This window comes from Aspergillus luchuensis, chromosome 5 (assembly GCF_016861625.1).
Source record: "Aspergillus luchuensis IFO 4308 DNA, chromosome 5, nearly complete sequence".
Classification (NCBI taxonomy): Eukaryota; Fungi; Ascomycota; class Eurotiomycetes; order Eurotiales; family Aspergillaceae; genus Aspergillus; species Aspergillus luchuensis.
Window position 1 is genome coordinate 1,564,177 of NC_054853.1, and position 269,356 is coordinate 1,833,532.

Below are 269,356 nucleotides of genomic sequence, written 5' to 3' on the forward strand. Positions count from 1 at the left end.
AGGAATTCACCTGCAAGGAGTTTATGTTAGCATTCCCTCTGTTTCAGACTAAAAGATTGAGATATATAAGTATGTCCGCCAGCTCAGCAAGTTTCCGGTGAAGCTTTTTGATCACTGAATAGAGATTGCTCTTTCATACACCACTTGAATAGTTCTTACAATACACATCCTTCTGCCTTCTTTTGCTTGAACTCATTATACCAGAAATGTAATCACATACATTCTCTTTCGAGCCAGACCTCTCCTGCGAGGAACGCTAGGACATAAGCAAGGCCGGCATGCAAGGGGTGCTTATTGTTCGGATGGCATGTCTACATCAAGGCAGCCTATTACAAGACACCCCATCGCATTCCTTGCCCCGTGTCATCGCAATTCCACTGTAATGTTCGGAATGAGGTCTAAGCACTGGATTGAATAAATCAGACCTTCAGAACCATCATCCTCCTAGAGCTCTGAGATTACAAAAACTTGGCTTCTTCGTGTGTTTGGTTGGTCTCCAATTCTTTACCCTCAAGCTTTTCTCAAACTGTATCTTCTGTCCATTTCATAACCAATCCTCCAACAAACCACCAAAAAGGCTCAAGATTTGAAAAGCACTTATGGCTTTCATGAAGTCCTTAGCAATCGATTACAACCAGCCGCAAATATCGTAAGACAACTATGCCCTGCCTCTGTTGATGCGTGCTAATCCCCTTGCCTCGATCGTAGTCCCTACGAACAATCAAGAATCGTCGTCATTACCGTCGGAAAAAGGAATTACTCCATTCCAAAAAATTATCTCTCAGGGCACCTGCTGGTCCAAGCAAGACAGTCTCAGAATCCCCGTATTCTACTCAGAGATGTCGACGCAGATGTTGGCCACACCATCTTACATTTCCTATACAAAGGGGAATATGAAACGATCTTTTACGAGGAAAATCAAAGAGAGAAACACCAAATTGAACTTGAATATGAGAGAAGCGTCCAGGTTTACTATGCCGCCAGGAAGTATAAGATAGACGGCCTCGATGCGCTTGCCCAAAACTACATCATTACTCTCAGTGAAACCCTGTCAATTTTCCAGATCCTACGAAGAGCCAGATCAATATTCTCAAAATTGCCTGAGAATGAAGAATGGTTTCATTACTATTTAGACACCAAAATTTCTAGCAGCTTCGCGGAGGGTGAAACAACATTCCAACTGGACGAGTTCTACGCGGAAATTGTGGATGATCCAGCATTCAGCAAAGCTGTAATGAAGATTATAGTCAAAGCCTTTACCACCGAGACCTCACGCTTGCGAAACATTCTTAGAGTTACCGGCGGCAGTGAGACAAAGAATGATGGCGAGCCTTCGTGTGAACAATCGTTTGCCGTACCCCAATCTGAGCCTACCGAAGGACACGACAGAGAACAATATCTTGAAGTACGGCCCAAAGCACATAAAACTGCAAATAACTCATCTTCATCCACTTCTGATCGGAACCGTCCGTGCGGTGAGCCTGCGGTCGAGCTCCTTCCAGTTGACTGCGAAGAGGCCAACCCAGAAGTTCCCTACAGTCACGAAGATAGTGATAATTGGGGTTGGGGATTTCGGGGATTAGACAAGAAGAAGTAGAACAAGAAGAGGCCATCTAAGCAGCAAGCTGAGTGGACTGAAGAGTGATTAGACCCTTGCTTGCGACAACGAACTTTTGGGCGTAACCAATGCCTGAGCAAGACTGATATGACAGTTCTACTCCGTCTCAGATGCAATACAGGTCTTGAATATGCTTTATAAGTAGACATCTGATGTGTCGTTTTGTTGTTTAGCTTTGTTTGTATTGCCTCGCACAATACTGGGTTTAATCATGCTTTCAGTGGAGTAATCATACAGGCACAGACCTGACACCTTTCGAAAGCAAGTCATGTAAGCTATGGCTTCCGTCCTATAACCCTCAGTTTGTTATGGGTCATATATCTAGTACCGAATGAAATTGAAACACCAAGAATTAATCCACGGCGTGAGTAGATATCTCCACACCGTGCTGGGGGTCAGTATATTTGCAACTTTATTCTGCATAAGAAGTTCAACCTCAGAAAAGTGGATAAAAGGTGCTCGTGTTGTGAGTTGCCCAGCTGCCGCAACGCTATAGAATCATACTCCCATGTAAGTCTCCCCTTACAGTATCTTGCCGAAATTAATTAGGAAGACGTTTGAATGGAGGGTCTTTCAAGCTAGTTGGTCTCCTCGAAGAGTATCCCTTTCACCTACACAGCTCTATCCAAAGGACCTGTAGGACTTGGCTGTGTGGAAACTCAGTATCAGTGTGTTACCGCGAAGATTATGGACATTTCCTTAATGCGGTGTCACCCTTCCATGTGACATCAGACACAGGGATAGCTAGGCGATTGTTTTGTGTTTCCATAGCTATTAAATATAACTTCATACACCAAGATCTACCACCAGTTTCCCAATGACAATTACCAGTGCCCCATGGCCTGAGCCCAGAACCCAATCATATCCGATACCATTACCGCGAACTTTCTCCCTAATGAGGATCTGACTCTTGCAAATGAAGGCTACATCGTAGAATAAGGTGGCCTCTTCAGTATCAGGGCGTATTCTTTTGCTTCTATCAAGATAAATAATTTATCTACTAATTCTAAGCTGGTGCTGGATACTGGACCGCTGGTACACAGGTTTAGCAGAAATATCACGGACCCCACTTACACTTGGAGGCCTTATTCTCCATTTCGTCTTCATAGACGTGTATGTGGACTTAATATCCGTCGTATGTTACGGCTGATGGGGGACGATGTATGATGTAAGCAATGTCAGTCAACCAATGAGGCTGTTGATATTTAAAGAACAACGTCGTACTGAGCGCAGCCTAACGCTGAATAGCTTATCTCCCCTCGTTATAGTTGAGCCATGAGGAAGTCAGCAGACTAGGCCCCAAACACAAATCCACGGACCGCACATTGTTGTTGCGGGTGAGACATGGTGACCTTCGGGGAAAGAGCCCAGGTAATGTCAGAATGAATAGTTAAATCGTATAGACTTGATGTGATGGTCAATTACGTTCTTCCCAATCGTTCTGCATAAATACATCCGTGGTGAGGTCTTGTGAAAGAAGTTGAGGGATGGTGGCGGGTAGAGAACGGTGCGGGCAAAATGGGCAGGGACGGGGGAGAGAATGCGTCTACCGCCATGGGTCGATTAACGCATATCGTTGACCGGGCCCTCGGCATACGATTCTAACGCGCAATCAGGTCTTATCTAGCGGGCTGCAAACTCTATAATGCTAGTGATCCAGAAGGCCCTAATCGGCGCTGTTTTAGGGGACGAGTGCTTTAAAACTGGCACGGTATCGACAGATATCTAGAACCCTCCCATTGTTCCCCAGATACTGTAACTAGTAACAGATTGGAAACTCATTCCATTGCAGGTGATTACTGTATCATCCTGAATCCAGTACATTCCTCTGGAGGCCGGCGTGCTATTGGAGAAGATGACTTCTGCCCTATGCAGCGGATCGGAACACGAAGATTCCTGGTCGACCGACAGTCCTCTTCTTTCTGAAAACACTGAAGACCGTGAATTTATCATATCCGACTCCGAGACACTGTCAGACCATAGCGATGAACTTGAGGAAGAGAGCGAGGATTGTATTCCCGTAAGTGATAAAGTGGCACAAGCGCCTGAGACGCTCCCTATCCATTCGCTGGTGATCGACGAGTTTCTGAGACTGGATTAGAACACACCGAAAGGCCGGATAAACCCGATTCGAGTGATTGCCAAGCGGAAGGTGGTCTCTGATGGTAGTTCCTCCAATGAGTACCTAGTGCTGTGGTACTCCTGGGAGGCTGGAGAGGCAGCGTTGGAGTTAGTTGGAGGGCTGAGCTAGTCGGCTATATCATTCGCCAATGATCCCCCTATCTGTGATGGTCCACTTGGAGGTGTAAAGTTGGTTGACCGCTACTGGGCCAGCTCGTGCTGGACGGGCTCAGCGATGCGCTCCATGCCGGCAAGAGCACTGTCGCCTCAATATGATTTCATTTTTGTCTTTCGGAATTTATTTCAGTGACATTCTAGACTTCAGCGGAAACACGCCTAGATCAACAACATTCCTTAATTACCAAGTAGACACAACGGGTAGGATATAGTTGTAGGTAATCTGCATATCGCTATGGAGGGGGTCTACATAAATATAATCATCCTCCTTCCATCTGATTGTACAATAGTATAACGCTGTTCCTTTCAGTCATGAGAAGTGCATTCTTTTAGATACGGCATGTTAAGTAGTAATAATTGTAAATAAATAGATTTTGGAAGGAGAAAAAAAAAAAAAAAAAAAAAAAAAAAAAAAAAAACAAAGAAGTAAGATTGTAATCACTTCGAGTTGTCGCTGCTTTACACCCTCCGTTTCTTCCGGGACGGGGCTGGCTCGGCGAAACGAACCCGTTTAACACCTCGCGGACAGTAACACATCCTCTGCGGCGGCCACTGGTCAATTTGGTGATCGGATCGCCCAAATACAGCATCCGATTGCTGGAGGTGGAGAACCTGCCGTACAGTGGCTGGAAACCCGCCGATTGGCTGCTGACCTGATGAACCCTTGAACATAATCGATATTTCTTCATCTAGACTGGCCACGTGAAACCGAACTTGTTCGCGGTAGTATCCACAGACCATACATCCATCATCGTCGTCCAACCGACCCAAGTGCTCCCCGCGGCCCGTCTGCAGCTCTGCGACCGAAAATTCCACCAACACGCGCTCGAGAATCCGCCGTGGCTCGCGGCGCGCACATAGGACCGATCCCCGGCAAAGATATTGGCCTTGTGTCCTCATCGAACCTTCGTCTAATTCAAAGAAGAAGCATGTGGTGAGAACTGCTCGTACTAGTTCGTCTGGGACCGTGTACGGCTCCTTGGCGAGGTCTGCAACCCTCATCACATCATTCAGTCGTGGTAGATCCGCCAGAGCGTGGTCCAGCCGGAAGATATGGGCTCGGAGGGGATGGACAACATGATTTAATCCCTCCTTGAAAGCTTCTACACCGTCCATACAGGGAGAGGAGTTGTACGCGCGCCACAACCGGAAGGGCGCCTTGTCTTGTAGGGAGCTGCAACCATGCTGGGCCGAATCGGTCCCCTCCTCGGCCGGTGGGACGTATCCCGTGCCCACGGATATCAGTAGGTCGTGCGTCTGCGCGGATGGCCAGATAATTCGACATTCCTCCTGAGCAATCCCGTGCGGGTTGTTGGCACGGACGCCTCCATCCTGCAGAACGCCAATTTCGAACAAGTACTGGAATGGGAAAATCCTATGTCGGGTCAGCAAGAGACAAACTGCTGCGAAATTGAGGAATTGAGAAGGTCTCCTACCCGGGAGCTGCAGTACTGCATTTGAGGCTACTTTTGTCAGTTTCGTGAACAATAACTCTGTACACAAGCTCGAGGAAAACTCACGCTTTCCGTAACAACGGATTCTGGCTCTCGCCGTGCGGGACGATCCTTTGGTACGCTAAGTCAACAGATCCGTGCCTCACTCCACGGTAATTGGGGAAGACAACCGGCCTTCCGTCAGAGATACGGCTTGCAACGATGGCGAGACGACGTCCTGCCGCCAATGGCGGCATCACATCAAACACCCGACGCCCCTGCTGACAGACCTGTTGGAGCGTTCGCTCTAACGCACCGGAGTCGTAGGCACCATCTCGCACGAGATTCAGGACGCAGCCCAACCAAGGCCATATTCGGGAAAGGGAGTAGGCAGGCTGGAATATGCATTGCGCCAAGTCGGGAAATCTTCGACATGCTTCTGCGGCCGAGGTGTTGTTGTAGACCTGATCGGTCCCGATAACGGAACCTGCTCTCGGCGAGTTAGTCACCATGCTGGAGATTTTTGCATTCGAATCAGAGAGACCGCCCATGACGGCAAAAGAGGGTGCGACTTACCAACACTGGTGCCCGCGGTTAGATCTGGGATCTCCGGCAGCGTGATGGCGCCGGCAAGCCGTTGCTCCAGCGCTCGCAACAGGCCTAAGGTGACCATTCCCCGAATCCCGCCGCCATCGAGAGCCAGCACGACTGGGCGCTTGGTCGGAGGTAGTTGACGGACCGTCAACTGAAGAGCGCCCTGACACAGGGGACACTGGGCAAGGTCTCGGTGGTATTCCACGCCGCGGGTCCGCTGGCCCAACATCGTCACGCAGGTATCACATATGCCATGTCGACAAGGGGTCTGATGCTCGGCCCATCGACCAAGACAGAAGACGCACGCCATGGGTAAGGTTAGAACAGACCACTGCCGACCGAAGCGAATCATTTCGTCCTGGCGGATGCGTGAGGTGTGCACCGGGCTGAGACGGCGGAACTGTTCAGCGAAATAACTACGGATGGCGTCACTGTGTCCGCTGCCATCGGGATCTCCAACGGCTCTCCAAGCTCTAGCGCAGAGATCTCGGTACAATGTATCAAAGACATGGTCCGGTCGGAACTCTGTTTCTGTCAGTGCGGGGCCCATGGTGGTGAGGCAGTCCTGGACTAGCCCTACTTACGGTGCATTCCAGGAGGATAGGCGTCCATCAACAGAGCGGACGCCATAAATGAATAGATTTCTTGAATCGGACACTTTAGCGTGCGTGACTGCACCAGAAGTTCCGTCAAACCTTCGCTGAATGCTCCACTGACAGGCAGCCTCTCTCTCGAGAGAAGGAGACAATCCACCCGGTGAGCAGCGGAGTGGAGTAACCCTGGAAGTGAACGGTGCCAAAGGAAGGCCTGGTGGGCTGCCGAGAAGAGCAGCCCCTGCTGAAGTCGCTTAGTCCGGCTGAGCTGGAGCTCATCAAGAACCTGACGTTGTAGCGGAGCGAACAATGCCGGGCCTGAAAGCTGATGGCGGCCTCGAAGGTCGATCACCGACAATGCTTCCTGATCCGGGCTCGTGACGCCTCGAACGGTCCGCAGCACCTCCACCGGGTCTGTTTCATAGACCGCGGTTGGTCTGGTGAGAACCAAAATCACCCGCATACGAACTGGGGCGGAAGAGGCTCTGGCCTGTATATGACTTTGTGACGCTTCCAGCAGGCTCTTAGTTCTCTCCAATTCCGCCAGTCCGTCCACGAAGAAACAGACGACATGCATCCACGGGCGTTGTCTCCCTTCTACAAAGCCCCATTTGCTGTATAGCTCACGCCCGATTTCCGTAGCATCCATGTAAGACTCCAGGTTCTTCTCTTCGGCCTTCTGAACACCCCACTCCATCAACATGTTGCCCACACCACGCCGTCGGTAGGTAGGATGCGTGAAGCAGATATCCAGGACTGAACACGTAATTGGATTATTAGTTATCTTGTCGGTAGAAGAAGCTACAAGAGGAGCAGGGAAACGAACAGACATGCGGTTTGTTCATGTATGTCATTCGCGGAACGAGGAACTGCCCCATAAGTGCATTGGCAATATTACGGGCCTCGCCTGTAGGCCACCAATTGCACTCCTCGTCGGAAGTGACGCTATAAGGGTTGGTCTCGTAAATGTGCCAGCAGGCAGCGCCAACGATTTTGCCAGACTCCACATCGATCACCTTAATCCATTGGCTGGAGGGGTCGGAGCGGTGCCAGTGTATTTGCGCTTGACGGCATCCTGAATGGCTGCGTCGCGGGCAGTAGGTGAAGAGCCCTGGATGGGAAAGAAGAGATTTTTGAGGTTGCATTGCGGATTCTCATAGGCATCAAATTCACATCGGACGAGTTCGTCGAATTCGGAGTCCGAAGCCACTACGGTCAGCTTGAAGGGCATTTTGTAAGACCGAAGTTGTTAAAAAATCCAGAGGATTTCTCTTTTCCTCGATGCTGTATGTCAGTGTTAGCCCTAAGGAGCAAAATATGGGGGATACGTCGTACGAAGTCGTTTTAGGGAGAGGGGGAGGGCGAGGCGCGGGGTAAATCAGTCTTTCTGGGTAACACTAGACGTTGCCAAGTGCGGTGTTGGATTGGGTTTTCTGTTGACCCGATTGCTGACCCTCTATCCGTGAACCTCGAATTCACTCTCTGGTAACTGATGGTCACCTCGACCTACAAATCGTCAGTATCGCTGAGACCTCCCCACTAACCCTCAGCGAACTATTTCCCTATCCGTTGATTTCAATCTGGATGAGTACGCCGATTTGTTCTTTCCGAGACATGTGACTTCTTTGCCAAGAATTTAAGCTATCGTTGCACGTCAGCCCAATGGAGAAATTCCATAGATTTGTAGGAATTCAAGTCCTTGCAACCTTCCAGGTTAAGCGGTAGAATACGCAGTATTACAGACACGCGCACTTTGACAGATACTCCCTTGACGTAGGGAAGATGCGGATACTCCGTGCGCCGTCGCAGTTCTAGTTAAGCTGCTCGACGGAATATTTTTGGGAAGACGAGTTAACTATCAATGGTACGACCTTGCTGGACGAGTACACATCGAAACAAGGGCTATGGACAAATAATGAGTTCGAAAGAAACCTTCGGATATCAAAGTCCATTGTATAGAAACCTTCGACTCACTCTATGCATACTATGAAGAAACAGAACTCCTACTCAGTAGGGGCCAGGTTACAGGCCCCATGATTAGGATCTACTTCCAGGGCTCGCAAACCTAAACAGATGGAGAAATACTCTCGATGGTAGGATCAACAGCACGATGTGTGTCTTGCATGGTAAATGGGCGGCTACGTTTATCACGGTAATATTTGCAGAGATGAAGACTTTCGGATTGAGCTGACGTTTCACACAGATAGAAATGCGACGAAGAAGCAGCTTGTATATCGTAATGGAACGTCAAATTAGCCTTGCATCCTAGTAAGCCTCTGGATGATTCTGACAGTACGGTATACGCAAAGTAGTACGCCTTCATCAGACGATGTTGTTGACTCATGTAATACTATTACAAGGGTGGCCCCTGGGCTGTTTCAATACGCTGCGCCACAGGCACTAGACACTTTCCGTCTTGTAAGAAACATCTACACCTTGTATGAACCCGTATGTTACAGATTAACAAGACAGGCGCACTCTTGTCGATTGACCGGGCTAGGTGTTGCAAGATAATAAGATGTGCCACTCTCAAGCGAATTCCGAGCGTCTGGCAATGTGGCCGCCCCTCTACATTTTGCTCTATTTCAACCTGGATAACCTTGCGCGAAACTGCTGTCAAGACATCGCCTGGGCCAAACGTTCTATAATAAGAGATGCTAAAATAGCGAAATTCCGCGCGGTCGCCACATGCATCAAATACCCGATGACAAAGCAAGGTCACCAGCAACCAGTGACCGTTGGCCTGTGCATCTTGAGATACCATGGCGGCGGCTTGGGCGCTGGATTCAGCTGCCGGCAAGAGGCTTACTGAGTCCAAGAACTGGCCTTCCAGTGTTGACGGCAGGCCTGGGGAATCAAGCCTGCGGTCTAGAATAGCTTCGGAGAGGGGCTCTAGGTCCGGCAATGGGGGTGATGCGCAGCATGGACACTCTGGTGTCGAGGCTGAGGAGTCGGACGGTGGATCCGCATATTCGGATAAGACGCTGGGGTGAAGTTCCGGGAGAACAGTCGGCTGGAAGATCGGTGTCTCGGGGCGGTCGACAAAAGGCCTAGACATCTTGCTATCAAGGTATGCAACTCGGGCAATTGCGCAACGGGTGGCAAATATTCATGCAAATTTATCTGGTTTGAAGGAAAACGGAGTGGACCGCTTGGACGAGGAACAGAAGCCAGGTATGTACGACATGGTCCGCGTTGGGCTATAAATACCGAAGGATCCTGACATGCAGTGCTAGGGGGCACATACTATGTAGACCTCCAGGTCATAGCGATCCTGCGGTGTGTCCAGCTACTCCCAGCTGCGCTAGCGTCTACCTTGACCTACTGCAGTGGTTCACCGGGGCAGGGCACGTATTCGGGAATCTCGCCTCACTCACTTCTCAAGTCTTTCCCTGGATGAATCTGAAAGGTTCTCAGAGAGAGGAGGGGCCCTTTTCAAAAGCAAGTTGACTGCTACGGTGAAATTCTTCTACGATTGATGCCCGGGCATGCTGTGGGCATTCATATTATACCATGGCGCAAGATCGGGTGACCGGCCAACCCGAGATAGTCCTGCAAAAATATCAATGAGAAAACCAGGAAAGGAGCAGTGCTGGTTATATCCCAGGTGGCTGACCCGAGAGGCCACAACAATGACTATGCAAAATCTCCATTGTGACGGGGGTAGAGATTCTTCAAACGAAAGTGAACGCAGCGTTCCGTGGTCATACGCAAATCTTGCATTCAGGCAGTCGTAAAGCACGGGCCGGGCAGCACCTATGCCGGTGTTTATCTAACAAAGGGTCTAGCAAGGACCTGATACTGCGGCTAAGCATTGGTGTCGGACATTCGCCGCCACATGCTGCAGCTCTGGTTTATTCTTGGTCTGTACTGTATATTGTTGAATTTGATCTTTATAACCCTGTGTAACCCGGATCTAGAGTACTGAGGTAATTATTGATGCGAAACGGTTATTCCTCGAGAATTTACCGGGTCTGCAGCTATACCGCCTTACACATGCCAGTTGGTAGTAGATAAAACTGTTGACGAAGGAGTATCTTAGAGAAGTATAAAAGTGCAGGAAGAAAGAAATCCATGTTGCGGCACAATATACAGAATTAGCCCGACTATTGATCTTTACGCTATGGTTAGGGGCCAAATGCCCTGGGATTTAATGGAGAATATAACCATGGTTATGGGTGTTTTATCCTCATTTCATCCCGTTTCTCAAGTTTTCATGCTGGGAAACCGGGTAGTCTAAGACATTCGCGCTTTGCTCCAGACACCCTGCATGTCTGAGAGCATTGGCTGCCTAGGGTATCATCAAAACACTGGCTCGTCTGGGAATAGGGTGAACCGTACCGTAGCCATGAGGCTGCTGTTGCCGGATTTGTCGCCGCTACTCTCCCACCACATCACCCCGCCCAAGCCCCTTGAAGTGATATAGTGAACCTTTTGCTCGATGGTCCGCGGAGTGTCGTAGCTGATCAACGTCCTGGCAGTCGGATCATAGCTATAGCTTTGCAACTGCACGGTCGAGCACATATTCTTTGACACCCGGGTGCGGCAGAGCCTTGTAGTCCCAGACCCCTGCTTCCCAGGATCCGTTCTCGACACCGGTGAACGGCGTTCCCAATCCATTGGTACCGACGAAAGATCGCCCGTACAAGGGCATGCCGAGGACAAGCTTATTCGCGATCACTCTAGCATCGATATATTGTTGGATAGCCTGATCGGTATCAAAAGGGGTGCTGTTTGGAATGGACGGGTCGTCGAAAACGTTAGCTTGGTGGGAAGAATAGGCACTAAACTGGCCAGTGTAGTCGTAGGCCATCACGTTTCAGAAGTCCAACAAGTCGTCCATATCCTTAAGATGGAGGATGTCTAGCTTTCCCGAGCCTGTCAGGACAGTCAGCAAATGGCCCACGCAAATAAAACAATTCTTAGATGCTTGAGCATACTAGCAGGGGATGCAGCAGTGAGCAGAAATTTCTTCCCTCTCGCGTGGCCATTGCTATATTCCCCTAGAGCCTGCCCAAGATTAATGACTCATGCGGTAATTGTTCCGAGGTCCAGACCAACCTGTCTCAGTTCCCTCAGTAGAAGGACATAGTCGCTGGCCTCTTGGTCATTCTCGGGATACTAGACGCAGTGCTTATCATGAGCAGAGCATCCAACGAGAAGAGAGCCGCATCTTACCTCCCAGTCGATGTCTAAGCCGTCGAGGCCTAGGTCTTGGAGCAGCTTGACAGCCGTCTGTGCAAATTTCTTCCGTCCCCCATCCTTGCTCGCTGGCTGTGCAAAGTTTGTGGAGTACGTCCAGCCTCCGATAGACAGCAGAACCTTCAGGCTTCGATTCCGTTGCTTCAGCATGTACAGTGGGTTCGTACGGCATATGGTTGAAGGGGTCGTTGCGAGAGGCTGCTCGCTGGGAAACCACCCCCAACTGACTGGCAGGGGGATTTCTTTAGAAGCAGGGTCTCAAAAAGCCCCTGATAGGATAGCAAACTCCCCCAGGTTGAGACTGACTTTTCAGTCTTCTTCAACTTTCCCGGTCGACGTGACAACCGCGCTCGTCTAATGCCAACCGTCGGATTGAGCGATCAGGCAATCGATGGACTACCGTCTATCGCTGCGACGTCTTGAACCGGATTGGTACATATGCTGCAACGTCTCGCAAATAGAAGAGGGTCACGTGTTCGTCGTTTACATTGGGGCTGAATGAAAGACCGCGACCTGCAGCACGGCAGTCATAGACGCAATTTGCCCGAGTACAGTCGATGGATGGATGGATGGTTTCATTTACCCTGACCCCTCGCTAAGGCGATATGCAGGCTACTACCACTATATGTATCTCCTTAATAAACATTGGTCCTGTACCACTTCTTAAACGAACTTAGAGCCTCGTCGGGGCCTATTGTGGCCTTTGCGCCGTTGATGTTAGTTAGCTGCCCTTATGGCACGCGGCTTCGAAATCGCTGGGATGCTTCCGCAAAATCCAAGACGGCCTCGACTGTCTTAGTGCGTGAAGCGTTGCTGACTCTACTTCCACCCTCCTGACAAGATCCGCCCAGCAGGACTGACATGCTATTGAGCGCATCACCGACCTTTGCCCGGAGCTCTCGACGTAAGTCTCTGAGCAGCGGGCAATCTAGAAGGACGTGTAGTATACTTTCCCGTTCACCGCAGAGGCACCTGTCATCATCGTGGAAGCCGAACAACTTTCCGTACGTGGACAGCCAGCAATGTCCCGACCGTATCTGGGTCAGAAGGTATGCTCGATTTCTTGGCAGAGATCCGTAGAGTCGTCTGGTGTATTTTGCTGGCAGTGTGTTGTCGATTTTCCGGAGATGGCCGCCGTCCCTGGACTCTTTCCATTCTTTCTCCCATTGAGTAAGGATTCCTTGCCTGATGTATGCTCTTTCACGCGAGAGCAGGGGAGAAAACGGGTGTGTCTTGCCAGGTATGGCTGCTTCTTTGGCCAGCCGATCGGCTGTGTCGTTACCGAGGATCTCGCTGTGTCCGGGAACCCACTGCAATCGAATTGTAACCCCGTGTGTTCTCGTATTCTTGGCTGCTTGAAGGATCGCATAGATAATTTGTTGGCCTGATTTATTGCCGGGTTTCTGAATAGCCAGCAGTGCTGACATGCTGTCGCTGAGAATAGTAACTGTTCTCGCTCGTTTCTGGCCGGCTCTCCGCTGTTGCAGCACGATTCTATTGATAAGATTGATCGCATAAAGGATACCGATTAGTTCGGCGGCATGCACCGACCATTGGCCCATGGGTCCGACCTGTATCTGTAGGCTCCCAGTCGTTATCGATGCGTCATCGAGGACTGCGGCTGCGGCACCCAGGTGGCCTTGGCGCCCCGAGGCGTCGGAGTACACCACAAGGTCCGACTCAGACCGTGCTGCCTCCGCCTGCTCCATCGCTATTTCTCTACTGGTCGCAATGTCCCTTTTAGAAAAGGCTTCAGTCCGCCACGGTGGTTGTGGGGCTGGATCAATCATTTCCAGGTCGTCGAGCCTTTCTAGGTTCATGGTTTTCAGAGTCTCCGCGAGCGGGAACCGGGCGTGTGATCCGACATTACCTCGTCGTCTCCGGGCCCGAAGCAGGACTTCCCGGATTGGATGCTTCCGTGGCAATGTGTGGAGTTGAGTGATGGTGGTTTGAGCACGCTGGCGTAGGCGAAGATGGATAGGTAGTATATAAGCTTCGACATCAAGAGTGGATGTGGCTACCGTTCGGAAGGCGGAGAGAATACGAATAAGTGCCGTACGCTGCACGGTGCGTAACTGTCTCAGGTGTGTTTTGTCTCGCAGTGGGTCGTGCCACACAGTTGATGCATATTGAACAACTGGTGTGACACACGCTTCGTATAGCTGTCGCATCTGTTCAGGCCGAAGCTGCCGCAGCCCCCCAATCGCCACGTTGACCTTGGTAGCTCGCTTGACAGCTTGTTGCACATGTTCCTTCCACCGTAGTTCATGGTCAAAAATGACGCCGAGGAGCTTTGCAGTTGTTGATGGAGTGATGACGCTGCTGTTTATGGTGATTTGACCTCGACATTGTTCCCTTCTCTTCCTGGTGATATGGATGAGTTCAGTCTTTTCGGCAGCAAAGTTCGATCCTGTTTTCCGAGCCCAGGCTTCAATCCGGGGTATATCCTCGGATTGGAGTTTCGCCAAGTTCTCTTCAGCAGATCGTCCAACCGCCAACGGAAGTAATCGTCGATGAAGGCTGATGCACCGCCGTGAAAGTTGACTGGTTGGTCCACCAGATCACTGTTGAAAAACGCAAAGAGGATAGGGGATAAGGGGGAACCTTACGCCAGCCCGGCATTTCCCAGCGGTATCACCTCGGAGCAGTAGTCATCGAACCCAATCCTGGCTTGTCGACCGCTCATGAAGCTTGCAATCCACCATCGAGCGACCTTAGGAATGCCTTTAGCTTGGAGACGAATATCGAGACTGGTCTTGTTCACGCCATTGAAAGCACCCTTCAGATCAAAGGCTACCAAGGTAACTACTCTCTGTCCATACCACGCCCGGTCGATTGCGTTAGTCAACACCAGCAGGGCCTGCTCGGTTGTTCGCCCCGGACGTTCCCCGAACTGGGTGTCCGGGAGAAGTCCGTAGTGCTCTGCGAGGTAGGACAGCCGCCGGGCCATTACCGCCTCAAGTAATTTGCCGAGTGTGTTCAGCAGTGAGATCGGCCGGTACGCTCCCGGGATCGAGTAATCCGACTTCCCGGGTTTATGTGAAACCACAATCCGGGCGCTTCTCCACTTTCGGGGGTGGTACCCTAAGTCAATCGATGCTGCGAAAATTCGCGTGATGAGGTTTCCAAGGTGTCTCCACAGCCGTTTCCAGATCAGCATCGGGAGCCCGTCATCTCCGGGCGCCGTTGAGCTCTTCGCTGCCTGTAAGGATCTATAGACTTCGAGATCTGTGATTGGTTGCCATGGAAGTTCCGCTGGGATTTGTGTGGGTGTCTCTTCCTGGGCCGGCGTCATCGTCGGGAAGAATGTATTCATGAATGCTTCGGCCTTCTCTTGGTTTCCAGTCACGCTGCGGTTATCGACTTTGAGAGCCGGAACGCTGCTCCAGGATTCGCGTGGCCGCATGTATGTCGCCGCTTTCCAAAGCCTCCCTTCCCCTGCTCTGTCCAGAAACTGTTTCCAATGTGCGGTTTTGGCTTTCTCAATTGCCCGTGTCCATGTCCGGCGCTTTTGGCGCATCTCCTCAGAGAGTAGCTTAGTGTAGGGGTCGTCCCGTCCTGCCCTTGCGCAGCTCTCTTGCCATTTACGCCGTGTTTGGTTTACTGCTTTTTGTTGGGTTTTGAGGTCTGGTGTAAACCAACGCTTAGCATATGGTGACGGTTGTAGGTTCGGGATGTCCTTGTCAATGGCCGTCGCGGTCGCTTGAACAAGTTTCTCCACCGTGGCATCGAGTGTTTCAATTGTGTCTGGCGTCTCCCAGGGCCTCATGCTTCCCCATATATCCCATCCAATCTTTTCCCAGCCGGCTCGTTCGTACGCCTTCCTTGGTTTGGTGTCGGGGTTGCGCGGCATTCGGAGGCTCCATTCCGAGTAGGTTGCTCGGTGGTCGGAGCCGTAATTATCATGGTAAAGATGGCATTTGAGAAGCATCCCCGGACGGTCCGTCAATGTCTGATCGATAGTAGAGTTTCTACCGGGGTGGCTTAGTGACCAGAAAGTTGCCGTGCCGCGTGGGAGGCAGCTCCGAAGGCTGTAGGTGTTGAAGAAATTGATCAATTCGCTCGCATCTTCGATGAAACGGGATTGGACATGGTTACCACCCCAAGCCGGGTGGTGACGATTGAAGTCTCCTGACAGTATGAGACTAGTGGTCTTGTTTGTGTTCTGTAGAGTACTCAACATGTTCAACCATGGCACCAAATACAAAATTATTCTGTCGCGAGAGCATTGCTTGTGTTGAACATGGCTGTTGTGCCACAGATGTCGAACCCGAATGGATTACTGTAAAACCATCAATAAAGAGTTGAGCAATTGACTTCTGGAGGACTAATTTTCAACTGGCCTTGGCTCCCCTTAAGCCCAGCATGGGCGTTCGGGTCGACTTACCTGCTCGAAACTTTGTTCGTATTACTGTACATACTATATGCATACTTCTTATTACTGTTTTAACAATATCGATCAGTTGAAAAGTATATCGATTACACCATCGCTGCGCTGGTCTTGTCCCATGGATGAAAAGCAGGTGCCGAACTGGACACAACCCACAACAAGTTGTTGGGTGGTGGCTTATTCTGGTACACACCACGCAGTAGTCTACGTGGCCTTTCCCTCAAAGCCGGCTACACAGACACTAGCCTTATCCGAATACTGTTCCGGGTTGCCGCGGTCTCCTTGGTTCACGCTGTTCCCTGAGATTGCTGCTCGCCTAAAGTGACCCTCTCATATTAGATCAGAATAAATGCCAGGTCAACATGTTCATTCATCACTATGTATGAACTTCTTTGCGAACTTCTGCCTATTCATGTCTGTGATAGTTATGGGGTCATCAATATAGGTTCAAACAGGTGCCAGAGTCGATTCTAGCCAAACTAATATTTGCAAATAACCCTACTGGGCTTTGATGTGTATCTAGATTGCCTGCCTGCCATCCTGTTTCTCCTTTCGCATATTGTTTGGAATGCTGTCACCCAACGTCGTTACCCCAGCTCACGCTTCGTCACCCAACCGGTCGGCTATAATAGAGATGGAAGACTCACACATATGTCTCGCGTCTTTACAGGCTTGGCCCCCTCACTATAATTGTTGTCTTTCCTATAATTTCCTACTTTGCTGACTACCTTAATCGAGCGCTGCTGAACTATCTGAACCTGACACGCAAGAGCTGCGGATTGAAGAACAGTCTACAAAATTTTAGTCAATCAAGCCTACGTGATACCGGTAGTAGACTATGCATCTACCGTGTGGCACAACCGCCTCAAGGATAAGACCCACCTGCGGCAGCTGGCAGCCATCCAGCGTGCTGCTCTGATACGGATTTTTTCCGCCTTTGGAACAGTATTAACATCAGGCACTCAAAGTGGATTCCTACACACTACCAACTCGTTTACGGCTGAAGCAGCGCGCTCAAATCGTCGCGATCAGCCTCAGCACAGTGTCGTAACACCACCCAATCCCATGTTATAATGACTCGAGCAAGAGTAAGTTGACCTTCCCGTACGTCACGATCGACCCTTACTGGGTAGAAAAATTGTTGTTCCGTAGATTCAGCAAAAGCAGGGAAACTACATCCAGCTTAGGGCTGGGCCTCAGGAGTCTGTCAAGAAAGTAAAGTGGGTTCTAGACTTCTGCATGCTCAGTGAATGGCTAGCAATACTTCCCAGGCACCTCTGAATTTATTTCGGCCTCCAGCATGCTTTTTTCCAAATCGAATAAAATTTTGTAGACTGTTCCTTAAATCGCAGCTTTTGCGTGTCAGCCTCAGTTCGTCCAGCAGCTCAAGATTTAGATAGCATGCAAAGTGGGAGATTATAGGACAGACAACAATTATATATGTATAAGGTCCCTCTTCTTACAAGGATTCCGACCTGCTCTAAGATCTCGTTATACCTCGTCCCTCTACTCTACCAACAATGCAAACCGATAGGAAGATGAGATGAACTCATATCGACTTACTATCAACCCAACTATCAGCAATGATTAAGCAAATCGAGAAGTCCTTGACGATATTGAAGATTAATGAATATAAAGACAGAGAGCACATACTCTAACTCAAGAAAATTCGAGATCAATACTGGGACGAGTCAGGTGGCTTTATCGTCTCGTAGCCCGTAAGGTATGTTTATAGTAATGGTTCGATGGTCTACGGACAGTGATGGATTTCATAAAGCTCAGCCTCTTCCGGAAAGTAAGGATGATTATAGTTGTAGCTGTATTGGGATAATGTATTGTCATCACGCGAATACTGGCATTGCTGTACCTCCTCTTCAAATCGGACACGGAACTTTCTTCGCTTGTTCCAGTCTTGGCTCGAGCTGAGGATTATCTGTGCGAAAGGAATCAGAATCGATGAAGAACGTACCAGGTGTGCATTTAACTTACACTAGGAACTGAATGGATGGTTATGTTCCAGATTCGGCCAAGCAGAGACCTCCCATTTGTGGAGTCGTTAGATGCTGAAGGATACTCTGGGACTTCCCATATGCTCGGTTTTCGCTTCAGGGAAGGTTTTCTGGGGGCTTGTGTCGAGCGTGCTTCGTTCGGTGTTGGACTGGAGCTTCTACTAGACTTCAGTGGGCCGTAGAGCCAGGTAATGTCGTTATCTTTGTCTCTGCCATAGGTCAGAATCTCACGGTCGGGTAATATCATGATGCGATGACATTTACCAAGAGATAAACGCCGCTGGCATGCGGATGGCCTGCCGAGTCGATGCTAACCATGCTCTCCAAAGAGCATTCTCGAACCGACATCTGACAAGACTGTCTTGGTTTATTTGGCGGACATGTTTTCTAGTAGCCCACATCTCCTCGTATGTCCAGGAATGTGCGAGATAGTCAACATTGACTGTGGCGTCCTCTTCGATCATGAGATCATCGCGGACAAACCTTGTTCGGGACATGTAGCCCTGGGGTGGGGGCTGCTTAGAAGCAATGCAGGGAAGGGAGAGGACAGGAGGTCACTGGCGGTGATACTCACTGGCAGTCAAGGGTCGTTTCATTTGAAATTGTTCCTGAATACCAAAGGACCAGTATGAAGGGGATTGGACGCTAGATATATAGGGTAAACGAATGCAAGCATTCACAATCTACGTAGTAGGCAAATGTCAGGTTCACTCTGTCGATATTTAACCAGCATAGTATCAGTCCCACAGCTGATAAGGAGCTCTACATGTCATACTTGCAGTGTCCCCACTCAGAACACAGGCTAAACTAGACTCGCGTGAAGGTGATATTCACCCTTATTGGTGAACCAGCGTCTACATATGGTCTATTTGTGGAAGTTCCCTGTTGCGGAAAGCTCGAAACATGGTGCACAGAGAGGAGTTGTAGTGGCCCAGCGGCCGGGGACAGCCTAGTTACCGAGATAGGGAATGGTGGACACGACAGCCGGACGCCACCAGAATGAGCACGGAATGAGGAGATGTAATCATGGGTGACATTTGTCGTTCAAAGGACGCGTTCGGGACTGCCTAAGTTTCCCAGCCAATAGCACTCTTTAGTTGATCGGAAGAATTAGCCACCCAATCAGCACTTCGTATTTCACATGCCACTGGCTCCTGGGGCCACAACTTGGAGTATACTCTCAACTGCAGTAACCCAGCTGGTAGCTCCCTTTGGGTGGGGAGCCTAGACCTGCCGATAAGCGATATGAGATTCCCGAACTCCTTAACGAGCCCAGCCTGTCTGCTCAGCCCCATACCACCGTATAGACTCGTCGCTACCATCAACCAGCCTACATAACATACCCTATCTTATATTGAACCCATGATGTCTGCGAAGAATAATCGGCATTCTTCGCCTGTGGTAGTCGGGCCCGCCCTATGTCGTAGAGGACCCACCTCGGAATCTTGTTTCGTTGATTTTGCCGCAAGCAAGGTATCGGGCACACATTTCCAAATGAATCCGTGCATCTTCTCATCAATTGAATGATTATGTCTTGGCCTCTTAAGAAGCCAGTGGGCTACTTTGCCGCCGGCATGAGCCCCTTTGCTTTTCTTACCGCATGCTCTACTATTCGCAAGAACGCTCCTTACATCTCGCATTCCAAAGCCTCCAAGCTTCTCTCTCTACCGAATCGTGCTGAAGCAGACGCCCGCTGGACTTACCACACGGAACGAGACTATGACTTTGAAGACAGCCTGAATGAGCAGACAGTGCTGTGTCTTCCATATTACCATCATACCTAAGACAAGCAACCGGGTATGGATGTTACTCCTTTGGGTCGTAAAGCTTGTCATACTCTTGGAGAGAATTCCCATTTATTCGATGAATACCGTCTGCCAAGACGGAGGTTATCAGCGTTGACGCATTCTCCTCCAAGTGAGAAAGCTGCATAACCCGTTACAATGTAATGCAACGCACTACAGATTCATAATGTCGCGAAGATCCTCCACCGCATGGTAGGCAGTCCCCACCGTTCGTCCTCGGCGTTGCACAAAGGCATTCCGTGGATGTGCCACCACCGAGTATCGGTCGCGTAGCAGCTTCGGCACACTGATCAGTTCCATCCCGACCTGTGGCGCGAAATACACGTTCTTCAACACCAAGGGACGGTTGAACTTCTCCCGGAGCGTGAGCTTCACCGTGGCAATCCCTTCGACTGCCATTGGATTGCCCGCCGTGTCCAGCGTCTCACGGTGGGCCCGCAAGCTAACAAAGCAGCTCCGGTCCCAACATACGTGGCTAGTGGCGGCTGTTGTTCACGCTGTTTCTTCCAGCACTCCGGTCACACGGCTGCGCTTCTCACAGTAGGCGCATTTCCTTGCGGTCTTCTGCACACTATTGATGGAGGTGTTGCTTGAGGAACCTGGCGCTCTGTGCGGGAACGTAGCAGCTTCCTTTCGCTGCACCGTCTGCTCGGCATAAGCGAGACGGTTTCCAATCGTCGACGGATTGACTGGGTCCTTGTCATTCTGGATCGCATCCACGACGAGGACGTATTCCGGTCCGATCTGTGTCAATAAGATTGCGATGTGTGCTCGGTCAATGATGGATCCCGGAGCAATGGCATTCAGCCGGTGGACGAGCAAACCGCACGCGATCGACGAACTCTCGTGTGTTGGCGCAGCGATCGGTCGTGGTCTCGCGAACCTGGGCAAATAACTCGCAAAAAGTATTCAGCTCCAAGCGCCGGTATTTTTCCTCTAATTCATTCCGGAGCTCGCGAGAGGTCTCTAGTCCCGCGACGTGTACAGATACATAGCTGGGTATGCGTACATAAATACCCGACCGACGAGCCAAATGTAATTGCTGCGCCATTTCCAGCAAAGCCATATCAGAAGCATAGTCCCTATCGCGAAGTACACACAGGCAATCGCGAGGAGGGGCGGGTTCTGAATCTTATTCAACACGGCCTTGTTAGCACCGCTGCTAATTAGAGCCTCCTCGAGTTTTTCCGACTTCTACAAGGAAGTGAATGTACCAGGAATCACTAGATATCCCGCAAGGAGCACCCAGTGTGCGACGCTGGCAATGATGTTGTAGACCCACGGCATATGGTCGACTTCCAACAGCATCTCTATATAGCGAGTGTGCCCGGCAATGGACGCCGGACTCGAGGCGGACACTGTGACTGAGTTTGCCCGAGACGGTGTGCGGGAATTCATGGCCGCGAGAATCGTTAGCCGCTCCGAGACGTCGCACCCGGCATCACCGTATTTTGAATACCTTTGGAGGATACCTTCCCATATTACAGTTGAAGGCAGCATATGGTATAAGTGGACAAGACACGAAAGCGGCGGCATGGAGATATTGCTGCCGCGAGGGCTGACCGGCAGTGGCGTTGGAAATTAGCCAGACCGCCACATTCTTGCCTTGGGTCCCAAAATCTACGATGATACAGTAGTCTTACTGTGGTGTGGGTGAATCCCTCATTTTCATGACTGCTTGCTTCAACACCCTGTATTCTACAATGAGAGGATAATTCGTATCCTCGAGTTTTAAAGTAAGAGTAGCCCAAGGGGTTGCGGACCGATGACCATGGCAGCCAGCTAAAAAGAACACGGGGACATGGCTAATATTGACAGATAGCGATAGTACGGTAGTCGTCTGCATAGCACCGCTAGGGATGAGGATTTAGTGGACTATTACTTAACGAACTTACTGATCCACAACATCATATTCTACTAGGTCTGTCAAGTTCGTACAGTACCAGTTCGATGGATGGCTCATGCGCGTGCAGGTTCGCAGTGAAGGCCGTACTCCTGTCGAAGTTAGACGATTCCGGGTTACCAGAATTGGTGGTAAATCTGTACCATAACTTGCAATATCCGTTATGACTCTGGTTCGAGTAGTCAACCCCATGTATAATAACTGCGACTCTGTGTTATGTACCAGGGTTGGGCAAGGACGGTGAAGCCAGTCAGGTTGAGCAACTGCCGCGTTCTCTGGTGACAAGGCACTTGCCTTCGCTAGAGCATCATGGTCCGGGGCGGCTACAATTTCGGATAGAATCAACAGCTCCACTTTTGAATTTGTCGAATCGTTTACTATGACGTATCTAAATTTGTATAGAGCTCTCGACGAACGAACGACAAGAACACGGAGCACGTCGTGCTCTCATCGCACTTCGTCTCTTATCATGGCCGCATCCACTTGCCATAAAGCACCATCTGACAAATGATGGCGCATTAAATGTGATAAATGACCTTGTCTGAACGGTTGACGGTCCCGTCTAAACGGGCCCTTGTTGCTCTTTGCAGCTTCACCACCTCCGACCCCACTCTGCCACCCTCCAATTTCCTGCCGAAGGTTGATAAGTGAAGGATTCGCTTAACCCACGTGCTGAGATTACAAAAACTGTAACTTACCTCACGCTGCGGAGCTATCATCAGCCAGATACTATAAATAGAATTAATATCCATAAATAACATATCTGGAAGATATGGAAAACCAGGGACGTATATGCTCTCCAGCCAGCGACGGTACACGGGTAAAGGTGGTAGACATTCATGAGGATATTGGGCATTACAAAAGAGCTCCCTTTGATGACATTGGATTACAAGTTCAGGTGCAGCTCTGCAGGTCAACTACACTGGGAAAAGCGGTTTTTCTGTTGATAGATGTTGCTGACCACCGAGCGCAGCTAATCCTGAGAATGCAGCGTTGCCGAATCTATCTGTTTCATCGTCGAAAACTGTCCGTGTTTACATTTAATCCTGCCTCACTAACTACGGCTGAAGGTGCCAAAAATAATGACCGTGCCATTCGGAAATTGATGATGCTAATCAAAGGCGAGATTAAGAAATGATGGTCCTCCGATTGAATAATTCCGAATATGTGGCGTACATCTCTCGGGATTTTGAGTAATTGCCGGAAAACTTATAAAGAGCGCATTTTCGAAGGGAAGCTCTTTTCCCCTTCTATCATTAAAATCATCATCATCATCATGAAGCAGCAAACCCGCTCAGCGGATATCGCTGTCGAATTTGACCGGCTAAGGAATGATTACATCCTAGAGGCGGACAAGAATGCTTCGAAGTTCCTCGAAGAGGCACGTACATCGCTTGAATCGCCGCAAAGGCTGAAAAGACGAGACACTTTCAAAAGATCCCTTCTTCATTATGCTGCCATGGGTAATTGTACCCACCTACTTCTTTACCTCCTACAACATAAGCTAAATATTGATTCGCGAGACATGCACGGCCGGACACCTCTTTCCTGGGCTGCTGAGCACGGTTCACTGGCTGCTGCAGAAATATTGTTGGACCACGGAGCGGACATCAATGCTATGGACTATGAGAATGGCACTCCACTGTCTTATCTTGTTTACGCAGGTAATCCCGAAAAGGGCAACCTGAAAGCAACAGAAGCTTTTCTTAGGGAGAGAGGGGCGAAATTGAATGGGAGTAGAAATGCTTTCAAAAGGGCTTGGGTTTGGATCCTGACATATTCTCGACTGCTATCCTGTGTCCGCCCGAATGTCTGAGCCTATTATAGGATGAGAAATGACCAGGCCACAAAGTGATTCAACTCTCGTCACATATAGCACATGAAACGGGATTACCGAACACATATGCGCATAACTTATTAACGTTCGGCAGCTAAGCCGAAAGGGCAACTACCACTAACGATACTATACATTTCTTTACATGTGCCTTTCTTCCTTAAATCTCACACCAATCGACGTTTAGCATACGTCGTCTCATCTGTCAATATCGTAGTGAGTTCTCGTGGGTTAGTAACTTCGTTAGTAGGCTGGCTTGGAGGCGCTTTTTCAAGGGATCATGATCATAACTTCAGTAGCTGAAGCGCGTCTACCGCATCTGCCATGAGGTGGTTGGTGTGAGTTAGGTCGGGAAGACTGGGTGGTTTGTATTTGTCTGCATGGTCAAACGGCGTCGAGTCGGCCTGTGGCGATGGCAAACTGTATGGAGGCCCGTACCGCTTCTAAGTTGGGAGTCCAGTGATGATGAACTGAAGGCAATTCTCCTCCGATGAAGAAGAATATACTGCCTCGGTGGGTGTTGGTACATTTGCAGCGTTTCCATCCGGTGCGCCGCCCACTTCCGACATCGAAAGGGGAAGTGCTCTACAGCCCCTCTTGCTTGACTGCTTGCACATTGATCCATCTGACCAAATCGGGACAAGCATGAGGACGGGTACATGTACTTGGGTCACCTTCTTTTTTGTGGCATATTGTTAAGCAATATTATCAGCGCTTACTGCAGCTGCTGGAGAGTTAACCATAATATTCTTCAGCCATCTGTTCTGAGGACAGTATTGTAGTGGACCTCTAGCACACTGACTAATGCCTTCTTTCGAGGAGCGCTCTGTTATGACATCAGCCGTCGTGAGAAGCGATAGCCAGAGAAGATATCACAGTACTTTTCGTCATTTTAAATCTTTGGAAGACGTCTATATTATCCACCCCTGGTAATCTGCGAGAGGCGATGAAGTAGACAGGTCATGTACCAGACATGGGATAAGAACGGACATGACAGCCAACCTGCTTCACCTCAAATAACAATTGTCGTATCAGCGGTTACCTTTCCTCCCCAGCTTTCAAAAATGAATTCATTTGCCGTTATGGTCAAGCCATACCACAGATGCTCTAGCTCTACGGCTACACATAGCACAGTTTCTGTTGCGTCAGAGAAGCTTTTCTTGATTTCGCGCTTATTGGACAATCTAGGTGGTAAGTGCCTCTCATGACATCGCACGCACGGCGAAGCTCACAACCTCACTTTTATCAAAATCATATTCAACCAAAGCGCATTCCATTAGACACTGACAGATACTATCCGCCATCAATCTCCTGCAAGGGATTTCCTTTTCTTCGATGGCGATCTGAGCCGGCCTCTGACCCAGCCAGATAGCTGACAAATGAATCATTTCTGTTCTGAACTTGCCCCCTTGGGTGTAGGAAACCCTCCTGCCACGAGTAACTGGTCCGTGGATCGATCCCAGATCCAAGGCCTTCTAGAGATCATCAGTCAACTTTCTGACCCTATCTTTCCACGTTGTCTGCAGTCGTACTATGACGTGAACCAGCTGTATCTCGTAAGGGAGCCGATAGAAAACACGGTGGACAATATTCTACCGCTCCGTGGCCGGTCAACGAGACCGAACTGGCGTGCATTCTCCGTTCGGTGAGTGTCACTGGCGGCCATCGTACGATCTCGAGTATGTGCATACTAAGGAAAACAGACCCCGGATGGAATACAATTCCTGCGCGATCAGGTAAGAGCCTTAGTCACATTGGGGCCGGAAATGATCTGGCTGAACAAAAGGGGGCAGATCCGCCTTGATAAGTCGGACCCTTCCATTATCATCATCGAGAACATGGTCCACTTACCTTGCATACGAGCCGGCGTGGAACAGAGCTACCAGATCAAAACGTCTGACATGAATGCTGACACACTGAAATTAACTGCCCTGGCAACGGTCATGAGGAGCATGATGACTACAGATGCAGGGCACGGAAGATGGAGCTCCGAGGCCCAAACTCTCCGGTGAAATCTGCCCGTCATGTCACTGGATGTGCTATGAAGGCAAGTTTGTAGTGAGTCAACAGAGCGGCTGGTTTTAACCAACTTTAGGATTGGTCCCTCGAAAAGGCGTCCGACGAGAGCAACCTGAAGCTATGCGCGCACGTCGCAAACAAGAAGGTCAAATACGATCTTGTAGTTCTGTAATGCGGATGGCATGCAACATATTACAGGGCATATCGTTGAGTGAAACTTTCGCGGCCAAAAGTTGTAGGGGCTGCAGGCTGGAAGATGGCATTATTAACGCCCTTCGCGTGGTTCGGCACCTACCATTCCGAACAGTCGGATCATGTTTCGATTCTTCACAGTGACGATGGCGCCCTCTTCTTTTCATACCTTCTGTTTCGGGGATACAGTACACTACGAAGCATTTGGTTGAAACAAATGCCAAAGTTCGACTTGTCAGATGTATTGTACCTAGGCTGGTGGTGCGGAGATAGGTATGGTAGGCTAGATATTAGGGAGGCACGCGCTTTGAGAATCTTTACACGAGCTACCTGCAACCCTGGTCCAAAAGCCTCCATAATACAACTGCATATTTTATGCTACTGCATTGACATCCACCTATGTTGTAAACGGCGTCGCAAGCTTCGCTAGTGGCCTTGCCCTGGCAAGAGTGCCCTCGCGCCGAACTTGGACTTCGTGGAAAATGGTTTCGTTCACCAACTCTATCAGTAACTTCAGGCTTCTCTCCTCGGTCACTTGTCCAAATAAGGCGTGCTTTCTTGTCAGCAGCAACATCGTACGACGAAGCTGGATTATGAACCAACTTACCGACAATAGATTATCCAGGCACCGCGCAGAGTTGCTCTTGGCCAGCGCTGATTTAAAGCGTTGCATCTCCTGGCTCCAGGTGAATTTGGAGCCTTTCTTTTTTTGCATGATTTTATCGATAATTGACCGGAGAGCATTGAAAGTAGAAGCCATTGCGTCGATACGGAAAGGGTCGACTTGGTCGATTTGGCGACTGTTCTCAATACCCGCTATACCTCACTTGATGTCAGTGTTGTGCAGTCTGCAGTTGGGACAAACGTACCGATCTTTATTTCACCCTCTTCGGTGAACAAGATATCTCGAACAGTGAGGCTGGCTAGCTCCCTCGACTGGCCGCGTAAGAACTGAAGGCACTTTAAAACCTGTGAACTGGGTATGAACATCGTGCATCTAGTAGAAAGGGAACGGCACCCACGGGCCACAAGATCTGGGCCACTTCACTTTCGGCGATGTGGCAACTCAACGCTAAAGCCTCGTGGAGAGTGCACTCAAATGGCTCCCACACAAGAAGATATCGTTCTGCATACTGGAACACATCTAGAAGGCGTGGGATGCTGCGATGAGCGAGCCGATCGATCATCTGGACACACATCTCTATCGCCGATCGCTCCACAGCCTGCATTTGGATGTGGACTAAGTTTGCCTTATTCTTTCGATGCCTGGCCAGCACCATGATTCGCCCATAGTCGATGCCTGCACAAGGTTCGTACATTTCCCACGAGTTTCGTGCTAGGATTTCACGGGGAGCCGGACTGGGAGTCAACTACTGTGGCGGGGGATAGTTCAGCCGTGCCAGGAACGTCTCTATTTGCGGCTGGCATGGCTGGCCCAAGTGGAAGTCAGTGATACAAGCGCCTGTTCTTGTGTCCAGATACTTTCTGAGATGACCTCCCACGTCGCTGAGGAGTATGCTCACTGAATTCTGTATGGCAGACGATGTAAGGTAAATCGTGCAATTATCTGGTCTACCTACAGCCGCCACAGGCATTCCTTTGGTTAAAATGACCGCAAAGGCTAATACAACAAGGCCACGTGAAGGAAGAACTTTCTGACAGTCGTTTGGGAGGGGAATCGTAAAGGATGGCCGGAAGCTGATCGCTACGTCAGGGAAAGTGTACCGCATTTCTAAGAATGGACATGCCAGTCCTCAAGAAGCCCGGCCTTGATCTGTTCGGCCCGGTCTTGATATGTTCGACGTCAAAGGCTTGCTAATTCACCGGTTTGATCAACAGCTTGTAGAGTATAACCGGGGACTTGCATTGGATTTGGGGGCTTCTAGGTCGGCTATCTTGGCCGATGAGGATGGTGCGCATGGTGTGGTTTGTGAGGTCCTCGACCCCGTCTTTTATTCGATTCATCTAAATGATCCCCTAGTGAACGTTGCGTCAAGAGAATCCCAACTCACGCCTCATAGCAAGCTTGGTAGCTTCGCAACACGGATGGTTCGATGTGCTAGAACGGACTTCCTGGAATTGGTCAGCCCCCTCTATCTAGAAGTTGTCGTTGCATTGCCATACCAGCTGACCGTTCCACGACTCCGAATTCCTCCGAATTCCTTTGGTGGATTACAAGCTCCCATATCTACATATGGTCTGTCAATCCCAACCACCCGGTCTGTTCTCAAGGGTTGGGCCATGCGTGTGCTCACCATGGCGGTGGATAATTCCCATATAGTCATAACTATGGGAAGAAGCATGACTGAATCTGAGAGTAGAATTCTGTATACTTTCACCAGCTGCTGTCCTCGGTGGAATGGAGCAAGGAACAATCAAGGAAGAATTTCATGCTCTCCATATATGATGCCCAATTCGTTCTTTGGCAAATGCGCAACCTACACCGTCTATAATTCTGAAAGGAGATCAGGTTCTGTTGCGTGAGAAGTGATCAGTATGTCCACACTCGTTGCACTCTGGTCAATTTGGTCGACATCCCGACAACCCCACTTTTGGTAGGGTTGGATTGGAAATAGGTTTTTGTTGTTGGGGTGGAATGCTGCTGGCGCGACGAATTCTCATGGGTCATAGCCGCCCGGAAAAATGGATGCCCGGCACGGCCATGCTCGACATTGAATCAAGCATCGGAGCAAAATTATCAACCTGCTGACCTGGTTTTGATAAGCGATCCCTTAGAGTGGGCAATATATTCAATTTTGGCGTGCCTGTCGATTCTCTAAGTGTCTCGCGGAGTTATCAGAAGCCGGTTGTGCCGGACACGCTGGAGTAACTAGTATTGGTCATGTTACATATATATAATTATAAACAACTGACCATTCAAGTACGAAATGTATAGACCGTTGATGCGCATGATTACAATCGCGAGCGACGAGGCTCACACTTGTAGTAGACTACGTTAATACTATATATAAATCTCAGTATACCAATGTGTTGGCTTCTTTTACGCCATAAGCCCAGTGGTCGAAACCCGAGAACATAATATTTCTTCGGTGCGCATTCGGACTCCCCAGGCGGGCTTCAAATTGAACCCCTGGACAGCTTCCTCAATACGGACTAGTCCCGGGCCTACCCGAGCACCCGAAAATGTTGATGGCCCGGGGCAACAACAATCGCAGTTGACGATTCTCTACTTTGAAAGGGCCATCATGTTAGCCTGGATACTCGAACTCTAAAGTCGCGCCAAAGATGACCGGTCTTGACTAGTGCTTACTCGACCTAAGCGTGGATTCTGAGCCGGTGCTTGTATTAGCCCCTTTGCAATAGCGGTATGAATTGCTTTCAACACACGTCCAACTGCACGCGCTCAACCCGTGCAACATGTTCAACGGTAACCGCAATTGAACCCATAGCACGGGATGCGCTAAAAGCACCGGTCTCAGTTAGTGCAATCTTAGCTCTTACATAGCTTCTTCCAGTAGCGAACTATCTAGCTTACTAACTAATCACTAAGAAAGGTCGACCACTGGGAGCAGGGCGGTACCGGAGGGCAATATGTTCCGACAGCCATTCCAGAGTTGTTAGTCTCTGCGTCGTTGTTATCGGCGCATTCTGCCTGGCGTGTCCGCTTCACCCTAGCAGGTTAATTAGCAGGGGTCAGTAACAAGCATCATCCGGATGGCACTACAGCATGGGGCCGAGCGACCATGGGTCATGTTATCTGCACCGCGATGTAGTCAGCTAAAGGGCTGGAGCGGCCATTTTCAGCGTTATTTGTGGCCGAAAATGGCAGCTCCAGCCCAGCCGAGATTCTTAATAATGCAGGTAAATATCCAACCCGCTGTATGAGCAGATGTGTTGAACAGATGTGTTGAACAGTCTTTCAATGCCATCCGGGTGGGCCAGCTCCAGTCAGCGATTCGGAACATCATCGTATCATCCGGTCTTTGCACCGTCAATCTAACCTCTCTATTGACCCCACTAAGTAGTTCATCATAGGTTGATCGAACCTTCCGCTCAGCAAATCCAATATTGAAGGAAGCATATATTCACCATGCAATTGCATGCCAGTATAATCGACGATCACGACCATTCATAGATAAAAGCCGTTTTCCCAACCATCCTTATCACTTCATCATCATTCCAGATCGGCTCTCAAGCAATCGTTCTTCGTTCAACTTGAAATTTAACTTCTCGCGAAAATGTATGCCAATCTCCAAGTGCCTACCACTCGGGCATACATCTGTCCCGCTTGTCAGCAATCTCCTCTTTTACCTCGAGGCCCTGGAGACCAGCTGGCTGTTTGCCCCAGTTGTCAAAGAATATTCAATCTCGCGCATCCAGCGCAGTTTTTACCCGTGCAGTTCCGGCCGCATGGGGGCTACCCTTTCCCGCTCCAACAACAACAAGCTTTAGGGCCACAGCGGCCTTGGACATCACAACAAGCCTTGGCACTATAGCAAGCTATAGCTGTTCGAAATGCAATCGCTCAACAGCAGCTTTCCCCGGCGACTATAAGACAGCAGGAAGCATTATACCAACCGGAAATGCGACAAATGATTGGTCTTATGTGCCAGCAGCAACAAGTTTTACTGCAACGCGTAAATAGTCTGGAGCAATGGCAATCCCAGGTTGTGGCCCAGATGTCGTCGGGTGGAACGCCGGGCACCAACTCCAACCACTCTGGACAAAGCCAAACGAAATGTCAACAGCATATTCCAGCTATTCAGTCGGCGCAGCATGATACGGTGTCAGACGTGGCGCAAACAGACCATGTGGTGCACGTGCCGCGGGCGAGTCAGGCTCAACATCAAGGGGAACATAATCAATTCAGTCAGCGAGTGTCGCACCGTAGGGTGTCGAATTCGTCACAATCCAACCACGTTCCAGCGTCCTGCCAAGGTCATAAGCAGGAGAGCCAGAATTGCGTTTCGGAACAGATTCACCACCAGGAAGGGCAGCAACTATTTTTAAAATGATTCAGTGTCGAGCATTGTCATGTTGGGCACGTGTGCCGCCAGCAGTATTTCATCCGGAACAACAAACGTATCTCGTTTCAGCCTCACCAAATATAAGTGAAATCAGTGATGTCAAGCACACTACCTGAGATACAAGAGGTATGAACATCATTATCATATCTAGCACAACAGGTTGTAATATCTTTTCAAAACCATAGGCGTGGACGTTGTGCATCTGCCAAATGGGCAACAAATTACGCGAACATATATGTAGAGCGGGAGCTTTCTTCCTCGATTGTCCTTTGCGACATTCAATCAAGCACATAGCCACAATAGTGATGGAATACAGGATCGTCATTGTTCTTGCCATTGTCTCGACTGTACATACAGTACGGACATCATCTACCGCCGTGGTGCGCATACGAATGATCCCCCCTCTGAAAACCTACAGTATCTGGTGATTGAACTGGCAGACCTTATAAAGGTTTGTCCCGTAGTATAGATCAAGGTGGCAAACAACCATCTCCTGATGCATTGGATCTACTTGGTCCGTTGACTGTACTTGTACACTGCCATCGTCTTTCCAGAAATAAAAAATGCTATTTCATTGCCATCAATGAATTTACTCAGAAAGGCACTAATAACCATGTTAGTTATTATTTTGTCTTATTACGGTGCTTGCATACATCAGAAGATATTGTATTTGGCAGTGCTTTTAGCACTAGATACCTCCACCATTTCCGTTCCTGCATTCTTTTAAAGATAAATCGATTTCGAAAGGATCTGCGAGATTCTGAAAGACAGCGCACTGTGGTTATGCACCCTATCGTGTGGCCTTCTTAAATTGAATGGAAACAGCCGATGTTGGTCCCTGGAGTCTTACCTAAAATAGAAGGGTCATACCCATTAGGATTCCATAAGTATATGGACCATTCGGTTTTGGTGTAGAGGATAAGGAGTACCAGCGATGCAGACATGCGAATATCTTTAGATATAATTGAATTAATCTTAGAATCCAAATTCAGGCGCGACCTCAAGTAGTTAATGCTCCAAGATGTCCTCTCTATTCTGCCAAGCGCTGGAAATAATTCATCCCTCACAGCTATAAATCTTCAAGGACCACAATTGCACTTTGACCCACTTCATATTATTTGAATTGAGCTCCAGGAGAGGTTCGTGTGAACAAGGTACTTCTAACTTGATCAATGTTCTCTATAACCTTAGCACCTGATTCGACAAGTGTTCTTGTGTTCTTTCGGTGGGTACAATCGGTATGGGATCCAGGCTCCCAGTTGCCTCTCATGCACGCAGCCAGATTGCCTCTCGGAGACTGAGTGCGTCACTTCCATCCGCTGAAAATAAGTCGATCTGCCTTTGGCATTCTGGTGGTGGAAGTGCCAATGGGTCCTCTAGTTGCACACTAACTTGTAGCTCATGTATTCAGTATCGCCACTGAGGCATTGTGCCACCGTCACGTTGTGCTGACCGGAGAAACAGTTGCCGTCGCTGAAGATTTGCACTACGAAGGTAGTCAGCAAAGCACACGGAAACCCTGCCAATTATGGCTTACCACTACAGCCCGCAAAACTGCATTCAAAGCTGACAGACTCAATGGTGTCGTTTCTGGGGAAGGCTTTGCATTGATTGAAGGTCGAGCCGTAGATACCCAGCTCGCCCAGGTTCTCCTCCAAGCAGCTGGGTGCGCCATACAATCGCAGTTGGGCTAGGCGAGTGTCACCAGCAGGAAGGCCCAAAGTCGAGATAGCCATTGCAATGTAGGTAGAAAGAAGTAAAGAGACTCGCATGATGGCAGTTGAGGTAGGATTGGAGATGACGTTTACTGGGTGCGGTAGGGTTACAGAGTCGGACAGATTCTAGAAGTATATGAACGGCTTTGTTAAGTCGATGGGAATGTTGGTTGGCGAAGAGGGAAGTAGAGGGAGGATGTTTCCTTTTATAGACCGTCGGCCAGCGTGATGGCGCAGTCGTCGGTCTCCCCGCACAACCGGCTTGTCTGACCTGTTCTTCGCCCATGGGAATTTCGCGCATTCGGGAGGAGGGGTGGGGGGAGGATGGGCGCCTTGCTCTTTACGGTATCTGCTGTGAATAATGGAAAGTGATGGCGTCCATCAGCCGATATGCCCGCCGTAGCGGATCTTACAATGGGCTATCTGCATTCATATAATCGACATTGATAGGATTTATTTGAATAATCACCAGGCTCACATCGAGCCTTCTGAGATCTGGTAAAGCTTTTTTTGAAAGAAGCCTTAAGCTATCGGAGCATCGAGTTTTGAGACGAGGCCAGAAACTGAAAGACTTCTTGTTATGTGATGACAAAGTTCGCGGGTACAGTATACGTTGGCGAAGTGTTGTTGATCTGGAACAAGTCGAGCCCCCCATTGAGTCGCGTCCTTGGCAACTTCCGTCAACTAGAAGGGAGCAAGTTCTTTGACAGCACATTTAATTACTGGCAAAACCTCGGGCACAGATCATCACCCCTTCATTAATGTATGTCTGGATGCGATGAGAAGGTTCATTTGGAGAGCTACAGTAGTAGTTGTTGTTGTTGATTCATACGCTGACCCCTCGCCTGAGCGACATGCAGGGTACTACTATCTCCACGCTCTATGTACATCCATTCATCGTAGACTATTACTTTCCTGACGAACTTGGAGCCTCGTCAAGGCCTGTGGTGGCCAGTGCCTGGGGTTGTGTTTTGCCGCCCTCGTGGCGCGCGATTTCGGAATCTCTGCGATGCCTCCGCAAAGTCCAGGACCGCCCCGAGGATGCTACTGTCTTGCGGACCATCTTGGAACCTACCCTCCCTACCTTGCCCTGCTCCTCCCAGCATATCTGAAATATTGTTGAATGCCCCTCCAATCTTCCGTCGGAGGGCTTGGCGGAGTCCACTGAGCTGTGGGCAATCAATTAGCATGTGGACCACGGTTTCCGTTGCCCCACATTCACATTTCTCATCGTCTCGGAGCCTGCGCTGTTTTCCGTGTGTCGCTAGCCATGAGTGGCCGGTCCGGAGTTGGGTGAGTAAGTAGGCTTGATTTCGGGGGAGCGAGCCGTAGAGCCGGCGGGTCCGGTTGGCCGGCAGGGCCCGATCAATGCAGCGGAGATGTCCTCCATTTCGAGAGGCCCTCCATTCTTGGTGCCATTCATCGCTAATATTCTTGCGGATGTATCTTTTCTCTCGTGACAGAAGATGTCTAAAGGGGTGTCTCTTTTTAACTCCTACCGTGGCTTTGGCTAGGCGGTCTGCTGCTTCGTTTCCAGGGTTGCCGCAGTGACCCGGAACCCATTGTAGTTGCAGTGGGATCCCTCGCGCCCTGAGCTCCCCGGCCGACTGGTGAATCGCCTGAATGATACGCTGGCCTGATTTGTTCCAGGAGTTTTTGATAACCTGCAGGGCCGACATGCTGTCACTAAGGATTGTTGCTGGTTCTGCATCTGTTGCTCTGGATCTCTGGTTCTTCTGCGCGAGCTGAAAACCCAGCCTGATCGCGTAGTAGATTGCCATTAGCTCAGCTGTGTAGACGGACCAGAACTCCATCGAACCAATGCTGACTTGTTGAGACCCTACGATCTGCTGGTTGTGGTCGAGAGCCACCGCCGCGGCTCCTAGCTGATTCTCTTTGCCCGAGGTGTCTGAAAAGACTGTAATGTTGGGTGTGGCCGCTCTTACTAGAGCATTGGTCTGTGCTTTCTCCCGATCCAGCTCAATTTCAATATCGGTGAATGATTGGGCTCGCCAAGGTGCTTGTGGTTTGGGGTCAATTCTTTCCAGGGCTTGCAGCCGCGTGAGGTTCATTGTTCGTAGGGTTTCTGCCAGGGGAAAGTGCGCCCTATTGCTGACCTGGGTGCTGCGTACTCTTGCCCGGCTGATAACGTCATGGACTGGGTGGTCTTCCACAGATGGCCTTCGCCGGCTTTGTCAAGAAATTCCTTCCAGTGCCTATCTTTTGCTTTCTCAATTGCTCTGGTCCACTCTCGTCTTTTCTGCCACATTTCTTCGAAAAGTATCTTCGTCATTGGGTGGTTAGGCCCTAGCAGGGCACATCTGTTTTGCCACCGTCGCCGGGTCTGGTTAACCTCAATCTGCTGGGCCTTGAGATCTGTAGTAAACCAGCACTTCGAGTATGGGCACGGGGCCTGTACCGGCACATGCCGGTCTAGGGCAGCTACTGTAGTCCGGATTAAGTTATTGACCGCGTAGTCTAGATCCTGGGCCGACTGGATATTCACAGGTGGGTCAATCTGTCTTAGTATATCTTGACCTACTCAGGCCCAGTCAGCTCGGTCATATGCCCTTTTCAGTTTAGACTTTCTAGTTTGCTCTGCCTGGAGATTCCATTCCGAATATGTTCCTCAGTAGTCTGACCCATAGTAGTCATAATAGAGTTGGCATCGGATCAAGCGTGTTACATCATTGGTAAGCATAAGGTCAAGAACTGATGTTTTTCCAGATTAATTAAGGGACCAGTATGTTGTCTCGCCTTTGGCCAGGCACCACTGTAGCTCGTGGGCTTGAAAAAAGTTGATCAGTTCCTCCGCATATTGTGCGAAGCTGTGGTGGACCGCGCGATGACTCTATGCTGGGTGGTGGCAGTTAAAATCCCCAGCGAGAATTAATTTAGTCGTCCGGTTATATGGTTCTGTTTGTTCTTGAATAATCTGTTCGATTTCTGCCAGGGTTTCATGGGCGCTGTTGGCTTCAAACGCCTTGTACATCTCGATTGGTGGGATGTATATTAAGAACACCAGGTATTGAAGTTCTGGTATCCAGATTTTAATGGCCACTACATCTCAGTGGTTGCAGTGGATTTGGCGGTGCAATGCAGTTGAGATCCTCCGGTTTATATAGAGGAGGCTGCGAACTCGGCCTGGTTCTTCAGCGTGTGTTGGCCGATAGAGTCGCCATACACTATGGTTGACATGGGTGTGGTAGGCGGTTGTGGGTGGTTCTTGGATTAAAAGGAGATCAAGGTTTTGGCTATAGTGATCATTAATAAGGACTTCCATTCCGGCCCGGGATCTCATCATATTCAACTGTAAAATTCAGAGATTTGCTGTCATTAGGAGAAAGACGGAGGATTCAGCGGTGCCTGGCATGTTCAGTCACCTGTCAGATATTCTCCATTGCAGTCTGAGCACCGGGGCCTGATCCCAGGGAAGCAATGGCATTGGTCATGCGGGCCCGTGCAGTACCCGCATTTCACTCGCTCCTTGCATGACCAGGCCAGATGGCCGAGTCCCTGGCAGCGCCGGCATCGTTTCTTTTCTACCCGATAGGGTTCCACACTTCCAATATACCTCTGTCCAACAAGTAATCCATTGGTGATGATCCATTCTGCTGCCTCCGGTAAGTCCAGCCAGATCCCCATTATGGCTGATTTGCCCATGGGCGTGTCTCTCTTCTTCAACCATGCAATATCTTCGACCTGAAATCCCTTCTCGCAGAGGTCATTTTCCATCATGATTTGCTTGATTCCCCATTTTTTGTTTGTGTCCAACTCGAAATCCTCCGTCGGAACTCGATGAACCACGATCCCAAACCTGGGTTTCACTACTTTGGTCTCATTTCCCAGTTCATCAAGCCACTCGGTGTTATTTCAGGCGGTTTCGGCAGATTGAGCATCCTGGAACCGAATGACATAGCCTGTTTTAGTTGTACCAACTCCCGCTACTTGCACTTCTTTGGTAATTTCTGCGTTCAGCAGGGCTGTTCTGATATGCGTGTTCGCTGCTTCAGTAGGTAGAAATCTTGTGAACCGTTCATTATCAATGTCTTCGTCTAACGTGGCCGCAGTGCTAATGCGGACGCAGTTTGGCTCTTTCCATGGTCGCGGAATTATCACATTCGAGGATTGTTCGGGCCTGTTCCCTGCCGCTGCTGCTGCGACTGCGGCCCATGATTTAGGGGAGGGGAGGGTCTGTGTTTCGATCTGGGATCGGAGGGACTGTATCTCCTCCTGTAGTTTGGTGTTTTCTTTCCGTAGGTCTTCCTGTCCGGCTTTGATCTCTTGGATTTCCGCTCTGGCTGACTCGATTGCAATGTTTTGGTGTGTGATGGTTTTCTTCAAGCTGAGAATCAGCGCCCAGACCATCTGGTTAGTGATGCGGTTACTGGTATCATCTGGCGCATTGAAGTCCAGAGGTGGGATTGTAATGTTTTGTGTTCTCCTTGTCCTGCCCCTATGGGCTGGTGCCAGCGTCTGCTCGCCATTGTTTCTTGCAGAGTTTTCAGGTGTCCTTGGGGTGATTTCGGGATCATCCGCTGGCGGGATCGCCATCGGGCCGAATTTAGTTTCCGCTCGGCACACTACCACGGTCTCAATTCAGAAAGGAGTCGTATATTCTTCACTCCTCTTGGTCGAGAACCTCCCTGCCTAGTTCCTCTCTGCAATACAGTACTTTCTCCTCGTTGTCTATGGTGAATTACAGTACTTTGCACAACTGAGTATCTTGCACAATTACCATGCCTACCCCAAAGTCTCCAGATGCTTTCCCGATCCCTAGCCTTAATACACTAGCCTGTATATGGTTAGGCGGCCAGATTAGTGCTCTTGGCATAATTGGACATGTTTTGTAATTTGTGATGATTTTATTTCTTAATCTTACAGTATTACACGTAAGAGGAATACTGCAGTCTAGAAGCTTCCGTGTCCGGAGAACGCTCCAACAGGGGCGCCTCAAGGTCGCTTTTCAACTGTCTCTTGAAGCAGACTTTCTGTATGCAAGCTAACCAGATACAGAATAGTACAGAAATGTTCGGTTTTGAGAAAACAAGCAGGAAAAGTAAGCGGTAGGCATGGATTTTCCAAGTCCTTTCACCACGGTCTCACGTGAGCGGGGTAATGACTACCCGTAAAATGCCAAGGCACTCGAAGAGAGAACGGTATGCGAATTAAGGGGTCAACTTGTGATGGAATGATAACCTCCTTCTTTCATCAAACAACTCGAAACTGATGCTCAATACTGCACGTATCACCTTGCCAGACAAGATACAATGGCCTGCGTGCTAGATTCAGGGATGGATCAACCAACATTCGATCTGATTGTCCAGCTACAGCTCCAAGAGACGGACCTTTATTTCGAGTCTTCCAAAGGGAAAGCACGCGACCCTACAGATGAGGAGTTGGCCTTCCACTTGCAAAACGAGGAATGGGGAAATATCTCACAGTATCTGCAGGATAGGCGAATGGCCATGAGTTTCGCGACTGCTGTGCAAGCTGACGGACATGTTCTGGCCGAGACCCAAGTCGAAGAAGAGATTGCCTCAAAAGACCGGATTCTTGCTCGCCAATTGACGGAAGATGGAAGCAATGTGCTTCCAAGTGAGCTTATGTCGGAGTCAGCGGTCCTGGATGAGGAGACCTTAGCTAAACTTCAAATCTTATATGTCAATAATATGGAAGACTACAACTTAACAGGAGACTTGGACACAGGAAAGAGTGAAGAAAATGATTGTGCTGAATCGTCTGCCCAGGCAATCCGACGAGCTGGTCACTCTTTACCACGAGCCCGACGATGTGTGGCTTGCAGGGAACTAACCGATTTCGTGAACGTGATTCGCGCTCCCTGTCGGCACGAGTATTGTCGATCCTGTTTGGCAGATCTCTTCAAGTCTTCAATGACAGACGAGTCTCTCTTCCCTCCGCGATGTTGTCGACAACCCATAAGTTTGACCACTGCTCGCATATTCTTGGAGTTTGATTTAGTGGAGCAGTATCAGAGAAAGAAGGTTGAATACGAAACCCCGAACAGAACGTACTGCTACTCTCCCGAGTGTGGTTCATTCATTGATATGTATCATATCAGTGGAGAAGTAGCTACATGCCCTGACTGCGGGCACACGACTTGTACAAATTGCAAAGGACGAGCACACACTGGTGACTGTCCCGATGACACCTCCCTGCAACAGCTACTAGCAACCGCACAGGAAAATGGGTGGCAACGTTGCTTTTCATGCTGGCGAGTGGTGGAATTAAATTATGGTTGCAACCATATGATGTATGTGGCCTTGTTCCCTTGTCTCCGAACGCTTTCATCAGTTCATTTCATTCTATTCTGTTCTTTCTATTCTTCGTGTTTTTTTCTTCATTTTCCAATTTTCTTTTCTCTTTTTCTTTTTTGGGTTTTTCCACAACTCCAAATCTGACAAATATCGACAATAGCTGTCGCTGCGGTGCCGAATTCTGTTACAATTGCGGTCTACAGTGGAAGAATTGCCAGTGTGAACAATGGAATGAGCATCGTCTCCTTGCCCGTGCATATCAAATAATCGATCGAGAAGCGGATCAGCCGGCAGCTGCGGCCCTCCCACAAGATGCCGACGAAGCCCTTGTGGAGGGTCAGCTCGTACCGGAGGCTCATGAGCCTCAATTTCAAACTCAGCAGGTGCACTCTGAGGATACAATTGTGGCAGGTGAGGAGCCAATTGCAGCTCTTCCTTCTCCTACTACTCGCACAGCACGAGATGTTTTGGTTGCAAGAACTATGCAAGAGCTCAGAGACAATCATGAGTGTGGGCACAGCAAATGGAAATACTTACGTGGGCCGCATCGATGTGAAGAGTGCTTTCATCATTTACGCGAATATATATTCGAGTGTCGTCAATGCCGGATTCAAGCATGCAATCGATGCAGAAGGAACAGACTGTAACTCAAGTGAAGGTATTTAACTCACATGATATGTTAATTAATGCCAAGTACACATAAAGTCTAACTGTATACAGACTAGTTTCGAGAAGGCTAGGCTCTACGTTTAGGAGAGTCTGAGGTGCGCATGGTGGTTGTGCGAATGACTACATTGATTCTTAAGTATGTGCAAAGTAATTTTGACAAGTTTTCTCCATCCGTAGTTCATCTGGCAGGGGCGTAAAAAATCTGTCAATTTTTTTGATCTATAAAAATTCCTGGGGTTTAACTTGGCAAGTTGTTATATATTCCCTGTATGACAGGTACCAACCGGCTGTTTCCCAGTCAATGATGCCTACAATATCATCCCCACAGACAAGGACATTCAAGCTGCTGAGATCGCCAAGAGTATATACGATGGGCCAACCACGATTGTATTGTCTGATCAGTTTCTGAGTTTCAGTCAAGTACCGGGTCAAAATCCATGCCAACTGGTAAAATGTTGATGGAGGCTTAGGATACTGAAAAAAAGCCCTAAATATAAGAAAGCGCCCGAAAAAAAGCAATCGAACACAGGTCTTCTACTAACATAGGAGACCTCTATACCTTCTGGAAGCCGAAGTTCCTGCATCTCCTGGACTATTATCATCAATTGTGTAGGAAGTTTCATCTTTAATTCTTTGCTTCGGTCAATCCAGCCAATGCCAATTATATTTTCATTGATCCTTTCCATCACGACGTAAGAGCAACCTTCATGTGTGAAGGCGCAAAAGATCTTGGGGACTTGGATGGACGTATACTGTGAGATGAAACGCATGATCGCTGTTTTTAAGAAGTCTAAATGTTGCCCGCACTTGACACAATGCCGATCTGTCAATATAAGAACAATTCCTTCGAGAGGTCGGATCCTTCTAAAACCGCAATCACCAATAGTGTTAAATGTCGGCTGAAAGTACTGTCATTGATCAGACTCGAGACCTGGGCATCGCAGTTCTGCGCGCGAGAAATCAATAGATTGCATTTTCAAACAGTCTATAACACTGAGCAAGGGGCTGTATACGGACGGCATCGACTATGGCTGTCAATAACGTTGTCTCACTAGAGAATATCAAAGCACTTGGGAGTAGACCTCGCCAAAACCCGCCCAAGAACCAACCCGCCCGCCAGATACCCGACCCACGGGTTGGGTCGGGTCTTAGTCAGCAAACCCGCGGGCGGGTTTCGAGTTAGTCAACCCGGCCCAAAACCCAACACGGGTACCCGTGTAACCCGCAAAAGCAAAAAAAGGTGATAGATCACATTGCATAAACTTGTGCCGTAATATTCCTCAACCACCGTGTAATCACTGGGTCTAGTGCAAGAAGTCAATTGATTCTGTCTACTATTCGATCTGCGAAGAAATTCATGAAGTGATTGTGATATTAATACTCTATACATTCGTGACCCGCCCTAATACAATTCGTAACCTTGTAGTCTACTAGATGGCACTGTGACCCTCCCTGAGGACCTTTTTTGAGATCTGTCGCGGAGCTGCTGAATTGGGGGTGGAAGCAATTCATCGTCAGTAGCCTCCTCCTCGTTCTGCTCCTTCTCCCCGTCATCTTCCTCGTTCTGCTCCTTCTCCCCGTCATCTTCCTCGTCATCTTGTTCGTGGATGTCATGCGTGGGAGAAACATCTGACATCATACATTCTCGGCTTGTTACATCTCCAGCGGAAAGTACGCGGCCGTCGTCTTCAATTGCTCCCTCTTCGTCATCACTGATTGGATCAAATTCTTCTTCACTTGTTTTGATGGCTTCCTCCTCCTCGAGCCTCTCTTGATCGACGTCCTCAATCGATGATTTTTCAAGGCAGCTCAACGTCTCAATGTCCAGGTTAAATATCTCTGAGCACTTGTACATCATTAGGTCTTGAATGGTCGATTCATTGAGCGACCCACGACGATAGTGGCAGATATCTCGCGCAGTGTTGAATAGACGCTCGACACCAGCGCCAGTGGCCGGAACGGAAAGCAAGTCGCGAGCAAGTCGCGACAGAACGGGGTATTCATGTTCGTGCTCTTTCCAATAGGCTCGCGGCGGCAGCTGGACGGTTCCTGCGGAAGTCAGCTTGCCATGAGGCAACAATTATCTCAGGGTCTTCGCTCACCCTCTCTCAAATATCGGTCTACTTCGTCGTATTCGCTTCTTGCACTCAGCTGGGAAGTACTCAGTGGGGTGAGGAGCCGGTCCAACTCTGACGCCTGCTGTGGACAAGAGGAATGCATCGGCCGAAACGACATCTCGGGCGTCTCGCGTTTGTACTGTGCAAAGCAATTCCTCAAGTAATCACAGTAGCGTTTGGATGTTTCGCTCTGGCATTTAGAATATTCCGTGTCATCAAAGGCGCAGAGTTTGTACTGCGGTGCGAGCAAGGTTCCTGTACCATAAAGAAACCCATGATCGCGATAGGTCTTTTCATAATATTCTTTTAACTTTTGCTTCGCAGCAAGCAATGCATCATACATGGCCCGCTTCCATGGCGTTGTCTTGTTGCTTAAGCGTTGATTTGACCGTTCGATGTGTTCCAGCAGCTTTCTGTAGACGAGAAACACACTGTGGATCGTGACATCTTTTGTCTTCATGAGGGCCATGGTGAACTGAAAGAATGGCTTGGTCAATTGCAGGAGGTAATCAATCTGTCGCCATCCATCATCAGTGATGCTGAATTGCGAGTAGTCATGGTCATTGCAGTATTTATCAATACAGTTTCGCAACTTGCGCGCCCGCCGGAGCATCAAGAACGTCGAGTTCCAGCGTGTTTGCACATCGTGGATTGGAAATAGTCGAGTCCGACCTGACTGAAGACACAGGAACGCATCCCGCCGTTGGGGACTTGCATTAACAAAGGTAGCAAACGACCTGATCTATTGGAAGACCCCATTAGCTCCGTCCTTTCTATCAACCAGATAACAGAAAACAGACCTTTCCGAGTGTGCTAGCCACGCCCTCATGATCAGCCGAACTTCTGAGATAACTCATCTGTGAGTCTGACCATACATTTGCCACTTCTTTATTCTGAGGCGCTGCTTTGATATGCCCCAGAAGCCGCTTTAGACAAAGCTGGATGACATGCGCCATGCATGGAACCCGGATAATAGAGTCCCGAGAACGGATCGCGCCAGTGGAAAGAAGCGTCTCTTGCAGCGCTCGGACCAAAGTCTCGTTGTTTGTCGCATTGTCAGTGGTTACGCTGAAGATTCGACTCAAAAGATGCCGTTCCCGCAGTAACTGAAGCAGGACGTCGCTCAGATTAACCCCTGAATGAGGACCGTGCAGAGGCTCGAAACCAAGGAGCAACTCTCTATAATTCCACTCTTTATCAATGAAATAGACTGTGATAGCCATGAATGCTTGCTGGAATGGGCTGGTCCAACAGTCCAAGGCGAGAGAAACTTTCGCATCTTCAGGAAGATCTCTCAGTTGCATTTCTTGTTGGGTAACAACAGCTTCACGCAGTCTCCGACGGAGTGTCTTTGCAGAGGGAAGTTCCACTCCTTGGGGCCCAGAGCGGACCAAGTTGAGCAGTCTCTGGAATTCATTATCTTCCACAATTTGGAAGGGAAGCCGCAAGCACGTTATAGTTTTCAGGAGCTGTTCCTCGAGTTGCGCTTTCGTGAACTTGTTTGGGCTAGAACTAGAAACTGGGGTCCTCTGGATGGAATCCGAGATAAGAGATTGCTGTGAGACCTTTTTCTTTCCCTTGCGGCAGGAGCTAGATCTCTGATGTTTGCCCATTGCGCTTGTCCCGTGTGATTTGTGTTGCGGGTGATCTAGCAACGTCATGCAGTTACGGCAGATAACTTTTGGTCGTCCTGAATGTATCTCCGCCACTTGGTCGAACTGCTTCCAGACTTCAGCGGAATGGGACTCAACCGACCATCTGATCCGGGCACGTCCGTGTCTGTTCATTTGTCGACCATATTCAGTGTCGAGCCACCAACTTAGGAAGTCATCCTCTTGGGCTGGCTCGAAAAGAAGCCAATTTTTTCTGCGGTCAGATCCGACGCGTCTCAGGGTTGGTGGAGGCTTGTCGGCAAGGACATCCAGACTCTCGCTGGAATGTGGAAAAGGCTACTACGTTTTCAGCAGAAGACCAAGAGCGTTGGCTGAAGAAGCTTTACCGATATTTGGAAGTCTGAGTCTGGGAATGAATCGGATGATGGCTCAATCGAAAGCGCTGGGCTGAATGTATGAGACATCGATCTCGATGAGCACGAAGTGGTAGAGGCCATGGCCATGCCTCCTTATCGTGCTTTGAATGAGGATTCATGATAAATAGCGAAGATGTCTCTTCTTTTTACTTTTTTTGGTCGCGTTGTTGTTTTGTGACCTATCAATTTATTGCGCGTCAGTCAACCCGCGGGTACCCCCAAACCCGACCCAACCCGGAAAACCCGTACGCATCCCGCTACAGGACAGTAAGAAAACGCCAATTCATGCTTCCAGTTCATGGTTAGTTAGGGGTGAGAGATTATTGGAGATCTAACGAGCATTTCTGGGCGACAAATGGCTAGAGGGGTTGGCAGAACCAACGTCTGAGGCAAACTAAGTAACGTCAATGTGAACGCAGGAGTGAGTGTGAATATATATCATATCATGATGAAGGTGTCAGACCTAATGTATTGCCGTTAGAATAGTGTGATAAGTATCAAATACCAAAATTACCGCTAGTGACTAATCAGATTTATACTAGAAATTATACTGACGTTGGGTCAAATGGGTTAACCCATGGGTACCCGCCAAGAACCCACGGGCGGGTTTTAGAATCGAAAACCCGCGGCGGGTAACCCATGGGCGGTTCCTCCATTCAGAAACCCGCCCCAAACCCGCGTTTGGCGAGGTCTAGACCCAACATGGAAGTCATGTGATCCTTTGTCCGCGGGGACTTGCTTCGTCCTCCGTGTTGTGTGCACAGATCACTGCAAGTATGATGTCTGCAAAGCTACCTCTTATCAACCTATCCGAACCTATCTCAAATGAAGTAGCCTGTGAGATAAGGGCAGCCTTTATCATTCTGGAGCTTTCCGCTTAGCAACACCCAAGACGACACAACACCATTACAACGCTGTCATCGAAAATGCAGGCTAAGCTCCCTTTCCTTTAATTCATTTCTAACATCACCCTGTAGTCACAGCAATTCTTTAGAATGCCCACAGCGGCTAAAAGAGAGACAGCGGGATACTCTCCCTTTGCATCGGAGCGTGTTCGTGGCCGGACCGAGATCCCCAAGGAAAGCATCTACTTTTTCCGAACCGGGGCCGAGTTGAACAATCCCCAGGGGCCATGACCATATGGTTGGCTTCTGTTTCCTTGGACAACATTTGGTTGAGGTTCTGGGGCATTGCTGATATTTCCATACCAAGTCTGGGGCGGTGTTAATTGACCCGTTGTTACGAGACTTTTTAATTTTGAATCTGAGTCTTATATTAGGCCCTGGAGATTTTTGTTTGGCGCAATGTATCAGACCTGCCCAGACCTAGGCTAGCTAGCCGCACGTTTCAGCGCCAGCAATCTAAGTATTGTCACCCTTGGGAGGTACTTCGTAGTAAACTGGAGGTATAGTTAACACCGGGATCTGCTCTTCTTCCTGACGAAGGAATCAGTTCCTCTTCTCAATACGCTGCTAGGATCTATACCACCATGCCCATGTCCTGCCTCACAGTAAAGAAGCAAGAAGGCCTTGAACACCGACCTCAGGGTCAAATTCTTGATTGAGTCGCACCGACCGTTTGGAGATATGCGTTCCGGCGACCGAAAATGCTGTCCCTCGTACGAGTGCAAAGAAAGGAAACAGGATCTGGGTGTCTCTTGAGGGTGAAAAGCCGGAGCGCGCAGACAAAGAAAAGCTGGATCCAATATTACGATCAACTATCTCGCAGGAGATTCGTGATCATCTTCCGATTGGTCGTATCTGGAGTATTCGGTAAATATGCATATGAACTAGAGACCATGGATCTCTAATAATGTGACATATAAAGGAGCACCATAATATCGGCCAGTACGTCCTCGTCCATAAGACAAAAACTAATTGTCTGGAAAGGATCACTCTGCTTGCCGCTCTCGACGCAGACTCAGGAATATAGAGGCCCATCTTGGTAGTAGGAAGTTGGGGCTCAGAAGCTCCATGCCGTACCTTGCCGTTGCGTTTAAATTTTAATCATCGCCCAACAGCAACTGGGAGCCGTCAAAGAGGGCACGGAACGTCTCAGAAGATGAGGATTACCAGATCCTTGCCGATTACCGTGTGCTTGCCGAATACCATTACAATCTAAGGGAGTTCGAGAGAACCGAGTTGAGAAAATTGGAAATAGTTATATATGAAGATGCGGCAGAGCTGCTGCTGTTTGCACGGGGAAGCATGGTTGCTTTTATAGTGAAATGGATCTTCTTCAGCCAAATATATTCGACATGGAAAACAAGTCAAACCTACGATCTCCGAAATTAGGAGAGTGGAGCAGCTGGAGTAGGAGGCACAACAGAAGAAGCACAAAACATGGCAATACTCAGGCGTTATACTCCGAAGCTTTTACGGCCTTCCAGACCTGGACGGTGTACGCAAGCCCGAACCCGTTCACGCCCAAGTAAACGCTGGAGTTTAGTGCCTGCAAAAGCAACCATCTCAGACATTCTGTCGCCTAAAGTAGGAACTGATGCAAATGATGCTTCCAACCCAACCCCCTCACTGTCTTGTTCCGTGTAGTTTCGATATCAGCTATTTCTAGTCCGTCGTTCTCATCATGAGACCGAAATAGAATTGTCAATGTTCCACTATCCATATGAGGGGAATCGAAGTGAACCTTGTCGTAGGAAAGGTTTCTGCGAATCATAATAGTGTAGTCGAACAGTAGCTGAATGGACGAGCGTAGTTCCCGTTAGAGGGATGTGCGCATCCAGTAATTGGGACATAGCCTTCAGCAAATGTAGCCTTATAGGTACCCACTCCTTGAAAAGAAGCTCAATCAGTACAAGAAACTGCTGGCCAGGGAAAATAGTACTACCTTATATAGAGATTGACTGAACTATGGAGGTCGTAAGTAGTGACCTATTGGTATTCTGCCGGCAAAGCCGCTCGGGGAAGGCTTTCCGTGGCCTTCGTTAAATCTGTGCGAGGCAAGTGCCGAAAGGTAAATCAAGGTTGTTGTGCAAATGATTGCTGGCTCTGGTATGAGAACGGCTAGCCATTACTAGCAGTCATCAATGCTACAGTGATAAAGCTTGAAAACGCTATATTGACCTTGAAATTAAATTTGGCCTTGAATTGATTTCTGAGCTCAGTCTGTGACGCGACTGGGATTTCACGACTGTAATATAGTGCTCGCAACGCCACAGCATTCTTCGTTGTTGTCATGGGGAATACACGAAAGGGGCGCTGTGAATTGTCTGCATGCCCTATTCTTTGGATGGTCTACATCTTCAAGCTTTATTACAACACCAATGCAACTTGGCGCACATTTGGCGGCTCCGTGTCGTCAGCATTTGAACTGGCTGTGACTACCAACCAAGTACTAAGCCGACCATATACCTGCCCCCTTTTAAGGTTGTCTTGTACCACAGCCAAGATGTTCAGTCTCCTTTTTCTTTATTTGGACGTGATCGAGCGCGCTACGTAAGAAAAATACCGCCAGACCGATCGTCTGCTGAGTCAGCTATCCCCAGGGGGAGTCCACATCGTTAACCACTGCGACAGTGGTATTGGGGAAGACAAAGAAAACAGTCGCAATGGACTCTTTGGCGCAAAGTCAAAAAATACATTTGGCAATATAAATGCCTACAACGTCGGTGACTGAAGGTGGTCAACTTTCCTCGGTTCCTGCCGGGTCTTGGCGATGCCATACATCACCGAGCCACGCTCCACGGTCTGATTTTCCAAGCCCGCTCGGAGACGGTCGGAAGCCCAAGATTTCCTCCTGCTTTCTCAGTGGGCTTTTGGACCTACGGGTCTTCCTGCCTAATATGTTACTTCGACATTCAAGGAATCAACATTGCGGTCTCCCATCATAGCCTGTCGGATGGTGATCCAAGAATGGTGGATGGCGTCAATCAAGATACCGCGGGAACGGCAACTGTACAACTTAACCCTCTCGGATGGGATAGCCCTGCCCAGTCTACCAGCACATGGTTTACGCATGAACCATTATACAACATCAGACACATTCACATGCAACGGTGTCTGAGACTTTGAAAGCAACACCAATCAGTTACCCACAACCTCTCCTCATTTGGCCGCTTAACACGAAGCCGTTGGATATCTCCTTATCATCGACCAGGGTGCTGCTATATCACAGCGGCGAACAAGCGGTGGGAACGAACGAGGAGAAAGACAATCACATTGACCTTGCCGATTCTGACCATTTGGACGGTCTATCTGACAGTTCCTCATTATATGATTAGTACTCCATCTCCCGGTAGAGGTGATTACAGACTCACGGGCTCTGATAATGCGCAGCCCAGTACGACGTTCAATTTCAGTCCAATGACGTCGGTAACCAGGTGGAGTGAAGCAGGGTTCATGGACCATCTGACAGCATCGATGACCCTGGATGTTTCGAACGAAGCAAGTAGGACGCCAACATCTACGAATACGGCAACAACAACATCCCTTTACAGCGGCTCGGCGATTGATGGTCTTCGCCGCGCACGGACTATACCGCGCCGAAGCTTGGGCATGTCGGTCAGCGCGGCAGTTGGAGGCACTACGATATTCCTGTTGATCTTTGTCCTGCACCGGCCTATTTACCTATGGATTCGCAGACGACGTACGGGCGTGATTTGGGTTGGCCACGCATCGGCCGCAAGCAGAAGCCATTATACACAGCTACCTTCACCTCACATGCAATATCCGGAATTGTCCCAGTTTTCTGATGATTCAGAAGCAGGCTCTACGGAAGCGCATATGGCATAAAGCAAATCTTGCAATACGTCCACTTGTGTTGGGCATATTTCCACGTGAATGAGGTCTGTATTGCCGTAAGAACAGTTCCAAGAGTACTGTAATAATCTCTTGAAGCACCTATAATATGGATGGTTTGATTGGCCCAGAGACAAATGTACTCCCTAGCTGATTGATTGAGAGATATAATTCTGTTTAACCTGCCAAAGTCTGCTGCTTATCATTGAATTATGACACTGTCTTGCTGATCTGCGTGAATTGTGGAATGTAAGTCCTAATAGCCCATCGAGGAACATGCTGCGGTGGGCCCCATATCTCAACAGGTAGCTTGATGTGCCTGGTCAGAATAGCAAGATAGATTGCAGGCCTGGGGCAACGGCTGAGGATACAGACAAATGGCACCGCGATGGAACCATTACCACTGCAGCAGGCGGATGGGAGCGCACTGGAGCCGGTATGATTATCAAGCCAATGGCTATGATGATATTTCCCGCCATAGTCTTCCGTCCCCTTCCTGTACGTTGCATGTCACCGGGTGGTCCGGTTCCGACACGCCCTTCAAGCTCGTACTCCAAATCCATCTTCTATGGTAGAACATTTTTTCATCATCTTCAAAGCTCCGTGCTTTTTCTTGGCAGCATATAATGGCGTCGCGAGGTAACCCTGGCTAGAATATCAGGTCTAAGAAACATATCGGGCAGTTACAGTTGTGAGAAAAAACAGTGCCAAGGGTTGCTTTGTCTATGATGACGACCTAGCTGGAGCCTGATTCATCCATCACCAAAGGTATTTTATAGAGTTTAGAGCAATCAATACTAAACACTCAGGAGGAAAGCCGCTGCAGACTCCTCTAATCCTCTATGATCCCGTGGGCACCATTATGCTGGAATGATTATGTTGGAATAATCAGGCATGCATGTGCCGCTCACTATAATAGCCCCCGCCTCGTCGCCATTCGCATTTGCTATATTTACGAAGCCTCCACACGCCCGGTCACCTTTCAATGCTATTTGGCTGTCAACATAGCTTGCTGCACGTCTGAGCCCTTCCTGGCAGCCCTCGACTGTCAAAGGTGCTGAATCCATACAGGAGGCTAATTTGTTATTGGCAGTGAATTCCACTCCGCCAAGAAAGTCGCTCCCAACATATGGGTTGGCGCACCTTGAATTAAGCTTAGCCAGAGTCACCATGCTAGAGGAAACGACCCCACATACCCATCTTTAACAAGAGCCTCGCAGGCCGATTGGAGAGAGGGCGAGGAAATATCTGGATGACCACACCGCTCGGTGAAAGAACAATAGATCGTAGTCTTGAAGCTAGACTCAATCATGCTGCCCCAACCGACGTTCTCTGTAGTAGCTGTCTGGGTTGGAGAAGAGGTTGTCTTCGGTGTGGCACCGATGTCGTTGGTAGTGGTGGATGATGTAATATGGAATGTTGTGGATGGGGTAGCAGCTTTCCCTGCCTCCTTATCAGGGGTTTCTGTTGAGTGAGCATTTGCCTCTGCTACAGTAGCCAGCATGTCCAAAGCAGTTGAAGCCTTAGGATCCCGGGCCGTTTGAGAAGACGCGGATGTAGCATGCCCACTGAGTGATGAAATAGAGACAACCGAGTTCAGTAGCTTTGTAGTTGATGCTAACCTTCCGAGTGCGCTGGACACTGTAGATATAGCCGCTGGTTTGATTGGCTGAGAATCTGTCCCTTCCATGGTGGCTCTCAGCAGAGTCTTACTAGCCAGTGAATAGAGCGACCCCTATGCAAGTGTTAGCACATGAGTCCACTATATATCCGTTACATCTGCCTACCAGGCCCACGCAGCAACTTGCTGAAATGACATTGTTGGCCAGGTCAGCAGCTGGTGGGGATGAAACGATCTCATGCTCCTGATATACATAGCCAATTAGCTCTCGACTGATATGGGACAATGACTGGGTTTGCCAACAGTTGCTACCGCGGGTGGCCGCTCCCGGGAATGTGATGAACGATAGGCGCTCGCGTTCGATACTTCTGGAGTTGGTATTCCTATACCTGGACACACGATGTCCGTGAAAGTGAGAGTGGTAGTAGTATTAGTAGCCGCTGACAACGCTCGTTCCGTTGCAGTTCCTACGCGGCAGATCAGCTGGCAGTGACCAATGATGCCTCTTGCACAACATACTTGGGTCTTGGAGATATCCGTCCTTCACAAGTCTTTTGGCATCACGACTCTGATATTATTGGTCAGTGCCAACAGTAAAGTTCCCGCTAGTAGGGAAAGGGGCATCGTCACTGTACCGAGACATTAGGATGTAAAGGCTGGAAGGCAATAGCGAGGCAAACACAAGAGAGAAACAGAATCATTGTGACAGGAGAATATCGGTGATGGCATATACGAGAGTACCGCATAGAGTATCTGGGGCACCGCATTTGTACGTCGGGGTTGAGGCGATTCTGTTGTAATGCGAATAGGAAGCTTGATTCTTCTTATTTCAAAGGGATGCAAAGAAGATATATATACAGCATGAAGTCCAAATTGATTGGAAGTCAACTCGCATAGATGAGAATTATTTCCGCTTTGCGGTATCGTTCCTCCGCGGCAACAGCTTTATATCACAACAGTTTCTAATAAAACCGGAATGGCTTTGAACAGATACTTTCCCTATTTATGGTATCGTATGGAGCAAGACATTGAACAACATCACGTACATATGCACAGAGTAAGCGGGCCTTTCAGTTCGGTATGGAATGCAAGCCGTTAATTTTCCCGACACAAGTTGTGGGCAGAATACAGGTCAATCATAGACAAATGTTCAATTAACAAAGAGAGTGCCCTCCGCAACAAGCGGCCCATGTATATTGGCACACCTCAAAACTGTTGCGGGGCAAAATCGATGTACTCTAGGCGGTTTACTTGGGCAAAATCCCCACCTGAGGTTCAACAACCGGTCGAGACGGTTAGTAACCGGTCGATATAGTCTATGGCGTATAAGGGCAGTTCACCAGGTCAAACTCCTGATCCCTGCCCCTAGAATTCCATTAGGTACGATCTGGTGAGATTAACTCTCTCTTGTATGTTTAACCCGCGTCCTCCGCGAATTTGTAGCATTTACCTGCATGAACTGACCTCGCTGGTGACCACTTGGACTCGGTTGTAATGGACCATCCCAATTGCGCAGCAAACAATCTTGTCGGTGTCAACACCATGGAATCTGTCCTAACCAATCGGGTGGGTCTGGGTATCGCCCGACCGGGCGTTTTGTACCTGCGGGGTTGGGGTCCGTTGTGAGTTGGCCAGTGTACTGGCTGGCCAAACCGCCATCAGAATTGACCGGTGCATCATGTAGGGACTATCTCCTAGAAACATCAGATATTATGGTTGAGAATACCCTGTCGGGGCAAGGGATTTGTGATATGGGATTTAGGGGTTAGGACGAAGCACGCAACGACAACAGGTTTGTGTGGTCAATCAATATTGCCCAGCTTGAGCAAGGCCTCTAGTACTATGTGCAAGACAGAGAATGCTCCGAACGGTATTTGCAGCATGGGAATTTGGTGTCTCGTTGAAGGCAGTAGAAGAAAAGGGTGAGAATAGTGTCCAGCATCTGATAGGAAAGGTTCCCACAGTATGACCAGTGCTTGCTTCAATGGGCTGGAGATCCCATGTGTGGTTCTGAGGGATATGGTAGTCCACCATCAACAACTGGGTCATGTATTAACCACCAGTGTTGTATCTCTGCCCCCATGCTAGTTGTAGCATATGAATGAGCGATACTCGCTCTTGTAGGCTGACGACGGGATTCCATTTTTATCCACTTTGAGCTGGTCCAGGCTGACCGCATTTGCCCGGGTGGTGAGGATGAGGGTCAATTAATATTGAGGGTACCATGTATCAGAGCCCTAACATAACATTTCACTGTGCCTCTCAGACTACTCACCCTTGACTCAGTCCTACCCAGTGATCAAATCAGATTAGTCACTGAGCGCTCAGTCTGTGCAGCAGAGCACAGTCATGTGCCATGATCTTCCGTGACGCAGGGCAGGGCTTCGTCCCGTAAATTCCCGGAGGAGTGCGTGCCCTTATCCTTCAATCTGTGATATTGCTACGCGGATGGCACTTTATACCGCGATTCATGCATGTCCCTGGTTCCCCAGAAGAAGCAGATACTTTTAGTCGCTGCACGAGCATTCCCAGCGAACATACTCCACCGAGCAGGAACTGAAACACCTATCAACACCCAACCCCCAGTAACAAAACAATGAGCCTGGAATTCAGGTGTGAATGGGTCGTGCATAGCAGGCATGGTTCACTATACCAGAAGTAGTATTTACATCTCTTACAGACAACAGGCATTGGATGAGTACCTAGATAGCTGATGAGGGCCGAGGAAGAACAGGAGCAACTGGATAAAGGAATAGAACGCAAACCCGCCGCGTCTCATGGAGACATGCCTCTAATTCGCATTGGCAGCCATCCAGGACAACTCCAGTCGCCCCCGTATTCATAATCTTTTCCAAAATCTGATAGCCGGGCCAGTAGGCACCAGTATCACCAGGTTACATCGAGATGATTTTTTTTTAGCTTTTGAGCGAGAGGGGAAACAATCAGTCCATTTTTAATTGAATCCTGCCGATTCTTCACCAGTAGAAAGAGTCGCACGGAAGGTTTCATGAAAGAAATACTCGCCCTTTGAATAAAACCTATTCAAAAAAAAAAAAAAAAAAAAAGAAAGAAAGAAAAGGAAAGAAAAAGGCCTTGAAAGCATCAGCCGCGCACAGTGTTATTGCGCAGTCACTGTTGACAGCAGCAATGCCATAACCTTGATCTCTGAGCATGAGGAGCAGAGGCTTGTATCTAAAGGCCGACTCAACAAGAACAGGCGGCTTTTATTCTTGGTCTCTAGAGCCACGGGTCGAGCAGAAGCCGAGAATATGTCTCCCAAGAAGCGTCATCTTTCTATGTTGCTGGGGAGAATTGGGAGCGTAATAAATATTCGTTTAGGCACATGTGACTACCTATGACGGTTGAATCTCTATGGACTGCATTGCTTCCAGAAAGCGTCTCCAAGCAGCTGGCACTAGAAGCAGGCAACGGTACTGCCCGACCTGATTGGCCATTCTAGGCCCAAGGTAATCGTCGTATGAGTGTTCTGTAGTAGAACATGATTGCTAAGGGCACTAGCAAGGAGCCCTTCAATCTGGACTCCAAGATCGCTGAGCCGCGGGCCGCAAGGCCGCGGAACGGAACATCAGACATGTACCACCAAAGGCCTCGATGAGGCTCCAAATCTGCCGAAAATCAATGGTGTACCGTAAGACGTATATAAGAATTGGGTAGCGGTCTCGCCAAGGCGAGGGGCCAGTATGAATTCACCACCAACACCGCTGTATATTAGGAATGTCTCTTCTGGAGCTCAATACAGCATATGTAGTAAGAGATAGACTATAACTCAGAATTAAGGGGAAACAAACATCCAAAAAATGCAGACGAGAATCCCAATATATAATACAGTGAGCAGGACGGCCGCTGTTTTGGGAAGCCTCTGCATATCATGATCTACTTCTCTTAGCCCGACGCAGCGGAGGACTCGCGACGTGGCGGTGGCAGTAGCATTGCAAATTTTCAGCTGGCGTGAGTCGATGAACCGACAGAGTAGGCGGGAATCTCGCTGCTGTTCTGGCTTCTTGGTCTCAGTTTATTCTCCAGGCTCTCACGGAATAGACTATCGTAGGAAGCCAGCCAGCACCTTTCGAGAAGATGATGGAGTTCTATATTGACATCGTATAAATGCAACTTCACTGCATGGGCGAGGAACGCAGTCATTTCAGCAAACCTGGGAGCATCACGGCAAGCTACTCAATTGCAGCTGATGCCCTCGTGCACAAGGGCGAGATGAGAATCAATTAAATAGCAGTCAAGGGAGTCCATTCTCTGTGGCGGAAAATGATGTGTTGCCCGTTGAGGGAAAATCGGAAAGGTCACGATGATGTGACTTCAAACACTGTTCTCTAAATGTGTCAACAAGATATCGTGTCACAAAAAAGTTTATCTTGCGTGCGCAAGAAGGTTCGGATTAGGGGAAGTTGTAGCTCATCTCCGGCAAAAGGAAGACCTCTGAATTGACTCCACCGCGGTTCATAAGGAGTTCGAACATAGAATAAATTCCCTAATTCAATCTCCAGTGGGGTAGGATAGACGAACTATACTTCTTTCTCTGTGCCTTTTCGGTAGATTGATCCCACTTATAGAGGGTGTTGCGGCTCTCTGGTTCTGGTTCTAATGCTTCCAGGTCCGGCTCCGGTTCCGGCTCTGATCCAGGCCCCTAGTCTTGTGTTGCGGATATCTCTCAATTAGTCACGCTCCATTTAAGTTGAAGCTTACCTAATTTTCTTGTGGCACGTTCCGGTCTACTCACCATGTATACCAGAGTGATTGTTAATTCCGTTACCTTTCTGGTAGGGCGTAGTATAACTTCCCTTGTAACCAAACTCACAAGAAGCGATGAAAGTCTCCTTCTCAACGTCATCTATCGCATCAACAGTATACTGCCATGTTGTGGTCAAGAGCTTTATTCTTAAATTGCTAAAGTCTGTGCAAGTTTCACGAAGTCAAATTCATCTATTTGAGCGAATCAAACTAGGGTCTAAGTCTGATTCCATGGACGGTGTGGGTGTGGTTCTTGAAATTGGACACGCTAGATGGCACAAAGTCAATATTCTTCAGCCTACATAGTCCGCATTTGCGAAATCCCGAGTCAAATGCTGCAAGCTCTTGCTCATGAATCCTTTCCACGTGGTCCCAGAGCTTGTTTGTTTTGCTCTTTCGCTTCGTGCGGTCAGCAGGTGAGAGGCGCGTGTCCGAAAGGCAGAATGGACATTGCAGTGGGTCGAAATTTTCGACGACACAGGCAGATGAAGGATTCGCTGCCTGGGGCTTTGGTATGGTCACTGACTGCTTACCCCGCCGAGGGCTCTCCTTCCGGTCTTGCCATCGGACCATAAGGCGGATGTACCTTAACCGTCGAAGATGAGCTTCTTCGTCTGTTTTGGTAGGAGTTGAATAGCAGAGCAGATCAACGAGCTCCTTGCGCTCGAGGATTTGGTAGGTCCGGGCCACATGAGGCTGTAGTTTAGCCTCAGGAGAGGTCCGATCGAGCTCGTACTGTTGGTTGAAAATAGCCGTGTCTGTCTTCCTAAAGTGCCTTCGGCGATTCCTCTCCTTCTCCTCCTCTCGGAGCCTCGTAAGTGTACTGTTGAGCTCGGCATCTGCACGTTTCTTCCGCTCACCAATCTCGGTGCCTGCGGCATCCTTCACACGTTTATAGCCCTGGCTGCGAATTTCCGCAGTCAATGCGCGACAGACTCTTCGAAGACGACGGACCTCTGGGTCTGTAGTGATTTTTTTAGCCTGGGTAGCCGTCAATCCAATAGGTGCGGTTTTATCTGCCAGCAAGGTCGCTGATCTCAGCTCACGTTGAACGACCTCGTTCGATGGGCGTTTGTGAAACGCTGCCGCTGTATCAAAATCGACTATCTCATTGAGGTAGTATTTCACGGCATTAGATTCGTGATCCGCGACTTGATCACGGATCGAGGATGGAGCGCTGTCTAAGTCGATGTTCATGTAAGCCATAAAGAATGAGCAGTACCAAAAGTGGTCTTACTATTAATGGCATTAATTGCACCGCGCCGGAACACCTTCTGTGTAAGGTTACGTTCCTGGCCACTTCGCACTCCAATCCGTTTGACATATCGGCTCCAGGTCTTGGACTTCAGAGGGCACGAATCAGATGTCCTGTAGCCCTGGGGAGTACGTTCAGGCTCACGGAAGACCGATACATCCAGCTTTTCTCTCTTTATCTTCAGTTGGATGCCCTTTCGATGATCAGGAATTGGTACTGTGTATATATGGGACACATCTTGAATAGTAGCCTCGAAGATATCATCATGTATTGCCAGCGCCAGAAGCTGTGATAGCACATCGAATATCAAATTATCCTCGTGCTCGATAACGTATCTCTTCCTAGTGATTAAGTAAGTACGTGGCACCACCTCATTATCACGTGGTTCGATGACTTACAGCCGAAACTTCCTTCCTTCCCCTTTAGTATGCAGGATGGACACAATGGCGGCTAAGATATGGCGACGTCCAGGCACTGGGTTACGAACAATGTAGAACTCCACGTGCCGCCAAAGAATGGTGCCCGTCTCCTCGTTCCCGTTAAGGTACCCGTCATCTGTGACACTGGAACAGTCCGACTGGTGATCGCTGTCGCTCGCCGTATCCACTTCCGAGTCAGAATACGAGCTCGTCTCGGATGTCGAGCCTCCTTCCCCATGATCGTCGTTTTGCAAGTTGATTTTGGTGCCTGGATCACACAGGGGCTCCTCGATGGAAGACAAAGGCGTTCTAACCTTAGCTGACGTGTCTACAGGTGGTACCAAAGTGCCGTCCGCCTGAAATTGAAGGCGGTGTCTCGTGTCAAAAAAAGATACGGCTCGACTGGCAGAGATACAGGACAGATTGAGCCCCGAGAGGGCGTAGAGACGCTGCTTTTCGTCCGCGAACACCGAATCACAATCCACAAGATGGGACACAAGATACTGCAAAAGATCCTCCGACTGGCCCGTCGGCTTTGGCAGTGGGTGCTTACGCAAAGCCATTCTCGAACTGACAACATTCATATACTAGGGCTTGCCATTAGATAGATCTCATGAATAGGTACTTGGAGACCATCACCTACGTTGAGGCAATCTCTCCTCATATCTGCATCCATCTCCCGGCGGTTTTTCAAAGAGTATAGCCTCTTCAAAGTTCTCCAGTAGTTGGCAAGCGCGCTGTGGGCTTTGATAGACCCTTTGAAGTTCTTTTCGATCCAGTCGAACCAGGATTTGACGTCTGCTGAAGTCATGTTTTTTAGGAGATCGTCCGGGTCCAGGCATGCCTCGGTGCAAAATCTATCGACAACAAGAGTAAGTAATACCGTGATAAAATCAGAGATTCAGCTAACCGAACGATACCTCACCCATTTCCCTCTCACTGATGCCGCAGAAACATTGGTATTTGGCGAGTATTTCGGTAGCGTTGGCCCGCTTTCCAGGTGCAGCTTTCGCCGCTGCGCATAGTACAGGTAGGACTTGCGGCCAGAGTTGTCATCTCCTGGAGCATGTTTCCTCCGAGGGAGGCCCGAATATGTCATTGCGCATGAGAACCGCCTGATGGCAACAGGAAAAGGTAAAGAGGAGAATGGATGATGTCGCTGGAAGAAGGGAGACGGCTATGGCTATTTATGCGCGTTTGGGGCGGTTACTCCTTGCCAAAGGAGACCTGCTCGCCACCCTCGGTCCCGCGAACATCCCCGAGCGACGGAGTCTCAGCGAACCTTCGCTGAGCTATCTCAGCAGTACAGCCGCTGAGGGCTGCTGAGGGCTGCTGAGACCCGTAGTGGATCCCGGCTTGGCCGTATCGCCGTTACGTCGCTGCCCGTGTAAGTTTGGCCCTTTAAAACAGCGCCCATTGGTTTCCATTTCAGGTTTAGCTTCCGGGGCCAGGGTGTCCGAAAATGGCGACCAGGATGGCCGTATTTGGCGACCCCGGCACCTAAAGGTACATTCTTCTAGTAAATTCTTATTATTTTTACTCAGATAATAATCTTAATTTATTTAATTACTTTATATTTTATAAAGAATTAGAACTTCAAGCTATCCAGAGTCCTGAGAATTAATATAAATAAAATATATTTACAGAAAGAGCAGGAGTCCTAATTATATATAAAACATATATTTTAATAATTAATTCAGGATTATTCTATTTTTTATAGCCTGAAGCAGCTGAAGCAGTAATATATATATTAAATAAAATATTAAATAAAATAAATAATTAGAAAACCTTATATAATAAACTATATAAATATCTTAAAAACCTACTTATCTTTTTATATAAAAAGCCTGATTTAGCTAACCTAAAATAGTATAATATAAAAATTTATATAAAAATTATTAAACTGTTTTATTTTAATAAGTTAAATCTAAAAGTCCTGATTAGTTATCTTATTAGCTATACTATCTCTAATATATAAAGAATATAGATTTTTATTAAATAAAAAGTAATTCAAGCAAGAGATTATATTTTTAATAAAAATTTATTATATGATTATTTACCTGTAAAAATTAGTAAACTTTATAAAAAAAATTTAGGGCTAAACCCTCCTGAAGCTCTAAATTAAGAAAAATTAAATAAAATTATTAAATTTATTAATAAAAATTTAAAGATTCCTGAAACCAACCAATTTTCTATGGAAGAAAATAATTCAAGAATTTTTAATAATAAAAATAATGAAAATAATAGAAGTAATAAAAATAATGAAAATAATCAAACTGATTAAATTAATTAAATTAATTAAATTCTAGATAATTAATTATTAACTCTACTATCAACTCCATTTATTATTTTTATTAATAATATAGATTTTTTATTAAAATTTCATGAATCACATGGCTAAATTATTAGAAAGTAAAATTACTCAGAATTATCTGATCCTGGATTATTAAAATAAGCCTGTAACTTTTTAATATAAATAAATTAAATAAAATAAATTAAATAAATTTTACTATTCTTACAAGTATTTTTAACTAAAATTATATATAAAATATTAAAATTATAAAAATATAATCTTCCACTTTCTCCAGCTAATTAAAAAGAATTATAAAAATATTTATTTTAATATTAATTCACTGAAGCTGTAAAAATTAAATATTAATAATTATAAATAATATAAATATAAATCCTTATTCCAGTAGAAAAAGTTAAAAATTAATAAATTCTTTTATTAAAATGGGTCTTTATATACAAATTTAATAAAAATATAAATTTATTAAAGTTTAAAGCCTGTATTTATATACAGGAAAATCTTTAATTAATATTTTTTTAAAAAGAAACTAGGACTCTAACCCTAGGATCTAGAATTTTAAGAATAATATTTATATAATTACAGTATTTAATCTTGAAATATATTAATTAAATACAGTGAACACCTTCCTGAACAGTTAATTATATAAAGAAATTTATATATTATTCTCTCCTAATTTTACTGCTAAAAAAAAAATATTTAAATTATTTAAGATTTTATATAGATTACAGAAGTCATCTTTACTCTGGCAGTAAATAATAAAAAAAATCTTAATTAAGCTAGAATTATAATTAGTAAATAAAGATTCCTGTATTTTTATAAATAATTATCTAATATTAATTATTTTTGTTAATAATATAATCATTATTTTTTATTAAAAAAATTAAAAAATATTTAAGAATTTCAAAAATGAACTAATTTATATATATAATATAAAGGAAATAAGTGACACAATAAAATTTTTAAATATTAATATTTTTTAGGACTATAAATATTAAAAATTATAGGTATTTTAAACAGCTTATATTAAAAAGATTAGTTAATATGATTAAGTAAAAACCACTAAAAATACTATATATTATAAATATTTAATAATAAATAACTAAAGTAAATATTTATATAAATCTTTATTAAATTAAATTATATCAGCAAAAAATCAGTTCTTTATTATATATAGCTATAATATTAAGACCAGATATTATAAAAATAGTATAAATACTGAGTAAATATTTATTAAATCTATTTCTAAAACATCAAAATACTGTAAATCATATGATTTCTTATTTTTATAGATTAAGATATTTTTATATTAAATATTCAAATAATTAAATATTATAAAATAAGTAAATAAATCTAATTTTTTAAATGGCTAGTAATACAGTATTTATAAATAATATAAATAAAACAAGCTCAGAAGCTTATATAAGTAAACTTTTTAATAAATTAATTAATTAGATATTTTAAAAGTAGAAAACAGTAATATTATTTATTATAAAAATTAAATTTCTATTTTTTATTCAAACTAGTAAGCAATTCCTCTAGTAGATATGAATTTTTAAAATTATTGAATTTAACTCTAAATAACCAGTTTGCATTATTTATAATAATATATAAATAATATAAATTCTAATGAATAGTAATTTATTTTATTATTCAAAACTTAAATATATTGATATCCATAAAAATTAATTAAAATAATAAATTAATATAAATAAAATTAAAATAAAGTAGGTTCTGACCAATCAGATATTAACTGATAGATTTACTAAGTAATTTATTAATTAAAAATTCCAAAAATTTATTTAATATCTAAATATGAAAAATATTAAATATTTAATTCAAATAAAATTAAATAATATAAATTAGCTAAATTAATAGTTTTACATAAATATAAACCTGGAAGAATATATCAGCTAATAAATCTATCTTATTACTAATTTAATTCTTATTAAATTATTAAATATTAATAAATTTAGAAAAATCCAGATCAGCTGCATTTCCTATATAAATTATATAGAATTTCCAGTCTAGAAGGAAAAGTATAGACTAGATTTTTTTATATATGAATTCTTATGTTTCTTGATATCATGATTATTATTCTAATTATTTACTATTATATATCCCGCTTTTGATTCTACTTTCTTTATTTAATAATTAAATATTAATAATTCACTCATGATCTAGATTATCAGTAAATTAAATATAAATAGAGTCTTCTTATTTCTAGCTAATTCTTTCTAAGCAAGTCAAGCTATTTTCTATTTATTTCCTATCTTGGGATCCACTTATTTCCTATTTAGGAAGATGGTTTGCTTCCCTTTGACTAGTTTATCAATTATATTTATCTTTACTATTCTGATATCTAGTTTCCTATTTAGGAAGGTGGTTTGCTTCCCTTTGACTAGTTTGTCAATTGTATTTATCTTTACTATTCTGATATCTAGTTTCCTATTTGGGACTAGTATCACCTGACTTGATTATATAAGGATTATATAATCATATTTTATATTACCAGACCCACTTCTTTTGCTTTGGGAGAGTCAATACCTCTTTTAGGCCTAGTGGTACTAGACCGCCTTCCCCTTTAGGCTTAGTGCCACCCTGGCCTTCCAACATTATTTATACTAGATAGTCAGTCAAGTGGCTCAGTACTTTAAATATTATATAATATAAAATATTTTTTAAAGTATCAGAATACAGTGGAACAGTTATTTTAAAAATAATAAATAAGTCTAACTTTACTTACGCACTCTATACTATGTTAACTTCTTAAAGAATATAAATTAATAATAATAAATTTAATTATACTGACTAAGGAGAATAAGAAACTATATACTAATTATATAAAATAATTATAAAAGAGAAAGTATTCAAGGAGGTAAGTAATTTATATAAAAGATATTATTATTATAAAGGCTCAGGATGCAATCCAGTAAGAATACAAAATATAAAATAATAAGAAAATTAAGATTAAATCTTAATTTTTATTTATAAAGATCTCCTTACACGTGCCTCCACGCTGTACTAATTGCTTTGTTGTTAGTTATTAATATATATAGTATTTAAAACTATCTAGTTTTTAATTATATAGTATTTTTTATAAGTATTTATATTGAATTAAAGGCTTTATTTTGAAGATATTAAGTGATTCGGGCAGGGGGGTGGGCTGCCCAACTGTGTGGGCCGCCCAACTGTTGATTATGTTAGTCTATTACTGGATTACATAAACCATAGATAGTCTTAGATTGCAGCTATTATCCTAATAGTGTTATGTGATAAGCCAGGCTAGATAACATATGCTCTGGTTGCATCACCAGCATGCGTACCAAGCTATATGGCTCTGGCTTTCTCAGTCATATCCACTGGACAGGCAGTCTAGTTTCTTTAACCAGAAACAAATTTGGAATCCGAATCATCGCAGCTAAATCGCTGGTTAGAATGGCTATTATCATCCGAGGGTATGTACTTCTTTGGGTTAAATATATTATAACTATCTCTTCCTGTCTGATTAGCTTTTATTTCTAGTACTAGGACTATAGAAGTATTATCTATTATTTATTATATTTTAATTGGCCTTGTACCAGATCGACAGACTTCTCAGTCTTGCTTTCAAGTTTTTTATATATTATACTAGATTATGGAGTAACTATGTTACTTATCTCAGTATCTTTTTATTATCTTACTTTTATCAGATAATTTTATCTTACATATTATATATATGCCCAGATATCGTTGAAAAGGCCGCGGCTGTGATATTTCATGATAAAAATCAGAATCTGGACTATCCAGAGACAAGAAATTAGGTCTGTTAATAATTTCTTTCTTAATAGCCCCTGTTCTGAAGTCGATCATTAAATAAGTTTTAATATCGATGATATCACTTTAGCTAATACGTCACCCACTTTCTCAAATCTTAAGCCTTCTGGGATAATCAGTAAGATTGGTACTATAGTCTTTTTAAATCCTCACTATCAAGCTATTAATATCAGTGTCTATAACTGCAGGGGAAGGGTGACTACTTTGATATATAACCATCCAATTCAAAGTAAAGAAAAAAGCTGTAAGCCTACAAAGTTATATTATATTATCTACTAATATAATCATACACACAAGAGAAACTGAATGCCTCTCGGTTTTCCGGGGCAATCGGATTAGTTCAAGTCGGGTTGTGGAGAGCAAAAGCACGAGGAAGTGCGGGCGGCGGGAGACACTCGGATAGCGGGGGAGTGATTGATCTCCAAGCGCCGGGACGTTGAACCGAACCGATCATATATGGCACTCGGGAGGAACACAACTGCACGAGATAATATCCCACTCACCATGTCTCCTATTCATCGACTGGATCAAATCAGCAATCACGTCTCGCCCAAAATGGTTGAACAAACTCTCCTCCACAAGGTCGCTATCGTCAGCGGCTCGTCCTCAGGGATTGGCGCCGCCATTGTGCGGGAACTCTCTGCCCGCGGAGCGAGCACAGTTGTCAATTATCCTTTCCCGGGTCTCAAAGCTGAAGCAGACGCCCTGGTGGCGTCTTTGCCTTCTCCGTCGGTCGCTGTTGAAGCGGATATGGGCTCGGTGTCTGCTCCACGGGCGCTGGCCGATGCTGCGGTATCGAATTGGGGTCGGGTCGATATCGTGGTCAACTGTGTTGCACTAGCGGTGAACAAGCCGTTTGAAGAGCAGACCATCGATGACTGGGACAGACTGGTCAATATAAATGGACGGGGGACGTTCTTGTTGACTCAAGCCAGCTTGAAGCACCTCACCAAGAATTCTGGGAGAATTGTCAATATCGTGAGTATTTCGGCACGAGGACCTCCACCAAATCAGACCATCTATGCCGGTACCAAGGGAATGGTCGATTCTTTCACAAAGTGCTGGTATGTCTCAGTCTCTCTGAATGCAGTAGACGTCGTTGCTGACTCAGATAGGGCCAAGGAGCTTCCGCCGAAGTATGGCTGCACCGTCAACGCAGTCAGTCCGGGCCCGACCAAGACGGAAGGCTTTGCAGCAGCAGGTGAAGAACAGATGAAGATCCTCCAGCCCATTATTGATCAGACCCCAGTTGCGCCACGGATGGCTGAGCCGGATGAGATTGCGTATGCCGTGGGATTTCTGTGCGAGGAAAGGTCAAGGTGGATAAATGGAGCACATATTATTGCATCTGGTGGACTGTTTATCGATTAGCTTATTCTATAAGAAGTAAACATATTCAAACTGTTAGTCAGTCTGATGCTACTGTCATGGAAGAACAGACGGATTCCTTAGCATTGTGTCTAGCACTGTCAATAACAGCTATTGCGTAGGCCGACCCCTGGTTAAGCATGCCTGTGATGCCGTATATCAGATATTTGAGAGTTATCAGGGACCAAGGCCAGTATGTATTATCGTTGGCACACCGGCGCTCTTAAATTGAGTCACGACTGATCACACATCCGCGGTGCGAATAACCCAGATGCTTCAGACCAGCCAATGATAGAGCACAACCGTCTGCCACAACAGCATGCACCAAACACACAGGATAAGCTACCTACAAACTTACAATTCCATGAATCTCCAAATCATTGTGCGTTGTGCAAACCAGGGCAATGAAGCACGTGAGGCGAGCACCGAAGCGGAAGTTCACATTCACGCGCCCTCGCTTAACCCTGAGTGTTGACCTTAGCGCGTCTAGTATATTCTCATGCCTCTGTTGACGCGCCTCTGTCATAGATCGCTTCTTCACATCTATTCTCTTCACCACTCCCCCTCTCTTCACTCTGTGATCCTTCAAGACTCAGCGTTCAAGCGTCAAGTTACATCAGTCGTCGTTAAGCGAGATGCCTACCAACTTCAACGTTGATAGAGCGATGGCGGTGATTCGCAACGAGCATAGAAAGCTCCTGACCCTCACCTTCAGCAGCCATTTCATCTACCCGGGTCAGTTCGTCTCCAAGCGTGGTAAGTCTTCATTCCCGTATATAGATCCAGATTCGACCCAAACTGACCGAACAGATGCTGCTCATCCACCACGTATGTCGTTCCCTCGCCTCAAGGGCAACGGAACCTATATGATAGTTTGCCTCGACCTTGATGCCCCCTTTCCTTCGTGCCGCGTGCTCGGCCCCAAGTGCCACTGGATCCAGTCTGGTCTGGAGCCAATTATGAGCGAAAATGGTCACTTCTTCCTCAGAGTGGCTGCACCTTTCATCGCCAACTACGTTGGACCTAATCCTCTTCCTGGAAGTTCTCCGCACCGCTACCTGTTCATTCTCTACGAACAGCCTGCTGGATTCGAGATCACTCGATCCTCTCCCACCGGCGGCAAGAAGATGGGAGCCTGGTCGCGCCTCCGTTTTGATCTCGATGGCTGGGCGAGAGAGATTGGCCTCGGCCCTGTTGTCGGAGCCAACTATTTCGTCAGCAAGTAGCTGTTGATTACTCTGTGACTGCGTCGCTCGTTTCTGAACTGGTTTATTCGCAACACAAGACACGGATTTGGTAATGCCGTTATGGTAATGAGGTGAAATTAAGCGGTCCGCATGTATATTTTAGCATATGGTTGGGGCGTTGTGGCGTTGCGTCGTTCACTTTGTTTGAACTTGCTTCATTCGCACACAAGATGGGAGTTTCATTCTGGTGAAGCGGTGGATTCGGACCTGTACTTATGTATATCTTATGATGTGACATGATGTTGACCATGAGTCAAACAGACTTCCAAATAACAGCAAATGAAGTAATGTCTAATTGACAAGTCTCTAATCACTCGTAGCTCGGTTCCAAATGAACATGTAGGTAGACCCTCACTCTCAAGTCACTTATGCAGTAGCGCAGACAACCACACTCAGTACAACTAACAGCAAATCACCTCGCAATCTCATCCACCCATTCCTTCGAACCCACAACGCGTCCCTGGCGCGTAAATACCTTCTCCATCAAAACCCGATGCACCTCCGGATCACGATCCATACATCCATCCTCCAAGACAGTCACACTGTAATCGAGATCCGCAGCCGCACGAACGGTCGACAGCACAGCTCCACTGGTAATGAGCCCTGCCATTACCACCTCTGTAATACCCATCGACCGGAGAATAAGGTCCAACTCGGTGGAAGTAAAAGCCGAGACACGATACTTGGTCACGATATGCTCTTCGTCGCGGGGTGCCACGGCAGGGTGAACCTGGGTAGACTCATCGTTGTTACGGAAAGCTCCCATTTCCTTGGCTCTGGCCATGCTGGGGTTTCGAGGGTTACATTCTGGATGACCAGCACGGAAGGCTGTCACCACATGAATGATGTCGAGTTGGGCGTTGCGGGCCGCCTGTGTCACTGTTGACAGAGTTTGGAGGTATTGGGAGGTGTTTTCGAGACGGTTGACGATGCCGTTTTGTACGTCGAGGAGAAGGAGAGCGGCTTTCTCGGTTGCCATGGTTGTTGACTTGCTTAATATATTTGCAGTAGAATAGTGACTTAATGATTGTTCGACTTTGATTATTACCAATTGCTGGGTATACTGGGTCATTTTATGCTTGCTGCTGGAAACCCGGTAACGGGATGGATAGCCAAAGATCCGTCCTGTGATTGGTGGAGAAGCCCGGTTCCGGGACAGAAAGCCGGTACCGGGATGGCCTCGAGCTGTCACAATAATGGACTGTGGGCATCATCTCTTTTTACTCCTTCAACCCTGCTTTTTCTTGTATAACGAGTGGTCTTCTCGTCTGTTCATATCCGAAAAGAGCTTCCGCAAAGAAATCAAGTGTCCAATATGAACGACAACCCATCCTCTTCATCGGCTGCAGAGGCCAACGCCCCCGATATAGAAAAAGAGCCGGACCAGAATGCACCACCAAGGCTGGATGTATTTTCAGTCTTCACAGTGAACCAAAAGCGAGCTATGGTGGCGACTGGCTCTATGGCAAGCTTCTTCTCACCACTCTCCTCAAGCATCTACTTCCCTGCCATGGACACGATAGCAGCAGCGCTGAACGTCTCCACATCCAAGATTGACTTGACTGTCACGACCTACCTGGTGAGTCTGAAATCTCCTTAAAAGCATTATAATTACTAACAGTAGATATTATACTGCAGATAATGCAAGGCGTTGCCCCCATGTTAATCGCCGGATTCTCAGACACAGCCGGCAGACGTCCCGCCTACATAATCTGCTTCACCGTCTACATCGCCGCCAACCTCGGCCTCGGCCTCCAGAATGACTACAGCTCACTACTAGGTCTACGATGCCTTCAAAGCGCAGGAAGCAGTGGCGCCGTGGCGCTCGCCAATGGCCTGGTCGGAGACCTGGTCACATCTGCAGAACGAGGAACATACATCGCATTTGCTTCGTTAGGGAGCATGCTCGGGCCTTCTCTATCTCCGATTATTGGTGGACTCCTCAGCCAATACCTCGACTGGCACTGGATATTCTGGTTCCTTCTCATCTACTCAGCCGCCTTCTTCCTTCCTCTCTTACTCTTCCTCCCCGAGACCTGCCGCAAAGTGGTCGCCGACGGCTCCGTTCCACCCCCAACCCTAAACAAAAACCTAAGCGACACAATCCGGCACCGCAACCGAAAGGCCAAAGGTCTCGTCGTAGAGACAAGCAAGCTCGCCGAAGTACGCAAGAACTACTCCTTCCGGTGCCCATCACCCATGTCCACACTAAAGGTCACCACCGACCTCGAAACGGGCGTTATCCTCCTCGCCACGGGGCTAACCTTCGCATGTTTCTACGCTGTAATGACTGGAGCTACGACCTCATTCCACGATACCTACCATCTCAATGACATCGAAACAGGACTGATGTACCTCCCTATCGGGGCCGGCGGCATCGTATCAGCATTTACCACGGGCCGTCTAATGGACTGGAATTATCGTCGACATGCCGCCAAGGCGGGACTCCCCGTCATCAGGAACGTGCGACAAGATCTCACGAACTTTAATATTGAAAAGGCAAGGCTGGAAGTCGGGCTGCCGATGTATTACACGTGCATCGTGTCCATGATCGCCTACGGCTGGGTCCTCGGCCATAAAGTGAATTTGGCTGCGCCGATCATCCTGCTCTTCATCTCGGGGTGGAGTCTGAATGGCACATCGCAGGTCTTGAATGCCATTCTTGTTGATCTGTGGCCGAGTCGATCTGCAGCTGCAACGGCAGCGTGTAATTTATTTCGCTGTGAGTTGGGAGCTGCAGCTTCAGCGGCGATTACGCCAATGAGTGAGGCGATGGGACAGGGGTGGGCGTATACAACGCTGGGGTTAATTTCTGTAATTGTGTCGCCGAGTTTGTGGGTGGTCATGCAGAAGGGCATTAAATGGAGGCAGAGAAGATTAAGGAAGGACCGGGAACGGGCAGCTACAAGTCAGTAGGGGGGGAGGGGTTGATGTGAAATGGATGAAGATGAGATATGTCTGACTGGGGTATAGATTGCTTAAAATCTGTTAGATGGTGGATAAAAGTATATGTTTATCGTTTGACTATGGGGACCTTATCTGGGATATGCTCTTTTGTGTGTGTTCATTTACATTAGACTACGTATGCATCTGACTACTTAGAACTACTTCAGAAAGGTTAATAGTCTTGATGGACCTGCTACGACTACACGGTATGTTATATAGTTGAAGAATCAGCTTGATTGCGGGAAGAAAGCTCCACTCAAAAGTGTGTATGATTCATAAAAAAAAAAAAAAAAGAAAGAAAAAAAGAAAAAACCACCCAAAGGGGAAGCGAAGGAAACCGTAGTGCAGGCAAAGTAGAATTACAGGGAACAAAAGACAAGACACTTCTAAAGCCAAGACAATGAAAGACTAAGCCAACAGAGAATATGATGCAGGAGGGATTTATACATGAGGCCCTTTGGGTGGTACAGGAAAGGTAATGAAAGACAGCAGACAGAAAAAGGGCATGATAGTAAGACAGGGCGAAGAGATATCGGGAATGGGAGCGGGGGCATAAGTATATAACAGACAAAAGGGAGGTGGAAAATCAATGGTATGTGAAGATGGGTAGTACAGAGTGCAAGGGGAGAACTCAAACAACGGGGAAAGAAAAGTTGATTCGGTCGGCAAGAAAATATTGACGCAAAGGGGGGGACTGGCGACGGGGATATAGAAAGTAAGGAATTCCGGGGAAATCTGCCTCCAGCAGCTGGTAAAATCGCAAACAAACCATAAATCGGCCCCATTGATATTTCTATTTGGCAAGTCCCGATTTCCCTCGCCACAAGCTTCCTCTGACGCCAGATATATGAGTTTAGTGGTCAGACTTGAAGTAGACAAATGTAGCGAGAGAGAGATTAAGATTGTCAAAAAGAGTTATCAGTGGAAATCAGTGGAATGGCATGCTAGGCATGGCGTTAGACTACATCTGACCGGCCGACAAACCCACAGAAACACTCAGAAAGTCACCTCCTCAATGATCCCATCCCGCATTTCCCACAACTCTCAGTCACAAGCTTCCTCTGACACAAGTTATATCAATTTAGTAGTCAGAATTGGAGTAGACAAATGTGGCTACGGAGGAGAATGAAATGTCAAGACGGAGTCATTATTAAGATGACATGCGACGGTCAGTTTATGACCGTCTCTCAGGGCTCGTGTGGTGTAAGGTATGGCGTTTGACTTCACCCTCGAAGTCTAGGCTAGACTAAGATGTTCCACTAGAGTCCAGGTTAGATGTAGACAGTGAGCCTCGGTCGATTCAAACGGGTGATTCTATTTAGGTCTTATGTAGACAAAGCCTATAGACACGACAACAGAAAACCCCATTGGACAGAGGCACCCATCGTCTAGTCACAACAGCAATAGGAGACAATATATTTCACACGACCGGCAGTAAAGAAACACGGATATAGATAATGTTGGCAAAGAAGAACGGGACGATACCGCCACACAGCCAGGCGTTCGTTCACATTCTTCACTAATGTCACGCCCACTGTCTACCCTGGAAGGTAGGACATGTTACCCTGTAAGGTAAAGGCTTGCATTTTCACTGCCGATAGAAATCCCCACCGCCTCCCATCTTTATCAGTCATCCCCTGAGCTATAAAAGTTATAACTCCATCAAGAATGACCCCAAAGATGACGGCGGCAGACTCTCCGTCCGCTTGAAAACCTAGCCTTACCCTTAAGGGCTTAGTCAACCTTCTAGGGTAGGCAGATGGTAGGGAGAGCATGGGCGAAGGTCGATGTGGAGGGAGCCTGGCTGGTGTAGCCGTAGCGCCTCCTTAAAACAGAAACAAGGTAAGAGAAATTTAGCAGTGCATACTGCTAAGAGCTGCAAAACAGTGCCTGAGCGTATTCCATGCTGCTCACTACACCATTCAGATGCACCATTAGAAACCTCCATCGTCAGAGTCATACCACTCAAAATCATGGATTTATTGACTAGCTGTTGAGGGGTTAGAAGTGCACAACTTTCTGTGTAGTGGCATCAGGGTCAGCCAGGCACCGTTGAGCAGTGTGACGAAAGATTGTGGACGAGGAGAGGACATCAGGTCCTATTTATGCTTGGAACGGGTGGCAAATCAATGAATGGCAGGTGCCTTCAGCAATGGTGTTAACGGGGAGTTCCTGAAGTTTTGATGAAATAACCCTCAAATTATAGGCAGACTCCATGCACCACAACTTCACCATTGTCGGTAACTCCCATATGGTAGGCATAAATATGATCTCCATGAAACAGGGGAGTTTCTACTCTATCATCTGGGACTTGGAATATTGGTATTGCACTAAATAGAGTCATCCTGTCTGATATACTCAACATTAGTGGAACCATAAGACAAAATAGGGACTTCCCACTTAAGACGTCACATAGACTGTGGCTAGCCAGACTGGCTTGATAGAAATTGGAAGACAGCTAAGATAGACCATCTTGAATGGAATTCATATCATCTCGAACCATTCCACTTCTGAAGGCACACAAAACCCTGATGTTTCGGTTTTGATAAATGTGAGCAACACCCGGACTTTCGGGGCCTTAAGTGAAATTTACTTTTGAATACCTTCCAGTACAATTCTTACTACGGGTCATAATATATTCAGTCGGCATGTTCCGTCAGACTCGCATATTATCATTACGGGAAATTCCACTGTCAAGACAACTAACAGGCAGTCAACATGATGGTCCCTAACGCGGTATATTCCTGGGCCACAGGATCTTTAACCATCCAACGAAGGCCACCATGTATGCATGGTCATGTCCTTCTAAAGTCAGTCTATAAGTCTGCCCTTGATGAAGGAGGAACTTGGACGGGTTGAATGTGGAAAGTCTATAGTTACTTGACAGGAAAATAGAGGATGAGAGGACGGATCTGTCCTATACGAATAATGCTATATTTATACTCCGTCCTGTATGTTCTATCCTATGCGTGTGAATTTTGTATCTGATATTTACTGTCTTGACTTTATCTGACAGCAAAAACTCATACATTAAGATATTGGTGACCAGGCTACTGCAAAGCTATTTCCAGTAGAGATTGACGTCTTGTAATGTGTGTTTAAATGTCCGATATACTGTAATTTCGTTATGACGGTTTCAGTTCAATGCTACTGCCCCAAACCGAGTCAATCCCCGGACCTCGGACACTTCCGATGCATCAGTTTCATTTTCCTGGTCGAGGGAGTTCGGAGGAAAGATGTCCCCATATTCTCCAGGAGTCTGTCTGGCCCAACGCCCGAAATCTTTACTCACATCATCCACTCGCTTTTTGATATCCTCAATCACCACCCTGCACAGATGCCAGCGCCACATGACATAGCTGTTTATAATCATCTGCTCAGCATGTTCGGGACTAAACTCAAATGCACTCTCAACTATCACGTAGTTAAATAACACGAAAAAGAATCTCATCGCCAGATGAGGGGTATGAGGACTCAACTCACCAATGTACACCAACTCTTCAAGTTGTCCGCACAGGTCAACCAACAGTTGATAAATCGTAGTTTGGTGGCGCCAGACTCTCGGCTCAGCCATGACTTGGTAGAAATTGATCTGTTTGAGAAAGTGCATGGATTCATCATAATCAGTAAGTCCGCTTCGGATGTCGTATACCCTATCCAGTGAGTCGATATTGACGAGCTTTCCAATGCATTGTGAGGCGAAGATATCGTTTTGTTCAATTTGATTGAACATGTGGTTCTGCTCTTCTTGGGCCTTCTGGTGGAAAATTGCAAGTTCAGGCTCCCATTTGTAATAGGTATCCCAGTCTTCGTGGTTGTAGCCGTTGGTAGCTTCCATGATGACTTTCGCAGGATGTTAGATGTGCTTGGTCCCGTACGGTCTAGTCAGGATGAAGGTAGTGTCAAGGATAAGATCGATTAGTTGGCGATGTGATGTAAGATATATGAGATAGTATTTATACCTCGTGTGGGAGATGCGCGGAAAGACGGATTGAGTCTTCGTTTGAAGTGGAGTATCGGAAGATGTCGATTCATTCTTAGTAACTTATATGGTTTGTCTTGGGTGATAATTCCCTCTACAGCCTTTGAACAGAAAAAGATAATTGCAAACAGAGCAATATTAGAAAAGTGCTGTCAGAGGACTCCCACTTTTCTTTCTGTGTCCCGCATTTTTCCAGTACTCTCCTGTCCTCTGCTCTACTTTGATCCAATATCTTTTTTCACCAGTTTCATCTACTTTTAACCTTCCGTTCATTGTCCATTTTCTTCCAATTATAATTCCTCTTGATTCATCCAAGCTGTACTGAGAAGAGTAAGACATAAGCGGGATTTACAATAGCCGTTCTTCTGGGTCGATCAGAACCAAGGGCAAATCCACATTCGTCGAGGGTATCTGCCGCGCATCTGCAGTCCAGTTTAGTTTGATTAATCTTGCATCATAGTCAACGCGAAAACTGCCAGCTAATGAACCATTATGCAGAAATGGCATAACTCTATTGTCCAAACGCGACCAATGGCAGTCCACAGGTCAGGAGAACATGAACCGGGAAATAATTTACGGCTTCTTGCACAGGCCATGCAGGAGGCAAGAAAAAGCAATTCTCTCCAATTTGAATAAACAGCGGGGTGATTATTTCAGTAGAGCCGAGTTAACCCGAGCAAGCCAATTAAAGTCTGCGAATTGTGTAGATCAAGGTCTTTGAAAAGAAATTATACCGCTCAATTCGCCCGTGCAGAAACCAGCGTAGCTGAGCTGATAGTCAAGATACCAGTTACTCCGATGGCGGGCGAGGTGGTCTCTTCCCTTACGGGTCTGATGACCCGGAGAATGATTTGTCACTAGTGAGCAGCGATAGGCGGAAGGTCACACTTCAAGACATGGTTTCTGCAGACATGCATGCAGAACGACGGACGAGGGGGTGTAGCGACCCATAGACACTATAAATTCTGCTGGGGGAATAAGTCCACTCTTCTTGCTCTTCAAGTCCGTCTCATTCTTATTTTTTTGATGTAGTTCTTTCTCAACACCCTTATCATGTCTTTGCCCGTCAGAAAAGCAAGTGCCAAGTTTCAGCAGGTCACGAAGAACCTGAAGGAAATCACTGCCCACCCCGTTGATCTCACAAAGGTTCGTATTGAGAATCCTATCGGGTGTGTGCAGGTGCCTGTGGGTTTGGCTGGACCTCTGTGGGTGTGGGAGACCGGCACTAGCGGCGAAGAGGTTGAAGAGGTATATGCACCGCTAGCTACCACTGAAGCAGCCTTAGTCGCGAGTTGCTGTCGGGGTTGTAAGGCTTTCAACCGGAGTGGAGGAATTCATATTGTGGCTCTTCGCGATGCCATGTCCAAGTAAGAATTCCACCTTCGTTCATTCCCGGTCCTGGCAAGGAGATGATCGTGGCGACCTCCAGCTAACGGGGGATTAGAGTTCCCGCTTTCATATTTGACTCGCCAGCCAACGCTCTGGCCTTCGCTCAAGAGGTGCCGACCCTCCAGGGCGAGTTAAAACGGCTTGCCGAATCTACTAGTCGCCGAATCCAGCTTCTGTCCGTAACTCCGACCGTGGTGGGCTCCGCAACGCATGTGCATTTTAACTACACATGTGGTGACGCTACCGGTCAGAATATGGCTACCATCGCAACTCATCGAGCGTGCCACGAGCTGCTGTTAGACACCCCTCTCAGTGAGGATCTGAAGATTCGTGGCTTTCAATTCGACGCGGGAATGTCGGGGGAAAAGAAAGCCGGCTGGTCACATGTGCAGCAACCACGCGGCGTCGAGGCCATGGCGTGGGGGATGATCAGCAACGAAGTAGCCGGAGATCTGCTGGGATGCTCGACCGAAGCCCTCTACCAGGTTCTGATTCGTGCACAAGCTGGAGCCGTGCGAGTCGGCGAATTTGGCTATTCATGCAACGCCATGAACGTTGTGACTGCTATCTTCATCGCTACTGGGCAGGACGTTGCCAGCATCGGTGAATCGTGCTGGACCCAGCTCACCCCAGAATACAACTTTGCGACCAAGGTGCTAACTCTGTCACTATATATTCCGTCCCTTCCGGTGGGAGTGGTTGGTGGAGGCACCCACCTGGGTCCTCAGCGTGAGGCGCTTGGTATTAAAAAGTGCATTGGACCTGGGATGAAGCGTCGGCTTGCTGCACTTATTACCGCATTTGCGTTGGCCTTGGATCTTAGCACCGCGGCTGCTGTAACTAACGATACATTTTCTCAAGCTCATGCCGGGCTTCGCAGAAAGCCTGACGATGCCACGGCAAAGCTTTAGACGCAGATCCGTATGACGGCTGGAGCATTGTATCCGAGTGCGTGTAATCAGAGGTCTAGAATTTACTAAATGATATATGCTGTCTTGTATTTCCAACATCTTCCGATCTCGGTTTGCTCCTCTCGCAGCAGGAGTTATTCTTTGTTCGTTACAATAAGTAAAGACCCATTCGAAGGAGCACCATGGCATTTCGGAACTTAAAATTTATGACGAGGGTGATCTGCTATTAGTAACTTTCGTCAAGCTTTGCTCAAGATGTCCAACACTGTCTTGGCACCATTCTCGTCTTTGACGGCCACCGGCAGCACCGTCACCGCCTCAACTCCGTCTAGCCGATCGGGATCGAATTCATCCCAGTATTCCTTGGGCTCTTTCCACCCGCCCGTCTTCTCAGTTTCAGCAGGAGGCCACACGAGACATCCGAGGTAATACACTCCGAATGCGATAAACAGGCCGACAGGGTACGCGACAAAGTAAAATCGTTGTATACCCAAGGGTGCCTTGACACCCATCTGGTTAAGGAAGCCGTAGAAGTTCGGTGCAACTGCTACAAGATAAGCACCGAAGCCGCGGAGATTGAATCCGTGGAAGAAATAATAGACTCCATCGGTGCGTGCTGTGTATAATGCCGGAATGTTAAGCCATCCCCGTCGGATGAGGTAATAGTCGCATATCAGGACACCAGCGATAGCAGAGAGAAAGATTTGATAGGAGGAGAGGAAGGTGATGAATACGGCTGCTGTGGCAAGGAGGTACCATGGGCAGATAGCGAAGGACAGAACTACATCATATCAGTAACTGCAAAACTAGACTTGTTGGCCAATACTGACTAGCACAGATAAAGAAGCCTCGTTTAACGGTAATGTACCGAGGAAGTAAAGCTGCAATGTCATTTCCGGCGCTGCATAGTATGAGCGATTAGTCAAAAATATGCCATCGAAAATATAGGACACTCACGGAATAGAGTTCTCGAAAATGGCGGAAAAGACAGTCGAGTACACGAATGCCAATGAAATGAACGCACAAGCAGCGCGGTTGCCCGGCGTGTATCTTTCCCCATCCATCAGCTTGTCCAAAAATGTCAGGGGATTCCATATCAGCTGACTTCGTTAGTATATGGCCTATATGGAAGTTTGTTAGGAAAGATGAGACGTACCTCCCCAAATATGCTTCTGCTACATCCAGCAATGATGTTGCCGATGACAGCCACCAGTAATCCAGAGAGTGGAAAGCTGATGACCTGTGCTAGGATCACGTCGCTAGGCTTCCTTGCGTACCTCTGGAGGTCCGCGGCATTGGAAATAAAGGTCCCGCAGCTGGCCAGCCCCAAAAACAGGAACTTGCAAATTAGCCAGCTCTTGGCTCTCCCATGAACTGTCGACGCCTCATGAATAGCAGGAGGGTTACCCCCAGCCAGGCGTACTACCCAAGCTAACATGGCGAAAGCGCCGCCATAGTAGACTACCACTTTGATGTAGATAAGCTTCTTCATCTTAGGCACAGGAACCACGAGGAAAGCGCAGTTTATAAGCCTGTCGCCTATTAGCGGCTGGCAGTATTCGGGTGGACTCGTACTTACCAGTAAACGAGAAAGCATATCATCTGCGCAGACGACAAGGCAGACTTTGGTCCCATCGTATCAGAAATACGAGCGATGGATGGGAATATTGCATGCAGGAAAACACTGGATCGGTCTCAGTCATGTGCATCGGAAAGGACCGCGACACTTACTATAAACACTGAGCTCCTTGGGTAACATTGACGCCATTCCAGACTATACTCATTACTGCCCGGTTGAACGTTGGCCAGAGGGCACCCCAAGGACCAAAGCTAGAACGACATAGGACTGGAAAAGGAATTCGATACATCGCACCAGCCCGCCCATTGAGAGCCATTAGGCACCCTGCGAGGAACTGGCCGGTAAAGGAGCAGGCGATGGCCTCCCACATAGTCAATCCCATGGATACGCCGGTGTTTGATGCGTACAAGTTGCTCACATTTGCCGTAGCCGAGAACCAGAAGAAGAGGTATGTGAGGCGTGTCCATTTTCGGTCCTTGGTTGGTGTTGGTCGGATCGAGTCATTATCCAGAACGCCAACGGGTCTGATATTACCATTTTGATCCACACTCTTGACAAGCAACCGCTCGTGGATCCCTTCCCATATGGAACTCATGTTGTCGGTTCTAAGATCTGCGGTTTGACACAGTTTGATGCTGGCCCTCGGTCGCATTTATTCAACTGACCACTCAGGCCGATAAGGAATGCCATCATTCTGTAGCGGTCAGACACACCTTATCTCTTGGCCGCGACCTAAAGCGGCTTGGAATGACTCCTTTATCATCTGGGCAGACCTAGTTCCTCCTCTGTGCCAGTGTCATTTAAGCTCGGGCCAATGAGGCGTTGGCTTTGTATCGCCATGCTTATCAACGCATTCGGCCTCGACCGTCTTCCCCACCAAAGAGATTGCGGGGATTGCCGTGGCAGCACGCCATCGGAGATATATCATCGCTATTAAGAAACACCAGGCAGACCAAATGGCCAAATAGCCTTACAAGGCCAGACCAAAGCAAAACTAAGCGACCGTGGGGATGACCTGTACGATGACTGCTATGGCTACGCCCCAATATACCCATGTCGAGCTATTGACACTGAACGGACCGGAATACCGCAGGGTGTCAACTGCCCCTCCCCGCCTCCCGAGCGACGATGAGATTCCTGTGATTGATCTTGTCGGTATTAATGGCGACCTGGACGCACGTACTGTACTCGCGGCAAAGATCCGCGCTGCTTCTCAGAATACAGGATTCTTCTACATCAAGAATCATGGGATTTCCGAGGAGATGATCGCGGGCGCTCTTACGCAAGCCAAAGCCTTTTTCCATCAGCCGCAGGAGGAAAAAGAGAAGGTATCCAACTTCAAGTTGATGCATATGGATGGATACCACGCGGTGGGAACTACCCAGGTCAACAAATCTGAGACAAAGGGTCAGTCTCACAACCAATAATGTGCGACGGGCCATTAACACAGTAACAGACCGGAAAGAGACCTTTTCCCTTCGCTACAACGCCCGCAATGACCCAGCGACGGGACCAGACACCCCAGGTGATCGGATCTGGGATGACTCGGCCCTTTGGGCTGGGACCGCCCATCTCCCAAACTTTCGCGAAACCACCATTTCGTTCTGGCAAGCACGATTAGCCTTGGCGAGAAAAATGGTCCGTATTTTCGCCCTTGCATTGGATCTCCCCGAGGACTATTTCGATAGTGTCGTCACCCACCCCGGCGCCGATGGCCTATACATCCACTACCCTGGTACACCTGAGGCCGAACTGAAAGACGATAAAATTGACGTTGGAATCGGTTCACATACCGACATTCAATGTTTCACATTACTCTGGCAGGACATGTCGGGAGGTCTGCAAGTCTTGTCGTCATCTGACGAATGGTTAGACGCTCGACCCATCCCGGGCACACTTGTCGTCAATATTGGGGATTTCCTGCAGCGCTTATCCAACAAACGGTTTAGATCCACGGTGCACAGAGTATATAACCGGCAAAGCACATCGCGGTATTCGATGCCGTTCTTCTTCGGGTTCAATCCCGAGACGGTGTGTCAGGTTGTACCGTCCTGTGTTGATGAACAACATCCCGCACTTTTCGAGCCAATTTCATGTGGAAAGGTAGGCATATCAGGTCCGACGATTGCTGGAAATATTTGGCTAACGGGAGTAGTGGCACCGCGATCGACTGGCTCTTGCTCAAGGCAAGCTGGCTACTGCATGAAAATCGAGTGTTAGCACATGTTAGTTATTATAACCGGGAAACATCACTTATCCAACCCCTTCAGGGGTCTAGATCGGTTTAGTTATTTCAGTCCTTTTGAATGTTTCACTTTGCCTATTGTGTTTCACTTTGCCTATAGCTTCCCTGTAGCAGCTGAGACCAATGCTCCACAAAGTACAGCCTTCAATGGGTGTTTCCATAGGAAAAAATATCATATCCACCTTGGTAAGTGTAAGGAATAACAATCAAGGCAATGACTATACCTGTTGTAGCACTTTATTGTTCGAGGCAAGACGTGGGAGGAGGGAGGAGAAGTGAGAAGATGCGTAACCTTAAGGGGATTACGCCTGTATTTGCTGGCCTGGCTCCGACATGTGACCTGGGTCCATTCGGCACAGATAACTTCCTTTCACGGTATTCTCATTGATAGTACTTCCTGGATTATCGTCTACAGCCCGGGCAGCCTGGGCAGGTATCAGACACATATGGATCTCTTTGCTTGATAGCCATCAAAGAGTTCGGACGGACAACACACCGACAGTATCGTCATATTGGATCTAGCTGCAATCATGAACGTTTACAAATGAATTTGACTGCTAAGTGGAAAGACATAAGACGCTTTCATTCGATGCACACCACTCTACCGCAAGATTCAACAACCCTCACCACCAACTCCTCACCGCCGAAAACGCTCACTTTCCGCCCTCAAAAATGATCTTTTGTGATCGCATATGATTGAAATCATCATATCTGCTGATTATTAGACTCGTCTTGTATATAAGGAACATACACTTACGCTTGGACAGCCTCCGAGAGTGGTCGCACGTCGGTAACCATGAAACTGGACGCAGTGTCAGTACACAATATACATCTCGCATCCATCCACGGAACTTACTTGAGAGTATCCTGCTTCTGAACCAGCAGCTTCAACGCATCTTCAAAGGTGCCTGTAAACCAGTTTTCAGCTTCAAAATAATCTACCAATAAAACGATCAACCTACTCCGAACCGGGCATCGTCCCATCTGAATCTGAAGATTCTTCCCGTACGCCTGATTGCCCGTCCACGGAATCTCGCCATTATGCACTCCCACACTCGAGATCCGACCCCAGGGCCGTAACATCTCAAACGCCATAGCCAGCGCACTACTATGTCCCACCACCTCAATCGCCACATCGGCTCCCCTTCCCTCCGTCAACTCCTTCACCCTCTCCCTTAGCCCATCTGCCTGCGTCTGGAAATTCCACGGCTCGGCCCCCAACCGTCCCGCCAACTCCAACCGATCGGGAACACTATCGACGGCAATAAGATGCCTCGGCCGATATTCCAGTGCACTGATCAACGCACAGATCCCCACCGGTCCACACCCGAACAGAAGCACCGTACTCTCCTGCACCGTAGCTTCATCCATTCCCTTAAATGCATTATTGGAGGCAAAATAACCCGTCGGGAAAATATCGGCCATCAGCACAAGCTTCTTCTCATCGATTTCCTTCGGCGCGGCGACCAGCGTCGAGTCTGCTAACGGGACACGGACATAATCTGCCTGCCCGCCATCCAGGACCGCAGAGCCGTAGAGTTGGCTTTTGGCGCAGCGAGAGGAACAGCCCCGCACGCAGTAGAAGCATTCCCCGCAGCTCACAGTAAATGGCGAGACGACTAGGTCACCAGTATGGAAGTTGTGGACTTCTGAGCCGGTTTCGACGATTTCTCCCGTGAACTCGTGGCCCATTATGAAGCCGGTTGTGGAGGGCTGGTGGCCGCGGAAGACGTGTAGTTCACTACAAAAAATAGATCTTTAGTATGAATTTGGGATGTTTTATCATTGGAGTTCTCACCTCCCACATAGTGCAGTGTAGCGTACTTTGACGATCACGTCGGTGGGATCCTGGATCTGAGGAATGGGACGCTGCTCGAGAGTAACCTCGAGAGGACCTTTGAAGACAACGGCCTGCATGGTTGTCAACACGGTTGTGATTATGGGTAATGGAGTGAGGACTGTAAGATGTGCAATGTTTGAAGGTTGAAGTGGTGTTTTGTTGTGACGGTGGTGCCACTCCCCGCTTTTGGCATCCCCGAGCCTCGGTTGACAGGGATGAGGCGGGATGACGAGAACATCTTGCACATCATATCTGAGTATCTTTGATACCTATGACTGAGATCCCTAGGGATAATACTACAGTTATTGCTTCTTTGCTCATGGCAGCGCTTAAGGATCTGTCTGGGGAAAGTCGGCTATGCACATGCTATGACCCGAGGAAGGATATATTTTTATCGGGAATATTGCTGGTAGTAGTTCCTATATTCACACCAGCATCGATACTTACTATACAATGAACTTACTGAGATGTGCAACACTGAAACGCCAATCCCCTATAATGGTCCTCCTCGTACAAGGCTAGACTGCCACCGAAAACACCTGCGGTTGGCACTAACAGTCATACCTCGACACGGGGTGGCGGAATCCGGAGTAGGCGAGGGTGGGGATTTTCAGATCATCGTCGGATACATGCACTGGGGAGCCCCGCAAATAGTCTGAAGGCGATTTGCGTAATGCTCATTCCTTAGTTTAAAGAAGCAGTCTCTAAGGGGGTGTTCGTCGGAGATACCGGGGTATCGGACATATTTACGCGAGGGGCAAACAGAGGGTCTTTCCCTCCTGCCTCAAAGCGCTAGGGGAAAGGACTCTACAACCATGTACATTGATTTGGACATTGATTATATGGGGTTCTTCAGTAAGGTTCGTAATGTTTCATCCAGATGAGACTCAAATATATACACACTGACCGCAAAGGTATAGATATAATCCGCCAAGCATGAAACGCCACCGGGCTGTGAAGACAATGCAAAATAAAAGCATGGGGAATCAACGGAAAGCCAATACCAACTATTCAGACGCCTTGAACCACTTTTGTTTAGGTTTTGCCGACCAGATCTTCGTCTCGAACGATTGCCCCAGCTGGTCCACGGTAAACGGCGAGGTGAACCCGGTTGCCGTGCCCGCATAACTAGGACCGAGCCGCTGGCTACTACCCGCCGTGGACGGCGGATCGTAGGAGCTTATTGAGTCACTTGCAGTTCGTACCCGCGATAGATCGAAACTGGCGCTGCGATCTCGTAGACTGGGAACAGACCCTTTGGAGGAAGTGGGTCTCGATTGACTCAGACCAGGGACTAAGCACCGGGGATGCAGCTGCCTCTCATTCGCCATGGATGATGTTTCACTGTTTGCGGTAGAATCCGGTATGGAACACGTGTCGGCATTGGATCGAGACTCTGCAATGGACCCCGTCTCCGCGGTTGACCCACCACCAGTGTTGGGCCTGGTCTCGGGTAATGACCGCGCATCCGGGTTGGGTTGAATGTCCGCGTAAGATTGGGGGTCGGGGATAGATCGGGAATCGGTACTAGATCGGGTATCGGCGGTGGACCTTGTGTCTGAAACACAGGAGTCGGTATTCGAACCAGTGTCGGTGTGTGGCGGCGCTCCTCCTGTGGTCGGCGCTTCACCTGGGCTTGGAGAATGATGGTCAAACTCCTGACCTTCGCGGATATAACACCTCGAGATGAGGTCGTTTTGGATGGTCATGATTTTGTTGAACGCTCTGATTAGAGCAAACTTGAACGGATATGACATCTCCGGATGTCCGGATATTGTTTCGTATGCGAGCTCCTTGACGTACCCCAGGCATGTGTTCATATGCATGTACTCGATCTTCAGTGGGTGCATCAAGATTTTACCTGTGTGCATCTTTCTGAATCCCGGATATGCAATCAGTACATCTTCCCGGCTTTGTTCACGAGGGTGTGAATGAGGAGATCAGCTCAGTGGACTTACCCAACCTTATCCAGGTACTCCCAATATTCGAGTCGGCTGGGGTCGGAAAATAATCGGGTCAAATACCACTTCCAGAAGATTTTCCTGCGCTGCACGTGCGGACCGTCCAGAGTGAAGTATTCATCTACCTGGGCGTCTGACTCGGTGCTTCGAACCCGCAAGGCGCGCGCTGTTATGTCGAAGTCGAGCATTTTAGCGTACAGACGGTGAGTCAGTACTGGTAAGGCCGCCTTTAGGAATTTGGCGCCTTTGTTAAAGACGATAATATCATCTGGAGTAGTAATCAGCCACCTGTTCCATCTATCACCAGACTAGATCATACCGTCTGTGAAGTCCAGGAACAACCGCAGAAAATCCATCCGTTTACTAAAATCGGTGTATAATTCCTTCCGCGTCACCTGCTTGATGCCATCCTGTACAGGAGACAGTGAACCCATGGTGGATCAGACTAGCAGTGGATAATCTATGGAAAGTGTAGACTGCAATGGGTATGGAATGGTACACGGAGCGTCAGCAAGGGTAGAACAGGCTTGCACGCTCTTGGTCTGGATGGTAATAAAGAAACAAAGTGTGTTGCTGACCAGCCCTCCCCCGGAGTCCTTATATTTAGCCGGCCCAATGACCCCTGGCAGGATTTTGGGCCAGCATGCGCCTCCGATTGCGCCAAACCGATGGAGAAGCCGACTGCGGCTGACGTGCCATGCGATTGGCACAGCTGCTTGTCATTCCGAAACTGTGCCGTCATCCAACGCTTGAGGGCTGTTGACAGGGTGGTCCACTACTTTACCCGCATACGTGGAACTCCGCGGCAGAGTTTTGCAAGGTGTGATCCGACTAGGCAAGGATGCTGAAGGCTGACCGCGGGCGTCAATTGTGGAAGCGATTGATTGGGGGGGAAGGGGGGAGACCAATGGTGGGCTGTGTATGGAGACAAATAAGTTCACGTATATTAAGTCAACGAATTGCGTCCCCACCAAGGTGATTCCGCGACGGTGGCCCAGACTCCAGTGTTCAGCTGCGCCGTCATGATCCCTGGGCGTCCAAGGGCATCAGAGGGCCCGTTTGGCCGGAGTGGACCCGCTAACGATCCCATCGCGTAGGATCCAATACGTCGGAGAGGTCGGAAGTCCCGTCCCAGTCATGATTCGCCGCTCGCATCCAATTATGATCGTGCCGGTCTGTGCTGGTCCCCTCGAAGGAACGAACTGTCCATCAGCTCCTTGGCATCAGGATCGGCTCTATGATGCAGGCAAGATGGCGACCACCTGGGCATTCAGCTGATGCAAAGGTGTTGCTCCTGTAGCCGGCAGTGTCAGCTCGCTTGTGTGCTACACTCCCGGACAATACATAATATGTACTATGTCGATCGCAGCGTGTCTAGAACAGTCGCAAGCAGGGTGTAGTAGCAGCAGTAGTTTGGGTGTGTTATAGGAGCAGGGATGGGCTGAGATGTCCCTCCCTCTTTCCTCACTGAAGGTTTGAATCATGCCACCTTTGTTGCGGTTGCCCTTTTGGGTCTTCGTTCATTTGGGATCTCGTGGGCCCCGTGATCGCACTTATCCCAACTGGGACCGGCCTCGGCGTGACCGACCAACGGCACATGACTAATCGCTCCGCTGCGGATCTCGGCTATCCGCCAATCAGCAGTGTCCGTTTTGGATCTCCAGCTGAGACTCGCTTTTCCACCTTTTCATTTGACACCGGATATCCGATGTGAAACAAGGAATCGAGCAGACAAGCAATTCATGGTTCAGCTACCAGTCGGAAGTGGAATACCGGTGGAGGAGGATATATATAATCAGATCGGTGTACCCAACGCGATTCGACGTGGGAGATTCAGGTTTGGCACCTCTCATGCAGGTCCCTCGGGGAGCAGATGGTTTATCCCCTCCAGCCAATTTACAGGCGGGGCGCTGACAGGCACCCTGGTATCCCATCTAACCGTCCTAAGGCATAGAAGACATGGACTAACGCACCGATTGAGACATCCTTTTCAGCCAGGGATATCCCGGACTCATTGGGCGCAGGACTGACAACCACCACCGACTATGCTAATGCAACTATCCCCGATGGCAGGCCCAACGGCACCGGCTGGATTGGCTGTCCTTCGCCCTTATCGCATCTCCCCCTGGCTCACTCGATGCGAGAGATATAGCTCAGCCGGGGATCTCTTGATATTTCCGGTGGTGATTCGGTCCCTGAGCAAGGACCAATTGGCTCCCCAAGCTTGTCCGCGATCCGGCCGAACCCAATCCCGGTCGGTGCAGGGGCTGGAGTTGCAGTGCGAGTTGCCTACTTAGTAGTGTTCTACGATGAAGGACACCTTCAGATCGGTCCGCGTCACATTCACTCTCCCTCCTCTTCTATTCACAAGCAACAACTTCTGAGAAACTCATGATGTTGATCTTTCTCCTCTTACGGCTTGGAGGGCACGTGACTGACCTCGGGATGAGCCTTGACCGAGGCTGACTGCCAATGCGGGGATGGCTAACCCGGCTCGGATATACCGCATATGCCTCCTTGCTCAACAGCCCCTTCTAGATATCTCACTCCAGAGACTCTCTACGTATGCACGGATGTGTTCCTAAATAATCACTACGACAATAGCAAGATGTCGCAGCTGTCTTCTAACCCAATTCCATTTTCGGAGCCGCCATATCTCTGTGGTCTCCCTTCGCCCTACTACTCGCCGGGCCATCGTCGCTTCCAAAAAGCCTGTCACGATTTCTTCTGGGAACATCTCCACAGCCATGCTGCCGAGTATGAGAAGGCCGGACAGGTTCCCGAGCATGTTTTTCACACGTTCTGCAAGCGTAATATTCTACTCCCGAACATCGGCGCACCCTTGCCCGTGGACTGGCTGAAGCGCTTGGGAATCGCCGACATCCTGGGAGTCAAGGTGGAGGACTGGGACTACATGTACACGGGAATTTACTTCGACGAGGTAGGTATCCCGGGTACACCATAGGGCATGACTGACAACTTCAGATGGCGCGAGCCGGTATGGCTGGTCCGGGTTCATCCCTGAACGCCGGGTTCAACTTTGCAATTCCGCCAATTTTGAAGTATGGCAGCCGGCAGTTGCAGGAACGCTTTCTCCCGGATATTTTGACTGGTCGCAAACGCTGCTGTATCGCGATTACGGAGCCGGAGGCAGGCAGCGATGTTGCTAACATCACCACGACAGCCACCAAGACGCCCGACGGAAAGTATTACCTGGTCAATGGCGCGAAGAAGTGGATCACCAACGGGATCTGGTCTGACTTTGCGACCATGGCTGTTCGCACCGGTGGTCCGGGAGCGTCTGGTCTCTCCGTCCTGCTCGTTCCATTGAAGGGACACCCCGGCGTCACGATGCGCCCGCTCAAGGTTACCGGCCCGATTACCAGTGGAACCACCTACATTGAATTGGACGACGTCAAGGTGCCTGTGGAGAATTTGGTCGGCCGAGAAGGGGACGGCATGCGAATGATCATGACGAATTTCAATCACGAACGCCTTTCGATCGCGGTCGGCGTCACTCGCCAGGCTCGCGTGGCCCTGTCCACCGCCTTCCAATACTGTCTGAAGCGAGAGGCCTTTGGCAAAACGCTCATGGACCAGCCAGTTGTCCGAAACCGTCTGGCTAGGGCGGGCGCCGAGTTGGAAACGTTGGGGGCCTTTGTCGAGCAGCTCCTTTACCAATTGTGCCATCTTCCCAAGGAAGAAGGAGATCGCAAGCTGGGTGGAATCACTGCCCTCGCCAAGGCCAAGGCGGGGATGGTGTTGAACGAGTGTGCGCAGTGCGCGGTTCTCCTGTTTGGAGGAGCCGGATTGACGCAAAGCGGACAGGGCGAGCTGGTCGAGTCGATTCTCCGAGAGGTACCAGCTGCCCGGATTCCGGGCGGTAGTGAGGATGTTTTGCTTGACCTGGCCGTTCGACAATTGGTGAAGGTCTATCAGGCGGGGGAGAGGAAGTTGAAGCAGTCGAAGATATAGTCTCGTTGGATAACATTCTGGTAAATAAGGTGTATACAGTACTAGTGCCAGTGACATGTCATATTGAAAAGCATTTTTGGCTGCCGACTTCTCTTCCTTGAAGCCTTAAAAATGGCCGTTGTTCCATTTGCTGCAGGATATTATCAAACGTTATCTTCTGATCTTGATTTGCTGAACAGGTTACACGAGACTCCACTGAGCTGCTTTGCAAAGGCAAATGCCAATGCCAGTGCTGTGGCTGGTCCGAGCGGCAGTTGATATCATTGCCAGATTAACTCCCGATAGCGCCGGTAACTGCAATCCCGCGTCCCAATGGTGGCCACGCAGCTTCCCTGACTCGTCACACCCGTCACTTATCATCGGCCGATCCGACCTCTTATCTGCACCAAGAATGGAAGCGGCCTCAAATAACGGCCCCTTGCCGAAAACTCAACAGCCCATTCAACGCGCACAATGGGTCTGAAGCAGCGGCTACAAGTCAAACATGGGGAGGTGGTGTCAGGAGTCGACTCCAATGCCGATCTGGATCCTATCCCACGGAATTCAGCCCGGCGGACTTGGGGATGGGTCAGTTTGACTGGGTTTTGGATTTCGGAAGCATTTTCGATCAGCATGTACCAGGGTAGGTCTCCTCTGCGCAATAACGAATTTCACTAATTGGCCAGTCACGTCCACATCGGTGTCAAAGGGGTTGAACGCGGGTCTGGCGATCGCGGCAGTGGTTATAGGCCACATGCTCGTGTACATCCCAGTGGTGCTCGATGGGTTGGTGCCCAAACAATCACATAGAGCCATCTAACAGACACAGATACGTGGGTTCTATTTATGGCATCAACTTTCCTATCCTCACCCGTGCCAGCTACGGCATGCGAGGGAGTTATTTTGCCGTCCTCAGTAAGCCATCATGAATCCGTGGGCCAAATCTATCTGACCGAATAAGTCCGCGGGCTCGTCGCCATTATCTGGTTCGGCACTCAGACCTACCAGACCGGAGAATGCATCTCGTCGATGATAAGTGCCATCTGGCCATCCTTTGAACATCTACCCAACCATCTCCCGAGTTCGGGGCCTATAACTTCCGCTCAGCTGCTTTGCTTCTTTTTGGCCATTATCGTCCAACTCCCGCTCTTATACCTCAACATTCCTCAGCTCCGCTATCTGTTTTTAGTGAAGATGGTCATCATGCCCATTTTCGGCCTGGTCCTATTTATCTGGGCCGTCGCCACAGCCCACGGGTTTGGTCCCGTCTTCTCTAAACCTAGCCAGATTACCGACGGGACGCCTGTGGCGGTGGTTTTCCTGCAATGCGTGACCAGTGCTATCGGACCTAAAGCTACCCTTGCATTGAATATGCCCGACTTTACGCGCTATGCGCACTCACCTCGCCAAATTATCTGGACGCAAGCTTTAGGTTTGATAGTTCTGGTTTCGCTCTGCGGCGTTCTCGGTGCAACAGTAACCTCCGCCAGCGAGATTATCTATGGCGTGCAGACCTGGAATCCGCTACAGGTGGCTGCATTGTGGGACAACCGTGCCGCGCAGTTCTTCGCCGCGTTGTGCTGGTCGCTGGCAGCCGTAGGGACGAATCTGTCTGCGAATAGCGTGTCTTTCTCGAATGATCTATCTCTTTGGTTTCCCCGATACATCAACGCACGACGAGGTGCATATGTTTGCGCGGTACTCAGCATTCTGAGCTGCCCATGGTACATCCAGGAAGAGTATGACACCTTTCCCTTTAAACGGACAGGTCTAACCTTTTCCAGCGCGGCATCCTTCTCTTCCTTCCTAGGCGGCTATTCTCTCTTCCTCGGGTCTTTGGCGGGTATCATTATAGTGGACTACTGGATCATCCGGAGACGACAGCTGCGCGTTCACTCACTCTACGACCCGCGAGGTACGCACTTTTTTACGCGGGGATTCAACCTCCGCGCTTTTGCGGCCTTCATCTGCGGGATTGCCCCGAATTTGCCTGGTCTAGCGAATGCCTGTGGGCAGAGTGGCGTGCCGGTCGGCGCAGTGTATCTGTATTCGCTGAGTTGGTTAGTCAGTATTCTCGTGTCAGGAGGAGTGTACTGGGGCCTTTGCAAGGTGTGGCCGATAGCAGTAGATGAAGACGAGGGAGGTATCTGGGAGGGAGTGGAGGTGACTACCAAGGAAGTCGAGAGTGCTACACAATAGATTGGACATCGCACTACATAGTTTATCTTCCAATACAGTTATTTCAACTCTAAACTACAAAAGAACAGATTGCTATCAAAGATACTCCTGCCCCCTCGCCAACCTCCCCACCTTAGAACTCGCATACGCCCCCTTTTTCGCAGTCTTCACTCCCATCCGCACCAACCCAACAAGGTGCTGCACACCAGCCACAACACCATCCACAACCTGCACATCCCCATCACCTCCAACAGCCTCCTCCACCGCCCCCTTCAACTTCATCATCCCCGCACACCCCAGGACAATAACATCCGCACCAGCGCCATCCACCAACCTTTTGGCCGCACCACACATCGCCCCAACCACATCCTTCCCACCATCAGCACTACCCTGATCCAGCTCCAAAACCCCCATTCCACAAGCCTCTACACCCGCACACACCCCATCCATTCCGAACTTCCTCACCGCATCGGCATGAATGACCTTGGATCTCTGAGAAGTCACCACCACCCCGAACCTCCCTCCAACTGTCCTAGCAGCCATCAACCCAGCCTCCATGATACCTATCACGGGGGCGGATAGCTCTTCCCTCAGGGCATAAACAAGCGGATGATCGCTAAAGCACGCAACCAGGAGTGCATCATACTGATCTGCGATAGGCAGAATAGCCCTGACGGCAGCGGCAGCGGACAGAACAGCATCGAGGGATCCCTCAATTGCCGACGGGGCAGGGGTGGGAGCAGTGAAGGGGACAACTTCGACGTCTGGTGGGAGGGTCGGTTTTACCATCGAGACGCAAGTATCTGTCATGGAGGGTGTGGAGTTGGGGTTAATCAGGAGGACCCTTATCTTTCCTTTCCTCTCCGGTAGTACACCCGTCTTAGGGACGATAACATCCGAGCTGCTAGTGCACGGCGGCTCCACAACTCCCGTCTGCCCCGTAATTCTCCCATAATGCTCAACCCTGCGATGTCTCGAGAAATCAAACGTACGGGTCTTCCCCGCGCGACAAAGCCCCAAATCGCAGTCCGCAATGATAACCTCATCCCCCTTCGTCTTCGCCTCGGCAATAATCCTCCCCTCGGGATCAACAATACTCGACCCCGCGATGAGGGGATACTCCCCATCGTCAAGTCCACATCGTGCAGCACTAACACTGAAACACGCATTCGTGTAGCTATGGCACTGCATAACCAGTTTATGATGAAACAGTGATAACTCCTCCGCTTCCTCGGGAGTCATATCGGCCGACTGGCCCCAGAACTGCGGCGCATAGCCATTGGTATTATATCCACAGGCGACGATCTCCACGCCTTGTAGGCCGTATTCACGCCACGATTCCGCCCAGCGGCGGTCATTGCAGATCATCATTCCTAAGATGGGGTCTGCATCCTTTTGACCTTCTTGATGTTGTGAGAGTGATGGGGAGAGTAGTCCGGGCACGCGAAATGCCTGGAATCCCAGGTTCCCTGGCTTGAAGTACCTCTTTTCAAGCTGATTCACGGCTTTCGGATCAGGAAGTGGCTCCACGTCACCAGGGAGATGGATCTTGCGGTATCTGGACAGAATTGACCCTGTCGCGGCATGATAGTACACGCAGCTGTTGAAGTGCTCGCCTGTGTCGGTAGCTTCCGCGAAGCCGACGATGATATCTACCGCTAGATCGTGAGCGGTATCGAAGAGTGCCCTTGTGCGCGGCGCAGTGAGGATGTCGCCGTGCTCGAACCAATCTTCTAGCTCGGCTTCATCGAGAATCAGGTATCGAGGGAAGAATGTCGTGAAGGCGATTTCGGGGAAGAGGACGAGTTTGGCACCCTGTGTGGCGGCATCCCTGAGGAGGGTGATCATTCGGGTTAGGGTTTCTTCGCGCGAGGACCATTTGTTGGTCGTTCCCATTTGGGCGGCGGCGAGGCGGACGGTGCGAGGCATGATGCTCAGTAATTGTGTGGTGTACTAGTGAGGGGGGTGTTGAGGGGTAAGTTGGGGGTGCTGTATCCCTCGGTAGAAGTACTAGGCAAATAGTAGGTGCAGATATACTTCTTGGTCTGTCCGGATATGTTTCCGCGTGATCGATGTCGAGCTGGCCTGATTAGGAAGGTCGGGGTAGACCCTATCGCTATCTGAGAGTCAATCTTATCGTCGGCCGATCCGATGGCCTTTGCTAGGACGAAGGTGATAACGATAGTGATTTATTATCGTGAGTCTCTCTATGATGTGAACAGGTTCGGAATAGCAGAAAAACAGTAGTCGCAGTAATGAAAGCTACTCCAGGAATTGACTTGATTATCATCAACGCTACAGTGGTACGTGCCATTCTACCATACAGAAACATCGCTCACATCAGCAGGCCACCGCGTCCGATGTAGTCCCCAACCAAGATATCGCCATCTCCGGCGGCAAGATTGTCCTTCTTGGACAGAATCTCCCAGCACTCTTCCCCAGTGCAGCAACACTCGATGCAGAGGGCGCATACGTGACGCCAGGTGGTGTCGACAGCCATGTACATCTGCAGCAGGATAACTCCCCGACCGGCGATACCTGGGAGTCGGGGACTCGCTCGGCCATCGCAGGAGGGACAACGACGGTTTTAGCTTTTGCGAGTCAGAAACGGACCGACGAGAGTCTGTTTCCCGTAGTCGAGGAGTATCATCGAAGGGCTACCGGCCAGGCGTACTGCGACTACGGCTTCCATCTCATCCTGACAAACCCCACACCGAACATCCTCGATGGAGAGTTGCCAGTGCTAGTCAGCAGTGGTATCAGTTCTGTAAAGCTATACATGACGTATCAGCCAATGCGACTTGGGGATGGCGAGATTCTGGATGTCATGGAGTCTACCCGTCGGCTGGGGATGACGACGATGGTTCACGCCGAGAATCATGAGATGATCCAGTGGATGACGGAGAAATTGGAAGCACGCCGCCGTACCGAACCATATGGTCACGCTCTGGCGCGTCCAAATATTGCAGAAGACGAGGCGACATACCGCGTCATTTCTCTGTCTGAGCTGGCTGATGTCCCCATCCTCATCGTGCATATGTCCTCCAAGCTGGCTGCGGCACATGTGCGGGCGGCTCAGACGCGGCTGCTGCCAGTCCATGCGGAAACCTGCCCTCACTATCTGTTTTTCACGAGTGAGCGGCTAAAGGGTGAGAACTTTGAAGGGGCCAAATGTGTATGCTCGCCAGCGTTGCGAGAAGATCCGATGGACCTGGAGGCGATGTGGGCGGGTCTGGCCAATTCAACCTTCACAACAGTTTCCAGCGACCACGCACCATCTAAGTGAGTACCACCTGTGTTATGTTGATTATTGCTGATCAGGTAGATTCGATCACCCCCTTGGCAAGAAGAAGGGCACGTCTAGCTTCACCCAGATCCCGAATGGACTGCCAGGGCTGGAAACCCGACTGCCCACCATGTTCTGCGGTGGTGTGCTCACCGGTCGCATCTCAATCCAAAAATTCGTCGAACTGACTAGCTCGAACCCTGCAAAGCTGTACGGGCTGGGGAGCACGAAGGGAATAATTCAGCCCGGTTTTGACGCGGATCTCACGATCTGGTATCCCACCCCAGAGCAAGCTGCTTCTCATGGCACGTCGGTCATGAAACCGTTTCAGCTGTCCAACGACATGCTGCACCACGATATTGACTACACGCCATTTGAAGGCATGGAGTTCACCAACTGGCCTCGATACACCATCCTCCGCGGACAGACCGTGTGGAACCGCGACGCAGGTGGCATTGTCGGCAGCAAAGGAGACGGAGCTTTCCTGAAGAGAGGGCCCAGCTCATTGAGCAAGCCACGGAATGTATTTGTCAATGAGTTCAATCCGTACTCTAGTTAGCAGTGATGGGGACAAAACATGAAACCAACATGAGTCACAGAAAACTATGATCATTGACATGGTAACATATAGAATAGTATAAACAGTAGTATAATGCAATCACCCAAGTGCGGTCGATCCAGGTATAGTCCCAATCACAGCGCCTTGCACATAAGAAAAGGAAACGAAAGCCATCATCACGATACTAACAACCACAACAACAACATTCGGCCGCTTCGACACAGCACTCGCACCATTCCTCGCAGAGGAAGCAGCAGCACATTGTGATGAGACAGGTGGTCAAGCAGCCACGGTCCTTGGAGGGTTCTTGTTGGGGAGGCGCATATTGCATGGGCTGGGGAGGAGGGTACTGGCCACCAGGAGGAGGGTAGCTATGAAACAGACAGCGTTAGTTTTTGAGCTCGGACAAACATTCATAGTGTTCGGAAGGTACATACTATCCCTGGGGAGGCGGTTGCTGCTGGTAGGACATGGCTGTAGTTCTGTTTGGTCTATGATCCGGACAGGAGAAAGTATTGTATGGGGTCACACAAAGGTGGCCAGTGGACCAGCGGGGGGAGCTCAGGAGTTATATAGCCGGAATCCACGGAATCCGCTCAGGGCGCCAGGCAGGCAGACGCATTGCTGGCCAAAAGTCCGTCAGCCCTGCGGACAGACACCAGACGAGCTGGCGGATCTTGGCCCTGCAAATTTTGCTGGGGTGCGATCCACCCCCGAGGGTGCGATTGGGTGTGCGCTCAGATGAAAGTGAATCAGTCATCGAGAAAGAGCATGGAAGATCCCCGTGCCGAGCCCAAAGTATTGGCTTGGGAGGAAGACAACATTGGCGCTAAGAATAGACACATATTGAACCCAGGTCAGGTAACACAACACACCTCAGTAGACTACTCCATGGGCCTGCCAGTTCGGGCGGGCGCATCCGCAACCTACCACAATAACAACCACGCTTATAGTAATGGTGGCGCCAAGCACACCCTGCCCCGTTGGGCGGGAAAGTGGAGCATCACTTGGGTCAGATTACCTGCCATTTCTCTCATTCTTCCTAATTCAGGAGAACTGAGCCAAGCCGCCAAGAGTTCCGGCAGGGATACTGGGGACACGCTTACTGGTCACTCCTTCAGGATGAAATTGCGCTCTCCCCAAAGCTGTTCCTCGCCTAGAAGCGCCAAGGCCTGGAAGCGCCCCTTAAGGCTGGCGGGACCCACCTTAGCTCCCCCCCGTCATCCAATCACCCCGGACCACCACCATCCCCCAGGGTCTCACGCTCTCCTCGGCTCTGGAAGAACGCTGTTGCCTACGCCATCATCGTGGCTGGTGTCGTCGCATGTGAGGCTGGTTATGCATGGCCATGATTTATTTATGTCCATGTTTGCTGCAAGGGGGAATGAATTCCACGTTCGTCCTACTACTCTGTGTTGATTTACTATAGCCTATTGAGTCCACATCACTATTCTCTAAACTTGACACCCGTAAGATATTGTGTTAAGTGCAAATTTTATTTCTGGGCTCATGCTAGCCAGAGGAGGCTGATAATTCCCATTGCAATACATTGATTGTATGGTACCAGACATTTATAGACAAACATATATATTCACGGATTAATCACAGTAACTGGTACTGTACTAAAAGATTGCACATAGTACAACGTGCTGTCAATGAAAATAACTAGTATAATTACTTTGACCAAATCAAAGTATTCAAGACTCGAAATGGATTGATTGGCCAGATATTCACAGCCCTCGTGATATGATTAGCAACCTAATCTGTATTTGAGTAATTAATACTTTCTACTGTGCTTACAATCTAGATGCTTGGGAGTATCTCTGGTAGCCATTTTATCACACAGGCATACAGTGGATCACATATGGAACTGTAGTAATCATTCCTTATAGTCTCTTTGCAGACCTCATGTTTCATCTCTCATGTATGATATCATATGGAGCGCCTCTCTTTCACAGTAGAAGGAAGCTCAAACGCTTACAGCCCCACCAAAGTATCAATCCAAAAGATCGCATGCTGCCCCTCCCCCTTGACATTCAAATCATCGTCACCATTCCGAAACACTGCATCCGGCGCCCCCTCGAACCATAGGTGATATCCCGGCCCATCACCAGGATAGATATTATCGCCTCGCGGCGTGATGATATACCTGCCTTCCTCCTTTGGCCACTCCTCGAACCAGAGATCTGTTCCTTCATCATCGAGTCCAATCCAACTAGTAGAGATACCATAGTAGTCAGCTTGTGCCATGCCAAGGTAGGAATGAGGGCACTACATACTGTCCCTTCAGCGCTAGATATTTTCCCGTCTCGGTCTCCTTGAACCGGTATCCACTGTCACCTTGCTCAACGTAGAACCGGTCACCCTGTAGTGCTTCCGTGGCATTTGCGTATAGGGTGCCGGATGAATCGTAGTGTTCGACATTCTTGCGAGAATCGTTCAGGAGCTTGTCGTAGGCGGTGATGTTACCCTCGTCATCGCGCTGGAAGGGCAGGCTGCGGCGATAACTGCGCAAGTTGACGGTGTTGCCGGGGGCGAATTTGGGGTGGTGAGTACGATAAGTGCGGCCCATTGTGATTGTGAACGTGAATGTGCGGATATATAATAGTATACTGGTTTCAGTGATGGTATGTTGCTAGAGGTTGTCTGGTAGAATCTTTCGACCGTCGGGATTAGAGGAAGACGTGGCTTATATGCTTCTCCAGAGGTTTCCATGTACTTGATTGTCGACAAGATTGATATCATCATGACTATGAACATGTGTTCATCTGCAATGAATGAGATGAACTGTCTGTGGGTCTGATCTGGTAAGGTTCGTGATGGCGACCCGATCAGTTCCGAAAATAGTATTCCGTGAAGCCATCTCCAAAGTAGGTGGAGACTTCATGCATACCTAGCGCAATTTGCAAGATGATCTATATCCACATACTGTGTATACTGATGATGTTCTTTTGAAACAAATATGTCATGCTGATGCTATAAATCGATAGTATCAAGCAACGCTCTAGCCGCTTTGTTGAACGCTATGAATGTAGCGGGGTGGGGGTATCAGAACTTCCCCTTGAGGACGATTCTGAGAGAAGGTCCTATTTACTAAAAAGATGGATAGATATGTAAGGTGGGCGGGGCAGTTGTTTTGAGGCTGGATTGAGACTAATCTCTCCAAGTGTGCGGTGATTACCAGTTGTTGCATATAATGTCATGCCTCCTAGTAGTACACACAATTTCTCAATTCCTCTACAAACGACTCTGGAATATACTTTGATTACCTGACTCTTCCAGCAGTTGCGAGCTTCTACCCGACACACTAGCTACACAATAGCCAGACAGGCTAGCGGCAATGAAACAGAGAACAGTAATAAAAATCAATGTTGGTGTTGTACACTATACGTAGATCGATAATTGGATACGTCACTATGATGAGCGTCCACTTAGTTCGGTGGAGCCCCACCACCGCCTCAATTGGCAGAACTTAATTGAATTTTTAGATCATTGCCATATAATGGCCGTATGTAGTGCTACGAAAGCTACTAGGTGCTCGGTCATAAGAAAATATGAATTGAAAATAGTGTAGACTGATTTTCGTACAGGTCGGGATTCACTTGTGGCTACTTCACATTGTAGCACCAAACCCTGTCAATATGACATATTATATATTTAGGGTCATGCTCAAAACTATACTAAATCACAAGGCAGTTCTGAAGCCCCCAATATCCATAATAGGACCATTCAAGATTATGCTTCGAATACTTACATTGTGAATTCCACATACGCATTGTACATGTCAAAGAGATGAGATGGCAGATAGGGATATAAAACAGTACCATGTGCATCTTCTTATTGGCTGTTAATTTCCTGATACCGGTGTTCATCATGCCGTTCAGACCCTTATCTGGTGCACTGTCGTCTCTCACATTGCATAGAGTACATGAGACCACCACATTAGACCCGACGAGGGTTATGAGCCTGGCGTCCAGCCAAATCCCGGCATGTCAGACGCGGGTGCCTGCAAGTGGAGACGCGGACTCTTTCTGCTGCTGCCACTCTATCGCATAATGATTTAGTGGTATATGTTTAGTGATGCTTACCCGATGCTCTCGTAAGAGCGGGAGAGTATGGGTCCAGGAATGCTGGCGGACAAATCTATAATTGCTGTCCCCACAGTTATACAGTCCCTGCAGTACCGAGTGGAGAATTAGAAGCCTAAACTGGTTTGGAGTATGTGTATAAATGGCATAATCCTTCTCTGTTTATGGCATCCAAAGAGTCGAATGCACACTGCGCTATGATTGTGTGTCCACGCAGTTACCTGAATGACTGTCTACTGCAACAGAGTCATTGAAGCCATCCTGTAATAAATTGGTCTTGCATGTGGTGCAGCCATTGGGACTTGCTCGCAGAAAAGCATCACTACAACGCAGATTATGTATATGCGTGATGAAGAGGATCTGTCTTCGACCACATTACAAAATACTAAAAATGCCGCTTCATTATTCAGGTACATTCTTGCTTTGCAGAATAACAATATCAGTGATCTGTAGATGGGGCAGAAAATGTCTCTGTTACACCGACTTCTGGTCTCATTGACCGATACACCGCTCTCTTCCGTGCCAGATTGCAAGTCACGTCCTTCGTGATTATCCCTTTTCCGTGAAATGTTTGCTTCAACACTCCCGAAACCGGCTGGTCCATGCTTTCATACCGTCATACAATGTCAAAAAGACTTTTGATCAGCGGGATAACCTTGTTTTGATTTAGGTCCGATCATGACAAAGAAAGCAGCTCGTAAGAGACCCCAACTGGCCCTACTCGCGCCAATCTCGGCATCCCATCAGCAGTAGTGGATCCATGCTGCATGACACGCCAATCAGCCAACCACTCAATTATTAATGCACGGTAGCACGGGCGCTTATTAGAGGGTCTGCGGGGTTGATTATCAGTTCGCCAACCAGCTAACAAATGATCCCAACATTTCAAACTCTCCAGTACCGGTGTATCCTAAACCACAGCCAGGATTTAATACCCCACTTAACACACTCTCAAAATCAAATTATAAAATTCATCCTTCTTGGAGGGCAACGCAATGTCCACAGTCGACAGCCCCTTGCTGGGGCACAGACCTCAACACCCTCACCCAAGTGATGTTGAGCATCCACTGAGCCACAGTAAACGGCGGCAGGGACCCGGCTCCCATGTCCTCAAAGTTCTAGCTGTCTTCTGGACATTTCTGATCATGGGTGCGGGTGATGCAGCATATGGGGTAAGGACTGTAGAGAAGAACAGACTTGCCGTTATTGAAACTAATAATTGTCCAGCCTTTAATTCCCTACGTAAGTGCAATATCGCCATCCTGTTGTGGATAAGCTGTTGAGTAGAAAGCTTGAAAAATACTACGACATCTCACACGGCACCGTTTCGCTTCTATTCCTATCTCCCATTTGTGGCTACACGCTTGCGGCACTCCTGAACAGCGAAGTTCACGTCCAAGTGGGCCGTCGCGGTATCGCTTTCATTTCAGCGGCCTGCCACTTGCTAACGTTTAGTATCGTCTCCTTGCATCCTCGATTCCCTATCGTTGTGGTATCTTTTGTGCTGTCTGGGTTCGGGAACGGGTTAGCAGACTCGGGATGGAACGCTTGGATAAGCAGCCTGTCTCGATCGAATGAATTACTGGGGATGCTTCATGGTTTGTATGGACTGGGAGCTGTACTAAGCCCATTGATCGTGTCCGGACTGGTAACTAAGGCCAATGTTCCGTGGTTCTACTTTTACACTATTATGGTACTACCTTTCGATGTCTACTACCTTCGCTACTTGCTCATATGGATATAGGCTGTGTGCGCTACTATGGAAGCTGTTATCTGCACCATCGCCTTCTGGGATGATAGACCGATCGCCAGAGGAGCGGGCGATGATTCCGATGACAGCGAACATGGTAGCCTGAAACGTGCTCTTTTCCAACAGCCCTATGCTCGGGTGACTTGGATCTGCGCGCTCTTCCTGCTCATTTACGTCGGCATTGAAGTCGCTTTGGGCGGATGGACAGTGGCCTTCATGATGCAGGTACGCCATGGTAGCCCATTTGCCAGCGGCATGGCTGTTACAGGATTCTGGCTGGGCATCACCTGTGGCCGCATTTTCCTCGGATTTGTTACGCCGATAATAGGCGAAGAACCGGCTGTTACAGTATGTCGCCTCTCACCCTTTCCACCCTGATCAGTGAGTTTGGTCTTAGCTCATGCTCATTTTCTGCAGCTATATTCCGTGTTGGCGATAATTTTCGGCTTCATCTTCTGGCTCGTGCCAAATTTCAACGTCTCGGCAGTCGCAGTCTCCCTGCAAGGCTTCTTTCTTGGCCCTCTATTCCCGGTCCTCATTGCAGTGGCCACCAAGCTGCTTCCCCAATCACTGCACGTGAGCTCGATCGGGTTTGCCTCGGCGATCGGAGGGGCTGGAGCAGCATTGATGCCGTCGGCGATTGGTGCAGTCGCAGAAGCCAGAGGGGTCCAGATTCTGCAGCCTTTCATTCTTGGGCTCTCGGGTGTGGCCCTGGTATTGTGGATGTGTTTGTGGTGGATTTCAAAAAGTAATTCAAGGACATCGAGTTAAAGAGGCCAGACCGCCCGAAAGCGCTCTGTTTAATGCACATCATCCTGGACGATGCGAGAAGCGGTAACACTATCATCGCTGTGCCAAGGATGGGACCAGAAAAATCACCGCTGTTTCACCATTTACGTCACTCAGTCTTTGAGTATAAGAAATTCATTTGTTAGACCAGATAGAGAAGAAAGTTGGGTAGAAAAAAGAAAAGCAAAAAGAGAAAAATACATACAAGAGAAGGGATTTGCTGGTGGTCACCTATCTAACTACTAACCTCCCGGTGTGTGGCTTAAACGTGGCCAGAAGATGGATGGATACTGCTTAGATAAGCTAGTAGATAAGATTATTTTATAATTATATAACTGGATATAAATTAGAATAAGTATTTTTTAAAGAAAGATAAGCTATTATCTTGATTATATAATATTAAATAATTTTATTTATTAAAATTTTATTATCCACTTCATTTCTGCGCGGTAATAATAATTAATTTAAAATAATATATTAAGATTATTAAACTACACAACTAATTTAAAATTATTTTTTTTAAATCTGACTATTATATAATTAATCTTATTTTTTACTCTAGTAATAAAGAACGTGAAAAAAACAGCTGAGAAGTTTTATAAATTAATATTAAAATTATCTTATCTTAATTCTTAATTAGAGTGGGCAATGGCCAGGTCAGGTCAGGTTATCAGCAATTTTCATACCTGACCATCAGGTTAACGGTCAGGTATAGAAAATATATATATCTGACTATTAACCGTACGGTTAACCATCTTATCTGAATCAGGCAGAAATCAGGCAAAATCAGGCAAAATCAGGCATTAATCTAGTTATATTAAGTTAGCTTAAGACAGTAATTTTCTGCCGCTCCGCACCGGATTCCTAATAAGTTAAATAAGCGAATCCAGGTTAACCGCGGTTAAGATTCATTAACTGTTATACCTGACGGTTAAGAGTTTTTTATACCTTAACCTGACCGCCGGTTAACGGTCAGGTTACGGTTAAGGTATAACAGTCAGGTATGCCCACTCTATTCTTAATATAGATTCTATTTCAATGATATAATTTACAGATAATAAAATATTATATAATTAGAAAGTAAAGCTTATTTATTTATTTAAATATAATATAAATATTTATATATTAAAAGTTACAGCAGATTTAATAATATTTAGAATAGTAATAGACCAGCTGGAATATTAATATTTTTTATTAAGATAGTCTACATAACCAAATCAATAAAAACCTCATATAGAGGGGGATAGGTCTTGAGCTTAAACTATAATAATTCTATTAGATCCACAGCGGGTGTACACTGATTTTATTATTAAAGTCCTTTAGAATAAGCTTATTAACTTTAGCTGCAGCTTTTACTGCAGCACCAGAAAGCTTTTCTAAAGGAGTACCTTGCACACACATCTGGCCAACCATGATGATGGACATTTTCAAAGGATGATTCATCAAAGCGTGATGGAGTCACCGTGGGGTAAGATACTATATACACTTGCACTGGGTGGCGGAGGAGGACATCAGACTGTACTTTCTATAATGGGAGTAACTGCATCTGGTATTTACTGTAAGCTCAGTCTAGTCCCGATATTGGATGACTACTAACCCTTAAGTGAATGACTTTATCTTACCAGTGTTACTTTAACCACATATGTACCTAATTCTTTGTCAGGTCAATGGCTTTCTCTCCCTTTCCGTTTTAGTGCTCGCCCCTTGCTACTGTTAGTTCACTGAGTATATATTATGAGAATCCGCTCACATTCACCTAACAAGCTTATAAGTGTGCGCGTTCTGAGTCTGTTGACTCAGAATGCTAGTATTTTACCAGTTAGCCGAGCGGTTAGCTCGAATGCAAGTACTGGAGCATTCACTCCTAAAGGGCACAGTAAGATGCATGGTGACGAATGGACTACAGATGAAATTAGCCTCAGATTGCGAAGGATTGGACTCTTAAAATTAGTTGTAAGATTGTCGGTCCATAATGTGGCAATTCGATTTGCTTGTGCCCGTCAAGAGATACTGGACAGCCTCATCAGTATCTAACCCTGAAGAAATTAGACAAGTCATTAATCAAATTTACCAGCCCTTGTGGCAATGTGACATCAGGTGCTGTGGAATGGTATCCCGTCAGTTTGCTCAAACTTTGGACCGTCAAACAGCAATAATGCCGCCCATTCATGAGGTTGTAGATTCAAGCAATATAAGTGACCTAAGCAAAGAAACAAGCGCTACATTCGTTCCGGGCTATGCATTCAATTGCGTTTGCTATTGAACAGATTGCAAGAGTTGAGTACTCAGACTGGTGTCATAATTAGATGATAGCATCTTTAGGGGGGGAATCTGAGTGGATCAAAAGGGTGTGAAGAGTCCCTTAGACTACTTGACAATGGATCCCGACCCTGGCTTACAGATTTACTACATAGACATCAGTGAGTTAGCTGTCAGCTGTCATCGAACGCATTATTCAAAAATTCCGTCAGTTTTCTATTACTAGACTGCAATATAGTTCGAACACCCAAGACCACAGCCAGAGCCACTAGAACCAAATCCGAGGCTTATCTTGACAAGGGGGCTGCGGTCGGATACCCACCAAGGGCAAAAGCCACCATCTCCAGATGTGCTCTACAGGCCATCAGGCCCGGAGTGCTCGAGTGGCGGATAAGGTTTAGATCAGAGTCTCCTCGACAGCAGACAGGGTACCGTTGAGAATGGCACCAGCGTGGTGGCGAGCAACCAGACCGTAAGCGAACTGATACCTGCAGGGGTGGTTAGCACCAAATAACATAAATCCGATCAGTTCATGCAGAAAGAAAAAAAACTTACTGGTCGAACCAGGGGAGGAGCTCGTTCAAGCCGGGGGTGTTGCGCCAGTCGCGCATGAGGTCGCAGACAATGGCGAAGATACCCATCAGCGTGACACCGGCCTTCTCCATGCGGCGGTTGGCATCGATGGCGAGCTTGGCATCAAATGTACCGCTGGCCTCGGTGTTGGCATACACCTCGTAGCCCTCATCGATCAGGGAGAGAGCCAAGAAAGCGGTGCCTGGGATAATTAGCCTCCAGATGGGCTCATATCGGCATGGGTAGAGGATGACTTACAAACTTCAGTGACAATTCCACCGATGATCAGCTGCTTCTTGCCAGTAGCCTTGACGGCAGCACGGAACTCAGCATTGTCCCAGGCGTTGACCTCACCTTGACGGCGGACGAAAGTGGCGTTGGGGTGCATGTCGGTGATCTCCTTGAGGAGAAGACCGTTGGGGCCAGTATCGGAGGAGGAGGTCAAAATGGTGGGAAGGTCGAAGGCCTTGCCGATGGCGGCGTGGGCAATGATGTTGTTGCGGAAGTCGTTGGTGCTGTAGTCGCGCACCAGCTGGGTGAGACCGACCTGGTGGTCAATCACAAGAAGGGCCTGGGGGGAATTGTTAGAGACTCATTATCTCATTGCACGAGTGTGTTCTTGTCGAAGACTTACCGCATTGTCCTTGTCGATACGGTTCCACGCCTGAACCGAGGAGACTCCAAGAGCCAAGGCTGCGAGAATGTTGCTGAAACGCATTTTGAAGCTGAGAAGGTGCTGCTGGACTGGCTTTGGTCTTTGCTTGCTGTGATTCTCGGAGTGATGAGTCTATGATGATTCTCTATTGACCCGGGCGATGAGCACTTCTTTATACCGACCCATCCACCATCTGGAAGCCTCTGGTCTCTCCAAAAATGGAAGGGTATGCTCAGCATTGGGTCATGATTGTCAAGCATCTACTCATCTCGAAGCGATGGGGATCTCGTATTGCAGATGGCTCGGGACTGGAGTGACTATGATGAGTTGGGTTTAGGGCTCCTGCTCTCGGGGCTCACTACTATGACGGAGTACTGCTGCTGGGTTACTAACTTACTATTAATGCATTATGGACTGCTTATGGGATTCTGACTGGCCGGGCTTGGCAGTGCTAAGCGGGCGCCCCGAGGAAGTCGCTCCCCACTCAGCAGCTGCAGTTGTACATCCTTCCAATCACCTCCCGCCAATTAGATTGATAGTGGATTCACGAAGGAGCTGCCACCCAACCAACAAGCCCGTATGAAAGTGCACTAACACGCTCTAGATAACCCTCATTGGGAATATGGATCCTATTTCACTCCCTTGTTCCTTCTCCAACCATTTTGCTCCGCCCGGATGTCATCCCGCTCGCCCCATTCGTTCAATTACTGGTTAGCAGAACCACCCATCCCTAAAGCAGCATCCGTGTGTCTCACATTCTGCATCAGTTGTTCCGTATTACGAAGTGACGGGTGAATGTGGGGACAATCGGCTATCAATCTACGGAGTAAAGGCGATTCTAGTCCCACTGCACGGAGTGGCTGCGCCAGTCACTCCGAATTGACGAAGAAACGTTCTCGTGCTTGAAATGCTGGGCCTTGTATAGAATGAGGGACTGAGACTCTGTCGGCAGCTTTGCTATCCCTGCATGACCGGGGTCTCGCTTCACCGTAACCCGAATCTAGGCTAAGGGGGGCAATCGCCTGCCAGCACTGGTGCGTCTGTCTGCAGAAACGGCTCACAAATTCGCTATTACTTGCAATTACGAGAGGGTGACCCATATTGCTCTGCCTGCACCAGCCGCAACCAGGAAAGCTTACCTTTCCATGGGTTAGGGAGCACAGTCGAAGAGGCCGGAGCCTGCCTGATGACACCGTCTGCGCAGTCTGTGTATCAATCAATATACTATACTAAGCTATACTATATTTCCCGAGGAGCTGAAGCCGGAATAGAGTAATGTAAAGTGATTCCACCCGCTCTTGAGTCTCGTGTTCCTAGGGATCGGAGGGTTCCCAATGGGGCCCAAATCTCTATGTACCTTCCTTTCCTGGCTGATCGCTAAGATGAGATCTCATGCAGCGTTCACTGCAGGACTTTGAGTTGCATCCAGGGAAATTAGTGTAGACTGAGAACGGCTGACATACCGGCATGACTAGTACTTTATCTTGTACCTGTAGACTCAACTTACCCAATCCGTGGACTAATTCATACCAGATATGTCGGTACAGGCGACGGCCCTGGCGGTGGCTGACCGAATCTGGAGCCACCCCCAGGGCTGAGCCGGACTGATATGCGGGTTTTGCACATGATCAGTGAGTAGGCTCATAGTAAACAGACTCGGAGCGCTGGGAGTGGCATACGGGTGTTGTGGTGGGCGGGGGGTTGGCCGCCATTAGGAAGCCCTTTCGCCAAAACCAGAGAGGTGAAGGAGTGCACCCAGCGTGCGATTAGCGTCCCTCTACCACACCGCGGGTTGCGGTAGTAGAGTACCAGTTCAGTGAGGCCTCGAGAACATGCCAGAAAAGGGCTACAGAAACCATTAGCTATAGACCGGCCTGCACTTGAATATTGGCGAACCTGGAAGCCGGGGTCGATATGACCGGGTCTTGTTGCACAATTGATACCCTAAAAATAAACCATACAGACCTAAGATCAGACAGTCACACTCTTTGCCATGAAAGACCTATCCTTTTATTGTGAACCCGCAACCTTGAAGGGTCCTTGGCCAGATAAACGGACGGAGCCTCTCATAAGCAGTGTACCACTTTCCGCTCTCTTAACTTATTGGAGGTTTTTATGCGAGGAAGAGTAGCAAGACGCATCCTCGGAAAGTCTTATGCTTCATTTATATGATTGGATATACAAAGGCAAGTCGATGTTCAACAAGCCAGTGATGCAACCTTCATGATACATAATAGCGAATGAAAGATGTCGAGAACACCCTCTCTCATGACCTAGGCTGAACTCAATTAGAGCATCCTCCCATCGACAGCCTCGGGCCATAGAATGACATAACTTCTATGACCTATGGAGGCGTTGATTGCAACCCGTTCCTGTGCTCCTCGATGTTAAATCCCTAGAGAATACCCGCCCGAAAGAGAAAGAAACTAACCAGGCAATCTGTACCAGTCATTCGACGAAATTGTATTTGGTGATCTATCAAAAGTGCCATGATCTCCTACCTTCAACCTGTTCCTGTGACATCCCGAGTAAACAAGCTCACAGAGAGTATTACCTGGCCCGACTTTTCCTCTAGGTCTTCTGAAATCGCCCAATGTGAGCCCTCTATTGTAGCAGATGAACTATCCCCTATCCAGAACAACCGGCTCATTCGTAAATACAATACTGATACTGATAGAAGTTGTGAATGCCAATCTCCCTCATGCCTTCCAACCAACTATATCACGCAAGGTCTGAGTCATGGCACCGAGTGTCTGAGGGTTCTTTGTCGTGTTCCCTTTCTGATAACCCTCTCTGTACGGAATGCGATCCTCTCCTATCACTTATCAGTGACTACCAACCTGTAGAGTCGCTCTCCAGAAACTCACCGAGTAGAGCCTTGACCCACGATTTCTGGGCAGCGTTGTTCTCACCATCCCATATGGTCAGAAGATATAACGCAGTAGTTCCATATTCAGTCGCATGTCGAAGCGCAGAGTTATTGAACTGCGGATTGACCCTCTCTGCAAGATCGTAGCGGTTCTTCGTAGCCTTAGCGGCTATCTCTGGCGTCACAAACAGACTATTCGAGTGGATATCATCCAATCCCAGATCCTTGGCTACAGGAGCCCAAACGGTAGCATCGAAGTGGACATCATCCCCGAAATAGATATCATTGCGCGTGAGCGAGCCGTCAACTTCAATCGTGTCGTGTCTGGCGAGATCGAACAGGTGGAAAGTCTCATTGGGACGATTTGTCGTGGATATGTTGAATTCGAAGACCATGTCAACGACGGTGGTGAAGGAACCCGGTGCCCAGCCGTATGCATCTTGTGTAGCTTTGTTGATTAAGTCGTAGTCAATGTTCTTGCCGTCGCGGGGAAGATAGCCGTGATTTGCGAGAGCATTCAACCCAGGGCATGGTGAGCGACCTGTCATATCTTGTTAGCATACTGTTAGCAATATCACTTCACTGGCTTGAAGTCCTACTGTCGAAAGGACCTGGGGCTTGGAATTTATGATCCCCGAGCTCGGGAAACGCAAGACAGAATGTCGCGAATGCGACCAGTGGAAGAGTATAGGTCTTCATTGTAACAATTTAGTAGGTAGGGGAATGCAAACAGGATGTCAGAAAGTGTACGGTCTTCGATTGCTGAGTATGGATCTCGAACCTGGGCAGCAGGTGTTTAAGTAGACTTTATTGCTGGCGCAGTACGAGCGACTGATTTGAAATCGAGGCAGTGCGACACGGCAGACATTCTGATCTGCATGTTCAGCCTCGTATTTATCACCATCTTGTTAATTGGAATTGGGTATGCTCAATGATGGCGGTCACGAATACGCTTGATCATCCTCTGCTCTGCTCTTCGGATACGCTGCAGGAATCTTGCACGCCTTAATAATACGCCGCATCCGTAAGCTTATTAATACGCCCCGGTATACGCTCCTTTAAATGAGCCAAACAATCCTGCAGGAGGCTAATAGTTGCTGGCTGACTACAGCGAATCCATTCTGTAGTACGTTTTCTGAGTTTTTAATTCTTGGTCCCAATTGAATTGACCATTGCTGCCTGAGTTTGACAGGATATTTTCCGCCCTACTCTTTCACCCCGCGGGTGCATTGGACATGTACACCAAGCACAGCCCCCAAACCTCCAGGTCAAATCATAGCCAGCATTTTCGGTTTAGGTCTTAGATGAAAAACAGGATTGACATGGGAGACGATAGAACATGAGAAGTGAACATGGATCGTGGGATTATCCAGGAAAAACTGCAGTTCTATCGAAAGGGACATGAAAACACACGGAAGGAACAGTGTGGTGCAGTGGGTGCTGGTCAAGTTGACCTGTCACCTTATAACATGCTTAACCAATGATCTGGCGCACCGATGTACTTAACGATGCATCCATAGATGGCATCCAATCAATCTACAGAGTAGTAGGTCTAGCGCAAGCGGGTCCTCCTATTTTATTATGATCGAAAACCCTTTATGACACTTACTTCAAGAAACATAAGATACATTCAGTCCGTTGAAGAAAATTTTTTTTCTATAGTTCTCCGACAGCGTTGAAGTTAGGGAACCCTAATGAGACCGTACGTGTACTTGATAACGATTAAAGGCAAATATTTCTTATCTCTACTCTTTCCTCTACGTTGAAGAACAGGTACTCTTGTTATAGGAGGGAACTTCCTCAACCAGGCACAGCAGCTCCCTGCTTAAACACTGATCCTAGGTGACATGGGCTCGGTATAAGATAGAGAAGGATATGCAGTTTTTATAAATAACTTATATCTAATCTAGCAGAGATCTTGCTATGCAGTCTTAAATATTATTTATATTTCTTTTATTTAAATTTATATATTATCTTTACAGGACTTTATCTATCTGATATAAGCTATTAGAATCCATTCTATATATGTTATTTCAAGAATAAACTCTTATATAATATTCAAAAAGCTTATATAAAATAAAAAGATATTAGAGATAAGCTTACTAATCTAATTATACTAAATATTATTTAAGATTAATAATATCTATACTCTAGAATCCAGTTATCTAGCTTAAATAATTAATATCTATATTTAATTTATCTTCTACTGTATTTAAAACAGATAATTCTACTACTATTAATTAACTAGAATACTTTTAAAATCTTATAAATCTTTTTCAGAATACTATAATATCTTTATTAAATTTAATAATACCTTCTAGATTATGTGATAGGATCTACTTGTCAGGGTAGAAAGCCTGTCAACTAGGTAAGGAATCAGCCATAAAACATCGTAGATTGATTAAATAAGGACAAAGGTAGCCTATATCCATAAAATAAACTGATTCTTAAGAAATTAGTAACTTATTCTAAAGGAATTAGTATCTTATAAATATTAGGGAGATATAGAATCTTTACTAATAATTTTATAACTTTTATAATTATTATAATATATTATTCTGATACCCAAGATCCTGATAGCTAGATTATTTTATTATAAATAATATTCTTTTTTACTGGGGTGAGCTGTCTAGCTCAGATATTAAAAATAATTTTATATATTTTTAATTCAGAATAATATAGATCTGATAATAAAAAATAAAGAATCTGTAAGAAATACTATAAAAATAAAATTATATATTATTTCTATAAAACTTTAAAGATATTTAATTATATTTATATAAATAAGTAATAAAGAAAGAAAAAATATAAATAAAAGATTTTTTTATATTATTTTTTTTTCTTCTTTTCTTTTATCCCGGGATTATTATTGCTTTGGTAATTTAATATTATTTTATTTATTTTTTATAATTTTTTATTAATTTTTTATTATTTTCATTATTATATATTAATTATTTAATAATTAAATACTGTTTTATATTTATTTCTTACTTTATTTATCTCTGAATTGCGTGTTTTATATTAAATCTTTTAATATAATTAATAAAATATATCATTACTGCTGCAGAGCTGTAATTAACTAGTTATATATTATTTATATTATAGTAATTAAATTATATTAATTATAATATATATATTATCTTTATATTTTAATAAAAAATTTTAAACCAGAAAAAATAGAAGTATATAAAATCTTTAAAATTAATTATATTTTTAATAAAAACAAATTTATTTTATATTATTAATATTACAGCTAGTGCAGCGGCTGCAAAATAATATAAATTTATAAATTTTTTTTTAATATTTCTGGATTAATATAATTAGATTTTTATAAAAATCTTAAAAAATACTACTAAGCTAGTTAAGCTTCTGGACTAGTATTATATTTATTTTTTTTATAATATAAAAAATAAAAAAAAGAATATTTTTATAAATTTTAATAAAAATATTATTTATATTATTAATAACTGCGTCATATATCTTAGCTAGATTTTTATTTAAATAATAATAATTTATAACTGTTACTATAATCTTTTAATTATCTAGAAATTAGTATATAAGAAATAGCTTGATTATTAATTATTATATTAATATTTTATTAATATTATACTGTTAATTATAAAGCATTTCTGGCTAGATATTATAAAATTATAAAAGTTAATATTAAAAAACTATATTTCATATTCGGTGATTCTGGCTTTATTTTATAAACTTTAATAAAGTAATTATTTTATAATAGTATTTTAATTATAATTAATCTGTAATTTAATAATAATAAACTAGCTAAGATTCTTAATTAAATATTTAAAAAATTTTTAATAATTTTAAAAAAGTTATATAGATAGTCTATCTCTGAATTATAACTAAATTAATATTAAATAATAATAAATTATAATTATTAATATATATAAATACAGCCTGTCACCTTATAATAGTATTTTAAAATATATTTATTAATATATTAATAAAATATTATTTAACTAGTTTATCATTAATAGTTGAGTATGATTTTATAGATTATCTAGTAATATTTTACTAAATTTTCTTTAATTATTATAGTTTCTGATATATCTTTTAATATTTTTTAATACTTTCTTATATGTTTACTATATTTTTACTAAGAATTTATTAATTATATTTACTCAGTTATTCTTTTTATTTAATTAGATAATAGTCTTAGTATAAGGGTGAATGTATTGAGATAATGTGAAGAGTATATCTTATTTGTGAGAATTAATGTAGGGTCTATTTTCTTAAAATATTATTACTAATTATCCTATCCTCTACTTATGAATGATTAAGTATTTACAAGCAGTCTGTGAATTACATGATAATATTAACTAAGTCTTGTAATAGGACTGCTATCAGTATAAATATTTTTTATAATAATTTAATTATAAGAATTATAAGAATTTAGATTTTTATAATTATTTTTTTCCTGCGAGGTCTTGGTCCCTAAGACTATAAATATTAATAATAATTATAATATTTATCTATTCAAGATATTTTTTATAAGACTAGTAATCTATATTATTATTTACAAGGACTAGATATTATTAAAATCCCTATTTATAAATCTTTGTAAAAGAAATTAAATAAAAAAAAGATTATTTATTTTTTTTATTTTATAATATTTTTATAAGGATTTTTTTATATTATCTCCCGTAGAGCCTTGTTATAAGATATTATTATAATATTTTATTTTATTTTATATACTACTTATCTTCCTCCAGTGCTTCTTATAGATATATTTTTTATAAAATCTTTTTTATAAGTTTCTTTTAATAAAATTTTCTATAAGATATATGGAATATTATTTCTTGCTTATAGAATTTTATAATTTATTATAAAGTCTCAGACTTCTTATAGAGTATCTTTTAAAGTTTAATATATATTAATAATAAATTTATTTTAGAATATAAATCAGGGCTCGGGGCTTAGGGTTTCTAGTAAAATTTTATATAGATTTTTTTTACTCAGGATTTAATCTTTTTTTTTTTTTTATAATTTTTTTTTCTGTCCTCCCCCCCTCCCCCGTAAAAATATTTATATATAATTTCTTTTCTTATATTCTGTAATAGCCAGCTAGCTTGCTAGATACAGTATATCTTACTGTATTCCACAGTAGCCAGCTAGTCTACCAGGCACGGCATGTCTTGTTATATATTATAGTAACTAGCTTATCTAATAAATATAATATATTTTTATATTTTTATAGTATTATACTGACATCCCTCTCTCATATAATTTAATAAAAAATATTTATTATTTTTATTATATATAATTACTGCCTGCTCTCTCTCTTCTTCTATAAATAAAAAAAATAAATAATTCTTTTATAGATAATTATTATATCTTATATAGTATAGTATTTTTATATAAAACTTATTTCTTTATTATATATTAATATATTATTACTGCTGCTGTTACTAAACAGGCCTGTTTTATAATTATTATTATAACTTTATTTTCTATTAATTTATTTTTATTATTTATAATCTTTTTTTTAGTCTTTTTTCTGCAGTAAGCTTCTTCTTTTTTATAATATTAATTAAATTCATAGTTAATAGTAATAGTTATTTATTATTATTATTATTATTAATATAATTCTTTCTCTGCCTGCAGTCCTTGTATCTTCTATTATAATAAATTATTTTATTTCTACAGGTCTCTGTGTATATATATAAATATTAATTTATTATAATTTATATTTTTTATAGATATATTTAATATTATTTAGTTTCCTGTAATACCTATTACTTATAACTTCTATAAAAATAAGATTTATAAGAAATAATATATTTTAACTAATATATTAGTAGTTCTAACTACAAGAAATCTTTATATTTATAGACTATTTTTATTTTTTATAAATATTTTTAGGGTAACTTGGGACCAGCTAGTTCTATAAATAATAAAATTTATAAATTAATTATTATATTAATTTATAAAACTGTTTATAGAGTCCTAATTTACTAGATATTTTATAATATATTTAATTATTTTATTTAGTTTTTCTTTCTAGAAAGTGCTGGAGCTGCTTTCTAGTTAAAAATATTATTAAATAATAATATCTATTCTCTGATTTATGCTTTTTATTAAATAAATTTTATAAGAATAATTAAAAAAGTATATCTAGTTTTATAAGATTATTCTTATAATTTAAACTAGAGTATGTCTTTCTCTTAATAAAGAATATAATATATATTATAAGAACTGGGATAATACTCTAGCTTTTATAATATATATTAATAATAGTTATAGTAAGAAGTATAATAATTATTTTTATATTAATTATTAGATATATTTATTCTGGTAATAATTAGAATAAATATATTATAAGACTAGTATAATCTATTTCTTATTTTATAATATAAACTCTATTTATATATAACATAGGGATGCCCGGTAGTTAAGATTTATAAAAAATTAAATAATGATTTTTTTTTTATTCTCGCGGTATAATCTTTATTATTTTTTTTATTTTAGTAATAAAGACTGTCCCCCGGCTATAAACTTCTTATATAATTATAGATAATATAGATTTGTAGTAGATTTTTATATATTATTTTTATTAAAATATTTTTTTTATTTAACTAAGATTTCTATAGTCTGGTTTTATTTTTATAAGATAAATAATATTTTTAAATAATACTTACAGAATTTCTTTTATAAATAAAAATATTTTTATAAATCTACTTTGTCTATTTTATAGTACTTATAAAATAGAAAAATATAAAATATATTATAAACTTAAATATTTATAAATAATTTAAGTTTATAAACTTATATATTTATTCTTTTTAATATATAATATAATTCTCTATTTTACAGGTTTAATTTCTTACTAGTCTATTCTTGCGGAAGGTGTTTTATAAATAATTAAATTATTTAATTTATTATGAAGCTCTTGAACTGTTTTATATAATTATAATATTTTTTTTATTTTTTATAAATGAAAATCAGATTCTTCTTAACTCTTTTATAAATATTCTTAATTTTTTTAAATTTTATAAAGGTATCTGTCTTTTCCTGAGTTTTTTTATAAAAATTTAATCTAATTATTTACAGGTACTTTATAGAAATAATATAAAATAATATTTTTTTAATTAAAGTTTATAAAAAATTATTATATATAAACTCTATAAGTAATAAGAGATTAATCTAATTATCTTATTTAAAATTTATATAATTTTATAAGTATTATTTAAAAATATTATTTAAATATTCTGTTTAGCTGTTTATTTACAGGTAATAAATTATACTTAATTCTTACTTTATTATAAGGATGTATATAAAATCTAATTAGAATTTTTTTATAAATATATTATCTTAATTTATAATAATCTTTATAAATATTTTATATAATCAGAAAATTTTTTTTTTAAAGATTCTTGTAAGATCCTCTCCTGTAAGATTTTTTTATAAAAAAATAAAATAAATTATCTTATTATATTTATTTATTATTATTAAAATATTATTAAAGATTTTTTATAAATTCTTTATAGTATTAGTACTCACAAGTAAATTAATAATAAACCTTATTATAATTTCTTTTTATAACTTTATAGATATTAGAAGTAGTTTTAATAAATTCTATTATTTTTTATAAATTATTCTTTCTTCTTAACAGACTCTGTAAATTTTATAATATATTTATATAAAATTTCTAATTTCTGTTTACCAGAATTTTTGTAAGACTAGTATTATTATTTTTCTATTTATAAAATATCCCGTGATAAGGTCATTATATAGTTTTATAAATATTTATAATTTTAATTTCTGTTTATTTAAAATATATAGCTTTCTTGATTTTCAGAAAAAGTCTTTATAATTTTTCTATTTAATAAGTTTATTTGCTTTTTTATCTCTTATAAATTTAAAGCTTATAGAATTTTTTAATTTTTTATAGATTCTCTGGACCTGTTTATCTTAGACTAGTATTTATAATATTTTCTTAAATAATTCTGCAGATAGGTCTTTATAATAAAATATTTTTATAAGAATAGTTTTCTTTATTATTTCTTTTTTTATAAATTATTTTTAGTTCAGGATATTTCCATGTGTCAGGATTTATTTAATTATTATAAAATTTTTTTTTCTGTATTATATTCTTAATAAATTAAAAAGTTATTATAATATTATTTTTTCTAATTTCTTGTGATCTTCCGCGGATATTTTTTTTTTATAATCTAATTATTATAATAGAATATCTACGGGATTTTAAGTTCCTGAGCAGTATATAATATAGAATCTAAATATTATAAGATATTATATTTATTATATTTATTTTTATAAGAATTCTTTATTGGTCGTAAAGTATTTTAATATTTTATAATTTATTATAATCTTTACTGTAAGATCTGCTTCTTCTAACCAGTATTTTTATTTTTTAAAGAATTTAATTATTATAAATAATTCTTAATCTAAAATTTTATAATTTTACTTTACTGTAATTATTTTTTATAAATAGAATATAATTAGTATCTACTAGCTATTTTTATTTTTTTATAATAGTATTCTACTAATTATAAATATTAATATGTCTGTTTTAATATATATTTATTTTTTTTTTAGAAATAAGTTATAATAATATTCTCTATAAATATATCTTTTAATTTATAAAAACTCTCGCGGGCTTCTTTTATTAAGAAGTTAGAATTAGATTTTCTTTTTTTTTCTTCGCGGGGTTTCTTAGTTAGATTAATAAGTAAATTAAATATTTATAAATATCTCTATATAAAATAGTAATATTAATTTATAAAGCTTATAAATTATAAGATTTCTTTTATATTCTGTGGCTTAGATTATTTATAAATTATTTAAATCTATTCTAGTTCTATTTATATATCTTTACAGCTAATAATAAAATCTAAAAAATTAATCTCTAGTTTTGTAAAGTAATATTTACTTTACTTTATATATAAATTTATTTTTTTTAGGATTTATAATATTTTACAGACCTGTTTTTTATATATATCTAGATTTTATAAGTATATTATAATATTATTTAAATAAATAATAATAAAGCGATCCAGGTGCTCTGTAAATAATAAATTTATAAAGTCTTAAAATCCTGCAGGAATATTAATTAATTTAAAAAATATAATTATATATTTAAACAGTCTATATTTTATATAGAATACTGTTTTTTATTTATAATTTTTCATAATTCTTATTCTGTAGTAGGCTTTATAAAGATTAAGTTAAATAAATTATAATATTTTTATAAGATATTTAATATATTTATTAATTTATAATAAAAAATATTTATTCTTAATAATTTATTTATTTAATTTATAATAATTAATATATATTTACAGGCTTCTATTTTTTTTCTTTATAAATAAAACTAAAATATTTATAAATAATTTAAAGTTCTAGATCTACTCTTTTACCAAGTACTTTTATAAATATTTTTATAATATTTTTTATTTTATAGAAAATATCTTGTAGATTAGACCTGTTTTAAATTTATATTTTTTTATAAAATTAATTTTTAGATTAATCTCTAATTATAAAGAAGAATATAATATGATTTCTTTTTTTATAAATATTTTTTAAAATTTTTATAATTACTTAAGCAGTTCCTTTTTCTGATTTTTATAAATATCTTAAATTATTATAATATATATTTATTCTATCTCTTTCTCTTCCATAAAAAACTTTTCTGTGGATACTTAATATATTTAAATTATTTAGATTTCGCGGAATCTCAGGTAATAGTAATTAAATTTTATAAAAAATTTTATAATATATATTTAAGATATTTCTAGTATGATCTTCTCTATATTAAATATTATAATTATAATATTCTAATACTTCTCGCGGCTATCCTCAGTATCCTTAAGATTTATTATAAATATAATTATTTTTTCTAAATAAATATTATCCTTGTCTATAGATTTTGTGAATATTTTTATAAATATTAACTTTTATTTTATAATTTCTCCTCCGGTGCAGCCTGGCCGCTTTTGCGGCTTCCCTTTCTGGTAGGTTGTGGGCCCTGCCCCATCAAGCCGACCATGGTCTCCTTGGTGGGTAGTTCTAGCCCAACGGGGCAACTACGCTTCCGAAAGTGGTAGAGTGCTCTGGCTGTTTTTGCAGCAAGAAGGCTTGCTGCTATTACCCTCTTCTCCACCCACTCAGCAGCGCCGCCCCCCGCCCCTGGTCTGGCCCAGGATTGTTAATTTCCTACATACCGCACAAGTTCGTCGGCCACAAAAACTGTCTATGATAATTCATTTAAACATCTGTGATGTCATTGGAACGTTCGCCTGACAGACAGAATCAAGATCTGGAAACTTTTTAAAGGTCCCGATTCTGGCTAGAACAATCAGTTAAACTATGGTCGGACAATAGAGTTTTCCAGTGGATTGAATATTCTCTTTGTTATTACTGTAGCAGGGGACAACATCAATAACCAGCTACATACATTTAAAGTATCGGCTGGTAAGGAGGATCTGCGGATTTTGAATATACTAGACTTCTGACATATGGTTCGTTTTCGATAGAAAAGTCGATGACTTTTCTGTACTAGACACAGTCTGGTACAGTAGTTACATACTAGATTCACTTCATGGAAATTGCTACTATTCAGTAAAACCTCATTTACAGCTTGGTCAAAATGACAAATTCTTTTGCAGGGTGGAATATTTTCCAGAATATTCAGAAAGAATTACAGCCGCGTTGTACTTGATTACGCCAAATTTTCTTGCAGGTCAACTACCCTTTCCGTGGATATGAAACCACCTGCTTCTAGACTTTGGAGACTGATACTAATTATACATATTGGGAAATTTTCACGACGGCCCCATACGCGCATAGAAAATTCTTGGAGGCGCTAAACACTTGCGTCACTCTTGAGCCCGAGTTAAACTTAAGATACAGCATACGAAGAATGTTATATTGGAATGGGCGATGATACAATTTGCCACAGCATAAGAGCAATGAAGTATAGGATGACGCAGGAAGCTTGTCCCTTTGCCGTGGATAACATCATCCCAGTCGTATAAAGGAGGGTATGCTCCCTGATATAAATTGTATTGAGCATCAAACCTGGCTGAGTGCCTCTACCAGAATCATCCTGTCGCGTCTATATGCTACTAGCCCTCACATCATCCTGCTGCAGTCAACAACCGTGGATTTATTCTACCCAGCCGGGATGAATCACATTCGCTTCTACCAGCCTAAAATCTTCACCTCGCGCACAGATGAAACTTCTATGCCTTCTCATGTCCACTCTGAGACAGAAAATAACAAGAAAGACTCGAAAGCCCCCCAGTTACCGACTACAATGCATGGTAACCATCCCCTTCCCAGAAAGCCCCCACCTACATCTCCAGCCAATGAGGGTTCTGTCTCATTACGAGGCAAACCTGAAGATATATCTCCAGGTGTAAAGGCACTCCTGGCTTCCACATCAGAAAGGGCAGAGGTCGCGCACCTGGATACGGATGCACAACAGATAAATACTGTACGAGAAGAACAAGGCGAACACATTTCTACACGCAATAAAAGTGGTAATAGCAAATGTGCACCCAGTTCTTCAACCGTTGAACCACAAGCATCCCATTCGGGATATTCCAATTTCAGGTCCACGAGCAAGGCAGTGGAGGCAAAATCCGCACCACTAATCTTAGCCTCCGGTGATCAACAACCCGGGAGTCCGAGTAAACTTGGATCGTCCAATCTGGAAGACTGTAAGATAATCCACATTAAACCTATTTTCGCTCTGGTCCAAGAAAACTGAAGATGTTTATTGACCCGAGATCCCAGGTTGCAACCGATCTTGCAGCATGGATCTGACAAACTCCCCTTGTTGTTTAAATGGTCAAGGTACAAAACATATGTCACCGACGTCAGAGCACTCTGATACGTGTTTGGCATCTGAACGACCAAGGGCCGACATGCACTTCCTGGAGAACCAAGCAAAAAGCACTGAAATCTCGGGCCGACCCAGAAGAACAACTGTTGAAGTGGTAGTGCCCTCTCGACGCCGCCGTTCTCTGATGCAAGCAAATTTAGCAGAATCTGGCTCAGACAATGATGACCCTGGCGACACAGATTTTCGGACAGAGTCCAGCGAATCGGGAGAGGACCTCGCACCGTTAACCAATCCACGCAAGCGTGTTTGTGGGATGCGTCCCCGCAAACGCAGGCACATCAGACATCTGACCAGCTCTTCAAGGGGGATGTCGAACCCTGCAGCGTCTCATTCAACAGAGTCTACAGGGCGCTATCCACAACGTATCTCGCCAGTCTTTACTGCCACGCCTACTACCCGCACTTGCTCTTCATGTGATTGCACATCACAATCTATCTCTCGGCATAGCTCGGGTAGTTGGTCCGACCTTCTAAGCCCAGATACCTGCTCTCGGGGAAGGGTACCGGTGTGTGGCTATCTCGAGATACTGCCGGGAAATTGCAATGATACCCTTACATATCGCCCTTCTTCACTGTGCTCAGGATGCAGGAGACAAGATCGTCATCATCCTGAATTTGACGAATCTCACGTAAGTGCGGATATGGCTAGTCCCTCTAGCCTTGACCTGGGTTACCCAAGAACAGGAGGAAGATTCACAAAGGTGGAAGATCAGCTCATTGTCATACTGAAAAACTATGGGTTATCTTGGAAGGAAATGGAGCCCTTTTTCCCGCAACGAAAGTCAACAGCATTGCAAAGCCGTTGGTTCCGGCAGCTACGGACGGGATGAAAGGCTGAAAATAATGATCATCATTGAAGAATCTGGTACGTACCCTTGCTCGGACTACATCAGATCTTATCATCATTCTCGAAGACCATAAGTATACTTCTTGTGGCGTAATTCATGAGATATTCTAACATATTGTAGTATTGCCTCCAAAAAGCTGAAGCAGCGGTCTTCGCCGTGAAAGGATACAAGTCTCATATAGATGCTACTTTTGTCTGACAGAATCTGTCAGTAAAGGAGACTTTATAAAATTGGAATAGAGGGTGTATGGAAATACCGTGGAAATGAGGCATGGTACGAAAAGCAGCACTTACTGGTTGTGACGCAGCATGCAGGCATAATACTCGAGCTCGATATATGGAGCTGATATAGTTTCAGAAATCTCTAAAAAAAAACGTTCCAAGGCTCTAGCTCTCAGCTACCCACGCTAACACACTAAATCACTGAGTTAAAATATGATATAATGTTGAGGCGCGAGATTACCAGTAAGGCAAAGCAACGAAACAATCAAAAACGAATGCGAATTACCGCAAAAGAGTGTGTTGAATTGTCGCTATCTAGGTGCTCTCGCAGAGCAAGAAAGGGGGTGTTGTACGTGGTCGGTCTGGGCGGTCTGGGCGCTAGGCACGTGACTAAGCCTACTTTGGCAGATGCCTCAACATATAATGCAATGAAGGGAAAGCTAGAAGTTAGATTGAGCTTCTGGGAACCTGTTAGTAAAAGTGAGAGGATGTTCTCGTGTAGCATGCTACACAGGAAGTTCTGGTGAAAGCAAGAATAAGTGTGATTATGACATGGCACCATACGAAGAATGTTGCAGCGTTCTAATAGGTACACCTAGCCAAATACAGAAGGTGCGGTAACTTGACATTAGGCGCCGGGAATGCCATGATATTGTCCTACACACTTAGTCGGACAATTCATATTCATCAGGGCGCTGCCGTTTTCAGCAACCGTATCCTTCGAGTTTAGTACCCATCCGCTGGCTTCCTGTTGTGGATTAGTATCATTTCTCTTAGACTTACTAGACCACGCCATGCCTGAATGGGAACTACTACCCGGGTCCGTCTTCACGGCTCTCTAGCAACTATATAAAACCGCAAGTACATTGCTTAACAACTTCTCCCTTATACATCTGATATTACCCTTTAAAGCTCAGCTTGGTTGCGGCTATTTGCCCCGTTTTGATGCTATTACTCCGGGCCTGGCACCGCGGAAATGAGTTTACAGCCCCCTTTGGCCCCCATTCTCAACTCGACCGCTAGAATCGCTAAGCGTTTACAGGAGAATACCAGACCACTTGTCTTCCTAAGTTAATAGCCCCCGAAAGGGTTTCTTTTAGTAAATATAGCTAATTAATCTCTTGTCCACGGCACGTTCTTCTCCCAGTGGGGTACTCTCAGGGTCTGGTTCTTGTTGTTGATGAGACTACGAGACTACGAATAGTATGTCGACATGCAATTTCCTGATCTATTCATGAATACCAAGCACCAATAGCAGAAATATATTATATAGTATATTTTATTATCAACCTCAGGACAAGTCACCTGCTATATCATTAGACTCGAAACTAATTTCTGACTGGCTGTAGAATGGATATCATCTAACTACCTCGCTCTACTGTGACAATCTGGTTGGTATTGCAGTTCTATTCAGCCTTCCAGCCATCCAGAAACCTCCTCGCCAGAGAATTCAGTTAGTTGGCTGGAGTGGGTGATGTAAATCATGTTGATATTGTGTGACTAATAATTGTCTCTGATCTATTGGAAGAGACCTACTTCTATTATATAAAGAGGACCAAGTCGATGATTTCGTGTTGGCTGAATACGAGAAGATTATAATACTTAAATGCTACTCTATGGTCTTCAGAAGAACTTAGAAATCGTCCGCAACATGCCTTTTTGGGGCGGGGTCGGTGAGCGTCTTTAGCTGGGGTCATAGAGCAGATTAGATGCTTGTTCCCCATTGGGATTATGCCCTGCTCATCAGTATCCACAATTCCGAAGTCCCTGTGCATTACAATACACATCTGCGCCGATGCACCATACAGGCTCTCGGTCCTGAAATGATTATGGTAGGGGCCCTGTATGGCGATGATGAAATTCAACAGTGCTGGCTGGCTAATAAAATGCTTACATGGATATCAGACATGATCCGCGAAGTAACAATGTGTCCATCCGCTAGGTCAATTGTAATATAGATACTTCCCTCGTCTCTGGGCTTCAGACAATCAGTTATACACTGCAATTTCAGCATAAAATCCCCTGTTCTTTCTTTCTTCTCCCCTCACCAATCGATACAGCTTTTGAAGATCCTCAAAATCATGCATATCAGCTTTGATAGTATCAGCTTCTACCATCCTCCTCCTCCAAAACTTCAAACTACTGTGTCTGCTTCCCGTTGGAAATTGTACAAGGCTCCTCCAGCTCCACATAGCCTTTCACGCCCTCTTCCACCCAAACCCCCTATCCTTATAGCAAACATCCCGATCTCGGATAAACAGCCAACTGCTGTCCAGCAATCCCAGAATCCTACGGAAGATGAGGCTTCAGCAACACCGGCATTCCGCAATGCGTTTGATGTCGAACTCGGGAGAGTCTCGAGAGAGTATTTGTGGCGGAAAACAACCCAATTGCGGGTGAGACAGATCTGGAAATACACTGTGGTTGTGGGCTCCCAGGTGAAATCGCATCAGATGTACCCCAACGTCAGGGTATGTCTTCGACTCTTGGTAGGTAGATTGCACGATGAGCGCACCTTCCTTGGAATCGGCTAACACTATGTACAGTACCACATTCAGTGAGCTTGGAGTCGGTGCAACCGCTGGCGAGCGCTGATGGCTGCATTACAAATTCATATTGATTAGGCTATGGCGAATGTTTGCCATCATATAAGGCAATAAGCAGCTCAGATTAACCGAGAAAATCAGGCAAGATAATTCACGAAAGGAGTTGGGGTCGAAAAGTAGCACTTTTGGAATGATTTTCTATCCTAAGATTTCGCGCTGCTAATCAAAACAGCATAGCACTCGGGATTATCCTGGCCCATCCCACTTTCTTACTCCAATAACCCCAGCACCCACTGATCCAGAGCTGATGATGGATTGATCTTCAGTAAAACAGAGACATGGCACACGATTATCAGCGCAAAATGTGCCATATTCACGGGATCATTCATGTCGTAGGAACCGTAAGAATGTAGAGTTGCAAAACTGCCTGCTTCCTTGCGCCCGCGCTCTATATATTTAATCCATACTCGAGAAACCTTATAAACATCTTAGTCTCGTACTGGCTTACTAAAGGACGACTATTTCTGTTAGCAGAATAGTCTATGGGTTTTAATTTTCAAGACTAAGCCCGGCACTTACTAGTGTATAGGGCCAGACATCGGACAACTAGGATTTCCTTTGATCCTCGCAACTGATTCAGACACTTCTTGCATAATGACGCAATTTTTCTGAACCTTTAGAAGTCTATTGCACTCCATTATGACCTTGACAAGCTGAGTGTCGGTGCTCGAACAGCCCATCTGTTCTGTCAGTAAAACCCTCCACTGAACCCCAACTCAACTTGAATCGCCTCTTGTACGTGCGCCACCAGTTGCGGGTCCCAGGGATTATAGAGGTTAGAGCGTTGAGGAGCTCGATAAAGGCCGAATCGACCGTATCCTCATCATAATGACCACTACTAGAATGAGATACTACGAATGGTTACTCATAAGCCGCACGCAGTATTGTTCTGGTGCGATATTTAAACGTACCTGGATGGGACATAATAAATAGCACCGCATTATGGGCTTTCGCACTGTCATTTGCCTCATCCCTAAACTCGACTCTAAGTATCAGAAACAGAAGTCAAAACGCTGCGTCTCGCGCTAAGGTCTTATCACCCTTGTTAACGCGGTAACGCTTATATTCGAGCTCGTAGTCTGTTTTGCAGGCTCGAAGATCAACAAAAATGTGGTCGATGGTCTGACCCCCCAACACATCAACCCCGAGGAAATCGTATGTCTCGCAGAGAGTGTGATACTGAGCCAAGTCAACCGGCAGAGACCGAAAGCAGAATCGGTAGCCTGACTCAAGCCCTTGTAGTGCGACAACATCGAAGAGAGGATATCACCGTGAGTAAACTCTGATCCCTGTGGCTGACAATTGCGTTCGAACCTGACGAATGACGCTAGGTAAGGGATCATTGAATGTCCATATTATAGAGTATGACCGATCTTCAGCATGGTTTCCGAGGGGCCCTATCCGGCTGGCGCTCTTTCATGGGGTGCATCTTCTGCGTCACCATAGTCCAGTTTCGAGTAAAGGTCATCCGGTAGCATTTTCACCGTAGCAGCTGTCCAGACCTCTAACCTATCCTTCTGGCGATCATATCGCGCAGAAGCCTTACCCCCGCTTCTCTTCACTATGTCAATCAACTTTTTGAACAGTGAACCTAGTCTCCTCAGGTCTTCTCGATGAGATTCTTCCCATTTCTTAATCTCAGCTACGACGTTCTCCACTTTTGGTGGTGCAAACACCCCGTTTTTATGGTATGCGCGTACTATATTCGGGGTCTGCGATACCCAGAGCTGGGGAAGGACCTCCTGTACGCTGATCGGTTTATGAGCCACACGCGTTTTGATCTCAAGTATCGAGTCAGCTGCCACAGTTCGACCCTCATGCCTCAGCAGCAACTTAGACTGCCCCGAAGTGCCACAGGGGACGCATTTAGAGGGACGAAGAGATAGCGACTGGATCATACTGGATAGATCAACCTGATCCATGCCGACAACAGGGGAACCCGATAACGGATCAATGTATCCATCCGTTTCATAGCGAACGATGAGTCTGAGCCCACCAAAAAAGTAACTGATGATCCTATGGTGGCCAGTACTTCCGTTAACTTGGTCTCGGGTGTATGCCTTTTCAAACTCATGACCAAAGCCCACAAAGTCTCTGGGTCCGAGGAATCTAACTGTCTCGGTCTCTGCACGACAGAAGACCGCCGTCTTGCCCGTGACTTCCACTTCGATGGTGAAAGGCTCAAGCCCATTCTTTGATAGACTAGGATTGATAAAGGATAGGAGCTTGCGGATGTTATTTCGATCTGTTACGAGATCAACGGCACCAATATCGAACGAAGGGTGAGTTGTGTATAGAGCACGGAACAGAGGTTCCAGAGGGCTTTCTGGGTGTCGAGCTGCATTTTGAGCTATATAAATACACCCAGAATCTTTTGGTACCTTTCGGGTACCTTTCGGTGGTGACCATAATGGTGGGCAGCCCGGGATGGCAATAGTAGGAGTCTCAGAATCTATCCAGTTATAGGATGACAGGTGCTTGACATCTGTGATCGATGGTGTAGTTTCTTCGAAGCCCTTGAGATCCACGCGAGAGATACTCGCTATCTTGACAGGAGTCATTGTCGAATGGGTTTAGCAATGCAGGAGTTGTACGTAAGTATCAAGGCGGGGTAAGGAAACAGCGGTGCTCATATGGTCAGACACCCAGCGTCCAAGGCAGTTCTTTTAAGAAGGGAATGCAAGGCTTGAACCTGCGAGGAGGTTAAAGGCCATCTAGTTACCTGCCACGTGTCAGGCCCCGCTCTCGAATGATGACATCCCATGGTAGCCAACGCGATCCAGGGTTTAGACCAGCGGGCATATGCGGGGTAACAGCATAGTAGGGACGGCAGGTGTGACAGACACATCACCCTGCATATGCCGTCGATAGTAACGTCCCGTATTCTGTATTCTATAGTCATGTCAATATCTTCTACCCGGAAATTCAACCCAGCTTGTGCCGTTGTGGGTTTTCTGCACAACTGAAAGGTCCAAGGTATTTTGTGAAATTCGCCTGAGCCAAATGCAAATGGGATTCAACGTTCTCGCCTGCTGTCATGCCCAAGGGATCGCCGGCGGATAGAAGCTGTAAGTTCCTCGCAAGGCTTGAGCTCTCGAGACAGGCACATAACTGGCCCCTCCTTGCCTACAATCGTCATGCACGGCGTATTCCTAGGGCAGTCTAGATGTCTGCGGTTGCGTGGCCCAGGAATTTCAATGTGGTATCACAACGCTTGCGGTAACAACTGGATAGCCGAAAGGTATGTCAGCTCTCTGATACTATGAAGCTGTATCTCCATTACTGTTTTGAGGGGTTAGATCAGTCCCAATCCCTACCCATTTCAGTGATAGCAGTGGATCAGCTAATCGTCGGGTAGATTCTTTCATTCTCGCAGTACGGCACGAGGCCGCTTACTAGTGGTTATTGTGATAGTTCCTTGGAGGAAAGCAGAGCGCCAGCAATGTTTCTTAAGCTATGTCATTGTACGGAAGTGGAAAAATACATTGATAAGAGGATACAGGTGGAGTCCGACAGACTCCATCCCTTACATACCGCAAGGCATGCGTCATGTGCAAATTCCTGACCTAGCCACTTCACAGGCCTCTAAACGCTGGGGAGAAAGTTATGGGCCTCTACTGGCCAGTCCTCATTATTTAGCTGGTCCCCAGATAGGAATGATCAAGTGCTGCCACTATGACTGACAACCAAAGCCATATCTCGGCGATGGGAATTGGACGTGACAAAACTGGTTTCACTGGATGCAATTCTTTGCTCCCACAATTGACTGAAGACAGACGCCATCGAGGAGACCAGCCTGTATACATTGTGATATTCTCATGCCTAACCACTGGCTCGGCCCGTAGGCAACGGGGAGACAATAGGGCTAGCACATACCTGAGCCCCTGTCTTCAGAGTAACTCTTTGTCTCGAAACACGGGATGGGTTCGTGCTTATGAACTTATAGCGTTCTTCTTATCCAACTTGTCCTGCGATATTGTGTACAAACTATTTTCCTTAATATTCTCATGCGTCTTCGAACTGGTACTGAAGAACTTTCTCACCAACGCCCTACGAGAGCTCTGCACTGAGGAGAAGTTGGATCTTCCCAACTCGATCAATACGCTCCACTGCTAAGGTGTGAGTCACTATACCTCCTTGCTGTAGATAATAGTATGTGGTGACAGTCATCCGTGCACAAATCCCATCTTCGAGGCGATATCCAGCGTTGGGTTCCCTGTGAGCAGCATTCTGTATGCCCGATTTCCTACTGAGCTTGTTCTATGAAAATGTTCCTACATTGGGGTTCGTGTTGCTGTGGTGCCCTACTACATCCGCAGTGATGTTAAGCAACGCTCGCTCAGGATTTTTGCGAGCACCTGGATAGTTTCAATGGTCCAAAGTACGGTTTATCTGATGCTTTTGAAGAGTTCTTGTGGCGCCTGATGTAACTATTTTGGGAATAACGCAATTGGGCTTACGGGAAGTATGTCTAAATTAAAAATTGTTCTCCCTGCAGGTCCGTCTTATAATGTCTGATTAGATTGGTAGACTTATAGAGCTGGGAATAGTGAACTTAAACAAGCCCATCCCAGCCGACACCGGAACCAGCGAAGTCATACCCTATCTCTGTCAAAAGCAGACGCTCATATATAAATCACAGAGGTTGATCTCATGAAGGGTAGTGCGATGATAGGTACTCAGGAATCTGATTGCATACCTCCTTGCTTGCTCGAGTGGATATCTGGGCGCTCATTTCCAGTAGCGACAGCTGGACGACAGCAACATTCTATGTAAGCAGGATCATCCATAAACATGATTTCGGACAGATCTACCAAGTCGAGGAATATCCTGGCAATTGTCTCGACGTTTTGTGTGGCGATTAAGCTGGTATTGACCTTAAAATTAAATTTGGCCTTAAAATTAAATTCTGAGCTCGGACTGTGACGCGACTGGGATTTGACGACTGTAGTATGGTGCTCGCAACGCCAGAACATTCTTCATTGTTGTCATGGGGAATACTTGAAAGGGGCGCTGCCGATTGTCTGCATGCCCTATTCTTTGGATGGTCTACACCTTCAAGCTTTATCAGAACACCAATGCAACTTGGCGCACATTTGGCGGCTCCGTGTCGTCGGCGTTTGAACTGGCTGTGACTACCAACCAAGTACCAAGCCGACCATCTACTTGCCCCCTTTTGAGACTGTTTTGTACCACAGCCAAGACGTTTAGTCTCCTTTTTTTCTAAAATGATCGAGCGCGCTATGTCAGATGCTAGCTATACATGTAGAGTTTAGTGCTAGAGGAGGACAAGATGGTAGGGTGAAGGCAGACTATATTTGATTACTGCGGTAAGAAGACCCATAGCCAAATTTAACACCTCTCTGCTATCTTATCTGACACCAAGAAACTAAGAGCGTTGCAAATGTATGTCAGGACGTGAAGAGATTGTTATCGGAAGACTTGGGTACCCTTAATTTATAGAACATTGGAGGTTTTCTTGATCGGTTTCCAATGCTGATGGTTATTCCGTCAAGCGAATTTCATTTCTCTAACTGCGCACAACTCTGCAAAAGGTTCCTCCGGAGAGAATGGCAAATTTTTCCTCGTCGATGGAGCGAGTCATAGCATTAGCAGTCCTGATTGATGAATATTTGATCCCGCGCACGCATGTACGATACGCGTCGTAATTCAGAGAGCCCCATGGGATGATATTTTGGACACCTCGCTCCTGCAGAACTTTGTAGATCTGGATCGTCTTGTCTCTCACGGATAGATTATAGGCTTTCTTCGCTTCCTTTTCGTGTGACTCGGGCCCAATGTTTTCTATGGCATAACAGGTTCCTGCGAAAAGAGAAAACAAGGTGCTTCCGTATGGGGGACCAAGGACGTTTGGATTGGCACCATTTGCAAGTAAAAGTTCCACGGTCCCAACATGTCCATGGTATGCTGCAGCTTGGAGGGCTGTAGTAAAATTGCAGGCATCGCCATCCATCCCCCAAGCCCATTGGTGAACAGCTGCGATTGGAGAATCAGCTGCAACACCAATACCTAGAATTTCACGAGTCATGTCCACGCTGGAAACTGCTGCGACCAAAATATTACCTGCTAAAAGGCAAGTAGGATCACTCGGCTCAATTCGGGCACCCTTACTGATCATGCATCTAGCAATATCCAGCCAGCCATTATAGAGCGCCATGGCGAGCGGTGTATTAAAGAAAGCCCCAAGATCTGGATTCATGTCAGCCCCGTGCTCAATCAGAATGTTACAGATTTCACGGTGTTTATCAGACGGCCCATCCTCCACTCCAGTCAAAGAGTATGCCAGAGCGCTACCTCTGATATGGGCCCCATTAGAGAGAAGTAGCTCGACTGTTTCAATATTGCCAAACATAGTAGCTCCAGTCAATGCATCAGTTGCAATAGCGGGATCCCACGTTTCCCAATCGTCGACCTCTATCAGTCGGTTGACGTCTGCGCCATAATCCAGAAGAACTTGGCAAATATGATCATAGTCCAATTCAGCTGCCACTATCAAATGGATTTCGCCTTTTATTTCCTCATCAGCCACGGCCCCGGCGTCCAATAATAATTGGCAAATCAGGGTGGACGATCCACGTATGGCTTCCGTCAGAACACCAGAAGGACTGGCACCACTGTCCAGAAGATATTTGACTAGATCGGTATTCCCGCATCTGCATGCAATTGACAAAGCGGTTTTACCAAATTCTCCTCTCGAATTTATATCAGCACCATCATTTATGAGACGCTTTACTATCGACGTATGTCCGAATTGCGCAGCTTTCATAAGTGCTGTACCGCTAGTGGGGTAAAATCTGATCATGTAGCACTCCTCACACGGCTCTTGTACTTGGAAACACTTGGGATCGAATCTGATGTCTTGTATCATATGAAGATCAGCTGGCCGTTGTAATGCGAGAAGATGGACCACTGACTCAAGACCCAGAGCAGCTGCCCACCCTAGAGGTGTGCGAAGAGTCAATTGTCGAGCAGCGCAACTAAAGGGTACATCGGGAATCATGTGGTTATATATCAATGTGACATATTTCCACTTCTCGCCCGACTGAAGGAGGGTGGATGCCAAAGAAGCCAGACTCATTTGCTCTTCACCTCCGGCCAAAATCATATGCTCGAACCAATAGCGGCATGCATATTCAAGAAGGGGAAACTGTTCGAGATCCGTTCTACTGCCTGTTCGATTTTCACTGCAATAGCAATGATTAATATATGTAATGCAGCTTTCCGCAATCAAAGCATGTGCTGAATTATCTTGGAACCCATATGATGAACAGGTGTCATGCTTAAGAGCCTCAGAAGTGAGAAACTCTTTGACTGAGAAATGGGAAAGAGCCAGGTACTTGTTGTCAATTCCGGTCCGGCGGACAAGTCCGGATAGACACGGCAAGATCCCTTCCCCCTCCAGTCTGTCTTCTTCTGCTATAACTGGCCTATTCTGCGGCATGATAATACAGCTCTCGTTGACCTCGACTAGGCGAAGCGGTCTGAGGGAAAGTGAAAGCCATAGGAGGGCCCTTGCTGCTTCACTTGAAAGCAGGTAATGAATATTTTGTAGCATTCTGACGTACGTATCGTCCAGTCTCGGTGGCATAGTTTTCAGGATATGGTCGATATCTTTCAGTCTGGGCGTAGGTAGTTTCGTGAGCTCTACCATCTGAAGGTGGACCCATAGAAACCTGCGAGGTCATTGTGAGCGATGTCTATCGTTTCAGGTACTTCGACAAGAAACGGGGTACTTACATTCCACCAGACAAACTGATCATGCTGTTGAGGGTTTGTGAGAGAGAATGGCCAGGCACTTTGTTCAGGACGTGGCTTTTCTTAAACTGCGCTTCCAGGTACGAGAACATGTCGTCACGATTGCTCATCGCATCTATGGTAACGATCTCTATTGACGGGATAGTACCTACGAAATCTTCAATATCTCGAGAGTTTGAGTTACTTCGACTCGTAAATAGGATATGCACATGCCGGTAGCGGGTAGCAATTGCTTTGATCCAACTCAGAACACGACTCCTTTGGTATTCGTCGGGATCATTAGGCAATTCATCGAGAGCGTCAAGGATAATATATACCTCTTTGCATTGCTGGAGGCACGCAATGGCCGAATCCAGCGCGAGTTCGATGTCGTGATACTCCAGAGGTCTGCTTGCTGTAGATCCGTTGAACTTTTCGTACAGTTCCTCGACATTCTGGAGGACTCGATCGTTCACACACATTTGCCTTAATATGGACGAGAGGCACAGAAGCGGATTAGGCCGGTGGGAATCGGCAAATGAGAAGAAGAAATGTACAAGGATATTGTCAGACTGTGCTGTACAGTAGGATTGCAGGTGCCTAATTACTGCAGAGCTAAATTTGAAGTTAGCTAGCATTCCAAGCATAACTAACCACCTATGATGGTATTCGGGTTTTACCATAGAAATGACTTTCCGCAACCAACTATTAGATAAAATTATTAGTCAAGTGCAGTAAGTGAGTTGGGCACTTAGATGCGCACCCTCACCCTTCACCCACAGTAGTGGCCCTGTAGATCTCCATTGCAGGTATTCCCGACCTTGAAGGAACCATTGGCAGGTGCCGGGATGTCTCCTAGACTCTCGAGATTGGTAGAGCATAAATGGATCTTGACTATAGATCCATCCGAGGACTTCTTTCCGCTTCAGGTCTGTGACGATCGTGGACGCTTCAGCTGTTGTCTTCGTATACTCTCTCATCATGGAACGCCACACGAACCTTGTACGGACGCTTTCAAAATATTCTTGTTCTCTCCCACATCGGCCTCCAATTGAGAAATATTACACGACAATTGAGACATGTGCTGAGCGAGAGTCTCTGTTTCAGCAGAAGATGCATCACTAGTATATCGTATAATCAATGAATATCTGAAAGCCAAAGGGTACCGAGATGACCTACGTGTTCAACACGTTGATAATGAGAATCAGATCCAATTTCTGTTCTTGAAGGATATCTCGAAGTTTCAGCATGGTGCTTTCCTTTAAAGGGTATTTAACCCTCTCCCACTCGGACCTGGCGCGAGCAATAAAGCCACTGCTCGCTGTATTGTCTTGGACTTTCTTCACCTTCGCGTCCAATCTCCGCATAGTGTTCTCACATCTCTTCAACAACTTCTCGAAGTCTGCCGTTCCATTGCAACTCTTAAGAGGTTTTCGCTTCACTGTCTCTTCCAGAAATCGTTAGCATCCGACGCATCTCGCCCACAGAATTGCAGATGTCGTCCACATCTTCTCTGCAATGTCGCCATCCGTTGTAATACGTGATGATGCTTTGGGACACCTGGAGTCCCAGACTCACAAAGCCGGCAACTCCAGCGGCCAGGTCCATGAAGTTGTGGATGGCGAGTATGGTGATTTGGTCGAGGGAAATCCTAGACTGAGGGACAGCTCCCTATCCCTTTATCTGCTGAGGCTGCCAGGTAATCAGGAATGTAGCTTAGGCAAGCTGGTTACTGCGCCACAACATGACGTAGTCTACTGTGCAATAGTGCGGGAGCAGAAGTTGTATTCTCATAACCTGCTTCGTTGTGGTCGGCACAGCCACAATATAGTGTCCGCCAGTGCGGGTTCGTCTGCCAGTCTTGTTCCCCGTCTACCACCGAACGAAGGAGTCTCATTTGGATCGGCCAATCCAATACCCAACAGCGGCATGTCGTGGGTCATGTGGTAGCCCCTTGATGTGGCATTCCTTGTTCTTGAATATGCTGCTGGCTGGAGTCAAAGGAGCACCAAGTGGGGCTCCCTACAATTGTTGTGTAACAATCACCGGCAACACACAAGGGCCATCCAAAGATGGCAAAAAGCGGTCCGCCATATTGTCCAGGAAAGGCATGCCGTGGTCAGAAGAGGAACCAGGCATCTTAAGAACATTGACGAAGAAGTGAGTTTTATCTTGGCTAGAGGTCACCAGACGCTTCACAGAGCAATATCCCGGTAGAAGCCAGAATTCTATACAGGTATGCTGGAGCTTGAGACTCAACCAGCAGACGAACTTCGATAGGAAAAAAAGAAGTTCATCGCCGTCCCATAGTCATTACTATATATATACGTAATTTATCATCTACCTTCTGTACCTCAATATTCCGGCTTCTATGCGGCTATCATGATCTTCAGTCGTCCATCTCATCCAACCAACCCTCTATCTGCTTCCGCCATTCCTCCACCCTCTTCGCTGCATCCGATAATTCGGCCCCGTTTCTACCCTCCTGCCTACAGATCTGATTAAACAACTGCATCTGCTTCATCAACGATTTCATCCCATCCCTAACGCTTTCCTTCCCCAGGATAACCTCCGCCCGGGCCGCCTCCCTCCGTTCGGCCAGCCGCCGCTCTTTCCACCGCCCGAATGGTCCCAGAACTTTCGTGAACTTCTTCTTCAGCACCTCTTCCATCATCTGATTATGCTGCATCACGTATTGTGGGTGAACTCCTTGCACCACGAACATCTGATGCCCGTCGACATCCATCATCTTGACCAGTTCCTGTCGCGCACCGGCTTCCGAAGAAGACAGCTCCTCCGCCCTAAGGTCCCCAGAAGATCCCCATTTGTCGTTCCTGACTTTGCTGCTGCATTGGCACGAAATAACAATTTGCGGGTGGATGTACCGTAGGCACGTCCACGTAAGCTCGAACGAGTCTGTCACCAACTCAGCCAAATCTTCTGCGAACCGTTTTGACCCCAGCAATTTATCTGTGACCATTGGAAACGTATCCATTACGATCACGTCGTGTAGTTTAAGCTTCAATACCTCGAGGTTTTTCTCCAACCACCCCAGCGTTGGCGATTGCTGAACCATTTGCTCATACCCCAGTACATCAAATGGACTGGGGTTGAGTAACAGAATCACTGGGAAGTCCAGCCATCCACACAGCAATTCTTTCCAATTCTGAAAGCTTGCCTCCGAGATCCCATGTTTTACCTGGAATTCCCGTCCGGCCCGGTAGAGCGGGCAAGATTCGTCCACCAGGAGTTGACGAGTTTGTCGCAAACTGCTGAGTCTTTCTGGAATTATTTCTCGAGTCAAGTGTTCCACAAAACGGGGCAAGCCTTGCTCGAGGTAAGGTGCGAATGGGTTGAAGCCTCTTGTATTCCTTGCTTCTTCTTCTTCTTTCAGTTCGACTGCTGCGAGGCGCCCGGTGAGGGCATCAACGTGGTCAACTTTCGCATGTGAGACTGGAAGAGGCATCTTTTTATCTTTCTTGATGTTCGTGTTCTCCTTTCCTACCTTATTGCCAGCTCCGTCTTGCGCTCTTTATACTTGGGGAAAGTTTTTGTTATTCTGAACGCAGGCAGCATTACATATTCTAGAGTCCGTAGACTGTTACTCAACACGAACTGACCTTGTCTTTGATCTCTGCCGTTTGCGGAACCTTTGATTGTTACCATTTTAACACCACTTTATTCTCTAATTGCTGGTAAATTCTCCTGTTAACTCAGTTTATCACGCATTGGAAAAAGCACCAAGCAGCTGGAAACGGTAGCAAGCAATTTGATCACTGTAACCCCGTTGCCGCAACCGGACACCACCACATCAATGGAAGCATGTCTCCGAAGCATCACGCACCCTGTTGTTGATTATCCTGATGCGGATAGCTCCGGAGATGAGGACTGGGAACTACTCATTCCGGAATATGTATATCCAGAGCGAGTGCGGCTCTTGGAGAAATTCTGGGTCGGAAGCGGAGGAATTTGACGGGCACAAGCAATTTGTACGACGAATCCATGTTACAGGATATTGTTACATCATAATGTAATTTTTAGCAATAAAATCAGAATAGATATTGTCAATAAGCTATAGCTCTACCTGCACCGAACCTTACTGGTCGGAGCCCTCGTATTTTCGTCCACTCTGTCGAAGTGTTGCACGCCGATTACGGAGGCAAGATCTTCACTTAGCAGGCATTTGCAACGCTCTTCGGGAATAGTTCCTCTTCAAAGGTTCATCTGGTATTTCTCCGAACATCCCACATCTCCGATAGTCACCGTCATTACCCTCGAAGTGATCTTTAGGTATCGCCGTGTTGTTGTTGTCTATCCCGTCCCACTTGTTAATTTCCCTCTCAAGCCGACCATATATTATCATGTTGAACGCGCAGCCATGATAGCGGAAACAATCTTCGATAGCATTGTGGTAGTGTTTGTTTGGTTCTACGGCTTGTCAGATTGGAGATCGGTTTTTGCATCCTTGGGGGAACTTACCATAACACCGAGCGGAGAGGTCCCTGACATTGAAGCGAATGCAGACCTGATATTAAGTCTTCAATATAACTTAGTAGAAATGCCTCCGCGTAATCGATATAGTGGCTTGAACTGCTAGGGTTGTCTTGCAACACAACTACCAATTGCTGTTCTGTGAGCTCTTCCTCATTACAGGTTTTTTTTTTTTTTTTGCAAATGAGATTCGCTTGACTGAGTCTAGTCACCCACTCATTATCGCTTCATCGCAGGGACTATCCGGAGCAAAATATCTCCAGGTAACGAGATTACTGATCATCTTTTTAAGACTAAAGCATGAATATAGCTAGATACAGTAACGATTGGAGAGTAGATGAAATAGCCCATGCAACCAGCCAGATTAAAGAAGATTTTTATGCCCAATGATTGGCCATGGATCCGGTAAGGCTAAGCAAGTAACAGATCTCTCAATCCTACTAGAAGCTCATCGCGCAAGGATAACTGCTTGTCAATTCCAATGTATTCATGTCAGCATGACCTGCGCCCCGACAACTTGAAACACTTGGTTAGGCTTACGTGGTTTGATACAACAGCATATAGAGTACTGCGATAAGACCCTGGCTCAAGAAGAGACCGGCTTTCAATCCAGTGCGTATCAAGGGCAATTACCGAAGGGGCGACCGGCGATATGAATAACAGATTGGGGTAGTTCCCAGAGTCATGGGGTTGCTGATAGTGTTCCCCTACTGTTACGCTGTATGTATCAGGCAGATGCCCCTATGCTAGCTACTGATCCCAAAGGACTAGTCAATTCCGTGGATGCTGGGTACCTTTGTCACTGCTATACGAATTTACAGCGTTTCGTGGTTGAATTCTTACGTAGTTTGACAGGGTGTCCACTCTGACGAGGAGATCGTATCACAGTTAGCTTGGGGAAGTCCGCAGCCTTCGGCACAGGTTGAAACTTGGGTAGCCTGCTCACGACCCAAGATGTGGGCTGTAGTCGCAGCTGAGGCGGTATGGCATTGTCTCTCAGATAGGAATGGCGCAGGTATCCATTTCAACGTGGTGTTGCAATTCGAATACTTCCTCAAGCAAGCGTCGGTCATAGAAACCTGGCGAACCAACTTCTTTATGCATTACTACGAGAACTCGTAATCACAGACCTATAGATACCGCGTGTTTCTCAATCAGATCGTGGATTTCCTGCTCCCGGGACCGCAGTTTTCGTGCTTCATCTGTGGCAGAATCCGATTTGACCCCGTTCCGCACCTCGAAGCAAAGATCCTCCCAGTAAAGCTCCCACAGTATTTCCATTTCGGAGGTCAAGTCATTGGCCAGCTCTGCATGTGCAACACAATCTTCCATGAAGTAGCTGTCTGCAAGCCATAAATCAAAAAGGACCTCGTCGATACCCTGTCTTATCCAGTAAATGTGTTCGAAGTCCATATCAACGGAGCCATATCCACTCCTTTTCCATGTCACGAACTGTCTGTCGTGGTCGACAGAGATGTTTGCGGGACAGTCCGTCAAAAAACTACGTGCGATTTCTTCCACAGGAGCTCTAGCACCAAAGCACCGCGCCATCCGACCTAGTTCTCTTCCAGCAGAATATCCGTCCGCGCGAGGATTCACAATCATATTGATCATCAAGTCTCGGAAGTCTCGAAGGCTGGGCAAGCGATCGTGCTGGAGAAAGGCATCCAGATCCAGCCCGCGGTTCAAAAGTGTCTCGACAGAAACCATGTGCTCGACATACTGGTGTTCGATTTCCCATTCAAACATGTATTCGTGCATGAATTTGTCTCCATCATCAGGATTATACCCCAACTCGAAAGCAAGGTCCCTAGCATGATGGCAAGGCAACGTGCCGTCTTCTCCCACTGGGACCGAAATAATTGCGATCCAAATGCCATCTGCTCGGTCATCCGAGTGGTAGTGTTTCACGAAAGCGCGATGAAGGGCTTCGATGGGGCGGTCAGTGGCGGAGACCAGGGCCGTGGGTTTGTTCTGGTAAAAGATGCTATGTTGCCGAAAATTGGATAGAAGCTCAAATTTTGAGAGTGGGGTACCAGTATGGTTCAAACCGCATATCAACGCTCCTGCGCTGCTCTTCGAGAAACAGCGATATAAGTTTTTCCGAAAGGGCCTATAAGTCATATCTGCAAGGGAAGTATTACAGGACGATGTAGAGCATGAAGACAAAAAGTGAGTATCTGCTGGAACTGCCAAGGCAAGCTCCTTGGTCTATGTCTCTGACCCTAGGGCAGTTCTTAACAACGCGAAGAGGGAATCTGACAGGTAAGGCGTTCTGGCGGTGAAACGTCGGGTCTTGCGCGGGGTCTGCTGGAGGAAAAAGCACACGTGGACCATTGCGCTAACCGGAACAAGACTACTTCGCACGATCTATCAACAGCCTGAACCATATACAAGTATACTTATTTACTAATAAAAAATTACTCCATTACCGAAAAAAAACTCATTCTCTAATCCACCGTGCTAACTAATGCTGAAGCCTTCCTATAGGCAAATATAAGGAAGACGATCGAAGATATTAAACTACAAGATTTAGGGTGGGGGAGGTAGGTAGATAAACGTCAAACGATGGAGATATATACATATCTCTCCCCTGTTTAGCGAGGCGGAGTACATCTTTTCGCTTCATGATTCTAGGACTTCATCATGTTTTAAAATAGAGAATCACAAATAGTTGCGAGAGACACTAAAAATGCAGAAAGTGTTTGATTAGGTGTATTATGTATACCTACCATAGCATATAGAGCATATAGCAGGATACCAGGTCTACAGGTTGTTTCTCCATGAATTGAGAAAGTGGGACATAACATGTATTGTGATCATTACTGTAAGTCTTGCACGAAATCACATAGTTTCTCACTATATGCCAAGAGACTTTGCTATTAATCGGTTATGAGCTAGCGCAATAAGCATAAGGTTAAAGGGACATTGTTAAAGTAGTCTAAGGTAGCGTTAAGGTGACATAATAAAGGAGTTGAATTTTGAATGCGGGCCCATAAAACTAGCCTCCCGTATTGCTGTAACTATCATTCATCATTTTCCAGATGCCTTTCTAGTACCACTTGGGTGTCCGTCTGGCTGGTTTGCACCTTTGGAGTTGGCAGATTTGCTCCGTAAAGTCTTTGCCATGACTCGAACCACGCTAGAATTGGATGTCGCCTTTGGTAATTCACTGGACGCTGCGCAGAAGAGAGGTGATGATCTGTTAAGCTGGATTACAACGGTGTGTAATGTCATGCGATTGTTCTCTATGACTGAAAGGCGCGGAAATATTGTTAGAGCATTCTCATCCTGGGTGTTCTGTGCAGTTTGTGCCTCCGGTCGGCTGTTCTCGTCCAAAGTAAAGGGAAGCCAATACTCGTCGGGTCCTGGCTGTTCGAAATCTGGCTCATATCTTCGCTTGGCATGTCGTATGGGTTGCCAAACTCCTGCGGCTTTCCGCACGATCTTTTCCAAACTAGAGCGCATTGACATATGTTGTGCCTCTGTCAGTAAATCGTCAATGTATGATAGCACGCGGCCAACGACAGTCTGTATAGTCGACGAAAGAGCTTTTTCTTGGGCTTGCGTATTAATTGACTGCAGGACAGACCGGCAAAATGATTCCTTCTCACTGTCAGTCATGGCAAGATCACCAAGAATTTTCCGAATACGGGCATCTTCAGGGATGATGTAGCATGGCTGGAAGATATATTTGTCGATCTCCCTCGCGAGGATAGCAAGAATAATTGCTAAGCGGATTTGTTTCGCTGGCGGGGTATTCGAACAAGGTAGGGGAATGTGGTAGTTACGGACAAGATCGCAGCGTTTTAGATTGGTCCACGCTGAGCCGTTCTGAGGAAATAGATCAGTCAGCCATAATTGATATCTTGCTGTCAATACGTACCGAGATAGCTTCTGTAGTGAAGTCGACATTGAACTGGGAGTACAGCTCTGTCTTGGCAAACTGCCACAGACCAGTGAAATCATCTATCCTGTAAGCTATTAGTATACTATAGCTTCTACTGTGATTTCAGGTGTCACTTACAGGGAGCCCTCGTCCCCTTCATAAAACCCAGAGGCAAATCCTTCAATCGTGTTGAGTCTGGCACGAGTGTTATCCAGCAGTTGTTGAAGGTTCGAATTCTTCTCCTCAAGTGCCTTTGCATTCTCCTTAGTAGTAGAAAGGCTATGTTTTAATCCCGATTCTGCTGCTTTTAGTTGGTCGATGATAGTGTCCCTCGCCTTGAGATTACCCTGTAGGGCACTGATGTCCTGTTGCGCCTGCACCAAAACCTCCGTTTGTTTTCTGAACTCGGCCTTTGCTTTTCTTATCTGTGTTTCTTTGGTGTCCAGGGCTGCATTTTGTGCATTGATAAGGTCGTCTTTCTCTTGCAGGGTCTTTTGAAGCTCTTGCGCACGACTTTGGGTATCTTGATGGCGCCGCCTTTCTTTCTCATTCATCAGGAACATTTCGTTGATGGCTGTCTCCTTCTTCAGATCACAGTCTCTTATCTTCTTTTCAAGATCGATGACTTGCTCTTCTTTGGACTTCAGATGGCTCCGCAGTGTCATGTTTTCGTCATGGACTGTCAGAATCATATTGAAGCCCACTGTGGGAGATAATTCCTTGAGTTGGGCAAAGAAGCCTAAAAATGCCTGAACATCAGGGGCCTGGGCCTCGGCCTCGGACTTCACGGATAAGACGGTTGTAGTTGCGGAAGGCATTGCTGACAGTAAAGCTTCGATTGGTTCCCTTGCTAAGATAACAGAGTGAATCGGTGATAGTACATCATTTTCAAAATCATGAGCAGTTTGCGACCTTGGTTCTTATAGTGAGCCGCGGGCCCTGTCCATTCTCTGTCATAGTTGGTGTTCAGCTCTTCGATGCTACTAGCTCTCAAGTGGAAAGTAGTTTGGCGACTGAACTGCCCATTTGATAGAAAGCCATAGGTAGTGTTGTTGTGGCATGGTCTGTATGGTTACCACATCTGTGGTACTGTCACTGCGCATCTGCGCACTATTGCTTACAGGGTTGCAGGTTATAAGATTCTCGAAAGTATTCTGCTTTTGATCTGCTAGAAACCACTCATATCTGACCAAAATAGAGTGAGGCAGTCGGGTTGGAAAGATTAACACATGTTTGACTCATGGGACTTACAGCTCAGCAAACACAAGAAGGGGTTTTGCAACGTGTCGCTTATCCTGGCGGCGCTTTGACCCTACCAACTTGGCCGAGTACTCTAGCAGTTCAAATGAAAATAGTTTCTGTGGATCACTGGCCCAGCACATCTAATCGGAGCGCCCGGATATGCCGGGCTCCATTATCCAAGGCCATGCAGCGCATTAAAGGATTTGCTCTATTAATCATTGGCATGATTGCGACAATCACCAAGTAGAACCCCCTCCCATTAGAGGAGGGGCAATATCTAGCCTATAACTCCGCAACAACAGTATGACAGAACGCTTGCCCCGCACGGAAAAAGCCCGGTCGCCGATGTAGTGGGATTGAACTTCTCGGAGCCCTTTCCGGACCTCGCAGCCAGTAGAACAGCTCGATTTGACTTACCTAAGACTAGATGAAATTGTAGCCTAGAAGTCCCTCGTTCAGGCAACACTTTTGACTGCATCTTCTTCTATAATGGTGTAAAATTTCGCTTATTGCATAGGCTAGCTCATCTACCCTCCAATTGTTACGGTATCTAGCCATATTCATGAGAGGACTGCGGACAAAAGAACACTGCAGGCAAGTGGGGCCTGAGGGGTAGAGGTGACTGGTCCACCGGAGTCATCGCTTCGTCTGACCGCAAGCCTCCCGGTCGCACCAGTCCTTTTGTGCACTAACAGACCTTGCTTGTCAAATGGAGATGAGAAAGGCGACCGCTGCTGGGATCCCTTCACCCTTGGAGGGCCAGCAATCACTGCACAGACTATAAACCTCTACTTTGCACAACTGCCATGGCTGCCTCGGACTGCTTAAGATGAGCCTGTTTCGTTGTGGTACTGGAAACTGTCGGCTGCTGATGCGAGGGATCAAACATAGACATACATTCTCAGTGTATCCGGATAGCTGGGGAATGTCCCCTCAAGAAGCAGCATAGTTCTGAGGTATAACTTCTCATAGGACCGACATACTACACCTCAAGCCCTTAAATTGACCAGTGAATCTCCACCTCGGTGACTACTAAACATCAGTGTCGATCAAATCCGAATACTATGATTGCGTGCAGGTGGCCAAGAAACGCAAAGGATAGTTCTCACAAGTACTGTACCATCCCTGCAAATAAAGTTACGTGTAGCCGGCATGGAGCAACCAGTTAAGAAAGAAAAATGAGCAATTGGTGTGGTGACACATGCAGCCGGTCAGCTTGGGATTACTCGTAATAGCCATGAAATAAATAATCTTTTCTTACAAGGAAATCCAGCTGGTAACTAACTTATCATAAACTAGATAATTTTAAGAATTCTTTTTTTTTTTCATGTTCTGATTACTACAACAGGCTTTATACTTTAATAGAACAGCTATACCATGAATCCTGAGTGGATTCGGGGTCTGATTTATAAAGCAACCGGGTACTATTCTATGGCTTTTCTGCTCTTACTATGCTATTATATTATTATATTTTGATAGTAATAGCTGGTATATGGCTATGTTATACAAGACTACAGATATTATTCTACCAGGCAAAGCATAGTATCAATAAAAAGCTGATAATTAAATTAATCCCTGACTCCTTTACAGCAGGTTACATTAGCTTATTTATGAATAAGAGTACTGATAACTCTTTCTTTTATCTAAGATAAAATACAGCGTCTCCTGTCTGAAGAAATTTATGAGCTTTGGATAAGAAAAAGAGGAAGAAAGAAAAGACAGTTAGTATTGATTATAGTTATTAATATAGCTGTTGTACCTACCGAGCTGGTTTCTATGAATAAATAAATTATCAGAAAGATAAAAGAACTGGTCCTTAAATTAGATACTATAATTAATAATCTTATTTTATATGATACTATTATCTAATCAGTTAATTTTTTAATCTAAAGTACAGTGATTAATCTATTAAATATAATAACTAAATCTTTTTAATTTATCGGAATATGCTCTTTCCCTAATGGGAGTATTTTTAAATTACTAATAGTAATTACTTTAAGGTAAGATACTCCAGTTCTTTTCAGATATAATTATGGAATTGATTTAAATACTTATAAAAAATAATAGTATGATTATTATGGGCAGAGAATAATTTTGAGTTAGACACAGACACTGAACAATATTGAAACCCATCTCGAAAAACCAATACCAACCCCACAAATTTTTCGAAGTTGTCATGCCTTCTTCCACGCTCAAATGTAGGCACAAGTATTATTTTGAATGAGATCAGTATTTTCCAAGAACCATAAAAACCCAGGTATTATAATCTCACCTGTTCAGTTGACTACGCCACTGCTACCAGTCTGCGTTACTGCATCTAGACGAGATTGCAATCAGCTATACCTGCCGACTTCCACGTTAATTTTCTAACATGCTAGCAGACACTCGCTGTTCTCTGGTATTGACGAGTATGACTTCTATTTTAGAACAACCTTTGGATTATGTTGTCCATTTGACTCGATCGTTATTGCGTGGTAGCTGGGTCTGACTCGGGCGGCACAGTCCAAGACGGAAGAACGAACTTCTGAGAACACCAGGAGAAGATGAGGTTTTGTAAATATTGAGGAGTGAAGAAAGCCGTCTGTCACTTCTTGCCCTTTTTCTGATCATTTCGTCATAAGGCTGGCCGACGACGCAGTTTGGGATCGTCTCTTAGTCTCTGCTGTTTTTAGTACTAAGCCCCATCAATACTGCTTGTATAGTTACATTGATAATCTTTCTTTTCCAGGTTAGTTACTGGATATTCTAATCCAACACGTCGCCTTGTACATTCACTCTCGTATCGCACTAGTCCATGTACTATATACCATTTTACAGACACTTCGGAATCATTGTCATGTATGGCTGCCTGACAATAGTGTGTATCTCCTGGTTCCCGCCGGCAGATGACATCTGGATAGCACCTCGGCCTGCGCTATTGGCTGACGCGCCGTTCAAAATACCTGCCAACGCCACGTCAATACACCGTGCGAGAGAACTATCTTCGTCGTGATCGGTCATTGGCTGTTAATATTCAACAATATCAGCCCGGCTTGCATTTACATATATAGTCAATTCCCCATTCCCTTTCCGTACAGATTCTCTTCTACAGTACATACCGCTTCCCTGCACGAAATGTCTCCAACGACAGATAATAAACGGTGCCAGGCGTATGAGCACGTCTCTGCCGTACATGGCGCATCTCAGGGTACCGTTCACCATCACGAGGCATCCGCCTTTCAGGCTAGCGAGATCCAAAGTCCCGCCAAGATCATAGCACAATACCTGCTAGATAAGGTGCCGGAGTTTCAGCGACTAACCGAGCTTCGACATAAGGTAAGGTTAAGCCGATCATTTCTAGGACCTTGAGTTGACGAGTAAGATAGGGTTGGGAAAATCCGGCGGGTGATCGGTTCTTCGAACAGCAGCGTCAAACAGCAGACAATGCTGATAAGAAAACAGCCAAGCATTTCTTCAGAATGATGAAAGAAATTGGACATGACATGCAACAGCTTACGGATATTTTCCGGATTAATAGTCCTTATCCGGACAAACAACGTATCCTTGACATGTGCATGGCACCGGGAGGCTTTCTTGGAACAGCCTTATGCGTTAATCCCAAAGCGCGAGCTATAGGATTCAGCTTACCAAGGCGTGAAGGAGGTCACAATGTCCTTTTACCTAAGCATCCTAATATTTCGGTGAAGTTCATTGACATCACCCTGTTAGCTGCGGATATGGGCGGGTTGGATATCCCGAACGATCATCCAGACGCTGGAAAATTTATACCCCGTCAATTCGAGCCTGGACAGGCTTTTGATCTAGTCATATGTGATGGTCAGGTGCTTAGGAACCACGACAGGGCCACCTACCGCGAGCATCGAGAAGCCAGCAGACTAACCCTGACACAGCTGGCGCTTGGATTGGAGCATGTCAAGCTGGGGGGAACCATGATCGTTCTTCTTCACAAAGTCGAATCTCCACATACCGTACAATTACTATATACATTCACAACCTTTGCCTCAGTGCAACTGTACAAGCATCCCAGGTTTCATGCCAAGCGATCTTCGTTTTACATGCTTGCAACCAATATCCGGAATGATTTTCCGGATGCAGCCATGGCAATCCAAGGGTGGAAGAGGATGTGGGAAATTGCAACGTTTGGGACGGACGATACGTACAGTCAAGCGCTCCAACACAATGCTCCGGACATTGATCTCGTTTTGAAGAACTTTGGCCCTAGACTAGCCGTTCTAGGCAAGCATATTTGGGGTATCCAGGCAGATGCGCTGGCAAGAGCTCCATTTTTGAAGTACAGTCTATCTTGACTAAGCGCTACGTGTTTTATATTTCTGTTGTACGGAATTTGGATAAGTTACATTGGGACATCTCCTAAAACTGGACATTATATCAAGATCGGCTACTGGCCTGTTCAAAGTATTGGGGCAGTCTTGGTATACCGGTTACTGAAGTCCTAGGGTCAGTCCATGTCACAAGACGTTAATTACTTTGGGCATTGCTGTGAACTTTCTTGCATTGGTCTAAAACTTGTAACGCATTACACTGCTTCCTATGTTGAGATTAGACATCTAGCGAATTTCTGAGTTAAGATTTGTCTCCTTGATAACGTAGGTCCATAGAGCAACATATCCTCACATCGGTATCAAAAGAACCATGTCGATAACTGATATGTAGCAAAACCATTATAGTACTATGAATCCACTCGTGTGCATAATACATTGAAGGAAATGTCAAAAATCCCACCTGCATGATCAACACAACCGACCGGGACCAAGGGTACGTTGCTGCCTTACCCCTCACTCAGAATTGTCCGATCCACATCTTTCGCTCTCATCTCTCACTTTCATTCCCTCACTCTTCCTCCTCCACCAGCAGCAGCGCATCTTCTAGCTTCTTAAAGATAAACTGCATCAACAAACCCATACATTACTTTATCAGTGATCAAATCGTAAATATGCCCAGGTCTGGGAAAGACTTCAGCTACAAGGGCTCCGGTACTAATAGTAAGGTAAGTACCACCATCTTTTGTAGATCCAAAACCTTAGCTAACGATATGATGTCCAAAAGGGAAACCATTGGTGCTCCCGCGACTACTCTGGCAGCTCTAACTCAAACTCCTACCACTACTCAAACAGGTCAGTCGTGTCATCCCGTTCCATGCCATCCCCAAACTATTATTCCTCTAGCCCGACCTCAAATTTGCCAAGCCAGTTCTGACGAGTTTCCTTCTCCAGTAACGGGTCCTACTATTACTCCAACCCCGATGGGAGCACTTATTACAATAACGGCAATGGTGGCTCGACTTATACTCCTCCTAGTGGGAAGAAATAGGTGGGATTTGACGGAGTGCTGAGGGATCCTTACCACCTGTGTTAGCTTGAAAATATTATCCCATGGCTGTTTCAGTTATTGTGGGAATACTTCGTGACAGCAACGATGCGGTTGCAGAGTATCATATAGAAGCGAAACCTTGACTGGCTTTGCCTTTCGGTGCAGTTTCTTTTATTGTTTTCGTTTCTTTACTCTCTCTCCTTCCCTTTCTCTCTCTTTATTTCTTATAATTTTTCCCCCGTACGTTGAGGTGGCTTGTGGTGGAATGCTGTCGGCTCGGAGACCTTGTGGCGGTAATCCTATAAACGGCTGCTAGATGTTGATATAATACCCCGAGCTGGGGTCAGCCGTCGTTTGCTTGGGAAATGTCAGGCTATGCCGCTGTGAAGATAAAATCTAATTCTGTCGAGCTCCGCCACGCCATTGCGTACATATGTTTGATTTCGAACCCGTCGTGCATTATGTGACAGTAATACTACTACCAAGGTAATATAACCGCGGCAAGGATCTCCACAGTCGCCCAGATGAAAGCAATATCCGGGGGTACAAGTATTCTGAATCATGAGGTTTTTAATACTTTTCGCAATAGGGGTTCGATATAAAGGAGAGCCTTTTCCTAGGATGATTTGCGAGGAGTGAATTTGACAGTCCACGCTAACTGAGTCCAGCACGAAGGCATTCTGATTGGTGCAAACATTAATTTTGGATTTTAAGTGTTTATCCGGCTAAGGGGCCGGAGGCTGAAAGCCCAACTACATCACTCTAAAGTGAAGCAATCCCAAACGACAAACCCTGATGCATCAAGACTACAGGCTTTGATACGCTCAAAGCGCAGTTGTCTCGGTAAATCCCCTTGATCTTGGTTTGCATATGAACTGACACGTACTTCGAAGCATGCAAGAGAGTAGGCAGTTCTCAGACCTCTCAGTCAGATACCCATCATCAAGCTTCCACGTTCATCGTTGCATTGTGTGCCCACAGTCGCCATCTTTCAACAAGGCTGCAAATGTTAATTTTAGGAATACTGTAGTAGCAGTGGCACCAGAGATTGGTCGTTAACCTCCACATAAGAAGCTAGATCGCGCGTCCATACATTCCCGGTGACCCTTTCATTATTTCAAGAATTTCTAATTTCCTTTATCGTGCAGCTGTGATTACTCACCAGAGATTACGGATGATCCCGCTGCGAAAAGTGATACTGCTGCGGAGGATGATTTTGTGATCCAAGAGGGAATATATCAACGGAGCGCATCGCCTAAACAAGCTCGAGACCACCGCCTGAATAGACATGGTGGGTTTTCATATGACTAGGTCTTATACGCTGTACTTAATAAGGAAGGTACGTCTGCTTCGCCGTGTGGATGGTGTTCGCTCGCTCTTAAATATCTAAAGGTACGATTCGTTCTGTAAGAGCGGTGTCACCACCTATACTTCTCTAAAAAACGTCTACCTATATGAATAAGCCGGTAATATAAATTACCTGTATCTCAATTGGAAAATAATACTAATCAGTTATTTTGACAAAAAAGGTATCTAAATTTCTCTAAGTAGTTCTGATCTCCAGACACAGAGCTAAAGTCTTGTTGTTGTTTATATATGTATCATAGTACTAAAAAGGTAGCTTTCAATATAGCATTACAAGATGGGCCGCGCGATGGTGAATTACATTATGACCTTCGAGTCCCAACTCAACAGTATTCTCGGCCAATACGCTGAAAAATTGAGCCCGAAATTTAAATAAGCTCTGAGCACTGAGCAGGCACTTGTTTCACATGATTATGTACCAGCGAAAAAAAGTACAATCTGCAACAAAGGGCACACGTCCCAACCTCCAATTTCAAGCATTGTGAAGTACGTTGAGATATCTCATCTGATAAGTATAGCTAGGCTTAAATGACATGGACTGTCAGGTTACTAGCCAGGTACCTTCTACTTGAGTAAGATGGCTAGATGTTTGGGAAGGGCGAAAGATAGAATATACTGTTAGAACGCTATGCAAGAGGGAATATGGGGCAACGGCGCAAACCCGATTCCCCCATGTACCGAAGTTGATCTTTATGGTAAATTATGCGTGGAGCTGTGCATAGAAGATTCTCAGACTTCTGATCGCGCCCCTTAGTTTTGGTGATGAGGGTTGATTGAGTTGCATGTGTTGAACAGGCCGAAGCTCGATTACTAATAGCAGCGTGTCAGGGTGCAAGCGGCCCGGGAACTTATCAGCGCTACTCAGATCATTCGAAAGTGCACTAAAACGTTTCCGCTAGTTCTGCCATGTCATATTCATAGACATCCTAAAGGGAAAGCTACTGGTTGCGGTTTGATCGAACCATAGATTACGATCCCCGTACTATATCACGTGATAAACCAATGTGTCATGTAGACCTCTCCAAAACGCGGGTTGGGTTGGGTTATCACTTTCTGGAGCCGCCCACGGATCACCCAGGCTGGGTTTCCGGGGTCCCCAACCCGCCTGTTGAAGTGAGAATAGATTGATTGAGGGTTTTTTTGTTATCCTACTATCCTTACAGGGGCGGGATGCCTCATATATATATAACGCTTCTTAAAATATTAGATTATGCCACGCGCCTTTGCTCCACATGTCCAGTGTCCGGAATGATCGCTATATTCAGCTCTGGCAGCTATGGGTGGATAATCCATACAGGACTCTTCGGGAGAAGCTGGACTTGATTGAAGTTGTCGACTTTATATGGGGATATTTAGGGCGTAATATCTTCAAAGGGAGATTCGGCGACTTGTCTGACTGGGTTTCATGGGCTGAACTACAGCAATTTACTGCAACAGAGACTCCTGATTCTGCATGGGCTCTCTTCATTGCTCGGGTCTTTCAAGAACTACGGCCACCACATATAATCGAGCTTCTACTATCGGCTTGGGACTCTGACAGAGTATGGGGAATTGATCGATCAGCTTACCTGCGCCAACTAGGCTTTCTGGTAGAGCCTGAAAGTGTGGAAGAAGACGATGATGGTCATACACCAGACACACAATTCTCGTTGAATGCCTTGGATGAAGATGTAATCAACAGTTTTATTGATATGGTTGGCAGTGAGGATTCTGACATATGCGAGAAGCAGTGGGGTACCTATGAAGACACCCAGTGGCAAACTGACATGAAGGGGGGTGTACTTTCTTGTGAACTGACATCACAGCAGCTCTTTGAAGTCATCATGTTGTCTAATGGATTATCAGGCAGAACTTGAAACAATCGAGACTGTCCATCGAAGTTTTCTTATACAGTACGTGAGAACGAGAGCGCTGTTATGCTAAAATTATCCTGTATATCGGTCTTAAATGCCTGAATACCTACTTTCATAACTACATGCTATTCACGTTACCGTATGCCTGGACCTGATATTTTGGCTGATATTTGGGCTTAACTCAGTATGCATATCTCGCCCTAAAGTAGACTGAGGTATAAAGTAATCATAAGAACGATGTTAATAATGAGGCCACGGTATTACTTAACGACTACTTGTATTGTACCTTCAGTAAATGTACATATGCAGAAGACTAGAGAGGACGATGATAAGTAATGTTCCTACTTTCAGCTTTCCAACACCATTTTTCACACTGGGAAAGATACATACAATGTCACTCGCTTATGCAATTTACAAGAATTCACTATCGCTTCCCCATCAGATAATTGGATTGTTGTCGAGGCTATGCAACCTTGCTATGTATATCATGCCTACTAACAAATTAATAAGCCTTTTCTGATAATCCAAACATATATATGCGCCGCGCCGGCGATTCTTGATTATTCTTCCATAATGAAAACGTTATCAACAGCTGAGAGTACATTTGTCTCAGCACAATGAAAGCCAGATTTTCGTGGCTAAAGGAATAGTACATATAGATATGCCAGGATGAAATAGAGTAAAGATCAAGCCAAAATGGAGATCTCGATCTTAGTCATGCATATCGTAAGAAAGCCTTACACCTCTAATGATAGCCTTTCTTACTGTCAGCAGGCTAGCTATATCTGTTCGCTATATGCCACCTGCACGCTTGATTGCTTATCGAGTACGTGTCCAGCTGACATCCGAAGGGTATCGCAGCACATCTGCACCGTGCATTCACAGCCACGGTGGCTTGAGTGTACCGCCACGTTTTGGAAACGGGGCCGGCACTCCAGTATGCTTTGCCTCTTTTAGTATAGCCGCCGGATTCGCCGTCTCATCGTCACCGCCCACCGGCACCTCCGATTGTTTAAGGACCATACACGCTCTTACTGACCTTCTCTTCTCCAGCCTCTCCTTCTCGGACCAGAATCGGTTGCATCATGTAGTATAGCATTGAGTGGATATTGATTGCTTGGCATCTATCTCTCAACGGGAACCGCTGGTTTATATATTATACTGCATCAAAGAGGGGCACTGTCAGTAATCACTTGATCAGTGGATGGGTGATACTGTAACTGCCTGCTGAGAGAAAGCTACGGCTTACTGTCCATTAGTTTAGAGGTACCTTGTCGGTTGGGCACAAAATAGCGAAAGTTTTCTGACCCTGTGATGTAACAGCTGCTGTCAGACGAGCATTGGTCTGCCGGCGGGTCTGGGCATTTGTCAGAATGGCACAGTTGCTCACGTGGCCGGGAATTGTTCCAAGCCAGGCCCCACTGCCCCTCCCTTCCCCCCTTCACAGAATCTGCTTCCAAAGGAAAGCGACATGAAAGGGAAACACCTTACAATATTATTTTCGCGAAAACCTCGTTTTGTGCTTGCGATGCGCGTAAATCACCATGTCCTCTGAAGCGCTCTCACCCGCCCTTGCCACCGTTGTCCATAATCTAGCCGTTCTGATCGATGAGGGAAACGTACTGAAAGCGGCGGTGGACGGTGGATGGCGATACTATGGCGAAACCTTCCAAAAAGAGATTGACAACCTCAAAGATATGCTGGTCAGTGGCGGTAACACAGTAAGTACGAGTTTGGTTATGCATTATCTCTTCTGTTAACTGTTCTATGCTAGGTTGTTCGGTGCCACGCAACTCATTTTACTCGAGGCGCAAAGATCCGGAACCGCACCGAACGCCTGGTCCTAATTCAGATACGCGGAACCTCAAAGCTTGACCCTGGTGGCTTGTTACAGCCTGGTTCATACCAATACCTCGAAGACTCGCGGACACTCATTGCCGAAAGTGAGGAAGGCGTTGACGTTGGAATAGTTGTACTGGAAGCAGACACGAGTTTTAAGAAGATATGAAAGGAGGGAACCAAGCAGCAGATGTAATAAAACAGAGCTGGTAGTATGGGCCCAATTTGAAGAGATACGGGAAATGGATAGTGAATCGTTCGATCACAACGAACGTCAAGGGGATCGTGGTTTCGTGACTCTGAGAGTATGGAAACTCGGGGCGGGGTTGGCGGTGCGAAAATAGCCTAGGGCTTGTGATGATTCTAGGAAAGGGAGATCATAACCGCGATACTCAGGCGCCGAAGCTAGTGCTGAACCATTGAGAGGATCATAGACCGGAAATTGAGAAGCTGCTGAGGCTAGTGCTGAATCATCGAGAGGATCATAGACCGGAAATTGAGAAGCTGCTGAGGCTAGTGCTGAATCACTGAGAGGATCATAGACCGGAAATTGAGAAGCTGCCGAAGCTAGTGCTGAATCATCGAGAGGATCATAGACCGGAAATTGAGAAGCTGCCGAAGCTAGTGCTGAATCATCGAGAGGATCGTAGAAAGGGAATTGAGGTGCCGAAACTAGCATCGAGTCACAGAATCGGTACCGAGAAAGGTCTGCTGGCACCTGCTGGCGGCCCAGGGTCGTAGGGCCTTCCAAGAGAGCAGGAACTGGAACTTGGTTATCAGAAGAATGAATCCCCATTGGGGCAAAGGACATGACATTGTTGTTTGATTGTTGTTGTATGCCTAGTTGCGGTATTATTTGATCTGCATTTTGAGCTTCGGCCCTTGGATTGAGTATGGGTCGCAGCCTGGAAGAATTAGAGTCCAAAACGTGCTCTTGAGTGGCTTGAGTACCAATCTGGTGAGAGATAGTCGAAGGCACTGAAGGTTTCCATGTATTCTTAGCTCTCATGGCCTTCTTGCGGAGGCGCTTTCGCGTTGAACTTGATAGAAGCCGCGGCCTTGGATTTCCAGATTGTCTAAATGAACAGGTCTTCAGAATGCACTCAAATGCCTTCTGCAGGTCATTTTGATATTTCTTATCATAGATCACTTCCGCAAACGCAACAAGCGCTTCCACCTCAACATTTTCTATCTTAGCCCTTTCAAAACTAGAACAAAGTTAACAGATATATATTTCTCAAGAAGGCCAGACCTACTTAATCGAAGCACCATACAGGGGTGTCAATACCAATTCTCTTTTCGCCAGTAACAAATACCATTATCCGTACCGTTGAAGATAGATACATTTGTCATATAGCTTCTTATCATATTCCCCAGGATAAGCTTGTTCCACAATATTTCTGGCAGCAGTAGACAGAAACTTATATAGCTGGGCCTCGAAAGACGCTCGCAATCGAGCCACTTCTCTTTGAATAATATCACAAAGAATAATAAGAAGAATCCTACGGCATACCAAGGCTTTCTCACAGTCCTCGGGTTTTCCGTCATGGTCCTCAAATATTAGGACTTTGATCTCTAAACATTCACGTACCCATGCGCTCTCCGTACAGAACAGTTCAAATCCCCAGAACTCAGCCAAAGTATTTGAGGTCCAAACGCGCAAATTTTCTGATGAGATATTGTTTCTCCACTTCCTTGTTAGAGTAACAAGCCGTTTTATTTGCACATTCGATAGCTTCTGCCCGTTTCCTGATGCCCAATTCCGGAACCAAAGATTTGCATTCATATTGAAAAAAAAAAAAAACAGCGCTGCCCCACACGGAATGTTATGGCTGGGCATTCCATAAAACATCGGATAATCAGCTCTTCATCTAGAAGAAGGTGCAGGATCACTTAGAAAATTCTGGCTCTTTATGCCAACCGCGGAATTGTGCGGTCGGCCAATGGCTGATGCGAAGTGAAATAAATCGGGAGCAGTATTCAAACCCCGCAGTTATCCTGGAGGCCACCAGATTCCTAAGCTCACCATGTCACGTGGCTTACGGTATTACCAATAAGACTCCAAGAGCCAACCCGGGGATAACGCATTACATCTGAGACTCCTCAAGTCGTCCAAATCACTCCCTCACAGTTTCCACATCACAAAATGGCGTCGGATGTATCAGCTTCTTATCCGATGCAACATCGTGTTATGGGGTATCAAATCTATACAGATTGTATTGGAGACAGAACGTTTCTCTTCCAGAGAGGATTAGACGTCGAGGTTATTATCCCTGTGTATTTGCGCTCCCGTGACTTATCATACAGTAGCTGAAACCTACTGAGTCCCTGCCCACCGATACCCCTCGTGACCATTCCAGGCATCCGGCTGCTACCAATCATTAAGCCACAAGCTGTGTTCATCATGCACGGCTGACAACCAAATCATTAGTGCCAGATAGACATCTTAGTATGGACTGCGGTATGGTGAGAAGTGTGCCTCAATCCAATCACACCAAAAATTAATGAAGAAGGAGATATAGTGTACATTAGTATAGATGCCCGAGATTCCAAACAAAAGATGATGTACCCCTACAAGACCTTCGAGGTTGATTTCAGGTAATAATGTTCATTGCAGTATCGACATAAAATCGTAGTAGCCCCCTCATTAATAACTTCTCTATATCTCGTAACGTAAGCGGCAAGCGAGTCGGCCACGTAAGCGAGTCGGCCACCTCCGCTAGTAGTATATCATCATTCTGATTTACATACAAAATGATGCTTTTTGAACACCTAATTCAACGCTTAAAAGCACTCTATCTCAAGATACTGCTCGATTAGGACATCTAGTACATATATGCCCTACAATATGGCACGCGCTACACCTAGAAGGCGCCCGACAGCGTGGTTGATCCTCCCTAGGGCCTGCATCCCCAGCCTGTTCTTCCAATATTCTAGCATGGTTGAAAGCCTCAAGCACTTCTTGTACAGTGAGGCCATTCAAACCATCCATTTAATATTGATTACGTTTCTGCTTAGTGTTTCGTTTGTCAAGAGCTTCACGTAGTTAGCAATTTTCATGCTCAAGTAGTACTGTATGATTCAAAGCAACCTCCGCGCCTTTGAAGATGTACAATAAGGCTGACTGTATTAGTATAGCTGGAGTATCTTGTTATTGAAGTAATTGAGATAGTGTAGACTCGTACTTCTTAAATTGCCTCGAATTCCTTGGTGTTTTTATAAAAATCAAAGAAGAAGAGGTGCTTTGACTGCTCGGACAGCTAGTCTCCTTGAAAATCATATTCTCTAGTATCTTACTGGGATCTAGAGGAACAAGACCTGAAGCTCTAAAAGCGCTTTATATATTTGCTTTAGTAAACACTTGAGCATGGGCTTTCGGATACATGTCAAGAAAATCAACCTTCTCGATATGATAATATCCTGTACGGATAAGCTGTTGAACTTAATCTTTGTAAGCCTTCTTCAAAGGCGAAAAGCATGCAACATCTAGAGACTGATATAGATATAAGGAATTAGCAGGCATACAGACAGGTATAATCTGATTTTAATAACATATATTATCAAATTAAGGTGTTAGATGCGAATCATGCCCGTCAAGTACAAGGAGGCTATATTGACCTATTCTTCATGTTTTGATGTATGGAATGAAGTGATCTTTGAGCCATACTTCCTCAATCTCTCGTGTAGTCCATCTATTTAAGAATATAGCAATCCTTCAGGAAGATAGTAGACTTCCTTCGTACCAAGCTTGAATATGTATTTTTGCTTTTAATACTAAATATACTGGTAGCACCCATCCAGCAGCGTTGATACACTCAATTGAAGTTATCCATTCGTGATTCCCTGGCTGTATAAGAAAGGGTCTTCCTTGACATATTAAGCGTGTTACTACTTTAGTAATATTTAGGATATCCATAGCAAAGCCAGTTTCATCGAAGTTATAGATATCTTCGTTAATAATGCTGTATGTTGATATAGCAGTTTGTACACGTTTAAACCATATTTAAATAGCTTCAGGTTCTTCACACTTCGCTCATTTGTAGTTGATTTGACGGCTATATCAACTTTTCAAGGAATTATGCCTTGAGATATAGTTGGTAACCCATTTTTGTCTGACAGAGATAGTTGTATTTTAACCATGCTTTTGAAGTAGTAGATTTGCCATTTCATGGACTTGAGAGTGCTTTGGTGGTGCACCATGTTGATCTAGTAATATAATCCATTTTTCAAGTGATTCTTCCTCTATAGAGGTCAATTTATGTAAATTGGCTCTAGTATTCTTGCGAAATTTGAGCCCATTTAGGTGATCTTGAAGTGTTGATTGGGGAACTTGAAAAACGCATGCAGCTTCATGAATAGATTTTGTATGACCTTTCTGAATAGATTCAACTGCTAAACAGAGCCTGCCCTCTTGTTCCACCAACTCTTTTGATGATTTAGGCATTTTTGGTGGTGTAATGGCTGTTTGGATAGCATCGCTTTCGGAGGCGTGGACGAGTTTCGATGGGGTGGCCGACTCGCTTACGTGGCCGACTCGCTTGCCGCTTACGTTACTCCTGGAACCCCTTTACATTTTCCCAACCAAGCATTAACTCCTTAGAAAATAAGACATGACCGAGCTATCTACAAATACAATGTAAGACGACACTCTGAATTTTATTGATTGGTTCGACTAAATGTCCAGGTACTCCTACCCACAGGCGCAGTTTCTCTGTCCTAAATGGCAATCATTCTTAACAACCCGATTTTCAAGAGCTAAGGATATTCCGCAGTATCTCAATTTGGCACTACAGTAGTGTCCGACTGTTCACATGAGCTTCTAGAGAGTGACCACCCCTCAGACTTTATTGCTGGACTTGTCATCCGGATATCACTATCGCCAAATACGGACTTGACAGAAGTCCACGTCGATAGCAGTCGTGTAACCTTAGCAAGGTTACACAATGCTATACGAGGTCGAGGAGCTTCAGAGATTGAAAGAGAAATTATCGCAATTCTCGGATACCTGTTTTCTATTGCTTTTGAAGTGTGGCCTGCCATAGCTCCGGCAGAGCTGATGGAGCTAGCCGAGGCCTGTCAAAGTCAGGCTCATATACCACAGGTGTCGGGTCTCCCTGACTTCCTGCGGGCGTATATGGGGTCAAGATGCAAAGGTGAAAGACATGAGGTAGCCTACAGCTTGCTTCTTCCTTCTTTTATATCGACATCATTCTTCTTAACAGATGTTTCGGTTCTTGCAACAATGGCTTATCCCTCCATCCGAAGGGACAATATACTGTAACTATCGAAGGGCCCTCTGGTGGCAGAGCTTTACTGTAAAAGGAGTTGTTACCAGAACTGTTGGAGCCACTCTTCAGGCTCGCATTGTCTATTGCTTGACTGCTTCATTCCCCCTCGCCGCTCCACGCGTCTTCAATTTGTGTTTTCGAGCCATTTGCAGGACTGTCGCGGGTAGTTTGAAGTCACGCGCCATGAGGACGGCAGGATCCATCCCCAGGCGCTGGCCACCACAGGCCTTGACGAGACTCTGAGCTCGTTATGGAAGTAATTGTTTACAGCTATTGGATGTATACTTGGTTGCAGAAATGATGCCAATGTGCTTACTCTTCCTTGCATGTAAGTGGGTCGGCTATTCTATAAAGCTATAGTTTCCTCATTCTTTGGCAAGGAGTCAAAGTACTGGCATATTCTGGACTAGTGGCTCCAGAATAGAGAGTATAAAAGATACTAGTCTATTCCACCGTTTTTGCAACTCAAGTGTCTATAGAATATGGAACCTATTTTTCATTAACCGTGCAAGGTAATACGGTAATGACATACTTCCATACTGGTGCTACCGCACCACTCCTGCTACTCCATCGAGGCCTTCGTGAGGATATGCTGACTCTATGCGTTCTTGGCCACTCTCATACCGATAAGTGTACGCAGGAGCTGGCCTGCAATGACTATGATTTCACCTGTTATGGATGCCTCTAGCTCGAGCGAACCCGCCGACTGCCAACTTTAAGTCCATTGTGCCTGCTCAGCTACAACAATATGACTGGATCAGCCAGAGCAACAAGACACTACTGGAAAATGCGAATGCAAGCCAAGCAGCGGCTAGCATGTGCGTTCCAAGACTGGCTGAAGCGCCAAAGCTGCCCAGAACTGTATTGATCCCGGATGTGTTCAGACGGTATATGACGTTTACGCCGATCGTTGCGGACATGATAAGGGCCAAGGAAAGCTGGAACAGTTAGCAAGTCCTTTCTCGTACTTCCGACCCCAATGATGATAGAAGTACCACGCAGAAAGTGAGGAGCAGCTTATTTCCTCCATTAAAAAACGTCTTCCTAATACCCAGAAGTGCTGTAAGGGTCGCTGCGACGAAGCCAGAGATATATAACCAAATAACCGCCCTCGATACGTCGTAATATCCAGTGAGGACTTTATCGTCGATTCTTGAAACCAGTTCATCAATCTCTGTCGAAGCAGAATTCAGAATGCCGGAGATATTGAACGTGAAAGATATGCTTGGCCGGGAACAGGAGACGACTTGAGTATCGTTGCCTTCGCAGTAGCCCCACAAGCCGACGGTGTAATACGCCGGGAGCTCTGACTGGAGTTCTTTTTCCAAGGTCCGAAGCGCATCGCTCGCTTGACTCACAACCGTTCCGGCGGCAGTAGAAGCCTTGGTTGCGATACCCTCAACGGCAGTAGAAGCTTCAGAAGCTGCATTATCCATGCCATCTGCGACACTGCTGGCGACATTTGAAACCCCGTCCGTGATGCTTGACGAGACTCCGGACAAGTCGATGGAGCGGCGAAGACGGAGGTCACCGAGGTTTGGAAAATCGCTTAAATTGACCTTTTATGAGCTGTAAACGTGCATCATGAGCGAAAGAAATACATCGGCCCACCTTCATGAAATATAGACCCGGAGGAGAGGATGAAGATGTGCAGCCTACAAACACCACTGCCACACATACCAATACCGCAATTGAAAGTAACAACGCACTAATGGAGCCCAAGTGACCGAAGTTACTGGCGTGCCGAGGCATCTTCTCTAAACAGCTGTAAAATGAAATACTACTAGACTGGTACAAAGCTTGAAGGCCTTCCAGACCTAAAAGACAGGTTGTCCTGGAGTATGTGTCAAGTCCTACTCTGGCTTCAACCAGCGAGTGGCCGTTACAGTAAGGTGAACGATCCTCGGACTGGACGAGTGGACACGTTGGTCTAATATATTTTGTGCTGGAGAATATATATAGTAGATTAAAGCTACGCGCATATCAATCAGCGCCAGGCTCTGTTTTACTGACTCCCGTTTAGCCGTGGGGAAGGCGAGGCAAGAGTGAAGCTGCTTGTACAAGGACGCCGTGGTTTATCAGTGGGTTTGGCTCTTGACGCCTCAGTAGCTGCAGGAGTCTTGATTTGTTTATTCTGGCCCCATTCGCAGACTATTAGGAAACAACTGAGGATGTCAGTGAATACGAAAGTGCCTGCTCGATTGCCAGTTAATTCTGGATTGCTGCAGTTATCTTCTATGTATCTGAGTGAGTTGATATACGGTTATGTGTAGCACTTTGTACCGTAAAATCACTTGAAGCACTTGGTATGGCAGGTAGAGTCGATTAGTGAGCTTTTTGTGTAGTTGTTCCTGCAGACACCCAACCCATAGGCCAGACATGACAACTGCGGCCTAGGTTTTGAAGATGTTATAGACGATTGTTATGTCTGTAAAAGATCCCAAAACTGGAGATGATCGGTATGAAGAGCTGGCCTGATACAGTTCTAGATGCTCTATGTAGCCATAGGCGTCGGTAATGGATATGCAAATGAGTGTACCCGGCTTAGGGAGCTCCAAAGGTATTATCTTTACTAGGGCACACGCGATTACAGGAGTATTTTCTCACTGGACGCTTTTCAGAATAATGAAAAGCTACCTGCTAATTATCCTAAAGAGCGAGGCCGGACGCTGGCTATGGGAAGCATCTTGAGTGACTTGGTTCAAGCCATAGACGAATAAGGAGGATTAGTCCTCTGCAGGCAACGCTGTTCGTGGCCACATACGGGAGACTGTACGAGATTACCTCCATTAGAGGGAAGAGATTTCAGAATTGAAACACTAGCCGAACGGTGGTTAATGGAAACGAAGTGTGGGCGTTCTGAAGCGTTCTGGAAGGTATGTCGTGTAGCATATCACGTTTGGATGGAGTAATGATGCTCAACAACATCATCAGGACTGGCTATATGTTGGCGGTGATGTTGATAACTTTGGTCGAGGTCCCGCTGAGACACTTTGCCCATTCCTATCTTCCCTGCCCTCTCCCTATCTCTTCTTTGGGTTGACTGTGGGATGCAAGACATGTTCGTGGAGAAGAGAGGGTGGGTCGTAGCTCAGTGGCCGCGAAGTTTTTGGCAAATGGCCTCTCCCGACGAAAGACGTACAATGTAGAAGAGACCGTGCTCTGAGGACTACCACGTGGTCTCCTAAAAGCCCAGCAAACGTTCCAAGGAGCATTGTCCGTCATCTTGGAGCAACCGGCTATTCGGGAAACGGTATTATATCGAGTAATCCAGGAATGTGACCGGGTCATACCATACCGCTAAAAGTCGCTTTCCAGGGATTAAAGAACAGCGTCATCGGGAACAGAATAAGAGCGACAGTGGATATAAAACATGTCAACTCCTGCACTTCATGGGCTTGACGGCAAGGACCTGGTCAGATACTTCATTGTTCGTCTGCATCGTTACAGCTACCAGAATGGGCCAAGAGAACTGCGACCATGATTTTATGCAGGATCCTTCTACACCTGATGTATGCTCGCACTTAGCTGCCTGTGAAGACCATCGGGTAGCCGCTACACAGCTCTCTCGAGACAATGATGTCGACATTGATGCCGGACCGGGAAATACTCCTCTTATGTGGGCAGCCTACAAGTGCCCTTGCGGTGCTGGTGCTGTTAGCAAGCTGCTTGCGTCCGGAGCAGATGCTGCATCCCAAGACACCGACAAGTTCCTCGCACTTCACATAGCAGCAGGGAAAGGATCTTTTCCAGTTGTGGAGCTGCTCCTGCAACTTCCTGGAATCAATGTAAATGCGCAGGACAAACACGGGTCAACCGCTCTTCATGAAGCAGCATATAATGGACGTTTGCCAATTGTCGAGCTGCTCCTGCAACATCGTGGCACTGATGTCAATAGAAAGGACAATTACGGGTGCACCGCGCTTCATGAAGCGTCAGATGAAGGACGTCTGCAAGTTGTGGAGCTACTCCTGCGACGAGGTAGGGTTGATATCAATGCACAAGACAACGACGGTTGGTCCGCACTTCACATAGCGGCATGCAAAGGACATTTGGCAATGGTCAAGCTGCTCCTGCAACATCGTGGAATAAATGTCAATTTGAAGGACAATCACGGTCGGTCTGCTCTCTGGTTTGCAAAAGAGAAAAGAGACATGCCGATATACTACTCTCTCGCTGGCGACCCCCGGCTGAACGACAACGAAATAATCAACCCGTTTGGCTCCCCACCGCATCAATGTCACACCTGCTCCGAAATGGAAGAGAAAACAACTGTCACGGCGATGCCGGTACTGTCCTTATTAGTTGCCTTATTCGTTGCTGCCGTTTTGTGTCCCACGTGTGATTAACCCTTTAGTGGATAGCACCTATACTCGCAACGGTCGTGTTACCGACTTACAGTACATCAGGGCAATGACTTCGGGGTTCTCCTCTCTTTTCGGCAATCCATCAAGACCGACACATACTTGCACATTTCTCGTCTTTCAGTCAAATTGTATTTCATTGACGATTTCGGAGCGTCGTGAGTTGTTCGCCGCAGCCAGTGGCCAGCTCTGCTGCCCTCGAAAATATTTTGAATTACGAGACCCGTGCAAACACGTTGGCAGAAATACATGAACTTCTCTAAGGTGCTTTTCCTTTTGTAGTTGCTCTTCAAATATGAGATGAAGCTTGGCCGAACACGGCTATATGCATTCGCTCTTTTCGCCTATTTAGTACAGTCATTTAAAAATAGATAGTCGCTACCACGCCGGCCAGACTTCACACTGGCATCCGCTCATGCCAAGCCCTCTGCTTTACACAGCCTAGTGAGGCTCTCATATGACGGCTTTATCCATACACTTATAGAGGGCCCGGTTTTAAACCTCCCAGAAGACTTTGGGGAAGTCGGTACGGCATCTTTGAAAGCTTTGTAAGTGACCACTGATACTTACAAACCAGCCACTACCACATAAGGGGCCCCAGTATATAGACCACTGTTGAACTCGGTCCTGATCCGAGCTTTTGCTCGCCGTGGTCAGCAGTTGGCAGATGGCAGATGGCAGGGCCCATCTACGCATTTTCCCATCAAGAAACTCTTTATAAAAGGGAGTAGAATGGATAACAAGCACATTCCAAAATACACGTTGTCTTTCCGTGCCACTCTCCACGTCACATATATTGTTTAACCGATAAATAAACATTCCCTGCGGGCGGGCCCCACTAGAAGGGCAACGCAGACTCTTTCATCGCGTGTCTGAATCGCCTCCTTCAATTCTATCCCCTGGGCCCGCCTCACCAAAAAAAGAAATAGAATAAAAACTAAAGATATAGTCCCCTTTTATTCATGACATACAACTCGGCTTGATGGGCTTATGCAGTACTAGCAGAGCTTATACGTACAAGTGGGATATCTGATCCTATTTTCCTTTAACCGCTCCATTCCAAGCTCAAACGTGCGAGACCTTCTTGGCGGTATTCGCTTGGAGGTACAGTGCCAGCCCTTGCCGTCATGAAACTTCCAGAAGAGGTGGTGGATCGTATTTCATTCTTCACACCAACCACGTCGAGAAGTGAACTACTGTCTGCTCTTCCCGTCAAGGCATGGAGATTATATAGGCAACAAATCTCGCTCTGGTCTATGACTTTCAGGTACATACGACCAACGGCTCAGTGAGTCAACAAGGAATCATGCGAGACTGGCCTTGATCGACTGTGGATATGGACGGATTGCATGTTGCAACTAAAATGAAAATTGTGGGAGTTAGGCATGATACTTTGCTTTATAGGCGTCAGCGGAGATATACCAGGGGGCTTTTCAAGCTGTTTGCATTGCCACATCTACAAGCCGCCATCAAGAGAGATACATTCTGATTATGGAATAACACTGAGCGTCCAGAACACTGTCACCTCCCTATCTTGCCGCTCTTGCAAAAGAGCCGACTCTATAACACATGCTATCACCGACGTCTCCCCCTAAGAGGATGAAAGATATGGATGCTTAACAGAAAGGAAAGCCGTGCATACAATATACTGTACCATAGACAATTACAAATTTCATAGTTATATAATATGGGTCCTAGTTCTGAATGTAACATAAATAATCAAGATAAACAGTCTTCAGCTATTCCAGTATCCTTGACAATAATTATAATATGGCATGCTGATTAAATAAAATACTCACTAAATACTCAGCTGGGATTCTATAGAACCAGTATAGCAGAACTAGCTTCTTCTCTATACTAATTAGCTAGGTCTAATATCAAGTCACTGTAATAAACAGGCCACGCTCTCTGTAAGAGAGCTTGATCTCAGCAAGAATATAAATATATAATATATATATATACCTTCTGTACTAAGATAAAGCGGTATTTTACACTAGATATTAAAAGACCAATAATAATGGTCCTTTCTAAAATAAACTTAGAAATACTTAGATACTAGTTTTATAATTATAAAGTACTCCAGTCTTTCTACATGATTAAGAGCACTTGCAAACAAGCAGGATATACTGGGTGTTTTAATATATATATTAAATAATAGATTATACTCCACATGTTCTGGCATCCCGGATACTGGCTGTAAGATACTTAAAATCTATAACAGTATTTAACATATATCTGACTATATATCAGTATATTCCTGCAGTTAAATCAGGAAATAGTATACAAGATAAACTTACTAAGCCTTAAATCAAGGAAACAGCTGCTGTATATCTGCCTTATTAATTTAAAATTATCTTATATAATATTTAGACTGGCTATAAACTGCAAACAGCCACTAGTATCATGGTTCAGTAGGATTGATAATTAATATACTTTTATATCTTTAGGAATAATGACTATCTTTATTACTAAGCTTCAAAATTACAGTTGAATCAGGCGAGCCCAGAGGATAAGAGTATATAAAAAATACAAAGTCAAAAAGATACAAATATTATAATTATTTAAGTATTAATATACTTATAAGCTAGTCCAGTACACGTATTACCGGCTGGCCCCTTATAAAGAATAAGTTATAAATACTATACTGAACAGACACACGACACTTAATATTTATATATTAGATTGAATATTATCTCGCATGAGTATAAGAACATGTTTATAAATCTTCAAAGACTATATATGATTCTGGATATGGTAGAGTACTGGACATATACTGCAGTAGTAGAGCAGAACAGGACCTCTCCTACTTAAATTTTACATAAGACTGTGGCTGGGCTGCTCTACTATATAAGACAACATGGGGCGCAAATCATAATAAATTATAAGATATCTGAACAGTATACTAAGCTTAATATATAATAATATACATTGTATAGTATGCTAACTCCTTCCAGTAAGAAAACCCATGATTTACTGCTTCCAGCTAATAATAGAAGCACTGCCTGGAGAAACCAAGAAAATATTTACTATATAATTATTAGATTATTACATCAATTCCTTTTATACCAGAGAAGTAAAAAGTAATACCAGCAACTATCTCTAGTCAACTTTTAAAGAAAATATTAGAGTCTCAGGAATCATACAGTATCTTATATAATTATATAACATCTGCATTAACGAGGGCAAGCAGCTGTATTATAATATACTGAATATAATAATACAGAAAACATAGAATGAAAACTTACTTCTCATATTAATTCTATCTAGCCACAGTTACTCAGATATGATAAGTAGCATGAGTAAGCATTCTATATAATTAATTACCTGACATTTACTTAATAATTTATTAATCAATTATTTACCTCCCCTAGGCTCAGTTAATTAATATATAAGATTACTACCAGTATAATATATATTATAGTTGTAGTCTGTTCTGGGACTATTTACTAAAAACAGCAAAGTCATATCTATACTTTAAGATAAAGTTTTACATACCAGCTCTACCTAGTCCAGTAAAAATAAATATTAATATAAAAAAGAAAAAAATTATATTATAAGATCTAACTAGATTAGACAGGGACTTCTATAAATAATATACACATACTCTAAATATTATATCTAAATAATTATACTCTGGCTAACATCAGTCATGTAATATAAGTTTCTAAATAATAATATATAATACTATAATCAGAAATTATTTAATAGTAATCAGATTACCTACTCTCCAGAATACCAGTACCATCTATTATCCAAGTCTATATACTTTAAAAAAATCAGTAATTTCTATATATCCCATCTCATGAGCAGCCGCCAGTATTAGTTACTAGAAGTAATCTCTTTTAATCACAACTCTTCTGTCCTGAAATAAATATTTTATAATATTAAAATATCCTACATACACTACTCAGCATAGCAGACTATATCCAATAAGATCCGCCCGGTTGATATCCAGCTGAGGATCTTGAAAAAGAAGATCAATAATATTATAATATCCAGCTGCTACAGCCCGGCATAGTAAAGTCTTATCTATCTAGATTAAGAGATTAATATCTAAGCAATCCCGGTGCTTGAGGAATAAATTCATAATTTTAGTATAGCCTTATTCTGCTGCCAGGCCCAGTACTAATATATTTCTAATAAAAATTAGATCCAGCTATAGATTATCTCTTACAAGTAATAGTTTAATTATATTAATATCTACTTAATATACAGCCCACATAAATAAAATCTAATTAGTTATATCTGATATATTAATATCTAGTCTCTTCTCACAGAGAAATAGCCGTGCTATAGTTCAATTCCAGTACTAGACTATATAATAAAAAGATATTAATCTATTCTAGTTTATAATATTAAGATTAAGATCATCTTTATATAGCAGTTATTTTATCAGAATTTTATTAAAGTATTTTATTATCTACCAGAATACAGTCTGCCTGCATATATTTTTTATATTTATATTCATCCCTGGCACAGCAAGGAGCAGCTTAATAATAAATAAATATCTATAAATTATAGCTTCATGCAGAGCTGTGAACCCGTTATTATTCCAGTTATTTAGCTTGATATTTAGTTAATTAAATAATAGTATAAGTAAATCAAGATCCGCTATACTTGTAGCTAGATATAAGAAAAAATTCCTGCTTACTATGTAAATATCAGTATTCATAAAAGCTTCCAAGAGAAGCTGGCAAATATGGTCCCTACAAAAAATAATAACCAGATATAATAGTAGTATTTCTTTATATATCTTCCAGTATCTATTAATACCAGAAATTAAAATATCAAGATCACTGCACATCAGGAGCATAGTAGTAATCTATTTATTATCTTTAATAATAATATAATACAGGATAATTATACTAAGTTAATTCTATATATTTATATTAAGGTCCTGCTTCTGAAGCAAGAACTGTATAAGTCTATTATTATTATACAGAATAGTATAGTACAGAACCATCCAGTCTTTCCAGTCTTATATTAAAATATTAATATTACTATATACTAGAAGCACGCGACCACTATTATTAAAGTCTTTATATATAATATACAGTAATAGCAAGACTAACTGGCTCTGAGAATACATCTTAATTTTTATATCAGTTAAAAATAATCATAGAATAATAAGATATTAATATTTAATAATATCCAGCAGTAGTGTCTTATTGTCCCTGCTTCCTGTATTAATATCTATATAAATATTTAAAAATAATATCTAAATAATTTTTATATTCTTCATCTATATTATTATACCAAGTGGGGTCAAGTCTAGATTCTTATTACAACAATTAACATTAATATTATTATACAAGAGCAGCCATCTCATAACAGATACCTGTCCGAATATTACAGTAAAATAAAGAGATATATAGCTATAAAGATATACATTAATATAGATCCAGTAAATATATATTATCTAGATAAGTTCCAGCTTATTATAACACACTGCCCAGTGCAGCGCCGAGCTATTTTAAAATTATATATTAAAATAATAAAATGCTGATAACAGCTATCAATATATATATAAATTAATAAAATACAGAGAATAGATGTCCTTAGCCCGCTCCAGATAATCTATAATATAAAATAAAAACTTATCTAGTAAATCCAGCAGCAGCATGCTAGTCTGAGATAATAATAAATATTCTTAAAATCATATAACAGAAAGTTTAATTAAGATATAGACATACCAGAAGATACAAGCAAGGCTTTAAAAAAATATATATACTAAGATAAACTTATTAACTTCTTAAAGCAGCTGGATTATAATATTTTTATACTATAATATCCATATATCTAGCTTATAGACATCAGTAAGAATAAATATACTCCAAAAAATCTCTTGAGAGGCATTATCTCTAATAAAACTAGGCTATGCTTTTCTTATAGATTAGTTCTATAATTAATATCTCAAGAACCAGAAATCTATATAATAGTAAGCAGTAGTAATACCCTATATAAAAATACATACTCTCTCTAAATACCAAGGCTGTTCCCACATACATAGCTGATAACAAGTAATCTTATAATATTATACTATGCTATCTCATACTACTACTATATCTAGAATATATAAAAATACCTCTTAGATTTCTACTACCGTGTACTAATATAGATTAATCTAGATATCAAATACTGTATTCTGGTATAAACAATCTAGAATTCAGGAAATTTATAGTAGAAAAATTCAAATTCAGGTATAGCTTATAAGGTGCTGCACAGTATAATATTATAATTAATACTATAATATTCTAAAATATTAGATATATCTTACAGATTAATAAATATATTAATACATAAAATCATACAGGATGTTCCATACTTCTCTACAGAATACTTATTTTAACACAGACTGAGTATCTAAAGCTAAAGTTATAAAGAGAAGGTTAACTTAACTGCAGATTAAAAATATAATTAAATTTACTGGAATTAAAAGACTTATACAGTATCTTCTTATCTATTTATTATTTAAACACAAACCGGACTGCTGGCAGGCGGTTATACAGAAAAATCTTAAAAAAATCCAAGAAAATATTCTGTAGTAACTAGGACTAGAACTGCTGCAGGACCATCTCTATAATTTTAAATTAAGTCTTTTTTAATATACAGTAATCCATCATGGATAATTCCTTCTTACCGGAGAAGTAACCCACACCTTAGAAAAGAAAATAGAGAATATTAAGAGATCCAGTAATATATATAAGCTATTTTCATAATTATATCTACTTACTCTATTTCTTGACCTTCTTTTCTACCTAATAATAATCCTGAATATCCACCGGGAGGCTCTAAATAATATTTCTAATAATCTAGCCTAACAGGTCCAGATAATCTCTCTGACTATACTACTAGTATAAATTATAAATATACTAACAGATTAATATAAGTTTAATCTAAGATAATTACTTATTACTTTTATATTATAAGCCCGCCTTAAATATACCCACTACACTGCAGTTAAAGAGACACATTATATTATACTCTCAGGCTTATAAATATAATAGCTAGTGCTTGATCCCCACTAAAACTACAAATAATATAATATTAAATATCAGCTAAAGTAATTAATCTACTTATTTCTATTCTATAAATATCCCGCCCAGCAGTATCTGTGCTATATATTACTATATACTAGTCAGATCTAGAGTACCACTGCGTCCTGTTACAGTAGATTATTATTATTCTACCTTCTCATAATATAACAGGCCAGTTAATCTACTAACTAGTAATAGTAACTGACTGGTATAAAACTAAAATATTTCCACAACAATTATCTGGGCCAGGCTGGACCAGAAAATATCTAGAAAATTCTCTTATATAGAAAGCTCTCCTATCTGCTATATTATAATCCAGAAAAAGCAGGTATTATTATAATCTATCTCTTTATCAGATCTGAAATATTAATAGTTCACCTGCTACTCAGAACAAGACTACTGGTACTCATATAAATACTAGAATAAGATAATTGTAATAATCTGGCAGATAGAATAGATCTGTAAGTATAAAATATCATATCCAGCCAGCCTATTGGAAATAAAGAAATAATATATAACAGACCCGGTGCTGGTCTAGATTTCTATTAAAAACCAGTAATTATAACTATTATTAAATAATAATAATATCTATAAAAGAGAGTACAGCCAGAGTAAATCCTAGTAAAACTGGTCTTTTTATCCTATATCCCTAATTTATAGATTCTGAATATAGTACTACTGGGCCAGCTGCTCCCCTAGAAGATTAATACTGAAGTCTAAAAGACCCCCAGAAATACATAGTTTAGCTAGTAACCAGCTCATATAGACACATATCAAGAATACTCTGTAGACTGAAATTAAATTATCTTTTAATAGATTATATAACAGAGTATTACACAGTACAGCTTATTTATCCTGCCAAGCGGCTCTAGCATCCTAGTCTGGACTGTTATACTAGCTATCTATTATAATTATATTCATGACCATTCCCTTATAAATATCAGATATCACTGGAAAGAAAAAAAATATATTTAAAATAGCTTAGCTGATATTTTCTAAAAAATATTAACTATTTACCAGCCTAGCAGTATCAGCTATAAACAAGCTCAGAGAGAATAATTATAAGAAAAATATAATATTACTAGAATTAATCAGCATCTATTTTATAGATCATGATAGCTGCATCTACAGCTCTAGCTATTAAATATTCTATAAAATAAATAATAGATCCAGGCATGCATGTTCCGGGATCTTAATATTAATAAATATAATTCTGTAGCAGGAGCCGGACCGCCCAGAGATACTTTTAAATAAGTTATCAAGAAATAAAATAAATTACTATATAGAATCCATGGAGATCTTATAAAATTCCTGGAATAAATAATCAAAGATAATTTCTATATCCAGCTGGGCAAGCAGGCCACTACATAAATCTATGATTTCTAATACTATAAATATATTATTATATCCAGATTATTACTTAGGGCTATCAGCTGTATTTCTATTATTCTTATCTATATTTAATATAGAGTCCTGACAGACTGAAATAAGCTGGTTTTATTTATAATCTTAATCTTTCTCCCGGCTGCCAGTCTTACTACTATTACTAATACTATCCTTATTATCCAGTTCTAGTAAGATATAAGTTAGTTCCTCCACATCCCCGCCTTTGTAGAAGCTTGGAATAGAGTACTATTATTTAATAATTAATAAGCCAAGCTGCTTACTACAGATATAATCAGCCAGTCTACCAGTAATTATATTAATCTAATTAATATCAGCAGTTCACTGGCAGGCCACAGCTCTCTTAATAGAAGCTGCAGATATATTAATCCACTTTAGCTTATATTTAGAACCCGCCAGCAGTCCTAATAGTGGGTTTTACAGATTAATCATCATAATATCACTGAAATAGACTTCAATAATCTAGATATAATCAAGTAGATTAAACAAGATCAGAAACAGTACCATGCAGAACTAAAACTTCTTATATATATTACACAGATAATTTAATTATAGATACAGTCAGTATACTCTGCTCTGACAAGGTCTAATCTATAATCTGTAATAAGATCTTATCTAAATATAAACTAAGTAAGTTAAAGCTGTCTAACCTACTAAGATATTTACAGTATATATTATATTTATATACTCTTTAGTCCACTAGCCGCACAGTTCTATGACCAGAGATTTTTACTAGTAACCTGTTAATTATACCTCAAGGCTATAAGACTATTTAAACTCACTATAATCTTCTAGTATCTTCTCTGTTCTAATTTAAAGATTATATTTTACTAGCTACTACAGATCCGTGTAAGAGCTTTACTAAATATTTAAATATAATATCTAATATACAGCTATCCCACAGATCCAGAGATTTTTTTAAATTTACAGTCCTTTATTATAGCATCTGTAATATTAATCACAGCTATTCTTCTAGTTTTAAAGCTGGGTGTATATTCCTGATCTTAATATAGTCAGTAAAAAAATTAATACTCTTATAATAAACCATGCATATTTAAAAGAGCTTCTTTTATACTGCTTGTTAATATCTGTCAATATTACTATCAGACCTGATTAAGGGTGCAGGATGCTATATTATTTCTAGCCGGGAACAGAAGAGAGATAAAGAGAATATATATATTATAATTCTTATAGTATATCTTTTATAAATCCCGCATTATTATTACATGATTAAAATAATAAAGTTATATTAATAAATTTTTTATTAAGATAGTACTATCTCCAACAGCTCTCTCTTCTAGCATTTATGGAATTAGCTAGATTAGAAATATTTCTTTATTTTAGAATCCCGGCTATTACTTATAGCATAGTCAGCTGGATAACAGAAGATATTATTTTCTATATTTTTTCTATATGGAATATATATATAAATATTAGTCCCTAGTATTATATATAATTCCTGCTTATTAACTGCTGCTATTTACTGTATTTTAACAGCCTTTAATAACACTGCCTGGGAGACTGTAGGGCAGTAAATAAAGATAAGATCTGAAGATTTATATACTAATAATAATTAGCAGCTAGAGCTGAGAAGTCCTAAGATCTAATATTAATAATTATAGATAATATATGATAGGAATTCTGTTGTCTTTTATATCTTAAACAGGATTAGTAGGGTCTATAGATTTATCTATAATTACAGATTTATAAGCACTGTTTAGTCTAGTATCCGTAGTCTTTGCTCCAGTATTCATTTTCCGGATATGTTCATGAATGATGAAACTGTGTGGGATGATGCAGCAGAAAATGTGCTAGGCTATGATATCTCTTCCAGTCCTGCAGGAATGGGCGTGTTCAAGATCCCTGGACGGGTGGGAGCCATGAAAAGAGTAGTTTCTATTTCGGTATAATAAGTATTAATGTTGCCCAAGTTTCAAGGCTCAGAAGTGTTGGGAAAAGCTTCTTTAATTATATGGATGGCTAAATTTATGTCTAGTTTACTAGTCAAGCTTATTAATAGTAATACTAATATTTAGAATGGTCTAGTTAATAGAAATTGCTTATTATATTATTTTTCTTCAAGATATTTGATGGTTAATCTGGAATATTATAAAATTAGGAAACAGATCAGCAGTAGATACCTGCTCTGTAAGTAAACTTAGTCAGAAGACTATGTGGATCTCGGATTTTCTTTTTATAAAATTTTTTATTAATAATAATATATATTATATAAGAATAATTAAGTTTTCAGCTGTTACAGAATGTGGTATTAAACAGTATTAATTATCTTTATTTAATAATATTATTTATTGTATTTGTAAATTATTTATAAGTAAGCTTGCAAATCCCCGTGGGGCTTTTTAATAACTGATTTATGGAGATTAGTGCCTGCTGCGGTAGGTGGTTAATATATATTATACTAGAGGTACAGTAGAGCCAGGAATTGATTTACTTGGCCGCTACTGCAAGTACAGGAGTAGGAATAAGTGATTATCCATAGCCAGCTAGTTTAGAGAGAAAGTCCCGGTGTTTGTCTCAGCCATATACTAGTGTGAGTAAATTTTCTTGTATAGATTACAGAAGTCTAGATAAACTTTACTATATTGAACAGTATTATATAAGCAACTCGTGTTAATTCTGCAAGAATTAAATAAGAAAGAGGGGAGAATACTTATTTGTTAAATAATTTAATAAAATATAGTAATAGAGATTGCGGGTCTGATTAAAAATAGTATCCAGCAGATTTTATAGACAGCTGGTGAACAGATTATATTAGAAATTCTTATAATAAAAAATAATGGTTATATATAGAATATAGTCCAGCTTATTGGTTGGCCTGTTTATATAATTTTATTAATATTAAAGTTTCTTATGTAAAAGATTATTATTTATAAATAATCTAAGCCTCTTCTGCTGCATAAATTATTATATATATAATCTAGATTATCTATCTGGTCTTCAGTCAGGTTATCTACAGATCCCGCCACAGTATAAGTTAGTATTTATATATCACGTACTTATCCCGGGACGCGGCTCCAGGTTCAGTTATATTATTTATAAGTAATAATCCCTGCTGATACAAAAACTAATTTATTAGATTAAAGAATTTATCTACAGGAATTTATCACCCGTTGTCTAGTCAGAGTAATAGAAAAACAGTGTTACTCAGACAGCAAATATAGAATTAGACAGGAATATAATACTGTCTATACTTTATATAGATAATTTTATCTGTGATACTAATATCCAGAGGCTTGCCGCTAATAATATAGTCTATCTGGTATATATTAACTTATTAAATAGTATTCAGAAAAATCTTACTAGAAATCCGGTACTGAATAGTTCTGATATACTAGTATAATAAAGTACCTGTCTCATGCTCCGAAACAGAAACTAATTTAAAAAATAGATTTTATATAAAAAGTCTTAATAGATACTGATACTTTTATTTCCCTACCCCCTGTTTAACAGTTTACTGGATAAGATTATTTATAATATAAACTATATTAAGACAGGGCTCTGGTCCTACAAGATAGATATCTAGTTAAAATAAAATATTCTGATTAACCGCGGCCGCCTGGTTGTAAAAGTAATCTTATAATATTTTATTATTTATAATCTTGAGAAAGCTATACAGTACTGGCTAGATAAAATAGTTACAGGAGGTAGGTGTATATAATTATTCAGAACCAGGACTGTTTATACGGGATCTTTATATACTTGTACTAATAGAAATAAGAATATTAAGTAGAAATTACTAGAATTATATATATTACAGTTTCTGGTAATAAAGTATTACTGGATTATTATATTACAGGTCTTTATTTTAACAGATATCTAGTACAGACAGCACTAGCAGGTAAAAAAGTCTAAGATATGTTAGCTAGCTGACTAGTTTTATAATTATTAAATCAGCCATTGATTTAGGATGTTATTTACAGGGGAACAGTAAATATAGCACGGGTATTATATCCAGTCTATTAATTACACAGCCTGGGTTACAGTAGAAGCGGGGATATTAATCTTTATTAAAGTAATAGCTTTTTCTCCAGTATCTTTACAAATACACTACGGTAACCTGGCCGTGATATTTACTGAATTAGTTAAGTATAAAGTAATCAGAGCTATATGAGATTACTACCCGGTCAGGAAGAAATTAAAAAACTTTCTGACTATTTAGTACAAGAAATATATAAAATAAAGTTATAATACTGTATATACACTAATATTACAGGGCCACAGTATCATGATTTTATAATTAATTACTAGTACTATACTGTCTTTAATAATAGTAATAACTGTAATCTTAGTCTCTGACCTACTCTCTAGACTGAAAAGCTGCTGTATATTACTATAATAGGCATAGAGAAATAATTTAAGCTTATTTATATTATATAATCCTTGGTCCAGGGCACTGTATATTATATAGTATAACTATAAAAACAAATAACTGCATAATAAATTCTGGAAGAAGTAGAATAATAAATATTAAAAAGTCTCCAGATAATCTGTTACAGATCTGTACTTGGTAAAAATATTAAATATAATTAACCCACCTGCGGTACAGATATTAATTATTTAAAATAAGAATATGCCACACGCTGGGGACTATAATCAGGAAAAAGAACAGATTATATTATTATTCTTATTAATACTAGTATTAAATGTAATATTAATCAACTCTAGAAAAGAATATTTAAATCTCAGAATAAGTTACAGGCCCAGCAAGATTCAGATAAGAATAATATTATAAATACTGTCTCTATCTACAGTAAGAATACACACAGCCATGGTAGAAGGCAAGAAAACTACTAATATAATACATAAAACTTGACACAGTGGGCAGGTCTTAATAATAAAGACCGACTTTCTCTATAAGGTAGGTTAATTATAATATTTAATACAGTAATTATATAAGATATAATTACAGGCTAGCAGATATTGCGGGCAGCATAAAAAGTAATCTAAATATATATAATTACTGTAGAGATATTTAAAAATCACCTGTTATTTAACCAGGTACTGTATATAAAATATTAATAGAATCATGTTCTGGTCTAGTAGATATATATGAATATTAACCAGCTGTAACTTAATTAAATTGGTATAAATTATAGCTATAGTGGAATATATAATTTTCTGCAGTATATTCAAACAGGGCTGTCAGTAATATTAATAGAATAAATTATATAAGTGGAATCCTGGATATATAAGTCAGTCTTAGCCCACCTAGTATATATATTACCGGGTGTAGTTAAAAAGATTAAGACATGTATATAATCTGACAGCTGTATATAAAAAGTCTTACCATGAATATCTAGTAGATAAATATCTAGCAGGAGACTTAAGGCAAGAAACTAGTTCTATATCTCAGAACTAATAATCTATATTTATTTAAGAAAATTCCTGATATAAGTAGTCTATTTAGCTGGTCAGGACTAGGAGCGGCCTGCTGTAATTAAATTAAATAGTTTCTGGTAATCCTGAACTATATAATAAATAGCATCCTCCAGAAAACAGGCCAGATAACATGCTAAAAAAAATATCTATATTATTATTTATTTCCAGATTATCTGGTCCAGGACTTTAAGAATTTCTTTCTTTATTAAATAATATCTTGCCTTATCAGAGAGCACATTATCCTGTAATACTAGAAGCAGATATATATTTATATACAGCTCTGATCTGTCCAGTTACTGGAATAAAACTTATTTATTTAACTCAAATACCTTGTCTGCATTAACTAGGATAATAATATATATCTGCAGTAATAGCTGTATAGTATCACAGCCTGCTACTGCTTATTAATTCAAGAGACAGTAAATACTGGGCAGTCTCTTGAAGTCTGTAATAAAAATATATATAATATAAATAAAGAAAAACAAGTATCTTGTAATAATAATATCCTGCAGTAATAAAACTAGATCAGAGTTCTAGATAATAAAAATTAACTTATCACGGGCTAGTAGCTCAGTATCAAATAATTAATAATCCTGAAACAGATTCCCATTAATAAAGAGAATCAGTTATTTTATAAATTATATACAGTAATTAATCCGCAGGTTAAACTCTCTGACTTTATATAATGGGTTGTCCAGGAATAGATAATATAATACTTAATCTTTCCAGCTCCAGTCCAGAAAGTAAACTAAGGCTGCCTGTAAGAAATACTAAAGAATACTTATTATTATTAGCTGCCTTAACTAGATTATATTATATAACAGAAAGGCACCAGCCTCCTCCGCTATAAGAGCCAGCCAGACTATCTGGGGCGCGAGCTGTATTAGATTAGACTAGAAATAAATAAACGCATATACTATACAGCATATAGATTATAATTAGATTCTTAACTAGAAGACCATGACATGTTTATATATTTATCTATATTATATCATGGCTTGTATTAGCAGCTGCTAGAATTATAGTACTCTGGATATTTAGCCCGCGTTCTATTTCTAGCTATTACTATTGTTTTTACTATGTTCCAGGGTATGTCTAACCAGCCTGACCAGCCTTAATCTTGTTATCTCTATGCCAGGATAAATATTAAATAATCCGCAGGGTATTTATAATATTAACTAATAACTATCTTTATTCCAAGGCAGATACTACTAGTAGTTGCTATAGCTCTTATTATATTATAAATAAAGAGACTTTTTTTTTTTATTCAGATTAATATCCTATTTAAATTCCGGATCAGCTTATTATAGACCCGGCTAATCATTCTGATTAATGTTTTTGGCATCAACAGAAATACCTAATATAATACCTAATAAATTAGTAAACTAGTAAATATTCCAAGTTAATAGAGTCAGTCTACAGGGTAGCAGGTTAATAAGTAACAGATAATTAAGTATTTTATAATTAGATCAGAATCTAATAATTAAACTTATATAACTGATACTGATTTAAACAGTATTTCACGTGAGCTCCCAAGATAAATAGTGTACTACACATTATATGCTATTCCGGATCTGATCTAGCGCGGTCTGGCGGAACCATGCTAAGTAATGGGTGGCTGTACGCGCGGGCGCATGCTTGATGTGGGTAAACAGGTAAACATACCCAGAAGCGTGTAGACTATATCATGAACTGTACTCCTCTCAACATCCCGTTGTCGGGGCAATCGTTAGGGAGCTTCTGAATGAGTTGATCTGCATTACGCTGTTGCGGCGACGATTACATCTTCCTGGTCTGGGACTGCCATGTTCAGGATACCTTGACAGAGATGGCCAAACAGGTCCCAACCCGGAGTGTACAGTACATATGGACAACAGCGACAATGTACCAATGTAGCATTCAATGTGACGTCATACATGATTTCTGTTGTGGCTAGATATATATATGTAAGTGTGGGGATGATGCTCTTTGGAGCAGCTGCGCTACTAGCTCTGTAACATATATATTTATGGCCGGTTGCCCTCTCCATAGCCAGACCAGCCAATATATCCTTATTGCATGACAGTCGTGCTACAGAGTAAAATAGTCATCGACTGTAGCAGTGCAATTACCTACAGTAAGAGTCTCAATGCATACATCATCAGGAAGGCTGGAAGGGTGGATGGTAACGTTACAAGCTGGACTATTGTAAGCAGCTCCGTACACGCGGTTGCAAATATGGTGTAAGAGCGTACTACTGTTGTACCCTTGGTCTAGTTTGTGTAATTGCATGATGATCAATCCAATTGCTTTTTAATCCAGTATACAACCAACGCCCTCTGAGTTCAATACAATCCATATGATTTATCGGAGGCTTTTTACACGTATAAACGCACCCCTTCCATGTTGATGGTCCACGCCTGCCGCGGTTCCAAAGTGAAGACAGGCCCTTGTATATAGTCTGCAGCTGATTTATCAACATAGCCAACACATACCGCCCGGTAGCTGGGACATATAACTCTCACTAACTACATCTCCTAAGCTTAGCTTTTATATATCTGTTTCATATACTCTTCAAGACAAGCCTAATAGAAGACATGCCTGCAGAGAACTGCTACCAGGCTATTTATATAACTTTTAAAACAGAATATACAGATGAACGGACAAGACCCAAGCTAGATAAATAAAGTATAGCTGCGCTCTCCACTACAACTATTCTATAGATCCTGAAGAATTATTAACTTCTTTATAAATAATCGGCTGTTAAGTCTAGTAATATTTATAGTCATTAGATCCTCCAGGGCTCCTGAAGGTGCTGTAGAATAGATAATATCTGTATAATTTAATAGTATAACTATCTGGACTGTAGCTGGAGAATTATTATATTCTAGTCATATATAATTATCTGGCTTGCTATAAAGAGACAGTGGGCAGAGTTTATAATTATATAAGATTTATAATAATTAATATTTTAGATTTATACTTACTATTAATATTATTAATAATATTATCAGAATACTATTTACCAGAGGAGAGTTTTCCTCTCCCTTTCTTTGAAATCTATATAATATTATATCTTGGGGAACTGTGTACAGTCTAATAATACTAATTATTTAGAAAAATATTCAGGACAGCATAGTACCTCTACAAACTGGAAGTAGAGATTTTCTACTCTAAATTATACCTGAATATAAGATTATTTATATTATATTTCTGGATTAACAGGTCAGGACAGTAATATTCATATAAGTATCTACAGTTGAAGTACTAGACCAGACCCATATCTGATACTATGGCTTGTATATTCTAAGATAGGGTGTACAAAACAGATATCTCTTATATTTATAGGAAAGATTATAAAGAGGATCCATCTGACTTGTTCCTGATTATTTTTAAGCTCTTAATCCAGATATACAGTATCATGGATGCTACATAAGCTCAGGTATATAGACTTATTTATTTTAATTTAAATTTTATATTTATCTTTCTAGTATTTAAGAGTTAAGATTACAGAGATTCTATTACTTCTACGCATTTATTTAAACTAATTTTCGTGTTTTATTCTTGTGGTGAAGAATATTCTATTATATCTAAATCTACTATATCCTAGGCTAATCCGGAATGTAACTTTTATTAGAATTAGTATATATCTGGTTCTCTATCTTATCTGTAATAATTAATATATTAACCAGTCAGTTTTATCTTATATAAATAGTGTAGTGCTTGCTGGATTTTATATTATTATATATCTTATCAATCTAGTAAACTGGCTATGCCCTGGAATCCTACCTGAACTGAAAATCATTACTGAGATAATAATAATAATAGTATATTTATCATGGATAGTACAGCGGTGGATAATATATATTATATTTTATATTACTAATCATGACTTTTTAATAATTTATAAATAACTATCTTTTTTATAATATCTGTCTAGTTCTTATATCGCGCCTCTGTATTTATATTTCTAGTATCAGTAATACATACTATATCCCACTATAGTATATTATTAGTTTTCTCTAAGATAAGTAAAAGCAATATTATAATACTGTACTATACCTAGAGTCCTGTACAAGCTATTCTCTACTTATAAACTTCATACTTAAAGTATAATAATACATTTGGATTAACAGGCAGGTACTATAAGACTTTCTAAGACTTGGAATATATATAGCTGAGCTATAGTATTTTTATTAAATACTAGAATAGTATATTATATTTAAACCATACTCAAGAAATGAAGGCCTTGGAAAGCCTTTCCTAGTATACCATATTCTAAGACTAGGATTTAACTTTTTTATATAGAAGATAATCTACAGAGGAGTTAGAAAGTAGATACTATATTATTTATATAATAAACTGTTTTTAAATCTGAAATACTAATATATATTACTCCAATACTATGTTAGCACATGGAGAAATATAAATAAATTTTATATTATTATAGTAAGACTGAGTATGCTCTAGGACACAGAACTAATAAAAAACTATTTATTATATAACCACTAGCTATTTAATGGATAGTAAATTTGTAGAAATATCTTTATTTACCATTACCCCACACGGCTTATATATATCTAGAATTTAGATATATTAACTCTGTTAGTTCCAATATGAATTCAGCAACAGGTTATCCTGGAAGGAAATTTTTTAGATATTTTAATATAATGAATACATTGATACTCTGTCAGCAGATTCTAGGTATTTAATATTAGACTCGGATTTAGTAGACTAGAAGTTAATAGAGAGTTAATTAAAGTAAATGCAAGAGTAGTATTTCCGGACATCTCTGAAACTGAACTTATAACTGGGAGGGAAACAGTTAAAAAAAAGAATAATTACAGTCTATTATCTATTACTTATTCCTCTAATAATACTAATTTCTTCTAGTAAAAACTCACTACTATGCATATATAACTTGTCTAAAAGAATCCAGCGGTTCCTTTGATATTCTTGCTAGGAGCGAATCTAAAGAATAAAAAGATATACTGTTTAACTTACTAGAGCTTCTAGAGAAAAAAATATTTACTATCATAAAAAATATCTATGCTGTAAAGGAATCCTGAGAAATGTACAATTAGACCATATATTACTCATTATGGAGACCTACTAGGAATATAGATTAGATACTAGAGCCAACAGTTTATAAATACAGTTCTTAGACTTATATAATCTTTCAGGTTCCTTTATTAATATATAGTTAGTAAGATCCATCCTGAGATTATCGAGTGAGCTGAAAGTATTTCATAGTAGGGCACTGAGGTAGCAGTTATCCGGTATAATTGATGAAGATATTATAGAATCTATATAGAAAATTGATTCTTACCTACCAACTTGGCTTTATATGACCTGGAGTTATTAAACTCTCTATAATATAATGGCCGCAAGGTATAGAAAAGGGAAGAAAGGCATCTCACTTAGCAGGCTAGCTTCTAATCTTTAAGTGTTCCTAGAATGCTGATTCTGGGCTTTTGGATCTAAGATACCGTAATCTTACAGACGTATTATTACCGGACAGAGCCTACCGGTTATGTGCCAGCGAGTCTTGACAGGCTAGCGTACCACCTGGTTAAGGTTCGAACACAACTCGTCTGACATATAATCTAGTACTGGAACGGTTCAAAACTGTGCAATGCGGGGCCGTAGTACGGATGCGTACTACACTGGCAGTTGGTAATAGAAAATCCTTCGTGCAGTTCAGTATGGATTGCCACCGCCCGGCCGCAAATTGTCCATCGACTTCTTTGGTTGTTACAAAGGACCTAAGATCATAGTGGAAATGTATCTGCGCCAGACAGCAGGATTTTAATAGGACAATGCAGGAAGCCCTCTCAAGCTATGTGTTGTGCAGCTGCTGCGCGGCGCGTGATCTCCCATGGTCCAAGGTGCCACACCAGGGCTTCGATATCGCGCTCGGGAAGACGTGTTTTCTCGCTTACGTGAGCCCAAAGCTCCGACTTGTATCTGTACAAGGCACGAGGATCAGCTCGCCAAGTCAACCGTATCTGGGGAATGACGGGTCACGCACTGCTGATACCAGTACGCTATGCTGTTCTTCCAGCTCTCGTTCCACTCAGGCCGGTGTCGGAGGAAGGCGTACCGGCATTCGCATGCCTTGGGAGTGCGGCCAGGTAAATACTGACTAATCTGTTCCCACCTCTCTCTATGATCATGCATGGCAATGACAGCAGCATCCTCATCCAGAGCCCAAGCTGTTGGTGGCTCCTGGCCGGGAGGTTTTGGGAATGCCTGAGCCAAGCTATTCAGCTTTACCCGTCCACCGGCTCGCCTGATGGATAGATCTCCTGCAGAGTCCGCCTCATTGTTGTTTTTGTCAGTCGGGGCAGCTTCAGGATCAACACTGTTCGAGTCCACGCTGTCCACTGCACTAGACGGGGTCGCTTGGGCGGGGTTGCTTAACAGACATGACACTTCTAGGGGGGTAATAGCAGCAGTGATCAAAGACCCTGTTGCCATATTCAATCTTATAGGATAGCAGCTGCCTGTGCTTTTCAGGAGCATTAATGTCTATTAATATATTTTAGATTAATTCTAATTGAACTCTTTGGCTTCCAGTTTTATAGTGGCGAAGATGATGAAACCCTTGTGAACAGCTGGGAGGATAGCATTATATAATGGTGATTAATCATGTTACTGTGAAAACTAGCGCTGTTCTCGCAATTCCCCTGTCCGGGATATTGTAGGATTTGAATCGCAGTGATTTCACATGGAGTATCTGCTCACGTATTCTACCCATGATGAACTAGGTGAACTTTGATACATTACCAGCTTGGAGAGTTTGGAAATTGTCCTTGGATTACTACTAAGAGTAGAACAGAGAAGGCGCTTCTTGACTTGATCTACTCCACCATTATGGACGGATCGCGACGAATGCCTACTCTGACTGTACTGCCAGTCTCAACTTGGAAACCTGCTTATGGACAGATCAGTATGTACTGTAAGCAGATCAGTGATACAACCAAAATTAACTGGAATAAAAACTGTATAGCATGTCCATGTCAGCTATTAACTCTGCCATATAAGTAAAGGACCAGGGTAGTATCAAGCTGACTTATAGAAAACAGCAGTAGAATAGTCTAAGAGAGTATTCATAGGTCTAATCTAAAATAATAAAATAACCAGATGCAAACTAACCATACCCAGCTGCATAGTAAATTATAATCTCTGACCAGCCAAGATCAATATTATATTCTAATAGTAAGTCTGAATTAGACTCATGTTATTTTAATTATTTCGGGACCTATCACAAGTAATATATTATATACCCTCAGAAATCCATAATAGCCGAGAAAAGTGACCCACCATCTTCTATGCAGACTGTTATTATATGTTATGTAATCAGAGTACTTGGTATAAAGAAAAATATAAAGTTTAGATTAGAGACTGTTACAGCAAAGCCCACGGTCCTACTATTTATATAATAGGCTGGCAGGCTAGAACAAAGCTATAATATATATATAAATATCTTCTGGGCACAAGTCTAAGTTAGGATATTAGATATTATATAATACCTGAAACAGATAGGAAACAGGGAGATGGAATCTGTGCTGGTTCAGATAACTTGATTTTTCTATTGTCCTGCAGATATTCGCCTGCGAGCATACTATGCAGTGACTTACTCGGTAATATTAAAAAGATGACATGCTCAACAGCAATAGCTGTCTTATTATGGAGTGCCTGCCTTCAGTTATTTACAAGAATAGTGGACCTGTAGCTGATTTGTGAGATTCCAGTATTACTATAAGAATTACCAAGTAAAATGTCTCATGGCTAGATCTTCCAGTTAATAAGCCCTGAAAAGCTACAGCCGTCATCTCTTATAATATATTTTCAGAGGTTGATAGCCAGTAAGGGCACCACTTATTCCATAGATATAGCGACTGATATGAATTGGTGTATAAATTCAGTTTTGTTTTCTTTAATAGAACTAGGAATACTTTTGTGAGCTGGAATTCTCAAGAATATATAAATCTATATATACCTGCTGTACTCTTCTTACTCTCTGGACTACTGGCTCATCTCTTGTTTTATTGATATTAATAATTCAAAACTCCAATAAAAAAAATGTTTTATATGAGCCACCTAGCCCTGCTGTTTGTGTTCGTTCTTTATATTCCCTTTGTTTAGGCATGAATCCAGGTAAGCGAATATCTAGGCGGTAACTATCAAAGACATTATTAAGTATAAAACAGAGCTTGCAGATTATGGACACTGTTCACAGCCTACCGGAGGGCCAGCCAGGATATGTGTGCAATTTCAGTATATTTCCGGATGATACTGCAGCCATTATACAGTAGATACTGAGATAACTAGCTCCGGGCATAAGCAGGACCAACTCTATTCTTGATGATAGTCTACAGGTCCTGGTTTGTAGAGATAATCAACGCGTGCTGCTCCAGCAGCGCCAATAGTCTCAGCTTGAGGTACTGCCAGACTTGTTGATATGTCTATATTATATACCAGGTATATAGTATAATAGTTCTACTATGGAGGAGATTCACTGGTATAATATAAACATCCATAATGTACTTGATCAAACCATACTGGCCGAGCTTTAAAAATCTTTCTTGCAGGCGGGCAAGAAAAGCAGGATAGGAGATTATAACAGCTCTGCTATGGATACTAAGATAATAAAACTAACAGAATATATATTTCCGCCTGATACTGGTTTAAAATATCAGTATATATTTTAGATTTTAGTACAGGCTACTGATCTTTTCACAGTATATTAGATATAGAATATAACCCAAAGATATTATAACAGCTTTTTAGTATAATTTATAATAATTTAATCCTGTACCTGGATCTGCACTTATATAGATTTTTAAATACTTATGATAAATATATATAGCCTGCTTTAATATTTATATTATTCTTGAATATAAATCTGACCAGCTTCTAATATTAAAAATTTATTCTACCAGCTATCTAAGTCCAGGCCAGGTAAGTGCCATGCTATATACTGTATATAAAATAATCAAGAATCCCAGTCTGAGTATGAATTAGGGCAGTTTAGAACTATCTTTCTCAGCTGTTAATTGGATTAATAATATCATTTCAGTAACTTACTCTACAAGCCTTGTAGGCAGACAGGCGGATTAATTATAGTTTTATATATACTAATGCTTCAGCAGGAATTATTCTGCTTATCTACTAGTCTGATTTTATTTAATACCACTGCCGCAGGAACAGATCCCCAGTTAATAAGACCAGTAGATATACTTATAATGTCTAGTATCTTAGCAATAATAGCATCAGTAATATAACTTTTAAATCTAGTTAGCTTTGATTCATAGCTCTGTATATATACTATATTAATATTTTCTTAATATTTCTGGAGCTTATAGGACCTTACTGTTTTAAATACACTGGCTACTATAATAGAGAGTAATACTTTCTTGACAGCCATCCTTGATACAGAGATAGTAAAGATATCTTTAATATTCATGATACTTTATACAATATCTACAGACTCTAGAAATAATATAGATTCAGTGTCTGATACAGGTCCTTCTCAAGTCTGTGCTACTATTATTAATAATATTAGTTGAGGCAGTATTATTAAATCCAGTTATAAAATTATTATTTATTGTTTTTTTACAGAGCGCTGTAAGTATCTAGATATTTTTTTATCTTCTCTTCAATCAGCCTGTGAGGCTCTTGTCAAGGATAAATATATAAAATAATTTTCTCTAGAATAGTAGCAGTGGCTAATTTCTAGTTCCAGATATACTAACCTCTCTGTTGAGAGTAATAATTTCTTCAGATTATTAGAGTTTACTGTCAATAATTAATTAATCTCCTGCACGGACTCAGTATCTTTGACCATTAAAAGTTACCAGGATAGTTTCAGAGATACTACAAGCTATGTTAATAGCCAATTAGCATGAAGTGGTAATCTTGCTTATACAGACTTTATTAATATTATAAATACTACAGGTGATGAAGCAGGGGCTGTTACAGTGAGTAGTATATGCATGTCTGATTTTCCAGTATAAGGACCGTGTACACGTGCTGGGTCTTACTCAGTCATCTACTATATAATACTCTTGATTATGTAGATTTGTTTTAATAATAGACAAGTCAAGCTCCTGTAATATAGCTATCAGAGTCAAGGCAATCCTGACACTGGTCTTACTACTGTAACTGTCTATAATATTTCATAGTTTGGAGCCTGGTGAGGGCTGCCTCTTAATAACATTGTATGTTGCCATGGAACAATAAAAAGTTTTAAATGTATTTATATTATTCTAAGCAAGAGTAGAGGGTGCGGAAGTATAAGCTTGAAGGGCGGGCTGGAGCTGGACCGCCCCGTGATATATAATATACTGGGAATGAGAGGGATCATGCCGGGGAACCTGCTTGTAGCCCTTGACTAAATCTCTATTTCCAGTGCTAGTGCGCTCCACAGTGAGCATTGATCTGCTTGCTACAGCGGAATTAGCTTTATCATAGTAGTATTTATCTGTATTTTAAACCGTTATCCCAGGCCGGGCTTCTATACTTCTCAGTGTAGTGCTTAGCTATATCTGCAAGGATTCAGATCCAGTGTTTTCATGAAACTAATCTAATAATCCATCACAGTGGCGACTGTATTTACGTTAATCCTGTTATAGCTTATAATCTTGCTATTACTAGTAAAGCTGACTTTAAAAATAACACTCAGCTTAAAAATATACAGTATATTTAGGTCTTTATTAACTAGCTAGAGAACTTACATATTATATTAATAGCTCTAAATCCTGCTAGATAAGAGGTAATCTGCTATAAATACTGCAATGTAATTGTCCGGGTATATAAAGACAGTATTATTATAAATAATAAATATAGACAGGAAATAAACTATATAATCTGCTACAGATTATATGTAAGGATATATATTATTAATAGCAGCCAGGCTGGTAGATAATAATCCTGGATAATTAATATTAAAAAACTATGATATATCAGATATATTACTGGTATTATAAGCAAAGATTAATTTCTTGTTAGTGTCATTACTAATGAGTACGGGAATTTTTATAGTCTTATCCTGATTAAAGAGCTAAGACAACTGGTTTTATATTATTGTATTGTTAATAATAAATAGAAAATACTACAGCAGGGGCGGATCTACAGTAATATTTAGAAATAGATTTATTATATTACTCTTCTGTATTATTACCAGATTCACAGATTAAAAATATACTAAGATAGATAATATATCCGAGTAGCTAATATAATATATAAACTGTATATACTAAAATTCTATCTTAGTAATCATATACAGTATAGGCTAGAATAAAGACTTTAGTACTATATTAATAAAGAATTCCTCTGCTCGGCTGCTAAACATAGTTATATAATATATTACTGAACCCGCGCCGGCAGAATTACTATGAGTAATAATATAGTCCGGATTGTTTTTAAATTATAACTAAGTAGATTAGTATTTATATTATAGCAGTTCAGACCATGACCTACCTGGCTGATATGCTGTTTGATTTATATAAAAATCTTTTACTAGTCTAATAATCCTATATTTAGATCTTTATCTTACCAGATCTTTTTACTGGCCAGGAATCCCAGGACCTTAATACAGTAGTTAAAGTTGATAAATACAAGATTATAGCCTGAATATTAAATAATATTCATCCTGTTGAAATTAGTATTAAAGTTAGATATATAACTACTGTCCTGAATATATACCTATACTGGTAGTCTGGAGAGGGTGGTTACATAGAAAAGAATAAATATATTAATAAATAAATAATCTTTTCTTATAAGCGGGCTTATCTCTTCTCTGATATTAATATAGATTAGCCTAAATTACACTGCTGTCCAGTCTGTTAATATATATCTTGATAAGAATATAATAGAGGGTTACTTATCTTAAATATATCCTGAATAAATAATATATTGTTCAGATCTCTTGGTATATAGAATCTTTGCTGGCCTAGGAATAGTATTATATATCTTATTCTAAGATATTTATCCACCCCGGCAGGCAATCAAATCTTATAGTAGTAAATATAGTCTAGATTAATCTGAAAAGAGCTGTCTATGCTGACTGTATAAGTCTCCAGAAGAATATCCAGAGAATATTCTTAATATATTAGAAGTATAGAGAGAGAACTGCATAACTATTATCTACTATAATAATATTCTTGTATATAACTATTACTGAGTTTCTTTTTTATTTATATAACTATTAATAACAGCCAGAGGTGCAGACCTATTCTGGTCAGTAACTGTGTTACAGGACTAGAAATTAAGTATTCCTGTCAAGACAAGTGGAAAAAAACCTGGTAGCTTAATAGCTATATATAGGAGTAATTTTACTTCTGTAATCTAATAACTAGTTAGTACTCTGTCTAATCCTGTCCAGACAAATATAAAGTAATATTTAGTTATATAATATATATATTTGTTTCTAGACTGGCCCCTCTTTTAATGAGTTTGTATATAATATATGATAATCTCTCTTTGTTATAAAAGATCATACTTGACCAGCAAGGCAAATTTATCTATTACTATAGAGTTATCTTTGAGATAGATTACTAAGAATGACTGCATCAATCAGATTCTACTTGCAGAAAAAGCTTGTAATACTGCTTGGATTATGATTAGCTGTAGAAGATAGATCTTATAACTGAAAATAGTTATAGAGTATTCTATTATCTGTTTCAGTGGATCACTCTACCAATACTTATCAGTTTGCTGCTTTGGGCCAAGCTTCACTAATAATTTTAAAAGTTAGATCTGATTGAAAGATATAAAAGCCTTACTATATCTAGAAAATCCTTCAGAACCCACCTGCTGGGCCCTAGTCGGCTGTAGAATTAGATATATTATAAATTAATAACTATAATATATACTTTCCAGGATATTATCTGGACTAGCTTGGAACAGTCTATATATTCTAATTACTTAATTCTGTTATAGTGCTGCTCGCTTATTACTAAGAGTTATTATTATCTCAGACTTAAATAAGACAAGTCTACTTTCCTGTACTTAAATAGTATTGATCACAGGAAAGTCCCAATTAAATATACTTATTATAATCATATTATCAGGATCTAATATACAGCTTGAACAGAAACAGTACCTGCTTTTATACTTTAAATCTAATATTACAGTTTTGAGCATGATCAGCGTCTGCCTAACTGGAATTAGTTTTTAAGCTATTATAATTATCTGTTTCAGTTCTCTACATGCAGTTCTATTATGTATATTAATTATCTGTACAGTTATAAATAATCTCTGCTATTATGCTTTCTATATAATTAGTATACTACTACCCGAGACTATCGCTAGTATCTTCGCAGATATTTTCTGGTTAGTAAGTTTATATTCTAGTAAGTAACCAGTCTGGATATTAGAAGTAGAAAGTAAGAGCTGATCCAAGCCTGCAGTTCTAGAAAGTAAAGTTACTACTATATAACTATCAGATCCTGGTGCATATACTCTATGGATATATATAGTATTTCTATAAGAGTATCTTCTAGATCATGCTTAGCATGATAGTAATTATATGTATTGCCATTACTATTATACACGCGATCTAGATCCTTGACAGGTCAGTACTGCTAACCAGGATAATTAATTTCCTTTATATTAGTTATTTTAGCTTAATTGCTATCACCGAAACATATAACTCTATCTTGCTGATTAGATTTCTTTAAAAAATATATTAAATAATACTGATTATTTTCTCCATGCGACCGGTTTTAAGATATCTATTATAATTAACTGAGATATACCTCTCAGGCCTCTGTCTGGTCAGTATTATGTATACTATAATATATTTATTCCAGTTTATTAAACAGCATGCTGTGAATATTCTTAACTAAATTAATTATTTTATTTACTCCCTGGAGTATCTATTTTCTGTATTTCTGATGTGAGTGGATTTGCTTCTCAGCTATTAAATCTTGGCTTACCTACCTTGCTGCCAGCATTGATATTATTATTTTAAAGGACCGAGGAGCTGGTGAATTATATAAGATTATCTTAGTCTTCTCTCAAGATATGCACTATACTAGATATTCTCTGTTTTTCCTGCTGGATAGCTGGTCTTCAGCCCTACCAGTACTGGATAAATAATATACTAAAGATATTATAATACCCGAGTCAACTAATCTGATAGTCAGTTACCGGTACTATGATATACAATCCTGCTAATAAATCTGATAAAAAATACATGATCTTTCATAATCTTAATAAGTTATAATATAACTGACAGTGGCTATAAGTATCCTGCAAATTATTAAAGCTCATGGAGCGGGATCTGGACGACAGAGAGATAGTAATCTGAAATTATTAAATTCTTATTATATAAAGAGTCTATAATAGTAGCTGAATATTCTATAATATAGTTATGAGTACCAGTCAGGCGGTATCTTTTATAAAAATAACTATAATCATTAAAATACTATAATAAATAAAAACTATTAGTAATAAATAGCAAGATTAGAGGCTTGATACTCAGCCTGTAAGGATAAGAAAACTGAACAACCTGTTAATCTTCTATTAATAATCAGCTGTAAGTAATTAATAATCTTAAAGAGTGTTTAATAAGATTACTTAATAACTATAATAATTATATAGGAAATTTACCCTTCAGCACCACACACTTTTCACTAATCAGGAATTGGGCTTTATAATATATTAGATAACTTTCAATATATCCCAAGTTTACTCTCCATAGAGTATTTTCTGTACTGTTCGCGAAATTGGAGCGTTGATGATTGGTCTGTCTAGATAAATGATATTTAATAGTATATAGATAGTTTTACTCCTTAGGCTTCATATTTTAATAAGATTTTATAGTCCTGTATCTGTTACCTAATTAAACCACTACTTAATACCAGTGATTATTCTTCTAAGCCGTAGGATCCGATAAGAAATTTTGTAAGAATATTATCTACACCCAAGAACTATTTCCTATACTTCTATTTTAAGAAAATAAGTAGGCTTAAGATTATTATAATATTTATATACAGAGATAGCATGGTCTATTTCCATATTTAGCACTTATGTATAAGCATGTCTCAAGAGTCAGTATAAACAGGCTAAGAACTTTTATATAATAATTTATTCTTAATAAGTCTGACTGATTACAGAGCTCTAGATAGAAATCCAAGTTCTTAATTAATAGCTATAGATAGCTCTTTATTATTTTCTGATAATTATACCAGTAGACTCTCCCGGGCTAAGATTTCAGGCTTAATTAAGTATATTTCTCTACATCATCTGATACTAATATAAATAATATATAGTATATAGTCTAATCATAATTTAAGCAGTAAGTATAAAATAGCCCAGAATGGCCAAGCAGCTATAGTATCTATATAAATAATAATATAAATATAAGAAAATAGCAGAGAATATCCAGGCAGCTAATCTATAATCTCTATATAATAGAAGGTGATATATACCAGAATACAAGAGCCTGGAATATCGTGGATAGTATATATAAAAGAATCTATAAATATAAATAAGATCTTGTACTTTGTTATTTAGTTATCTTAATTTTCCAAAAATACAGGGCTCTGGAATATTAAGTAATATATAATTATATCTGATAAAGAATTATAATAGTAAGTAGACTACATGTTCCTAATAAAAACCTCAAGCTTCTGTTATAACAGTAATTTAATATAATATAAGACTATATGTAACCTGTATCCAGAGATATTAATAAATTTATAACACTCTTACTAAGATTCAGAACTGCTATTAGCTGATACAGGTGCAGGCCCTTTCTAAAATATTACTTGCAGTAATATTTTCTGTTCTTCTGTGCTGTATTTCTTTTATAATAGTTACTTAGATATTAAACAGAGGAATTACTTCCAGTATCAGTTCCAGAGACTACTTTATATTATATCTGATTTCTTATTAGTATCTACAGTTTATCTTTATTCCTTACTGGACTCAGTATTTAGCTGTGGTTATTTAGCCTGGCCAGTCCAACTATAGCTCCTAAAACTGAGCCTGTAAGCTGTCTGGCAGACTTACTTTATATACTAATTCAGAGCACAGATACTGAAGAAAGTAGTGAAATAAGGAAGATAATATTAATATAGTTTTACTGGAAGGTTTAATCAGCTTTACTAATATTAAATATCTGGTAGTGCCTATTACCCGAGGCTTCTAATATACTGAGGCAGGTATATCAATTTTTTATAGTTTATTTATATTTTATAAAAGTACAAGTAAACCTTCCATAGCCAGAGCTCAATACTTACTACTATTTCTAATACTATAGGGTTTTTCATAAGGTAGTGCTAGTTAATATATATCCTCTATAAATAAATATATGATTTATATTTAGTAACATCAAGTATTTTTTTCTATAAATTTATTTAACTTGTATCTACTATTTATCCAGTATTCTAATTCTATCTTATCTTTGATTACTTCTCTTAAATCTTATTAATGTGATTATTTATCTTTTAAGAACTTAGTTAGACTGTAGTTTAGAAAGTTAAGATTCTATTTTTTTAGTATCTAGATTTTACTAGATTAGCGGAGCCTTCCTAATAATACAGAACTATATTAACCTGGTTTATACTGGAAAACAGTCAGTATAGTAATCTTTTATCACCATACTGCAATACCTTGCTCATAAAATCAATTTTTTAATACAGACTCTTAATATATTCCCGGTATTATCTCCATCTAGATATCTTCCTCAGATAGACATCCTGCTGTCACAGTCACTGAATAAAATATATATTAATTTTATTCTAGTATTTCTTATAAAGTGGATTGACCAGACATATCCTTATTAACTAGTATCTTATATATAACTCCCGGTTATATTATTAGGATTTACTAGAAGAATAAGAGTCTTACTGCCATGCTCTGCACACTGGCAAACTAGACTTTATAAAACTATTCTACATTACTTATAAACATCTGCTGAAAAGCAATTTATGATAATTTAGATAAATCAGACTAAAAAACAAAATATCTTTGAGTTATATTTTATTAATATATAAGATATAAAATATCTTTACAGCTTTAGAGAAGATGTAATTTTACTTAAATAATCTATTAATATTATTTAGTCTACTAGGCTCCAGAGACTTAATATATAAATAATTTTATATTACTAGTATTCTTAACTGGAAGAATACAAGCCGATTCAGTAAAGCAGGATATTATTAGAGACTTTACTCATATATAAGCCATTCTGAAGCAGTAATAATAGCAATACCAGCCAAAATCTGGAAACCTCAAAAATCTTATTACTTAAGCTTAGCAGAGACTATACACAGCTTATATATCTTTATATCACTAGATCAAGCCCACCATAACCAAGAATCATCTACAATTTCCTAGTATATTGGCCTGGAGTTATTACAGCATCAAAAATAAGACTAATATAAATACAGTTCAGTATCTTCAGTAAATGATATTAGCGGAGAAAATGGACATTATAATAATACTCAAGAAGGAACCATTATTTAAGCATAGAGCCGACATCACCCTTGGGGAGGCTAATACGCGCTTTCTAGTGAGTTATACTGCTAGCTAAGAAATTTAATTTAGCAAGAATGTCACTGCACAGTAGCAGTAGCCTATTGATTCCCTAAGCAACACATGAGTGCAGTGATTATTGCTTTGCACTATCCTATCTTCCATACAGTACCAGTCCCTGGTCCATGACTCTAGCTGGTTCATGTCTTTGCCAGCTGGCTTTAGCATTGGAACAGCATACGGCTTCTTAATTTCCTCACTGGCCGCTCCTACTCACCGCCTTTTCCCTTTACCCGCCTGTTCACCCGTCAGTACTACTTACGGACGAGTATTACTTTGTATTCTGGAATTATGGCTCACGTATGTAAGATCAGTATGCAGATTTCCTTGCAGATTTTTTTCTTCAGGCCCAGACTAATTGACCAATGCGTTGCGAATGAACCCGAGGCAGCTGCATTGCATGAACAGCGAAATCCGAGATGATCCAGTGCCTGTTTGCTCTGTTTGTTTGTCTCTTCTATATATCCGGCCGAGTCGCTTGTCTGTTCTCTTAGCTGATCTCCGCTTTTAATACTTTGATAGACTACTATATACAAGACACATCCGAAAGCTTATAAATATTTTCAAGACTTGTAAGCTTGTTAACCCTCTCCTGTATTATATCTACATTAGTTATAGTCACATCAACACGAGAAAGGATTAACATAGATAATCTTCTCGACCCTGCCCATGTCAATAATGGAGAGAAGTTCTATAACAATCAAAGATTAGATACTTGCAGTGAATACTTTACTACTTTTTACTGAGATAAAGTATAGACTGTCGCGTTGCTTTTCTGGCAAGACTAAAAAAAATATAATTACACACAAGATTCAACCTGAATCAAGAGAGGAGAGAATACTATCTTATAAGATTTATATTTATTCCATGGTAGAATGCTCTAAAATCTTTCTAACTTATACTAAGAAAATGAATTATTTTCACCGGAGGTATTTTTCCAGTATAACCGAGAACTATTCTAAGGCACAGTTTTATAATCCACCTAGCCTCGAAAGTCACCAAACAGCAACCAAAGGCTGCCAGAATAGCCACAGCTGGAATTATATTCACGTGAGTTACCCAAGGCTACTGTCAGTACTATTACTGTCTAATTCTATTAACAACTATTCATGATCTACAGAGAGACAGTGGTTAGTATATATTAGAGCCTCATGATTCAAAGCACTAACCAGAAAAAAAGAGATAAGTGCAGCATATCCCAAGAAATTAAGGATATCTTATCTTCTGGATCCTGCTTAGCTTTTAGCAACACTAGAAGATGAAAGTAATAACTAGTGATTACTATTTTTAACTTTATTAAGAGTGGAATTAACGCCGCAGGCTCTTGGAAACAAAAAAAGAAAAACTAGACTTTAATAATTTTATAATTATTATTTATATAATATAAATCTCATACTCCAGCCATGCGGTTATACAGCCATCGCTTTTAACACTATACTTAATTAAATATTTTATCTACTTTATAACACTCATCGAAATATATACTATAATCAAGTACTTTGGCCTGCTCCAGGCGTTGCATATACTTAATATATCTAGCAGGAAAGATAATTATTATACCTACTACCTTTTATACATGAAAGGATTTACTTGCATAAACTACAGTCACAACCATCATCTATTATATATATTCCATAGATTGGAAATGGCCCACAGCTACCTTATCCCGATCCTAGGACTTTTTATTAGCGGGAAAAACACAACGGTCGAGTACTTCTTTCGGCTTGTAGTATACAATAGAAATTATATTCCAGAGGCCGAGCTATAACATGTAAGCCATGACACCAGCACCCCTGGTACGTTGATCGACTTGTCTGTAAAAGCGGCCTGCAACATATAACATGGGTGTCACTAAATCACCTGAGCCTCTTACGAATAATCTGGCAAAACTTTTGGTAAGCTTCCAGTGTCTATTCGACATCCATTCCAATTAAGATACAACAGACGAAAGGTAGTTTATACAACCTGCCCAAGCAGATCATTTGCCACATATGTAACCGCTGGCCACTGTTGAAGCAGTACTAGAGCCAAGGAGTGGAAAGACTGGTATCCACTTCTGTGAAATCATATATAAACGTACCAATACTGAAACAGTTATCTAATTCTTGATAAATCTTTCGCCGCTGGCTCAAGGGGTTCAACCATATAATATCTATAGCTTCTTTATCCAATGCCAGCTTTAATCACCCACAGGATACTAACAGTCTGGTTCTTGAAAACTAGAGACAAGGTTTCATGGTAAAATCCTTAGCCATGATAACTGTGATTACTACAGTAAATATAAAATCAAAAAAGATCATTCATAAATTCATTATTATTAAAGTAAAGTATCTTATCTATCTATGAATAATAAGCTTATCCTAAAATCTTTAATTACTACTAGCTGCTTTCTATGGAATATTTATCTTTCTATATAAACCAGTATATAGCTGGTACTTATCCACCAGCACTGTTAGTCTGAATGTATCAGCAGCTTTACATAATCTTATTACCTGGATAAAGACTCAATTATTTTTTAATATTTAGAATAATCAGTTCTATTTAGCAATCTTACTGCTAGTATAGGTATACTGGATCCTGGAAAACTATACAAACTTTATCTTCTTTAACTATAATAAACCACTCTTTATAATAACTAGATATTTTGAGCTCTTATTCCAGTAGACCTGCTCTCAGCTGCAGCCCCTATATTAGACTCACTTATTCTGCTATGCTAACTGTACAGATAAAAAAATTCTTGATAGATCATTATAACCTGCTTATTATTTTACAATATTAAGTATATATATTAATATACCTTTTGTAACCTAATTTATATAAATCCCTGATTCAGTATTATAATATTCCTGCTGGTCATCTCCGTGTTTCTAACTATTATAAATAGTTTTAATGTTCTCAATACAGTCCACCTCACTATTCTGACTAGCATGGAACTTATTTAGAAGATATATTCTACTTATTAATATTAACAAAGCCTATTCTGCTCACTGATACTCATAGTATAAGTTTACTCTTATATTCAAATACCTGTGTGATACAGTCATTCTAGATAACTTCAAGTTTATCCTAAATCAGGTAAGCGCGGCTTTCTTCTCTAATCTTCTTCAGTCAGAGAGTACCCCCTTTCACCTCTGAGAATCTAATAGAAAGGCTCTAACTCAACCCGACTATATTTATATTATACACGAAATCCGTATACTAAGCAAGTCACTATAATATCATGGTAATAGCTCCTGATAATAAACAATTTTAATAGCTCCTGCCATCTTAAGATTAAAAGAAATTAAAAAACAGATATTATTCTTATGAAATTCATTACCATTATAAATATTTTATAAGATACTATTCAGAGTACGAGAAGTTAGCTTTATTCATAAGCAAAAAATAGTTAACTAGTTAATTAACTAATCCAGTATTTATATAAGTGTGCCAACAAGCACAGTTTATTAAAAAATAATTAGCAGATAATGCATAGTAAGCTAAGCCTATTACAGTCATACAGTAGCTTCAGTAAAAATACAACAATATCTACCTGGAAAGCATATCTACCAAGATAAAGATAATAGAAAATATATCTAACAGGAGAATCCAGAATTCTCCTAATATATACAGTACTGTAAATACAGCGGGCATTGCAGTTATTATATAAAGATAAATACCAAGAATTAGTATTTACCTTATAGCTGCTAATTGCTCTATCTGTAGTCAGCAAGTTATTATCAAGAATATAATAGAAATAAACACAGTTTAATGCCATGCAGGTGATCTTAGTTAATTATTAAGTCCTATATTACTGGTAATATTATAAACTTCTTTTCTATTTAGATTAATTAGAATGCTGTTTCCTATGGAGAGTATACTTAATTTAATTAAATTCTACTATAAGGGGAGACTGCTTCAGTTACTATTTATTACCTATTACTAATATAAGAGTTATAGTTAATAACAGATATACACAATACATATAACATATAATCTGGGTCTATTCTCATTAAATACAGGCTATATCAGTGAATTTCTGTTTGTATCAGTTAAGTGTGAAAAAAGTGTCTGCAAGTTATTAACTACTATCTTTAATATAATATAGCAGTGATAGATATATATAATATAATATTTAACACAATATTTAACAAAAAAGCACTATTTATTATTATTATAATTATATAATATATCTTCTATTATATAGACATATATCTGGTATACAAGATAATTATATTTTACTTTATTATTAGAAACCAGGGCAGAGCTTTATTTGGATAAATATTATATATTAATCTTATCTAAATAAAAGGTCTTAATAAAGTTCTAATCATATATAATACATACATTTTATATATCTTTTACGGCAAAGCTTGTGGCAGATACTGTATCTCCAGTTTAAAAATAATCTGCTATTTAGACTATAATAATATTTCAGGAGTTAACATATACAAGTTGATTAAGGAGCTGCAGGAGATAATTTATATTATAATATTATCTAATTCAGACTTTATTTGGATAGGTGAAATTTATAATATCTGAGCTTAGATAGCTTTTCTAATCCCTTCTTAGTCTATGTAATTATACGCTTTTCGAGATTCATGATTAGTAGTACGGGCTGGCAGGAGGTAATACACAGAAATAATATTATAGAAGAAATAAATATAAACTAATACTCAGGAATTTCTTGAGACAGAAACCGAAGCAGGCAGATATATATAATTTATAGTAAGTACTCTGGTATAGAATAATATAAGGAGCAATCCAGAAGCAGTTACTATAAAAGCCTTGCCGGAGGACATAAAAAGATATACTAAATAAATAAATATAATATTCTCAGGAAAATATATCTATCAGCTGTATATTTAATTATTATAGAAAGAAATAAACATACTAGCTTAATTCAGGACTGGCATGGCCAGCTTAAATAGGTATCTCTACCAGACTAATATTATATGATTAGATTAGTATATATATAAAAATATAAGAAATATTATAAAGTATTCTTTTTCTTTTAAGATTTATAAATAGATAAGGTTTAAACCTGAGTATAACAGGCGGTCCTGTGGCATAAACTTATATTATTACTGATCATTTAATTTGTTCTGTCAGCTACAGCTTTCCTAAAATATAATATATTTATTAGGTGTATTAAACTAACATAAATATAGCATTAATATTAGATTAATCAGCGCCATTTATTATCCTGAGGCAATGACTTATAGTTTCTTCTATATAAATAATAATTCATAATTTCAGCAAACCAAACCATGGAATAGAACTTTCAAATATATCTCTATCTCCAGTAACTGGAGTCACTCACCCACGCATTACTTTATTTATATATATATAACTGTTTGTTTCGCGAATAATACCATAAATCTTTAAGAAATATTAGGTGAAACCTCCAAATTAATATTAATTATAGTCTAATAAATAAGAAACAGGCAACTGGATTATAGAATCTAGTTGGTTTCTTCAGCTGTAAGTATCTCTAGATATTATATTTCTATTAATACAGTAAACTGACCATGGCCTTTAGCTGTCCAAGAAATTACTGAAAAGACAGCTAAATAGCTGTTTATATTAATATATTTAATTATAACCAGTTCAGTATTAGTAAATATAAATTCATGGCATGCTTTGTGTTGGCCTATATAGAAATTTACCTATATCAGAATCTGCTTGTACTATTCTTAAAAAAAGATATTCTATAAATACCAGTAGTCAGAATACTATTTCTACGAGACTTTTATATCTCCTGGAGCTTGGTTTATACTGTCAGCATAGATCTCCTTTATAATAATAAATACAGTATCTGGTTGAAACTGGTTAATATATACTGCAGAGCCTCTACTGTCAAATATAATTAATATAAAATTTAATTACTGGAGCTGGGGTGCTAGTTCCTCAAACCCAGCTTAAAATACATACCTAACACGCGGTTAAAGCAGCTTAATAAATTAAAGATAAAAATAAGACTCATCTCTAATAGCAGCAGGAGAGGACTTGAAAGAATCAAATATGATTTACTTTAAGTTTAAAATGCTACTGTATTATTAAATAATTATTATATAATTAAATTCTGATTAATTAATAACCTGAAAGATATCTCCTGTACTATAACAGGGATTTGTTATATTCTATAATGGAACAGTATCTTAAATAAGAATTACTAGAAGAGCAACAGAAAGATACTATAGAAGAGACTAGTTACTTATATTATAATAGTATTATATTATACCTGGTAAATAAGACTTAGAAGCAACAGCTCCATATAGTAGATATTTATTAGTAATTAATCATTAAAATAAACAAGAGAAATGGAAACAGAGAATTAAAATAAAAAATTTAAAGAAAAAGAAAGTAGATATATAAAAAATAAATCTCTAATATTATATTTCTATTTAATGGGGAAGTAATGTTGAGGGATTAGTATATAGATTAATTGGTATAATTACATAATAATAAATACTTATTTAAAGTGCATATCTTAGCAAAAGTAGAGTAAAAGAAAATACTTACTAAAATATTAGATCAGGACTATGATTAATAGAACTAGAAGTACCTGTATTTTTATTTAAAATTACAGTAGACACTTACATGCAGCTAATAAAACAAGTCTTATTTTAAGATTTCTACTAATGGTAATATAGTAGATCTGATTCATAAGATCCAGCAGTTAAATCTCTTGTAATCTATAACTAGTAAATTATTTAAAATCATTTAATTTATATAATCCTGTTATTATTAACTATAATCTGTTTATTTTTTGTTTTCTGACCTGCTCCGACCTCCTTGATAAAAATATGATTTCTCTTAGAATAATAATATACTTAAGAAGCGCTTTCTTTAAAAAATATAGATATCTCTAATATTAATATTATCAGGCAGATTATATACTCTGATTCGTCTGCAATATTTAAGACAGAGCTAGATAAATAAAAGTATGTATTAAAACTTTTCCATGATAATAGCAACCCTAGTTATACTAAAAATAATTATGATTTAAATAGATTTCACTGTAAGTTAAATACTTACAAGAAGCTTCTAGCTTCTGGTACCTGTACACACAGTTTCATGCTAAAATTCTACAGCTATATTAATTAAATAAATCCTACAGTATTTCAGCCTGCTTTACAATCTTTCGCCTGAGATAAATTATGGCTGAGAGTAATATTACTAGAATATTTCCTAAATACAGAGAGTTTGAACTATATAAATTACTTAGATACACTCTATTTCCAGATAATTAAAAGTATATATAAGATATACAGGATAGATATTCACTATCAAGATATTTATTCTAAAAATCTTCTTCTTGTCCGTGGAAACCCTGACAGGCTAGTCTAGATTAACTTTAATATTATAATAATCTTTACTAATTTTAAACCTGAACAGCTGGCCTGCTGCAACCACAAAATTATACTTATAAAAAAATTTACGGAAGCTCTGGTATAGATTTTATTACTATTTATATTAGAATTATTTAATATACTAACTACTGAATACAGAGAGATAACCAGACTGAGAGACTCCCGCTGAATACAAAATTCTATTAAAGATTCTATAAGTAGTTATATATCATGATAATATTTAGTAGTATTTATATTTACTTTCTTATAACAGATATTAGTCAGGATAAAGTTTCAAGCAAGAGCTATTTTAGTTTATTTTACTCCTTTATATAACCATGAATTATTATCTATATTTTTAAAAACCATTCTCAAAACTAATTAGATTCTACCTTAGCTAGACCATTTGCGCTACAATCCTTGTCTAAAATAATTTCTGCTAAAACACCGGACATGTCTCCGAAGCAGGTAGATTCTTCATAAGCAAAACTAGTATACAGTAAATAAATATGGATAATCAGCATTGCTATTATTATTTTAAGAAAAATACTGTGATTTCTATCATATATTTATGACTATAAAAGCAGTGAAGGCAGTTATTGAATTGTAGCATGATAATCTCAGAACTCTACAAACGCCAAGGCTAGAATATTGATTCTAAGGGCTAAGACATTTATATATATTAAAGAGTTAATTAAGGTTTATATCAGAGATAACAGAGGAGTGTCCAGGGATGGTCAATAAATAATTAGTATCAAAAAATGATATGATTTTCCATCTGCTGTACAGTGATTGGTTGATCATTATCAAAACAGTTCTGTTGAAACTTGGAGACAGTAATCCGGAACGGGTTAGCACCCATCGGAATTATTTCCGGGGGTGAAGTCGCAAGAGTGCAGGTATAACTGATTTCGAAATTACTGTACCCTGCATTTCCTTAAGGCTGTGCCAGTTCGGAGGGCTTCAGGAAATGACTAAGTTGCTGAATTACATGATCTCTATCGATTCAGCCTGACTAAAGGTTTTGATTTTCTAACTATGCGATACAGCTCGTATATATGCAAACTCTTGAGCTTCAAAAATGATCAATTATTTCATCATAGGAGGTAATTATATTGAATTAATGATAATCGATCCTTTCGGCTTGAGCAAGGCGATGAAATGCCGGCTTAGTCAACTCCCGCGGCCACATCTTCGAAAAAGTTGGGCACCAGGATACGTGATGCACATAACGTAGGAGTCGCAGCCTAACATGTAGTTATTCTGCCAAAGCAGCAAGGAGGCAATTTGGTGTTTCAGAGGCAGGAGGGATCAGGGTAAGTGGTCTCTGTGTCTCTTCTTGTGCTAACAGGCAGACGTACCGCATTATCTTCTGGCCGCGGCTGGCGTCCTTCGGTCGGTAGCGGCAAGGCTCAACGGGGCTGGAAATTTGACCCCTGGGGAGCCGCGCATTTTGCCCCTTCACCCCATGTTACACTACTCCACCTTTTTAGCATATCATGGCGGGGTGATCAGCGACAGGTTGCTTATCGAATAACAGATAGGTTGGTAAGGAGCAAGGACGCCGAAGCGCTCGCGGTATCGCTTTTAGACATGGCTTTCGGCTGGGTACCGGTGCGAGGACAAAAGTACGTAACACTCCTGCACAGACCCTCCCACTGCATTAGCGCATGCAGCAGGATCACAAGTAGCCCAAACTATCCTCCGGCCCCAACCTATAGCCGTTGTGATGATGATCTCGAAGTGATTTTTATTGATAGCCTGGACGAGAGTGACCTAAAGCAAGATGGATGGTTAAATCCCCTGTCAGAGGCAAACGACCCTTGATCTTAATTCCACATTTGGGAAAGATTCCGACGATGCGGTATTTTTGAATTATAATCCGTCAGTACACCACGCTTGGAATTAATTTCAGCATCATTCTAGTGGGATACATATGCGCGTGGTTTTGAGGCTTCTACTACGCCGACTTAGTCCCACCAACTCGCTAACCTTGGCATGTTTTGTTTGAACATGCTATTTTGATACTGCTTTGCATGAATGAACGATGTTTATGATAGAAAATGCTGATGTATTAGCAATCTCATAGTCGATCTATTATCTATTTAATATCAGAACTTCAGTTTCTTCGGCTTTCAACGTCCTTTGCCAAGCTTTTTCAGACTCACAAAGAAATACTTTTGCCGTCCTGGGAACACTTCCTAACGGTTCTTATATCATTAATTTCAATCATCTAGAGTTTCATATAAAAAGCCAAGAAGATATTTACCATATAGGTACTGGTCAATATTGGCATAAAACACCAAAGAGTATTTTTGGGGGCAGGCTCATTTCGCAGATCACTGTAGGACATTTACTGGAAGGATCTATGTATGGGCTTGATTGATTTAGTATGATAGACTATATACATTACGACCTGTGTTTATCAATCGGTGATAATTGTTCTTTCTGCTTAGCTGTTGCGCGTTAATGAATAATGTGTGCGTGGACTCACTGGGTTGCCCCCAATCCAGTTGATGATCCTGTCACAAGCGGGAGCAAGCGCTGAGGTGTCGTGTGCAGAATATATCGTGGGAAACATGGTAAAACCAGGAAAACACGCATAACACTCGGTTCTAAAATATCAGGGCATTTGTTCCTCCTGTGAACCCTGTATCACCTTTGATTCTGTGTGTATTCGGACCGCCGAGAGACAAAGAAGAAGCTGTGTCACATGCCGAAAAGACAGAGACTAGGCCTTACGCTGCCGCGGTAGATCTGAACGGCGATCCGCTTGACCAACAGTTGCACAGGAATCACCGCATGGCAGTAAACCCGCACAGTCAAATGATATAGATAGGTATAATAGTTGAGTCCTGTGTAGTAGCACCTCAGAATAGAAATTCAACCAGATTTAACGTTAGTAAGGCGGACGTGCCAAGAAAAAATCATCGATGACGACGCACGGCCAATAAGGAGTTACGGTAGGAACTGTGATATTTTTTTGTGATCCCGGAGCATTAATAGCAGTTAGGGGCTACGGAAGTCATTGCGTAGGGTGCTCAGTACTATAAAGGTTTACTGTTTTTTAGAACGAAGTACGTATCTAGCAAGCGGCAGTCCCGTTGAACTGATAGGGGACAGAAGACCGTGAAGTATACAATCCAAGACCGGATAGGCACCGAATACAGTAGAGAATTTGGACAATGTAAAGCTAAGAGAGTCGCTGTGTAAATCAAGCCAAATATTGGTCGATAGGACTTCAGGGTGCACTATCACATCTTGGCACCTCATTCTCCTTGTCGGGCTTCACCAAACGCGTTAACAGAAGGTCCAGCCAAGGACCTAATCCCACACAAGCTTTGCTATTCATGGACAACAGCACACTATTGTAGTCGGATACTATGGACCAAAGTTCGACAGGGCTAGCAACAAGTGCTACAGCACGAGCAAAGTTCTGTGCGTGTTAGGCAATGATCCACACGCTCAGCTGATATCAGACTTACCATGACTTTTGTTTGGCTACCAAAATACCATTGTCTTTGTTCTGGTTCATGCTCGCTTTGGTAAGAGACATACTTCTTGCCACTTGAAACATCCGAGAATATACTGAACAGTTCTACCATTTGTTCGTTATCTGAATGTATGAGTGTTACATTGATCGCTGTGCCAGTCCCTGTGATGTATGACTCCACGGGGTGGCCATTTGATATGGAGGCTCTATGAAGAAGGGCGTGAAAATTCTGTCCTCGTGAGATTTACTTGCAGTTCCACAGCGGAATAATACATACCAGAGCCATGTCTACGGATTCAAAAGTATAGGATTTCCCACCAGATGGCACCGTTTCTGAATCCTTGTCTTCGATCATTTCTGGTGGCCTCACCAAAGCGGTCATGAAGTCCAGCCAGAGGGCCAACTTTGATTCGAGGTTGCCCTCGCAAGTGACTTCAACAAAAGGAGGTCTGGTATGTATCCTAATGGAGCCTCCAAGTAGCTCGCGTTCCGCGGCAACGCCTAAAGCACGTGCAAAGTCCTGTGCCGGTTAGGGGAGATAGATGGTTCCCAAGAGCATCTACCTTACCGTGACATATGAATTGTGTTTGAATCGGAGTGCTCGAGTGGTGGCAGCACCGCATCTCTGTTCTTCTTTCCTCCGCCATTTGTTGTCATTTGTAACGGCGTTGATCTGGTGCCACACACGTTCATCATTGCTCAAAACGCCCGCGATTATATCACATATCAAGGCCATATTATGATCACGTCTCGAAAGGCCTTTACTAGGTTGATGAGTCGTCCACACAGCCGACGCAACTTCTCCTGTCTGTAGGTTGGGTTTTCAGCACGTATTTCGAAAAGTGAGACGTCACATTTACCAGCGTGAGGACGGCATGATGATGGTGTGTTATAGAACTCGCACTGACAAGTGTATAAAAGTCCTGAATTGTTAACCGAGAGGCGGGTATACGAAGGCATCGGAGTGCAACTCACTAAGGCGTTGTCAGTGGACATGAAAGCAAAGTCCTTTGTGATGCCATCATTGGTTTCGGTTAAATTCCACCCGTTCTGCAGCAGATGCTGAATATCTCCCGTGAGCTCTTTCTTAGCTTCGCTGCCAACCACATCGCAGCAAAATGTCCATAGCGGTGGTGGAGCCATAATTTTACATGTAGGAGTGGATGGTCTCGCTGGAAAGTGATTCAGGGGATAGGAGATGATGTGAGGGCGGGGTAACTGTATTATGTGAGCCGACAGGTGGGGTCGGTCTTGGCGAGTGTTGTTGGATCGGTGGCCACCCGGCTTTTTGGTGCAATTTCTCAGAAACATAGTCAAACCAAGATTTCTGGATTGTCGGTAGCCAATAATTAGGAGGGGAGTTCTCCAGAAAGGTCTTTGCTTTCATGAACGCGCTATAGCCCGAGTCCCTATCTCCTAATTCAAGACATGCCCAGGCCATGGAAAGTTGACAAATTCCCGCCGCAAAGCCTTCGTCCTCAAAATCGGGGTATTTCTCCACCAGTGCTAACGCCGCGACCCATTCACGATAACCATCCTCAAATCTGGAGGTGAAACAATGTAGACGAGCACGCGCAAACTGACACCGTACGTGCATGAATTGGTCAGTTATATCTTTGTTTTCCTTGTGGAAGTCAAGTCTGGAGTCGCATAGGGTCGATAAAGCATCTATGTAGCATCCATCAGCAAGATAGGCATCGACAAGCGCTAAAAGCAGACGTTTCGCCTTCCGTTGAGGCTGATAATCCTTAATGAGTTTCCTATTTTCTTCCTTTAGGAGCCTGAGAGCTTTTGCGGGCTTGTTCAGGTCACAATAGACATCTGCCAGTCGACACACGATATTGAGGCGGAGGGTCTTCACCTGCTCTGCATACATTGGCGCCTCAAACAAGGTGCCCTCAAAACAAGTCTGAGCCGATTGATGGCGACCGTGAACTATGAATATCTTTCCCATGGTGATACTAATGTGGGGTGAAAGAAGGCGACCCATCTGACAGCGTGGTTGGAAGGGCCGCGCTGTAGCCTCGAGTAACGCGCGCGAATAATTCTCCTGTTGAACCAAATTCTCAAGGTGGGACCGCCATAGGGAATCCTCAACGGCCGCTAGTCTTTCCTCCATTCCTCCTTTAAATAGGTCGGCCATCTCTTTAGGCCTTCGATCATTGGCTGTGGCGATTGCAGTACGTCGTTCGTTTTCATAAGCCTTGGTATCGCAATAATATTTGCTAATCGCCTCTTCAGATTTCTCAGGACTGGAATTCAGTCGATAAAGGTTGCTTTTTTGAAGGGCAACCAAGCCATGCAGATACCGAGGCAGATTACTATGCTCCAATAGGCGGACGGCAAGATCTAAAGCTTCTGCGAATGAGTGGTTCGACTGGACCACGGCAACGATGGCCTCTACTACGGCGCATTTGTCGCGCTCGGGGAGATCAGATGCTCTAACACGACGAGCCATTTCGATGAAGAACGGACCCAGATCCTTTCTAGTTTGATTGACCCTAGTAAAGTCAGCCATGTGGTACTATCTCGGACTTTGCAGTTTGGTTATACCCGGGTTCCCAGGCATTCTCTCGGGGAATCATCCAGCAGAGGAGTCTCAGTATATCGACATCGCTGATATCATTCAGAGCCTGAGGTTGGCTACTCTGAGCAATCTGCTCTTTTGTCTTCTTGACCCATTCTAAAGCCTCCTGACTAAGCCCAACATCTTCTAGCGTCTCCTCAATGACTTCGCCGCTGCTTGACCATCGTTTTTGACTCTCGTGCGCCAATCTGTTGAAAAATGTCTTGGGAGGCTCGATGTGACGTAAGCGTTGACCGACTTCCTGTATGTGTTCGATTATGACATGGATGAATGACGCAAGGAAAACAATTTGTTTGGCGTAATGGAAATAATAACGATTCTCCCGAGGCGCAAACCTCCGTATTCGTGAGCTTGTACAAGTAGAGCGTTATATAACATGTTCCCGTAGAAGGACCTCCTTTCCCGTATTATCTGCGATTCCTGCCCATGTGCAACACGTTGAAGATACTCAAGATGGCTAGCTCGTCCCAGTGTTATGCGGATAAATTCATCTATGGTCTGGGAGTCTGACTTCAGAACGAAGTCAACGTGTTTATCAAGTTCAGCCATCAATTCTTTGCACTTTGCTCGAGCCACTTCGTCAATATTGATCGTTTCCTTCGCGACCGATTCGAGGTAGCCGCGAGAATTCTCGTACAGACTAGATCCCTCTAACTGGCTAAATGATCTCTTAGGCATGGTTCTCCAATAACAGCTGTCGCATCTGGCGGAAAAGGAGGCCTGGCATGAAGTGAGAGGAGCGGTCACAGCCAAGTAGTGAGCGGCTACGGAGGGCAATCAGTCAAGTGATGGGAGTGATCGCAACCAAGGTGTGAGCGGTCACAGCCAAGTGAAGAGCGGCTACAACCAATCAAGTGCTGGGAGTGGTCCCAACCAACTTAGTGAGCAGTCACAGCCAAGTGGAGAGCGGCTACAACCAATCAAATGGTGGGAGTGGTCACAACCAAGTTAGAGATGGAAGGCTGTCCTTGGCGGAAAAGTAAATAATTAGTAAAATTGGGGAACCCTCAATATGTCAACCATCAGCTCCAGCGCCCACTTCCTTTCGAACAACATGAGGGGAAACGTATGGCTGCTGATCGCTTCGTATGCATGCAGGACATCAAGGATGCCGCAAGGTACATTATCAATTTCCCTAAACTCTACTACTAGTATTTATCGTCCCTCATCTCCTCATCGCTTCTCTTATAGTATTTACTTCTAAATAAAGCTCTTTGTGACTAGCGTTCATGGTTGTTCTGGCATCCTCTTCTCGGAGAGAAGCACTCAGTCAGCCTTAATCAAGGCTCGAGAATTGGAGGTAACAAGAAACTAATCTGAACATCATTGTAGGACGGGAGGGAACCTTGACACTCTCCTCGACTTGCTGACGATTGCATGGACCATGTCTATCCCACGCGAGACCAACACCTCCTGGATTGTGGTACCACCTCTGGAAAGCCACGGCCAGGTGAATGCATCTCCCCTTGAGCGTATAGAGTACGAGGCAGCCCATTCATTACTACATTTCCGCGGAGACAGGGAATTGCCCCAGCTTGTTCACGGCGGTCGGAATGAGGAACCGCAGAGATTGATCCACTCCTTTGGCCACCGTGACACTTTGCTGTCTGGCCTTTCTCGACGGTCCAGAGTCCGTCGCGCGACACAGGTAGGTCACAAATACAGATCGATCGTTATTGTTCCTAACAAGCCTCCGACCATACCAGGCCTGTGATCAATGTCGAGTTCGGAAAGTAAGATGCGATGAGAAAGGGCCGAGGTGTACACATTGCGAGGAGTACGATCTGTCATGCGTCTACAAAATGCCGACTTATAAGTTAGTTGTTCTCCTCGCTCCCTGCCGGGTATTATGTATTTGTGTTGAGATCGGGACAGAAAGGACAGAGAGCTCCAACAGCTCCTGGATCGGATACGAAAGTTGGGCGAGAGCTTCGAGGAGCGTTTATCATCTGTGGAAGATGCGCAGGTCAAGCACAGCTTCCTGGTGATGAAGCTGAACCCTGGTGCCATTCTCAGAGAGCAGCCTCTCCAATACTTGCGCAAGGGAAACCTCCCCGGTACTTTCGAGAACAGAACGTTATCTCAAGGTGGGAATGATAGTAATATAAATCCAGGCGCCGACACCCTCAGCAGTAACCAGGTTTTCGTAACTGGCAGAAATAGCCAGTTAGCCTTTCCCCGTCGAATTTATCACTACGGCTGAGAGGTTACTAATATGGCCTTCCATCAGGGAATTCCTACCTGAGGGGTATGACGACGATTATGTGACAGAGTTGGAAGAAAGTCACGGCCTCATCCGCGCCTACGGAAGTGGTGAAGGTGACGAGACCAGTGAAACTCCAAAGGCATTAACCACATCGACCGACCTCAGCACTGCCGTGGGAGAACAGTACATGTACCACCCCTCCATCCGCGAGCCATGGGGTGGCATCAACCAGCCGCAATCGAAGCTCGCGGATAATGGACTAGATGACGCTGGCTGGGTGACAGTCGGCCCGAGTGTGATACGTCGCTACTTGAACAGTTATATGGAGCACTTGTATAAGTTCCATCCATTCCTTTGCGACACAGAAATACAATGGAACGTTGAACGGTTCATCACGACATACTGTCCCAGCACCGAGGACCAGAAGCAGAAGAGTGGGAAGCGGAGGCGCTTGTGCGATGCTCGTCAAGATACAGGTTGCTATGCGGGATCTGCAGTCACCATCAGGCCTGGGTCAGGGCTCAGGAGGGTCGAAAAGTCAATTGACAATGCCATAGTCTTGCTGGTCCTTGCGTTGGGCAGTATCTGCGAAGTCCGGGACCGACCGGTCCCAGGTCCCATCGTGGATCACATCATTGACCTTAGGGAAGAACGGATCCCACAGACTCCGGGAACATTGTCGCGCAGTGTCCTTCCTCCCGGAGAAAGAGACTTGATAGTTGCCTCGCAAATTGATCGCTTCCGTTCTCATTTTATGGATAACGGTCGAAAGAGTACCATCATCGGGAACCATGATGTCATTCCTGGATTGGCGTTTTACGCCTATGCAGCCAGTATTCTTGGAATTTTCCAGGGCGTGAATAGTCTGCAGCATGTCCAGGCGGCATTGCTCGCGGGCCTGTATTCCGGCCAACTGGCTCATCCTTTCCAGAGCTATGGGTGGATCTCCCAGGCTGCTCGAGCCTGTCAGGTATTGGTTCGATCGTATGGTTTACCAGTCACTTCAATGTTGAGAAAAGGGCTAATCTGTACAGACAACGGTATCGGGAGATGCGTGATGGTGCTGTGAAGGACCTTTACAATTTTGCGTATTGGACCTGTTTCCAGCTGGAAAGGTAAGCTCATATCAGTATGATTTAATCGCAAGGCTTAATATCCAATCAAGTGAAATTCTGGCCCAGCTTAATCTCCCTAATAGCGGTATTTCGCTGTACAGAGATGATGTTCTTCTCCCAAGCGGTCGTTTCACTCTAAACCAGCGAGACATTACCACTGTAACGAGGATGATGTCTTTATACTCGGCGCAGATCTTCCTCCAGAAGACTCTTTACCACGTCCATACCGAGTTGTACAAAGTTGAAGGTAGGATTTCTACTGATGTAGGATAAGCAGACTTTAGTAATGGCAAACAGAACATGACCAGGGTTACTGGTCTTCCACTAAAGTGGATATCTTGAGCAGCATACTTGAGCAGTGGCGAAGTATACTCCCCGATTTCCTGAGATGGGAAGATGGGGATCCTCCATCGGACGATATCAAAGTTGCCAATATGCGGTCTGAGTATTATAGTGCCCGCTACCTTATTTACCGGCCTATCCTGTATTACGTTCTCCACCTCGCGCGACAACCAAAAGTCCCTGTTTCTGGTGCCGTAAAGTCCTGCTCGAAGTCGCAGCAGGTCGCTCTTTCGATTACACAAAGCCAGAGTGCTACCAGCATGGCGCGCCTGTCCAGCGAGGTTCGGCCTGCGCTAAATCCGCCGCCCTCGGATCAGGCCGGAGGTGAGGGTCCGTATACGTACCGCGAGCTACCGTCGGAACTGCGTCATGCATGCAAAATTTGCATCGATTCTGCGATTTTAAGCACGGAGGCTTTTGATGGCATCAATGGTCGACCAGTGGTCACTAATATCTTTGGAATGGGTCATGCGTATGCTGAAACTCCGTTCAAATAGTGTATACCTGTTAATCAGATGGCAGACGATTTGGTAAAATGCTGGTTCTGTTAGCAACCCATAATTCCCGCCTATCAGAGTTAGTGGAGCGAAAAGCCCTCCAGCGGCTTCTTCAGGGAGCAATCAAATCCCTACTGCAGAGTCGTTACACCTCTCCTACTCTGCGAATCAACGCGGAAATCCTCGGCGATGTTTACGAAAGGGTTTTCGGGGAGCCCGCTACTGTCTCACAAGTAGGGACGTATTGATCTTCCTTCGCTCAGTGCAACGAGAATTAGTTAGCTTCCCACCGATGATTTTCGGCTCAACGAGCTGTACACAGACAAACCTTCAAACTTGGCAGTTTTGGGACAGCGGAACTAATCAGGAAACGCCAGGTAGTCTAGTCGCAATACGCTCAAGGACCAGACGGTATCAAGTGACCGGAACCATAGAACACCAAAAGCCACATTATACATTCCAGATAGCTCAATGTTGAGGGCACTTGGCGTTTTATCTTCTTCGCGTAGAGGATGATGGTGGTGGTGGTGCCCCTGGTTATTCTAATGCCCGTAGTATCATAGGCTCGCAGGCAGCGTGATAGGACTGAAGGAAACATTACTTCAGCATTGAAAGTTAACCGTGTCAATTTTTTTTTTCATATTTCTTTGTATGAATAGATATGGAGAAGACTCACAAGTAGAAGGCAGATCTTGGTGACGTGAAGGGCAAGGCAGCTGAACTGAATGAGAAAATTGAATCATGTAAACTGCGTCACTCATTAACTTAAGCTATTTAGGCAGAGAAATCTAATAAGTATTATAGCCGTTCGTTGAATGGATTGGACAGACGGCTACAATCCCCCCTTAGATTAACGGAGGAGGCAAATCTCAAGCATCGCGTAACAAGTGCATATTCTACTTCAAAGCTGGGATCCCGTTCAGTAGAAACTGACTGCACACGGAAAATAACAGGAAATGAATTGACCTAAGGAAGCTGGCTTATTACCTAGTATTACTAGTCTCTGGCTTCAATAGGCTGTGAGTCCGTTCTAGCTAGTGCTCCATAGGCTAGTCTCGACCCCACTGCCCATCGATGACTATCCAGGATTTAAGTTGGCTCAAGAAGCTAACCCCCTGTCCAATCATCGTATGTATCATTATGGAGGGCCTAGTTGATAGTGACATGTCCCTACCACCGATAGTACAGTAGAGCGTAAATAATGGTTACTGGAATTTCGAATTCTTTTCGGTTGTTGAGGGCGCGAAAGTGCATCATTTGAGGGCCATGATTGGATGAGGCGAAACTTACTAAAGTTAGACAGCGTGGTCGCGTTGAGGAATGAATGGCATAAGGTAGTTTAACACGTAATTGTGAGGCGATATCTAAGCGCAGAGACCAATGAGCCAGTATTATGTGCGCCTCTGAAAATGATGCAGTTCAATACATTTACATTGCGGACCAAAATACATCAGAAACCCACATGTCTAATCTCTATAAACCCTTGGGGGTGCTCCCTGAGGCAATGACGCAGCCACCCAGAATAATCTCGGAGGTCCCTCCGACACCCCTCCACCGGACATTCAAAACTCGGTTCAATCAATCTTTCCCTGACTTGGGTGGTTTGCTTGGTACCTTGGCCGGGAGAGATCGGCTGAGATGTTCTAGCAGGACCTCAGTTTAAACACACGATCATTCAGTAGTATAAGATATTATTGATAACAGGATCATTACCTCATATTATTCTCAATGTCGGTATCACAGGGTTCCATGTCAATCAGAAGAGCAACTGTATTTAATAGGTTAGAAATATTGAGCTGCCAGGACTTTGACAACATTTTATAGGAGGCACAAAAGACAGGATAAATAGACTTAACTAGCAGTAAAAGATACTAGCTCTCTGCAATGTACATGCAGGTAAGAGAATACTTTTATTTATAAATTACTAAGAAGAATTACTGAAGTGTTGCGAAATCAAATAGCCCCATACTCTGTATAACTGAATAAAAAACATAACACCGCCATGTTCAAGAAGATATGAAAACATGTAGTATTAAGTATCTAGCTGTATTACTTTCTTGAAAGAACTATATAAGTCCAGACCAACCACAACTAAACACTATTAGCTTATATAATTTCTAATCTCTACATTGACATAGCAGGCGCGTATAACACTGCCGGAGTCAGAGAAGTAATAAAAGAAAAAGGGAACAGGTCCAGCGCCTCCACTGAAACAGACGGTCAGGCCGAATTGGCCAAATACATTGATAGTATATCAGACACACCTCAAATATATCTGTTAAAGAGGAACTCACGTTGTTAAGACACTGGAACATGTAAGCGTACGAATTAAAGTTAAACAATATCAATTAAAGACATACGTCGTAGTTAGACAGGGCCTGTCTGCGTTGTTTCTTGTGGACTGAACATATTCAGATTGTCTCAATCGGGTCGAGCAAGGGGTGGCCGCCCTGGCCTGTAGGCTCATTTTTGATGAGCCCCACTCAGCAACAAGTGCGGGTCTGCCTGCGACGCCATTCCCTCTTATTAAATAACCTAACTAATTAATCAAAACTCTGACCGGGGGTGACGCATCCATCAAAGACACCCGGAGGCGCGAGTAAGCCCAACAACTGACTGTAACCCTCCATAAGTAGAAACCATTCTTCCGGGATTTCCAAAAGTATTGGGTACCGGTGTATCAAATCCAGTATAAAGAATATCTCTTCCCAGATAATATAATCAAACCGAGACATTACATTCAGGAGAATAATCCAGATACCTGGCTTTCTCAATAATAACTCTATCCAATACAGCTTTTTACCGTGTCTAATAATGTTAATTAACTGTAACATTTTAGGTAATCCGTCCGCCCAGATAAAGTCCTCTAATGTACCACCTCTTAAATAATAGCATTAAATAAGATATCATACAGTAAGAGCACAAAAAAACCATTTCCTTAGATCAGTACCCCGATCTATAATAAGAAATATTAACCTCAGATCTTCACCAGCGGGACAAGCTGCTAAAATAAAACCAATCAGATCCAGATTTATAAAATACTTCAGGATCCAGGAGGTATAAGATATCATACTACAGAGAAACATGTCTGTAATATCTAAGCAATAATTACCTACCATTACTAGCCTCTCTTACAGAAAAAAGAAGTCAGCTAGAATTACCTAAATCTCTACTTTGACTAGTCCAGGTAATACTATTCACAAGAGGAATCTCAAGACATTATACACTTCTGCAACAAAAGAGAGGCAGTATTAGTCAATATATAAGCCAATAATATCTACCAACACTTCCATCCATATCAGAATACTATTTCTATTATCTTTCTCTATCCAGAACCCACTATATACAATAAAAATCTAATCAGCATAAATTCATATTTTAAAAGTATTAATTTAACTATCTCACAGCTCATTATCCATTCTGATCCCTTGGAATCCAGAATAGACTTTAAATAGACTATTCTCAGTCCCAAGGCCCCCTCTAATAGACCTCCAGATGGAGATCCCCTGGACACAGGAATATACCCTCCAGGGTTTAGTACCTATGGAATTTAGGACTAGCTTGTGAATAATTAATCCTTGCCGGACTAATTCTTAAACTGTATCAAAGTACTTAAAAAGAACAATATCTAGCTGCATAATTAAATTAAAAGTTATAAAAACTTCAGCCTATGCTGACATATACATTAAAACCATACTCTATAGCTTACTACCACTCCTGTTGATGATCAGCAGAAGTCAAGTACTCCGCTGAATCTAAACAGTTAGAATACCCAAGTACATTCTCTTTAACAGACAAAGAATATACAGGAGATTTTTCAGTTATTATCCCACTATTAATATATTCATACCCCTGTTAGTCCATGTCCACTTCATGATCATTATACATATATTATTCAAGCAGGTCATAGCTCAACTGCAGGGATGATCAGGCTTCCAGCTTAGCAGAGTTTGAGCTTATGTAATACGGTCCAGGGAGGAGGATGAGACAATCAATGACACATTACCAGTCACAGACTTTAGAGAGGTGGCCTAGAACAGGACATATGCTGGATCACTTAGAAACCACCTAACAATACAACCAATAGAATATAATCAGCTGCTTGATATTATGCAATTTCTTAAGAAACTAACAAGCCCCCATCCACCTCCCTTTATCCGTGTCCGGAATAATTCAGTATAGTATACTCATTTCAGAGCACAGTATTTCAGAGATTACATGCAGGCGGAGAAACTGAAGAACAGATTATCCACTATTAAAACATATCATAACTGCCTAATCATGAAAAACCGGAAAGAACTTCACCTGTAATTAATTTCAAGCCTTCCATAGCTCAGGCCTTGTCCAGGATTCCCTGGCAAAACTCCTCTATATTATATATCTCAATATACCCCAGCATATTATACTTTTATCAAGATGCGGAACTCCTGAAGAGAGAATTATACTTTAACCATCATAATTACTATACATATAATGCGCTAGTCTTGCGCAAGCACATACTATCATTTAGCAGACACTGCATTGCCTCTATTATACTACTCTAAACTTATTTAAACCATGGCCTACAATTTCTACAGTAACTACTAAAGTCCACTCTTGATAACAGTAAGTTCACACAGCTACTCATCCACTGTATACTCATGGAAACAGTAGGACTCGTCCCAGTGATTATCCTTAAACAATCTATTATCTAAAGCCTTCTCTAAAATCTCTGACCACATACCCTTCTATACACTTCCTCCCTCATCTACATTGAGAAACAAATTACTACTTTATAAGAGACTTACTATACTGCCCTCCAGACCAGCAAGCCCTGTCTTAACATCTTTATCTTAACTAGTACTTGAAACATATTATCATCCATAATACTTAAAAGATCCTCCTAAGACTACACTATTTGAGCGTAGTCGGCATTATAATAAGAACAATCTGAGTAAACCGGAACTCTCTATTTTTTCAATTTTCTAATACAAGCCTCTTACCAAGTCTACTATTGAACTCTTGTACCTTAATCATATAAAACTGTCTATATAGCCTCCACATAATATCTCCGTCAACCGCATTACTGTTCGCAAGTTTTATAGACGGCAACAGGATAAAGAAGACCTGATAATCAAATTTCTATAATTAATAAATTTTATAAGCTGTCTTCTTTTTAAGAATATTCTATTACACAAAGCCCTCCAGCCCTTTATTTTGCTGGCTCTAAGAAACTTTTATAAGCTATACAGAAGCTACAGGAGCCAAATCCGTCTTTCAGAGCTTATTCATCACCTCTTGAAGAATCTCACTAATCTTTATTTTCTCATTTTTTCTCTTCATGCTTTAAACCTCAACATGTCTGCTTGCCGTTTTACATATCCTGGTAGAAGACTAATTAGATCATCACCAACTGAATAATCCTCACTGTAGAAGTTGATCCAGGAACAGCGACCAAATCCAAGTTGGACCTATTATATAAAGAGATATCCACAGATGGGTGGCTTTAAAAAGAATGAGTTAGAGTTAGCAGCCGTGAAACTTCCAGGGAACCTGATCTTTGTATTTCGAAGTTATGCTGAGGGAGCGTGAGAGTCATGCAATAGTGGGTTGTCTGGCCTCAAGAGATACACACAGGCCATGTTTTCTTGGCCCCCCTACTTGCTTGTTCCTTCACGTCCTGAAAGCCATGTACTTATGTTAGCGATATCTGTTATTTCCACTGGCCGCACCCCTTCATCGTCTCATTCCACAACTCAACGCCTTAATTACCACTTGTAACACGCCAGGTGCGAGGTAGCGATGTGGCCACTAGAACAACATACTTCTTGGCCTCTTCTAGCGCTGCCTCTCGCTCCTTCTGCTGCGCCGCCATCTCCGCCTGATGCTTCTCGCGCTTCTGCTCGTACCTGGCTAGCGCAGAATGTGCCTTTTTGACGGTGCCTTGGCTGATTCTTCCCAAAGGTGTTTTTTGATTCTTCTGAAGGCGATTGACTGAGATCCAGCGAAGGCAATGCCTATTCAGCGTTAAGATAACATGCAGATGGCTTCTCGAGAGCCTCAATGAACACACACGCCAACTACTCAGAGGGTAGAGCGTTTGACCCATGCGCTGATTCCTTGTCTAGCCACTATTCCGCATACATGGCATCCCCATGATGTTTAGTCGGGTCATCGACGATGTGTAGAATCTCGCTCGCGGGCAGGTCTTGGAAGATGTAAAAGGGCACGGCAATTGCGAGAAGAAATCTTTCTTGCAGAGTAGCAAATGGAAAGAGGTATAACGGACAGATACTGCACTTAACGGGGTATCTGAGCCATGCAGGGCATTAGCGAGAGCAAGGAGAGACGGGATCAGCCTGGAAACATCAAGTCAGGAAACTAGCCTCTTTCTCAGGAAAAAAAAAAAAGCATCCATATACCTGCACACTATTGATTTTACCTTTCAGCTTTATGGCAAGGTATTGAGCAAAGAAGACGAAAAGACTCTTCTGTCTTCTTTGTTTGGCGTATCTTCTAGTGCTGCCTGTCAAAGGAAATTGCATGTCTTACGCGTGCAAATACCGGTCTGTGCGTCTTCCGAGTCTCTTCTATACATTTAGCTCTCTAATCCTCTTAATAAAGTAGGAAATAATGATGTCTTCCCAAACATCTATCTGGTAGTCTACCAGACCTTTCTCTTCGAGATCATCACAGAGAAGTATAAGAGTGTCCTCCAAGTCCTCAAGTAGGTCAATGTCTGTAGCCTTCATAAATGCTATCCAGCAAAGATTATACATTTTCCAGAATTCATGTACTGTCAATTCACCCGGCCCCTTTTACTGGTTATATTATTTATAATCAAACTGTAGATCTGGATAATATCTAGCATAATAACTATAAAGACTGGCACTCTCTATTAATTTTAATAATAAAACTGCAGCATAAAAGTCAAGATTCCCTATACAGCTGTATATCCTGTCTATAATACTTATAATATCACATTCATATTCAACATTAGATATATTTAGGTAATTCGGCGGTAGAAAACATACAGTCAGAGATTCAGAATGCATGAGTAGGGGCTCAGTAATATATAATAATTACTCTTTAAAGCTGGAATTTCTGATTAATAGCTAGTTCAAACAGATTTCATTCATAAGGGCATGAATACCGGACTAGTTATTCAGTTATAAAGAAAAGTCATATATAGAAACTAGGATATCAGACTAATAACTTAATTATAAATAAGAAAGAATTACACTGCAAGGCCACCGGCTCGGTCACAAAGAAAAGTCAAGCATGGGGCCTAGAATACCAGGCTGTTATCTCAGCTACTAATAGAAATAAATTAGACTGCAAGATCACTGATTTAATTATAAAATATACTTAACTAAGAAAGCCAGAATACTAGACTATTAATTTAAAATTATATAAAGCTGCCCGTGCGGTTCTTTAACTCAGGATAAATTAAAATATTATAGTACTTTATACATTAATATCTATCACTTTACTTCTTATTAACCCACTGTAGATTAGACAAGCATCTAAATATAAAAGTCTAAGACATATAATACTAAGATAGAATTCAACTTATAAGAAAAGTACATGAAGATAATAAATAAGAAGTAATCTAATTAGGAAAGCTTTTATTATTTCTCTAGTACATGAATTTTTACTGATCCAAGTTATCTAAAATAGATTTCTATATATCAGCTTCTACCCTGCGTTCTAGTATATTATTATTAATAATATTACAGTTATAATCTATTTTTTTCTTCTTCTATAAATATAAGCTATCCAAAATCCAGATTATCCTTAGCAAAGATCAATCAAACTCGGTTTATACAAGACGTGATAGTCAAGAGAATTCCTGTTTAGTAGTAATTTACTAAACCACTAAGATTCCTTATCATAAAATTAGTAAATATATAATTTCAGAATATTATCTGGTTGCAACTATCCTGTTTCTATTACTTATATTTAGAATAAAATACTACATAGCAGCCTGGGCCAGGGTACTGCAGATAACTAATTTAAATAAGTAAACTTAATATTATTTAATCTACCTACTCTGTACATACAGCTGGTTATATTATATAAAAACAAATTAAATAAATCCATATTCAAGATTCTACTCCACATTATAGACTCAACGACTAAGTTTCCTTGAATTATAATAAATAATAGATTACCCTGGCTAAAGTATTATTCTTTCTTGTCTCTTTCTTTCTTCTCTTTACCTAATAAACGCGGACCTAGTTAAAACTACTACTAAGAATATTTTATATACAGGTAGAGGAATCGGAATGAATACCTGTCTTAATAAAAGTTATAAATATCTAATAATTCTTTATATATATTTTCTATTTTCTATATATTAATAAACTTACATATAATATTTCAGAATATTAATACCTTATCTTGTTACTCAGTCTTTTAATACTGGGGTATAAAATCTTACTAAGATAATCAATAACTGGAAGAAGGAACAAAGCTACTCTAGACTTTATAAACTTATTTACAAGAATCTAGATCTTTCCATCCTAATTTAATATAACTCGTGTACTCTTCTTATTATAACAGTATTTAACTATAAAAGTACTCTATATTCTATCATAGAAGCCTTTATAATAAATATTTTCCCAGAATTTATTATTGTCTTTTCTGGTATTAAAATCTGGATAATTTTTAAAATACTGCCAGGTCTTTGCTTAGATATCCAGTAAATAATAAAGCTTCTCAGACTTAAAGGTTTTTCTGGAGATTTTACTCGGTGGATTGCTTGTAAAAATATTCTTGAATTAATTATTATTAAAAAAATAAATTATTTATTATTTTTTATTACACAGAATATTAATAACCTGTGTAATTATATTCTAGTCTTTCTAAAAAGATGGATTTAACTCCATGTTTAGATTAGAGAGATATAGATTACTGCTATACTTTATTATTCTAAGATTCTAGTATTTCTAATCCTGGACCAGTAATACAAGATTATAAAGTATCTGAAGTCTTTTATATTCAGGAATATATTGTAAGAACAGGATAACCAATAATTCAAACTTAATATTACTTTATATAAGATTTATCTGACTGTCAGAGTAGTTCATGTATACAAAATTATACAGGTATTTATCCGGACTAAATCAAACTAGTATGCCTGCCTAGATAACTAAAATCTAATTATAATTAATTAAAATTAATTTCCATCTTGATCCAGACTAATCTATATCCAGCTAGAATTAATTATATATCTAATATTTATTCCAAGCAAAGAAGCCAGAGTATATTTTAAAGAATTTATTTCTATTACAGAGTTCTTCAGCAAGTGGTCGAAATAAGATAATAAGCTGAAATTTCTTATTACTGGAAGTATTAATAATAAAGATCTGCAGCTGAGTACTCTTACTATTATAACAAATAATTCTTGATTTTATATAATATTTATTTTACTTCTTTCCCAAATAGAAGAGCAGGAACTAGAAATACTCAGTACTCTGTACAGATATAATATAATATATAAAAGAAAATAATATACTGAAGCTCTTCAATACATGTAGTCGCGGACTAAAGTAAAGAATTTTAAATCAGGATTTTGTTATATTATAAAGTTTCTGATTAATATTAGTCTTTCCCCATTTTGAGCAGTCCTTAAATCTTTAATAGATTTTTCAGATAGTGATGATATTTCTTCAAGAAAACTATAACCATCTCCCTCCATACTGAGTTGAGTCTAACGTTTTGTATTGTTTTATTACTGTAGAGAGATTCGTTTGGCTCTATTGTGGTGTGAGCGGGGTAGGCACGTGATCTATCATAACATCCAGGAAGTAGGACTGCATAGCATTAAGGGTTACACGCTTCCGGCTAAGATGTATACACCCAGAGCACGGTATATTGCGCTGTATTCTTATAATAGAAAGGCTTAATCCAGTAAAAATCTCTCCTTCTTCCTAGTAACTGTAATACTCTGGTAAAGATGATGCTGTGTAATTATATCTATTACTTATTTTAAAACTAGTATTTCTTTATTTAATATAATTACTTATTTTACACATTACCTAATTCACTTTATACTGGTACTACGGACACCTGACATCTCAGCTTTCTATATAGAAAGCTTTTTTAAATACCTCCACAGATGCCAATCCAGGACATGGCATACTAAATATATTCAGTTCTTTTAAATTTCTAACAGGGTTTTTTAGCCACAATTATTTTGTTAAGAGAATGCTTTAGGAAGGTAGAGCTTTTTATTATTAAATATAATCTTTTAACTACTCCGTATATACACACATTACTGTTTCTATTATTGGGGAAGAAATTATTTACCTTCTATATATAACACACCCTTGGTCAGAGCTATGTAACTCCGCTAAAATATATATAAAGACCAGACCAGGAAAGAAGAGTAGCTGATAATAACCAAAAATATTCTAATCTCAGTTACAAAGTAAGATATAATATTAGATTCTAGTTACTCTAAATTATTAAATAACACAAGACAGCCGTCACCACCTTTATTACTACTAATAATCATAAGGGATATGTACTAAAATAAAGTAGGCTATTACTTATAATACCCACCAGGTTAAACCAGATACAAAAAGAGAAATACTTTAAATTTAATAGAACTAAATATATATACATTGCTGCTAATAATTCTCTTTCCTAATCCATATATAAAACACCAATATATACTCTTACATTTAATCAAGCTGTATTGTTATATGAGTGTCATACATTATATTAATCATCTAAATATACAATCTAGTAAGAAATTGGTATATATAATCAAAGATTATAATTAAGTAGACAGTTTCTACAGAATAATTCTCATAAAATCAGAGTCTACTTGAAGAATTACCTACAAGAACAAAAAAGAATCCATATAATTAGTATGAAACTTATATTATCTGGTAAATAAATCATATTCTCTATATATCAGTCACCAGGCTAACTATAATAATCTAGGTAGCGAAGATCCTGGAAATACACTATAATACAAAAAACTGTAATTAATTACTTCCTGGCTGTAATCAGAAATATCATAGATAGTAATTCAGACAGCCTTAACTTTAATTAAAAAAATAATATAATACAGCAAGAGAGGGACAGAGGGAGGGAAAATAATATACTAAGTAAAATAATCTATTATCTAATATCATGATTCAAGGATTTCTAGAGACTATTAGTCTTATAGTTATTATAAAGCTATTCTTTAAATAATATATATTTTATTTCTTATATATATTACATATAAGCTATATATACGGAGCAGATACTATTAAATACTAGTATATTATTCCCGGTCTGTAACAAGTAATATTAGTAAAACTGTTCTGGACTTTACATAGCTAGAAAAGATAATAATACTAAGGACTATTATTCTTAAGACCTGGATTCCTTCTATATATCCTAATCCTATCCTTGCCCAGGCCTTTATATCTTTATCTTTAATAAGTTAATCAAACTCTTCAGAAACCCATGAGCCTAAGACTTACTTGAAAATATAAAAAATATTTCATATAAAATTATATAATTTTCTAATAATAAATCTTCTAGCTATAGCAAACCTATAAAGAATGACTATAAAGAACAGGAAATATAGTATAATCAAGAATATCCTCAGAAACATGGTGACCGACACCCCTGGCTAATTAATAAAGTATATTCTTCTATTTTAATATTCCTCTCACATTAATTAAACATTGCTGATAATAACAGTATGAAGAATCACAATAACATAAGTCTATCTTACTTTTATCTATAATACCAGTCTGATTTTAAGAAAACAACCAAGCTGTTCAACTACAAGAACTAGAGCAGTAGAGACACTAATTTTTAATAATAATATAAACAGGAAATATACTTGATCTGAGAACTGGTTTTAGTCTATAAAAAATATACTTTAATATAACTCTCATCTTTACAACTTAAGCCTTATAATTAATCCTGGTTATAGCTGACAAGAATCCTGGTTACCGGATAAACTATAATTAATCTTATATTAGTAAGAACCAAGCTGAATAAAATAAATTTTTAGTATTAATTTTATATATATACAGCCTTGGGAGTATGTTTATAGTATAATAATCTAATTCTGGATTAATTTATTTATAGAATATCTTTGAACTGTGATTTTCATATTATTAATCTTATATAACCTAATTAGTAGAAAATATATATAGATATCAGTCTCGTGCATATTAATAGCCTCGGCGGTAATATCTTACTGCTAAAATATCTACTAGCTGGAGTATTCAGGTATATATAGAAGGCTATATTTATATTTATATACCCAGCTAACCAAAGTTGATTACAGATACTGTATATTATATAGAATAGTAAAGCTCCACAGAATTATACTCAATCTTTACAACCAAAAAGACCCAGTATATAGTTTCTATAAAGATCTGCAGATAGCTTACTATAAAAATGAAAGACAGCTCAGTTTATTTGAATAATATAACAGTGAATTATCAAATTATGGCTTTATCAATGTAGCTTTATATCAGTATAAGATTTCTTTAAAATCAGAATATTCTATCTATTTATAAAAAAGATTCTTAAAGACCTGGCTTAATAGTCTAGAGGCCCTCATTCTTAATTTAATAACAAAACATCTAGAATAGACACATGAAAAAACATTACTTAAATATATATTAACACATAAAGAACTTCACAATGGAACTGATAGATTTCTAATTATATAAGTACTCCATCTTACAGTTACTTCTCATATCAATTAAAGATAAGCCTGGATAGATGGAATATACATGAATCACGGCCATAAATCATGATATCAACCTCTGAGAGCTCCAGTCCAGGTATTTTTAATAATAAAAATAATATAATAGAAGTATTTATAGTTATAATTTATTATATTATCTTGTTCATAGCAGTTTCAATATTTAGTTTATTTAATAAGCTATGCAATATTACTGTTCTATAATTCTTATTTTAAATTTCAAGTATTATTTCTGTTAAAGTATTATATCTGGCAAATTATAAAACTTATTCTGCAGAAGAGTTATTATTATTTATATAATATCTATATAGATCTTGAATATGATATATACAATATATTTCTAAGTACAGAAAATCTATTTACCAGGAGCAGTACACAGGAGCAGTATTCTCATCTTATATTTTTCTAATTTATCTAACTGTTGAAATATTTGCAATTCAAGTATATCCTAGAATTTAATATAATTATATCTTTCATGCCAATCTTGCCACTAGCTCCGCGGAACAGAAAAATTTATTACTTATTATTTTCAGCAGTATTTATTTTTAACCATAGACAGTGCATCTAATCAACCTCTTATAAATAATTAAAAAAAGAATCTCTCTATTGCTCTTACTATAATAATATAAATATATACTTATTACCAGATCTCTACAAATCTCTAAGATTATTATTTTATCTTATTTAAAAAGAGCTATAATATTATTTTAATAGTACCAAGTAGTATAAGCTTCTCTTTCTTAATAGATAATTCTAAAATGGATAGGGCTGAGATCTGTATTAATACTAAGCAGTACATGACAAAACAACTAACTCATATATACTTTAATTATTATAATTATAAAGTCAGGCTAATAATCTATCCATTCTGTTACAGGTACTAAGAGAAGCTATGAACTTACTAAATAATTAAAATATTTATATAAAACTAAGTTTAATTTATCTTATACTTTTCATACAAGTAATCTGGTCAGTATAGAGTGATTAACTAAAGTCATGCAGTTCTTATTCTGTATTAAAAGAATATACTATATATAAATATATTATTAGTAACCAAGACTGGGATTCACTCAAGAATTTAGAATTCTTTAAAAACTTACAATAAGAAAAAATCATACTTCAAGCTCAGCTTATAGAAATAGAATAACTAGCAAAGTTTATCTTTATTAAAATTATATAAAGGGATAAGATCAAGACCAGAGTATTATAATATTATAATAATTAATTATTGATTTAATAAATCCACTGAATAGTATATACTGCGGAGCTTATAGTATTATATTATCAGCTGCGCCTATTAGATGGCTTATAATATCTGATAATTAGGAATTTTAAATAATAGATTCAGAACTATACAATGAATAAAAAAATAATACAGTAGTCTGTCTTACAAAGAGCACAGTTCATGACAAGAAATCAGGCCTTAACTGATACTTAGTCTTAAAAAAGAGTTTTCTTTTACAGGAAATTACTTAATATATGCCTTGTAATGACGCAGGGGCAAGCACTAAGTAATATCTAGTTATTTAAAAAAACTACACTTCTCCATTAATAAGTATATAAATATAAATAATAATATATTTATCAATATCAGCTATATTTATTGAACACATGTTTGCTAGAGTAGTCTGATACTAGCTGAGATTAATTAAGTATAATTATTTAAAATTATAATCAACAGATCAGAAACTTCTAAGTTCTTATATAATCCTTGCTAGTATAGTGCAGTATCCAGTATCTTTAAATATAATAATACTAATTATAGTTCCAAATCACACAGAGATCCTATAGGTATGAAGTATAACAACAGCAGATAGTGACAGCCCGAGGTCTCATAGTAGTAGTAGAGGTGTATTATTATGAGTAATGAGATAGATTATGCCAGATATAATAATAATCCTCTAAGTACCTGCCCAGCAGGCTTATTATATACTGACCGGAGTATAGGCCGGCTGGGGTCTAGATGCTGCGGTGATCCCAAGTTCAGATCCCAGGGTTCTATTATCTTAACGAGAAATAACAAGGGGGAGAAAAAAAAATAAAAAAAAAATAAAAAAAAAATAAATAAGAGCAAACAATATTGATATAATGGTAGATGGGTCTAATAAGAAAATTTATCTTCGGCCTATATTATCGCTCAATGTTATCTAGCTTTCTATTATAGAAAAGAAGAATGTCAGTTAATTAATAACTAACTAGCTAGTTAATTAATATAAATAATAGTTTGGCGGCCCATCCTGCCATTTTATATAGAAGATATCTTTTTAATATTATTATATCTCAGCTAATACTAGACTTGAGAAGCTCGAACTTACATATACAGTATATATATAAAGGTAAATAATTAATAATCTTTTTCAGATTTCATAATTCTTCTTCATATGGAATATATTCAACATTTATCAAAGATAGATATAATACAGAAAATGTAATGTAATATACTATTATATTTAAAGATATTTTTAAATAGCATCTAAGAGTTCTTTATATTATTTATAGTCTACATATAAAATTAATTTTACTCAGACTTCTGATGGTTAAGATATCTTTTACTTAGAAAAGAATTATTTATATAAGATTACTAGATGGGCCGCCCAACCGTTAATTATATTATTAATATTAGCTAAATTAGTTTTTTAAATTACTTAAGATTTCAGTATTATATCTCTTACAGGCAGGATAATTATCTAGTCTATAATAATACCACTATATCTGGCCCCATCTCGCATAGTATCTTAAAGTCTTATACTAATATAACAGCAGACTAATAAACTATATTAACTTTATACTTTTAATAATAGTTCCTGGTGACCTCCATGGTGGTATATCTGTACTATAAATATAATATTAAAAGTAATTAAGTATTTATTTAATCTTGCAGCTAACCAGTCCTGACAGTTATTTCCTGGTACTAGATACTGCTGGTTCTACCAGCTACCAGTTCTTCATAATAAGTTATCCAGTATTAAAAGCCTAAGTTTATATATATTAAGCAACCCCTATCTCTCTGCCGGACAGGTAGGATTACTACCGGTATAGATTTATCAGAATATAAAAAATTTTTTACAAGACTAGTAAGGTAGATTTTTAGGAATATTATATATATACAGAATAGCACTTTATTATAAAATATTTTAGATATTAATTTTATATACCCTGCCTAGTATATACAGATAAAACAAAAAATATATACTATATATAAATAGACCATATCTCTTTTCTTGATTAAGATCAGGATATTTAGTTAAGAATATTTTATAAAGTTAGAATCTTATTATAGTTTGAAGTTTCTTCTAAAGATACTCTAGTATACTGTTTATATACAATTAGCTTATAACAAGCATCTATACTTGGATTGTCTCTAATAATTAATAGTATCAGATAAGTCAAAATAATTAACTTAAGTATTATTTTATAACTATCATTCCAGTAAATGCTACTCTGTCTGCTTTGGCTGTTAATAGATCTTATTTTTACACTTAACTAATATACAGTCATTAGCAAAAGAATGCTCTGCTAGTAGAATTATTACAATTAAGTTTTTAATATAATACTGGATCTTTAGATCCATATAAAATAATATTATATTCTTTCTTCTTGTTATAAATACTTATCTTATAATATTTTTCTTGAAATATACCAGCAGGCATATATTTATACTATTAGTCAGTATAAAATATTGTACAAACATATAACTTATCATAACAACAAAAAATATTTCTTTAATTTTCTAGATAAGTTAGAATCTAAGATTTTATACTTTTTCTTAATCATCTTCTAGAAAGTTAAGAAAGATCAGGTAAATTGTAGTGATACACTTGTTTATTTTTAAGATTATAAAATTATATTTATTACTCATGTACTAAAAAGTATATTATATATAAAATCTACATATATAATATTCTGTTGTCTACATGATTACCACTATCCAGTATAAATACTATGTATACCGCGTCAAATGTCCAGACACAATAGTAAATATAAAGCTAATTATTAAGAAAAGGCCAAGTTAGAATTTAATCTAATAATAAGCGTGAAAATAAGATATTAGTATATCTACTTCCTAGTAGGCAAGACTGCATATCGGCATTATATAACTATATATACTTTATTTACTTCAGCTCGCGCCCAGCTACTCCATATATAGTCCAGATAATAATAATTCAAGCAGCTTTAGCTTCAACTCTTCTCTTCTAATGAACGTTCCTATGGTGTAATATATATTATTAAGTATATATATCAAGCCTATTACACTATAATCCAAGTATAAATACAGAGACAGCTGGAGCTAAGTGATAAACAAACTAGCTTTATTATTAGACTAGACAAGGAGATACACAAAGCTTGACCACACATACAGAAAAATAATTAGAAAACATGGAAGGGCATCAGACAGCAGAAGAGCAGATTAGCACGGGATACTTGTAAATTTGTTTCCGAATAAAAATCTAGAGCCGGTAAAAAGCAAGATGTTAGTTCTATTCTAATCCGGCTCCCAGCTATTCAAGGTCAGAAGGGAGAAACCTGGAGCCAGGAGGAAGATGATAATGTGGCCAGGTCATATGATCACTGCCATCCGCACAGGCCATGACAGTCCCCGAGGAGACACGGAATTTGTCAGGAAAGTAATACTGAAGCAAATCCAAGGGGAGTATCCTGAAGCACCATGTCTGCGGGTTTTGATACACTCAAAGCATTGTTGTCGCGGTAATTAGTCTCGATCCTGGTTTGAGACATGGGTTAAGACATAATTTATAGCATGCGAGAAGATGGGAAGTTCTCAGATCTCCTAGTCAGATGCCAATCTTCAACCTTCCACGTTCATTGCTGCATTGTGTGCCCACAGTCGCCATTTTTCGACAAGGCAGCAAATGGTAATTTCGAGGTAAATGGGTTGGCGGTAGAACCCAAAGCCTGGTCGTTAACTTCCACATACATAGGAATCTGAATCCCGCGTCATCAACATTCACGATGACCCTTTCATCGTATCCAAGTTGTTTGATTTTCTTTACCGTGCGGACTACGATGACTCACCAGACGATACGGATGGTCCAGGTGCGGATAATGAATCTGCTGCGAACCAAGAGGGAATATCACCGACCGAGCGTATCTCCCAAGATGCTCTTTCAAGGCAGTGGAGGCGTGCACAGACCAATGTGCAAATCTATATTATAGCCGATAAGTATATGATTGAAGGACTGAAAGATATATCCAAAAGAAAGTTGAACTCCAACATGGAAAATAACTGGGACGACTGCGGATTTCTCACGGTTGTCAGCGATGTCTATGGGTCTCAGTGTCCGCCAAGATCAGACCTACGTGAAATTATCATACGCTTCGCTCTTCGACATCTCGGTACGCTTCAGACATTCCGGCAGTTTGATGACGCCCGAAAAGAATACCCCGAGTTTGTGTATGAACTGTCCACGGCTTTGATAGAACGAGTTGTCGAACTGGAAAAGAGAACATGGTAGGGGCGCCTTTGTCTAGAACCTCACCCGCCTAGACTGGAAGGCTTAGCAATTCTATTTAGTGACAATCAGATTGTTAAGCCGAGTATCTTCCGCTCTGTTCCTGTTCCATCCGTGCGCCAAACGCCCAGACATTTCTACTGCGGGCTTTGTACTAGGTCTTTCGAGAGCAGAACTGGCCTTCGACAGCATGACAGCGCTGTACATAGCTGGTGCACTGATTGTGGACAACCATTCCGGTCGCCCGAAAAAGCTCGAAAACACCGCCTGAGCAGACATGGTGGGTTTTAGTGGGAGGAGAACTTGTCCATTGTACTTAGTGTGGAAGGTACATCTGCTTCGTGGCACGGATGGCGCACGCTCGTTGTTATGGTGCCCCTGGAAAATGAAACATACGGATCCTTCTGTAAAGAATGGACGGCCAGCTGTCAGCAGCGCCCCTGTGGAGCAAGAATGACCAATAGGTTAGCCCCAGCTCGTGGGTCGGCCCCCAGGGCGCATTGTTGGACAACTGAGAAGGTAGATCTGCAGTATGGCACCTGTTTAGCCGCACGCAATCGTACAGTTAGGTCCGTTTCTCGCCATCAAAGTCGCCGTGCTCACGGGCGCGATGCCTTGTTGCCTTGGGACAATCGGCACGCATTCGGATTTACCCATACTCTGTCCCAGCGACTCTGGAAGATCATGGCAATGCGGGAGCTGCTTTTCCGCTTACTATCGTCTCATAGTAAGTACCCTTGTCACGACACATAAGGTGTGTCTTTCTCGCCCTGTTATTCTTGTATCGGACAATGCTAACTCAGCAGATAGCGGCTGTCGCAATTGAGGTTGAGGAGCGTAGGACGCCAATATTTCTTAGTCAGCACCTTGAAGGCGCTTCGGTGATCGTCTACAGGCTCAATGGCACTGGTTTCCTCTTGCTGCCGATGGAGCCAGGCTGCAACCGATACGGTGCCTTCTGGAGTTGCAACTCCACTGCGCCGTTTGTCGGTCCGCAATTTGTTGCTCAACTTTCGTGTATGTCCCCTCCAGAGATGGCAGTGGTCGCTGCTTTCCCATGCGTGACGGAAGGAAACGGGCTTTTGACACCCATCTGGCCACAAGGTCCTTTCGCTCTGCTGGCTAAGGATTCTGACAAGTTGCATTGTTTCTACCCATCGTTGAAATGCACTGGGCATCTTCGTCAGGAGGTGTTATGGTTGATCGCTGAAGTTTCTGAACAATGAGGCGACGATTTTATAGGCATGAGGGCGGCGGGAGCGTAGAGCAAGTGCTGGCGAGTGAAGAACGGAGCTCAGACCGCCCTTTAACCCTTCCAGGTGCGCGCTATTGCCCTGATAGAATACGCCAGAGGCTGTTACTGCTGGATTGGGTATTATCCAGCTTCCCCGATAAGCATTGGGTTCCCCGAGAGAGACAGTAGCTGATACTAGCTGGTCGCTATTTGCGAATTAACATACTGTCATTGTCCATATCTTGCACCATTGATAAGAGGCAATGTCTATATATTGATCAAATGCCTTGCATTCTTATCAGATCGCTTCGGGAATACGGGAAGACCCCTGAGAATGAATCAGGACTATCACCAACTGGGGTTCTATGTGGTGAAACAACAACTCGCCTTTGTCAGCTAAAACGTAATCTACCTACATTCATTCCGAATTGATTAGCCCGAATTGGCCTCATCTTTGGAATTCGCTGGGATGATTCAAACGCCCATTGCCTAAACGACTGACAGCATAAGAGGACCATCCTGGTGGGTCGGTTTTTATAAATGTTCTGACATCTAGATCCCATTCCGTTCATAGCATATTTGCTGGATTTGCCCGATGTGAAATGTAGATGTAGGCTCTTCCCGTGGATCTTCTCATGATGACATCACCATGCGACCGTAGATCATCTCCAATCGCTCCACCGACCACCTCCTTGCCCATCAGCTCGGTCCCAGACACCGCGTTGGACGTGGGATTTGGTCGGGCAAAACCACATGTGCTCGTCAGTGGGCATCGAGTATCTCCATCAAGACCTCATTACCGCAGAGGCGATCCAGATCTGCGAACGGTTCCAGGGAACCGCATGGCGGCCGGGCCGCCAGGTGATGTGGAGCGGCGTACCCCGTGCCATTGTTCAGCAATGGGCAGACGCACACGGGATGCAGACGCTAACCACGGCGATGGGCCCTCTCATGGTCCATGACCATCCGCAATGTCGGCATCTCCATAAATCGAAGCAACGTTGGAGCAGATATATGCACGGCGCATCGGCTCTTTTTGCCTCTCATATTGCACAAGACGGGGGAACAGTCACAGTCGTGACGCCTCCACCTCCCGAAAGATTCAACCCGCATGGAGGGACAAACTACCAAGCAGTCGAAGAGCCAATTTTGAAGGGGGAAAGAGGATCGTGCTGCGTCAAGAAGATCGAACTGGTGCACCCCACTGTGCCTGGCGCAGAAGAATTCTGCTATGAGATATGGCCTGAGGACGAGACCGACTCTTGGACTGCGAAGTTCGCCGAAGCTAGCAAGTCCGCTCCGCACCCTCAATGGAGGCATCCCAAACCAAGACGGGCAAGGCTATAGGATTTATAAGATGTGGAGCGTCCCGATGTCGAGCCAAAATTTGACTGCCACATTGCCTACAGAAGAAGGTTTCCTACGCATGCCTGAGGAAGCAAGTTCAGGTTTCAAAAATGATTCATTTGTCAGCTATCTGGCTGGGTTGGAGGGTGGCTCAGATTGCCGTCGGATGGAGGAAAATCACGCTAGAGGGGCTCTGACCGAGCGTCTCACCGTACGTTTGGTGAAGAGGCCCTCAAAGCGAACACCGATGAGCGTCATCGACATGTTGATGAAAAGTGAGTTTCGTGATCTTGCAGCAACTGTCCGGCGAGGCTCCTGCCAGTTAAATTGTTCCACAAAAGCTGCAATTCAACTTCAATAACTTGCGCGACCCCAGCATCTGTGCTCTGGGTTAGCTGTAGAATAGAGAATCCTTCGTATTACTCACCACAGCTACAAATGAATCATTTCTGGAACCTGGGGAGGAAGATACCTGCTGCTGGGGTGGCGAAGGTAACTGTTGGCGCTGAAGCGGGAGCGCGTGCGCCAAGAACCAACACGTGACGTGCCGTAATACGACGTGCTGCTCCCGGTCGGATCCACAGTCGTCATATTCGATGGCTCGGAGGGGATCTGCGCCGGCGACCTTGGCTGCCAGGCTGTCCCACCTGGTCATAACCAACTGTGTCTTGATAATTGCACTGTTTATGCGGACTCCAATCCGCCATAGGTGTCTAGTATGATACAAACACCCGAGGCTGTGCATTAGTGTCCTCTAAGCCGGAGACATTGTCGTGCAGATTCTTTGCGATCCTGGTTGACGTTGGGGTACCCGGAGCCGATAATCTTGCGGAAAAACCGCTGTTATCGAGATTATCATGCAGGTTAGCTGTGGGAGCCATCGGCCGTTTCAAGCTTTCGGAAGGATTACGTTCTCATTTTTGAAGCTCCCAAGCCTGCGGGCACGTCAGGACGGTCACTGTAACAAACATAGCCAACCATTCCACCCAGAACTCAAGTGACGTTTGTGGTTGTAAGCCCATGGTCATGGTGATATCCAGCTGAAACGTCAACTGTGATAGCAGCAGAAGATCTTCCCCTGGCGTAGCCGAGTTCAAACCCGAATACCCGATGTTGTCAGCCCTTGCCATCAATGTCCTGAAACCATGAAGTCGGGTTTTAAGACACCAAGTTTTGGTTATTATCAAGCATAGTTCCATGCCCATCTTCTGGTAAGATAACCGCAAGGTCATAGGGTGAGATAGCCGATATACAGCAAATTTGTCTTCGCGGGGCCTATCCGAAGACCATCCGGTGAACCTGGAGGGCTCGCGGCATCTGTGGTCGTGTCCTCCGCGCGAGCTCGGTTCAAAAACGATGAATCATCAGGCGACAGCATGACAACATTATTGTACTCCATGAAGGGGATTGACCGAGACGGCGGTGACTCGTCATCGCTGGGCATAGTAGATATGACACAGTAATCTGGCGTGCGGTTCTTCGACCTGCAATCGGCGCTGCCCTCTGTGTGCTGATGACTGTAGCACCGGCCGAACAATTTTGATCAACTCGAGGTACAAATGACCGGTGTGAGAATCGACCGAATGAGATGGAGCGGCCGTTCTCACAGATTTGGTCTCCTTTTCTGACTTCGCCGGTTGTTCTGCAGTTCGTCCAGAGCTCGGTCAAGATCCCGCTGCGAACCAATTAGGGATAATGAGAACATCCGGCATAGTTCTGACCGACTATTTTGGCTTTGATATCCTGCTTCAGTTCCAGATACATTGTTCCTGTATCATTCTACTCTAGCCTTCAAAAGAAGGCCTCAATCCCAGATATTACTAAAGTCAGTTCAACACTAGTCATACTTGGACAGACGGAATAATAAATAATAAGAAAAAATATATTACATGATTTTCACTGAACCAGAGCTTTGTTTCTCTGAATAATACTTAAATATTCTGTTAAAATATCTCTAATCTACAGGACTAATTTCAAATTCTTAATAGAGTATTATCTAAAGTCAGGAATAAATAAAGAGGACTAGTTCTTTATTACTTGAAAGTAAAGAAGTTAATTATTTAATCAGACAGAGATTAGTATCAGCCTGTAGATACATACTTTTAAAGCAGCCTGTCAAAGTTAAGAAAAATTTACTAGAAAAGATAAATCCCTGTAATCAGAGAATATTTTGCCTACTGCATAAATAGATATGGATTTTTTTTATTAGAATCTCAGGAATATTCCTATAATACTTTGGCTGGGAAGTAGAAAAGTAAAAGAGTAGAATAAAAGTGAAAAATATAGATATATATCTTATTACTATAAATAATACCTGTTGATTTATAGCTTGCTGTATATATTATTCTGAGATTAAAACAAGTAATATATTATCCAGAGTAGAATAATAATAAGAATAGATTTCTTTAGCTCTAGTATATCTGAGATGCTCTGTGAAATACAAACACTTTACAAATATTAATTTATAGAAAGAGAAAAAACTGAATATATATTATTCTATACCAGGAATTTGTCTAGAATACAGTGTAACTAAGCCCGGAATTTTCAGATATATATATCTTTGGATAGTACTGCTTTCTTAAAATACTAGATTATTATCTAGTAATAAAGATTGGGATAACAGAGCAGATTTTTTCTCAATAATACTGTAGTATAATGTCTTCCTGGACAGAGATTTTATATCTTTTTTATTGAAATTATAATCTGATAAAATAAGACTCCTTCTAATTAACTGCTTATCATGGTATAATATATTTATAAACTCCTTAATCAAGGCTTTATAAGATTTCAGGTTAAAGTCTTTTTCAGATCCTGTAAACAGAAATAATCTATCTAATATTACTAAATCTTTAGCATACGGGCAGTGGACAGAGCTAGTAACAGTAATTTTATAAGCTAATCTTACTTTAGATCTAGACAAGCCTATACTTATATATTAATAGTACCGGGTGGTATAGATCCTAGCATAGTATATATATTCTTCTGGTCAGATAAATACAGACACAAATTAATTAATTAATCAGCATCAGACTCTATCTCAGCTGACTGGTAATCCTGGTTAAAGAGAAAGTTTAGACTTATATTTATTAAAGAAAATTACCAGATCAGGCACTCTCTGTTAACCTTTATTTAATCTAAAATATAGCAGCTGACTAATTTTATTAGCGGTATTAATATTATACTATTATTATATTAACTTAGAATATTATTAACCCTGGTCACTATTAATCAAGCTTATTCCAGTGAAAGAATCTCTGCATATTCAATAGTAATATCCACAGAGATTCTTTTTATTTTTTTATAAATTAAAGAAAAAAATAATATATACAGTCCAAGCTTCTGTTCTTGCATCTATCAGTATTTATTATCTAAATTTCATATAATTTTTTATATAATTTAACTAAAAGTGGAACAGTACAAGAACCTATTATACTCTTTCTATAAGGAGATGATATTTTATTACACAAATATAGTGATTGTAAATTTTTGGTATAAACTGAATGCCTGTGGCAAATCTTGACTTGTTAAAACAAAGCACTTATAGTATATAATTTTTGGGAACTTTAATACCTTTTCTAATTATTAGTTACTTTATACTGTATTTGGGTTGTGTTACTTAAACTCTGCTTTCTTGATTTAGATTATTTGACTGGCTGAGATTTGCTGATTACTATACTATCTTTATTATTATATATCTGTTAATCCTTTCTACAAATACTATAATTACTATCCGTTGATTATTATATAGTATATCATTTTCTACGCGGGCAATATATTTATGCGTTATTTGACTATTCACTTACCTAGGGTATAGGATATTTTATAGGGTTAGATTAAGAAAAGTTAAAAGGATGGAAGATATTTATATAGTTATTATAGATCCAGCTTGACTTTTCTGGGCCTCCCACGGTGCCTAACTAATGTAATAAATATTATTAAAAAATATACTACTAAATTTATATATAAGAGCCCCTCCACAGGACTTCTAACAGGAATTATACAAGAATTGATAATAATCAGAAATGTTATTCTTGACTTAGATATTTAATTAATATACTGGAATAATTATCAGAATATATAATAAAATAATTAAAGATATATAAATGCAACAGGCTTAGTGCTAGCTGGCTAGTTATATAAACTCAGGATAATGCTGGTAATCTACTACTGAGAATAAGAGAAGATATTATAGTACTTATAGACTTTATTTAATAGGTCTATTAGCTGTTTATTATAGGAAGATAATATATAATATTCTATTATACTGAAGCTACTAATCCACTCCAGTTCATTAGTTCAGTTTCTAAAGAGTAACATAGATAATATGCATATGACTAATACTAGATTACTGGGTTAAGAAAATATGCTTAATTAGTAGTAGATTAATAAAAAAAAATAATAGAAAAAGATAAAACAAAAGAGAAGAAAAGATAATATAATATTTATTTTAAATATAGTCAAGGCCGCTTTTACTGCAGAGGTGGGTATTTACTCTCTAGATCTGGTTAATATAGTTAAAATCATACTTGTAACCTCCAGGCAGTGAATTTTATAAATAATACCTCTAGTAACAGAACAGATATATTATTGTCCTATTAAGATTATCAAATATTATATTAAGATACTGTACTATATTACAAGTAATAGATTCTAGTATATCAGCAACAGTTTAAATATGCTGGATCGTAGTTATTCTTTAGCTGGAAAGTAAGCTACTCAGGCGCTACGGGCTGGGCATTCCTGCTCTATGCTGGTATATACCATACCGGTTTACCCATCTTGGCTATGAGCAGGTCTCGTTCTTGGCATGAATCTCACACTTCTCAGCATTTGATTTTGTATATTTGTAATCGGCAACGATCAAGCCCTCATAGTCTGATGAAGGTAATTTCATTAATATCTGCTGGTTTAGAGTTTCCGGGTTTACTGATTCTGTCCAGCTGGATAATATGTATATCTTTTATAGTGTCTATCTTTTATGGATAATACTATATACTAGTGTTATTTTTTTCTTCTTAGACTATCTTAGGCTGTATGTATTGCAGGATTCTTTTCTTTTATTAGGTCTAATCCTCCATAGTGGTGATGTACAGGCCGAACATTCTATATAATTTTCTTTAAGCGGTACTTTTTTTTATTTTTAAAATTCTTTTTTATAAGCAGGTATTCTCCGCACTGTCAGTATTCTTCTAATTGTTTTGTTTGTATGATTAATATCAGTATAAATGCAGTGTCTTCTTAGAGCTTATAGTATATTAAATTCTTACCTGAAATAACATATGAACAGAAGTTAATCTTTTTTTCTTTATATTTAATGCAAGGCGCAGCCTCCAGTGTATATCAGGCTAGAGTTTTCTTCCTGCTATTATCTTTTTCTTATTTAATTTTATTCCCATCTCATATTATTATCTTTTTAATGATTTACTAGTATCTTATGTTTTTTTTCTTTTATTCTACTCTCTCTCCTCCCACCATTTCGATAACCGAGCTATAAAAATAGTAATAAAAATTTATCTCTTCTACAATCTACTAGTTATTTATTATTTGTATTACTTTTATCTTACTATAACTTGTTCTTGTACTTCTCATAGCAGGTACCAGACTGAATAATGGAATTATTCTTATAACTAGTATAAATCAGCTGTCACTATTTTACTTCCTTTATATTAAGAATCTATAAAAATAAATATTAAATTAAATATAACTGAGAACTTAATCTGCAGGCTATATCAGATATTAAAAAAGATATCTACTTTACTCTTGTTAAAGCTGGTATTAAAATAATTCTTTTAATAAATCTGAATCTTTCTACAGATCCTACTTTCCAGAAATATTAAAAGTTTATTTCCCACTCTGACTTCTGTATCTTGTCAGTAATAGTAGATATTACTAATAAAACCAGTATTAATAATATAGTCTAACACACCGTGAGCGAGCTTAGGTATATTAATTATTATATATATTTTACAGGTATCTCTAGTAACTCATATATCTATACTATATTCCTGAACATCGACGCATTCAATTAATTTATAAGAATTAATTTCTATAGGACTATACTAGTGTTACAGGCTGTCTTCCATACTATATTATTATAAGAGTTATACTTATATACCAGCACACGTAGCAATACAACCCGTAGTCTGGGCTGCGGGTCGATCGTTATATTATTCTTAATTAATAACTTAATCTCAGTATCTAGTATAATACTGTATATAGTATCTAAGTATATGACTATTAGAATCATCTAAACTACTGCTGTTAATAATTTTGAATATCATATTCATATAAATATTATATGTCTGTTATGGACTGATACGCCCATAATATAAAAAACAATCAGTAATATTCCTATTTTGGAGCAGGTAATTATGAAACTGTACTCTCTCAGGAGATTTATTATATTAGAGGAGGTATCTGATATAATTATATTTCTCTATAGTCCTGCCGCTTCCTTTACTAATACAGAAAGTCTGGTAATTAATGCAGGCTTTACCTTGATAAAGTTCTGGATGGGCCACTAAATACTATGATTATAATTAAACAGAATTTCAGTAGATACTAAATACTATAAAAAAAATTAATTCTATCTTTTTTAAAATCTTTTCCATGAAATATAAGCATTAATTACTACTGCCTAATATTATATTTATAGCTTCGCGGGTTTTCTAATACAGGGGTTAACTATTACAGAAAACCACTGTAATCTCTTTTATACAAGTGAGATGCTTGCTGGCGCATTTTATATAAAAATAATAATAAATATATTTTTACTGTAAGATTATATTAGCTATGATCTAATGTTTATATTTAAGAGACCTCGTCATGGAATATATACTGGATAAAACCAGGGATAAATATCTAGAAGTATGATAGGCTGGTGAAAAAAACTAAAAGTGTTATTATATATCACAATCCCTATATTTCTTTGCAATAGTATTTCTTTTCTTATAAGATATTTGATGAGTTGCACCGGCTCTCCCTGAGTTCAGTTTAAATACAACTTAAAACATGTTTAATTATTGATAACTGTATTACAGCAGAATAATATTCTCGTAATTATCTAACTAAAGTCTACCGCCAATCTCAGTTTCTCGGAGCAAATGGAACTAGCCCTGCTTAGAATATTAATTCAGGTTTTTTTTTTTTTTTTTTTTGTCAAATCCCTCTTCCATACACAGGGTGTGAGTGAATTCTGGTGGGTCACTTTACGGCCTTCAAGAATATGAGATGACGAAAGCAAACTTTCAGTAAGCATGTCTGCTTTCCATCGTGTGAGGAAAACACAACAGGCGATTGGCTGGTATGGATTCTATAAATAAAAAGATAGATCCTCTGGGGAATCGACTAAATAACTAGAAATAGAATGGTATCAATAGTTAGATTAATTAATTCTAATTTATCTCCAGCTCAGCTCTCTCCTTAACCTGTGTGTTTTCAACATTTTAGCCACCCTTCCCGCAATGATGATGCCATTGTCTCTTAGCCGAAAATATAGGCCTACATAAGCTCGGATGTACAGAGGCCCACAAGCGCATGATTTCCTGGCCCATCCCTGGCGGCACTTTTCCCAAAATATTATGTTGCGTTTTTCTTTTTCTTTTGTTTCACTCTGTTATTCTCTTTACCTTGAAAGTACAAACGTACATTTGGTATATAAACACATATTTTAAAATCATACCCAGAATCAGGGCATGTTGGAAAATTAACTAGTAATGTTAAATATAAGAAGACTAAATGATCTGGTCGGGTTGATATTTGTAATAGTTTATACAAACATTCCTCTAGTTGCATTCATAGGCCTGATACATAAAGCAAGAGTCACACCAAACTCGCGCAATTGTCACCAGATCCACAGTAAGCGACATCTGGTGAAGGTTTGTGCTAATGCGAAGTGCCGGTAAAATACAACTTCAGGAAAGGTGGATACCTCGAATGGGCTAGCCAGTCGGTGAATCGTCCCAACACGAAACTAAAAAAAAACGAGGAAGGACAACAACCATGCATCTTCTCGTACAAGTGGAATACAAATTTTAATTATGCCCCCTTGGAGTTAGTACTGTGGACAGCATAGTTGGAGTGTTCTCCCTTATACAGCGATATGGTGATATGGTAGTTCCATGCTGCTTCTCCAGCATACTTTCAAGCCGTCAGGCAGGAGAGGGAGGCTCATTGACTGCGTTCTAAAACAAGCTACCCTCTTGCGACATGGACCGGTTTTAGTGGGACTAGGCTTCTACAGATTCTAAATCTCGACGATCGAATTTCTGATCTGTTTGTCGGGTATGGGGCCACTTGTGGTCATCTCTTGCTGTAGCATCAATCGTATGAATGAAAACCTGGAACTCGCCGAGATACTTCGACATCGGGTAAAAAGGCTCCGGTCGAATCACCGCCCAGCACCATTCCAGATGGTATGCTTTACGTCAAGACCGAATCCAGCAATTGGAAATCTCTACCCAGGTATTAAACCCAACTGATCAGTGATCCTTGTTGCATAAACAGAGTTTTAGCTTCAACGAGTGTTGTGACGCCTTCCAGATCTTGAATATTGAAGCCAGCGGTATCAGCATTGAAATAAGCAGGTGAGGGGCAGATATCATTGTTAAATTCAACTCTAACTGTACATGACCTGTAAGTAAAGGACCATTAATCAGTTGCAAAAGTAAACGATCGGGTAGAACTACTACCAAGCGATCCAACGTTATCTCATAGCTACTAACTCATACCTGGATTGGCCAGCTAAAATCAATCTGAGTGTACTTCGCTGCATAATTCTTAATCATTACAATTTAAACTGATAGTTACCATTGTCCCCATGCGTTGTACTCTGAAAGAGAGCTAGGTCTCAGGAAATATAGAAACCGAACTCAATTATCTACATATCAGAGAGAATATCTCGAAAGGGAAACCCTGCTAATGTCGCCCACGATTCTCTCGACCCTGGCCAAATTTCCAGGCATTATGGCCGTGTCCGCATGAAAACAGAAGCAAGATTATTGTAAAGACTCCAAACCAAGCCATTCCTCGTCACTCCTTCGTCTTTCCTTCTTTCGTGCCTTTTCGTCAATAAAAATCACACCTTTCCATTGTGCAATAGAAGGGGGCATAATTTCGAATCCTCCTAACTCGATCAGGCGGTCCATACACCTTGTGTGTCCCGAACCAGATAATGGTAGTTCACGCTTTTGCGGCACAAAAAACACAGCAATAATAACAAGAGCCCTTCTAGGATTGTAAAGTCGACACATCCACCGATTCAGGGCGAGGGAATAAGGGGTTGACGCCATAAGACAGGCACCGAATGTGGCCCGTTTGCAAAACCGGGTGACGATGACCGCGTACTGATTCAGCGACTGAGAAGTCAAGACTTCGCTATTATGTGTTTGTCACACGTGCCCATATGAATTAGCCGGAGTTCGAGCTCTTTGTTACGCTCCACCAACGTCTGGTTTTCTTCCCGGAGCCTCTTGAGCTGCTGCTGGGAAGTCTGGTTCTGCTTCTGATGACTGAACACCAGCTGCTGCAGCTGCATGCAGCGGATCTGGGGCGCTAGGTACTTCATCAGCTGGCTCGGTATCTTGTTCTCTAGGCGAAGTAAATACTTAATTATCCAGGCCATGTAATTAATGAGAAGGATGGCAGCTTGGACAATCTGTATCTTAGACTCCGGTGGACCCTTGCAACGATGCCAACTGGCCAGCTCTAGGAAGAAATCATGTATATGACTGTCCAGCTCACAGTACAGCTGGTTGAGGTTCTTTTATTAGTTTCTCTCTGCAACTCTGTGCCTTTTCCTTCAGTTGTCCAAATCTACTGGAGCCATGCTTTCCTTGTGCTTCTGCCCGTACTGTTACTGTAATAGCAGCTCGCGGTTAATATTCCCGGGAGTGATGAGATTTAGAAGCTGAGACCAGGAAAACTCTTGCAGCCACATGGATATCTTCTGGGATTAGTCAGGATGCAAGAAATCCTCCGCAGAGCTTTCTGATGATCTAATGGCCATATCATATCCCTCTACTTCTGGCGATGATGATCTGCCTGGACAAGTATACTGAGATCTTGAGGTGCTGGAGGCATAGGTGTTAGTACTGAACAGATCTAAGGATCCGCAGGGCAAGGGCTCTAAGCATGGGAGTAGGGACAGATGACGACTCTTGCTTATATCTGCTACAAAAGGCCCACTGAAATGGGAATTTACGCTGTAAGAGTAAAATAAGTCAGAAGCTGTATATATTAGTAAGGTTCGGAGGCCACTCACAAGAGGACACGTTGTCCAGAGATGCTGTCAGTTATTGAGCACATGCTTTCGTATCTCACGGTGCTGAGAGTTCTTGCTGAGTGTAGGATTAGAGATAGAGTGCACTGCAGCCGCAGGACTATACGTCGGACAATCGTCTGGATGCAGAAAGAAGAGAGTGTATCCAATGTGTATGTCTGCACCGGCAGAGGATATTTTGGCTTCACGCAACTAAATACAACATCAGAGAATGACGGGATTTAGCCTAATGGCCACAATGACGCTGATGCAATCAGGTGGGAGGCATGGTAAATCTAGAAGGGAGCTGATGGTGGACTTTCACCCTATATATATCTCTACAATTTTCCTGTTTTATTATTCCACATTTTTTATTTTGTTCACTTTCCTCCTTTTGTATTTTATGTCCTGGCCCTGTCTACGTAGTACCTGTAGCCGTCACCTTCATCTTAGGTTTTACTTTCTGCGCTGCTACCTCTTCTGGCTGTTATCTCTACTGCCTGCCTTATCATCATACCTTCCGATTAAGAACATACCGGAATGTATAGAAGGCTTTCAGCATAGTTCAACCGCTCATGAAACAGCACTCTTCTCCAAAACTCCATCACAGTGGGGCCGGCTATCGGAGATGGGGAACAGTAGCGAGGCCAGTACTGGATCGACGAATCAATGTGCCATGATCTCGCGAGAGTCACATGCTGGATCACAGCCTTTTAAATGGTCACTGCTGCAGTGGTTTGTAATCAAAATGAGCTGAAAAAAAAATCCACCTTCCTTGTATTACCATTATCAATAGTCCGCTTGGGTTAATTTCCACGAGCAACCACTCAAATCACACCTCGGATTCTGGCCAAGGCACCTATGTATCTACGACCCACGGCATCGAGGCCTATGATACCACCGTCCGATGTAACGATCGATACGGAGTCTTGGGAAGCAGATCCTAACTTCGGGAGAATGAGACCGAACCTAATAGCAAGAAGCAAGGGTATCTCAGTAGGAAGCCGACAGCCCTCAATACTTGGGAAGGATCTGTGGAGAAAATCTGGGCAGACGAACCTGTCCCAAGTCACCATACCACTGGCCTATATTTGCCGGCCGTGAATGGTATGGCTCTTGAGTGTATACAGCAGAATCATTGCGACCATGAGACCCCCGATTTAGTATGCCGTGGTGTCATAAAGTGCCCATGCCTATCACAACACATCCATAATTCAAAAGATCACCGTTTCACATCTCAGCACGAGCAAATCCCAGTCAAAGTAATCAACAAACATTATTGAGACTCTCGACTTTTTGTTGGTGTGTTGAGCGGCCTGGAAATCGCACAAGAAAAACGGGAAAATACTTTCACGATCAATATGGTCATTGGGTAATGAAAATGGGAGGTGAACGGTACTTTGGCTCCCGACTGGCTTGATACAATGTTGGTCCTGCATTTGGTGGACGTGGATGGAATAGGTGTGGGTTAGAGAATACTTATGCAAGATGTCGATCTTCCTGGCGAGATGCGCTACGGCCAGGCTGACACCCTGCTCCTTGGCATCAGCTAATGTTACAGTAGTAATCGTGTACGCCTATTATAATGAAGTTAGATCTACCCATACAGGGTGTCCGGATACCGGTGTCACCACTTACACTCTTTAACTGTTTCAACAACCCCGAGGTGAAACCAAGCTAAGCCGAATATAGAACAGGGGAAACAACATATCCTGGTGCATCAGTTGCTGTATGGTAATACATAACAGGTATTACGATGTGATTCAGCAATCTAGGCATTCTTGCCACAATAGATTACATGTGATATGGTGCTGCCAGAGATCGAACGACACCGCAGCAACGTGATATCATACTAGTAAGATTCAGCCCCGTACAGGCTTTCCGGAAACCGGTGTCTCCAGATGTACTCTTCAGTCGTTTCAGCAACCCTATGATGAAACAAGGCTAAGCCTGATATGGAGACTGATTTATCAATGAAAAATACCGGCTCTTCAAAACAAGTAATATAACTTTAATGAATGCCCGGACACTGGGGTTACCACTTAACCATACTCGTAGCTTATTTCAGCAACCCTGAGTGTAAAATCAAGCTTAATGAATAAAAGCTAGAATAGGCCAAAGGTTTTCACGGGTTATACTAAGCTTTGAAACCGGCTACCGTTTCTCTCAATGAAGTTGCTTTCATGTCCTAATGCAGTACCAAGACAAAGGAGAGAATACATGTCAAGTATGAGGACCCTGATCAATCATGATATTTTATTGATCTTAGAAAAGAATGAACAAAATAGATGAATATTAAAGATACCGCACAGCTGGCATATCATAGTAGCAGAATAAAACTAGGAACAAAAAGCTGTTATCATGCTAGAAGAGCATATATTCCAGCATCACGAGTACTAAGAAAAGCATCAACTTTTTGTGGTATTGTTAGTAGCCGAGTCAAAAAAACGATGCATTTGTGGCTCGGCAACAGCTTGCAATTTAAATCATCATGTAACTGGACTGAGTCCCAAGAAGAGTTCGACTTATTTTCAATAAGAGCCATGTGCTTCTTAGATCTGGGGTTATAGTTTTCCACCTCCAGAATGTCACCTTGAAGACATCTTCCATGATCTGAACTGTTAACGAACATTTTTGATTTTGCTCGTCGGGAAGAAGGAACATACAAATTGGTTGGATCCAACTCAGACGAGATTTTGGCTGTCAGATGTCAGATTATTTCTTGAATGTGGCATCAGAAGACATACACCGGGCTTCGCTATGACCAGATTGACATGTCTTTCATCAACCTTGTTTTGAACAAGTTTTAACTGTTCCTCTGCATAATGAAGTGTATCTTCCGGCCTCTGCTCCTGAAGGTATGGTGTTTCATCTGGTTGTTCCTCATCGACTAAAACAAGCTTCAATCTGCGGAGATTTTGTTGAATATCTGTGATTTGATCTCTTAGATCGATATCTGATTGAACCTTGCTTTTGAGATTGTCCCATTCGTCATGGCAATCATATATAGCTTCGCGAAGCTGATCTCTGAGACGTTTTACTCTCATATTGTCTATCACTAAACGTGACAGCTCCTCATTTCGAATATCGCTCACCAAATCATTGGGTGGCTCAGGCGGTTTCTTAGAAAGAAGTGGCCAACCAAATATATGATCATGTTCACCAAAAGAATGGCCATACCAGAGTAGATTATTCCATTCTGGTGACGTAAGACTTCTGCACTCCGATGGGTGTTCTTTTGGCTCAATATGCGCAGTAATAGGCCCAGCAACATTGTTCTGCCAAATAGTAAGAACAAAATATTGAGCATCAAGCCTTGAAAAGTTACAAGCACCATCGGGCGGATTTGTAGCTTCAATTTTTGCACCATTGGCCAGGGCCATGACAACTAGTCCCCATGAATCCACACGGGCTGCAGGTAGAGATGTTATAATTCCAATAGATGAAAGTGATCTTTGAGATTTCTCAAGACAATTTGTTTGGGTTTCATTAGGTAGTGACTGATAAAGAAGAAGCCAACAACATTCTCCTTCACAGTTTTCTTTCATTCGTTGATGCCAACTGTAGCAGTCAGTAAGACAATTTTGAATTACTTTATGCCAGGCATCTTTCTTGATTCTGAAGACTCTCTGAATTTCACGACCACCAAACTTCCAAGGTTGGTAGAATATCAGCCAGTAACGTCTTCTGGTAAAAATTTTATAATTACTTTTTCCATACCATGTTTTAGCAATTTCCTCCTCATGTAGCCACCTATTCAAAATTTTCAGAGCTTGGATACCAACTTGAAGTCCCGCTGATATAGCGATATCCATCGAAATGGGATCCATTAGTTCAAAGGTAGACAGGACAAAGGTCAGAAAATATGGAAGAGAGACAAGTTGATCTGTACAGCCCGCTAGTCAAGTTATGATATCGTGATATATACTTAGAGATAGTAGAGAAGACCCATGGTCTCCTCAATTGAGTTGCATCATACAGTTTCTATAGACAAAGTATAACATTGTCTAGACTATTCGATCTACATCATACCAGGCCCTTCCCAGATCTTTCCATTGTACTTGGTGTCAGCTCTTTGTTATTCGTGATATATACAGTAGAGAGAATCCATGGTCTCCTCAGTAGAGTTGCATCATACAGACTTTATAGATAAAAAGTATAATATTGTCTAGACTATTCGATCTACATCACACCAGCCCTTCCCAGTCAGTATCAGCTCTTTGTTACTCTGAACGACCACAGAGATTGAAGTATTCTCTAAAGCTGCTATGACATCATTGTGATACAGCAACGCTTCACAGTATTACACTATAAAGTAGACCTAGAAGAAAATATCAAAGAAGATTATCTTTTATCAACACACTTTCGTCTTATCTAGTCTTCTATTTACCACAAAATACTGTCTTCAAATCATCTTAATCCTATGGATACTGCTATAACAGCCGGGCTGCAAGTTGGTGTCCAAGCTTTGGAGACTTTGAATAATTTACTAGATGAGAAGGAAATTGCTAAAACATGGTATGGAGAAAACAATTATAAAGACTTTACTGGAAAACGTTTCTTCCCAATCAATACACTTAACAAATTCGGACACCATGGAATCCGGAAAGTCTTCAGAATCAAGAAAGATACCTGGCACAAAGTAATTCAAAATTGTCTTACTGACTGCTATAATTGGTATCACCAGATAAAAGAAAACTATGAAGGAGAATGCTGTTGGCTTCTTCTTTATTACTCCTTACCTGAAGAAACTAAAAGAGATTGTCTTGAGAGATCTGAAAGGTCACTTTCATCTATAGGTATTGTCTCATCATTACCTGCAGCGCGTGTGGAACTATGGGGACTTGTTGTTCTCGCTATAGCAAATGGAGCAAAGGTTTGCTCCAAAGTTGCATCTACAGGCGGCTTTTATGCACGGCTTGATGCCCAGAACTTTGTCCTTACGATCTGGGAAACTAATACCGGATCTGCAACCGCACATATCGAGCCAAGAGAGCACCCGATAGAAAGCCAACCTCTTACATCGCCAGAATGGAATAACTTACTGTGGTATGGCTATTCCTTTGGAGGACATCATCATATATTTGGTTGGCCATTTATTTCTCAAGAAACGTCTGAGCCACCAGATGATTTGGTGAGCAATCTACGCAATCAGGAGCTGTCTCGACTGGTGATTGAGTATCAGAGAGCGAAACTTCTGCGAGGTAAACTTCGAGAAGCTATACGTCAATGTTACGATGAGTGGGAAAGGATTAAACGCATAGAATCTGGTCGAACAAAGTCGGATCTGGCGAGAGAGCGTCAGCAAAGAATTCAACATTGCCAAGAGAACCTCAACATATTGAAGCTCATTCTCGTTGATCGTGCTAAGCTCAAATATACTTGTTTGCTCAGAGAAATGAGGGAACAAGATACGCTTCGCTACGCTGAGCAACAGTTAAAGATTATTCGAGACGACCCTCCCTTTGACCAGACAATCAGCAAGCATGTTCTTCTACAGGAACAAAAAAAAATCGTCGCTTTGACTCGTTTATTAACCATACCAGAATGCTTGGACAAATTTCTGAGCACTAGAGACAGCGGAAAGATTGCTTCTCTAGCATGAGACGAATCTCATAACTATGAGTAAATCTTATGCAATCCCATGATAGTCCTTCCTGCTTTGAAAACCTGTCTAATCAGATCAAATCCCCCTCTTCGACAATTCTCAGATGTCGTCAGTCTGATGAAAGGAAATGAACTGAGACTCGAACACATTCGCTGATAATGCCTTGTACTTCATTATATCTCAATGCATGAATCGTATCTTCAATATTATCATCGGTGGATAATTCTAGTTGAGAGACCTGAATGAAGGTCAATAGCTCGTGAATGATAAGAATGGGCGGAATTTACTGAAGGGAAGGAGATATACGGTAGTTTCGCTAGACGATCTGGTCTAGAATAATAGTGACGTCATTAGAGCGGGGAACTGTGGCTGACTGAGCATCTCGGCTTTTCATGATACGGGTTCTGGAGACAATTGTGTATCTAGGTATAAATTGAACAAAGGCTACCTTAACCTTGATCAGTCTCGAATCTCGTATCTCGGTATTTGGAGTTGAAAGAAACTGCTCCAAGCCGGTTTTGTATCGATAGTCTTAACCCACGGGTAACGGGTACCTCACTCATAAGTAATCTGAACACGCATGGGCAATTCACAGCCCCTTCGGAAATCTCCATCAGTAATAATTCTAAGGTATCCTAATTACAGAGTAGATCTTATACTGAATACATGAAAAGGTTCTTGGCGGGTTTATACGGGTTCAGGTTCGGGTTCAGGTTCGGGTTCAGGATCTAAACCCGCGGGTCAAATACGAACCTCGAGATTAGACCCAAACCGACCTGTGATAAGGTAGTAGCTCGACCACGGCTTAGGATCCTATAATGAGGAAGTAGATTCCATCGCATTATAAGGTATTAGTAAAACCTTGTATATCAGTGTATATTCTTAAGATAATATCATATATGTATATTATATATCAGTATTTAGTCTCTGGAATTCATAGATCTACTTTGCTCTAAATCAGGCTTAGTGTAGATTCACGGTAGGCTTACTGAAATAATCAAAGAGTTCTAAGTGGTAATACCTGTATTCAGAAATACTGTATCGTGGATGAGATCAAGCGTTGAGTGAGATAGATTGGGGGCCATTGTTGTCGTTCGACTGCTCACCACTGGCCGAAAGGGTGATGCATTCTCCGTCAAGATTAGAAGTTGGATGACACGTGGAGCTGGAGCGGAGGATCTTAATTACAGACATAAGTTATGATACTAGGCTGTCATCCTCTATAGAGTACATACACGGCTCAATCATTTTCCAGCTCCGTGCCAGGATGAGCTTAGCGTTGTTTCATGCCGGGGTTGCTGGAACAAGCGAAGAGTGTAGGTAGTGACACCGGTATCCGGAAGCTCTGTACAGTAACACGCGGGAGAAAGGATACATACGCAGAAGGATCTACCAAGAGTGGGAACAAGAATGGAGGACCTCGGAAAATGGAGGGCACCTGCGCCGCATCGACCGAGGCCTGCCATCCAGCAGGTCTCGTCGTCTATATGGCTCGCTTCCTCGGAATCGAGCATACCTGCTTACGCAGCTCCGCACAGGCCATTCATGGCTGGCAACATATGGCAAACAACGTGGCTTCCGGGAAGATGAGCAGTGCGAGTGTGGGGCCACGGAGACGGTGGTGCACGTACTTATCGACTGCCCACGGCTTAGCGCAATACGTCAAACACTGCGGCGAAAGATTGGAGGGGCTTTAAATAATATATCGGATATGCTAGGAGGAGCAGGTCAAGGTAGGGAAGGTAGGCTATAAGATGTCCCGCCAGACAGCAGCGTCCTCGGGGCGGTGCTGGACTTCGCGGAGGCATCGCAGAGATTTCGAAGTCGCGCGCCACGAGGGCGGCAAAACACAACCCCAGGCGCTGGCCCACACAGGCCTTGACGAGGCTCCAAATTCGTCAGGAAAGTAATAGGTCACGTTCAAAGTTGTATATAGAGATCGTAGAAAGTGGATCCTGCATATCGCCTTAAGGCGAGGGGCCAGCGTATGAATCATCATCATCATCATCGACTGTACAGCATCCAAGTGGTTTGATTCTGGGGAACGCGGGTTTGGCCGCAATGATGCTTTATTCTAGCAGTGCCTTTTTAATTAGATAAAAGAGAACATAGAAACCACTTATTGCATTTAATAGCGCCTATTATTGTGACCAAATAATACTTGGCAAGTGTAGAATAGTCCGGATCAAGATATATAATATGGTGCTAGAGTGCCTTCTTAATTATAAGATATAGATTAAAAGATATCTGTAAGTAGTTATAGAAGTAGTAATTCTTAATAACCAATTCACAGGTCTTCAGATTACAGTTATATCTCGTATTTACATGCTTGGAAGAGAGACTAAGTTGTCTAGATACTCTAAGAAATTAACTCTATACTAAATTGGTAGAACTTTTATACCTGCAACTCAAACACTAAATAGAGAAGGGGCGGTCTTTGAATAACAATCTATAGTAGAAAGCAATATAAACAATGAGTAGCTGGCGACATAAATATTATAGCAGTAAGTTCTTGGACCCGAGGCTCGGCAAGGAGATCAGGTATTTTTATACAGCTGCATAACTGGATAGTAGATTTTAGTTCTATTAAACTCTCTTTTAAGCCTTTTACTTAACTAATCTATGTATTTTCTTTCCTCTGGGCTCAACTAGATATATTTCCTCTGCCAGCAGACCAGATTATCTAGTACTTGAAGTGATTAGGATTACCCTGATTAATTTATATTAATAGAATTCCAGATTATACAACACGGCGGCTACAGTTCTGCTATTAATTTAATGCCTTATTAATTATAATAAGTAAAGAAAGAATTAGCTAATAAATAAAAACAACTGATACATGCGGTTTACAAGGCCTTGTATTTCTAAGTAAAAAATATCTATTACTAAAAAATATAGCACGCCGCCATTCTGTTTCAGGCTGATATTATATCTATTCTATTCAGTTATAACTCTGTATAGCAGTTATGTATATATTTTTAATAGATTCAGTAAGCTACTATCCAATAAAGCAGACAGTCAATCTGGCGGTGATAGAATATATTTAGATTACTAGTAATATCTAGTACAAGCCTTCTCTGCACTGTACTTGAAGATCTCAAGCTTATATTAAACCAGCTTGATAATAATTATACTAGGCTTCAGAAAGCTTATATAACTTTTGCAGAAGCTTTATAATAGATTAATTAAAAATATACAGATTTCTTCTTTATAAAGTTAGGTAATAAGCCTATGTATTTCTAGTTCAAATATCAGATATAACCTAGAGTCAAAGCAGAGATACTACCTGTCAATTATAATATAATAATTTCTGTAATTATTTATAACATTGTAATAGTATATAATATATATACATAATTATAGAAATCAGCTGGCAGAGGCGGTAATAGCAAAAATATCAATAAAATTAAAACAGTCCCTATGACAGCTATAATATTCCTGGGAATAAAAATATATAGATTTTTTATACCTGACTAAATACATAAACATTACTTCTTAAACACTGTTATACTTCTTTTCTTGGAAGTGTAGGTATAAGCAGTATTTAGTGTATTAAATCTTGATCGGATAGTGTAGTAATTGGTAGGGACTGTTAATAGATATAGTCAAGGATTTCTAGAATTATTTCTAGTAATTCATGCTAGCATTTATTCAGTTAGCCGTGTACTAGAATAGTCTATATCTTATATATCTTCTTAGTAATAGCTGTATTAATTTCTGTATATAAGATAAGCCAGTTAACTGTCTTATACTCCAGGCTTAATAAATTAATTTATTAATTAATTTAGTCAATATCCCAGCGTCCAGTTATAGTCTAAAGATAAGAGAATTACTCTAGAATTATCTGCAGTATCTATTAAACTGCTGAAAGTGGACACTGATAACCACAAATATAAAAGATATATAAGATAGTAAGATTAGTAAAACTGTAAGATATAAAATAAATTAATATAATAATCTCTATATCTGACTACCAATTATCTATTCTATAGTAATAACTATAATAACAACTTCTGCGGCCCCAAGTAAATGGAAATATATAGTAATAGCTATTCTAAAAGAGATGCCACAAGAAACCTCTGTATAGATAATAATTATATAAAAAGTAATATGAGCTAGAATAATAGATTATTAATATCTAATTTAATACTGGCTGTATTATTAAATATATCTAATTATCTTTTATTTCTAATTTTATTAAGTTTATTCCACTGAAGAACGGACAAGGCATAATTAAATCATTTTTATTAGAGTCTAGTATACTACTTATTAGTGTATCTAGTATTAACCATATCTAGATGGTTTTTTTAATAGTATATATATTATTACCAGCTTTCTCTTAGTAAAATAATAAATATAAAGAATAAAAATTATATTATATTATAAATCTGAGTATATATCTAAAGGAATGACCCAGGCTTGTAGATATAAGATTTACTAGATATAAAATCTACTGATTATATATACATAGACTACTATATAACTTAAAATATATATAATCAGTATAAATTAAATTTTGTATTTAAATATTATTTATAATATAATATTCTTAGGCTTATATATCTTGTATACAGTACTTATCCTTATCTTTTATTAATATATTATCTTTATTATATAGAAATATTAATTACTTGGAACTGGTAACTACTATAGTATATCTCAGATAGCCAGAAATAACTGCCGGATTAACTAGGCAGTATTCTTTAGAAATCAGTCTTATATAGATAAAGTAAGAATAATTATTAAGATATTACTTAAAAAGGTAATACATGCGGGGCAAAGATAAATAGTATATAATTACTAGTATTTTTATTTTATACAGAATACCTTTATTCTCTGCTCCTGATGATTCTGGTAATAGCAGGTTTTGCAGCCTCTTCCAAGTCTTCTATCCTAGAAGCCCGAGCTAAAAATATGATGAGCTAGTAACTAATAATACTGTAATTGGAGGACATTTGTGGACTAGTATATATTTAAAATAGAGAGAATTTATTCATGTATTAAATAAACTAAAAGAATTATTATTATCTATCTATACTAGCTTTACTGAATTAAAGAGCGGCCTTCTGGCAGGCTCATTATATAATAAGATAATTAAAAAATTATAGCTAGACAGACTGTAATTAATTTATTACCTGGATATAATATTATCTTGTTATATATTATACAGTAGCAGCTCAGTACTAGTTCTCCGCTTATCTATTTCTAAATAACTATTATTAGTAGTAAGAACCCTCCTTAGCTCGTGATATAATGAGAGAAATAAGAGATATATATTATAATCTAGATTTTAAAAGATAGCTACAGGCTGAGATAAAAAAAATTTATACTTCTTATTTCAGTCCTTGTAAGTACATAGAAACAGACTTATAATTAGTTTGAATAAGATTAGAAGGTTGCCAAGGAATATCTAAAAGATATTTTAAGTAATTATAAATAAAGTCAGGTCCTCTCCTGTAATATAATCCTAGTAGATATTTATATTATATAATATTAGAAATAGCTAATTTTATAAAAATATTATTTCAGAGAACATGCTATACTGATAGTACAGCTTCTAGAAGCCTATCTAATTTCAGATTAAGTAGGGCTTTTGGAAGTGTCCCTAGTATTAATATTAAACTAGTCGGAGTCTCTACTGCTGGAGTATTACAGTAATTTTAGGTATATGAAAGCCCTATGACTATGTAAAATAAATTAAAGCCGTCTAATAACATTTAGATTTTTTCTGTGATTAATGGACACATCTTACTATTCTATAACAGTCGTGAAGAGACATAATACTGACCAGATAAGGGAAGTACTGCATAATAAATAGCTATAACTATTAATATACATAGAGAAATATCACTCAGTTATTTTTTATATACAGTTTAGATGTGCTGTAATAATACCAGAGACAGATTTAAATTATATCTCCAGAAGCATCTGGAATAAATCTTTATAATATCAGTATATACAGCAGGAGATATTTTATATTCTTTATAAATATACATAGCAATAGAATAATAGTTACTATAGAAAAAAGCTAATAGACAAGAAGTACATGTCTCTCTGGGTCTATCACTTCTAGAAAGAATATACTTATTAATAAAAGACGCCTGATAAAATTATGATTAGTGGTAGATTATACTAATAACCAGTCCTGTAACAGCTGAATAGATTTAGTATTTAAATCAGAGACATATTGGGGGCCTATAATATAGGTCTAGATATTCAGAATATATTAAATATAATATATATGCTTCTTATATTATATCAGTCTGTATTTCTGGTTAATCTATAATATTTGGAATATTGCAGGTTTTCTACATGTAGACATTTTATATACAGTAATTAGTTAATATTTTCTATTATAAATCCAGGATAGAGCCTAGGAATCTGCAGTATTTAAAGAAGTATATTTAATAATAATAAGTTCTGTTACTGGGCCTGGAGCTGTTTAATAATCTGCTTTTTCTTTAGATTTAATCTACTTAAACCTGTCTCGCCATGGCCAGTGAGCTTATATTATCAGTATAATTTTAGAATATCTTCATCTGGTATAAGCTCTGAAATAAAAGAATAAGAATAGTATCTTAATATTATTCCTCAAGGAAGAAAGAAATATTATATCTATAATACTATATTACTACTTACTAGAAATATATAATAAGTATACTTCTCTGTGTTAATGGGCAGCAGAGCTTACTCTGAACTGAACTTGTTTATTACTATCCTATTTCATGTAGCTTTTATATATCTTTAGGAAGATAATAATATCTAAAATCAATAATTAATAGGCACTGATTATACCCTGCTGTACCAGCCAGGGATGCCTTATAATAAAGAAAAAAAATATCTTTTTATAGCACAAGTTCTCGGAGTTTTAAAGTAATATAAAGTCTACCTTTCTCTATTTTGGTTATTTCTCTGGTAAGAAGTCTGCCAAGCTTCTCTCAGTACTGTATTTATATAAATATTCAGTTTAGAATAAATTCTGTCTTTATAACAGCTTAAAATCTAATTAATTTTCTTTTCTTTTACTTTTCCCTCCCATTATATTAGAAATCCAGCAGTAGCTTGGACCGGTTGTATAATTAAAAAAATATAAATTACTTTACTGTAATCCTGCTGTAACTTCTCTATATCTATTTTATTTTTATATAAATATAAGGCTTAGCTGGCTTAATAAATACTGGAACTGTATTTCCAGACTAATAATATACTATATACTAGACTTAATAAGTATAGTATCTATCCAGCCTGCCGTATCATGCTCTTTTTATCTTTTTAAACTATACTTATTATTTCTATACTTAGCTCAAGAACTATTCTTCAGTCTATTCTAGAGCTACTTATTCTGATAATTTTTAAAATAAGTACAGTATACAAAACAAGCTGCTACTTACTTGAAATATATTTTACTCATAAGAATAATCTAGGATATATTTTAATAATATAAAATAAATAATATTAAATTATCTACAGGTATTTAATAGCTATTATAATCTTTATGCTATTCAGTATATCCTAGATTTGGGACTGTATTCAGAATTTTAGCTATTAATAGCTCCTGTTAAGTAGATCTTTTGGTCTTATCAGAAATAAATCTTGGCTGTATAGAAGTTAATATATTATACTGAAATAAACTAGAATATCTATTATTAATACTTATGTTTAGCAATTTACTTGGATTCCAGTACTTATTTAATAAATTCTTTTCATAACTTTAATAGATATAATTATTGGAAGATGATATTATTTATAATAATAAAAAGTGTTAATAGAATTAGCTTTCAGCGGGGTCTCTTATATGTAGAGTATATTTTTAAATATAATATATAGAATATCAGGATATAAAAATATGAAAGAAATATACTATTAATAAAAAATATATATAGACAGAATTTGTCCCGGGCAGATATTATAGACTGCTTACTATATTAAATTATCTGTATAGATATCTGGATATTTAAAATAGTATCTTACCAGATATTAATCTATTCTTGATTCTTTATGTCTGGTTAGACTCCTCTCGGCTTGGTGCTTGATCTAGTTTTCTGTGCTATTTTGCCTGCTGAACTGTACAGAATTAGTGAAAAGATTTGTTAGGATAAAATGTATATTCTTGAATGCTCTTCTTCTTACTTTAGGCATGTCCAATTATGTTGTGTACTGACAGGCACCACTCTATGTATGATTATGCAGACACACTGACTTAGTCCTACCAGTACCTGCTCCATCAACTCGCTGTTTGGGCAGATAATTAACACCTATAAATATGACTTGAGACTATAATTTATCATTTTATTTGATAGATTCTGTATAAGCTGATGATATTACTATCTTAGTACTGGATAAGAAGTGATTAGATATATTCTATACAGTAGCTTAATACCTTTATATTATAATATAATATTTTATATATACTAAAAGCAAGTAATGCATGCATTCACTTCTTCAGATAAAGAAATTAAGATTTATATAACAAGCTGGATATCCTGGAATACTTTTTCTAATCTAGTATAAATATTTATATAGCCTGGGATGCAGGGCTGCAGCTAAAGACTATAATAATATAATATATAGCCTCTAAGTTATACCGGCTCGCGGATCTCTATTCTATTTAAGTAATATCCAGAATATTATAATATATCTTCTTCTTAATAGAAGACTACAGAGTGCCCAGAATACTGGAGGATACTGTAAAGTATACCAGACTGTAAAAACTAGTAACTATTATTATAAATTACTTCAGCCTGTATATACAAGCCCATGACTACTATAAAAAAATCAGGACCAGGATTACTATTATAAATATTAATACTAGATTAATAGTTATAATAAATTAGGTATTTCTCCTGGCTATAACAGCAGCTGACTGTTTAAAGCTTTGTAACTGTAAAATAAAATTCCTTAATATAAGTTATATAGAAAAAGATAGAATAGTTAAAAGATTTATTAGGAACAGATAATATACCTGATAGCTTAGACTAATCTAAAAATATAATACTTGGGTATTGATAAAAATTTAATTAGATTTACTTATATTATCTATTAAGATGCCAGGGCGATCAGGAGCTGTAATTACTATAAAAAAAGATATATTACTAGCTGCTGTAGTAATCTTAGTAATATTATTATTTATACTGGCTGATAATACTGTAATATAGATCTCATCTATAATATAGATTTTCTTACTGTACTTAGACAGGAGGTCTTTTCTATTTAACTAAGAAATATAATTAGTTATATTCTAACTTAGTTATTATATATTATATTACTGCAGATACTCAGTAGTAGTTATTAATTTATATAAAAAGTAGCTATTCCTGCCTGCTGAACAGAAAGTCTAATTAAGAATAAAAAAATTAAAATATTAATTACTAGAGAGGCTGCAAGAAGCCCTGTATATATAAAAATAATAATTTATTTCTTCTTTCAAGTCTTTATTACAGTAGATATAATTAGGGCTAAGACATTTTTAATAATCAGATAATTAATAGATAATTATAAAGATATATACCATCCTCTTCAGGTACTGTTGCATGTAAACTGGATGTACGCCGGCCTTTCTATAATAAATATTATATTATATTAATAAATCCTTGTTACTATGTTTTTAAATAACTTGTTTTCAGCTACAGCACTGATATTTCTTTAATAGCATGTAAATATATATAAGTTAAATAAGATTATGCCGGTCTAAGCACCAAATAATAGTTAATCTTTTATATGTATAGAGCAGGGAGAGTCTTTATAAATAACTAGTATTAAAAAATCTTTGTAACTGCTAATTTATTAAAATTAATTACAGTATCCTGAGCTCTGCTAAGTCTTATATATATTAGTAAAACTACTAGGATCTACTACTGGCTCATGAAGTTTAGAAATAATATAATAATTATAGATCTACCAAGACAGTCTGTAAAAAATAAAAAGTATATAATTATATAGTATAATATTATTCAGATTACATGATGCCTGGTGACTTTAATAATATAAAGTCTATTAATTCTCTGAATATATTCAAGTACTTTTATTTATATTTTCTGGATTATATAAATAAATACTAGCTATAATACTTACAGGGCTCTAATTCACACACAGGCTTTTTACTTTCAAAAACTTCTATCAATTTTTATTTAAATTTTATAAGCTTATTATATACAAGACAGTAGTCTCAGCAAACAGATTTCATAATATCTAATAAAAATAAATCCAGTCCTGCTCAGTTTAAAGATATAATTATTCTAAGTTCTGTATAAATAGAATATAGTATTAGTCTTAATCTGAAGACACTGAGCAGTGGCAGGAATCTGGTAATACTTTTATTAATAAGGATAATACTGGATTCTGATATAATCCAGCCAGCTATAGACTTGTTTACAATATTCTCGGCCAGGATTTATACTCAGCTGATACTGTTGCTGAGTCTGATCCTACTTAGAATCTCTAGATTATTTTCTATTACTGTAACTGATTAGAATATATATTCTTGCTGAAATACTGCAGCTTGTATCTTGATATTACAGTTAATCAGTTATATAGATAATAATAATAAATTATATAATGAAATTGTTTTCTGGTACTAAGAGTAAGATTAAGATTATAAAATTAATTCCAAGCTTAAATACTGACTAAGTTCCCAGATTTTGATTTCAGATATAGTCTCTACTGGTATTAATAATTAATATTAATTAAAGACAGGTAGAGTAACTCTATTAGCAGATAAAAAAAAAGAAATTATTCAGTATATTATAAAGTAGATATAAACTATAATATTTCAAATTTTATTATATACTTGAATTTCAAGAATAATATAATAACATTTATTTTGTTGCTGTAGAGTTAAAAAAGCATGAGAAAGGTACTCTTATGGTAGATCTAGATTACTATACATTAAATATATTAATATCTCTTATTAGACTTTTTATAAAAGTAAGTCTTTCTCACAGTCCAGCAGAAATCTTAATAAGATATATTATCTCTGCTATAGTACTATAATCCTAAAATACTGTAAAATCTAACATAATATTACTAAGAATATATTCCTGTACAATAACATAATGGTTTGCATGGAGCACACCAGGAAGCAGGCTATATAAGTTCATATATATCAGATAATAAATTAGACTACATATTCTCTAATAATTAGCTAGCTCTGTATTCCAGTAACTAGTATAATCAGAGAGTTTGGTACTGGACCTGTCTGCGGTAAAGAGCTATATAATACTTGTAAATTATCAGAGTAGATATCTGAAAGTTATACAGCTCGTGTTTGAACTGATAAGATTATAATTTTTAGCATGACTAATATAAGATGCTTCTATATTTAGACATATAAGTAAAAAAAGCTTTAGTATTTTTTATAAAATAAAAAATACAGTAACAGGCCCTGAAAGAAGTCTATATATATTCTATAATTCTCAGATACTGTAGGTATGGTATAACAGGTGTTTCTAACTATACTATTTCTATAATACTTAATAAGATTTCTATAATAAAAATTTCTTTAAGATAAATATCCATATCTATAAGATCATGAGATTGCCTAAACTATTAAATCTACTATTTTATTAATATATAAATTATCTTGGGACTGATGCAAGAGCATTCTTTTAAAATATAATTTTTTAGTATATGTTTACTAAAAATGTACTGTAACTTTTCATGAATCAAATATTAATTAATTATATATTATTTTCCTAGTAATATAACTTATCTGTATACACAGGCAGCCTAGCTGCTCTGATCTATAGTAGAGACTTTCAGATATATAATTATTCTATAACTAGTACAAGTAACCAGAGTACATGGTTATACTGCATTAGAATAGGATAATATATATAATATACTTTTCTTACTATAAACTAGTGTATCTCCCGTGTTCAGTCTATAGTAGATTATGGCAACTGATGACGGATTCATCTACTTACTACAATTCTAAAAAAAAGATCTTGTTAAATTGGATTTATAATTATACTTAATATAAGTATTAGATTATTTATTTATACCGCGCCTTTATCATAAAGATATTTATAAAGTATGGCACTGTTATATATTAAATATATTATTTATTCCTACAGGATTCCAATCAGAAACTGCCTAATATAATAAAAAGAAACAATACTATTCCAGGAGTACACAATATCGCCCATTATTAAGAGACTATATTCCGGAAATACCATGAGCTCAGCAAGTTCGGAGTTAGTATTTAGATTGTAATCTGCACCGGGGCGCACAATATAATATTTAAATTATCTAATACTGCACTTTTCGAACAGCTGGACTGTCAAATAGTATATATATTAATAGCACTAGTAATATAATCTATATTATAACTGATACAGTACTGATCTATTTTATTACAGATCCGGGCTTTCTGCCGGCCAGTATAGAAGTACAATAATAATTATAATCAGCTACCACACAGAAACTGACTACTGTAATTAATTGACCGCCTCAGATAATAAAACAGTATACTATATAGAGACTAGTACAGTCTACAGCATTGTCTTAGCCTGGATTATAAAGATATCTGCTTTACTTCTATTATTAAACAGGAACAAGTGTCTAAAATTAGTAGAATAAGATTTCTACTGTAACACTGGTGATGTGTGAGCAAAGTCATTCAAGAACTAGTCTTATCTTATTTTTTTTTTTTAGAATATTATATATATTGTAGTATTTTTTGAAGATATTAAGTAAACTGGAGAATAACTGACTGATCTCTATAAATAGTACAGATAATCAGGCATATTATATGTATATATAGAAGGACCTTTAATTATAGTGATATATACCAGTACAGTATTAATTTTAATTACCAGAGCTGGACAAATATAGATTAGTAATTAGTAAATATTTCTTTGCCCCGATAAATTCATGCTATTCGTGTATTATATGATTAATCTGAAAGCGGGAGCTGTGAGTATCTTTTATACTATAATAAATCATAACCAGCAGTAATAGTGACTGAGGACTAACTACTGTATCCATGTTTCTATAAATTAATTAGTTCAAGTGAAATTCTTTGCCTGTTAAAGTCAAGCTTTCAAAATAGCTAAAGCCTGCTGTAATTAATATAAAAATATAACATAGAATATTCTTCCCCCGTATTCCACATCACAAAACAATCAGATTGACTTTTTCTGAGAAGATGTACTGATTTCCTGATACTAGTGTAACCAAAGCTAGGATTTAATTAGGCGGGGATTGAACGCGGCGAGATTATGAGCAGATTATTAATTATGATAAGGTAATATCAAATAGCACTAGGCGATTGTGAAGCGATCGAGTTTACTATGAATTAGCCAGTATATTCTATGTTATTTCAGAGTAAATTGCTCAGGTCAATGACATAGCCCCTTGGCCTTATTATTTTATATTGGGTAGGTACTGGCTGTTTAGACCTTTTTCTTTTTTTTCTTTTCTTTCCTCTCAATTCAAGGGGTAAGCTTGGTAAATGATGGGTAGATCCAATTGTCCACCACAGGTGATGGAAACCTATAGTTTCAAGGAGATTTACCCTGAGGGTAGGATACATTGATATAATCTGAAGTAGAATATGCTCCTTCCCCTTTAATCCTACCCAGATTACTCCAGCAATGTGATGCATTATAGGGTGAGGCCCAGAAGCTGATGGGAGGCGTCCTCACAGGTTCCACGCTTTTCCAGGGGCTAATTAACTGCCTGGCGCCTGGTTGGAAGGTATAAAATCAACATTCAAACCCGTCACTGGTCTTCGAATAGGTTTCTAAAACCCCTACAGATTGCCGGTTGCTCATCCAATACATACCTTCAGAATGCCCAATTTGAGTCAGATTTCACGGGAAGTCTTTGATCTCATAACGGCATTACTTAGCCCACATTCCACCAAGATGCTGGCAGATGCCCTTCTATTCAGTGAAAGCCAAGAAAATATACTTTGGAGAGCGATTTTCAAGAGCGATAGATGGATTAATAAAGCTTTTGAGCTAGAGGCCTGCCCTGTTCTTATAGGACCAAAATTACATGAGATCGGGAGACCCAGCTACAGAGGCTCTCATCGACATCACATTCTTTTATTGACGAATGATGATGCAGGCGACCTTCAATATTTTTAAGATCTTTTTTTTAAGTCTCTACGAGAAGGTTATCATTATGAGCCAATTAAATTCAAAATTATTCTTTCAGAAATCACATTCGTCAGTCCAAACAAGCGGGAGATAAAGATTCTAGAGTTAATATTTTATATATATAATACTATCTTGCTTCAAGAGACCCTCATTCTTTCAGGAAGAATTATTCAGAAACTCTTTAAGAAAAGCGCTCTACGGATACAGTACTCTTTTATAAGCTAAAAAAAGATCTGTACTGTACAAAGCCCAGTTATTTACAGTATAGAAGAGAGTATTTTAAAATCTGAGCAGCTTCTCCCGATATGTAGTATGTACCTTATTTATCGCGGAAAGAAGTAGCTGATAATTTTAACAGTACTAAAATATTCTTCTGTGTCACCAGTTACTAATAATAGTTATCTCCAGAGAGGTTGTATCATAGGTTGGAAAAAGAAAAAACAGTGATTATATTGGACATTTCATAAAGAGTGAATCAGACTACTAACCTTTAACAGACTAACATAAAGTATTAGCCTTGAATTTCTTGCTGTAATATACTATTATATACAGTACCAACCCGTAACTGTCCTTTTAAAGCTTTGGTTTTATGTTACCCCTTACTTATTTATAAATAATATTATTCTGGTTCTTCCTTCACTTTATACTTAAACTGTTACTAAAATAATAAGTTAAGTATCATTTATTAAGATGGATAATTACTTTTTTATCAATAATATATCCACTATAATATAATATATTTTACAATTATTTATTAATTATTTTAAAAGCATGGTTACTGTACAGCATATTTACACGTTACAAACATTATACGGGTAAAATCTGCCGGTATAGCTCTTCAAGATCTGGTTAAACTTCAATAAAGAAGCAAGCTCTCTCATTAAATAAATAGTATAGGAGTATGATAATACTACAACCAGTTTCTATAGTCTATTAAAATCTTATTACCTCTTTCCATCATCAGTATTAAAAGTCTTATCTTCTTGGTTATAAAATATTCTGGATATTTTATTAACTAAATAAACAAGCAATAAACCATAATAAGATCTTGGTATCATTACAATCATTTTAAATTTATTAATTCTATAGATACCGGTGAATTTAACTACTCAAGAAAGAACTAATCGCCAATCTAAGACTAACATGCTTTCTAGATTGTTTTCTTTATATTACATTCAGTTAAGAAATCTTAAAATAACTTAACTTACACTTACCTAGTAAAGTAAAGTAATTCCTTATAACACCGGGAAGTAATAACAAGATATATATAGAAAAATCAGCTTAAATTAAGTCAATATATATCACTTGCCCTGAACCTCAGACTGGGAAACAGATTTTATAAAAGTAAAAAAGTCATACTTAAACTATAATTATATACACAAGTCACTGTTATCAGACAGATAGAATAAGCTTAATTAGATACAGTATCTTTAAATTAACACTATTTATCTACTAGCTAGACATGTACTATGGTTAAAAATATTTAATTAAGATTTTTATTATTTAAAATAAGCATAATCTATCAAGCCCTATTGTTATTAAACAGAGAGATAAAACTCTTTTATCTTATAAGTAATTAGAAATTATATAAATCATATTCTGGTTCTGATGCGGGGTTTCGGTCCCAGTAAAATTAGATATTTTCTGAAAAAGATATAACCTATTTAACTCTTCTAAGCCTTACATACTCAGACATAGCTGCTGTAACAGATTTTACACTGCTATAATAAAGTAACTAGATTTATAAACTAGAAAGAATTTAGATATCTTAGCCAAACCGCTTTTATATATTTTTAAATTATGTATTATTCTCGCTTATTTTCTGGTTTCTTCGAAACAAAGAGCCTCGGATGTATGAGCCTATTAGTATTAGCTATGTATAGTATAAACTCTTTATAATCTCTGGATCATTCAGTATTTGCCTCTGGTTCATCACTTGCTTTTATTTTAGATAATTATTTGTTAATTAATAACTAATTAATTACCATCTTACATAGTATATGTCAATACTGTATACTGTGATGTTATATCAAGCCATGCTTTCATCTAAGGCTAAGCTTCGTCTAGCGTGGACGCGCGTTGGGGTTGGTGAAATCAAAGAGTGGAAGTGGTGATACCGGTTTCCGGATCAGCTGTAAAGCCAATGCATCTGGCGGCCCAAGTCATACTTCACATGAAAGTGCAATGTGTCTGACAACACCTTAACAGATCTGTACAAGTTTATATAGCCTATTTATAGATCAGAAGAACAGGCGCGGTCTGCTCCGCCCGCAAGAGCAGAATTGACAACTCAGGAAACACAGTACAGTAGGTCTGGTATAAGCTGTTTTGCAGGAGGCAGCATCTTTTATATGTATCGGCCCAGCTTGTTGACTTTCTATGAGTCATTTTGTCAGATATTCCATGAGCTGAAGCTCACGAAATAGCTTTTCTAACTAGCTGACCAAAGGACCTGGAATGAGAGTAATTTTCTCATCAGAATGTGGTGTATATAATGCGGCCGGAGCTGAGGCGTAGTCTTGTCCACGAACACAACACATTTCTAGAATATAAAATATTATCTATCCTTACGGCAGATATAAACTCAGCAGCTGAATAGATTCCTGTTATGGCTTATCCTATTAACTATTATTATTCAGATCATACAGACCACGAGCTCTCTTATACTACAGTTATAACAACAAAACTATTAACAGCCTGAAAGAAAACATATAGATAATAACAGTGGCTTGACTATCTGAGCAAGTCTCCAAGCTTAATTAATCCTGCTATCCAGAACTATTATATTAATATATTACTCAAGATAGAGAAAATATTTATATTATATAATCTGATTACATCCAGCTATATCTGGCTTCTTCTAGCAGAATTCTTAGTCTTCCCAGATATATTTTTTACACTGCAAGACACCGCGCTGGTTGATGGATTAAAGAGCCGGAGATAAAATAATAAAATAATATCTAATACTATTAAGAATCTTTCTCTTCTTAGCCTAGCCATAGTATCATGCGCCCTCGGTACTGCTGGCTGCAGCTGGCTTTGATAGAGGTAGTAGTTAAATCTCATCTAGCTGATATACCAGATTTTCCTGTAGTATATCTTTATCTCTACCAGGTTAAAAGCACTAACAGAAACTAGGCTGACTCTCATCTACTCTGTGACAGGCTTAATCAATATATTTTTAAATATATATACAGCACAAAACCAGATCTAGTCTATAATAACAATTACCACAGCAGCAGTGACAGGCATATTTGCAGTTACTACTACTATTCTTCTTAATATTATCTAGTTTATAATTCTGTAATAAATCAAATACAAGTATCAGATTATTATAGCAAAGTATATAATCCCAGATTACATCTACCCATATGGAATCTGTGAGTGCAGTAATAAGAGATTTAAAGTAATAATTTCTGATAGAAAATAATTATGCTCTATATAACCATGAGTGATCTCTGTCTCATATTATCTATTACTTATTCTCTATAAAAACAGATGTAAGTATACATGGAATAGACTCAGATTAAATTAAACTCTCTATCTTAGAATAATAATAAGATTATACCTGTGGTATATATATATATATTATTATATATACTGTTATAGAGAAGGAAGTATACCTGTTATAGATTTATTATTTATAGCCTGATTACAGTATACAGACTAATACACAGGATGGCTTGACCTGGCCTGGAATATAATATTAAATATATAAATTAAGTACTTGATAAAAGGATGTAAATAGTTACCAAAGCTGAATAGCTAATAAGATTATAGCCTTATACCATAGAAGAAGTTTTATAGATACTAAATCTACATGCCTGTAATTTATTACAGTCAGTGATTTACTGTAAAGATTACTTGATTAAGTAATTACTCAAGAAGGACTGCTTGAGTGGGGCCTTATTTAAATTATATAGTATATATAATAATATATAATATATACTCTAATACCGGGTAAGTGTAGCGCCATGGCTAGTATTAGTATAATCTAGCAGTTGAATTTATAATATTTTTTATTTTCACTATAAAGCTATACTGGAATAAGTCATGCTGGAACTGTCTTGAATCAGAATATACTTTTATTTTTTAATACTGGAATTTAATATTTTTCTTAATAATAAGGCAAAACCCCAGGATATTATTCTAGAATATTCAGCAATTACTAGAGATAAGTTTCAGGGTAAAGATGCTAAACAGCTACTTTCATCTAATAGAAAAAATATGGTAACTTTGTTTAGGATGGCCACTATGCATACACAAAGAATATTTAGAGGTAGAGAAGGGCTATTTCTCCAGACAATACTACGGGATTATAGAAACAGATGACCGTGACCATATAAATGACTAGTAAGCTGTTAGACCGATCAGTGGTTGTTATATTAAAAAAGTCATAACCTATATATCGCGTGGTTTATCAATAATAATATACTCTTTAATATAAATAGTAATTATAATTATCAGTTTAAATATAAGTCTTGTAGTATATTCTAGGGCAGAGTAAGTAATGTGTGTATTTCTCAGCTAAGTAAGTAATAGAATTATATATATAATAGATACTTTATTCCAAGTGCTTTCAAAAGTAATAAGAAAGAATAATCTTGAATATAAATAATATTAATGCTAGTAATACTATCAAGATAGTGTATATAATATATAACAGCTTTTATAAAGAGTCTCTTCTAAGAAGTCCCTTGTATATCTTATTAGATTAGTATAATAAATTTTATTTTTTCCAGATTGAATATTATATTTCTACTATACCAGAAAGACTAGTATTTTTATCTAGCACTATTAAGAGCTTGTTATACTTTAAACCTGTATCTACTAGTAATCATAAAAATATTATGGATGGTATATAATAGTATTATCATGTATACTGCTGTTTATATCTAAATAAGTAATTCTTTATCTATCCATAGCCTGCTGAATATTAATAATAGTATTAAAGATTATTTCTATACTTCATTTTTATTAGTAATAGAATCAGACTATTCTTGTAAGGGCTACACTTATAATTTCTTTAACTCAGTTACTGAGTATACAGCTGGACAGGAATATATAATTACTCTAGCTAGAACTGTAATTTATAGCAGTGGATTATACTAGATTTTCTTATTATATAATATAGATAAGATATTCTATGTCATTTACTCTATTCTCAGCCACTGCTCGGAATCTTTTTATTATTTTTTTTAAATTCTAGAAGACACATTATACAGGCCTGCCTTGCTGGTATAGACCTGGTTTAATAAAATTAAAAACTAGAAAATATATATGAATTACACATAAGTAATAATTCAGTCTTTTAAAACAAATATCGGGACACTGTAAAAAAAAATATAATAGATATTATGACTAGAACAGCTCCCTATCTTTCTTACTAATATTAATAACAAGGGGCAGTATGTCATAATTAAAGACAAGGAAGTAAGTTTTCTAATACTAGATAATAATATTAAAGATATTATTACTAGTAAAACTAGATATATATACAGCAGCTCAGCTGTCTTTCTAAGTAAAATTATTAACTTATCTTTTTTAATTATATTTTTTATTTCCCTGCCAGTCTTAACTACGCCTAGGCCTAGAATTATATTATTAGAAGAAAATATATTAAACATATAATTAGTATCTTATATAGTTATTAAGAAAGACTCTAGTTCATCTATAATTCCTGCTGATTCTATGGGGTTAAGATACTTAATAAAAACTAGTACTAAGCCTGATATAACTAGGCATATCTGTATATCTAAAGTAATATAATATTCTAATAATAGTTATTTATTCTTCTTATGTGATTCGGGAAGACTTGTGCTAATAAAAGCTGTTACTGTAGATATAATCTGCAGGAATAAGATTATTTTTCCTGCAGATTAAAAAGAGTAGATTATTAGTACAAGTTTTATATATGAAAAGCCTAGACAGATTATATGTATATTTTCCTTATTGTTTATACTATTATTAATCTTGGCTTTGAATATATATCTTATTTAAATAATAATATTATATTATATTATTATTAGTGAATGCAGACAAGCGTATAATTCTACTACAGAAAAAAGTATACTTAAAATGATTTTTATTTTATATATTAAGATTTAGTACAGTAATATCTGCTGTACAATACAGAAGATAAAATTATTAAATATGTAAGACTTGCTTAGCTTAATATATTCTGTTTTACTGTAAATGAATATATATATCTTGTTAAAGATAAGATTAAGAAAATTTAAATTATCCAGTACTGTAGGTGAGAAACAACAACAACTTAAAACTGATAGTAAATACTTGATTATTATTCAGTATTATTAGTTATTAATATTACCAGTAATCCGGCCAGGGTGCTGCTGTAATTAATGATAGTATAGTATCAGCTATTATAAAGATAAATACTGTTCTAATATACTGAGATATTACTACTGTCAGATATATTTGTTACATTATTGACAAAAAGCTTCTTGAAAGATATACTGATGAATAAAGTTATTATTAGAGATGGTTACCGTGATGTCTATATTTAGGATATTTGTGTTAGTGGCTGGAATATTATTAAAGCTAAGTAATAATGCTTCCCAGTGCCAGGAGTATCTTTCCGGAGTTACTATCTCTAATTATCTTGCTAAGAATATCTTTGTATAATTGGTCTCTAATACAACTGGTCTAATAATTGTAATTTCTTACTAGAAACAGTATTTTAAGTTGTGGAGAACCAGGATGAATAGTAACAGTATTTTAATTAAACTAGTTACTAAGCTAAATCAATATAGTGTTCTGCAATTTGAGTATACTAAAATAAATATAATTATCTATTAGAATATATTATATATTGACCTGGACCATGATTTTAATCTTTTCTAATATAATATAATAATAATATTAAATGACTTTTCTTGTCCAGTGGTAAACTGCACTACCAGGATTTATAAATATTATAAAATCTACATACACCCAGATAATAATTATACTATGTATAAATACATAGTATAAATTTATCTTAAATTCTTTATCAGCAGCTGTAGTAATTCATAAGTAAAATACATAGTCTTGTGAGAGTAGTTGGATTTTATTTACACAGTATCTGAATACATATATCTCATGAAATATAAACCACCTAGTTTATATTTTTTTTATTTAAAGAAGGTTGTCCTGTTATAATATAAATAGTTAATCTTAATATATACCTCTTGGTCTCTAGATCACGAAACTTTAAAATATATCTGGAAGAATATTAGCTAATGAAAGAAGCACTATAGAACCTGTGGAAATTAATAGAATTTAATAAAAGTTAAGATAATTTTATAAAGCTATATTATTTTTTAATTTTTAGAATATCAGACAGTTTATTTATCTAATCACTTAGGCTGACTGAATATATATTTATATTATAATAATATCAGCTGCTTATACTTTGTTATATAATATTAAATTAATAATATATAAGTATTCATATTCTTTAAAGCAGCATATGTATTACAGAAATAGTGAAAACTCTAAGAAATATAATTTTACAAATCTCTTTTATCTATCTAAGATAAAGTTTAGTTTTCTATATAACCTTAGCATAGATAAATTCTAATATTAGATATTATTTATTAACAGGTAACTCTACCCATATAAGACATTTTCTGATGAATAACTCCTGTGTCGCAACAGATATCAATATATAAGTTAAAAGATTGAAAAGTAAAGAATATACTAGAAGGAAAGACAGGGAGGCGGGACTGACTAGTATATAAATAAAATATTTAAAAGAAATATCTACAGAATAATAACACAGTAGAATATAATTTTATTATACTCTTTAATACATATAATAAAGAGAAGACTTTTTAATCAATAGATTATAGTAGAATAACCAGTTACAGTTTCTATCTATTTATATCTTCAGGTTTTCTAAGATAGAACCAATTATAGATAAACAGGTTTAAATAAGAAAAGTATTCAACCCTGAAGAAAAAATAATAAACTAGTAATAAAATAAATTTAAATTTTTCCAGAACTTATCTATTTTTAACTGTTTGAAATACTATTCCTACTAATATTAAGACTAAAGATTATTTAATTATTATATTAATAAGAATTATTATTCAAGCTTGCTGAAAACCAAACCAGCTTCTATAAAGTAACTGATATCTGATAAGATAAGATAATCCCATTTACTGTTACAGGATTCTGGCTCAGCTGGGATATATAGTATAAATCTTATATACTAGACCTGTAAAATATATAAAGTTTATAGAAATAAAAGACTACAGTATTACCTGGTTAAGTTATAATAAATAATGGTTTAAACAGTGAGCTACTGTAATTATTATTATTACTGTTTATAAATATAGTTTCTATATTAATAATAAACAGGTGAATAGTGGCTGTAGTATTAGTAAAAATAATATTAGTAATATTATTTAACTGTGGATTAATTATCTATAATACTGTTAGACTTGACAAGAATTCAATATATTTAAGAAGAGGAACTGTTAAATTTTTACTAGTCTTAGAATTTACCTTGTCTAACTGGGATAAATATTATTATATTTAAGACTCTGACAGTCAGGAAATTATTTATAATAATATCTATGACCACCAGGATGATCCTGTTATTTAATTAATTACTAATACTATAATAATTTCTATAGAGATAGCTGTCAGCTTCAGATTTAGTCCTATATATATATCAGGATTAGTTATTACTATAATACTAGAATAATTAGTTAATTCTACAGGGCTTTATATTGTTATTTATATAATTTAAGTAATAATTGCTGTTGTAATCCTGCCGGTATCTATAGTAGCAGTAGATATATATTATATGACCGCAGTATTATTATATAATATAAAAAATAGAAGTAACATACAGCTAGACTCTGTCAGTATATATAATTATTCTAATAAATCTATACTATATATAATCTATCTCAATGCCGGAAGAGCTGCTATAAATAAAAGAACTGGAAGTAAGACTACTTATTAAAATATTATAAATATAGTTTCTATAATAATACTCCATACTCTTGAAGAAATTAAAACAGGACTTGTAGTAATTTCTAGGTGAATCTTGGTTCTTATTAATATTATAAAGGTCTTTTACAGATATATAAAGCTTTTTTTTTTAGCCGGATATAATGCTGATTATCCTGCATACTTTATTAATAGTATTAATACTGTATTTCTGCAGTTACTTTAGGCCGAAACTGCATTAATTTTAGTAATTCTACTATTTAAATAAAGATATTAGTTTCTTGAAATTATGTGTATCTTACTGAACAGAGAACTGATATAAATAATTTTATAATTAAAATATTCAGGTAATAGATTCTCAAACACAGCTCAACTTTGATATTAGGATTATTTTTTGAGTGAGATACTGTGTTTTCAGTATTAACTGTACCTGCTCTATTATACTACTAAAATTAATTAAACTTCTAAATTTCTATATTCTTTTACTTAGTATTGACTAAACAGGTAAGCCATATTAATTTCTTATCTTTAATAGAAAAACATAATCTAGCTTTGCCAGGGTTAGATTAATATACCATAATTAAAAAATATATATAAACTATATAAAAAACTTTTATAATCAGTAATAAGTACAAATATGTATTCCATATGTTATCCTTATATTATAGAATATATGATTAAAGGTTATCGCATGTAAGTATATTTTATTCTAGTAATAGATATTTTTAGTAAAATACTAGTACTGTATCTTATAACTGTCCATCCTGTATATATTCAAGCAGTGAATTTTTTAATATCAGTAGAAGTAATTCTGTTTTTTAATAGTCTGATTCTATTATTACTATTTTTCCTATTTAGATCAGCAGGTGAATACTCTTTAAAGATAAGTATCTATTGTAATTAAATGTATATATAAGTCTAAGAAGTTGATAGTAATAGTATTCAATTATATATTAGTAATAATATTAAATATTAATAAAATCTAATCAGTAGACTACTATAATTATAATACTTAGAGATAATATACAGGATATCTTTAGCTTGAAATCTTGCTTATATATTACTTAAATAAAAAGCTAAAAACCTGGTAGTTACTTAATAACAAGTATCAGCTTTACCAAGCTCTGATATATTACTGTGTAACTGGACTAGTTCTAAAAAATATATCTTACTTTAATATTAATTCTGCAGGGATATACAACTTCTACAGAGTTAGGATATATATTTAATTTTTATATTAGTAACTGGAAAAGGAGCAAGAACTTATTAATAAGACTAGACAGCAGTGGAAGGTAGTGGGATATAAAGAAAGTATAAGGTTTTATTATATATATATTAATTCAGCTGAAGCTTTAATCAATATGTTATATAATTATTATATTTATTATTTATATAAATCAAGTTTTCTATGTCAGATTAACAGCACCAGCCAGGCACTGATGTATAAATGTAGTTTATATTAGAAAATAATATATATTCTAAAAAGTTATTAGAAGTAAACTTCTTAAACCCAGCGGGAAATAAAAGCTTAGTTAGCTATTTTTTACTCTATTTTTTAATTTTATAAATCAATCAATGTCATCAGCTGCTGGAATAGAATAATTACTATAAATATTCTTGACTCTTAATATCTTATTTATATAATAAGTATATAGGAGCTCACTAGCTAACTCTATATTAAATTTCAAGAATATATTTTACGTTTGTTTACTTGGATACCGCTGAATAGATTAGGATTTATAATTCATGATTATCAGTTATAATATAGCTGCTTATAAGTATATGGATTATTTATATTCAGGCTCTTATAAATATAAACTGAGCCAGATATTACTCTGATATATTACTATCTTAGTAATATTATATATAAGTCAGTCTATATTAAGATATAATAATCAGGCGAGAGTTCTTATTTATAAGTAAATAACTATACTTTAGTAATATCTGCTAGTTTATATTATATAAATATTATATCAGAGCAATAATCTCCTACAGTAAAGTAAGGGATTTCTGGTTTGTATATATATATTATAATTTTTGTTTTTCTCTATACTCCACAGGCCTCTATTATATTTCTATAGTTAGAGTTATATAAAGTGGTCATTAAGAACTACTACCAGGTTATATATATAAAAGAAAGTTATATTATTATATTACTAGGATTAAATTAGAGACTGCTTTACAGCAGTTAGATATATTAAAATATTATTATTATATATTATTCTTATTATTAATTTACTAGTATATTTCAGTAGACTCCCCAGGCGGCTGTCTTTGCTGTTATGAATATAATTTATTTAAAAAGTTATTTAACTAGAAAAATCTACTTCCGTGCAGTAGTATAGTCTTAAAATCTCTACTATGCTGTAAGAACCATAAATTTTATTATCTAGTAACTTAAAATATCTAGCTATAATATCTGTTGTAACAAAATTGAGAAATAATCTTAACTAAGCTTAAGATAATTATATACAGTATAAATTTTACTCCTTATTCTTTCAGAGCTATTTCTTAATATATTATAATGCTAATTCTCTAATTTACAATATCTCTTAGCATTACTGTACAGCCGGTGATTAGATTTTAAAATAATTTAATCTTTATATTTTATTATCTCAGCTATAAAATATAGATCTATAAAGCTAAAAGTATATCAGATTTATTATAATATTCTGAGGATT

At 40.9% G+C, this 269,356-nt stretch overlaps 59 protein-coding genes across 59 annotated transcripts; 27 read left to right on the forward strand and 32 right to left on the reverse strand.

Moving 5' to 3' along the window:
- Window positions 1-599: 599 nt before the first annotated feature.
- AKAW2_50556S (uncharacterized protein) lies at window positions 600-1,597 on the forward strand (the record flags this gene model as incomplete). The annotated part of the gene is made up of 2 exons (XM_041690387.1): window positions 600-649; window positions 709-1,597. The coding sequence occupies 2 exons, from the start codon at window positions 600-602 to the stop codon at window positions 1,595-1,597; spliced, it is 939 nt and encodes a 312-aa protein (XP_041543977.1).
- A 2,778-nt stretch (window positions 1,598-4,375) lies between these two features.
- AKAW2_50557A (uncharacterized protein) lies at window positions 4,376-7,681 on the reverse strand (the record flags this gene model as incomplete). The annotated part of the gene is made up of 6 exons (XM_041690388.1): window positions 4,376-5,291; window positions 5,353-5,379; window positions 5,437-5,836; window positions 5,926-6,468; window positions 6,528-7,292; window positions 7,363-7,681. The coding sequence occupies 6 exons, from the start codon at window positions 7,679-7,681 to the stop codon at window positions 4,376-4,378; spliced, it is 2,970 nt and encodes a 989-aa protein (XP_041543978.1).
- Window positions 7,682-9,298: 1,617 nt separating this feature from the next.
- On the forward strand, window positions 9,299-9,529 carry AKAW2_50558S (uncharacterized protein; the record flags this gene model as incomplete). Its single annotated transcript, XM_041690389.1, has 1 exon — window positions 9,299-9,529. The coding sequence occupies one exon, from the start codon at window positions 9,299-9,301 to the stop codon at window positions 9,527-9,529; it is 231 nt and encodes a 76-aa protein (XP_041543979.1).
- Window positions 9,530-11,028: 1,499 nt separating this feature from the next.
- On the reverse strand, window positions 11,029-11,349 carry CHIT42 (endochitinase 42; the record flags this gene model as incomplete). Its single annotated transcript, XM_041690391.1, has 1 exon — window positions 11,029-11,349. One exon carries the CDS (start codon window positions 11,347-11,349, stop codon window positions 11,029-11,031), a length of 321 nt encoding a protein of 106 aa, XP_041543980.1.
- Window positions 11,350-11,355: 6 nt separating this feature from the next.
- Window positions 11,356-11,888, reverse strand: CHIB1_1 (endochitinase B1; the record flags this gene model as incomplete). The annotated part of the gene is made up of 4 exons (XM_041690392.1): window positions 11,356-11,414; window positions 11,477-11,546; window positions 11,598-11,657; window positions 11,715-11,888. The coding sequence occupies 4 exons, from the start codon at window positions 11,886-11,888 to the stop codon at window positions 11,356-11,358; spliced, it is 363 nt and encodes a 120-aa protein (XP_041543981.1).
- Window positions 11,889-17,878: 5,990 nt separating this feature from the next.
- Window positions 17,879-18,384, reverse strand: AKAW2_50561A (uncharacterized protein; the record flags this gene model as incomplete). Its single annotated transcript, XM_041690393.1, has 2 exons — window positions 17,879-18,061; window positions 18,118-18,384. The coding sequence occupies 2 exons, from the start codon at window positions 18,382-18,384 to the stop codon at window positions 17,879-17,881; spliced, it is 450 nt and encodes a 149-aa protein (XP_041543982.1).
- A 1,711-nt stretch (window positions 18,385-20,095) lies between these two features.
- Window positions 20,096-21,442, reverse strand: AKAW2_50562A (uncharacterized protein; the record flags this gene model as incomplete). The annotated part of the gene is made up of 4 exons (XM_041690394.1): window positions 20,096-20,384; window positions 20,439-20,686; window positions 20,772-21,073; window positions 21,157-21,442. 4 exons carry the CDS (start codon window positions 21,440-21,442, stop codon window positions 20,096-20,098), a joined length of 1,125 nt encoding a protein of 374 aa, XP_041543983.1.
- A 4,845-nt stretch (window positions 21,443-26,287) lies between these two features.
- AKAW2_50563A (uncharacterized protein) lies at window positions 26,288-27,119 on the reverse strand (the record flags this gene model as incomplete). The annotated part of the gene is made up of 4 exons (XM_041690395.1): window positions 26,288-26,443; window positions 26,498-26,706; window positions 26,760-26,859; window positions 26,913-27,119. 4 exons carry the CDS (start codon window positions 27,117-27,119, stop codon window positions 26,288-26,290), a joined length of 672 nt encoding a protein of 223 aa, XP_041543984.1.
- A 5,135-nt stretch (window positions 27,120-32,254) lies between these two features.
- AKAW2_50564A (uncharacterized protein) lies at window positions 32,255-32,650 on the reverse strand (the record flags this gene model as incomplete). Its single annotated transcript, XM_041690396.1, has 2 exons — window positions 32,255-32,364; window positions 32,416-32,650. 2 exons carry the CDS (start codon window positions 32,648-32,650, stop codon window positions 32,255-32,257), a joined length of 345 nt encoding a protein of 114 aa, XP_041543985.1.
- A 4,971-nt stretch (window positions 32,651-37,621) lies between these two features.
- On the forward strand, window positions 37,622-39,518 carry AKAW2_50565S (BRcat and Rcat domain-containing protein; the record flags this gene model as incomplete). Its single annotated transcript, XM_041690397.1, has 3 exons — window positions 37,622-37,659; window positions 37,854-38,867; window positions 39,032-39,518. 3 exons carry the CDS (start codon window positions 37,622-37,624, stop codon window positions 39,516-39,518), a joined length of 1,539 nt encoding a protein of 512 aa, XP_041543986.1.
- Window positions 39,519-40,942: 1,424 nt separating this feature from the next.
- Window positions 40,943-43,773, reverse strand: AKAW2_50566A (uncharacterized protein; the record flags this gene model as incomplete). The annotated part of the gene is made up of 4 exons (XM_041690398.1): window positions 40,943-41,589; window positions 41,643-42,399; window positions 42,458-43,606; window positions 43,657-43,773. The coding sequence occupies 4 exons, from the start codon at window positions 43,771-43,773 to the stop codon at window positions 40,943-40,945; spliced, it is 2,670 nt and encodes an 889-aa protein (XP_041543987.1).
- Window positions 43,774-47,918: 4,145 nt separating this feature from the next.
- On the forward strand, window positions 47,919-48,437 carry AKAW2_50567S (uncharacterized protein; the record flags this gene model as incomplete). Its single annotated transcript, XM_041690399.1, has 1 exon — window positions 47,919-48,437. One exon carries the CDS (start codon window positions 47,919-47,921, stop codon window positions 48,435-48,437), a length of 519 nt encoding a protein of 172 aa, XP_041543988.1.
- A 6,601-nt stretch (window positions 48,438-55,038) lies between these two features.
- Window positions 55,039-57,065, reverse strand: AKAW2_50568A (uncharacterized protein; the record flags this gene model as incomplete). Its single annotated transcript, XM_041690400.1, has 3 exons — window positions 55,039-56,009; window positions 56,066-56,424; window positions 56,482-57,065. The coding sequence occupies 3 exons, from the start codon at window positions 57,063-57,065 to the stop codon at window positions 55,039-55,041; spliced, it is 1,914 nt and encodes a 637-aa protein (XP_041543989.1).
- Window positions 57,066-57,082: 17 nt separating this feature from the next.
- On the reverse strand, window positions 57,083-57,601 carry AKAW2_50569A (uncharacterized protein; the record flags this gene model as incomplete). Its single annotated transcript, XM_041690402.1, has 2 exons — window positions 57,083-57,359; window positions 57,423-57,601. The coding sequence occupies 2 exons, from the start codon at window positions 57,599-57,601 to the stop codon at window positions 57,083-57,085; spliced, it is 456 nt and encodes a 151-aa protein (XP_041543990.1).
- A 5,481-nt stretch (window positions 57,602-63,082) lies between these two features.
- On the forward strand, window positions 63,083-63,997 carry AKAW2_50570S (SDR family NAD(P)-dependent oxidoreductase; the record flags this gene model as incomplete). Its single annotated transcript, XM_041690403.1, has 2 exons — window positions 63,083-63,690; window positions 63,742-63,997. 2 exons carry the CDS (start codon window positions 63,083-63,085, stop codon window positions 63,995-63,997), a joined length of 864 nt encoding a protein of 287 aa, XP_041543991.1.
- A 632-nt stretch (window positions 63,998-64,629) lies between these two features.
- On the forward strand, window positions 64,630-65,220 carry AKAW2_50571S (YbhB/YbcL family Raf kinase inhibitor-like protein; the record flags this gene model as incomplete). The annotated part of the gene is made up of 2 exons (XM_041690404.1): window positions 64,630-64,750; window positions 64,805-65,220. The coding sequence occupies 2 exons, from the start codon at window positions 64,630-64,632 to the stop codon at window positions 65,218-65,220; spliced, it is 537 nt and encodes a 178-aa protein (XP_041543992.1).
- A 433-nt stretch (window positions 65,221-65,653) lies between these two features.
- Window positions 65,654-66,220, reverse strand: AKAW2_50572A (cysteine hydrolase family protein; the record flags this gene model as incomplete). The annotated part of the gene is made up of 1 exon (XM_041690405.1): window positions 65,654-66,220. One exon carries the CDS (start codon window positions 66,218-66,220, stop codon window positions 65,654-65,656), a length of 567 nt encoding a protein of 188 aa, XP_041543993.1.
- Window positions 66,221-66,556: 336 nt separating this feature from the next.
- AKAW2_50573S (MFS transporter) lies at window positions 66,557-68,157 on the forward strand (the record flags this gene model as incomplete). The annotated part of the gene is made up of 2 exons (XM_041690406.1): window positions 66,557-66,820; window positions 66,880-68,157. 2 exons carry the CDS (start codon window positions 66,557-66,559, stop codon window positions 68,155-68,157), a joined length of 1,542 nt encoding a protein of 513 aa, XP_041543994.1.
- Window positions 68,158-71,323: 3,166 nt separating this feature from the next.
- AKAW2_50574A (uncharacterized protein) lies at window positions 71,324-72,025 on the reverse strand (the record flags this gene model as incomplete). The annotated part of the gene is made up of 2 exons (XM_041690407.1): window positions 71,324-71,601; window positions 71,671-72,025. The coding sequence occupies 2 exons, from the start codon at window positions 72,023-72,025 to the stop codon at window positions 71,324-71,326; spliced, it is 633 nt and encodes a 210-aa protein (XP_041543995.1).
- Window positions 72,026-73,222: 1,197 nt separating this feature from the next.
- On the forward strand, window positions 73,223-74,469 carry AKAW2_50575S (uncharacterized protein; the record flags this gene model as incomplete). Its single annotated transcript, XM_041690408.1, has 2 exons — window positions 73,223-73,536; window positions 73,614-74,469. 2 exons carry the CDS (start codon window positions 73,223-73,225, stop codon window positions 74,467-74,469), a joined length of 1,170 nt encoding a protein of 389 aa, XP_041543996.1.
- Window positions 74,470-74,708: 239 nt separating this feature from the next.
- On the reverse strand, window positions 74,709-76,700 carry AKAW2_50576A (nucleobase cation symporter-1 family protein; the record flags this gene model as incomplete). The annotated part of the gene is made up of 6 exons (XM_041690409.1): window positions 74,709-75,250; window positions 75,300-75,370; window positions 75,427-75,569; window positions 75,626-76,001; window positions 76,049-76,153; window positions 76,201-76,700. 6 exons carry the CDS (start codon window positions 76,698-76,700, stop codon window positions 74,709-74,711), a joined length of 1,737 nt encoding a protein of 578 aa, XP_041543997.1.
- Window positions 76,701-77,058: 358 nt separating this feature from the next.
- AKAW2_50577S (isopenicillin N synthase family dioxygenase) lies at window positions 77,059-78,254 on the forward strand (the record flags this gene model as incomplete). The annotated part of the gene is made up of 3 exons (XM_041690410.1): window positions 77,059-77,455; window positions 77,505-78,151; window positions 78,204-78,254. The coding sequence occupies 3 exons, from the start codon at window positions 77,059-77,061 to the stop codon at window positions 78,252-78,254; spliced, it is 1,095 nt and encodes a 364-aa protein (XP_041543998.1).
- Window positions 78,255-78,946: 692 nt separating this feature from the next.
- Window positions 78,947-80,210, reverse strand: AKAW2_50578A (alcohol dehydrogenase family protein; the record flags this gene model as incomplete). Its single annotated transcript, XM_041690411.1, has 5 exons — window positions 78,947-79,004; window positions 79,051-79,095; window positions 79,150-79,201; window positions 79,256-80,034; window positions 80,092-80,210. 5 exons carry the CDS (start codon window positions 80,208-80,210, stop codon window positions 78,947-78,949), a joined length of 1,053 nt encoding a protein of 350 aa, XP_041543999.1.
- Window positions 80,211-81,140: 930 nt separating this feature from the next.
- On the reverse strand, window positions 81,141-82,528 carry AKAW2_50579A (uncharacterized protein; the record flags this gene model as incomplete). The annotated part of the gene is made up of 3 exons (XM_041690413.1): window positions 81,141-82,008; window positions 82,092-82,362; window positions 82,414-82,528. The coding sequence occupies 3 exons, from the start codon at window positions 82,526-82,528 to the stop codon at window positions 81,141-81,143; spliced, it is 1,254 nt and encodes a 417-aa protein (XP_041544000.1).
- Window positions 82,529-84,603: 2,075 nt separating this feature from the next.
- AKAW2_50580S (acyl-CoA dehydrogenase family protein) lies at window positions 84,604-86,069 on the forward strand (the record flags this gene model as incomplete). The annotated part of the gene is made up of 2 exons (XM_041690414.1): window positions 84,604-85,035; window positions 85,080-86,069. The coding sequence occupies 2 exons, from the start codon at window positions 84,604-84,606 to the stop codon at window positions 86,067-86,069; spliced, it is 1,422 nt and encodes a 473-aa protein (XP_041544001.1).
- Window positions 86,070-86,522: 453 nt separating this feature from the next.
- Window positions 86,523-88,247, forward strand: AKAW2_50581S (nucleobase cation symporter-1 family protein; the record flags this gene model as incomplete). The annotated part of the gene is made up of 5 exons (XM_041690415.1): window positions 86,523-86,691; window positions 86,735-86,834; window positions 86,878-86,963; window positions 87,010-87,787; window positions 87,833-88,247. 5 exons carry the CDS (start codon window positions 86,523-86,525, stop codon window positions 88,245-88,247), a joined length of 1,548 nt encoding a protein of 515 aa, XP_041544002.1.
- Window positions 88,248-88,322: 75 nt separating this feature from the next.
- Window positions 88,323-90,155, reverse strand: AKAW2_50582A (uncharacterized protein; the record flags this gene model as incomplete). Its single annotated transcript, XM_041690416.1, has 1 exon — window positions 88,323-90,155. The coding sequence occupies one exon, from the start codon at window positions 90,153-90,155 to the stop codon at window positions 88,323-88,325; it is 1,833 nt and encodes a 610-aa protein (XP_041544003.1).
- A 326-nt stretch (window positions 90,156-90,481) lies between these two features.
- Window positions 90,482-92,071, forward strand: AKAW2_50583S (hydantoinase/dihydropyrimidinase family protein; the record flags this gene model as incomplete). Its single annotated transcript, XM_041690417.1, has 3 exons — window positions 90,482-90,529; window positions 90,574-91,508; window positions 91,552-92,071. The coding sequence occupies 3 exons, from the start codon at window positions 90,482-90,484 to the stop codon at window positions 92,069-92,071; spliced, it is 1,503 nt and encodes a 500-aa protein (XP_041544004.1).
- A 184-nt stretch (window positions 92,072-92,255) lies between these two features.
- AKAW2_50584A (uncharacterized protein) lies at window positions 92,256-92,543 on the reverse strand (the record flags this gene model as incomplete). The annotated part of the gene is made up of 2 exons (XM_041690418.1): window positions 92,256-92,442; window positions 92,509-92,543. 2 exons carry the CDS (start codon window positions 92,541-92,543, stop codon window positions 92,256-92,258), a joined length of 222 nt encoding a protein of 73 aa, XP_041544005.1.
- Window positions 92,544-94,048: 1,505 nt separating this feature from the next.
- AKAW2_50585A (uncharacterized protein) lies at window positions 94,049-94,643 on the reverse strand (the record flags this gene model as incomplete). The annotated part of the gene is made up of 2 exons (XM_041690419.1): window positions 94,049-94,286; window positions 94,351-94,643. 2 exons carry the CDS (start codon window positions 94,641-94,643, stop codon window positions 94,049-94,051), a joined length of 531 nt encoding a protein of 176 aa, XP_041544006.1.
- Window positions 94,644-97,154: 2,511 nt separating this feature from the next.
- On the forward strand, window positions 97,155-98,680 carry AKAW2_50586S (MFS transporter; the record flags this gene model as incomplete). Its single annotated transcript, XM_041690420.1, has 5 exons — window positions 97,155-97,331; window positions 97,387-97,401; window positions 97,451-97,852; window positions 97,904-98,257; window positions 98,327-98,680. 5 exons carry the CDS (start codon window positions 97,155-97,157, stop codon window positions 98,678-98,680), a joined length of 1,302 nt encoding a protein of 433 aa, XP_041544007.1.
- Window positions 98,681-101,354: 2,674 nt separating this feature from the next.
- On the reverse strand, window positions 101,355-102,248 carry AKAW2_50587A (putative isochorismatase family hydrolase; the record flags this gene model as incomplete). Its single annotated transcript, XM_041690421.1, has 4 exons — window positions 101,355-101,445; window positions 101,513-101,732; window positions 101,789-102,101; window positions 102,165-102,248. The coding sequence occupies 4 exons, from the start codon at window positions 102,246-102,248 to the stop codon at window positions 101,355-101,357; spliced, it is 708 nt and encodes a 235-aa protein (XP_041544008.1).
- Window positions 102,249-104,884: 2,636 nt separating this feature from the next.
- Window positions 104,885-105,753, reverse strand: AKAW2_50588A (peroxidase family protein; the record flags this gene model as incomplete). The annotated part of the gene is made up of 3 exons (XM_041690422.1): window positions 104,885-105,000; window positions 105,053-105,595; window positions 105,654-105,753. The coding sequence occupies 3 exons, from the start codon at window positions 105,751-105,753 to the stop codon at window positions 104,885-104,887; spliced, it is 759 nt and encodes a 252-aa protein (XP_041544009.1).
- Window positions 105,754-116,077: 10,324 nt separating this feature from the next.
- Window positions 116,078-117,770, forward strand: AKAW2_50589S (uncharacterized protein; the record flags this gene model as incomplete). Its single annotated transcript, XM_041690424.1, has 2 exons — window positions 116,078-116,756; window positions 116,833-117,770. The coding sequence occupies 2 exons, from the start codon at window positions 116,078-116,080 to the stop codon at window positions 117,768-117,770; spliced, it is 1,617 nt and encodes a 538-aa protein (XP_041544010.1).
- A 2,320-nt stretch (window positions 117,771-120,090) lies between these two features.
- Window positions 120,091-120,570, forward strand: AKAW2_50590S (uncharacterized protein; the record flags this gene model as incomplete). The annotated part of the gene is made up of 2 exons (XM_041690425.1): window positions 120,091-120,480; window positions 120,556-120,570. 2 exons carry the CDS (start codon window positions 120,091-120,093, stop codon window positions 120,568-120,570), a joined length of 405 nt encoding a protein of 134 aa, XP_041544011.1.
- A 1,442-nt stretch (window positions 120,571-122,012) lies between these two features.
- On the reverse strand, window positions 122,013-123,176 carry AKAW2_50591A (uncharacterized protein; the record flags this gene model as incomplete). Its single annotated transcript, XM_041690426.1, has 1 exon — window positions 122,013-123,176. The coding sequence occupies one exon, from the start codon at window positions 123,174-123,176 to the stop codon at window positions 122,013-122,015; it is 1,164 nt and encodes a 387-aa protein (XP_041544012.1).
- Window positions 123,177-126,145: 2,969 nt separating this feature from the next.
- AKAW2_50592A (uncharacterized protein) lies at window positions 126,146-129,737 on the reverse strand (the record flags this gene model as incomplete). Its single annotated transcript, XM_041690427.1, has 6 exons — window positions 126,146-128,309; window positions 128,374-128,985; window positions 129,051-129,075; window positions 129,134-129,301; window positions 129,370-129,491; window positions 129,550-129,737. 6 exons carry the CDS (start codon window positions 129,735-129,737, stop codon window positions 126,146-126,148), a joined length of 3,279 nt encoding a protein of 1,092 aa, XP_041544013.1.
- Window positions 129,738-130,759: 1,022 nt separating this feature from the next.
- On the reverse strand, window positions 130,760-131,836 carry AKAW2_50593A (uncharacterized protein; the record flags this gene model as incomplete). The annotated part of the gene is made up of 1 exon (XM_041690428.1): window positions 130,760-131,836. One exon carries the CDS (start codon window positions 131,834-131,836, stop codon window positions 130,760-130,762), a length of 1,077 nt encoding a protein of 358 aa, XP_041544014.1.
- Window positions 131,837-133,983: 2,147 nt separating this feature from the next.
- On the reverse strand, window positions 133,984-134,985 carry AKAW2_50594A (uncharacterized protein; the record flags this gene model as incomplete). Its single annotated transcript, XM_041690429.1, has 1 exon — window positions 133,984-134,985. The coding sequence occupies one exon, from the start codon at window positions 134,983-134,985 to the stop codon at window positions 133,984-133,986; it is 1,002 nt and encodes a 333-aa protein (XP_041544015.1).
- A 909-nt stretch (window positions 134,986-135,894) lies between these two features.
- Window positions 135,895-137,568, reverse strand: AKAW2_50595A (uncharacterized protein; the record flags this gene model as incomplete). Its single annotated transcript, XM_041690430.1, has 3 exons — window positions 135,895-136,695; window positions 136,748-136,835; window positions 136,889-137,568. 3 exons carry the CDS (start codon window positions 137,566-137,568, stop codon window positions 135,895-135,897), a joined length of 1,569 nt encoding a protein of 522 aa, XP_041544016.1.
- A 3,538-nt stretch (window positions 137,569-141,106) lies between these two features.
- On the forward strand, window positions 141,107-142,299 carry AKAW2_50596S (uncharacterized protein; the record flags this gene model as incomplete). The annotated part of the gene is made up of 2 exons (XM_041690431.1): window positions 141,107-141,307; window positions 141,358-142,299. The coding sequence occupies 2 exons, from the start codon at window positions 141,107-141,109 to the stop codon at window positions 142,297-142,299; spliced, it is 1,143 nt and encodes a 380-aa protein (XP_041544017.1).
- A 647-nt stretch (window positions 142,300-142,946) lies between these two features.
- On the forward strand, window positions 142,947-143,323 carry AKAW2_50597S (uncharacterized protein; the record flags this gene model as incomplete). Its single annotated transcript, XM_041690432.1, has 3 exons — window positions 142,947-143,000; window positions 143,060-143,127; window positions 143,227-143,323. 3 exons carry the CDS (start codon window positions 142,947-142,949, stop codon window positions 143,321-143,323), a joined length of 219 nt encoding a protein of 72 aa, XP_041544018.1.
- Window positions 143,324-145,920: 2,597 nt separating this feature from the next.
- AKAW2_50598S (uncharacterized protein) lies at window positions 145,921-146,544 on the forward strand (the record flags this gene model as incomplete). Its single annotated transcript, XM_041690433.1, has 1 exon — window positions 145,921-146,544. The coding sequence occupies one exon, from the start codon at window positions 145,921-145,923 to the stop codon at window positions 146,542-146,544; it is 624 nt and encodes a 207-aa protein (XP_041544019.1).
- Window positions 146,545-148,085: 1,541 nt separating this feature from the next.
- On the forward strand, window positions 148,086-148,549 carry AKAW2_50599S (uncharacterized protein; the record flags this gene model as incomplete). Its single annotated transcript, XM_041690436.1, has 2 exons — window positions 148,086-148,262; window positions 148,316-148,549. 2 exons carry the CDS (start codon window positions 148,086-148,088, stop codon window positions 148,547-148,549), a joined length of 411 nt encoding a protein of 136 aa, XP_041544020.1.
- A 105-nt stretch (window positions 148,550-148,654) lies between these two features.
- AKAW2_50600A (uncharacterized protein) lies at window positions 148,655-149,389 on the reverse strand (the record flags this gene model as incomplete). Its single annotated transcript, XM_041690437.1, has 1 exon — window positions 148,655-149,389. One exon carries the CDS (start codon window positions 149,387-149,389, stop codon window positions 148,655-148,657), a length of 735 nt encoding a protein of 244 aa, XP_041544021.1.
- A 5,013-nt stretch (window positions 149,390-154,402) lies between these two features.
- AKAW2_50601A (SUR7/PalI family protein) lies at window positions 154,403-155,104 on the reverse strand (the record flags this gene model as incomplete). Its single annotated transcript, XM_041690438.1, has 2 exons — window positions 154,403-154,606; window positions 154,664-155,104. 2 exons carry the CDS (start codon window positions 155,102-155,104, stop codon window positions 154,403-154,405), a joined length of 645 nt encoding a protein of 214 aa, XP_041544022.1.
- A 2,022-nt stretch (window positions 155,105-157,126) lies between these two features.
- On the forward strand, window positions 157,127-158,017 carry AKAW2_50602S (ankyrin repeat domain-containing protein; the record flags this gene model as incomplete). Its single annotated transcript, XM_041690439.1, has 1 exon — window positions 157,127-158,017. One exon carries the CDS (start codon window positions 157,127-157,129, stop codon window positions 158,015-158,017), a length of 891 nt encoding a protein of 296 aa, XP_041544023.1.
- Window positions 158,018-177,686: 19,669 nt separating this feature from the next.
- On the reverse strand, window positions 177,687-178,332 carry AKAW2_50603A (SANT/Myb-like DNA-binding domain-containing protein; the record flags this gene model as incomplete). Its single annotated transcript, XM_041690440.1, has 2 exons — window positions 177,687-177,819; window positions 177,884-178,332. 2 exons carry the CDS (start codon window positions 178,330-178,332, stop codon window positions 177,687-177,689), a joined length of 582 nt encoding a protein of 193 aa, XP_041544024.1.
- Window positions 178,333-199,980: 21,648 nt separating this feature from the next.
- AKAW2_50604A (uncharacterized protein) lies at window positions 199,981-201,228 on the reverse strand (the record flags this gene model as incomplete). Its single annotated transcript, XM_041690441.1, has 6 exons — window positions 199,981-200,175; window positions 200,225-200,461; window positions 200,510-200,752; window positions 200,801-201,040; window positions 201,093-201,155; window positions 201,208-201,228. The coding sequence occupies 6 exons, from the start codon at window positions 201,226-201,228 to the stop codon at window positions 199,981-199,983; spliced, it is 999 nt and encodes a 332-aa protein (XP_041544025.1).
- A 151-nt stretch (window positions 201,229-201,379) lies between these two features.
- On the reverse strand, window positions 201,380-203,497 carry AKAW2_50605A (uncharacterized protein; the record flags this gene model as incomplete). Its single annotated transcript, XM_041690442.1, has 3 exons — window positions 201,380-202,733; window positions 202,786-203,007; window positions 203,331-203,497. The coding sequence occupies 3 exons, from the start codon at window positions 203,495-203,497 to the stop codon at window positions 201,380-201,382; spliced, it is 1,743 nt and encodes a 580-aa protein (XP_041544026.1).
- Window positions 203,498-203,887: 390 nt separating this feature from the next.
- AKAW2_50606S (Zn(II)2Cys6 transcription factor domain-containing protein) lies at window positions 203,888-204,807 on the forward strand (the record flags this gene model as incomplete). The annotated part of the gene is made up of 3 exons (XM_041690443.1): window positions 203,888-203,937; window positions 204,152-204,467; window positions 204,526-204,807. The coding sequence occupies 3 exons, from the start codon at window positions 203,888-203,890 to the stop codon at window positions 204,805-204,807; spliced, it is 648 nt and encodes a 215-aa protein (XP_041544027.1).
- Window positions 204,808-205,212: 405 nt separating this feature from the next.
- AKAW2_50607S (fungal specific transcription factor domain-containing protein) lies at window positions 205,213-206,279 on the forward strand (the record flags this gene model as incomplete). The annotated part of the gene is made up of 3 exons (XM_041690444.1): window positions 205,213-206,009; window positions 206,060-206,140; window positions 206,207-206,279. 3 exons carry the CDS (start codon window positions 205,213-205,215, stop codon window positions 206,277-206,279), a joined length of 951 nt encoding a protein of 316 aa, XP_041544028.1.
- Window positions 206,280-206,308: 29 nt separating this feature from the next.
- AKAW2_50608S (fungal specific transcription factor domain-containing protein) lies at window positions 206,309-207,227 on the forward strand (the record flags this gene model as incomplete). Its single annotated transcript, XM_041690445.1, has 3 exons — window positions 206,309-206,387; window positions 206,438-206,954; window positions 207,005-207,227. 3 exons carry the CDS (start codon window positions 206,309-206,311, stop codon window positions 207,225-207,227), a joined length of 819 nt encoding a protein of 272 aa, XP_041544029.1.
- A 5,495-nt stretch (window positions 207,228-212,722) lies between these two features.
- Window positions 212,723-213,067, reverse strand: AKAW2_50609A (uncharacterized protein; the record flags this gene model as incomplete). The annotated part of the gene is made up of 1 exon (XM_041690447.1): window positions 212,723-213,067. One exon carries the CDS (start codon window positions 213,065-213,067, stop codon window positions 212,723-212,725), a length of 345 nt encoding a protein of 114 aa, XP_041544030.1.
- An 11,383-nt stretch (window positions 213,068-224,450) lies between these two features.
- AKAW2_50610S (BTB/POZ domain-containing protein) lies at window positions 224,451-225,453 on the forward strand (the record flags this gene model as incomplete). Its single annotated transcript, XM_041690448.1, has 3 exons — window positions 224,451-224,576; window positions 224,632-225,161; window positions 225,225-225,453. The coding sequence occupies 3 exons, from the start codon at window positions 224,451-224,453 to the stop codon at window positions 225,451-225,453; spliced, it is 885 nt and encodes a 294-aa protein (XP_041544031.1).
- Window positions 225,454-225,846: 393 nt separating this feature from the next.
- AKAW2_50611S (uncharacterized protein) lies at window positions 225,847-226,388 on the forward strand (the record flags this gene model as incomplete). Its single annotated transcript, XM_041690449.1, has 2 exons — window positions 225,847-225,889; window positions 225,973-226,388. 2 exons carry the CDS (start codon window positions 225,847-225,849, stop codon window positions 226,386-226,388), a joined length of 459 nt encoding a protein of 152 aa, XP_041544032.1.
- A 761-nt stretch (window positions 226,389-227,149) lies between these two features.
- Window positions 227,150-227,743, forward strand: AKAW2_50612S (uncharacterized protein; the record flags this gene model as incomplete). The annotated part of the gene is made up of 1 exon (XM_041690450.1): window positions 227,150-227,743. The coding sequence occupies one exon, from the start codon at window positions 227,150-227,152 to the stop codon at window positions 227,741-227,743; it is 594 nt and encodes a 197-aa protein (XP_041544033.1).
- A 1,228-nt stretch (window positions 227,744-228,971) lies between these two features.
- AKAW2_50613A (uncharacterized protein) lies at window positions 228,972-229,187 on the reverse strand (the record flags this gene model as incomplete). Its single annotated transcript, XM_041690451.1, has 1 exon — window positions 228,972-229,187. The coding sequence occupies one exon, from the start codon at window positions 229,185-229,187 to the stop codon at window positions 228,972-228,974; it is 216 nt and encodes a 71-aa protein (XP_041544034.1).
- Window positions 229,188-245,036: 15,849 nt separating this feature from the next.
- On the forward strand, window positions 245,037-245,306 carry AKAW2_50614S (uncharacterized protein; the record flags this gene model as incomplete). The annotated part of the gene is made up of 1 exon (XM_041690452.1): window positions 245,037-245,306. The coding sequence occupies one exon, from the start codon at window positions 245,037-245,039 to the stop codon at window positions 245,304-245,306; it is 270 nt and encodes an 89-aa protein (XP_041544035.1).
- Between the last annotated feature and the right edge of the window lie 24,050 nt (window positions 245,307-269,356).